This window comes from Buteo buteo, chromosome 20 (genome assembly GCF_964188355.1).
Source record: "Buteo buteo chromosome 20, bButBut1.hap1.1, whole genome shotgun sequence".
Lineage (NCBI taxonomy): Eukaryota > Metazoa > Chordata > Aves > Accipitriformes > Accipitridae > Buteo > Buteo buteo.
The window spans coordinates 13,890,722-14,179,079 of NC_134190.1; the positions used below are offsets into that span (position 1 = coordinate 13,890,722).

Consider the following 288,358-nt stretch of genomic DNA (forward strand, 5'->3'; position numbering starts at 1 on the left):
GTATGGTGTTTGAGTGCCTGGGTATGTGGTTCTCTTAGCTTAAGGAGACAGAAATAGAAGGGAGAGAGCAAATTCAAGCAGTGAGATGTGATTACATCATATTGGACCCTTTGGCTGTAGCCTGCTGCTTCAGCTCGTAGAAGTACTCTAAGTTGCCATCCTCACGATTAGTCCCCATCCAGTACGTCCCCCGTGTGCTCCAGGTGCTTGCTCCTTCACTGTTTCCTTGTCCCATCACCACTAGCTCTGAGGCACAATTTTTCCCTCTGTCTTTCATCCCTAGTCCCACCCCAAGCCACGTCTGCCCTCCCTTCCACCTCCAGCTCCTTCTGCTTTGCCGTGGGCAGCACCGGGGCTCAGGCTGCTGCTGCCTGGCATCATCAGGGCTTGTGGCGGTGGGACCTTCCTCCCGGGTGAGACCCCAACAAGACCCAGGCCCCCAAGACTGCAACACTAAGTTTCACACGGGGGGGCCCAGGTGCAAACCTCAGGGCGGCTCATGGGGAGCCGTGAGACTGGAATGAAGCTAGGGAGGATTTTTTTTTAGCTGTCCAGCTTCAGCAAGCGCTTGTGAGCAAGATGATTTATCTCTTCAGAGGCTTATAACTTGGCAAAATTTGGATGGAGGTTTTTTTGCAGGCAAGCAGCACATATCTGACACACAAGCCAAAATCCTGCCACATTTCAGGTCCTTTTTCCAAAGCCTGGGGGCATGAAGAAAAGGTCACCAAATTTCTTGGAGCATGGGTGGAAAAAAAGAGCGTATTTTCTTCCAGCTAAACGAGCAGCAACCACTTAAAATTTCCAGGCAGAGAAAATATACTGGGGCAGACTCCAATCTGGGATATTCTAGCCCAAACCCTGTCATTTGACACAATTACAAGCAACTGTAATTAGGAAGCAACAGGCAACTTTTGGATTTGCTGGTGCCCCATTGAAACATGCTTTTTACACTTTTCAAAGAATGAAAGCTGCTAGGCAGGTGTATTTGCTATGGTTGGGAAGAAGTATCACTCTGCTTTTCTTCCCCTCCACCTCCTTTTTTCTGAATGAAAGTGTTTTACAAACGAAAAATGAGGTTTCCTGAAATGAAGGGCTGCCTTTTATTCTGAGTTGGCTTCCATGAAACACATTTGAGAGCCTCCCATCCTTATCTCTGAACTTGCTGCGGGGTGACAAGCGACCGTCCCATCCGTCTGGCATGGCCGAGTGAGCGTCTGCGCTGGGCAGAGAGTCCCCTGGAACCGGTGGGGCATCTGAGGAGGTTCTGGGCAGCCCCAGGAGAAGGCACGCCACGCTCTTTGTCGCCTGACCCCATGTTCAGAGTCCGACCCCACGTATCTCTGCAGCTCCTCCTGGGGGCCCATGGGGTGCCCTGTGAGGCGCAGGCTGCCGGAGGGCTGCCTCCCCATCACGCTGCGATCCCAGCCAGCGCACCCTCCTGCTGATGTCCCGGGGAAAGGCCGGGCCGCTTGGGCAGCATCACCCCACCCCACTTGGGCACCATCACCCACCCCACTTGGGCACCAAAGGGTTCAGTTTCCCCGAGCTGGAGCAGGGAAGGTGTCCCTGGACCTCATCACCAGGGATGACCTGCACTTGCTCTGGGGACTGCTGGCAGATTCACTCTCCCCCACGCTTTCTGACTCATCTCCATCGCTTTCCACCAGGTCTTTCTCTCTCTTTCTCTTCAATAACATCCCTTTGTGCCCTAGTCACTCGTCTCCCCTTCATTGCTACTGCCTGGGCACCGCTGGGAAGGGTGGGAAGCATTAAGGACATGCAACACGTCTCATCCCGGTGGAATGAGAAAGCGTCCAGAAATAGAGCCCGACCTGCACAGCGCCCAGGGGCAAGTGACAGAGAGGGTGCGTTGGGTACGTGTTGGAGACCGAGGGCCAAAGCCTCCCCGACTTTATCTAGGATCAGCCAATACACGCGAGGGGAGGCTCTGGCATGGGAACGGCAGCACCCCAGGACGATAAGCTGCCCTTGGTCATACGGCGAGGACCAAAACTCAGCCCCACGAGGAAAAAGCAATGCGACTGTATATAATAAACTGTTACATGCAGTTCTTTGCATAGGTCAGGATAATAGTCTAAAAGGCACACGAGCATACAAAGAAAAACTTGTAGCTGTTCACTCTCTCTAGCGTTAACCTGTGGACTCACCGCCATGAAGTATTGCTGAGGCAATAGCTCTGCAGAAAAATTAAAACGGTGATGGGAAAAGCACAGCAGTGCAGCAGAGGAAAAACCATCTTGCTGCAGTTTTGTGCAGACATTAAGAACTGCAGGGATGCTGTAGTGTAATCCTCCACCAGGTAGGCAGGAGGGACAGGCTACGGCCCATAAAGCTGGAGCACTTATTCCTCCTCACACTCAGGAAGGCATCGTGTTTTTTAGAGCAGTCCTGCCCTGAGTTTTCACCCTGTGGGGCAAACATAAAAGCAAAAGGTGTGTTTGTGGCTGTGAGCAGGGGTTGGTCTACCAGGGAACAGGTCTGAGGAGACTGAGCCTTTGTTCATTCCTATCCATCTATCTATCTCCTGCTGGCGTTGCTGCCACGGTGTTAGTGCTGTAAGGCCTCTTCTATCCTATGGTCAAAATGGCACGGTTTCTTATGTCACATAACAGATCTCATAAAACAGATTCCCTTCTGCCAGAGCGAAAATCTTCATTACACTGAAGACTGAAATAATATATTGGAGAGAAACGCAAATTAAAAAAAAAGACATTACCACTGAAAAATCCCCCTCAAGTAACACCCCCATCCCACAATAAATCACATACATAAAAAATCCCTTCCCAATAAAAGTCCAAGCAAACCAAACCGAACTGAAAACAAATGAAACACAAAACTGACCAGCCCCAAAACTCTGACATAAGGACAGCAGTTGGGTTTCAGTGGAACATGGTAAACTGAGTAGATGAAAACCCAAACAAAACACAGATATGGGAAATAGGAAAAAACCAAGATGAAGAATAGAAGGAAATAAATGCCTGGGGCCTCATTCCAAAAAGCCTAACATTTTGTGGTGTGGCAAGTCACTTCAGATGATGCTCCACCAGCCCCGTGTGCCTTTGTTCCCCTCCCCACTCTCTGCAGCACGATAAAAGCACAGGAAGGATGTTCAATGGCAGATTGGCCACCAGCCACTTTCAAAGGGGAGTCATTTAGTGAGATTCACTCATACTTGTATAAGCTGAAACAAAAAAACCCTAACAACATCAGTAAAGCAACCAGACTGATCTTGCAAACACACTTCATCTTGGACCCGGCTGATGGGAAAAACACTCTGTTATAGAGAATGTAACATTATGAATACAGATAACACCTCCCAGCAAGCCTCAAACACCTATTTCCAGATGAGTGTTTACCACCACGTGGTCAGTCAGGGCTGGCTATATTGTGTACAAGTCTGATTATTACAACCCTAGTGTTGTATTGGTTTTACTTTTCTTTAAATATAGGCATGTATGAGAGGGGAGGGGGGCTTTTGACTCATCTTTCATTTCTGTAGCACACTGGAACTGTCATGCTTAGACCAAAATCTGTGAGCTATTCAACCCAAAGTGGTCAACCTGATAAAAAAGGCTCCCCAGAAAGGCTGAATTATTTTTAACAGTGAATGCTTATCACCTAACTATCCTTGGTAAAAGCTAGCTAATCAGACTTACGGTCGTAAGAGATAGAGAGAACCCACAGTATTTCTTCAGTTATTTGAGTGATATGCTGCTCCCAGAAAAGTTGAGAAAGCTTTTGAAGCCTGGATAATTTTTCATTCATGAGAACTGTGCGGTGGTTTTTTTGTTTGTTTTTGGGGCTTTTTTCTCTCTTTCCTTTTAAACCCGTCTTGCAGATAAAACTTGACACAATTCACCGCTGGCAGGAAACCTTGGAGGGTGCGGTCTGCTGGGTAGAGTAGAGGCCCAGGGCTTTGATATCTCACTTCCATCCCTGCCGCTGGCACTGACTCACCGGCTGGCGCGGGGTGAGTCACCCCCTGCTCCGCACCTCCTGGGGAGACGCCGGCGTACCTGGTGGGACAGCTCTGCTATTGAATTTAGCTAGCACCAGGCATGTGAATTTGGGACTGCCGAAGCCGATGGGCAGCGTCTGTTGGCTTTCACAGGTTCTGGTGTTCGTCCCTGCAAAATGCATCAGGAACCAGAGATCAAAAGCCCAGGGTGCTACTAGAAGCTACGCTGGATTTTGTAAATTGAGTTTTCAATATGCTCATGGATTGCACATGAGGGTATTGGTTGAGTTAGAGCAATGCTGCCTTCACTGAAGCGTCAAAGGCTTGCCATGTGTCAGCCAACCAGAAGTACCATGACTTTTCTCAAGAAGGACTTCCAGGTTCATGTGTCTGCTCCGGCATCAATCCATATGATGACAGGGGAGGCACCGAGGTCGATCTCATGCCAGGAGGGGAGCCTCGGGCACTTTGTCCCACCTCAAGCAGGGCTGCTCTCAACCCATCTGGCTCTGGACCATATGTTCCTCGTCTCGAGCACATAAGCTGCCTGAAGAGGCACCTACATGAGTTGTTGGGAGAAGTTCATCTTTAATCATTCCTTAGCCACACCACTTCAGCAGTTTTCAAAACTGAAATGTAGGTCTTTCCCTGTCCTTAATTCTCACTTTAGGCAATCAAACACCACTTTGCTCCTTCTCTCTGACCAAAGAAACCTTTAAGTCCTCCCTGCACATCTTAAACCGTGAGGATGGGGACTCCCTACCCCAGCACAACCTACAGCAGAGGCACTATGACATGGCTGCGAAAGGCAAGGGAGGACACAAAACCAGAGGTCCTCTTCCTGACCCTATACTCTACCCAGGGTCTTGTCTTGAACACCCAGACTGCGGCATCTATGTGGAGCTCCTGGTTTGTAGCAGGGTACAGGATAGTTGAGCTCCAGGGCTGCAGTTACATCTCAGGTGTGATCAGGATGGCTGTAGGTAACCGGCAGTACTCAACTGCAGGCAGGATTGAAGTATGGTAGGGTTAACATGATTCGGATGGGTCTGTGTAGCGAGTACTCTTAGGGGGAGAAAAATACACATACAGAACATATTGTACTGGCACACAGAGTCCTGAGGGAGTGGAGCTTATCGAAGTTAAAAAAGAGATTCAATATTCACAAGTGTGGGACCCTCAGAAAAATTGTGTATTTTGCTCATGAACTAATCCATGAACCACCTGGGTTTGTAAAGCAGTCACTGACTATATGAGCTAGAAATCAGCTTTCCTGTTTGACACAACACTTAAATAAATGCCCCAAAAGGACAACCTGGGCAATGCTGCTGCACCAGGGTAATCCGTGCCCGCAAGAGGTATCTTCCTCAGAGGTTGCACCAGGATTAGGCCAGTTGTGTTGCTGACTTTGGAAGTTTCAAACTGTAGAAGAGATTTTATCCTTGTAAGACAGAAAAATTTGGCAGGGGCTTGTTTTATTCAGTTTTATAGCATTTTAATTATTACAGAGAATCATCTCACCTTCTGCACCGAAGTATCACCTTCTCTTGCTCTCCAGCACGGGTGGGTGGAGATGTGTGAAGAGACAGGGATGGATGGGGATTCCTTTCCCTGCACCGGCTGTACCAAAGAGGGTTACAACAGGTGTCTACCAACATCTTTTACCCCAATGGCTCCATTTATTTTCAAAACTATGTCTGCCCATATTTAAGTCAGGTTCTAAAAATAAGTAGCACCGTTAACATTTTGAATTTTAATTATCTGCTGAATATCTAAAAAGATAAGCTGGAAGGGGAAGCCCCTCTGCAAGCAGAAGTACAATCTAGTTAAATGAGTGAAATTTATCAGAAAAAATGAGTAATGAGCAGTGAGGAAGACTGTCTCATTTTGCTAATTTTACTTTATAAATTATCTGATTTGACATTCTGTGCTAAAAATCTGCTTATGAACCAAGAAAAGAGAGGGATGTACTCCACTTGGTTGAAGCAGAATCTGTGGCCACAAGAATTTTGCTGCATTAGTACTGCAGCATGAACCCCCCTGCCACTGAAATGAAGACTCCCGTGGTTGCTTCTAGATCACTGCATATCTAGAAATAGCTAGGTGTGCTGGGCTTCGGGTTTGAGTCTACACAGAGCCTCCTGGTTAGCTGCAGTCACATCAGAACTGCATTAGTTTCACTGCACATGTGTCATCCATGCACAGAAGTGCTAAGCAAAGTTGTCCTTCCCCCTACCTGCACCCCAAGCCCATTTCAGGAATGAAGGAAAAGATAATTCCTAATCCTTAACTTGTATTGAATGCATTTTTAATGAGCTATATTGAGACTATCAGCCCATTTTATTTAGGCGCTTTTGCCTGGGACTGGCAATGAACTTTTAATACTACAGTTATTTCAGAAGAAAGAGGCGAAAGGGTGCCAAAATAGGCTATAAAACTAAGCATGTGTTAATAGCATCTGTTACAAATAAGGCTGGATTCCACTTTCCATTGTCTTACTCCTTTTTCCTCAAGTTGTTTAAATTTTCCAATTCAAAAGGAATTTGGCTGAAGATTTCCCTTACTTGGTCTTGACCTCAAGGAGGGCTGCTTGTACAAAATCTACTACAAGCCTTTAAATCGTGCGGGCGTGAGAGAAAAGGAACATGGACGTTGTCTTGGATGTTCAGACTAGAAAAAATTAGGTGCAATAAAGGAGACCCCCTAGCCCCCCCGTTTGTTCCCCCAAATAAACCACAGCAGATCTGTTAGTGCTGCTACTCCAAAAGCAGCAAAGTTTCCCGTACTGTTCCGTGTAATGACAAATGTCGCAAACTGTGTCATTTAAGTTACTCACCAACACGCATTTTAAAGGACTTCAAGGGTGCATTGATGAGTCTCCAACTGAAAGCCCTCTTGGGCTGTCAAGTAATACTGAAAGAAGTATATAATTTACATGATAAACACCTTGTTCTGAAGTAAATACACCATTTTGGACATGCCCTCTTAATATCTTCATTAAAGACAAGCTTTTAGAGCTCTGAAGCTCAAACAGCACAAAGAGAAAGGGAGCTGAATTGCACAAATCTCTAACCTATGGCAGCACCATATAAAAACAGAACTTAAAAAAGGTGAATACAGAAATGGCTATCATGTTCCCTACTGAAACTGTGTTCCCTGTTATTCCCAGTTTTCCCTTTTATTTCATGCCAAAAAAACCTCTAGGAGGTACTGCAAAGTCAGAAAACAAGCTGTCAACCACATGAAGCCAAAATACTCTTAACACTTAACACAGCTCCTGCAAAATTATTTTTGCCTATAACTAACCATGTAGCATTTTTTATGGCTTCCTTTAACAATGTTAAAAGAAACAATGTCACGTGTGTCAAGAGTGCAAAAGCAGTCTTAACTCTACAACCATCCTAACGTGTCCACACTTAATACTAACATCTAACACAGAAGAACAGGAAAACTGCTAATGAGGACAGAGCAGGTAAATTGAACCATCTCTTTATGGTATATGGACAGGCTGGAATGTAACTAGGGATAAATGTTCAAACAGGATCCCTGCCCACCTTGAATTGTAAACCACCAGAGTCTCTCCTAAAAATCTTTTAAGCAAATTTACAAGTTACGATGAATTTTATTTTCTTTTTCTGGATAAGGGCTGTCACCCAGAACTCCTTCAGGTACATGGCTAGGCCAGAAATGCCAAGAGACCAAAGGACCAAAGTCCTATTTGAAGTCTATCATTACATTTAACAAATCCCCAAGTATTTCAACCTACCTGGAAGCATGACTAATTCAAAACATATTTGTGTCTTACTAGTTAAATAATGCATGTGCTGTTACCAGTTTTGACAGTAGTCACAGCCTATTACTAACTCCTAACTGATGCTAAAATTTTAAGTGCCATACAGGAACTACAATTCCTAACAGTCAGAAACAGATTGCAGATGTGATGTACCTCAAGGGTCCCTCTTTCTGTCCCGGGATAAGATGCACCTGATCAATCAGATCAAGAGAGCCAAAGCTTTACAATGTTAAAGATCCAGATCTAAATTTTGAATCTCAGGCTTCAGCAGAAGCACTGCATTCATTTTTCAGTTTTGATGTATTCTGATGAGGTTAACAAGCTTTTCCTTCTCATTTTTAGAGATATTATAGACCAAAAAAAGAGCAAAATAGCAGTTTGTTTATAGTGTGTAGAACATGTAAACCCCCTCATCGCTAGTGAGTCCAGACAGCTATTTGGACACAAAGATCAGTATTGCATCCACTGATACAATCAATATTGTATCAATTAATATTTTCAGGAAAATCACAGAGCTTCAAGAGTATTTTAGCAGGACAGGTCCAAAGAAGCTGGCTAGAGTTGACTTAAATACGGTCTGGCAGCAGGTTTGGAAGTATAACTCCCCGGTGTAGCATTGTCTCTGATGATTGTGTGTAACCATGGCAAAAGATTCTTGTCTTGATGTTTCCTTCTTCACAAGGCCAAAATTGTATCCAGGAAATTACAGTTTTCTACCTCCTCTTGGATTAGAAACAGAAAATGCCTACCACTGCATTTAAAGTTAAAAAGGAGTTAAATTTGTGTGTATTTTCTATGACCTATTTCCTAGGGCTTTGCCTAGCACAAGCGTTAGACGTTTGCAGGCGAGGGACTTTCTGCATGTCATTAGTTGGCTCAGCAGTCAAAGAGCTCCATGAAATTCTTTTATGGCAATTTTTTTAAACATTAAATCACCATTACACCTTCCTCTATATCAACAATCAATTCTTGTTCTTTCCGAACATACGTAAGAGTATTTTTAACTAAAGTAGAATCAGAATAAGCAATAACTAAGTTGATCTTTCAGCTCCATGCTCTGTACAGTATTATGCTAGTTTTTATGGCTCTATTCTATCTGCATCTCTCTACTTACCAATACAGCCACAGAAACATGCTATTACTTCAGAAATGTTTCCTTGGTTCTGGATGGCAAAAGGCTGTCTGGGTAGAAAGGAAAAAAAAACCAAAACCCAGCACAACAAAAAAAAAATCTCACTTTCAACATAAAGTACCCTCTCTTCAGGGAGATGCAATAGCTTTGGCAAAGGTTGGGAGACTGGACCTGTTTTTACAAGCCAATGGTCACACGTTACCACTGCAGCCAAAAGTGCCCCTACAAAGCATAACACTGCAGCACTCAAAGCACGGATTTCTCATTTCCTTCTCTGTTGCCATACAGTGAAATTAAACTGGTTGGAGTCCTGGGTCTTTTTATGCAACTAGGAAGATGCAAGGGCATGGAACGCCCATTACAACTTCCCTGATCCTCAAAAGACAGGCACGTGCGCACAACATCTGAAGGAGATCTTCTGAGCAAGCAGTCTCATGTCTATTCACGTGCCTGAAATTCAGCACATGCATGAAACTTAGCAGGACTATGGTTCTTTTTATATTTTTAAACTCTCCAAGTGGCTTTTTAAAAGCTATAGGAAGGTGGTGAACTTCGACAATGATGGACTCTAGAAAATTTGTTCATGAAATGTGCTTAAAGAATATCAATTTAAAAAAGAAACATTTTGTGGGCAAGAAGGAGCAGGATTTCTTCAGTTTCATGCTACTTATTTGATCTATTTAATTAAGGTAACACCCAGGTATGTAATGAATTATTCCCTATTTTTTCCCCCATCAGTTTACTGGGGGATTTAAATATTTTTACATGTGTCTTCCCTCCCATTACATTGATACAGCATTTGCTTTTTATTACTTCTTTGCCTACCTCCTGAACTACTCACGACTATTCAAAATAAATGTTCAAAATACAGTAACAGGGGAATGCTTCAACATCTCTAGAGGCTGAATGTCTCAACACAGCATATTACAGTTGAATTTTCTTCTAAGTCTTAACCTACTTTCAGCAAGATATATTTTACAGCCTTATGACTTCCCAAATTTTTCTCTTAAATGAGAAATAAAGCTCTCCAGGTTTTTATTTCATTTTTTTCCAGTCTGTATTGATTTTAGATTTTCCTAGTCACTCAAAGTTCATGTAATAGTTCACTTTATTTTCTCTTGCACTGTTTTCAGCATTTACCTTTACTTTAAATGTCAGAGCCTTTCACTTCTCTTACTTTGATTTCCTTGCTGCCTCTCTTGACACAATCAGTTAGGGCTTGCAGAGAATTTTGGTGTGGTCTCCCCATCTTTTTCCACTTCCAATAATATTTTTTAAACCTCATTGTACCTTTGAACAAGTTTGTTTTTTTTTTTTTTTTTTTTTTCAAAAACCGCACTGACCACTTCTTGGTTTTTTTTTTAATCTTCTTTGCAGAGGAACTGCAGTCTGCTGTATGTTGGCTATGAAGTCTCAGCAGCCTCAAATCTCCTTCCACACAAAGGGATTCCAATACATCCTGTTGTGACATGATGCTCACTGACTTCCTTAATTCCACCAAGTGGATTTATTGCAATCTAGTGCTCTGACTTGACTGTGAGCATTTATTTCCTATCAGGTTGATTTCAAGTAATATTTTGATCCCTTATACATTATTCTCTTTGCTGTCAATGACATGCTCTGAAGCGTTACTTCAGAAAGGTAACTAAACACAAACATCCGACTTCATGTTTTAAAGACAAGCAACAAGCTGTTGTAACAGAAGGTAATGACGTTACAATAAAGAGATGCCTGGATATACATTCATTCAGTACAGATGATAAAATATGTTTTCAATACTTAGGAACATGTCTGATACAAATGTAGAAAATGCAAACCTGCAAAATTCATAAAGAAATCACGTTTCTTGGAAAGTGAGGAATTCAAGAAGAGCTTATGACCATCTTCCTTAATATTTTATTATTCTGAAGAGAAATCCTTTACAGATTGAGCTAACTGGATGACTATTTCAGTTAATGCCAGCAGTTGAGACTATGACCAGCTCAGAATGGATAACATTTAACAAAACAACATTGCTGCAGCTGTTTAACGATACTCCCTGAAATCCAATAATGACATATATTTGAAGTTTCAATCTTCCATTCAACATGCTATTGCTATTTACACACAATTTTTTTTACGAGTAAATACACATGCATCAAGCTGTTTCTTCAGTATTTCATATTACAGGAACTGTATGCTGTATTTTTAAAGCATGTAACTGAACTGGCAAAATAAAACAGTTGACATTAAAAAATTGTTTGAAAACTCAGTGCACTGCTTCTGAAAAGTTCCACTCAAAATGACTGTAAACACAGAAATAATACTTATTACTGCATGCTTTACTTGCAAGTCATGATTTCAGCTATAAAATGAAACCCACTCCTCACCCCCCAAAACAAGACCACTTCTATTAGTTGCTCTCTTGTTATAGCTTCCTGCATCTTATATCAAGTCCCCAAATGAAAGTCAGTGTCAAATCTTGCCGGTTGGGAAAACAGTTCTTAATCTTTGTGTAACTATATCTTAATGTCAGCAAAATTGTTCTTTCCTCCTGAATCACTATTCCCCTCCACATAAATTCAGTAACTGGTGGTGAAAAGAGGACTAACAAAATGGAAGACAGTGGTAGTAAGCCTATAAGAACAAGAACAGACAAGAGTAAGAAGGAAGCAGCAAAACCAATGACATACTGTGCTCCTCCTTACTTCTGACTATGCCAGAGGCTATTAACTATTCTACTCCTTAACACGGAAGAATATTTCACTTGAACTTTTTTTTTTGAAAACTTTTACTAATCTTATAAACTGGGAATGCTTTTCTGTTAACTGCCAATGAAAGGAGAGCTTCTTTCAAATGTGAAGCCTATTATCAATATTCCAACAGAAGGGAGAAGCAAAAGAGGCAGGAACATGTTTAATTAAAAAAGAAGCAAGAAAATAAAAGCCTCCCAAGAAATCAGACTTACAACCACTAAAAACTGTAGATGATAATAGGAAAAAAAAGTGGTAAATTTTAAATGCAAAAGAAGCAGTGTCCTTCTCCATATTTTATCTGAACATTTATTAGTCAGCTGTATTTATAGAAGTTGAGTCTTCCAGTCACATCAGTATCACTCTACACCTAGAAATTAACAGATTGATACACTGAACAACATGAGTAATACTCAAATTTAAGGTGACATTTGGTAAAAATACATTTCAATTTTTTTTTAACAAATGAAACTGAGTTTGCAGCACAGCAATGAATATTTCTTTATGAACATAGAGCCAAGAAGAGCGTATGTAAACAAAATTGGCTTAATCCCCTCCACAGAATGAAATACAGTAGACAAAAAAAACATTTTATCAAGGTATTTATGACCAGAAGTCTCACTGAGCAGTATACCCCATACCATTACTCAAAGAGTTGTATCTCATAATTTCATTTTCAGTGAAATTCCTTTTATTTTCTTCAGAGTCTTCAAAGGAATTGAAGAAGTACAGAAAAAATGCATGATGTTTTAAGCACATTCGCCTTTTGAGTTGCCTGCATTGTGTCATTGTCTATGTTTTCATCATTGCTGATGAAGAAGCTTGGAAACAGGTCAGCTGCAAGTGCATGCTGCTTTTAAATTTGTTTAGTAACTCTTCTAGTAATCTGTAAAAAGAAAATAGTTACAACATTGGCAGATTTTGAAATGGGAACAATCACCAAAGTTTTGGCTATTCTGTCTGTGACTTCGAGTACACTGTCTGCTTAAATAAAGGGCCTAAAACTGGATCTATTGAAATAGCTCAATATTAGAGATATTTAGAAGTATACTAAGTGTGTCAGGATGATCTGTGGCCAGAGAAGGACTTCGCCACAGAGATTTTATCAAGGTGATAAAATAGTCTTTTATATGGCTTTCCTTCCAGATAAAGACCATCTTCTTGAGAGAAACATATCGCAAAACAGAGTGGCAAAAGGACTGGTAGAGAGCGTCCTAAGATACTTCTGTAAGGAAAATCCAGAAACTGACAGACCATGTACAACAAAACCAGTATCCCTTATCAAGGCTATGGCTTTTCACGTGTAGCTGAATTGCAAATTTTAGTTCTCAAACTTGTCTTTGGAAGGTATTTCGTAGATTTCTCTTAAGTATCATGACTGAAAAATCAAAGATGGTATGACTGTTTTAGGAGAAACATTAATTCGCTGGCAACCATGTGTTTTTGTCCTTTATAGATAACTATATATGAGTTCATTCTGGCATGTAATAATGGTTTGCTTACATCTACATAGCTACCAAGAAGGTACTTGGTGCAGTCGATAATATTTATAATAATCCACAAACTACAGGTGTAGGACCAAGGGTGTTGATGGTTCTGTTGTAGGAGATATTTATTGTAATAGCGGAGATGCATTATGAAGTTCTACAGTCTTGCCCATGCGTTTTATTTTCCCCATATTCTAGGGAAGAATGTGTTCTCCGAACTTTTTGCTCTATTTCAAAAACAAGCGACACGTGATTATTGAACAGCCAATCACAGAAGAAATTATACTGTATGTTAAAAAAAAACCCAAACAAACCCAAGAACAACAACTTGCACCACAAAAATCAGCATCTGCTTCCTCAGCAGGTCCTCTGGAAGATGACTATGACCACATTCATCATTTGGTATCATAGTAATGACTGAATGAACAGAAACGAACAGCTCTAAATCAGTGCACAACTGTGTGTTATTTTACACAAATAAGTGTAGATTACAACGAGCTGCCTGGAACGATGACAATTGTGGTGTAATGCCCTGGGAAACAGAACAAGTTTTGTACCCTCTAGGGCTTAGAACGCCGAGGCAGATGTAAAAATGAGGCAGTTCTTGATTCTCATCTGTCCCATGAAGCTCAAATGCTTGTGACTAAGTGAAAAAAAATAATTCTACAGGTGTTTCGGAAAGTCTGACTTGAAAGAACTCTCCTTACTCAAAACTGATTCCTATCTTTAATAAAGCATAAGAGTAAGTGAGGCAAGGAGGTATCTTGAGACTTCTTGTGGGGAAGAGTAGGTTTGAATAAATAGACAGAGGACATCTGGAAGAAGGCACAGTCCGCAGACCACAGGCTGCACAAACAGTCTCTTCATGTGTCTACAAAATATTCTAAATTCTGACTGTTAAGTGCAAACTGATTTGATGCAGTTCAGTTCCTGAAAGTACCATAGTACCCATCTCAAGTTCAAAACATCTATACTTATACTAATATACTTATTACAAATCCATCCTAGTTTTACCATACTACTCTTTATTAAACTATGCTTGTAAAACTGACTACCAAATACTAAGCTGGATGCAGCAAAGCAGCTTGGTTGTCAAAGGTTGCTATGCTGGGGAAGGAGGAACCCAAAACTACTCTTTCTGATGTTAAGTAAGAACCACAGACCCTTCTTTCTTGTTTTTAAAATGAAACAGGCCAGTTTTGAGAGTTCCCCATATATCAGCTGGCAAAAGCTTGGACTTTGTTCCTTGACCATTTTTTTTTATTGCTTCCAAATTCAGTAAGACAATGGACCTCACAGAAACTTTAAGATTAACAAGGAAGGCTAAAACAGACTGAAATTAAAAAATAAATACAAAACTACATTGAACTGATAAGACTAGGATGGGCAAGAGGGATATGCCACAAAGCCATTGGCTCTTCTGTATAATTTAATGTCATGATGAACAAGGACTTAGCTTATTCTTAACTCTGTCCAAAGAGGCTTCTGCTCTGTAATTCAGAAAGGTCAAATACAGTGAACATTAACTCTCTTATAACAAAGTTCTGATACAAGAGTAAAAAACAATGGCTCTAGAGACCAGAAAAGAGACAAGAATGTGTATTGTACTTACTTTTTGTCAGTTCCACTTGAGAGCTGAGGCAAAGCTTCCAAAGCTTGCTTAAAGCTCGAGCTGCAAGGAAAGCAAAAATACTCATATTCCACTGGTACCAGTCTCAGCTTTCACAGTTTCTCTCTATAAATTCCATGGAGATATGCCATATTTTATCCATTCTTATTTCAATAAATTAACAAAATATTAACTTGAGACCTGACATTCTCGTGCAAATTGAACAAAGTGATCATGGGTTCAAGCAGGTCTCTTAACACTCCTGATGTGATATATACCCATACATCAACAGGAAATGTTAAATCAGCAGCTGATTTGAGATTGTGCTTGACATCCTGGACTCTTCAAGAATTACAGACAGTTGCCAGCCTGCCTTTCACCTCAAACTAAGTGACCATCAGAGTATGAAGCACAGATAAAACATTTATTTTGGCTTTCTGTGCTCAGTAGACAGGTCACTGCATTCTCCCCTACAGAAGGGGGCCTACAGAGAGAATTACAGTAGGTTTGCATTGAGGTAATGTTGATTCATAGAATAATTTACGTTGGAAGGGGCCTCCAGAGGTCTTCAGGCCCAACCTCCTTCTCAAAGTAGGGCTAACTTTGAGGTCAGAGGAGGTTTCTTGGGGCATCATCCAGTCAAGTTTTGAGTAATTTCAGAGATGGGGTTTCCACCCCTCTCTAGGCAACAGATGTCGAAGAGAAGTGGAGGGAACGATGCAGGACCTGCACAGATTAGTACAATCTTGTCAGCAAAAGATTAACATGGTTACTTGTGGCAACTACGACTAGTGACAAGTCCAGGAACAGAGAGGCATCTATGAAGCTCCAGCTTCCAGGGTTCACTGTGCTTTGCCCCTTTGCTGATAAGGGCCAATACCACTTCCATTTTATCAAATTTGAGCCAGTGCCAAGTAGTTTTCATTTAGAGGTCTTCATCACTATCAGACACTCAGGATAGGGAAGCAAGTCTTTTGAAACGGAATGCAGTGACACCACAGAACACTATCTGTGACACTGGGAAGACACACTAGGCCCTCAAGCCCTGCAATGTCTCCTACAAAACGTTGATCAGGCAAGATGATCAAATTGCCATCTGCAGGCATGTGTAATGCCAATCCTAACAAAAGTGTAGGTAATTAAAATAATGAATGAACCTGCCCATATCCAATCCCCAACATAACCACCTAGAAATTTCAATCAACTTTACTCAAAACTGCTGACAGCTATCATAGTCTGTGTTTACTGTATCAACCACTGATGCTGCTAATGCTCTTCTTTCTTCCTTTATATTAATGTGTGAGTGTCCCTCACACTATTTATCTTTGGTCTTGCACCTCACTGAGAAAAAATAAACTGCTGAAAGCCTTTTGAAGGCTTTCATTCCAAGAGACAGTGTGAAGCTGAATTCACTTTCCCTGATTAGGTGTGTGGAGAAGGAATGGAGTATTGTACAAGCTTGTGGAGAGCCCTAGTTCTCCGTATCCCTATAAAGGGATCCTGCCAGTGTCTGGTTCTGTAGCCTCTCTGATGTGTCTGGCAGGCTCTTTGCTGTGTGCTTTATGCAATTGCTGTGAAAAAAAAGGATAAGTGACATCTGCTTTTGTCTTGTTTTAGCATCATTTTACTCTGCAGCTGTACTGCTCTTAAGTTTTACTTTTTTTTTTTTGAGTGGCAAATACTAATTTGTGTCTAAAAATTCAAGTAAAAACCAAAAAAGTAATTATTTTTTTCAACTGATACAACCTTGCTAGTAATCTGCTTTTCATATATTTACCTAGTATATCATACATTCTATTTGAAGCAAAAATTTTTAATCTTTAATTTACATTATGTGCTTTTGCATATTTACCAAGGATTCCACTACATTGAAAAAGCAGACATTACAGCACATCTTACTTGCTCTCAGGTGTTAGGTATATGGCCACAGTATCTCTCAACGCACAGATTTCAAGTCTTGCCTAAAGACAGAAATACAAATACTGAAACAATGACACAATGTCCTTTCATCAAGTGAATACCAGTATCCCAAAGCTTCACCTTTTTTAGAGGCAATTATACTGCATGCTGCAGTTGTAACCAGCCTTGGCGTTTAACAGTTTGTTTCCTGTATTTTTCGTTACCATGCTGCTATGTCAGGAGACTACTAAAAGGAACAATTTCATACTTCTGATTCAAGTCAAACTGTTTGTACTGTCACTATGTAGCAGTCTAAAAACATTGGTTTGTCTCTCAGTAACAATAATTCAGCAACAGCAATAAATCTTCAATTCTGTTCCATCTTTTCTGCACTGTGATAGAAAGATAGAAGGACGTAACCTTAATTTGCCTGTATTATTATTTCTTTTAAATTAAATACAGTGAGCTTAACTTCTCACAGCATGGCTTGGCCAGGGAGGAAGGAAACACACCAGTACAAAAAAATCCGTCAATACACATTTTATTCTTGGTTTTCCTGTCAATTTTATTTTTTTCCATCAGATGAGGAAGTAGAATGGTTGTGCTCTGCTTCTTGTCTGTCACCTGGTGGGCGCACAAGCTTGGGGATTTTACTCCTGCACTGTACTGTGTGTCTAGGTATTAATTTTCACCTAGGCAAACTATGGTGGAGAATGAACTCAAAGATCATCCTTTAGTCTTTGAAAAGCAATCACTACCATCACAGGTTTTATATGAAATAGAAACATTCTGCATGTGATCAATACTTTAAGTCATTTCATTTAAAAATATAAAGTGAACTTCATCCAAATTCATATTCCATTCTTGTTCATCATAAAGATAAATTTAATCCAGTCAGCCATTACAGAAACTAATTTACATTTAGCCCCAACTAATACGACATTCATCTTCCAAACTGAAACTTTTTATAATGCAACACAGACATCTAATTCCAGTTCTAATGAAAGGCTTGGGCTTTTAGGTCTTCCCCTCATCTCTCCCCTAGGTAGGAAGCCAGCTGAGTTTTATGCTTTTTTAGTGCCAGAACCTTCTGGCACAAAATAGGACATAGCCACCCACCAATTTCAAACTCATAAGACATGCTTTTCTCACCACAGGATGTTTCACCTCTTTTTGCATGGTGCTCCAAGATGAACGGCCTTGGACTTTTTGAAGTCCTACACATAAGATTCTGGAGTCTTTCCTACATTTTAGGAGGTAGCAGTACCATGGGGAAGTGTGACATTCTCAAATACCACAGCTTAAATAAACATGGTGGAAGGGCAAACCCTGCAAAACTGTGGGTCATGGGACGTGGGAATACAGATTCAGGCTTCTCTTCGGGAATGGGTATTTTTTCATCAGTCTCACCACGCTCAGATCACTCTCACGCTGCTGCTGTCTTGCCAGACAGGATTTTCTATGTTCAGAGGAACATGACCATGAGTGACAAATTTACAGTAAGGACAGAAAATCCTTTCAATCATGGGTTTAGGTAGCAAGTTCATACTGTGGGTTGTCTAGTCAAAAATGATATATGGGTAGCTTTGTTGCTATTCATTGATTTTGTTTTAAATAGGCAGGCAATCTTATTTGGCTGTGATCTTCCTACATTAATTCTCTGTCCAATGCAATTACTACCAGCAATTAGAAAATAAGGCTTGCAATTGGATAATTATTTTCCCATCATAATGCAAGAATGCTGTCATGTACAATGAAAATTGGGAGTTTGCTCTTCTTGCCAGTTACAGCCATAGCAATCATTGACTCAAAGGGATTTTTTAAAAAAAGATTTTTTTTCTTAGAGTCCTTTAAAACTTACCCAATAGCAAGAACAACAACCAATCTAGCTGTAAATGACGAAGGCAATATAAAAGTATCTGTTCTACTTATGCTGCAACAAAGTGCTAATGTAGAAACAGCATAACAGACAAGTGACTAGTTTTGCAAAAACTTGCAAGAGCCTACCACATCCTATTTTCAAGATTTAAAAATCTCAAAATACCATAAAATTGTTTTTTCTTTTAAAATATTTTTTTTATGACAGGCCAAAGACAATATTTAATGACATTTCAGATACCATTATGATGCTTTTTATCTCATAGGATATAGGTAACCTTTTATGCACTCAGACACAAAGGCAATACTGAAATATAATCAAACCCAAGAAGCAGTGCCCCAAAGGCTGTTCATCAATAAATCTGAAATAGGTTGTATACTAATCCTTTTTATCTCCTTGCTCTCATTGCTACAATAGATCCAACATACACACAGATTATACCTCTCTCTTATTCTCAGTTTTCTAGATTCAGATGTTTGACAGTACAAAGTATTCAGGTACCTGTAAAGCTCCATTTTTGCTGAAGGATGAAACACACTGCATCAGTCGACTCAGTTCTTCAGAGACTGCTTCTACAACTCTTGACATTACCCGAGGAACTAAGTCTTTGGAAATGGTAAACACCTGATTTTTATGAAAGAAGAATCATGAACACAATAGCTATAACAGAAATGTTTTCTGCAATAACATTTCAGTAAAAAGCATTAAACACTTGATTGAAAGGACCACTTCATTTTTATCAATGGACAAAAAAATTTTAGAACAACTGGAATATGAAGGATTTCTTTTGATGCTACCCTCTGCTTTGACCAATCACTTGTTAATAGCAACATTAGTTATATGATGTGTGACAACAACAACTTTCTTGCAATGGCTAAAAGCAGCTGGACTTCAAAATGTGTTCCCAGCTGATGGATGCAGGTACTCAGGTGGTTGTACATAGACTGCTGTTCTGTAGATAGTACCTTTCATTCAGGGTTGTGTAACTGACACAATTACACATTCAGCCACTTTTTACCCACGTATTTTGCTTTTTCTTCTAGAATCCTTTATATGTGACCACTGTCAAATGGCTAGTGTCTTTATGCTCTGTGGCAGAGATAAGCCTTTGAAAGGGTTTGAGAGTATGGTGGTGGAATGGATTTTCATTTAGATTCTTCCACCACTGCCAGTTCCCTGGCAAAAACACTACACCTTACTGCTTTTTCCATACATCAAGATCATCTTTTTAACTGCTTATTTGTATAACTTTTTAAAGTGGTACTTGGATCCTCCATTTTAGGTTCAGAATAGCAACTGTAACACAACAGCAACGCAAAATTAAACATTAGATCTATGCCTGAAGGAAAGCATGAAGAAACCAGTCTTCCTTAAAGGGAGCTTTAAGGAAGCGAAAAATTGTTGGTGAATTAAAAAAAAAAAAAGTATGGTTTTTCTACACAGAATTGGGGAAAATGCAGGCCAAGAGGTTGGAATATAGGAGGAAGTGAGATTATAGGTCAGACAGACCAGAATTGTGTCAAGACTTAAAAGTGATGATAAAGCTGCACTAAAACTGCACAGGGTTGGGGGAGAAGATGACACAAGGAACTGAAGATGATGTGACTGAAGTGGTGCAAGAAGGAAAATGAACTGCACAGAGTTTTTAAACACTTCCCTCCCCGCCCCTGATTTCTGCTTTAAAATGATCTAAAAAATTAAGTAATAGAATGATTTTTTGCTAGAATACCTTTGCTTTATGTGAAGTTTAGAACTCATGTCTGACAAGGAAATGCAGTAATTGACAGAAGATAATAATACACAAGTGTAAAAGCAAATTAAGGCGGGGTGGGGAAACAAACCCAGAATGCAAGATTCCTACACAGTTTTCAGTGATTTAAGTAATGAATTGTGTATCAGGGATCCCACAAAGCTGACTGTTCCAAAAGGCATAATTCAAACACGCAGCCTGTTTCACTTAGCTTTTGTGGGTCAAAACAGTTAAGTGACATACTTAGCTGTACAGTAAGAAAAAAACCCAACAACCAGTAACGATTTCGGAAGGGGTCATCTTATTCAGCAGCAAATATTGCTGAGCAATTCAACACAAACATACCAGGAACATGCCCAAAAACCTTCTACTGAGAAGAGAATATTTGTGCCCACAACGAGCACTCTTGAAGTTACTATACAGAATCCAGGAAAAAAAATTCTCAGCAATGGTGAATCATCACAAATTTGCAATAAGAAGCTCTTGTTTTGATTTCAGTTAAATTTGAATTCAAAGGTAGAGAAACAACTTTCTTTCCACTTCAGTCCATGCTCACTGTTCAGCTGATGGTTAATTTTTGCTGTTTCAAACGACAGAAACTTGCAGCCTTGCTAACAAAACTTAAATCTGACCCAGCTTACAGAATTTCACCAGAAAACAGTGGAAATGGGAGTTTCATCTTGACACACATTTTCATATTTCTGTAATATTTCACATCTAGAAATTTATGAGGCAATACTATTTGGGCCAAAATCAGTATCGGTCTCAATGAAGTCAGCAAGGCAGTGCACCTTTCTGTTGCAGCAATTTAACGAGTATGCATGTTTACAGGATTAGCTCCATAAGTCACAAAAGCCTTTGACTTTTTTTAAAGCAAAAACTCTCAATTTCATTAATTTCCACTACGTTGAAAAACAAAATTAAAAATGAATATCATGTTGGTATATATTTTTGGTGCTGCTTACTCCCTCATTTGGAAGCATTTGGTAAAATCAGCAATGCTTCTGTGAAAACTGCTATAAGTAAATACTGAAATGGAATAAAAAATATTGCAAGTGATATTTAAAGTTTCTGAAAATATTTTAACTTATATGAAGCCTTATAATTTAAGGAGGAATGAAATAAACAAAAACCTCAAGTGAATCTCATCAGATTTTAAATAGATGGAAAAGGCAGAGCAGCTATACTTGTGGTATTTTGAAAGGTAAGACTGATATTACCGCCAATGCTTGTACAAGGAGCAGTAGTAATCTGGTAACACTCTTGATGATTAGGAGGAAGGAGTATGTAGAACACAGGCTTTAATTTAAAGGATTATAGAAAACTCCTGCATATTATCACAAAAGGCCAAATAACTGCAGCTCTGCAAGTGTATTATTTTAATAATAATATTTTAATTTTAATATGCCCTCCCTATCATAAGCCATTACCTACCTAAGTATTTCAAACACAACCTGTGCTGTACAGAGACTATAAAACTTTCTGGTTTTAGGTTTCCACTTTTCATCCTATGTACAAGAATGATAGAGATGGCCTTTTCACTCTGAGTGGCATATGTTGAACACTTCTTCCAAAGCGAAGCACAAGCTCATTTTCATATGTTGTGGAAAATAAAGTTAATCAGAGAAAGTGAGCATCATAACTCTCTCTCTCTCTCTCTCTTTCATCTGCAAGAAAAGGGAAGAACTGAGCTTTAGACTTTGGCTTTCCTCTTCATCAGACAGTGGAAACAAAAAGGTGTAATGGAGTGTTACTGAGGATAAACAGGAACTGTTCATCTCCTCTTGCCCTTAAAAAAGTTAGCAGTTGCATACTTGGTTGGCTAAACCTAATCCAAAGCACTTACATCTATACTGAAGACACTTCAATAGAGGTACGGCTTTCAGGGGTGATGAAAGCCAGGATCTACCATGCAAAGTACACTGTTTCATGCTTACATTCATATGAATTAATTTCAGTCTGAAGTTTTTCTCACCTCTGCATGCACAGCAATGATATTCACTAATGCTTCTTTCAAATAGTTTCTGACGCCTGAAACAAAACAAACAGGATAATTACTTTCATTCTGTTGTCTCAACAAAGCCATAATATTCTACTGTTCAATACTGTACTTTTTCTTTTCATTCTTTCACTAGCACTTTTGCAATCGGAGGCAGAAAGAGAAAGTTCCATAGCTACACCACCAGCCTATTTCCTTTTTCAAATCAAATGGAGAAAGGCACATTTCCTTACAGCAAAAGGTTAAAAAACCCAGCAGGTTCCTGTTTCAGTATTCTTCTTCTCTGGTAACCCCATTTCACCAACTTTGCAATTTAATTAAAAGCTACCTTTATTAAAAAATAAATTCTGGATGCCTTACTAGAATACACATACCATGGCACAGAACATGCACTACAGCTCAATAAGTTCTAAAGAAACAGAGAAGACAAGGGGTTTTGTTTGTACAACAGTCTTCAAGATGATCTTACTACTTTATCAGCTTCTCTGACTGTAAGTTATTATTATAGATAGAAATAGCGAGGACTCTTTCTCTGAAAGCAGTTCAACAGATATTACTCATGGCAGTTTATAGGAGATGTCATGCCTTAGTAGAAATTTCCTCTTGGGGAGGGTGGAGAAGTCAAATAAACATTTTATTTACCAACGATATGAAATGTTTGTCAATTTATATTAAACAGGAAATTCTAAATAGAAGGACATCCAGCAGGGTATGCTTCAGTTAAGACAGGCTCCTATGCTGCTGTAATTCTGGAGTAACCTCCCAGATCTGGACTCTAGTTGTGTAAGATCTAAAATAGGTAAAAATCTAAAATTGCACCATTTGCTTTTCTGGGTGCTTCACTTTTCGTAGGCAAAGCCAAATGAGAAAGCATTTAACTTATTAAAGTATGCATAAATGTCAGAAGTGCAACATAAAGTACTGAGAGGGTTACTGATCCACATGACCTCAACTTCCGATATCAATTGCTCTAGCATGAATCGGAGAAAGTGCAATGACCCCATCACTCCCTTTGGTATATTCAATCGACAGTAAAAGACCAGAATCATGGACAAAGACTGGTGAGACCACACAGCTCAGAGATCACAGTGTGATTAAGGCTGCTGTTATAAAAATTACAAAGTGAACCTTTAATCAGTTCATCTTACTTGCTCCACCTTTCCTCAGATAACACTGATGCAGCAACTTAATCCTGCTACAAAAAATAGCTTTAAAAAGAGTTACCCAAGATCATCAAAATGAGTTATTCTATGGGAGAATAGAGTCATATCTCACAACTGCCACCTTGGTTGTGCTCATTTTTTAACCACTGGTCCCACAACTTGTCTCAAGATCTAAAAAGGAGACACTTGTTCTTACTTAGATAATTATGGACAAACATTTTATAAGAGTAGGACAAAAGGACAACGGGACCCCTTGCATGAGGTATGAACACTTTCCTCGCCTGCATCTACACTGTGCGATGCGATGCAGCCTAGAGTTTAGATTGGAGGATGCTTCCCAGAGGGATCACGGGTTTCCTGTTGGAAGCAAAGGTGCTTGGGGGAACTGAAGAGATGTTGAACAGTGACTCTTGTTCCAACGTGCAGTCAGGACGTAGCTGAGATCTGCACCCAGGCCTGTGTATCAAGACAGTCTCTGTTTCAAAAGTTCATAGCAAAGAGGCAAGCATCAAAGCAGATTTTACTGCTCTCACTAAAAGCTGTGTGCTTTCTGAACATACAAAAGAATTAAGACCTTTTTGGAAGGAATGTTCTATTTTTGCTCTGGAAGAGATGCAAATAACTGAAAAAGGTAAAGAAAAATACAAGCCTTTCCCCACACATTCCAAAACATCTCTAATGCCTTTTCTCACTGTCTTTATTCTTTTCCTTGAAAAATCTCAGTCACTCTTTCCATTTCAACTAAACCAACAACAAGTCAAATACCATAGTATACTAGGTTGCAAGCTTATAGTTCCTTGTTATCTTAATGATTTTTTGCAACAAGGAAGGAACACAGCAATACCAGAAATTTTATGAAACTGACTTTTTTTCTCCTCCCCTGTAACCTGCAAAACAAAGTAAGAATAATACACACCAGTACTTGAACCACACCAAAAGATCACAGGTATATGTGGAAACGCAACACCCCCTTCCTTTTTCCTCTTGTACTGTTTTCCTTCTTCTACTTCACTCTGCCCCAGTTTAAATCCTCTACAGGCTTCATATCAGGGGACAAAATTTGTATCACATCCTACAAGCAAATACAACTTGACCAGGCACCAAGCAGTGGTATGCAAATCACATCAAGCGGTATAGGGTGAATTTGGGAGCTGGTTTGCAGTTAACCTCAGGGTGCAAAGTGTTGATTTTGGTCTGCAAACCTATGCGGTATTCAGGTTTTGGCTGCCTACCGGCCTCACTTTGTGACAGTAAGATCTCTCATGTGGAAACTGTGTGTTTTTACTTTTGCACAAATGCCGCACAAGATTAAGACTTTGACGGTCTCCCTTCTCTATGGTTACCTGAGCACCGCCAGAGCACGTTCATTAGTCAATCAAAATTCCACTTGTGAACTAAGCAACATTTCAGTGGCCCAGCTGATTGTTCTCTAATGAAGCACCTCAAACCCTGGTATAGCTGGGGAGCTGTAATGAACATACAGAGAGGGGGCTGCTATGTAAAACAGAGAGGGCAGGTGTGTGTCTTGCAGAGAGGAGGCCAGCAGGCTGAGCTGGGAAGACATGTTATCAAGGGGAGCAAGTGAAAAGCTGGAATGTATAGAGACTGAAGCGGGTGGGTTGTGTAAGAGGGTGATGTGGTTCCAAGGAAGAATCCTTATTTCCCACCCATCCCACCTAAGCTCCTGAGGTAGCGTGCCTCTTCTCATGCATTCATGCAATTTGGCTCAGGATAGGAGCTGCTAATTCTGTCTGCTGGCGCTGAGAGCACCCAAATTAAAAACTTTGGACTGTGCTAGTAAAAGTTGCCTATCAATTATGTCTGTGGAAACCTTCTGTAAGATATTTCTTAAAAAGTCAGTCACTGAGTCACTGTAACCAGGTACCGTTAATTTCTACAAGCATGAAATACTAATGTCAGCAACATTAGCGCCAGGTGCTAAATACCACTGGCTGGTGGTGCACAGCTAAGATATAATATGGTCATTTATGTCTTCTAACTGAAGAAGTCAGAATGAATTGACTAAATGGAATTCAGATGGAACCTATGGTAAAAATGAAGTGACAGTAGCTTAGTATTACATATAGCTATCCCAACCCAGCTGTACGATAGAATTGTTAACTTAAACCTCAGTGAAAGGGCATAAGCAGACATATTTTATCTTGCATCTTCGTACTACATACAAGGACAAATAGGTGAACTGAGAGCCTAAAGGAGATTATTTCTTGCAATGCCAGTAGCACTAATTAGGTGCTCCTGACCTTTCACAGTGGGTCCAGTCCTGCTATGACTGCACGATTAGGGGGCTCAGCACAAGCTCAAATATTTCCTCGGTTTCTTAGACAGGTTTTGCAATTTAAGAGCAGATAATTCAGCACAAACTGTGCAAAGCTATGCAGTTTAGAGACAGTTCATGTACATGAAACTGTAGTTGCCTTAATTGCAGCATCTAATAGTCTAAAAGACCTTGTCTTGGTAAGCTAAACAAACCAAAGACAGAAAGAAGATGCAATTACACTTCAGTAAATGGAACCAGACAGGGAGAGAAGGGAGAACTAGCTAAGCTGAAGAACAATACTGGCATAAGAAAAGTAAAAATGAATTAACCATCAGTAAACTAAAGCTGGAAATTAGAGGTAACCATGTAACAGGTTTGCTCTGACTATGCTATTAAATATGTGGTGGTGTGACAACCATTGCTGTTGGGGAGGCAGTTTCCAATCATGAACAGAGCATAAGTAAAAAGGTATTTCCCCCCAGCCCTTCTTTTTGTCTTATTTGTGAAGGATTTTCATTTTTGCATGTGGAGACAAAGCCAAACATATCTGAATGTCAGGACCTGCAGGCATAGTTAATAACTGTACTATATTTTGAAAAATTACAATTAAAAAATATCCAATTTCTGATTTATATCACTGCACTGTTTGTGGCAGGCTTTGTTGAAGCAAAGTATTACTTTTCTGGAGTATGATTCACTGGAAATACAAGCAGTGGCATCCAACTGTGAATTTGTTGTGAAATTCACTTCAAAAATTCTGTCTAGAATAGAATTTTTGTGCAGATTTCTCCATGACTGTTCAGCAGCCCACGCAATTACAGTTTTTGGGACACCATGCTGCCAGTCCTATTATGCAGCACTGAAAGCTAATGCACCATATAACTGTAGGTTGCAACTATTAGGCTAATCAAGTGAAACATAACATTCTTAAGTCTAAAGTACCTCTTATTTAGCATGTTGAAGCACAAATACAATGCCCTTCCATAGCTTCTGACAGAAATGTGTTAAAGAAAGTCTCAACAAGCCCTTGCAATTTCTCTCAGGAAAATGTTATTATTCTGTTACAGCATAAATGCATTCCACTCCCACTCTATTCTTAACACCGAAGACACTGACTTGCTGGAATGCTAGCTGCCACTAACAAAGCCCCAGTACTGCTCTAAAGAAAAATGGACAGGAAGACTTAAGACATAAAAATGAAGGACAGTTTCAGCCATCAAGTACCACAATGGCTGACAAACTTTAAAATAGCACCTTCCCATTTTGGGCCCTCCACTGTACTTTTTACTGGTGAAACACTGAACAAGATTATCCATTAAATTTAATCTCCAGTTTACATCACTTTTTTTTTTTTTTTTTTTTTTACAAACTAAATCTGTCAGAAAGTCTATATTCACAAGCAATTTTAACAATACTGTAACACTGTAGCAAGGATGACTGTGAACTATGGGAAAAGCAGAAGGAAAAAAGATTTGTGGTTCTGAGGAGCAACGGAAACTAAACTTCTAGCTTGCCAATGCAGGAGTCATTCAGGAGATCTTCAGATGCTGTAGTGCTACCAGTTGCCCCACATGTAGTTCTCAGAGCTATGTTTCCCCCAAGTACTTAGATGACAGCATTCTACTATGAAACCTCCAAAGTGACTGAATAAGCATACAAAAGCTAAAACTGCAATACCATATGCGTAATTTTAAGACACAGAGAGGCTACAAAAACTTGCATGCAAAAATAGAGCAAAAGTTGCACACATGGTAAAACTGAACTCATCAGGATGCTTTTTCTGTGCCAGAAGCCAATGCAGGTCTTCAAATGTTCCCAGTCCTTCTAGAGCAACTCGATAGAGAGAGAAGATATGAGCGTCAAACACTTTTACGTCTTCCGCAGACTCAAGAGTTCAAAGAATGAACTGCAGTTCAGCTAGGACAACTGAGACACACAGGAAATTTTAACCCAGGCAGCTTGGGTTCGACATACTTTAACTCTTGCGAGATTGGAACCTCATTTGAGATGGACAACTGGGAAGCTAATCTTGCCACTGCCTCTCACTGAACAAGCCTTTCAGCTTGTCTGTCGTGCAAAAAGAAGGAGGGGAGGATAAAAGCACACAACTGTTTAGAAAAAGTAGGTGGTGTCAGCAGGTACCTCTGCTCATCGGCAGTAAACCACACCAGACGTGAGGATGAGAGGCTATGAAGGGTCAAAAGAATAAAGTTCTGAGACAAATTCACAGTCAAATAAAAATCAGGCAGGAATATTAAAAGCTGCTGCTCTTCTGTGGTAGAGTTAAAGCCATCCACAGGAAGTTCTACAGTTTGACAGCTGTCACTCAATTCTGGCTTTTTTTTTTGAAAAGCAAAGAGAGGGATTCACCAAAGAAGGCTGAATCATTCTTTATCCGTTGACCAAGCTACCAGTCCTGTTTCAAGATTGAGTTGACTGGTTTAGTAGAAACCTAAGCTCTAAGGGACTGAAACAGAAATGAGTCTTGGGTAGGCACAGAGCCACCAATTTAGGAAACAACAGAGAGCATTCTGGCCTCTGTAGGAGGTCAGTACTTGCATGGGCAAGCAACTGCTGCTGGTGGTAGCAATGTTTCTTAGTGCCTCTGAGAAGAGAGCACTAAATTTGTTGGCCTTGAGGCTTGAACATGACTTGGTAGAGCTAGGAAAACTGATGCCTGGGAGTCTGAAATTTCAAATTTTAAACCCATCCAATTGTATGCAATATTTTTACAATTTATTGTTCTGTTTGGTGAGTTATGCCAGTAACAGTCAATCAGTCTGAAAACTTTTTTTTTTGCCCAATTACTTTTTAATAAAAACTTTCCTCAAAAAAATAACAACAAACAGAATTTGGTGACCCAAAGAGATTAATATTTTTCATACCTAGCTGCACAGCATCAATACTTGACTGTTCCTGGACATTTCATTTGCAATGCTGATAGTAAATTTAGAGGAGGACAAATGGAAAAAAATTATGATTTCATCTGCTCTGTTCTAAGGAAGGCACCTGCTTTTAAAATTATTTGATATATATATGTTTCAGTTACATAACACCCTATTGCCAGATTTAGCTGAATTGATATTGGAAATGTTAATCTCCAAGCTTGAGATATAAAGTACCAAACTTTACAGCAAGTCACACACAAAGTGTTTTGAACTGTATGTCAGTTAAGCTCCTGCAGCTCTTCTCTAAGTTTGTAATCTGCTATATGAAACTGCTGGAAAAAAACCTGCACACATCTACTGCAAGTCGTTAATCAGTGCTGTGTAGTGCACATTAAAAAAGAAACTAATGAATGGTATCCACAAAGCCATGTAACTTCTTTTAAACAGTCTGATTTTAACTGTTAAATTTCCTCTAGGTTCTGTTCGCATCGCAGCTGAAGCAATAGCAGTATTTAACAACTGCTTCAACTACAATTATTCTAGTATGATTTCCAGTGTGGTCAGGACATTTTTTCGTCCATGAAACTCATGTTACGAAAGCAGTACTATGGGCTAGCAGGACACTCTGTGGGATGGCAGCCTATTATTTATATTTCTGAATCTTGAAAAGGCAGACTGTGCTACACACTCCATCAAATGAGCCCCATCCTGCCCTGTGCAGCCTACTCAGGGATTTCAAGGTTAGAGGGATGCCTCCTGACAAACCATGCTGCCCGACTGCCCGACACACACCACAGAATTTCACTTTTCAGTCTAACCTAACCGATAACTTCCGACTAAAATCAAGTAATCTCTTTTTGAAAACTAAGAATATAAACAGGTAAGACAGAACGGGTGGGAGGGGGAAGAGGCACTAAAGAGCGAAACATCGTCTGAGGTCGCAGCAGGTCAGCAGAGTAGTCAGCACTGTCTGCATGCAGAAGCTGCTAGAAGAATTTAAAAATAAATAATAATAAAAAAAAAAATCTGTGCAGACATGCCTTGGTACCCAAGATTTAATTTAAGAGATCTATAGAATAGCTCTAGGCTTCCCATAATTACGGATGACTGCCTGACACCTCCCAGACCATGACAAAGCTTTATCTATCAACTACCTTATCCCAAGAAATGAACAAGAGGCAGCACGGACTAAAAGTGAAAACTAAAATGAACACCAAAATATTTTTATTTTTAGTATGCAGTATAGCAAAAAATGTTTTAAATTATGTTGGTACTATGAAGCTATTTGGAATAAATTTATTTACTCACTCTTTCAGAGCACTTAACTTGGATTTGAAAAAAATATACAAGCAATTTGGATTTAGAATTAAGTGCCCAGGATGACATGAAAGACGTGGGTAGCATCTGCTACCCGCAAGGACGGAGATCATGCCCGAGGCTATGTGAAACGCATATGAATAAAGGTGCTGTCCCCCAAAACTATTTAGAAATCTAACATTTACAATCAGGGAAAATTTAATGTGACTGACAGTCTGTTTAATTCCATCGTAGGAATTAACTGAAATAATTAAAATTCCATTATGAATGAAAACTTTGTATGTTTCTAGAACAACAAACTGAATTTGCCTCATTAGAAAATGCCCTAAATGATTTAATGTTTCTGGAGAATAATTTTAAAAGCTAGCTACTATTTGCAGTTACTACAGTGAAGGCAATACCTCCTTTAGAAAAGTAGTGTTCTAATTTCCAAGAAGCCTTTCTATACCTTTCAAGATAGTCTCCTAACTGTGGAATAGACAGAAACCTAACTTGTTTGCAGACACGAGCCTTTCATGAACTACAGCACTGGTATATGAGTATGTCATGCTATTTTACTGAAGTGCCCCCACCCACACAGTGATATCATCTAACCTGACACCCCGCAGATGTTTAAAAAAACCATAGAAAAAAAAAAAGTAGAGATGTGACTTGGAATTTCCCCATGGACATAACAAAGCAGCTCACCTCTACTCTTTACAACAGCACACAGGTTTCTCCCTTCAAAGATGGTTGAGAGGAAATCAGCTTCAAATACCAGTACTACCAGTGGCCTGTTTTCTAAATTAAGGTAGCTAGACAAGCCTGTTTCTTCTGCTCTTAGCATCCTACAAACAGTTTTCTAAAATTGTTTTCATCCAGGGCAAACAACAAAGCATGATAGCAAATACATTTTTAGTAATTAGAAACACTTATATCTGACAGTAGCTCTAAAAACTGAGCTCCACCAGGTCATAACCTCTACAACCACTTAAGCTGCTTTATTTATTATACTCCCTCCTTGTTTTGATGCACAAATCATTTTCAAGTTGATTTTGAAAAAGCTAATAATTAGTGCTGTCAAAAAACAAATAACAAGCAGTGCAAAGAATGGCTTTCATTTAGTTATTGCTTCTGCTTTGCCCAAAGAAATATGGACACCACCTCTTGGACAATTAAATGGACATCATCATGTTCAGTAAATTCCTTACTTCACAGTAAGATTTATGCAGTCTGATTATTAACACTACTTTTACCATCTCAAAACATGATTACATATGTATTTTTAAAAATATGTGCACAGTACATTAACAAATAAATACAGCCCCATGTAAAAGAAAGGGCAAAGTGGGAAGAAAGTAATTACCTAAAACCAGTCTAGAACCAAAGATACAATTACAGCATTCACAGACTTTTATGGATTCATATGGTACACCGATGTTATTAAAGCAGAAAACCACACTTACAGACAGTGACTCCAGAACCTCATTTGAATTTAACCAAGAATGTAAAATTTTTCACTAGGCCACTTCCTGCTATTGCTGGAAACATTCCCTCCTTTAAACGGAGATGGATTTCAAGGTACTGTACTTAGTGTTGTTTTGAGAGTACATTCAGAAGAAAATGTGAACGTGTAGGCAAACTGGAAACTCTCTGGAGAGATTACCCACTTATTTAACCACATTTCCTGTTTTTTAACCCATTTGTCCTAAGTCAGTCCTTAGACTACTGACAAAAATAGATACAAGCGTGCTATAAATAGCTCATTAGCAGCTCTTTCTTGGTAAAACTGAAAATGTTTTGATAAATCTATTGTTCTTACTAGCTCCAAACTAATAGAACTGTGAATCTGATTAATGTTTCCTTGAAATTCTTCTCTGCATAGCACATGGTAATTATAAATATACAGAACCTTAGGAATCAGAAAAAAAGTTGTAAGAACTAATAGTGACGGAAAAAATAGCTTGATAATTGAAATTTAATGAAGAACTTACTGGTAATCTATGTGGGGAACTGCTTTTACAAAGCACAGTTTTGAAGCAAGGGAGGACAGAGCCTTTATTGCTGGGAGTCAGAACCTAGCTAAATGTTTTCAGATCTGAAGGCCAGAGCGCTACATCTTTGAATTAGTTGCCTTGCTCTTATTTTCAGCCATGACACTATGTTGATGTAACACAATGAATGTCACCTGAAGGACTTGACACAAGTAGCACAAAACTGCTTTCCAAAAACATTAAACTTGAAGGCTTTCAAGACTCACATTACTTGTAGTTTTTGAACTATTTTAATTCAAGCAATAGAAATTATGTCACCATGTTCAAAGAACCTGAAAGTTTCTGTGTTTCCGCTGGCTTGGAGTAGCAAGAGCTCTAAAGACTGCCAATACTATGATTAATACCTTTGCCTATGCATGAACTTCAGTCTACAAGAGGAGAACGCCAAGAGAATAATACTGCTTCTGTGCCCTTGTGCATAGTCCAAACTAAGATGTCTTTAAAAAAGAAGCTGCTAAGGTTGTTCTGAACTTTCTGCTACTCCATCCAAATTGCCAGAAGGATCTGAGGGATACATGAAGTCTGCAATTGAAATACTTGCTGCTTTTTGATCCTTACCACATACATTAAAATCCACTGCTTCTTGGGACAGAATATAGTCTGCTTTCTCATTAAGAAGATAAGGAGCAAGACCTGTAAAGGCCAAAGACTACAACATGAAATGTGAAGCCCAATAGTGCTTCGCTTGGGAAGAAGAGATGTTTGCCAGCATCTAATACTTAAAAGATGTGCAGGTAGCTGAAGGCCAATTTGGTATGCATTCTCTCAGGAGAGTTTTGTGAAGAGGTGGATTTACTTACGTTTCTTCCATCAAACACAGCAATAAAGAGTAAATGGCCTTTTACAAACCCAGATGTAAAGGTCATGAGCAAAGGATGCTGCAAGTCTAAGAATAGAACCATAAATACTCTCTCAAATTACTTAAATTATTGCAGAATAAGCCAAACTTCAACCTGTTAATCTGGTAACAAGAAATGTAAATGGCAAAAAAAAAAAATCAAACCCCTCTAAACCAAACAAAAAGCCTATGCACTAATGTAAAAAAATACCTACTTCGGAGCTTATAGCCATCCATACCTCTTATCTAAGCATACACCAGTATCAGCTCACCCAAACTGCCACTTGTAAACAAATGCATCAATGACTCTTAGCTGAGCCCAGTACTTGAGATATAAGACCCATAGAAACTTGGTTTTTTGTTGTTGTAAGTATTAACAACATTGTCTGGCACTGTTCTAGCCATTAAATGGTGCTCTACATGCACAGTTGCTCCATCAACATGTGGCTGTAACTCATAAATGCAACCTTGAGACAGAATAAGAAAACCCTTCACAGCCAACACTGTGCTGCTGCCCTACAGATTTAGCAGCACTTAAAAAAAAAATCTTACCGTTTCTACTTCAGCATTAATAGTGTTGGGGCTGTTCAGTCTTTTTTTTTTTGGTTGAATTTAACAGGCTATGTATGTTTGACCTAAGGGGAAACCCAACAGTATCAAATAATCACACCTATCAAATATTTAAAGTAGCTGGTTTGAGGTAGATGAAAAAAACCTGCACTACAAGAAAAGACATTTCACCCAACTACAACATAATATATATTATCCAAAACAAAACCATTGTTCTTCCTGAGTGGGAAAAACAGGTTCTGCAGAATGAAATTTATGTGTGAGATTCTTAGATATAACAAACCCTCCTTCTTGACATGAAAATGAATACATCTAAGGATGCCTCAGTATTACCTGAACTTTTTCTATCAGCAATCCATTAGCTGCTGTAGGATGGCTTCCTAAGCAAATACTGCTTCATTCTCCCCAAGCAAAATTTTAAAAGTTCCATCTCTGCTCCCCTATAATTTTCAGCATATATAGTCACAGCATTATATATATAAGTTCTATTATCACTACATTTCCACTATAAGAACAATTTTAATTCTGAAGGATTTTCTTTTGGTAAAGCAGAGAGTTTTAATAACCATTATATAAGGTGTTGAAAAATCAGCAGGGCACACATCCCTGGTATGACAAGGTTCCAACCAGTTTTAGCAGTTTGTAAGGCAGGATTGAGATCCTTATGTGTATATCCAGGAAATATGGCAGAGCAGGAACCTAACGGCTGTTTTCTGGCTGCAGAACGTTCTTGAGTATCCAATGTCTGTAAGCAAGAGAAACACTGAGGCAAGACACAATATTGCACATAAGGAGGGATGGACTGCTTATATATATATTTGATATATATTGGGCATATTTTCAAAAAAGCCATCTGCATCAACAGTTTTCTCATGAAATAAAATTAGAGCACGCTGACCAAGAAACTGCTCTGCTGCTTAAAAAACTCTCTTTAGTTTTTTTGTTTGGTTTGTTTGGTTTTTTTTTTGTTGTTGTTTGTTTGTTTTTTTTTCCCAGAAAAACAGAGAAACGGTGGAACAAAGCAGCTGGTGGTTGGTAGACATACTATAGTATCATCATCTTATAAAACTAGTACCTACGTTCTTCTGAAGCCTAGTGCTTATATAATTTCCCATAATGTACCCTGTTTGTGATTTACCTAAAGCATTTTCCAAATTCTTCACAAGTGAGCCACTTAGGAAAAAAGAAACCAATTGTACCTCTTCACTTCACAATTTTGACATAGGCTTCCAAAAGCGTGAGTGTGATAACTCAGCATATTTGGTGGTCCTTGCCAATCCCAGACACATCTCTCACCTTACGGATGTGCAGGTTAGTGCCCAGTCACACAGCCAGTTGTGTCCGTGTGGGCTGAAGTCAGCAACACAGACTAATCCCTTCACACTGCCTCCAGATATCCTAATACAAGAGGATTTACATAATGGCTACAAGCGTCAATTTAAAAAGATGTATTTGAGAGATAAAAGAAGGTAGCTATATGCACCATAAAGATACAGAATGACCAATTCAGTGGGAAAAGCAAGTCACTTCTTTAATTGTAAGGTATGCTAAAAATCAACATCCCTATCAAAACTGAGAACAGTTGAATCCAAAAATCTCAAGCAATATTTCCTTTCATTAACACAAACCAAGCATAGTCTGCAAGAATATGAATTTATTTCTTTCAAACACATCATTTTTAAAGGCACCCTGAAGGTGTCCTTTCATGATTTTATAAAACCTAAAATTATTAAAACCTTTCAAAACACAGACTCACTTGGGAAACTGTGTGTTCTTCTCATAATTCCTGAAGTCACTGGTACGGTAATAATAGCCTGTCATATGCAAAATGACAGCAATTTCATAAATGAAGAATGGGCTTAGAGATATACTATGTTTATGAATTTATTTTGGTTGTCACTCAAATATTATTATTACAAGAAATGAGAAAACTGAAGCCAAGCGATCCAAAAGAGACCAATTTCACAAAGAATGTAGTTAGGACAATATAGACACTAGTGTCCAGTCATGTCCTGCATCTGTCTAACCTTCAAAGCTACAGAAAAACAACTTAGTCACCAGTGAAACTTGTCCCACATTTATTACAGTGATTTAAGACAGATATACCTTGGTAAGTAAAAGAAAAATGCAAACATGGCAAAAGGAAGTAGAGTATGAACTTCTTAAAAGAGAAGGTTATTTTAAGTAAGGAACTTTAAAAGTGGTGCTTTGAGCAAAAACATTACTAGCAGCAATAAGATACACAATTTTCCTGTCTTTTACGGTATAGTTTTGTTAGTGCAATTAATAATTTTTTTTTTTTTAAGTTGCTACTTCTATTGAATTATATCAGAAGTACAATGGTAACAAGCAGGCATCACAGTTATAATATAAAAAACCCAATACTTTTGGAACCTGATTCTGCAAAGGTCTGCGAATGTTTTTAACTCAAAAAATGCAAGCAGTCAGTTACCACACTGAAAGAAACCACAGGACTGGCTGTTAATATTTTTACATACTTTCTTCCAAATTGCTTTATTTACCATTCGTGGATACGCAGAATTTTTATTTCTCCTTAGTAACTGAATTCGGCAAATTGGCAACCAAATCAAAGCCAGAGTATTAGCTTACAAGCAAACACTAATAGGTAGCAGTATTTTGTAGGCACGGTGGAAGTATTGAGTCATGGGAAAGATCTGACTGAAGAAAGGGACCTTGGTTACAGATGCAGTGGATTCTTTGGAAGACGTAGTAGGAGGTAGTGCTCTGCTTCATTTTACCAAATTCTCAAATTTGAGTTCTATGGTAAAATCTAGTTTGTCTTTTTTTTTTTCCTACAGACTTGGTAACTTGTGATGACCTTGAAGTAGTCATCACCATTTTGACTTTCAGCCAGTCCTTACTTCTACCAATATACATATTTAAAACCGCACCATGTACTGCAGTCAAATGCATGTAGATCAGCAAATCAGTAATAATTACTCACAAAAGTATACCTTAAATTTATGGCAAAAAATGCCATAAACTGATTTCATGTAGAATTTTATTTATCTGTCTGTTTAAATAAGCAGTGAGTTGGAACCAGACCACAGCAGCTTTTCAAGACATTACTGCCGTAAAAAAACAAAAAACAAAAACAAACCAAAAAAACAAAACCACACGACAAAATAAAACAACCAAAAAACCCCAACAACCAACCAATCAAAAAAAAAAACGCAAACCCCTACTGTCCTTTACTCTGCTAGGAGAAAATGAGATAAAAATTGTTGGAAGGCATATACAGTATTCAGCGAGACCGCATATTTATCCTATTTATTACAGTGAAGGTAAGAACTTGCACTGGCTTCCAGTGTTACTATTTCATAGTTTTTCACTTCCAAGACTCACTGAATCCCTACAGCATTTTGAAAAGGGCATGAATTTGAAATGAAGAATGTCTTTGCATGACCTGAACAATAGATCCTTAAAAATTGTTCAAGTCCAAAATTAACATTTGGAAGCTATCTGGACTCAGGAGTGACCCACAATAACTGGAAAGCTTAAGATTTTTCACAGTTCAAAGTAAAGGCTTTTAATAATTTTGAATTACTTCAACCGCTGAACAAGTCCAACACTATAATTTCATCCACACATCAATAAAGTTTAAGTGTTTCATTAAATTTAAATTGCTATTTGTCATGTAAAGAAATTTTAAGCTAATGAAATGCTTTTTATTACAATGGATCTGCTGTACTGTTAGAAGTCTATCATATTTTCCCACTTAAAAAGTAAGAGTTCAAGGGCTCGATAACTTGGCTACAGAGAAGAGCCGCTCCAGGCTGAATTTTGTATAGAAATTTTGTACAGAAAGCTAGGACTGTTAGTTACACTAAAATTTTCAACTTAAAAACACGTATGCACCCCAGGGCAGAAAGCATTACTGAAGCACCGAGCAGACAGCTATTTTCCAACTCTGCTAGTCTTGCTGTCCAGTGGCAAGGTACGTCTTGGAGATTGTATTTTCATCAGTGTTTTTAAAATGTCAATAACTACAGCATCTTTAACTACTGCACACATTCAGGGATTAGAAAATAATCATTTTTATCACTCCTCTTTCATCTTGAATTCAGTATTGTTTTATGCTTGACCATAAACCCCTTATGCAATATTTCAAACCATAACCAAGAATGTAAACTGACCAATGGGTTTATTTAGTAAGGACATCAAGGCTTTTGGACCTCCCCTGCCACGTTGTCTGGGGCAAACCCTGGGTATTTTAAGATGGTTCTCTGCATCTACACAGGTGGTACAGGGAGTACTGTAACACTATATGTTGTATAGTTCTTGAAGAATCCTCACAAGACACTAAGCACCTTTATCAGGGAAGAACACACACTGTTATGGATTGTTTCTAACTAGTACCGACATGCTAAAGATCAACAAGACAAAACCATTCTCTTAGCACAACGGTGTGAATTATAGGAACCACATAAGCAGCTCCCTGCACAGACAAGTCTGGCAATTTTGATACAGCTGAGTTTACTTAGACCAATAGCAAAGTTTTAACTTGGGACTTCCCATTTAAATATGACACACAAAACTCTCATCCTTTATAATATGAGCTAGAGGACTATGACTTAGCGACAAACAGCAGCAGACAAACCTCTGCTACAGGTTAACCATTAGCCTTACATGACAGCCACAGTCACCTATGAGGAGGTAACAACACACTAAAGTTTCCCAAATATTAATCATGATCTCTAAATGCTTCTTGGCCTCACAGTGCTCCCATGCACAGCGTCTTCTGAAACTGTGACTATGACCTCAGTATGATCTAAGAAACTCTTCCCCTGTTTAGAGTTCCACAGTTTCTACACAGTAGTGGTTTGCCTTGAACCCAACTTTTAAAATGGATGCCTTGATTTCCACAGGATCTTGTTTGCAGCACTGACAACCTCAAAACAGGAAACATAATTGTATGCATTAGCCAATACAGTATGAAAAACACAACTGTTTCAAGAGAGCAAATACATTTAAATACAAAATAATAAAAAAAGATAATCCTGCAAATGCATTTAATCTCTCAGCAGATAAATGCTGTAGAGTAAAAAATTAGTTCTGTCAATACAGAAGGCCAAGACCCACACACTAATTGACTGCCATGCAACTGCAGTGCAAGCAGCAACGCCTTTGGAATCTGGCTAGACACTGCCAAAGGGACTTTAAAACAGATCTGGGTACAAAAGAGCAGTCCCAAGATATTTTAGCAGCAAACACTACCCAACTGGATAGTCGGTGAGAAATAGCGAAGCATCGACAGTAAGCACACCTGCAGAAACAAATCTTTTTAGGAAAAGACTAAGCACAAGCTAAAAAACCTAACTAGGGAGTGTGGGACAGACCCGATACCACAGTTTGGGACTACAGGTAATTTTACTTTTCGTGTGACTTTCTTTCCTGACTCCACTTGTTTCAGTACACCTCGGTTTGTTAAAGATTGCCGCAGAAACTACCCTGAGCATTACCAAGATAATAAAAATCTAATTTCTAAGGGTAATAAAGGAGCAGTCTAACACTGAGCCCACTCAAACACATCATTCACAAACAAGGTTTTAGGGGTTTTTTTGGCTTGTAATCAAAGAAGTAATCAAATAAAACCAAATAATAGCAATAGTGACTATTGACTTGGAGTTCTAAAATTTTGGATTTTTATACTATGACCTTATCATACCTCCCTCACCTCCCTGGTCTTCAGTTTTGGCTCCCAAACCTATCTGAAGTATCACTGAGTTCTTCCTCTCCCATCCTTCCATCCATCCATTCCTATTCATTTACCCAACCTGCAAACCCCACCTGTCATTGCTCCAAAATTGTTTCCTGCCTCATTCCAGTAACACTGGGGCACCCAAAGTAATCAGTAAACCAAACAGTAAACATTAAGATGACATTTGTGCCTATCACATGCAAAGTAAACATGAAAGCATTCACTATGCCAACAAGTTAGACCACTGAGTATTGGTCTGCTGATGACATGATTTATTACTACTTACATTTTATTGAAGGGTTGGGGCAGTACAAAACTTGTGTGGATGTCCCCTCATTCATGGATGTAATAAGGGGTGCCAGAAGAGGGAAAAGTGATGCTTGCCCTTTCTCTTCTATGCACTATCATTGATTCCAATCCCCAATTAATCTGCTTTGAGCAATGCAGAGATCAGATGCTATTATCAAAGACATGTCATAAAAATACTAAATAATATTAAAAGAGGTTAAATGTTTCTCAAAGAGCATGCTTGAGGCTCTAAAAAAAAATATTTAGGCTCCCTTGTAACAAAAAAAAAAAAAGGTTGTTGACATTAACAGATGTCCACCCAGAGATGGACTGCAAACTAACACTGCGTGAACGAGAAAATGCTGAACTGATACGTTTCCCAGGTAAAGATCAAACTGGCCTTTGAAATGCCAAACTGGAGACAAGTATGGTACAACTTCCTACAAGTGGATAGACAACAAAAGAGACTTCTGAGTTGCTGATAAGTAAATCCTCTGGAGTTGCAATAACTATCATCTCATTTAGGTGTTAGAGTGACTTCTAATACCATCAGTTAGAAAGGGTACATGAACAGATAATTCTCAAGCTACAGTAAGACCAGGAATCACAGCAAGACTTCTTTTTAGAAATACAAGGCTTTTGTGCTCATGTTCTTTCCATCCCTGAAGCAATACAGATGAAGCCTGTCTTAGGTCTTCAGAATTTTCAGATAAATATTTTTTTTCCCCTATCATATTATTTCCACTTTTAAAATACACCCTGCTTTAAATAGGCAATTTACAAATTTGCTGACTAAATTTTGCAGTTTGAGAAGAATGCAGGTATTCCAACTTTTAATGAAAAATACTGAAGACAAAATGTTTTTGGAGCTTATTAGCAAAGCATACATAGACATGCCTGCAGGAGGGGGTTTGACAGGTAAAGCCAAAGAGAAGCTGGGAGAGAAATGGATGACAGTCTAGTACACAACTTCTGGTAAGCTTAATAGCAGAAAACACTATAAAGCAGAAAGTGTGAGTGAAGGCAGACACGTGCAAAGCAAAAGGAAGAATAAGAAATAAAATAGTTAAGTTGCAGATGAACTACTACTGCATGCTTGCACATCTGAAGTCTAGAGTCTGCTGAGACCAGCCAACAAGAACTTTGATTCAAAATTAGCAACAGAAAATCCTACATACAAGAAGTGTGCGGAAGCACAGGAAGATACCTAATAAAGTCTACATGCAAGTGCAACTCAATATGTGCCATATAGGGACTGCAAAATGCAATGTCTCTCCAGGACAGTTTCTACTGGGATTTCTATAATAGTCAGAAATTAAAGATAACCTGCCAACAGATATGACAGGAAACTGGAGAAACAGTTCCTTCTCCTGTTCTCATCTTTTGTAACTGTTTACAAGGACAGAGAGGGTATCATGTCCATTCCATTTCACCAGCTAGAATGATCCTTAATATTTATTCAGACACCAATGTAATATGTTAAAGAAATCTCACTGTTGTCAGAAGTGAGAAATATAATGAAACCTGAATGTCTGAAAGTGAAATTGAAGAAAAATCTGAGGTTAAAATGAAGTTACACAAATGAAGGTATTTTGAAACATGCAGTGAAATTTGTGCTTATATTTCAAGCAGCAAATTAATTTTATTTTTACAAAATTAATTGACAGGCTACAATATGATAACCCTGACTTTGAAATTTTAGTACATGATTCTACTCTGCGAAGAGCAGTAAACCAAATGCAAGAACTGCAGTCATGCAACACATGGATTGTTACACTTGCTGGTTGAACAGGTCATTTAAGGATGTTGAAGTCAACTCATCCTAATAAAAATTTGGTTTTTTTTGATACAGAACATAGTTAATATTTCCCCACTATAATGACAAAATATCAATTACTAATGTATGTTGCAAATGCAGCTAGTTTGAATGAAAAATAGTGTTTTTTAACTGGAGTACTTAAAGAGTATTGTGTATAAGAACACTCTGGTCCAAAAAGTTTCTCCACAAAAGCACAACACACCAGCACAGATACACAGCTGTTTCTTCAAGTGCTGATTCCCTTTTGTGCAGCATTGTGTTTATGTGGTCTTCTCATTTTCTTTTTTTTTTTTTTTTCCCTTCACATGTCCTAGATGAGCTTGCTGCAGCTCAGTTCTCCCAGGATGTAGAAAAGAGACCCAGCTATACTTTACACTTACCTGCTCGGGGTAGGGGGAGGTGGGGAGAGGAAAAAAAAAGAAAAAAGCAAAAAAAAGAAGCTCACTTTGTTGCTGCAATTCCTAGCAGTTAAAGGTGAGTTTCCTTTTCAGTAGCTAATGTTGGCACTCTCACCAACGCTGAACCCCCTGTGCACTCTAAACTGCAACCTGAGAAACACTGCAAGAAAATGAAATACAATGGCATACAACAATGCAAGAATGCACAGGCTGTAAGACATGTAAGGCTTCAGCCTGTACCCTTTACTTCCACTCCAGTAGCTAGATGAAAATAACTAGCTAGTAGAATATATCTGTGACTGTCACAAACAGTTGGAAAAAACTGGCATTTTGAAACAAAAGCAGCACAACTGACAAGTCCTTTAGCAACTTTATTTGCCAATGCAGAACACTTTTTTTTTCTTAATATTATGGCATTTATTTCTTATATGCAATACAACTGCAAAGGCATCACTGTTTCTTCCTGTTCACATACAAAGACTAACTGGCACGTTATATCCCTGCATCTAAATAGCAGAATTTGGCCTTACTAAAGCATAAATAGGCAGACAATTCCTAAACACAGGACATCAATAGTTTGAGATCTGTTGGAGTTCAAACTCATCTACATCTAGTAAGATAACTCTGAAGCCATCCATTTGAAGTGTTAGAAGAAATCTAAAGGGTTACAGAGATTTCAAACCAAGCTATTTTGCACATTTCAGTCAAAAAAGTAATTGCCTATTTCTTAAAAAAAAAAATTTCTACTATATCCAAATGTTTTTAAGATGTAAATGCACTTGTCATCTTTCATGTAAGCAGGGTGCTGGTGCCCCAAATTAAACAAAAGAAGAAAAGTTAGGGTTGACAAGTATGTCGCTGTGTAACTACAAATTAAATATGCCTTTTGATATTTCATTTTTAACTGTTGAGTACCTTTTCATCAGGCTATTGCCATTAGAATTTTTTCATTATATTTAAGTTAGACAAATAACAGATAAGAGACATGACAAGTATATCAAATCTGATTTAGCAGATCTGACGCACTTAATCTTTCACTGTAACAGTGGCATTTGATATATTTGAAACATTTCAAACAACGCTCCCTTAACGTGCCAAATGAGAAGTTCAGATTTAACTCTACTGTATTCAATTTATGCCAAGTACAGAATGAGTATCTAAAAAACACAAACAATCAACTTTCAGCTGAAAGTGCGAAATCGCCTGAAACTTTCAATGCAATGTGAAATTTTAAATGCTACAAAAAACCCAGCCCACCCCATATCTGACACCACTAGTGAAACACAGAAGGCACATATTTCAAAAAGATTGTTAGACTAGCCTCTGCAACTCTGTACGCTGTAATCTTTCAGTGAACGTTGGCTAGACTGCACAGCAGCCAGCATTTCAAAAATAATTTATGAAGAGAGATCACCTCGTTCACCCTCCAAAAGACTATAGGTTTAGAGTCCAGAAGAGATCACAGAACCTAATTTTGTTTGGTGACTAAGACAAAATATATGTGTTTAAATTCTATTTTAAAAAACCCAACAAAACACAACGTACTACTGAAAGAGAAGAATGAACACAAATGAAAAAACCTTGTATGCTGAACTAGCAGATTGACCAGTATATACAAAAAAATAACCTAAAAACATATTTGGCAACTGATTAACATTATGTTTCCCATTATTTCTTTCATCTCTTAATTCTGTTAATACCGTAGATTAAAATTAGAACAATGTTTCAAACAAGAAAAAAGAACTAAACTAGATTGCATTGTTTCTGCATGTTAAAATGAGTCTTTGTTGTAAAGACTCAGAAGTCAACATTGAAATTAAAATGAAAATTTAAATGAAAGCTATTTATTAACAATAAATCTAATTAAGTTAATAATACTGCCTTCTAACACCAGCAGTCACACCTTAGATCAAAATAAAGGGGCAAATGTATAATTACACTGTGTACAAGTTCTTTCTGACATTCAGAACTTTCATATTGAAAAAAGCATGTATGTTGAAAAACTAAACAATAAAAGTTTTAGCACATAGGCTAAATTAAAAATTGCCCCATGCAAACAATTTGCCCCTCCTTATATTTAAAGTTTTAACAAAAACCATATGTATAAGTAAATATCTGATAATTACAGGACAATTGCCTATGTAAACAAGGCATATGCTTTTTCCCCACTGACAGAAACATGGTACAAAACTTTAATATTATGTATTTTTCAAAGCTTGCTCAAAAGGCAAGCTTCTTAATTTAATTCTAATTTCTTCTTCAGAACTGTTCATTTATTACAGTTTTCCTCATTCTTCTATTTTCTCTTCTATTTCCCTGTGAATTATATGATACAAGGAAGTACTGTCCCCAGTACTTACAGACAGATGACTGCAAAGTTGCCAATGATAAACAGATTATCAAGGTTTTTGGATAAGATTTTTCTGAATATTCTATACATTACAAGACTTTAGGTAGTCAAATTAAGCATGAATGTTCAAATTGAGAGGAGTCAAAGAAGGCATTTTAAAGATAAAGATTAAAATGCTTAAGTGAGTTATTAACTTGACATAGAAAAGCCTGTGGAAGCAGGGACAGAATCTTGCCTCCACTTTTCTTCCCCTCCCAGATGATGCTTCACTCCCTTCTCAAACTATATTAACAGCTGAGGATAGATTTTTGCTTCTAACAGGTCCACTTAATAAAAAACCCAGTTTTACCTCCAAAACAGCCTCCATTTCATAAAGCAAGTCAAGTCTACCCACGTGGGAAAAAATGTTATTATCTAAACATTGCATTATACTTGATTGTCTTTGTGTGGTTTTTTTTCTGTACATAATTTTTACTGACATGGAAAAGAAAGCGAACAAAAAAACCTAGAATGGAAACCAGAAAATTCTCCTACTGCATTGGTCTATATGGCTCAATCACAGAATTAGCAATAGATATATGTAACTTCTGTATGGTAGATTTATAGGGATTTGAGTCATTTGGCTGATGTTGTAGACCTTGACTTTTGTAGCCTTGATTCTAAAAAAGAAACAACATTGATGGCATCGGCAAGGTAAAACTTTTAGGCCATTGTGTTTTTCAGTGGTGCTGCCTATATATAGCATGTAGCATTGCCTGTACTGTACTATAAGTATATAATAATATATACATAACTTCTGCCAGCTATACAAAGAAAGTGATCAGTGACATTAATAGGTCGTCATCCCTACAGGACAAAAGTGCAAGACTGAGTGGATTTCTTCAATGACACTGCAGCTTCTGATAAGCTCACTGGTCTAGTGAGTATCAGACCTCTCTGTCCTTTTATTTGCACTTCAGGTCTGTCTCTTGTTTGTATAAGTCCCTTCAATCCATTTCTGTGTTAATTCTATTTCTAAATTCTACCTTAATTTATGTTTCTACCTTGCTCATCCAGTCCTGGTTTCCCCCTTTGCTCCACCTTCCCTCCTAGCTTGATACCAGTCTTCATCACAAGCTTTTTGTTCCAGTCTGCTCCCTCCCTTGCAGTTACCTTCTTTTCTACTAGCATTGGTATCCTCCCCATGAACGATTCCATCTCCCCAAAAGCATTACCTCCCTGATGGTCCAGATCAGGTGTTCTATTTAACTCAGGCTTTCAGCTTCTGCATTCTGCTCTGTAACAGCAGGGGGAGCATCGAGAGAGGAGGACTCGCTAGTGCCTGACTGGTACAACTGTTCAAAACCAGTTGCAGTCGTGAAGCTCTGGGCAGGACTAGCAACACGGGAAATTCATCATGAGAAAATTCTTAATGTTATTCCTAACCAATCCCCGAGTATTTTCATACCCACATTTTTCCAAAATGTCCTTTGCAAAAGCTATATCTGTGACATCAACATGCCCCCACACCAGTCAAATTTTCAATTGCCCGATGGAATGCTTGAAAGTTTCAGACTGCATCAGGGAATTTATTTGCCTTTTACCTTATCTTTTAAATATGGCCAAATTGATGTCTTTGCTCTCTTCTCTCCTTTCAAAAAAAGAACTCTTCTTGCCAAAATTTGCCTTTTTACTATCACTAGTACTATTTGAAAGCTAATGCAGAAACACCATGTAAAATAACTTAAGGCCAGACTATTATGTCTTGGTGATCAGGCCTAGCTGTATCCACTAAGAAACATCAAGTAACTGTAATTATGCAACACTACACATCACTGATAGAACCACAACTGAGGTCTAAAAGTTTTGCCTTGCCAAGTCCATTAACTTTTTTTCTTTTTAAAATTAAGGCTACAAAAGTCAAGATCTAAACCAGACAAATGACTCAAATCAAATCTTTAGATTTTCCAGTCATAAAGATTACTGAAGAACAGATAATATTTTCTACTATACAAATAACTTTTTTCCCCTCAACAAATCAATGTGTTGATCTTTTAACAAATCCTTGTGTGAACTGTGTTTGACTCAGTGACCCACTGCCAGTCAGTCATCTGTATGCTATTTTAGTTTAATAAAGTAGATACTTTTCATGCTGTACGTGGAGATGAACCATAAAATAGAGCTTTGTTTGTTTCCGAAGAGGAAAATAAAAAGATAGTACTGCAGTAGACATGCTAACTGCATCTTTGAGATTACACAAGGGTATATTTTCTCAACTATAATCTTGTACAATTTATTGTTGTTTGTAAATACTAGCTTATTAGAAAAAATCAATTATATGCTTGCGGGGCGATTTTTTTTTTTTTATCGAATACTGGAAAAAGTCAGATTATCATATGCCCCATGAAGAGGTGTTTTGTCCTGTCCCCGACCCCCTGGCCCCCCTTCCCCCCCCCCAGCCTTTTTCAATAATGAAATTCATCTACCTCCTCCAAGAGGCAGGCTTTCCCAGCCACTTACTAATTTTATCTTCAGAGCATCAAATATTTTCAGGGTCAACTAACCATTGCTATGAGCAGACAAACTGAAAGTACTCAAAGTTACTCTTTTATACCAGTAGTCAACAGGGTACATTTGACAGAATTTATCCATCAGACAGATAGTTCATCAAGGTGGTCTAGCTTGGGGATTAACAAAAAAAACCCAACCAACCCAAACGACTTTTTTACTACTTTAGATTGGCACCTCTTGGCCAACACTATGATATGTAACCCTGAAGAGGAGTCTCTAATATTCACCATCTTCACTTTGATTTTTGCCAAAAAGTTGCAGAGAAAATACATAAAACCAACAATAAATTGGACAAGCAGCAGACTAAAGCACACCTCTAACAGAAATTCAATATTCCCTTTAAATGAAAAAATACTACAGAATAATCCTAAAGACAATGTGAGTCTAGTAAGTAGATCCCAATGCACTAGGATCAAGAAATGAGCACATAAAAAGCTGACACCACTTCTTTCTCTTTGTCTTTGTTAGCTGGTGGGAACGCAAACATGCCAAACAAAAACGTACTTCAAACATGATGAGAAGTTATGTATTATTCAGATATAAATTTGAATGTGCAAGATTAAAATCTAAGTTATTTCCGCTATAAACTGTATCAGAGCATATATTCTGAGCACAAGTGAAGTAACAGAAGATAGAAGAGACACTTTTCCCTAAAGTAATAAACCCTAAAATCTTTGTGTTTTTCAGGCCCAGCGAGTGAGCACTGCAGCTCTTGATTCACAAATTACAAGTGTGCTTCTTGTACCTCCCTATCAAATTTTAGAAGTACCACAAAATTTCTACTAAGCTTGATGTATACAACCCTATGAAGCAATCAAAAAAAGAAAGTACAAACTGTCATGTCAATCATTGATTTACTGAAAATTAATACAAGATCACCTTCAAAATACCATGTACTATGTTACTGCAACTAATTTCTACTTGGTATTAACCAGGCATTCATGTGATAAGTCATTTAGAAGCATTAGTTTTAGATATGACAAGTTAGATGTTCAAAGAACCTAAATGTTAAGATGTGCACAGTATTCACTACTTAAATGAGTCTCTTTTTTTTTTATTATGCTTCCTTAAAACAGAGGCTCTTAAAGCACCTAAATAATGACTAACATCTCAGTCATTCCAAATACCTTATACCTGCCCTTTTTCAATGGTTTATCATTCTTTGCTGAACTACTGTTATAGTATGTATTTTCTCATAATTTTACCTTTTCAGAACCGTAATTACATCTATTACAAAAGTAGCCAGATTCTTTGGAAAAAAAATCCCAGAGAATCTCAATGAATTTCCTAAGAAAATAGCAAAGATGTCTTTCATAATTCTTTCTATTATATATAAGCAATGAAGCAAAATAATCACAAAAAACAAGTATTAAAGAGATTATCAATGATAAAAGCTGCTTTAATCATTTGGGGGTATTTGAAAAATGATTTAGGAATTAAGTAAAGTCTGTGAGAAAGAACTTATAATAAGAACTTGTCAAAAGTTAAAAACACAGATGAGAAAAAAGTTTTTAATTGTACAGTATATTTTAGCTCCTATCAATCACTGTTAAAATAATTTCAGAGTTTAATAAGCAGATATTTACCTGCTGGAACAAGACAATCTTTCCAATCAAAATATCCTGCATAAATGCCAGGTTCTAATGACCCAACTATCGGATCTGCCTTGAATTCAATGTACATTTCAAACAGTCTTTGATCCAGCTCTTTCAAGGATTCCATACTAACCTAAAAAACAAAACAAACAAAAAAAAAAGGGAGAAAGAACATAATAAATAGTCATTAATTACAAGAATTAAATCACATACCCCCAAAATTTACCTCATGTCTTTAATTTTTGGTAAAGAGTAGCAATTACTTACACATGTCAGTTCATAATTGCATATATAAAAACCTAGGAACGTCCATATTATCTGTCCATCCTACCCAGTATAATTTTTTTTTTTCCTGATTGTGCTCAGCAACAGACATTTTTGGGAGAAGTCCAAGGAATGCTAAAGCAGGCAAATCACTTTGTGATTACCTAATGGCAGGATTTTTTTTTTCCGGCATGTCAGGAGGTCTTGATCTTGCACCAAGTAAACAACTGAATTTTGTTAATGGTTTAAAATATGCCCATAATAATTTCCATCCTGAAACATGAATATTTTCATCTAATACTTAAGATCTACCAATTGTAATATTACAATTTCTCACTATCTGCTCTATATTTGAAAAATACACAGATTTATTTAGGAGTCTCTGCCTTCTGAACCTGTACATGTGAACTTCCCCACTCTACTTCAAAGCATATCTGTACAACAGATTCATAAACTGCAACTCACCAACATCTGCAGAATTTTCTCTTTAACAGCTCTCTATGCAATTTTTATTAAATCACACAACCATACTGAATGCTAAAGGGATATGCACAGCTTGTTTATAGTGTCTGAACAACTTTAGATTTTATGCAAGACCTTATTAAACATAGGTACCCCCTGTAATTACGAATTCTAAAACAATTCTGGAACACAATGCGTATCATAAAATGTTAAAGTAGACAGTCAATATCTTAGGATGGTAAAGGATGCTAAATGCAAATAAAATGCTGAAAATATGTGACTTCTACTTAAATGTATTTATGTTTATAAGTAAGAGCTTAAGCAATAGCAAAGTAAAGCTTTTAAACTAGTACTAATTTTCCTCAACCATTAGGGAAAAAAGCATATATATATATGTGTGTGTGTAGGGTTTTTTTATATATAAATATATATATACACATACATATATACACACATGTCTAAGTGTATATATGTGTGTGTATATCTGGTAATCTCCAGAGCAAAGGTGTTTAAAAGTGAGGAAGAAGGCAGGGCTTTAGATCAACCCAGGAATTCAGAAGAAAGAAAGAAAAGAAGAATACCAACTCTTTATCATTCCTTCCTAAATATTTAATGCTGCAAGCTGCAGAATAAGGGATGAAGCTTATTCACTGCAGGGATGTCTCTAAACTGTGTTCTCCTCTGGCATGCCTATATTATTAAGTGAAGAGAAAAAGGAACTGCAATATTTGAGTCAGGAATAGACAGACAGATAAGCCTTCAGGAATGAGATCATAAGCACAAGGGAAAACAGAGGTATTACTGAGGTCAAAGTTGCTGCTGGATTCAGAAAAGCTGGGATGGTGAAGTTGGTGCTCAGAAACAAGACACCAACACTTTCCTGCTTTTCTCTCTGATGAACCTCCTTTAATTTGTCACAAGAGGATCTATATCCCAAAGATAGGATTTTCATAAGGCACTGAGAATTTGGTCCCAGGAGAAGATCAAGGACATTTTCTTCTTCTTTCCCTTCTACCCAACAGCCTGTTGACACTCAAGACTTGAAGAACACCACCACACTAAAAAACGTACTGAAATCTCACTCTTTCCCCTTACACAGGATCACAGAAATGTAAACTTGGAATGAGTTTCAAGACATTCTTCACTTCAATTTCTTATGATTAGGGAGAATAACTATCATTAGACCATTCCTATTTAGGTTTGAGCTAGTGGGAAAAATAAAGTACAAGTTCCAGTGGGGAGTCCCTGCAAGCATGCACCTGTTCAAAGAATCTGTGAACCAACTGCTTCCTTTGTCCTTAACTAAGTGTTTTATAATTAAGTCCATCTTCCATGTCCGCAGTCATTTAATACAAAAGATCATCTGCAAATTCAGTAGAAGTTTTTTTGTTTCATGCGAGTCCTTTTCAACCTGTTTCAAGTTCAATGCATAATTAACATAGAACAATTCATCTGAATGTTATTTTGAGCCCAGGATGGGGGGCTGAAGCAGAGTAAAGGTCCTCAACAACTCCCATTGTGTACACCCATTTTCCTGACTCCCAAGTAGGGTAAATGCTCATAAAAATATACAATTCCCTCATTGTTATCTTTCTGCTGTGAACTTCCCTGTAACTACAGTTTTCAATTCTTGTATTGAAGCCATTTTGAGCCTCTATCCTAGTAATCCCTCTGCCTCATCTAAGTATCAGAACTGTGGAAACAATTTTATTCAGAAGCTTAATCAATAAGCCAGGATGAATGTTATGGTATACATATTTTTTTTCCCCTCCACTTACTAATTGACTAAACTGATGATAAAAAGTTGAATTAAAGATCCTCCACAGAAAAGCACTTAAGAGTTATGATATTCACCAGTAATTATATTTAATTTCTACATAAGTATGTGCCAAGATGGCATGTGCTAAAGCAGAGTGTAAAGTTTGGCCATTTATGTAACTTTGTATTTGGCACACTAAGAAAAATGGAAGTAACAACCATATAGAATGTAAGGAAGTTTTCTTGGTTACCATTTTATGATTTCTGTATTTTCAGAATATTAGATAATACTGATTTCCCTTCTAACAAAGGCAACTTTAAAAAACCCCCGAAAAACAGATAGTTTTTACCAACATACTACAAAATTTACTTTAATATTCAATTTATGAAGCTAATAGAATTTAACAGTATAGTTTTGTTTCAGTCTTCTCAGATAACAAACAAATCCTATTTTTCAAAAACACAGAACAAAAAACTGAAACAATCAACCAACCCCTCTAAATTTCTGTGAGCTTCTAGCCTCTCGTAAATTTAGTGAAGGGTTCAAAAATTGCCCTCTTAAGATGATTATCTAATTATCCAAATCCTCCCTAGCATTACTGATTGATGTGTCCTATATATGCAGTGCTGCACCAGTCCGCACTTTCAAAGGGTTAACGGATTTGAAATTAATCTGAGACTTCAACATTTGAATTTCATCATTTATAAACCTACCAGACTTTTAATGGCAATACTTTGATGTGGCTGTACGAGACAGTGTTGAATACATACATAACATATGTCCTATTTGCTTATATAGGCAACGCTAACTGTACCTAGCTGAACTCTCAGTTGTCTCAGTAGCAAAGAACGGCAATATCCAGAGCAATTTCGCATACTGTACTAACTATACAAACCATATCAACCCCATTTAAATGCTATTCAAAATTACTTCAGCTACAGAAATTCAAACAACATTCAGGCAGAATGGGACTAAGGATGTACTACATAGTAGAAACATCAGTTCGAATGAAATATTGTACTCTGTACTGGAAAAGATAACATTTTACTTCCAACCAACAAATGTTTCTGGAAATAAACTAGCTTTATGGTCCTAAGGATTAAGTCACAACATTTCTCATAAAAAATGATTAATCTTTACAAAAAGGCAGGAAAATGAGACAGCTACTACCGCCCACTTTGACATTTTCGTTCTTTGAAAAAAAACACAACACACAACAAAAAAAACCTGAACTAGTTTATGAACAACAGCTATCAGTAACGCAGATTGCCAGATGAAATAATTTATCAAGTATATTTCTGAGATAATGATCTTTTATTCTGTGTATTAAGAAAACACAGTGACATTAAACAGCTTTACTATGAAATCTGATAAGCTTTGCCACTGAACACACAAGTCCTGAATAAGAGATCACATTTTCTGTATCAGCTATTTAAGCCTTATAGGAACACATACAACCATATCATTGTTGTTGTTGCATCCAGCTGATGCTTGGAGTCCTTTTGGCCATTTGAACACTTGCACTTAATTTCCACAGAAAGTAAAACAAATAAAAACTGTTTCCTTCAAGCAATGATACTTCATTCCAGTGCTCTCACTTACTTGAGTTATTTTTTCAACACCTTGAAAGCCATGTTTCTCAAAATGTTCAGCTATATTTAGGAAGGTATGACGTTCCAGATAACGGCAGTTACTGAGAGCAATTAAAAGCCTCTGTTCCTAAAAATTTGTTTTGAGAAGAAAGAGTATAATAGTTAGAAAAAAGAAATATAAGCATGACCAATACTGTAAATGTATAGTATTTTATTGACTCTCTGTGTGTGATAAATATGCTGATGAATAAAGTGGAGTTTACAAATATTTTTGTCAATAAAACACCAAGAACTGAGTGACTATCAGGTATGATGATTGAACATGTATGCTTTTTCTTATAGGATCTGGAGCATTCACTAGAATAGCTGTGACTAATACAGAATCGTGGTTAAGACTTCTTTACAAAAATTAGGTTTGGACAGCTTTCCAGGAAGCCGTTTCTGGCTTTTAGTTTGTTTCAAGAAATATGCTAAGAATTATGACCATCATAAAATTAACTGAAGATCATCTTCACTTTCACACAAAGCTGGCTAAAACATGGGAAGCAAAACAGGTACTGAATGAATGCACCCACCCATTCTAAAATACTAGAAGGTTCAGGAGTACTTGATATAATTTCAGCAGTTAATTTGAAAAAAATTCTAGGTGGTTATAACTTATCTCTGTTCTTCAATGACTTTTTTAATTACAAGGTCAAATACATTCTGAAGTTGAGATAACAGAATTGCCTTTCCCTGACCTTGGAGCAAAAAGGCGTAGCTTCCAAAGAGACAAAGAACCAAACAAGACAGAACTACTATTAAATAGATTTGGTCTTCCCTCTTCCCCTCTCCTTCTCCCAATGGGAAGACATTTTTCTACCTCAGATGGAAGTTGAAAATCAACACCAGCAAATGCTTGGAAAACAAAGTTATTTGGCAGTGAAATAATAATCATAATAGTGCAGATCTGATTAAAAATGGTGTTGGTTTTCAGACCCAGAACAACTCCTGACAGTTTTGTATGCCAGTAATATGATGACTAGTATTGAGATGTGCAGTTGCCTACTACTTTAAGTTATAATCAGTTGGTATACAGAGTATTCAAAGAAAATGAGAATTTAAAAAATACAGTGACAAATCTTGCTCTGGTCACTCACTTTCTCTGTTCTCATTACTCAGTCAGGAAAGAGAAGATAAAGTGTTGATTTACAGAAAAAAATTAATATGATACTATGGAAACCAAACATTGTCTAAAACTGTTGATTCCTTTTTTTTATTTAAACATTTGTACCTATGACATAGTCACAGCCCCCAAAAGTTACTTTGTCAACAATGAATATCAAAATCTATGTGTCGCAAGAATAAAATGATATAAAGAACTAATTGTTATAGTCTGCAATTCAAAAACTTGGCCTGACTTGGAAAGCTGTGATTCTTTATTGTAGCAGGAATGCTTATTGCTCTTGTAAATGAGGGTAAGCTATGACTTCTGACAACATTTAAAACCTGTACTAAGGAATATTAACTTCACAAGAGGTTCTCACTAGGTTTCTTGCAGGGAGCAACTATATTTTTTCATCAGCCACTGGACTAGAAGAAACCACATTAACCAAAGCCAAAGTGTCAAGAATATTAAAAACTTTTTTTCCAATTTCCTAAATAACAACCCCAAATCTAAACAAGCCAAACAAATAATCAAAAAAACTTACTCTCGGTAAAGTAATTTTTTTGGTGAAAAACTACATGACTTAATATCTACATATTCATGGGTTTTAAAAAGTAACTAATAATCAGATTAGTTGCTATAATTTAAAACAAGATGATAAATCAAAAGTCAATCTTAACACCAGTGCTATTTTCACTGATTTCAACGATGCCATTTTAGTTTCTGAGAAGGACCTGGTTTCAAAATAGTCTTCGTTAGTTACCTTAAGATGGTATGCTAAGATATCATAAATAAAAAGAGCCTTATATCCTTGTATTTTCTTACACTGATATACATATTAGGAAGTGCCTCTAGAATACAGAATTACTCTCTAAAAAAGGAAAACAAAAAACTGAAACATGAAAAAAAAGACCACATTCCTGTAACTTTGGGCAATACTAAGTTTCACATCAGGTTTTAGAAACAGAAGCCAAACTTACTGAAGAAAGACTTGAGTCTTCATGAATGCTTCCAAACAAATCTGGAGATGAAACATCAACTGAAAGACTAGGAATATTGTTTAAAAAGTGAGTAGTATAGTGCTTTTGATTATCTGATACATGGTGGATTCAAATGAACAGTTGTAATATAAGACCAGAATCTTATTTCAAGCCCCCTCACACCAAATAATAAAGCAGCCCACATTGCTCAGTTTTTCTAAGACGTCCACAAAGCCTGCAGGAGCTTTGTGGACAGACAGTACTATTCTAGCTACGGACCTTTCCTTCTTAAAGGATTTCAATTTTCTATAATTTCTCTGGTTTGCCACAGGTTCCATTTTGTTTTTACATCTATCCAGCCACCAGTCATCCAAACAGCCAAAAAAAGTAGCATTAGGAACACAGTTAATTTGCTTTTTTCTAAGGCATATTGCAGGTACCAGTATTTGCCAAGTCTCTGGCTTTTCACAAATAAGTGATTGGTACTCTTGGAAACTCAGGCTATTCTGACTTGTTTTGATCTCTAAAATAAGTGGCTCATAAGCAATTATCAAACAAACAAACTTTCAAGAATTTAGCAGAAATACCAATAGAACCAGTCAAAATAGAAGGGAAGAAGAGAAAGGCAGGGGATGTTTCTCCATAACTAGACATTACTTAGTGACAAGAACAACTCATTCCATGTAAGGTCATGTCAAAAACAACATACCTGCTTCTACAGCACACAACTCCTGTCATTGATTAAAATGGTGTAATACCATATTCATTATCTCGTACAATATTTATTACTTGATGTTACTCGATTGTTTGGCATAAAAAGTATCTGCTCTTATTTCAAAGCATCACTAACCAGAGGCAAAAGTATTCACAAGAAATATGAAATACCAGAGGGGATAAAACCACACCACCACTGAAATTTGAGACTTGTACCCACAATTTCAGAATATTACACCTAGGTCCTATTTATTTTACTTACTGTGCTGTATCTATGTCACCATCAGGTTTGGTGCTCAGTTGTTCCAAACAGTCTATAAAGACCTAGGAAACAATAAAGGAAGATCTACATTTTCTGCCAGAACTAAAAAAAATTTCTTAAATTCACTTTTACTACAGTCAATAGAAGCAGAACAATCATCATCACCTTTCGTTGTCTTAAAACTTACATAAATACGGTAACATTTCAGTTACATCTTTTGAATGTATAGTTTCCATTTTATATGCATCACAGTTTACTTGTAACAAAACATAGGTGTTTTTAATCCTGCTAAGTGATTCTCATCATGCATGGCTAAAATTATGCAGTCATAATCTACTGATTTGCAAAGAAGGCATTGTTAATAGTTTTCAAGTATTCAATCTGAACAGTTGGTCCCAAGTAAACATTGCAGAAGCAGCACTAAAATCCATTTGTTGCTTTGGTTCATGATTTCTTATTGAAGAGAACAATAAAAATGGTTCAAAAGCCTAAAGCACGCTATTATCTAATTTCAGATATATTTTTTAAAAAAATCAGACTTTGTTACAAAGAACATTGGTTTCTGATAGAAAAATTAAAAGCTAGATCTTCAGCTGATGACAAACATCATTGCTCCTTTTACTGCAGTGTATCGATGTTAGATGACATCAGCTCAGCAAGCATCTCAATCATCAGTAAAATCTTGAACAGTCACAATCAGTAAAATACTTGAATATGTCACTTACGCTCTGAGGATTTGATATCATCAGATTCAGCTAGTAAGCTCTACACACTTTTGAAGTCAAACATTTCTCAGTATTCCAGAGTGTATCAGAGGAATAACACAGTCATCAACTTAAGCTGCCTTTTGGGAGGTGGGCAGGGTGGAAAGCACACATTTTTGTTGATCACTTGTGTTCACAATTTCGTACTTAAAAGTGCTCAACCTACCTGCATGATCCCAATGCTTAGCTGGCACACATCCTCCTGTGTTTTCTGCTGCTGGAAAACCTGAAGATGCAAGCATAATGTTTCAGAACAGCTTCTCGTAGCCTTATTCTCAAGGAAGGCCTGAATAACCTATCCCTAAAGAGATGACAATTACAGGAATGGCTGCTGGGACACAGTGTTTTCTCAAGGGTCAACTTCAATTTTCCCCCACCCTAAAAACGGGGAGAGAGAATAGAAGCGCCAATAAAAAGTCTGACAAGCATGAGGAGATAACACATTAAAAGGACGTAAGTCCCAGTACCTAGTACATGTGATATGTATCATTGCTGGCTAATAGAATTGCAGCAAAAGCTCCCAGGATATTCAAAGATCTTTGGACCCTAACAAGAAGGATTCACCACGCACTTAAGATTCTTTTGAATTAGTTCATTAAGAAACTACACAAGCTAACCGTAAAAATTGAAATAGGGGAGGAGAGAGAAACAATACCCATACAGAGGGGCCCAAGGGACTTTGGAAAAGTGTTAAAACTTCCTTAGATCACTGAAACCTGAAAAAAACCATCAGTATCACAATCAATTTGGGCCTCAAGGTACTAAGTGGATCAGGACAATCAGGACTCCTGATTTAGAATAAAGTTTACAGAAGTAAAAAGCTGAATTCAAGTTCTGCAAGTAGTTTGGATGGAACAGTGAGTGAAGAGTAACCCTAGGAGTGCCCCCCCCGCCTTTGTTTTTTCCTCATGTAAATAAAGTCACATCTACTGCTATCTGAAAAATACATTAGTAACTTTTTTTTCAAAAGAACAGCTTAAAAGATTTAAATACAGGTCCAATCTGCCCTGTACACACATGATTACCACTAACAAAGGAAACACACAGAATTCTAAAAGCTAGCAGCAGTGAAAAGGGTGTACGTGGAAAAAAATAATAATAAATAAAATAATCATTCTCTGAAAGGTCTTGTTCTGAAACCTGACAGTAATTTACATAAAAAGAACAAAAATAAAAGCATAAATCAAAACTTACACTGGCCTCTCCAGGTTTGCAGTCCAGCACAGTTTTAAGAGATTGCAAGGAATGGATAATGCACTGTTCAAACTGGGATGGCTAAAAGGCAAGTGACTTGTTAGCTTTAGATAAGCATGTCAAATGTATACTACAAAAATATATAAAAACTTCCATGCCATATGGTAAGCTCTTTATTTCCAAATTATCCCAAATAAGGGTGGGGGGGTGATATTACAATTCATATATTACCAGAGGACCCTTTTGTAGTGATGTACTTCTGTACTTAAGTTCTCTACAGAATTATTACCATGGACCAATGTACTTTTTCTAATCTGAATGAGAGCCTTCTACATCAAACAGTCTCCTCTAAAAGGGTCATGAAAGATTTTTATAGCTTGTTTGTGGTTGCATATATTGACAATTACATTATAGATGCCTGTGACACCCTCCTTCCCCCCCATCTTGATCTAAGCTGGGATAGAATTTCACCTGGGATATCTGATATTTCTGCATTTTATTTCAGTAAAAGGTGTCTAAGAAAAATGGATTGAAAATGCTTTCAACACGAAGGAGAAAAAACACTGGTTTGGGGGGCTTTTTTTACCTTCAGGTTTCCAAACCTGAAGTATAAATGTCTTGTATCAATTTCACTCTGAAAGTGCAAATGAGTTCACAACATCTGAGTCATTAGTCAGTTTTTCCTTGTCTTTCTCTCTACCCTGTTAAGTCACACTTTTTTTTTTTTTTTTTTTTTAATTAGGCAGGAAGCTGTTGTACCAGGGTGAAGTAGAAAGGTGTCACTGCCCTGGAAAAGAGGGACATCATCCTATTGGAGGTGGACAAAAAAAAGCTATTAAGCCCTGTAAACCTGCTTTTCATCCAGTAGATGGTTTATGGCATGTCAGCAACTTTAGGCTTAGAAATAACTTTTATTTCTGTAAATGCTGGACTGGAGGTGGATCATGAAAGTGATGCCTGCATGGCAACCTGAAAATCATGAAAAAAGCCACTAAGACAATCTGGATTTATTATTTTTGGACCCACTTAAAAGAAGAAGAAGAACAGCACTAAAGGGCTGGTCTTTTTTTTTTTTTTTACTTCTGCATAATGAAACATCACACCTCAGAAGAAAGCTGTTCAGATGTGTTACTCTTTGGATATTATGAAGCTGAGGAAAGTTGGTTCTGTGCCTTACTCTATCTTTTACCTGGAATATAAATGCTAAAGGGGTTATTACCCAGTATTTCCCTCAAACTTATAATACAGTTTCTATCTGAAACCCAAAATGTCCCCAAAGAGACTGCCTGGCCCTTGTTTATACTGGTTCATTTTTGCTACAATTTTCGCTATAATATTACCACAATAAACTCTACTTTGGTAGATAAATAACCCTGATATGACAAAACATAGTCAACTGCCACCATTAAAATTTGGTATGTCTCAACCACGGTCTCAAAAGGTATCTAGGGAAATGCTGCATAAAAGGAATTCACGGGTGATTTCTAAATACAAAAACGACTTACATAGTTTTTAGACAAAGATGGGTTAAGGATACAGCAAAAGCATAAAGAAATAAAGCTTTTGTGGAAGATCCTTCCTCCTCCCTCCATTTTACAAATGAATAGAGTGAAAAACAGAAAAGTTAAGGGACTTGCCCGAGTCAGTGGCAACTGAAACCAAGACCTGAAGCTGTAAATCTGGTTATAATACAATTGCCCAACAATACTCCTTCCTACAATGTGTATATTGTGATTGCTTAATGCCCTCCTACTCAAGTTCAAACATGTATTTATAGAAGCAAATAAGAAAAACTAAAAAAGTCTGTGGAGCATTCTCTTAGGTAATATAGACAAAGCAAGTCTCCCTCCCACAGGCCCTTTCTGCTTTCGCAGATTGTTTTTAAGTCACACCTACAACGTGCTTGCTGTATTTTAGGCATTACTCATTACTGTTTATTTCCAGAAAGCATCTCACTAATTTATCTGAATTTGGTTTCAAGTCATTTGTTGTTGGTGTGTAGGCAACCTCCTAAATTAGTTGCTTTTCAGTTCAATTTCTCATTATAACATAAAAGTGACCTATTTATTTAGCTACACACCAATTCCATGGTAGTGTGCCTACTAAGTTATGAAGCATTTTGATGTGAACTGAACTTGTTGTGACCTCAAAAATAGTTTATTTCAGTAAACCATCCCTACAATAACAGGCTTAACAATGAAAGTTGTTGTTCATCTCAGCAAAATCATGCTAGAGGTCAGCAGTAATTACACATTTAAAGAACCCCACTTAAGGCAGAAATTTATGCTACATATCTTGATGCCCAATTCTTATTTATTTTTGTCTCTCAATACATGGCACAAATCTGCAAACTTTTATTTATGCCTTCCCCCCCCTCATTTTGCACCTTCAAAAATACTGCTGTCTAGTAGTACCATTATCACTTAAAGTTATTGCAGACATTATAGTTTAAGAAGTATAAATAACAATTGTGGAAAAGGAAGAAAAAAATAACTGTGTTTGGTGATGGGATATGTTAAGAGTGTTGTAAATAAGTAACCATACAAACAAAAAAATTTCGTATTTATCTTCCTATATTTTCATGTTTTAATAAAACTATAGACAGCAGTATGCATGCATATAGGCAAAGTCCAAAATAATTCAGTTTTTGGAAAACATAGAAGCCAGTTTCATTACACTTGCAAAAAGAAAAAAACCAGCAAAGAAAGTGCTTACAAGACACATAAGTATACCCACCAACGATGTCAAACCTTCATTGTCAACAACCCAGTCTTCCTTTTCAGCCAACCTCTTTATATCTGTAAGACAGAGCAAGAGGGGGAAGGGGAGAGAGGGAGATGGTATTCATTTTCATTATTAAAAACTCCTTGAACTTGAAAAGATAAACCACAGACATTGGGACTGCAATGACTAGGCATACAAGCAAATAGCACTAAAAGCTTCAAAGCTTTCAGCATTTTCAAATGACTAAGAATGGAACTCATACATGGTATGCTGGTGACACCACATAGAGAAGCGTATCTATGATACATGGCAAGAATTGCATGAAGCTCATCTTTTACTGGAAAGCTTAAAATTAAAGGAATATTGTGAAGGCTTTGGGTTTGTTTTTATTTTGTAAATTTTTAATCACAACATAAAATACTGCATTTAAGAACCCAAGTCTCTAATACATTATACTCCAGCTCTTAATTAAAAATGAAAGAACAACTGCCTAGCATTTTAGCAAAGACAGAAAGGACAGCATATAATTCATATTCAGTAATTATAAAAGAGGCACAGAGTCCCCACTCAGGGTCAAGGATCCATGGTGCTACACTTTCTTCAAAAATACATGAAGGTATATGCAAAAAGCACTCTCTTCCACTACCCAGAAGGTGCCAAATTCTATAGGCTTACTGAAGCTAACAGGAGCTAAGTCAGGATGTGAATCCAAAGCTCCTGCACTGTAAACAAAATTCCTCTATGGACGCATGCACTCTGTGTCATCGCTTTTGGGGGGGGGGGCTTAATTGACTTATAAACAAAACAAAGATGAACTGCATGCAGTTCGTGGGGGCTTTGGCATCCAGTTTTTCCATGCACTTGGAAATTGCTCATCAGAACTGTCTGTACATCAGGAAACTCCCTTTTAAATGGGCAAAAAATTCAGTGAATTACCACCTCTCCCCAAAATCCAAGAAAAGAGGATAACTAATGCATGCTGAAACATACCTTCACTATCTTAGTGCTTTAATTAGCTAAATTAAGAAGCTTGGTTATGATGTCATACCCTGCAATTCTACATCTCGTGGAAATATAGGCTTAGTGAAGGATAAGAAGTATTATGAATAGTTATTCTGTTCATGTCCCTATTTAGTAAACCTCTTAATTCAACCGATATTCTTGCAAGGCTTTAGATTGCACTGGTCAGGCTTTACATGTTTTTGTGGCTGCTTACTTTTGCATTCTGTTCTGATCTAATACAAATATAAAAGAAACAAATTTCTTTCTCGTATTTCACTGCTCACCGAATTCCAGTCAAATACATTCATGTAAACCCCCTCTCTAGTCTGGCATTCACATAATTTGACTTTCATGACCTTTATGACCAGTGATCACATATGAGAGGGAAAGAACACAGACTGCTTCTCAGGGTCAGCATGAGTATACGGTGTTTATCATAAGACAACAAGAAAACCCTGTGTGTGGGCAGATTTGTCCTATTTAAATAGCTAATGGTAGAGTGCTCTGTTAAAAATTCTAACTCATCTGAATGCCTTTAACAACTTAGAACATGCAGCAAGAGATGAGACTGAACTTTATATCAGCAATCTATGCAGCTCATATTTCAGATTATAGAGGTGAGATTCAAGTCCAGGACAAGCCTTTTTGACTTATAAAGACATAAATAACTGCACCTGACATCCATTTACATAGCTCCATGAGAACAACCATTAACCATTCTTTCACTGGTTTCCTAAAAGTAACAGTTTTTCCAAGGGCCCAACTAACCGGTTCCTGTCCAGAAAAAACTATCTAAACACATTCAACATGTGCAATTTAGCTTTAGCTGATAAAGAACAAAAAAAAAAAAGGGTCCCATAGATAAGGCACACATGGAATGAGAATCATCATACAGGCGGGCATCTTTTCTCTTCTCCTGTTTGATGCTACAGTCAATATATAGGACTGCTTCACTGATAAGGGATGGAAGCAGCAGTCAAGGAAGGCTGCTGTTATTGGCTAGATCAAATTGATATACATTATCCAGCCAACATAACATACTGGCATCTTCAGGGATCTGATCTCTTTTGATTCAAGAAAGAAAAGTACGAATAAAGATGTTCAGACCAAATAGAGTATCATTCACACATAGACTGGTGAATCTGCTTTTATAAAAATCCAAGGTACAAACTACCACAAGAGTTTTTCCTCCACAGAACATATATAGCCAGCAATCAGGATATAAGAAGGAGAAACGCTGGATCTGAACAAAGAACTAGGCTATCGTTATGATGCAACAAATAGGCAAAACTAGTAAAACAGCAGACTTTTTGGCTGAGAGCTTCATCATTAATCATGTATTGGAGCTCTCTGGACTGCACTGGAGAAATTAGGTGGATAGCTCAGAGATTTGGTAAGCTAAGCATTGTGAGCAAAATAGTCTGGAGATAGATACTTCCTTTGAAACTGCCAGGACATTGGAGGAATCACTCATAATTCCTAGACAGAGGGCAGTCAGTCCAATATGTCTCATGTCACATGTCATCCTCATGTCACAATAAACCCTCCCCCAAACCCAAAATCTTTTTCACCTACCATTAAAAAAAATAAATATAATTGATCTCAGTTGTGCTAAGTGAAGAAGAGCAAGAGAGACATCCTCATACTTTAAGTGAAATCTGAAATAGGGGTAACACTTTCTGTATAGAGTTTTAAAGAGACAAGACAACCTGTGTACTTGTATGGTGAACTAGCTTGATATTAATGCAGAAAAATAATGTTAATGCTGAAGTTTGATTTAATAAAAGAATTAAGAGCCAAGAATACAATTCAACATTGTATCAAACAAACTACAGAGGCCTTATGATTTGTTGTCACCAAAACTTTAAAGATGTGCTTAATATAGCCACTTGCACTTAGCACACTTCGGGCTTGAGTAAAACACTTAGCTTCATGTCAGCCTACAAAATAATGATGAATCATATGTTAAAGATCAAAACCTGATTAAATTGTAAGATTAAAAAAGCCCTATTTTTTTTTTTTTTTTTAAACGTTGAGGGTAATTAGTCTTTTGGAAAAAACCCAGCTAAGTGAATTAGTAGATCAAGTTGCTCTGATTTTGAGAGAGACATTTATTTCTAGAACATTTACTTCATTCACATTTAAGTTTCAGAGTTGATATAAGATGGTAAGATGAATGGTCATTGATGCACATAGAGTCACATTAGATTTAGAGAACATGTTACTGGCCTTGACAATCCAGACATTTATGGCAAAAACTGTGTACACAGCAGGAAGCCTGGGGATTATAATGTTAGTAAAAGGCCTTGGAAAACACAAAACTAAAATACTTCATAAAAGGCTGTGGATTTTTTTTTTCTTGGGGGTGGGACATTGCTTATTTAATTCCTCACTTTATAGAAGAACCCAAAAAAGAAAAAGAAAAGATATTTCCAATATGGGAAAGCTGCATTACGAGATAAATCACCTGCATTGTAAAACTGTCTTAACCCAAAGGAGACAGATTAAACAATTGTATTCATTAGACTAAGGGAAGAAGAGACTCATAACACACATTTCTGTCAGAAGTAAAATACTTGAGTAACTGTTATGAGATATTACACAACTCAGAGGAGTCCACTGCCACTATGTATCTGTAACAAACATGGTTATCTTCCAGAACATGATTTGGCCTCATCAGAGGCAAAAACCCACGACAGTAAGCAGAGAGACCTGCAGCCTTCTATTACCTTCAGCTGTGTGTTGTAAGGTCACTATAATGCAACGTACACGAAGGTCCAAAATAAGATCCTGGATGATCTGAAGCATATCATTAGGTATCTCGAGTGCAGTAAGAGACTCAGAACTAAGCCTGGAAAGCAAATAAAGTTAGACTGAAGTGTAAATCTGCAGGGTTTTTTAAGCTGATACAACTTCATTTAATTTTTTAGATGTTTTCTGTGTATGTGAATACAGTAGCTCCATCCACAGTGTATCTTTGAAAACTGATTATCCCATTCAGAGAAGATTAATTATTTGCTTAATTCAGAAGCTTGCAAATACAGATTTATTTTTCTGTAACATTACAGTAGTGTCATCCCAGCAACATGCCAACTTTTCCCACTGTCCTTTTGCACTTCCCCACCTGCCCTTCTGCATCCATCTCTTGTCTTACAATCCAAGAATAACCTTTTTGGAGCAGAAGTAGCTTTTCTGCTGTTTTTATGTGAATGCCTAGATCAAATCCTAGGTCCACAAAAGAGTTTGAGATATTGTTTACCCACATTACAACAGTAACAGCCATCAAGCTGCCATAAATGGTGATGTGGCTGTGCATCAGATTGCCAAGAATATATTCATTTAAGAAGCCAAAACACAGCTACTGCATCACCTGTGGAGTGAAGAGTGAATTCATTCACTGTTTTGCTCCCAAATCTGGGCACAAAACACCAGCTACTATGGCTGAGGATAGAAACATTAATTTCCATTTTTTTCTTTAGAAATAATAACACAGCAGCTGCTTGCAAGGAATAGCATCTTCAGCTTTTAACTAAAAGGCTGCAGTTGTGCTCAGGCTTTAGTTAGGGGCACAAAGAGAGGTTCACTGCTTTTATCCAACTCTTGGATATTTAAGCACGGACAATTCAAATGTAGTTATTGCTGTTTGCTCTACTGCTAATACTGAGCAAAGCACAGGTACCAGAAAATGCCAAAGAACAGGAGTAGGAAGGCACAAGCAAACAAGTTTGAGTGATAAGTGGAACATTTCCAATCATCCACCTGTAGGCTCCAGTTCCTTACCCCTGGTATTGGGCATAAAACATCAAAACCCCACCTGAGTGCTATCTGCTCAGCACGATGACTGAATTATATCACATAAATCTGTACTGTCTCAGCTGTCCAGGAAACACAGCATGTAAATACCCATCTGTGAGAAGTTTAAATGACTTTAGACTGCACAGAAGTCCCATACTTAAAGTTGATTCCATTTCTAAGGGAGCACACAGCTGTCACATCCCTAAGATCATCTTTTTCCTCATATAACGCACCCTAACATATACATACCTTTCTAACCTTACAATAAGGCAAAAGTCTCGCCAGCAACGGCTTCACTATTGCACAGCTCTAATTTATCCTCTGAAACCTATTCATACTGGGCAATGGCAGAATGGGGTACAAGTGCAACCACCCTACTTTAAGCTGTGTGATACACAGAAACAAGCAGAAAAATTAAGATCACACAGATGTAACGACAACTCCTTGTTACCTAATTTTGTAAGTTTTAGCATTCTTAAATACAAGCAGAAAACAGTAAATCATTTGTGACATGACCAAAAAGAGTAAAATTCTATCATGTGCTTCATAATGACTATGTTAGAAACTATAAGAAGACGACAAGCTATTAAATAACTGCAACAAGTAAGGTTTTTAAGCAATGCGTAAACTCTTCATGAGAAGAGTCCACCTTCATCATTGGTGTGAGTCACAAGAATTTTATTAGATTGTCAAAGTGTGTGGGCTCGAAAAGAAAAGTACTTGCAGCACTTGCAAAGACTTCTGACCTGGTCATCACCACTCGGTACCCCACCATGGTACGTTCACAGTTCCTCTTCTCCAGATTGCCCCTTTTCTTCTCTACTTTTGACTGCTTTGAATGCTGCTTTGCATTAAAGCTCACTTTACTAAAGTGCCAGCACAGGCATCAGTAAGAACATCAGGTGTGGAAAAGAGTAGGAGGGAGAGAGAATTTCCCTAGTTCAGTTGTTCATTACCAGAGCAGTATCCAGAAAGCAAGAGGAGATTCTGTAAAAAACAGAGCCTTCATATATCCTGTAACCTCAGCCTGGATCATACCTCAGATGGCAGAACTCTGAAGCACAACCAACCTTTAGAGAGTCTGTTGGTTAAATTTCCAAGCCAATATTACAGATGTGCCAGTGTGAAATTCTAGAATTTCATAATTTGAGTGAAATTGGATTGCTTTTCATAAAAGGGCAACTTTTTTTTTTCCTAAATGGTTAAAGTACAGATAATTTAACTGACAACAGACTTTGGAAAAGCGTTAAGCGGACTTGACAACAGGCATGTATCACTGCTAGCTCCATCCCCAAGAATATCTATATGTGATTATACCCCTTCCTTTTCTTCCTATGTGCTTTGCTTGGTACCTACTTTGAAAACTGCAGATAAAAAGTACAGTATTATATCCAGGCATTACTCAAGTTCCCAAAAGATAATGACAATTCTTATATCCTCCACAGACAAATGGAAGTGAATTCTGTATATTGAGACATTTTGTAATTAATGACGTGCACGATACTAAGTTCCTAAACAAACATAAGCAGAATGACACTATAAAAGCAGGATTATCACCTTCCATGAAACAACTGTAAAAGTAAATTATGATGTAATAAATATACTATAGTGAGAAGCATGCTATTTTCACTCAGTTTGGCAGAGATGGGAAGATGTGTAGCAAATGAAGCAGATAACCGCTTTCTACCCTAAACAATCAAATCCTGTTTCATTCATGGAGTGTCTGTGCTGTGCCAAGCAAATATTTTATTCAAACTTTTTCATAAGATGCTATGGAAAAAAATGAATATATCATTACATAATAAGGCTATATCATGAGACATTATTAATTCCATTTCTGCATAGAATCTTAAGTCTGCCATAAATAATTTTTTTGTAATCCTATTTTTGATAATGTTAACATTCTCAGTACTCAGGGTATTTAACGCAATAAACAAAACAATTTGTCTTAAAGCACACATATTCTAGGAATAGCATCATTTTGTAGCTCCATGGATCCATTTACCTTACAGTCTGGATAACATGTGTTAGCCACTGGCCAGAAAGTTCAGATTTCATCTCCCAGCCACCATACTGTCTTGATTCTCCTTCTCTGAGGCTGAATGGAAGCAAAGCTCCACGGATAAGTTTTACCAGAGAGTGCATCACTTCCTGAATCATTTTCTGCATCGGAAGAAGGGAAGGAAAAATCAAGCAAAAAGCTCTATCAATGTGCTTAAGCAGCCATGTACTTGCTATACACAACAGCTTGGAATGTATGATTTACAGATGGCTCCACATGGTAGAGTACAGAAGGAGGTGTAAGGGCACACAGATGATTTAAGAAATCTGATTTTCAAGGTGGTGACACTAAAGTATCTTGCTGTGAAGGACAAGTGAAAGAAAGCAAGGTTTTCCCCCCATAACTTACCTTGAAATCATTTTGTCTTTGCCTAGCGTTTTTCTTTGATCTTTCCATTTGGCCAGATTTTTCAGCAGTCTTGTGAAAATGAGAAAATTGAAAAGTGTAAGTATCTCATAACCACTGTTAAAATAATTCTGAAAAGGGGGGGGTTCAAAGTGAAGAAGTGAAAACCAATGAGTTTATGATGCAATTATAAAAACTAACTCATGACATCTCAAAAAGCAAAGGCTATCTATCAATAAACTCTACTTACTGTAGGTCAGTGTGCTAATGTTTAATTCTGAGGAACAATGTGCATTTAAGACAAAGTCAGAGACAAGCATAAGAGTAGCTCAAGCAATACAAACTTCATGAGGTCAAAGTTTTCTCACTGCGATGTTAGTGAGAGCTAAAACATATATAGTCCAATTGTGCATCAAGTCTATATGAAGAAACTATTTTCTCAGCATGGAAGCTGTGCAGAGAAGGACGTCAATGTGAAGAGGGAGACACTTCTTGGAATGAGGGCAATTTGGAATTGTAATATGTGAGGGGGAGGGCTGAGGGTTTTCTGTTTGTTTTTAGGAACAGCATTTTGTTGACAATGCTGTTTAATTCAACTAACTGTAAAAGAGACTCTGCAAAATAATCAGCATCTTCATGGACAGTTCGATTCTTTGAAAACAGAGGAACGTGAGTACACTTTGCATGAGACAGTTACAGTTGAAGAAAAACATGGTTTGACTAATAGTCTTCCTGTTTGTAGTTCTAGCCTTCTGTGGAGTCTACTCAGAACACGGTAGAGTATATTAAGTAAAAGTTATTTCAAATACTGGGTTAAGTGCAGATGTAGAATTTTATAGTTAGAAAATCTCCTATTTTATGTATGTACAGCAACATCTACTGGACAGGAAGTGCAATAACATGACAAGAGTGTTCTCAAAGAGAATCAGTTTATTTTCAAGTCATTAATTTGAAATGCTGTCTTTTTCAAATTCCCTCTTTAGCTAAAGCATTTCAGACTTCTAATGTAAAATAAATCCTTTGAAGTGAGCAAAAACTAGAGAAAAATAAAACTGCTTAACAGTTTTGGAAAATACATAGCTATGAAACTCTTGTACTTTAAAGCTCTGAATTACACAGTTTCAGACAAGGAGAACAACACTCGAGTTACTGCTGCATATAATACCCACTTCTCTCTTCTAATGCCTTAAAAAGAAAATAAGCTCTATTCCTTTAAAATTCAGGTAGCTTAAAATTCACACTGTTTTACAGCTGGATTAAAGAACAACAAAAAAATTCACAGATCTTTTGATATTTTTTTTTTCTTAGTGGTTTTGCTGAAGACCAATCTTAAACCTTTCCTGCACAGACAGACCAAAACTATCTTGTGGTAAGACCAACGGTTACTACTCACATATGTGACTTCACCTAGAGTGATTCAAAGAACTCAACTTTTTAAACTGTTGAAAATACCACGTAAATCTTCAACTGACAATATTTTAAAGCATATTGCTAACCTTTCAGAACTAAAAAGAACACCACCCCAAAACTCCCAAACACCTACAAACTGAACAAGAAAAAATACAGTTTGAAATTCATATGTGGGGATTTTCTTTCCAAATTTTTAAAATGTCTTGAAGATGTGAACAAGCTAACTGAAATGACCCTCTACCATTTTCACAGGAGTTCTCTTAAAAAACTGTAGCAATCACCTTGCTTCCTGAATGACAATAAATAGCAAGCAACATGGTAAAAGAAATTTCTTCATTGACAATTAAAATCTGTATGGTTTCTGACAGAAAAACATATAAACCTCAAGTCTTGAATGTGATGTGGTGACAGATATTCCTACATGCTCTAGAAGAAGCCCTCTAGTTTATGCCACCTGCTCCTCCCACTCATTCTCAGTTGATTATGGCATGCAGAACACACAAAAGGAACTGAGGGCATCATCCCTCCTCTCTCCCCAAGAACTTGAGGGGCTTCTATAAGGACCAAAGGAGCAGAAGAAATCAAATATATGGGGATTAATTTCCCACAAGCTCAGAATCTGGCCCTACAGAAGAAGAGCAGATGTACCTTAAAGACTAACAGGAAAACTACCACCACCACCTTTTTTTTTTTTTAATACATGGAAATAATGTTTTGTTCAGACATGACATAAGATCACTGCATTTTCCACTTGCAGTCATTTTCACGAGCAGAATTTCTCAACCTTGTTTACAGTTCAAGTCTCAGTTTCTCTAGAAGTTGCTTTCTTTTTCATTGTACTCAAGAGAAAAAAAAAAATCACAATAACTTAACAAGTGAATTTGTAAAGTCTAATTTCCAATGGTACTGTTGTCAAATATAAAGGTTGTAATTTCCCGTATGAAATTCAATATTTTTGTGAGAGTCAACAGTACTAAGGTTTATTCTTGATTCTACTTCCTTCACTGAACGTTATGAGTAAGTGTCACCTTTCTTTTGATTTTTATCATGTAAAATGAGGATCACGAATAGAATCTATTTCACTGAGCTATAATGCTCTGCATATTGTGTTCAACATACAAAGGGCTATAGTACCCATTAGCATCATCATATGAAAACATTATATTGATTTACAGACAGTGGCAATAAATAGGATGACTGCTTGAGAAATTCGTTCTTTAGTCAGAGAAAAGGAAAGTGACAAAATAAGCTTCCAAATTCCCTTTTCCCAAGCTTATTGTTTTATTTTCTACAAAACTGCAAAGAATAGTGGAAATCTATGGCTGCAGTTCTGCTCTAGGGATAATTTTGTAGTGCAGTACTGTAGCCATGATGACTTCAGTATTTAAGCACAGCAGGACACTGTAAGCATGGCAGGATAAAAGCAACCTCAATAAATGAAGTGATATAGCAACAGTTAAACAGAGAAGTTTTAGATGCATAAACTTTTACGTTTGATATAATAGCTGATCTGAATAATAGGCATGTCCAAAAGCTTGCGTATTTTCCACCTGCTCTGCATCATCCCAACTATCTCTATATCTCTTTAGAGACCAGAGGTTTTTTTAGAACCCAGAATGAGCGAGTCCAAATTGCAGTCAGCAGGACTTCCCAGTGATAGCTATGCAGATGAGGTGTGAACGAGTGCCTTATCATCTGTTGATGGAACAGAGTGCTGCCATTCACTACACTTCAATCATGTGTTTGTCTTTCTCAGATTTGCTCCTTGGGAATATGCCATCACTACAGTTCTTCTGGAGAAGAAACAACATGGCTTGAGAATCAGAACTGAACTCTCTGTAAAACACAATGTCATTCTGTGACCAAATTTTGGCAACAACACAAACCCCAAAGCTACTGTATTTATCTGGTAATGATTATGATGGTGAGCTGTATACTACTACGAAATTAATTGTGAGATGTATCCTTTCAAAATCTGTTAATAGTGTGCATATAAAACCAGCACATCATGAATCATTACTTTTTTTTTTTCTGTTTGTTGGAGTATCAAGATTATATTTACATAATTTGTAAAAACCATATCATCTGAGCAAGAAGGACTAGAAGCACAGGTGATGGCAGCTGACTGCACTTCCAGACTAGACTCCCTGTGTATACTGTCTGTGTATACTGCTCTGGGCCTTGGTCATTTTGCAACTCTGATCTTCAACCTATCCTCACTTCCAAATACTTAAAGCTCGTGAAATGAGTACTCTTGTTCCAAAGAAAGGAAACAATTTTTTTCTCTATGACTTTGTCTTTTACACATCTCTATCCTTCACGCAATTTGCTATTTCTTCAGATCACCAGTGAAGGGCAGCTGGCCCGCTATGAGTAACAGGTGAAACTACACAGATACTGACTCCAGCATCTGGAACGCACACAGACACACCACTGGCAGAATTCTAAGTAATTCCACTGTATGCTTCTATTCTTTTAAGAAGAAAAAGAAAAATCTCACTTCTACAGGTTAGTATTGCAAGACACCTTATAGTCAAGGTAGCATCTCTCAGAAGCATAAGAGTCTACATATTGTTTTATAAACCTCTCTGATTAAAATAAGTCATCACTTCTTCCAGTGAAATATAATATTTCAAACATAATTATTATGGACCTTTAACTTAGATGTCTTTTATATAGAACAATCCATACCTCACTGAATAAACTTCCATTCACATAAGAAATCCAGAGCTTCCAGAAGTTGGGCAGCTGACTTACAACAAGTTTTGTCAACTTTTCAACAAATACAACTTGCTGAGGAGCTTTGTATCGCCAAGCTATAAGGGGAGAGGGGACAGAAAAAGAAAAATTTAAAAAATCCTTTGAATTAATAATAAAAAAAATGTACCACGTGCTTGCTGCTGCTTTTTATTACACAAGTGACTATACAGTGTATAAATAAAACCTTTCAGGTAGGAATGAAAAAATTTAAAGCTTGGTCCGTATATATGTACACAACTGGTGCACATACAAGGTCTTTCTTCTTTTCTCATATGCTTACAAGGTGTCAGCACTATGACAGTATATAAAGAAAAGGTCCCTTTGTAGGGGTACCTAATGCAATCTACCTAACAATCCATTCAGATGGCCTTCTGTCTTCAAACCACTCTAAAAGGTAAGGTAACATGAAAGCAATCAAGACATTAGAAGTTTCAAATGATGAGGCGGTGATATTGAAGAAACAGGGCTGCTAGGATATGCTAGTGATTAAGGCAAACAGTGGGAATTGGAAGATCTGCTTTATTTAAAGCTTAAAAAAATTTTCCACTGTGGCCTGGGGCAAGTTGCAACCTTTCATCTTAATTTCCATTTCTTTGGGAAAATGTTTTATCTGAAAAAGAGGGGAGATTCCAACATTTTTGTTAAACTCTGTAAATGCATCACTAAGTATATATTGAGATTCTTGAAGAACACCTTCATGACATATAATACCATGGCATCTCTCACTTCATGAACCTACTTACACTCCTGATACACTGGCTATTAAAACCCATCAGGAAAATAGCTTACATTTTGGCAGCAGATGACTTTTCTCAGTTTCTTATCAAATAGGGCAAAGGGAGGTTGTGGGGGGGAAGGTAAAGAGAAAGCTGAAAAAGGGCAGAAGAAAGGTGCCAATTAATACAGAAAATGAAGGAAACTGTGAAATACTTTTCCATAACCATCTGCCTTCTCCACTAAAACTTCTTGATTATGATGTTTTAACAAAATAGGGTATACAGATAACGTTAACAGTGGTAAGAGACTTACATTTCAACTCAAGAATTAGAGTCTACTTTAGAATGTTGGGGAAAAGAAGCCACAGATTTTTGAGGGAAAAAAACCCCAAAGAAAACAAATCAAATTACATTTAAAGAGGTCCATGTTTCTTGGATATTTTTGGTACAAACTCTGGTCTTTTATAAATGATAAAATTGAAAACACGATATTATCCTACGTAACTGTGGAAATGCAGAAAAAATGTTGGGTGAAATTGCAATTTTTGTCTTTAATCTGTTAGGGAATATTGCCTACACAGAACAGGAATTCACCAGTCTGGCAAAAATAGCTGCCTAATAGCACATTGGGTATGCTTCACCAGAGCCTCACTATTTTATTGTGTTGGTAACCAGTCTTGTATCTCCTTGGAGTACAGCATGCTTTCAGCAGCATACATTTGTTGAGGTGCAGGTCAATTACTGGTCCATTTCTTTAGTGGACAAACAAACACCTGCACTACCCAAAATGTTCTTTTTCATCATGGCCAAAAAGTTTAGGAACTCTGGATTGGTATTTGAAAATAAATTTTTAAAAAAAAATCACAACGGAAGCCCAAAATTTGGAGAGAGACTCTGACGTAACTGAAGTGTAACTCTGCTGATAGAGATGCATCTGTTTAGGAGGCATGAAAACTTCATGAAAGTTCAACCAGCAAAGCTCATAGTGTGGACACAGATAGGATGTCAGAGCATTCCATTTGCCAGCTTGGTTTATGACTGTCAGAGAACTGGTCTAGACCCAGTAGCAAAAAACTTCCTCTTATTAACATAGGCTGTGACTATGCCACAAAGCTGTGCCAACACTGCTACAGCAACAGAAGCTCTGTAAAACCAACAAACCCCAAGTTCTAATCAAAGATTTCACCTCCTTTGAGAAACCATCTCATCTTTGCCAAAAGCTCCAGCACCAACCCAAGGCTAAAACCAGGGATGTCTGTTCCTAACAGTAAACACACTGCCAATATTTACTTCACATAGGAAATTCTTTTCCCCTCCAGAAAGCATACTTCTGGCCTATTTCAGAGATTGCCTTAGTCCAGGGTCTGCAGATAGTAGATATTTACTAGAAGAAGCTACTGCACATCATGTCAAAAGGACATTCTGGCCACAAATTCAGGATATTTTGACTTTTTTGCTAGAGAAAGCTCCAATCTATATTAAAGCAGAAATTTTCTTTTATTCTATTTATTCTATTATAATCTGTGCTATAATATCCTAAAGATGAAACTGGAACTATTGCTTATATATCCTAATGAACATATACTTAAGTAAGAGCTGAATGTCATCTGAATGCTACAGTTTTGAATTCAAAAGTAATTAGTTCAAACAATCTCATGGACATCATTGTCAATCACATTGGGGGAAAAAACCACACCAAACCACCAAAAAACCTCAGAGATGCCATTCCTTAAATTTGCTAAAAGCCAAAAGGATGTACAAGCAGCCTTAAAACAGAGAATATCACGGCATATTGGGAACAGCAGCTCCTGCACAGGTATCATAAGCAGTTGGCTTCCTTTGGCTCTCCACTCAGAGAAGATCGAGGATGGTAAAGCTTTCAACTGTTCCTAAGCATGCAGTGGGCACATGCACCTAAATATCAATGAACTCAACTCAGAGGCAATTCATTCTAACTCTAAGGTCTTCCCAGTGGATTGGGCTACTAAGGTATTATGATGATCCGATCCTTCAGTTCTCCTTTGAATATTGGTTTAAACTGCTGGTTACAGAATCTGTAAAGCTTGCTGAAGACTTATCTTTTCCAGTTTGTAAAAGGTTATGGATCCATAACTAAGACTCTAAAAGCAAAGATAACCAATTGAATTGAAATTGCCTTCCATAGATGCAACTATTTAAGCAGAGATACATGCAAAAGAATTCAAAAAGGAAAAAATAAACTGGATTTTGGATGTTGCTTGCTACATTAAGTGTGGCATGTGTATTAGTGGATGGTATCCAAGAACAACCAGCAATTTACTGTTTTGCACTGTAACACTTGTCAATCAATTTCATGCAAGACTTCGGGCTGAGAAAGGACAAGGGTAACAGTAATACAGTAATGTAATTACTTGGTATACACGTATATTTTGAAGAGTCTGTCTAATTTATATTTTGAAATCCAAACATTCAACCTCAAACTGTGACGCAATTTGTCTTGCATGTGAAGATACACTGTGGCAGCACAAGAATGTACAATTCTCATTATTCTTCATTCTATGTTCTTGAAAGAATCCCTTCATTCCTTCTCTTGCTCAAAAAAAATCAGATATTTACAGATGTTTTTTCAAGGAAGAACACAAAACTGGGAGAAGAGCAACATCAAAGCAGACCAAAGTCAGAAAGTTCTTCATAAAAACCTGCTTTCTGCAAAAACGTACTTTGCTACGAAATGACCTATCCTGTGAAAAATGTGTTCTCTGTCCCCTGTGATGTCACCATTGAAAGACTTCTGAGATGAAGTTGTTTGGATAAGGGTGTTGAAGACACATATGACACAAGGGCTCAGCTGGTTGTAGACACATTGCTCGAGCTTAGTCACACACTTGTTTCCCTTTCTGGGTTTACAGAATTAGAGAACAAGGATCATATATATGAAGTCACAGAAGGAGCAAATGCAAGGAGAGTCATCTTAGCAAACACATGCAAAAGGTTTAAGAGCAGCAAAAGGTGGTAGGCAGTAAATGGTTATGTATGCAAAAAAAATAATTCTGATTTCACAGAAAAAAAGACTCCTATTACCTTGTCTACATTTTAAGAAGCAGATTTCAGTTATGAACTGCTCTTTGCTTGCAAAAACCACAGAGGACCCTTTAGTAAGCAATGGTAATGCATGAGAAGAAAGAATTTTATTCGGTAAGAAACCAAAACAAACACACAGAATGTGGGTTTCTGTTTGGGTTTCTTGACTATACCACACACTGGACATAGGGAACTGCAGCTTTGATTTTTCCAAATAAAACAGATACCTACCATCATCACGGCCAGACTGAAAACTGCTGCCCCTTTTCAATGAAGCAGTTTGACTGAGATGGCCAATTGGTGATGAACGCACATCACTGTCCAGGTCTAACATGGGGCTGTGGAGCAATGAGTTGCCTAGGGAGAGAGGAAAAAAAGTTATAATGAATTTGCAAATCAATTGACATGGAACTGCATGCTGCACATGGAATTCTAATTTAATTCTGAAGTGATACAAGACAATAGTTACAAGACAATAGTCTTGCTTCATTAGACTGTCTGTTAATCTACATAAATGCTATTCAGTAACACCACTATTGACTCCAGTAGAAAAGCCAAAACCACAAGTACCATGTCGGAAATACCATTCTTTGGTCTGTATGTTTCTCTGTTTTTACTTTAAGTAACACGCTACAATTAGTTGCTTAAAAGCCACAGATAAATATGTATTTATACCATTAGTAATATGGCGCAATTTTTTTCTGGTGTATGTCTAAATATTCAACAGCAACAATTTCTTGTGCCTCCAGATGAAGCAGTTAGGGGCAGAGTGTTCAACTACTTCTTAGCTGTTTAACCTGTTGTCCTGGTTTTGGCTGGGATCGAGTTAATTTTCTTTCTAGTAGTTGGTATAGTGTTATGTCTTGGATTCAGTATGAGAAGAATGTTGATAACACACTGATGTTTTCAGTTGTTGCCAAGTAGTATTTAGACTAAGTCAAGGACTTGTCAGCTTCTCATGCCCAGACAGCAAGAAGGCTGGAGGTGCACAAGAATTCAGGAGGGGACACAGCCCAGACCGCTAACCCAAACTGGCCAAAAGGGTATTCCATACCATGTGAAGTCATGCCCAGTATATAAACTGGGAGGAGTTGGCCTGGGCAGGTGGGGGGTGGGGCAGAAATTGCTGCTTGGGAACTAACTGGGCATTGGTTGATAAGTGGTGAGCATCACTTGTTTTGTATATTCCAATTCTTTTATTATTATTATATTATTGTTATTATTATCATTATTATTTTCTTCTTCCTTTCTGTCCTATTAAACTGTTCTTATCTCAACCCATGAGTTTTACCTTTTTACTTCTGATTCTCTTCCCCCATCCTCCTAAGTGGTGGTGGGGGAAGTGAGCGAGTGGCTGCGTGGTGCTTAGTTGCTGGCTGGGGTTAAACCACGACAGGGTGGGGCACAAAGGGTTGAGATAACAGATCTGACCAGAGCATGTTAAAACTAATTTGTTACAAGCATTCATTATATTAGTTTAATAGTTGCTAGTCACAATGGCCATTTATTGGCTCTTAGAGTTGTGGCTCTCGTTTTTAGAGTTCTGTTATGTATCACGTCACTTGCTGTATATAGTCCCTGTGCTGCTGCTTATCATCTGTGGGAGGTAGAGTTCAGGTAGAAGCAATACATCCATCATGAAGCAGATGAACTAATGGCATTGTATGCTTCTGCATGTCTGTAACGCATCCAACACTTATACATATCCACAAACACACAAAATATTTCCCAGTGAACCAGTTACTGTTACCAAATAATTTTATTTTTTTTTCCCTTTGGGTGCCTGTGCATATGTAGGTCACTATTACCAAGTCCTAAGCAATGATCTAGTCTGGTAGAGGTGGATACTTGGAGTCTAATGTATATTTTGGAAAATAACCATATCATAGTGAGCAGAACATGATGATTTTTTAAAGTACTGTAACATTGCCAGTATTTCTCTTAAAGTCTAAATTGCTGCTTCATGCATTTCACTATACAGATACATTTCTGAAAGTAACCATCAAAAATGATTTCAGCATTGGCCAACTGAGCCGTAACAGCTAAACTTCAACTAATTACAATTCATAGAATTACAGAACAATCCAGGTTGGAAGGGACCTTGAAAGATCATCTGGTCCAACCTTTTGTGGAAAAGGGAGCCTAGGTGAGATTATCTAGCACCCTGTTCACTTGAGTCTTGAAAACCTCCAGCAATGAAGACTCTACCACATCCCTGCAGAGGTTGCTCCAGTGATTGATTGTTCTTACAGTAAAAAAAAAATAATAAAAATTCCTTTTCTTATATCGAGATGAAACCTCTCCTGGTAATTCATGCTGAATTTTGTAGTGAGAATCTCAGTGTTGAGTTTATATTGCTTGATCTTTTCCATCAATACCTGCATTCACTTAAAATAATGGAAAGACCACACAGTAAGAGCACCAGCTGCAACACTGCAATGCTCAGATTCAAGAGTAACACAAAGTAAAAGGGATTTGGAGAATATTTATTCTGAATTTATGCTGCTGTCAGACCAGTATGGCAGTAAAGATATGCCTAGTCACTTTACTTCAACAGCTGTGGCTTAAAGAGCAATATTAAGTATTGTGAAACTTTTCACAAACTTCCAATAGGTGACAGCATTGAGTTTTAGCTCCTTTTGAAAGAAGTTCTTCCTCCCATAATTCTTTAACCGCTTTTAAAGAGATTTCCTGTGGTCTTTCGCTGTGGCCTCACTGAAGCATTGTCATTATTGAGCTAACTGTCAGTTCCTCCATTCATCTTATTACTGTTCACATTATAAAACACCTAAGTAAATAGATCCATTTGCTATGTAGTTCACAATTACAACAGACACTGCATTAACAGACTTGGTGAACCCATCTGGGCTATCTTTAGCCTGTTCTATCATTCTGTTGACTATTTAAATCCTACACCACTTATTAAAAACAATGTGTCTTTATGACACCTTTAAAATTGATGAGTTTTCAGCAATACGGACTCTGCTACAGTCACTTAAGTATATTATCCACTACCACCATTGAGAAGTTCTACAATGAGTTTGAACATGAATTTGGGGAAAGACTTTTCCTCCTGAATGAACTAGAGCTACAGAATAATAAGGACAAAACCTAAAGCTATCAGAAGCTTTTAAAGTAGGTACGGATGCTGCAAGTGGAAATAGTTAATTATGGACACATACTATGCAACTGCCCATGTAATAGAGATCTGTGTAAGGTCACAGATCTTGTGCATCTACGATTTAAACACCTATGACTTCTAAAACATATCTTAATTATTACAAATTTATAACATTAACTTCTGTGAAAGTGTTCCAGCAAGCCTGCAGAATGAAGTAAAACAAAAACCATTTCTCTCTCTCCAGATTAAAAAAGCATGCATTCAATATCTTACAGAGATTCTACCCAGAATAAAAAGAACATTATATAGAACACCCTGAGAATTTTAAGTGCCTTGCATAGTTCTTGGGCTTACATAAGAATTTGACTCTGAGATTCTACATATCTGCATTTTATTTGGGTGAAAAAAAATGTATGCCAAGGACAAATCAGAATTGTCATAGGCATTGCTAATTAAAACATGTAAAAAAAAAAAAAACAGAACCAAAAATCCAAAAGTGCAGCAATGTTATCTTCAAAAAAACAATTAGAAAAAGCCATGATACACCAAAACTTCCCTCTTCAATGCCTTCACATAGAATTTAGGCTCTCACCCTTCAAATACCTTGTTAATATGAGGTATTTCTTGTAAACAGATGGTTTCTAAAAATGACAGTACCCATTAAACCTCAGAATTAAGAAAACCAGACACACTTACCAAAACATCTTAATGTGAATTAGTTCAATTAAAACCATTTAGCCTGAGGTAGCTGAAAACCTGAAAATTCTGTATTGCTGCTGATACACTAACCCCATGCCGCCCAAATGGTTTATATATTCACCAGTAACAGAAAACATGTAAAGAATACTCTCTTGTTCCACCAGAAAAACCACATCATCAGTTTGCAGCCATACCAGGAAAAGAAAGTTTAACATGAACTAATTTCTTAATTGGTTGTCTAGCATTACAAGCAAGTATAACACAGCAGCAGGGAACTACAACAGCACATATACCCTCAGGACTAATAAACATCTGGACTACATTAGCAAAGCTGATTTTGCTTTCACCCGACCAGAAGATAGCGCTTGAAGACTGCACACTAATGCATACATTTTGTAAAAAAGTGAAGAGTTAACGTACAAACAATTTTTCTCCCATCCCAACTCGTTTCCACTCTGGAGCCAGCAGCTTAAATTTAGCATCATAGTAATACAATGAACTAGCATTAGTATGGACTTTAGACAATAATATTTATAAACCTAAATAAACTACCCAAATAATAATTTGCTGCCTATTCATTATTTGATTTGTGTACTATTTCTACATTCTTAGATCCTGAATATAGGACAGGAACAAACTAAAGTTTCAAGAAATTAACTTTTTACTGTCCTCACAGGTTTTAAGATGTTGTACAAACAGCATGAACAACACATTCCTGGCAGATTTTTTTTTTTTTTTAAATATACTGCATCTTTGAAGTTACAGAAGGGTTTTTTTTTTTTCCAAAATACAGCATCTACATGGAGCATATCTGTCAGTGACTCCTGTGCCAACTGTATATTTAACCAAGGAAACACAGGAAAAATAAATGTATTACATTCTGTTCTTCCACCAAATGGTCATGACAAACCAGATGTATAATTAAAGCCTTATTACACTTACATTTGTAAAATCATGAGAAGATCAAATAAGAGGCTTTAAGGATCTTAACATGGCTTTTTCTAAAAAGGATTTTACTGGGTTTCAACTTTTTGTGCACAGATATTTTAAAACATACATAGAATGAAATAAAAACATTCAGATACTGTATGAAATATAAATAGTTCAACGGTTTTGTTCAGACCTCTTCTGTTCTAGTGCGGTAAGATGTCACCAAAATAAGGATCTGGGGAAAAAAAAAAAAGAAGTGCAATGCTTTTTGAGGTCATTTATTTAATTTGTGCTTTCACTTTCTGTAAATCAAAAGCCACCTGTGCTGACCTCTAATTGCAGGTTTCCTCTAATTTTATCAGTAGTGGAGTTGCTACCAGGTACTTATGTGCCTGCAGTACCTATGGCTTGTGTACATACCTTGACCCCATTTTTTAAGATGTTACCTGCAGGCATTACCTGCAGGCAGCATGTTGCAGCCTCAGTAAAAAAAGACAATGTGAAGTTTTCCTAAAATAGATTTTTTTCCATGATCTGCAAACCAGTCAATGATTTAAGTCTTTAAAAGCAGCTTTAAGTTCTTATTTCAAAACTATTACCAAACTGAGTGTAAAAATTATTCTGCAATATCCATTGCTCCACAACTTTGCTCATTTTTTTTTTTTCCCCTTGCAGTCTAACAGGCAGAGGTTTCTCATGGGAGTCACACATCTCTCACCTCCCTTCTGTAACCCAGCGTCAGTCACTCTGCAATTCTGCCAGCCCGGTGCTTCACTTATGTGACATTCAGCTAAAGGTTTTTACAAAAGCTATTGGTCAATCAGGAGATAATATAGTGCCGGTACTTTTTGCAGTGATAAAGAAAATTGTTAACAAGTGACCAACCTCAGGTCGAGTAGTTTTTCAGTGTGATTTTCCATGGTAAGTCAAACATCAGTCATTACACAGACTTGTTCATATACAGCATGTATATAAGCAAGATTAAATTAATAAAAAAAGACCCTACAGATGTGCAACCAGGTGAATACAGTTACTGTATTCTTTCATCCATTATGTATCTTAGAGTGACTTTTCTCACAGGCTACAATAGCGAGGGAAGGCTGATCTATAGCCTCTGGACTCTCTGAAGGGCAGCAGACTTCCTTACCACCCTTAAACACCTTTGAACATTTTTTCCTGTGCACAGCGGGCCCTTGTCCTGTGCTACAGCCTGACCACCCACTGTTGCTTGTTGACCAAACACACAGTGCCTGGAGCCCGCACTGACACAACCAGGATAAGATTCCTTTCAAGGACACCGCATTGAGAATTTCAATTTGTCTAGGCAAGAAATTAGGCGAGCAGGAGAAATTACCGAAAAATTAACCTGCTCAACAGATGAATGACTGCATTTTATTCTTTTACTTGAATACTTTTTCTTTCTAACCTTACATTTATTAGGAATCTGACATTTTTAAATGATCAAGAAGAAAATGTTGTATTTCTAGCAGAGATATGAGTGCAGATGATTAAAATTGCTGCACTCTATGGAAAAAACATGTTTGGAATACATTTAATAATGAATGCTTTAAGTCTTAAGGCTAGTCTTTGTTATACTAAATATATTTATCCTGAAACTATTTTTCAGTTTACCACAAAAAGGGTAATTGGACTAATTATTTCTAGTGGTGTTGTAAGTATTTCACGGCCTAAGGGTAAGCCTTATTATCAGTCCTGCAGGCCAAAAAATACCAAAGTAAGAGCCAAACACCTCAAGTTCAGCACATAAATAAAAATGACGTCATTTTACTAGCACTAGTAAAATGCACCAGCGGACATTAAGATCTTCAGCAATGTTGAAAACAACCTGCTTTTACTTAATTGCCCGAATAAGAACTTAAAAGACTGGAGCAGACACCAAGGTAAAATTCTGGCCACAGAAGAGTTTCACTTTATCTTCAATAGTACTCATCTTTTCAATTTTGATTTTAAACTACCTCTGCTGCTTTTTAATCGCAATATTTACTGTCTTTATAATACTTTAAATATTATTTAAAGTATTAAAAAAAATAAGAATGCCCCCTGCACTTCTGAACATATCAGATTCTACTAAAAATTCTACCTAACGGCAAAGTTACAGATACGAGTGGTAAAAGTAGAAAACAAATCCAGTGTCAGACTTTGTACTGATCAATTTTTTTTTTTTTTTTTTTTTAATTAATAACCTATTAAGGGTTTGCTTGACATCTGCTGTCAAAAGGGTATTTCTGCTATGGACAGGGGATGTGGTTTAGACATGAAATGGCTCCCAGCTGCAAGAAGTCTTCTTCCAGATGTACAGTAAGCAAAGGCGATGGAAGAGAACCAGCTGCTAGGATAACAAATTGAAAAGGCCCTTTTGACACAAGCCTTGCTGGCCTGTCTGATCTAACAAAGATGGATCATTCATTGCAAGGTGAATAGAATCTCAGTGTGGCACAGAAGAAAGAGCAACATGGTCTAAGCATCCATCTCTCTCCTTCACACTACATACAGCTGCTGTTACTCTGGCAGAGAAAAACCCTGCAGTTTTTTTTACAATATATGGAGAGCTGTGCATCATACTCTTGAGTACTGCGAAAATCGTATTTTTTTTTCCAGCAATAAGAACTACAATAAAAATCATAATGACTGAACTAGTATACTCCCGTTTCAAGAGCTGTTGCCATGCTGGGAACTTTAACAGGTCGTATATTACATATTTTGCAACCCAAAGCGCAGCAGAAAGATCACACCACAACTGTGTTAGTGTTTTCATTTACAGTTTTAGTTTGTAAAGGGTATTAAGAGATAGATTATTTGCAATAATGTTACATAATATCTCAGAAAGACCTGTTAAGAAATGAAGACTTTTTCAGTCAGTTTGATGATAACTGGATTAGAGTCCCTATCCATTTTAGCTCAAAGGATCATGAAACCTACTAAGCCACTATTAAAGTCTAAGCAAATAACCACTGGCCACACAGAAAACAGTCTTAACCTCCATAGCTTCTTTCCCTGATACTCATATTAAGAATCCCATTGCCTAACTCATTTTGGCTATCTGCCCAGTGCCCCAGGCAAATTTTAAACTAAACCTCATTTATTTACATTTATTTTCATGTCATTTTACATCATTATATCCCCCATGTTTCCTGTACTCCAACAAGTCTGGGAAGCATAAACCATAGTGAAAAACTACAATTCCACTCTAATAATAGGGGAATTGCCAAGTAAAGTTAAAAATTACAAATATGTAAAATCTTAATTGAAGGAAACCAGTCCCCATCCAGGTTTGAAAGTCCCCATCCAGGTTTGAAAGTCCCCATCCAGGTTTGAAAGTCCCCATCCAGGTTTGAAAGTCCCCATCCAGGTTTGAAAGTCCCCAGATTTTTACAAATCATAAGTTCAAAGTTCAGAAGCAGCAATTCAGACTTTAGCAAATACAAGGCATAAAATACCAGCACAATTTATCATTCAACTATCTCTTGCTAGAGATTTAAGAAAGTTTTGAGTGAGCATAGTGCTCTTCCATGTTAAGCTTTATATTCATAGCCTTCAAAAAATGATCTTTTCCTTGTCTATTCAGTCTCATGCATTTCCCTCTCTCTGTCATATCTACATAGTAACAGCAGCAAACTGGCTTTACCTACTTCATATCCTTCCAGTGGGCAGCAACAGTGTGATGTGACCAGATTTATAAAACTAATCCATCAATGCTTCAGGAAATAACTTTATAATCATAAAAAAAGTTCTAAAACAATAAGAGAGCACAACTGCCTATTCCATTAGTAAGGCAGATACATTAAACAAAACATAAAAAGTTAATACACACATATATTTCCAGGCATTACTATGTCAGCAGAGCTAGAGCTCCAGTCAGCTGCACACAGGTCCCGTATCTACAGCTGCACCTTTAACGGAAGAATCTGACCATCAGAGAAGCAGGAGAACACCTTAATGTAAGGACACAAGCATGGGAGCTTTATGATTTGGACATCCCCTGTACTGCCTCATGCTTCTACTAAGACTTCGGCTATGCTGTTTGGTCTCTTTGTCCTGGCTGCTCATACTTCAGAGTACTTCAGAGCAGGAGAAATTTTGATCTGTTGTCATAGATGCATATCACTTACTCCGTAAAACAGGTGGGCTTGGATTCCAACAGTTTCTCATAATATGAGCATCACCTGCCTGCATTTTTTTTTAACCTCAAAATCTGCTATGGCTATACAGAGCAAGAGATAAGATAGGCTAAAGGCAATGATGGGTAACAACAGCCGTAACTGAGCATGTAAGGAAACATTAATCTACATAATTCAAGACTAATCAGCAAACCTACAGGGTTGTTTAAACTGAGGGGAAGCAGTACACTAATACACATACAGAGATATTCTTCAAGGGAAATACACTCCAAAATGCTGCTGTAACGTACTTCATACACAGGACTTGAGAAAATTCCCCATCCTACTTGTACCCATTGAAATAAATGCAACCAATTAACTAATGATCAGATTACCGCATCTTTTACGATTAATAATTGTCTATTAAAATCAAAGGAAATATACAATTGAATAATTTGCTGTTGGTAGTTGTCAGCCTTTAAGTCACACCGCCAGATTATCTGACAAAGCTTAGCACAGCTTGATTCACCTTTCAGTTTTTGGAAATAATATTAACACAAGCTGGATTAACTGAAAACAGACAGTATTTGAAACACATAGGACTTCTGCTAACCCCTGAAGCAAATTCCAGGAGAGCACTCCCAAGACCATTACAACCCTGTAAACTTGCCAGAGTTTCTTCTTTAAGCCTGCAGAGATTGTACTATGCTATGATACTTCACAGTTCTAGGACGTGCTTACAACTGCCGAGTATTTCTACAAAAAGGAGTTAACCTCTAGTAATATCCAAGCACAGTGGCTTTTTTTTTTTTTTTAAACTTTTCATGTGATAGTACTACTGTGAGTGAAGGAGTCACACTCAGATCAAAAATATATACTTAGATATAAAACCAAAATAAACATGTATTTAAATATATCTCTAATACACAATTTTCTGACAGCACCTTTAGCCACCTCAGCATGTATATTAGCTTGCACTTTTCAACTGTGCTTACAAGGGCCTTAAAAGTATAGTTATTAATAAAGGCAATCATCAGACAAAGATAAAGAACCTACAAAGGAGGTAGAAAAGTAGATTTACTTCTTTTCAATATTGGGAATTTGTCCTGAGTGCCATTACTAGTGGCCTGGATGAGATGATGTGTCACTAAATCTCTTAAAGAAGACAGGAGAAGATGCTATTTCTAAATAAGAAAATGAAATTATTTAAGTTGTAATGACTAAAGGGTCAGCCCCCTAGCAGTGTAGAGACAACTGGAACGATTCTGTCCCACAGAGTACACTGTTGGCTTGTCATATCAGTGACTGAATTTGGAGCAAGTTCTCCTTAGAATTCACTTAGGTTTGGTTTTTAGCTTGTTTAGCAAAAAATGGCAATGATAACCATCCCATCCTGAACACATCATGGCCAGCAAACAAATTCTTTGAGAATTACTTACTGTTTGACAATCAGCTACAAAAATCCTGTCCAGAACATCTAATAGAGTTTTCAAAAAAGACTTTTCTAGGTAAGAAAAACAAAGGCTCTCGTCTAATTCCAAATCCATTTCATGTAGTAAAATTCACGTGCAATAACTCAGAGCACAGCTCTGCTTTGAAAACTAATAAAATAACAACAGCAAAATGCTTTGGCACAAATTCAGTGGAAAAATTGTGCACAAATGCAAAAATAGATGCAGTCTGCTACTGAGGTTTAAGTTTACTATGCTGAAAAGTTTTGACTCAGTTTGAACCAACAGATTCACAGTCAGCAGAAGAAATAAGCTAAGAATAGCCAGAAATTGTTGGTATGTTCAAGGTGGAACTGTAAATGCTGGCTGCTTATTCCAGCATATGCAGACTACTATCAGCTAGAAACAATGTCTATTATACCTGTTGAAAAGGGAAACCTAGAAAAAGTTTTAATGCCCTTTTCATTAGAGTATCAGCCTTATGACCCACCTCTTCCTCCAAATGCTTGATACACAAAATAATCTTTTTTGGAAGCATGTTTTAAGTGGAGTACTTTAATGTTTGAAAATTTATTACTATTTTCTCTTAAAAATAGCCTGTGAATTTATGAACATACAAACCACATTTCTAACTTGATTAGATTCCTCAGTCTTGCATAACCTATTTGATATCTATGAGTAAAAACCCACACTTTTCCTGTTTGAAAAGCATACATCTGTTAAAGTAGATTAAAATACATTCCATGTCTCTGATCACAATCAGCATTGTAACTACTTGGCAGTTAAAACCAATTCTTCTAAGTTTTCTTTTTTCCTTCTCCCATCTAGTATATGCCAAAATTAAAGATCTATGGAAAGGAAAAATCACTTTTAGCAACCTTTTGTCCCACTAGATACTAAGTAAAAAATTCCATCAACTAGGATCAATTCTTGAGTATTTTACGATTGTAAAAAAATCTACAATGTACAAAAACTACATCAGTAAGGACCACATAAAAGGCTAGAAGAAAACTATTGAAATTTGATGAGCTTTTTAATAAAAGTGATAATATATTAGTATTTGTTTCATACATGCACTAAATATTAACTATTCATACATGCATTTACTGGACATTCAAGTTATTTAAATTCCCTCTTATGTGAGCCAAACAAAGCTGCTAACATAATAGCCCCTTTGATATTAAGGCTGAGGTAAGCATATTTGTTGCAAGAAAAACACCAAACAGGTTGAGATTTTCAAGACAAGCCTAGGAATTTATAGACACATTTTCCATTCATTTACTGGAGCCTGCATATCAGAATTATATAGACTACTAAAAAAAAGCGTTGAGCACTTAGTATCTTCGTGCCCCTATTTTTCTTGCTAAGAAGCCGAGAGATGGCTATATAACATTTTGCAAGTGAGAGGAGAAAAAGAAAGCTTAGAATTGTTAACCATGGCTGTTTTTACAAGTGAGTTTTGCTCCTGATAGCTGTATGTTGCAGGGGTGGTGGTCGTGGTGTCTCAGGGTTTTGATGAGGAGGGAAAATGGGGAGGTTTCGGAAACATTCTGAATTTTGACCAAGAGGCCAAGAAACTAACCTGGTGTTCCAGCAGGTCCCACAGCACTTCACACCGTGTTGTAGATCAAAGACAGTCTGTGCATGCTTTAAGCTAAACTTACTGACATCACTGTCATATGTGATGCACCCTGTGAACTCCATACCTGATGTAACCTCTGCTAAGGAGAGTTGAAGCCTCCTGCAGCAATTTTACAGCACATTTCTGCAGCAGATCCAACTTGGTAAAAATTTTATGGTTTCTCAGAATAGAACACCTTATTTGGTTTGGTACACACATGCACTAACACTAAATATGGAAGTTACCTATAAGCCAAGAGAGACCAGATTCCCATATGCCTACTCATTTCAGAAATAGCAGCAAACTCCATAAGACTTCTTGAGAAACAAGACACTACTTGCCATTTTCTAATTTGAAAATCCAGTTTTCAGATTTTACTACTAGAAGTGCCAGGCCCATAGCCTCCCACCTATTCCCTTTTGAAAATACACTAATGTGATGGATCATGTAAACTGATAGCTAAGCTGCTGCCACCCCTGAAAGCAAGAACTAAGTATTCGTATTGGTCTTAATATAACATTGTCTATATATCCCATTTGTCTAGCCCACAGGTCTGTGCTCGAACAGTATAATCTAAATTTTGAAACTGCACACGAACAAAGAACGTGAGAACACGATATTATCATTCACTGCATATCAAGAGATTACATATTATTCCAGTATGCACCAGTGCCCTGCATATCCACATACTAACAGCATATCTTGTGATAAAGAAATCTAATAGCAGATTCAGACAACAGTCCAAACTTCACGTGACCTCAAAGAATTATTTTGAGAGGACAGTAAACTTTAGATAGATGATTGAAATTTAATGCTTTTCCCATGTAAAGAGCCTAAAAGTTCTAAGTTAAACACAAAGAAAACTCCAACTGCTGTTTTGTTTTTATAATAAAGAAAAAAAAATACAAGTCAGTATTCAACTTCGTAAAAAGCTATCAAAATTGATGGGAAAAACCCTCAAATATCATTTGCACACTAAAACTTGTCAAATAAAAGGCAATGCCAAATTCCTAAGTGTCAAATATATATATATATAAACAAAAATATATTCTTGCCTTTTTGTTCTTTAACATAGCTCTCTTTACAGTTGTGCATGAGCTGCAGAATCCACTGATGTTGAGCACCAATGCACTGCCAAGCAGGGTCCCCAGGCGCATGAAGATCAGAAAGATATCTGTAAAACCCAGTCCAAAAATCAAAGCTCTGACTTGACACACTGAAGGCCTCGTTAAAACAGACCAAAGATGTATGAAGAAATATTTTTTTTTTTTTTTTACATAATTTTAAAAATTCAAGAATAGTTGTTAAGATACACTCATACCCAATGCAAACGCAAGTCTTGGCATTCTCCCCTCCTCATTTAGTGAGGCAAAATTCATCAAAAAAACTTGTAGAAATAAACAAAACCGTATATATTTATTATCACATTAATATGTATTTTCAGTTGTGCCTCTACTAAAGTACTTGGGAAACCAAGCTCTTTATCTGTCAAGGTTGCTGTTCAGTACTTCATGTTTCACTTGGAATCAGTGATGACATCTCAAGAACATGAAGTATGGTATTTTTCTTCCCACTTTACATGTCCTGATTGTATCATCATGTAACCTTAACAAGTAAATACAGAAGGAATTAATTTTTGGCGGCTCATTAATTTTAGCACAAACAAGCACAAACAATATAAAACAAGCTCCTGGGTTTGTTTTTTGCATTAGGATGAGCACACACAGTCTGGGGAAAACAAAACAAAAAAAAAGTGGGAGGCAGGGAGAGATGATAAAAATAATTAGGGCTTCTAATATGTGGAAGCAAAACACCTTCTGTCTTTAGGCAGAGAGGAGTATTAGAAGCCAGCTGTTGTGATTTCAAAGAGAACACAGAAGTAATACAATCTAGCGTACAGTATTCAAGACTATCTGATGACAGTACTTTCAAAAGAGTATTTTCAAAAACGCAGTAGCTGCTCTACTATTTAATGTGCTTCATTACATTCTGTATTAATGAGACTCAGGACAGATTAAAAAGTTCAGGATGCTCAAGGTGAAGTACACTGATTTAGTATCTTAAGTAGTGCAGGGAACATTTAACTGTTCCACAAAAGCTGTATTACTACAAAAATACCTAATGTTAATTAGGACTCTTGCAAAATTCTGTCTTTGAGAACTGTCTACAGTTGAACAAAAAACAAACTGTCAAAGTAGGATTGGTTGGATGGATGAGAACATTGCACAACCAACCATTTTGACAGGGTGACATTTATAAATTATAAGCCCAAAGCCTTCCTCGGTGTTAAGGGGGACTTTAATCTTTGCTTAGGCACAAAATAAAATAAAATTACCACTAGTCTTGGAAAACAAAAATACATCTACTTGGCTGTTAAGTGATATGGTAAACTGTTTCTGAACAGTATAAAATAACTATTAGTGTGAATACCGTAATAAAATGAGAGGACAATATGAATTGAAGCCTAATTATGGAGATAAACACTGAATACCTGAGGGGGAAAACCACAGTATTTCAGGTCTTACCTAGCCTTAGACACTGGAGACACACAAAACAAACATATCAAGGAAAAAAACCCCTCATAAAAAAGCAGGTTTTATGCAAATAACTTTAAAACTAGGATTTTGTTTATTTGCTCTTATCTGAAGTGCTCTGAAGAAAGCTTTCTTCACACCTTGCCTCCAAAAAATTTACACTAGTATAACCACATTAGCATATCTAGAGTAGTAAAACTAATTTAATCGCTTTGTATGCTGGGATTCTGTTAATTCATCAGAACTAAATTATTCCATTTGTCCACTCCCTGTTCTTCTTCATTATACTGTTCTACATGCGGAATACATTTGGTAGTTACATTAGCACAGTCCGCTTTAACATAGGCTGGGATATTTTTAAAGATTAAATGCTTCAAGGTAAGGGGCTAGAGAAAAACTAAAAACAACGCCTACACCAGAATCAAACACATATACAACTCTGATTCTTCCTTAGAACTGGTCATAAGACTTGGTTAGATAAAGAAGCTGCTCTTCAAGGTTTTCAAGATTGACATAGAAAGGAAACAGTAGTGCCTTCTTCAGAGACACAAAACTTAAAACACAGTTCCAATAAATAGGCAATATTTATGTAGCACCCAGACGAATGAGAAGCACTCTGCATAAATGTATACTGGTCATTGTCTTCATAAACTAACATAACAAAGGGACCCAAGATACCAATACTGTACTTTTTCCTATGCGACTGGGCCTGGTGAGCATACAACACATCGAAGACCTCATGCAGGTGTCAAAATTTTAAGAATGCTTCTCACACAGTGCATTTGGTCTACATCTTTTAAGATAACTGAAAAAAGCACTGAGAATGTCAAGCCACACTAGGAAGCCTAGTAACTGTCCTGGTTTCAGCTGGGATAGAGTTAATTTTCTTCTTAGTAGCTGGTACAGTGTGTTTTGGATTTAGTGTGAGAATAATGTTGGTAACACACTGATGTTTTAGTTGTTGCTAAGTAGCACTTATTCCAAGTTAAGGATTTTTCAGTTTCCTATGCAATGCCAGTAAGCAGGTGTAAAAAGCTGGGAGGGAACATGACCGGGACAGCTGACCCGAACTAGCCAAAGGGATAGTCCATACCACAGAATGTCATGCTCTGTATATAAAGTGGGGGGAGTTGGCCAGGAGGCACAGACCGCTGCTCAGGCATTGGTCAGTGGGTGGTGAGCAATTGCATTGTGCATCACTTGTCTTATCTTGGTGGGTTCTTTGGTTTGGGGTTTTTGGGGGGTGGTGGTGTTTTTAATTTTTATTTTATTTTATTTTATTCCTTTTCATTACAAATATTATTATTATTGTTGTTAGTATTACGTTTTATTCTACCTTAGTTATTAAATCAATCTTATTTCAACCCACGAGTTTTACTCCCCCCCCACCCCGATTCTCCTCCCCATCCCACTGAAGGGGGTGGGGAGTAAGCAAGTGGCTGCATGGTGCCTAGTTGCTGGCTGGGCTTAAACCACAACCGTAATGTCCAAAACTCAAAAGCTTTCTAAGTAAAGCCATCAAATATTCCGGAGCACTCTAAAGTTTGGCTCCAGGGACTTTAAAGCAGGTTAAGGTCTACCAGTAGAAGAAGGTCCAACCGACTCAGGTCAGCATGCCTACAACAGACTTCAACATTGGCTTTGTGAATGACAGAAAACCTAGGAATTTCAATGAAAACTGGGGAACTGGTTCGCGTTCATGAAATACAAAGGAACTACATTAGACTGAATAGTAAAAGAGCCAAAACCAAATTTAAACAACAGTCTGGATTAAAACCTCCCTATTATCTGACGCAGGATAATTCCATTTCAACACCAAGTCAAGCTGAAGTGTAAGACAAGTTAATAAGAAATCTACTTTGACACAGATCTGCAACCTGTGAGTGATCATTTCAGATGCAGCTTGCAATATGATGGTTTAGAGAAAGCAGCAGAATCTAAACATGCGTTAAAGATTTTAAAAATTTAAATTCAAATCTCAATTATCCTTCATTAAATTATTCTCATTCAAGAACCGTTTTTCAATCATTCAATAAAGAATCAAGTACCAATCCATTGCCATTATTTATATAATCACAAAATCTCAAAATACTCTACTTACAGCCTTAAAATTAGTATTTAGACCATAGTAAAAATATTCACTACCCTATTTAGGAAACAGATTTAAATACACATCTAACACCATATGTCTGATGAAGACACTAGTCAAATGATTACCTTATGTAACGTTTCTGATCATGCAATGTTGATGGAGTTTCAAGCAGCTTATCTAACAGAAGTTCTCTTAGAGCTTCAATTCTGGTTTCAACTTCAGCATAATCTAGAAGTAGGGAGAGGAAATAAACCCAGTGTGTGCCTTCAGCAGCGGTATGAATGGAAAATTATGTTATTTTTCTAGGACACCAGACACTTGGAGTTAATGTGGAAATCAATATAACTCATTTTATAACAAGCCACATCTGAAAATTTTGTATACAACAGTTCTACAACAACAGAAAATTGGACTTTGAAGTCTTTCCAACAACATGCCAGTGAGAGATACCCAAAGTCATATTTTAAGTACTGTAACTCTTATGTACAGTAATACCAAGCCTTAATAAATAAAATTGGCTGTGATTTCACATTTTGTAATATTTACCTCACTCAAAAAACTTGCCAGAAATATTGCTTAGAGTAATTGGTTCCTATAAATCTGTAATTTTAATGGATTAAAATCCATATAAAAGCTACATAAAGCTCTTTAGACTACTATGTGCTTTTAAGTCTTTAAGTTAAAAAAAAGAAAAAGCAGCAAATAACAGAACCCGTATCTTACATTTTTTGAATACCTGAACCTCTGTCTTTCCAAAGAGTGATTTGGCTTTTTCGTAGTCATTAATAACCACATCATAATCTCCCTTAAAAAAAACACAAAAAAACCCAAACATTTATATTTGTCAATAAAAAGTTAACAGGCCAATTTCAGCAAACAGAAAAGTATTTTTAAAGGATTATACCTTCTGGATATTTCTTTCAATATTCAAGGGAAGGTTGAAAAGAAATTTAAAACGCTGAAGGACATTAAGCGCGTTTCTCGTTGAATCAGCTTTGTCCTTGCGACCCAGCACTTCTTGGAATAAGGTATCTGCTGTGTTACTGGCTCCTATTTAAAAAGGATGAAAATAAGAAAAAGTAGAGTAAGTAATCAGTTCAAATGACATACAGATTTTCCTCCTTTTAATGAGTCATTCAAGTTTTTAGAGCAAGTGAGTAATTATTGCTAAATTTTTATACTTATTTTGTTCAACTGTGTTAACATTTTACAACTGATGAAATACTATTTCAAAGTGAACCACTTAGCATTTTAATGTGGTAAGACCCCTGTGCAATTAAAAACAATCACTCTTTCCTATTTCAAATGCTTAACTTTGTTGCAGATATTTTATAGTTTGCTTTGGCTCCAGGTCTACATTTTACAACTAAATTATGCATCTCAGGATACGGAAAGTCATAGCAAGTTTTCTTTTTAGAAGTGTAATTTCATTATGTTAAGTAATGCCATAGCTTTAAGAGTTATCACTGGGTTTTGCAAACAATTTTTTTTGTGTTTTCAAACTAAGTCTTGAAAATTATTACAAAATTTGATATTTAAGCGAGTCACTTCAAAGTACCAAAGATTAAGTCAGAGACAATGGCATGACTGAAAGAAGTTTAACTAGCTGGTCACTGTAACAGAATAAATACAAATTGTCTTCACATTGCATTAAAAGTCTTACTGGCTTCATCACATACAGGATCAAGCCTTGGTCAACAATTTCATGCAATTAAGTTTCTATACTATCTGTGAATATTCTTCAATAAATACATTAAATATAGCCTTAAAACCTTTTCTATCCAGAGTAAAAAGCATTCTATTTTGTAACAAGGATTATTTCCCAACACAGAATAACAGAATTTCATTTCTAGTAGGGAAGATTTACATTGCATGTGAATATTTGCATTTTTCAACTCAAGACTTATTTTTAATTAACAAAAAAAAAAAAGTGGAACTGTTTTAGCCTTTTTGATCGTTGCATGTAGAAGTTTCTACATTATCTGGTCTAGTGACTATACTTTAAGCAAAGATGAAAAAAATTACATCAGTCTCGCTGGGTGGCTTGCATGCCATTTTCTCTAGTCAACACTGTGGGTGGCCTGCTCATGTTAAAAGTAGTCTTTGTAAAATAATTGCTATATCTAAATAATGTTTAAACTTTGTTGAAATTTTGAAGCCTTGATGTAAAAAAAGTTTTGCCAGGATAGCTATTTCTACTGCATACTATTTAGTATAGAATACTTTAATCCATTAAGGAAAAATGCACAATGAAAAGAGCTAGCTGGACATTTAAATACAGACCACTGATAAAGTATGATTTTTCTCCTGAGGTTATAATAAATGCTTGTTTTGTAAATCTTTCTAGTAACATTTGTTTTGTTTGAATTCATATGTTTCTTGTCCATTCTTTTAACAGCCAAGAAGCAATGAACTATATCTAGGAATTAAAGTTCTAGTCACAAAGCATTTTTAATTCAATGCAAATGTTTTTAAAAAGTAATTGACAACTGCAGGAAGAACACAGTGATTTCTGTCTTTAGTTTAAAACTACATGCCTTCATCTCTTTTTGAATTAATTTGCTGTAGAAATCTTCAATTCAAGTAAATTACTTTTTTTTCTATGGGCACTTTTTCTGTTTTACATAGAAATTGAAATATATCAAGTTACTTATTAGTTAATGAAATTAAATAATTCATGCAAACCAGGTCTGTCTTTTTAGACATAAAAATATTGTAAAATTTATTGCCTTCTCACCCCTCCAAATCCTTTCTATATTAACAATCTTTATCTCTTGATTAATGATGAATAATCAAAACCTAAATAATCCATGGATAAAGATTCAGGTCCTATATTGACTAATTATCATTTCAAAATAGATTATTCATCTACTGTGTGCAGTTTTTTTTTAACTTCAAAATAAAGCGCTAGTTATCTAACAGTTGTCTTTCACAGAGCCTGACAAAAACATCACATAATGGAATTTGATTGACTCCTTTAAGATGCAACTCCTCGTTAAATTCATTATAGCACACCATGTTTTTATAAATATATATTTAATAGCTTGTTTAGCAATTAAATTTAGCAATTTCACAAAACCTCCAACATTTATAATTCCACCTATAACACCAAATTGTGCTTCTACTATTCCATGCCATTTCAATCCAATAATTTGGCACGCTCTTAACTTACATTCAGATGCTGTGGAAAACATCCTTATTCTTAGGACTTTGTAATCAAGCTCACAATACCATTTTTCTCTCAAAATATGCACCTACAAGTCCATAAAATGTGAAATTTGACTAAAGATTTGAAGTAATTTTTGAAAGCAGGCCCTGTTACTCATGGATTATGGAAGCTTTTCAACGGTCAGACAAGAAACAAAGCTTTGATCCTAAACCACTTTGCATAATATTATTTACTCTTTTTAAACCGTTGTATTCCTACTTCCCTGCCTCCCACCCATCATGACTTGCAAAGTACCAGGAGGAAAAGCAGCCAATTCTTTTCACAGCAGAGCCAAACTTAATACCACTCTGAAGTGCCTGGCACAAGCTCCTCTACAGATACAGCTTGAAAAAGACAGTCTTCATTATCTGCATACAGATTTCAGCCACCATTTATCAAATGAAACAGCAATTATATATATATATACTATACATAACTATATATAGATTTGTCTCATAGTAGTATGTGTAGGAAAATGTCACAGACCTAAATTTTTGCTTTTTTATTTAAAACCTGTCACACAATTTTGTCAAATGGAAAGTGCTCTTCAAGGAATCTGTGCTTGGTGCATGACATAGATAAATACAGAGCACAGAGCACTGAGGACTGCACTGGCAAATTTCAGCAAATGCTTTTTTCTCCTGCCCTATATGTATCAAATATTCTGCACATACAGACACACACTATAGTCTTTATATAGTGTGCATGAGTTTTTTGAAGGTTTCTTTGGTTGGGTTTTTTGGTGATTTTTGGTTTTGGCTTTTTTTGCATTCCAGGCAACAAGATGAGGGAATAACAATGTTCAAACTACACCTTTATTATAAGCATTAATGAATTTCTACTGAAAAGAGCTGGAGCTGTTCACAAAACCCCCTGCTTTCTTTGTGCTCCCCACACAAACACACATACAGTCACTGCTTTCTTCATACAAGACAAGAAAAACAGTGAACTTCCATGTCACTTTCTTGATTTCATAAAACACACTCAGACTTTCCAACACTGAGTCAGCTATCTGCATGTCATTACTGCTTATTGATACAGCACTAAGGGAAACATCCCTTCCTCCGTGAAAAAAATCACAATGAAACAAAGTAAAATTATCTTGGCAGAAGTCCCAGAATTAAAAAAAAAAAGTAACTTTTTTGATCTGATGAAACACATACCAAACTGCAGTAAATTCAAGCCATCTCTCTCGATGCAACCTTACAGCTAATACAGAGAAACAGAAGAGTACTGACAGCTTTTCCAAGTTTCTAAAAAGAATGCTAATTCCAAGTAGTCTAAATGGCAGCACAGTAAGTGAAAAAGATTCTGTTAATTGACCTTGTTATATTGCAAACAGCTTGTTCTTTGGGTGGGGGTTTTTTCTTCCTCTTTTGCTCCAAGTTCTTACAGTCCTGGTATTTAGCTTCACTCAACCTTCTACAGTTCTGTCTATCCATATAGCTTCTCTGTTTTCTTTGTCCACTCAAAATTGAGATGCCACCAAAATTCATTTAAAGTAAATGCTTTAGAATGTATTTATTTTGATATTTATTCTCTTTGTTATCACAAACACTGCTGAAAGTCATGGCAAAAGCTGCTACTTCTTTCAAAAGGTGTACTATCACACCCTAAAATCACTACTATCAAACAGGAAAATGCAAAAGGGACTGTACTGTTTTCTACTTTCTACCATATTCATAGGAAGATATTAAAGCTTGTTAGAAAGTCCAAAGTCCATAAATAGTTGCTGCTGGAAGGACAAAACTTACTGTTCAGTACATTCTCCAGTTTTTGCGTCATGGATCCTTCTACTTTTTCCGTTCCATCCGCTTCCAGTTTTTGATGAATTGCTGGAATAAAGTGTCTAGTTAAAATGCAGAACATTTTAATAGGTGGGAATACACAACATCAAAGTGACACTTTAAAACATTTTTTAAATTAAAAATAAAGTGTTATATTTCTTGTTAGATGTAAAAAAATACAAACATGCTTCATGGCAGCAGGGTCTAGTGGAAGACAGGGCTTAGAGCCAGACATTGCAGAATTTTAACCATTACTCTGACACAGACTTCCTGTATCTTCTTGAACAAGACAGTAATGCTCAAGGGAAAAAAAAAAAACATGTGGAGAGAATAATGCTAATTAGCTATCTTGTAGTACAAGTGTTAATTCAATTTAGTATTTTGAAAAGTATAATTTAAGCATAAAATACTTTTGCTTTGTAAGGTAAAGTTTTTATACTAATCTCACCAAAAAGGAATTACCAAGAATTAAAGGGTAGAAAGAGAATTTGGATGACCCCAAAATCAAGAGCTAGAACACTCCCCCACCAGTTGTTTTCATCTATAAAAATGCAGTCTCAAAACACATAATTTAAGAGTATCTTGTAGCAACACACTGCATTAACCATTACACAGAAGCACTGCAATGCTTTTGCTCAAAACAACATGAAAACAGAGGGGAGTTTGCTTTATTTTTTTTGAAGATGCTATTTTTTTCCTGTCCTAAAATGCCAAAAGCCCCAATTCTTGTTTCCATGTGGTATTACTAATGGATATGGAAATGTGTAGCACCAGCATTAATTTGTTGTCTTATTGTAATTTCTTTTTCAGGAGGGGAGAGATTTACCAGCATTGCCTGACTATACCACATCACTCTGGAAACATGAACAGTGAACAGAGTGTGGATACTCCTTTTTTCTACTTCCCCTCTCTTACACAGCCTTTCTTCCCTCCTCTTCTCTGTTCAGTACAAGCAGCACAAATCAGTGTTTCTTTTTTTTCTTTTTTTTTTTTTAAGGTAGCATTCCTGTATATATGGATACAGCATATATAAAACAATTATTTAAAAATATGATTTTCTTTCAAAATTTTTACTCTGTTAACATATGTAAAATCAGCTCAAACAGCCATCAGTTCCTGTCGCTTTAGATAAAATTAAGGCTTCTAAAAAACTTCCTACTGCTTCCTGCTGGTTCTCAGTATCATAAAACAAAGCTAAGCTACCCTTGAAAACAGTGATGCTCAGTGCTCTGAGGAAAGTGAGTAACAATGTATTTTAGTTCAAAACAGAAATACAGTTTTGAAACCAGTCTCCCAATTGTCCCAGCTTATCTTGATGAGGTTTGCATGGCAGAGCAACCTGAGTCCCTCAACTAGATTCTTCTAAGATGGAAAAAACCTAAAAGATGCACTCCATGAGTATACCTAATGTGCTTCAGGCGATAACTAGAATTCAATCCACTGGGTGATACTCAAGCTAGTCTAAATTACCACCCCAAACTGCATATAACATACACATAGAGATATCATTACCAACTGGCTTCCCTCTACAGTGCCATCCCTACTTGCCCGTGCTACATAGATGCAAATTAAGAACAAGCAAACAAGGACAGAAACTATCTTTAGTAAGGCAGCCCTGTGGCCTCAGTCCTACTGTAAGCAGTGAGAGAGGGCGGCTATTCTGAAACAGGACCAGCGTCCTTCAAAGGAAAGATTTTCATTTGGAGGGGTGGGGGTGTTAAAACAAAACAAAACCAAAAAAAAGAGAGAGAAAATTCCATTATTCTCAGACATCTACATTTGACCCTTCAATCCCTTGATCCTACACAAAGAATTTCAGGAAGCTTTGCTTTCTTCAAAATGCAAGAGCATCTCTATTTTTATCAAAGTCATTAGATTTTTTTTTTTTTCCTCCTCTAATTTAGGACACCATATTTCTTAAGACAATCAACACTTAAATGAAATAAACTAAAACTAATAGATTCTTGCATATTTTAAGGAACAGAGGTCTACCTTAAAAAGATGGTGTATTATTAACTGTAGCACATATTTCATATATGACATGAATACCACTTGCCTACAAGAATACCTCTACAATTTTATAACAAAACCATTAAAGGTTTTAATGATATAATTCCATTTGTATCCATCAGTTCTGGTCAGGGGCAGCCAATTACCATCCTGCAATTAATGTTACATACTGAAAGGCAAGTTCATCAGAACATAAACAGATATTTTAAAACCAAATGCTGCAAGTACTATTGGAACCGCATCAAAGTGTAATGATTTTAATTTACTTATTTTGAAATCATTCTATGAAGCATATTTTTGAAAGATACTTTCTAAATGGATGTGGATAAAAACCCCTAAGCTTTATGTTGCCTCAGAGATTTTTAAAATTTAGTATTTTGGAACCATCAATTACATAGCATTAATTGCTGACCAATTAACTGTCATGTTACTCCTGAAGGGGACACACCTAAGAATTTCCAAAACTGAACTGTAACATCTAAACCTCTATCAAAGCACATATATTGGCAACAAAAGGTAAAACATGATGAAGACTTCCTTTAACGTACAGAACAAGAAGTTTTGAAAGAGCATAATTTACCATGTTAGCACTTTAAAAAAACCCTACAGTTCATGACATTTTTTGATTCTGAAGGCAGCTTCTTTAGAAACTGTATAATGCTCATTAACCAGTTCCTGAAAGTTTTAAAACACATCTTCTCCAAAGTAGTTCTCTTTCTCATCTCCTTTAGATAAGGATATACAATAGCAATATTACTCCCTCCTCTTCCTTTTAGAGGACAGAAGATAACATTTTCACACTCGTAGCATTTAAAGTTAGTGGCTTGGCATAAAGTATTTAAAATTCTTAGTTTGAAAATAGTGGTGTTGGAAACCCTGGAAGAATGATCCCATTAAACCAATTCATAGCTGTGTTCAGACAAAGAAAAAGCTGTCAATGGAGAAAAAAAAAAAAACCAAACCCCAAAAACCCAAGGTATTAAGTTGTAGAAAGGTGGAAAGCACTGTGGAGTACAGGTAAAGGCATATTAAGCATATGTACCTGGTAGCGTAAATCAAAAGGTATTTTTGGATGTATTAGATTTGCACGGCAAGGTTTTGGTAGAGGGGAGCTGCAGGGGCGGCTTCTTTGAGAAGCTGCTGGAAGCTTCCCCTGTGTCTGACAGAGCCAAGGCCAGCCGGCTCCAAGACAGACCTGCCACTGGCCAAGGCTGAGCCCATCAGTGACGGTGGTAGCGCCTCTGGGATAACGTATTTAAGAAGGGGGAAAAAAAGCTGCATATCAGAAACTGCAGCCAGAGAGAGGAGTGAGAACGTGTGAGAGAAACAACCCTGCAGACCCCCAGGTCAGTGCAGAAGGAGGGCAGGAGGTGCTCCAGGCGCCGGAGCAGAGATTCCCCTGCAGCCTGTGGGGAAGACCATGGTGAGGCAGGCTGTCCCCCTGCAGCCCAGGGAGGTCCACGGGGGAGCAGATCTCCACCTGCAGCCCGGGGAGGACCCCACGCCGGAGCAGGGGGATGCCCGAAGGAGGCTGTGACCCCGTGGGAAGCCCATGCTGGAGCAGGCTCCTGGCAGGACCTGCGGACCTGTGGAGAGAGGAACCCAGGCTGGAGCAGGTTTTCTGGCAGAACTTGTGACCACTGTCTGAAGTAAGGTATTTTAGGACATACTGAGAAAAGTGTAGACCTACCTAAATTACTCTGTGTACACAGAGTATGATTGTTACATTTCCTTCTACATGTTTAATGTGACAATTTCTTTGTGTGCTGAAGTTATTTTTACACATTACATTCAGGTTTAGCAATAAGTGCATTCACACTTATACCAAAGTTGAGTTACAAAAAAAAGTTTTAAGTTTTCATAGTGAAAAATGTTATGAAAAATGCTTTATCAGAAAGCCTAAGCTTACTTTGTTTGCATCAACTGATTTTTAAAAAGCTAAGTACATGTCCCTCCCATGGGGACCAGGCAAAAAGTCTCTGAGTTAGAAGTTTAGACAAGCAAAACTACATGCAGTTAAGAAAAATGTAGACCGAATCTGATTGGAAGGAATCAATAGATACTGAAGTTACTCTTATCTCAGAGTACTAAAACCATGTAACAGTGGGATGGTGCTGTTGAGGACGATCCCCATTCTCTTGCACCCACATGCTTTCTTTTTCTAGATCAAGCAATCACAGCTGCAGGGCAGCCTTAGCAAGATGATTTGGTGGAAAACTCAGTAAGCAAGAGACTATTCTTTATTGATCAGTGAGCTTGTCTAAACCTTGCCCCAGCTGCACCACTGCAATATAAGGGAAGAGGAAGGAGCACATGGCCAAGGGCAGGTGGAAAGCCAGCCTACACCTCTCAGTAGCCAGCAGTTAAGACTATCTTCAAATGCCATTTCATACCCTCAGCTCATCACTGGCTGCAGTAAAAAGAGCAAGGAGAAAATTTTAGGTCTTTGAAGGCCTGAAGTAAAGGATGGATAGGATTTTTTTCTTGAATTGTCAGTTACCCTGGACTTACCCAATACAAACTATACAAGTTGGAACAGCAGTTGAAAACCTAGGAGAGCCTGTTTACCATTTTTGAGGATCTGTACTGTAAGAAGCATACAATAAATAAAGATGAGGAGAGGCTAGGTCTCAATGCTTCAAGTAAGGCCAGAAAATTAACTGTATTTTGTACCATCTTTGCCAACGAGTATTCAAGTTTCCCAGCTAAGTCAGAATACTTAAAGGCTTGCAAACTTCAGAGCTGCAGTGAGATATTAACTAATAATAGTGAAAAGACTAAGTTTAGAGCTCACAATCACTAAACTGCAACTAAATACTTCAGAATTGGTTATTTTTGGCCAAATCACATGCAAAGTTCAATGTGGCAAACAAGCCATAGTACAGGCCTTGTAAGTAAAATAAACTGCAATTAATTAATTGCTGCTCATGTTGAAAACACTTTTATTTAATCTAAGGAAGGATATGGTTTTCTACTTGGCAACCATAAATCTAATAAATTAAGCCACACTTGCCAGGGTCATGCAGTTTTTGACTTGCAAATTTCATTCTTGTTTTTCTCATTAGACATTTTTAAAACATACTTTGAGATAGGCACCAAAGGTGGTATTCTCAAAAATTCCTCAGCCTAACTGAGCTCAAAGCAACATAGATACAAGTTTTCTACCATTTTCTCATTAAAAGATGGCTAGAAATGCATTTGGTATATCTGAAAATCTTGCTCATTTCCACAGAAGTATGGTTAAAGGGAAAAAGAAGAAGAAAAAAAGAAAAAAAGAAAAAAAAAAGAGGTACCTGAAATGAATTAAACCCTTTTAGTCAGATGCAGAAAATAAGAGGGGAAAAAAAAAAAAAAATACAAAAAAGGAAAGACTGACTCAAAGTATTTATGAAGTTCTGATGTGGTAACTATAAAGAACTTGGCACCAAAGCACAGTAATGGAGGGATGAAGAACACATGTTAACATGCTTCAAGGATTCACACCAACACATGAATAAAAATGCCTTTGGTTTCTTTTATCAGAAGATTAACTATTTTCTGTAATTTGAACAAAACATAAGGAGGCTACTGACAAGGACAGCACCCCTATGTAGGGTAAAAATTCTTCTGAATGGATTCAGCAGAAGTGCACAGCTATATATAATGAGCAAAGAGATACATAAAGACAGCATGTCATGAACAGAGCTAGTAATACATTACATGATGAAAACCTAAACACACCTAAAGTTTGTTTACTATGGCCATTAGTAAGTACTGCTAATTTTTTTTTTGTTTGGTTTGGTGTCATCATCCACCCCCCCATCCCCCCCCAAGATTTCTAGGTATTTTTTTGCAAATTGCATGGCAAACTTGGCTTTATTTTGGTAAACATTGCTAATCCAAGCAAAAATTACAAAATACTGAACTAAATGTAGCATTGCCTTTAATTGTGTTTTTGTGGTTTTTTTCCTCTACCATTTACTTTTTCAAGTCTGTTTACCCAACACAGTGGCAAAAAATCAAAGATAATGGACATATTTAAAATGATTAAAAAAAAAATTGAAGTACAATGCTAGGAGGGGAGGTTTTATGGAAATAAAAGACCAAAAATTGTAGTCTAACAACATTGTGAGGCCTGAGAACTTCGTTCTCACACAGGTTTATATTTAAGCAAGTGTGATATTTCTGGGTAAATATCTCAGAAATAGATGGGAAAACATGATTTATTATTCTGCTTATGGATCCACTAAAAATTCCAGGACTGGACCCAGGCCTTTGCCAGGATACTTCAGAATTTTAGAGTATGGGAAGTGCTATTCTCTTTATACTGACACAGTGCTAACCTTCTGGATCTATGAAAGCTAATGATAGAAATAAAAGTATCTTTTAAATGTTGCATGTATTTTAAAAGTGGTATGGAAGTTAAAATGGAACAATGTAACATGAAATTAAGCTGGCTTGTAGGTCAAGTCTGGCTCAAGGTTAATTGTAGGTAATTTTTTGCAATGAACTGCAGTACTTGCTATTGGAAAACTGCAATTGCAAACCTGATCTTTCTGATGCTTTACTATTTTTCAAATGCAAGCAAAAAATATTAACTTAACCTGAATAAATACAAATTCATACAACATGACAGCCACAGTAGCTAAAAGCTGCCATAAGTGCATCCATTTGGAGAAATTCTGCTAGTAATTAGCTTACATCTCTAAAACAATTACTGATTTAAAAGAATATATATGAGCAGTTAGCATAAAGCCAGGTACAGGTATGGGCACAGAATTTTCATGATGGACTGAGACAACTGCCCTTTCACACTTTTTCAAATCAGACCACCTCTTGTTTGAAACAAAAAACACTCCCCAGACAATGCTATGCTAGAACCTGCATGAAAGGAAAGGTTGAGGCTTTTATCAATCATGATCACATAACTTTTGCTTGGTTTTTTTTTTTTTTTGAGTTGCATTAAGATAATAATTGGTCTGTTACAGAAATTGATCATAGGCATTGCATGAAGAAGCAGCAGCCACCTGAGACTAAACTACCTACCACCACTTACATACTTTACTGGCATTCCTTTGTCAGGTCATCTCTCTCAGCATACATTGCTCATTGCAATGTTCCCTTTGTTACCTAGCACTGCAAGATCAGAACGCAAGTTTTCGACAAGCATGCCTATTTTTTCATTGTGCATACATGAGAAGGCCCATAAATGTAAGGACAAAATATGTAGCAATGATACTGCAATTGCTTCACATTCAGCTTTTGTCTGTAAGTGTAGCACAAATAACTCAAGCCTTCCAACATGAGCATCCACTTGGAAAGCTAGACAGCGAGCTTAGAGCACATCAGCTATTGCTTCATGACTACTTGTAGGCATGATTTTAATTCTTAAACTGAAATAATCTAACTTGCATCTACTGTGGGGCATCTACATGCACGTAAACTGTTAATCTGAAGTGACCGATATGCTGTTAGATACATGCCCGATATGTGCAGCATCTTTGTTTATCCTTGCCAGCTTGTTTCCGTGGCCCTGTTCTTTCTTAGCCTCTATGAATTACCATATTGGAAATTACTAGCTATTAATAGCAGGCTGTTCTTACCCTGCAAAGACTATATTCTATCACTTGAAGCGGCATGAAGAGGGTAACATTGACACACACCACACAGAGCATTCAGCACAGAGCTACTCTAGCCATTTCAAGTCAGCTGCATAACATTTAGGTAATAATCATATGTCTGAATTTGATTTACCCAAATCCATGTTTAATAAAAATTCATACTATTTGGGAAAATGTGTATGAGACTGAAGTAAAGCAAAAATGTGAATTAGATATGTTACAAAACAGGAATGTGACAACAGCAAAACCTCGTATAACAGTCTGATGCTGTATTACCTACCAAAACCAGTCATGGACTAGCATTTCATAGGATAAGCAGACAGAAAGACAAGAGAGCGAACTGAGATAAGAGCTAGTGACGTAAAACCACTTCAAAATTGCTCAGTCAGTCAATTTTGCGAACAGAACCACTAATAAAAAATTGGCTGTATGTACTCTCTTTAAATTCCAATATGACATAACTCCTCAAAAGCAAGAAGCAAAGGGACCCTTATATGACAGACAAGCATCAGTTTTCAGTTTCTCAAATTCCCACTATGGCTCAGACTAGAATACAGATCCAGTTGTTTCTTTTATTTTAGTTTCAGGGAAAATTAATTTAACATAGTAGCAACAGAATATACTAATTCATACTGAATCAGATCCTGGATCACTGACATGCTCATCCTAGAACGGGCCTTAAGGGATGAAGTGTAAAAATATTCTATAGGAAGAAAAAAAATCAACAAAAAAAACAAACCCAAAAAACCCCCAGGCATTGACCAGATATAGGATCATTTCAGCCAGGTAAACATTATCCTAGCTTATGTATTAAGTAAGGTATTAGACAAAAGACCAACTACAGTCCAAGTTCTCCATCATACTGGCACTCTCATAGGCCACACATCTGAACAGGGGTGGAAAGGGAAAAAAGGAATAGTGCTGTAATAGCCAGCAGTGCTTCTTTTACATAGATTTTTTTTTTTCTGAAAATCATGTAAAATGTGTTTGTAGTTGTAATTGCACAAGAACTGTTGCCATGGCAAACTAAAGAGTCAAATATAAATCTCAAATTTGTTCAACATATCCGTGTTTCAAAAGACAACACAGTATCTTCTTTACTTGCCAATATAGATGTCATACTTGCATGTTTTTTCATAATTGAGCAACTGAAGTGGTCATTTCCCTATCTTTTTCCTTTCACCTAAATAAAAAGAAACTCTGCAGCCTAAGGCTCTTTGTAAGAATACTCCTGAAAAAGTATATTCAAAGCAAATTAATTTGCTAAATTTCCAAAGACTTCTGTGTGGGACACGAATTGCTCATGACAGTAAAACATGACTTGTCTACAAGCATATAAACAGCAGCCCTTTTAGAAATGCTACTTTCTAGGTTGCAATTAGAATTATGGGAAATAAATCAGCTGAACTCCCTGTTGTTGACAAGTGGGTCAAGTTGAGGTGAACCTAGTTCCCCTCAGCTCAGTTTACAGCTCCCTTCAGCTGATGAAACAAACTTCCTGTTGAACATCTCTGCAGCAAAGTCACTGTCAAACTGTCAGCCAGGCTAACGGGCAGAGAGACTTGAGGATCTGATAAGGCAATTCTGTTTTCCAAGAAATTAAACCAAACAAGCAAGGGTTCTGGCCTATTTGACCTCTTATTTTCTTAGTAAACAGTTTCTAAATCACAAAATACAAACATCTGGGGATAGCTTTTAATGGTTTTTGTTGCTTCCTTGTGAAAAGATTAATACTCATTTAAATGTGTAATACAGTCTGACAGCACACTTATGATCAGACTGATCTTACTGATCCTAATTAATGAAAAAACTGCACCATCATCAGTAATTCAGGGTTTCCCAGATCAAGTTCCTGTATTTGAAACAAACATTGTTAAATGTATATGAGTTAAAGCAGGTATAAACAGATGTACGACCTGCAGTTTATAAAGCATAACCATTGGGGTTGGAAGATGTGTTCTAGGATATCTGAGGGGAAAATTGAGAGCCTAAATTTTTGCCCATCAACAAAAATCTATCTTCAGAAAATGCATTAGGTTTTAGAAATCTACCCAAAGGAATCCAAAACAAAATGAAGCAGCTCAGGAAATCTAAATCATATTGGAAGACAGACTAGACGTATTCAGTAAAGATTTTCCCTTAAGTCGCTTTTCATCTGTGACAGTTGTATGCTCAGCATCAAATACTGAAAGTTTGCAGAACCAAGGCTATGTCCCTAAGATTTTTTGCTGAAACAATCTTTCAGCTTTCAAAATATAAACGATTCCTCATGTAGCTTTGTTTAAATGCATACAAATTCTAGTTGCACCTTTTTAAAGGAGAAGACACACAAATTCACCCTTACAAATGTAAGAAAAGTGCCATTATATCAACTTGCACAAACACTGTATAGCCACAGTATAATAGGATTTTTAATTTAGTGTTCTGTTAACAAGCTTGAATTTCATAATTGCATGCCTAAGAAACATAGAATCATTTAGGTTGGAAAAGACCTTCAAGATCATTGAGTCCAACCATCAACCATGCCCACTAAACCATGTTCTGGAGTACCCCATCTACGCACTTTCTGAATACCTCCAGGGATGGTGACTTAACCGCTACCCTGCGCAGCCTGTTCCAATGTGTGACAACCCTCTCGGTAAAGAATTTTTCCTCATATCTAACCTAAATCTCCCTTGCCGCAACTTGAGGCCGTTTCCTCTCGTCCTATCTCCAGCCACCTGACAGAAGAGACCAGCACCCACCTCACTACAACCCCCCTTCAGGTAGTTGTAGAGAGCGATCAGGTCTCCCCTCAGCCTCCTCTTCTCTAAACTAGACAGCCCCAGCTCCCTCAGCCGCTCCTCATAAGACTTGTTCTCCAGGCCCCTCACCAGCTTGGTTGCCCTTCTCTGGACACGCTCCAGCCCCTCCATGTCTTTCCTGTAGTGAGGGGCCCAAAACTGAACACAGGACTCGAGGTGCGGCCTCAGCAGAGCCAAATACAGGGGCACAATCACCTCCCTGCTCCTGCTGGCCACGCTATTTCTGATACAGGCCAGGATGCCGTTGGCCTTCTTGGTCGCTTGGGCACACTGCCGGCTCATATTCAGCCGGCTGTCGACCAGCACCCCCAGGTCCTTTTCCACCGGGCAGCTTTCCAGCCACTCTTCCCCAAGCCTGTAGCGCTCCATGGGGTTGCTGTGACCCAAGTGCAGGACCCAGCACTCAACCTTGTTGAACCTCATACAATTGGCTTCAGCTCATCAATCCAGCCTGTCCAGATCCCTTTGTAGAGCCTTCCTACCCTCCAGCAGATCAACCCTCCCTCCCAACTTGGCGTCATCCACAAACTTGCTGAGGGTGCACTCAATCCCCTCATCCAGATCATTAATAAAGATATTAAACAGAACTGGCCCCAATACTGAGCCCTGGGGAACACCACTGTCGACCTGCTGCCAACTGGATTTCACCCCATTCACCACAACCCTCTGGGCTTGTCCATCCAGCCAGTTTTTCACCCAGCGAAGAGTACACTTGTCCAAGCCATGAGCCGTCAGCTTCTCAAGGAGTATGCCATGAGAGACAGTGTCAAAGACCTTGCTGAAGTCCAGGCAGACAACATCCACAGCCTTCCCCTCATCCACTAGGTGGGTCACCTGGTCACAGAAGGAGATCAGGTTGATCGAGCAGGACCCGCCTTTCATGAACCCATGCTGGCTGGGCCTGATCCCCTGGTTGTCCTGCACACGCCGTGTGAGTGCACTCAAGATGAACTGTTCCATATTCTTCCCCGGTACAGAGTTCAAGCTGACAGGCCTTAATTAATTAATTCATGGGGTTTGTTGTTTGGGGTTTTTTTTGTTTTGTTTTTAATCTTGCATCTGAGCTGTTTCCCTAGAACAATGCTAATAATGCTTACACATAATTCTTGTAATCTCTTCTTTGAGAAAACTGTAGTGATCAAATGTTCTGGAGAAAACCTTTGACATCTGGCATGATGGCATCAAAAGATACCCTTTTTTCTTGCTACTACTGGAAGCCTCTCCACATCCAGCTTAGCTGTTGATTGTACCTATCACAGGTTGAAGTCTTTCAGAAGTTATGCAATTTTTCCAGCTACACTCCCTCAAAAATATTCTGCATAAGGAGGAAGAAAGGGCAAATAAGCAGTTCTGCATTACAAAGCTGAAACTCCTATGCAGTAAAGGTTGGGGTTTTTTTACTGAAAAGCATTGGAAACACTTCAGCACATGCATTTAATAGGAAATTTCAACAGAGAAATGCATACTGAAATGCTACAGAAGGCAGCTGTAACCTGCACTGCATCCCCATTAAGAATTTCATTTCAGAATTTAAAAACTAAGTATTGTATTTTAGTCCCTTGAACTCCAGTGTTATAGCTTTGAATTGATAAAGAGATTAAGACTTCAAGTCTCTAATTTTCTACAACAGCATCAAGGCCATTCTTTCTTAGTACTATTTTAATTCACTATTTTTAACAACATAAGCTACAAGCCTGCTTCCTTTCGAGCCCTTAAGGGGATCACTGGGAAGAAAACAAAAACCAAGCCATGTTGGTTACAGATGAAAAGTGGCACCAAGAACCACATGAGTCATCCCAAGTTTTGAGTTCATAATTTATCTAAAAGACTGCACTGATAAACTCTAATTTTAGGTAAAAATAACACTCTGATAAAGATAAGAGATGCAAGACAATATTACAGCTATTATAACTTTTTAAAATTGAGACCATAGTAGTTAATGAAATAAATCAATTTGCTTTCCCTATTGTAATTTTATTAATATTTTTCACCCTCCTACTTGCTCTCTGACCTCTTAATTTATCAGGAGATCAGTCTCCAAAGGCTAGAAGCCTATGCTTGAATAGACAGGACAAGAGAAAAATCACTCAGTTGTGTTCAGTCTTTCTAAAACCTCACAACATTTATGGTTTTTGTTAGCTTTCTGTAAATCCTACTAAGTCTTTGCTGGTCCAAAAAATAATCTTACAGGATAACACATATGTCTGCCAGCACTACTTTTTTTCCATAGCAGCAACTGTTTGGAAACAGAACGCTGATTTTAGAGTATTTGATACTCTACATGCAAAGCAGATTTGGTTGTGAAAAAAGAAAAAGTAACATTTCAATATTTGTTCAGGATTATTTAGGATTTTGAAGTATTTAAGAAAAACTAGGATTTCAACATTTTCAAGATATTTAAGACTTACAAAGAAACAGCCTATTATCATTTCTCTTAGCATTTAATAAAAACTCAGCTTAAAAAGAAAAGTTAAAGAATGCCAAATACTGATTCTTCTTAGTGTCTCTTCCTACGACTACCACAACATTCTTTAGTATTTCCACTAAATCCTTTAATACTTCTCTTCTGTCATTGAACCTATCTAGATTTAGGCCAAGATTTTCCAAAACTGATCAGTAATACGTCAGTTCTGGGTGGGTTAATAGAGATGTGTAGGAGTTAAGTTTCTTCACAGGAAGAATCTTCAGATGTCTCAAGAAGAGGTCTTCCTTATCAAAGCACGTATGTTTGCACTTGTGGAAAAAGTTGTCCTCTTAAAAATTATCACATTAGGCAGGTAGCTGAAAGCCATCAACAACTTTTGAAAATATTGTCATCTGAAGGGCAGGTCACAGGTTAATCTGCCTGCGGCACTGATACAGGTGGACCACCAGGTGAGACAGAACTACCTTCCCTTTTCCCTGACATATGGAAGTGGCTATCAGTTAGCAAGTGGCCTGCAAGTGGGTTGAGAGAAAATTGGTACTTCTGCAAAGGAGTGGTCCTAAAGCCAGAAGTGCTAGCTTGGCTGAGGCTATGAGTAGATACAAGTTTTCTTACTCCATGGTACCCATAACACAGGATCAATGATCAGGAGTGCTACTCCTGCAATATACAGTAGCTATGAAGAGCAGCATAGTGGTAAATGTCAAACCTATTGCGGATGGCCTAGCACTGTCACTTTCTTATCCAGCACAGTCCCTAACTAGACAGGACTATGGCAGCTCACAATGAACTTTTACCTGAGACACATTTTATGCTTTAAGACTGTGCGTGTGTGTGTATGTATATATATACACACATATACACACACACAGAAAATAAATATAAAGATATATATATATATAAATGGCACAGACAACTAAGCTAATCTCACTGGCTTGTTCCATTTTCCCTATGGCAAGCAGAATATAAAGGCCGTTTGATTTCCCAACTCAGAGTGTACTGAATAGTCATATAAATACTACAGTCTGACTATGGGATAAGGCATCATAAAATCAAGTTTTTAAGTCATCTTAATATTATCTCCAGTTTAACATTTCTTTCTTTTCTGGATTTGTGGTCTAAGCCGTTTCATCAAATACCTCCAATTCTTGTAAGATACATTTGGAGCCATCTTTTGCAAATATGCCACAACAATCAGCTAGCCAGTCCCACCTTGTGACCAACGCAATACAGATTTTGGGCTCATTATACACTTTTAGAAGAGACTGCGAAGAAAAACAATATTTTTAATATTAAAAATTCAACCATACATGCAGATATTGTCTTTTCTTTTATACTGTATTTAGTAAGCGCAAAGTATCTTTACCTGACAGAGCATCTTGTGCTTCAAAAAATGTGCTGAGACCTCCTTTCACATAAGCTAGGCTCCCCTCATTTTTCTTATTGGCTTGTTTCTTCAAATGCACAACAGCTGTTTTGAGCTGATCAAAACTGAAAACAAACAAGAAGACCCCCGTGACATTCAAACAACAAGTAAGGTCAGCTAATGAATAAACAGAACATTTTACTTGGAAAATAAGGCCAGCTACTTTTGCAACAACTATTAAGGACTGAGTAATTGCTAAGGAGTGTGCTTCTCGATAATGACAATTTACTCTTAGTCCAAAGAATTTTTATTTTTTAGTTTTAATCATAAATGGAGGGCTCCTATCACTTGTGATGGAATAGACTTCTTTATAATACAAATTAGTCAAGTAACTTTTTCTAAACATGCAACATTGCTCTTGGTTAACTGTCTGTACTACATTAAATAGGTGACAGTACAATTCACTACATTTAGTATACTAGATTAACTACTGGGATGCTAGAAGTCTCTAATAATGACATTTGTTTAACTCTGCAGCTTAGTTCACAACCCTTTTTCACTTTCAGTTTCTGATTCCTTCAGTATTTTTATGTTGGCTTGGACATACAGTTCAAAACTGAACACAGTATTAGTGCAAAAATAAAGAGAAGCTGAACAGATTCCTGCTTTATGAAAGTATGTTTTTATATGTAGTCTCCTGAATTATTTTTGAAAGACTTCACAGGGGAATATTAATTGCCAACTCATCATTGTTGTTTGTATGGTAGGTTTCTTTTTATCTTAGTTTCCTAATATTTCTAGATTATTGCCAGTTTACATTTGATTTCACATTTTTATTATTTGCAAGCAGCTGCAATTATTTTAGAAGTCTTAGGTCATGACTGATTCTTCATTACTTGCATATCATTTTTGTTGCTGATGATGAATATGATCTCAGTAGTTATGCTACTGGATTCATTATAAAAGCACTATCACGAACAAGCTCAGAAATACAAACATAACACATGATTTCCATCCTTAAAGTCTTTTCTCCTACCTGCAGGCCAACCCCATCTCTCTAATACAAAAGGATCAAACAAAAAACTGCACTATACCTCAACAAGGAGAGGGAAACAATGAAGTAAGGAAATTAAGACATAAGGCAATTCCACCAATAGTCTTTGCCCACTTTAAACAGCAGTATAAAAAGACATATTAAGAGAACAAACCAAACTTTAGCCCAGGCACTGAGAAGGCTATCACCATCTGCTGAGAGACAAAACACACTGGTGTAGTTACAGACATTTTCCTTTTTATACTGGTGATGTCACAACATTTTGCTTTATTTCCTGTTTCCATCTGCTGGACAGAAATCACATTACTCAATAGCTGGATTGGTCTACTTGGGCATACAAGAAGTACTTACCAGCAGCATTTTCAAAATAACAAAAAGCTGTACAGCTCTCTTTTTAAGCACCATTTCATGTTATCTGATGATCTCATAATACTTCTAAATAGTTTATTTATATTTGTCAGGATATTGCCAGGAGTAAAAAAAAATTTAAAAAAATTAAAAAAAGTTATTTTGATTGCTTAAAAAGAATTTCCTTCAAGGAAAAAACAGACATAAGCTAACCAAAACATCACCACAGCACACATTTAGTACTCCCAATACGTGAGGTTACATAGAGGACAAGAACTAAACCATTGCTGTTTGTTTCCGGAAAAATAGCACAAATGATATGGGGCAGATAATTATACAATTCCAGAATATTTCTAAGACTACATATTTTGAAGTGAGAAGAAAAAAAACAACAGAAAAAACAGATTTGCCTTTTTTTTAAAATAGCTATTTACAATTAGATTCAAAACATGACTGGATTCTACCTACCCTTTGAGCCATTCTTCCTGTTGAGTTTTGCACAGCTTTTATACGTTCAACAACTAAGATTTAGATTTTATAAACCAATATAAACTGAATTAACATGCAAAAAACCAGCTTTCATTTAAAAACAAAAATTGATACTTTTTATTCCACTGGACCAAGGGGATCATGACTTGAAACTGTTCACACACAAAGACACAAACCAATGGAAGGTTTTTTTTCCAAGAAACATGAAGTACTTAAGCTGATACTAGAAAAAGTGTTTAAAATGTTTTTTCTTAATAGGCAGCTTGAAATTTACAGGAGAGTGAACTTTCAGGTACTGACACACTGGCACAGTAAAAGTCAAAAAGGGGCCTTACCAGCTGATGTAATTATTTAAGTTATCAATTCATAGTACTGATGACCAGAAAAATCAGTGTTTTTACTGATAACTTGTCATATTAGAGATATAACCATTACTTTATGCTGTTGTTCACATTCCATGGTAATTCTGATAGAGTCATTTAATCAGTTCTAAGAAGTCATTTAATTCATCTTCTCAATCCACAGCATCCTTAAATGTACCTAAGCCATCTATGACAGACAGCTGTCAAATCAAATCTCAGTACTCTCCAGTGATGGTGATTCTGCAGCTTTACAAGTTACACTGTCCCAGGGCTTAAGCAATCTAATATGTTTTTGACCTGCACCTAACCTAAATCTCCCCTATTGCAAAGTGAGACAGCTTGTTCTGTTCTTGGTAAACCATGAGCAATTGATGGCTATCCTTGAACTGTCCATTAGGTATTTCAGAACATGCATTCTGTATTAATTTTGTTTCTTTTCTAAAAGCACCTAATTCATTCAAGCCATATACCCGCATATATTTATATACTCCTATTTTTGTGGCTCAGCTCTCATATCTTTCTTAAAGCAGTGGCCAAAACTGGGCAGAGCACTTCAACTGCAGCTTTAATAATGCCAGGCAGAATAATTATCCTCACATCTTACTTAACACAGTCTTGCTGATACACCCCAGAAGATGATTTGTACTAGACAGCCAATGGGTATTCATGGCATGTTACAAACACCAGATTGTCTTCCGTGCTACTGTTGCCCAACCCCAGGTGTGTACTTTGCTGCTTGCCTTCCCCACACCCCTCAGTCTTGCACTCAACTATTTCACAACGGCTACAGCCAAGGCTGCCCCTGGTTATCACATCCCCTGCCTTGCCTGCAAGAATCAGATTTAGGAAAGCAGCACTCCGATTGCCCACCTAGCGGCTATGTTAGAAGTCATTTCCAGAACTCTGCACAAGCCTCCTGGATTGCTGCCCTTCCTGTAAATATCAGGGAGGCTGAAGGCTTGTACAGGAACCAGGGTCTGCTCTCTGGAGACTTCAAGATGCTTAAGGAAGACTTTGTTCACTTCCGCATCCCACTGCGATCACCCTTTCCAGCCTGTTGAACAAGCTCTCAACCATCCTGCTACCCGCTCTGTAAGAGGGACCATATATTTATGCAAAGTCTTCCTTCACACAAAGGTCAAGTCCCTCTCTTCTTTCCTGGTTATCTTTCTCAGAAGGCCTCTTCCCATCCATCACAGAACACCAGGCACATGAGCTAACCCACTTTATTCCAGTGATATGATTATCTAATCCCATGTGTGGAGCTCTGGCTCCTCTTACTTGTTTCCCAGGCTCCATGCGAGTGTGTAAAGGCACCTGAGGTTAGACCCTTCCAACTGGTTTTGTAATTCCCAACAGCACTCTCAATGCTATCACTGAACCATACATGTAGCACTCTGTCCCTTAATTTGACTGCAAGCTGTTATCACCATCCCCTGATAATCCTAATTTGAAGTCCTTGTCACCAAAGTGCAAACCTGCTGGCGAAGATGCTCCCACCCCACTTTTCAAATGAATCCCATTTCTCAGTAGCACTCCTTAATAATGGATCCATGGCTACTGAAGTAAAAAAACCTCCCTTTGAAACCAGTGGTACAGCCACCTGTGAACGTACAGGATGCATCCACTACTACCTGAAGCTTTCCCCTTCACCTGTAAATCAAAGAGAATATCTGGGCTCCCAAGTTCTTCACTTTTGTCCCCAGGGCTTTGCAATCACTCTTGATCTGTTCTACATCTCTCTTGGCAGCATCACTGGTGCCCACATGAATAAGCAACAAAATGGCAACAGTGCAAGGGCCAAACATAAAGGAAATTTCTTAAGAACAGCTACATCAAAAGCTGTTTGTTCTTTCTCACTTTATTATCCCCTCAGCTTTTTTAAAAGCCTGATGATCCCCGAAGTCATCAGATTGTGATAGACAGAATTCATTTTGAATCACACCTCTTTTAGTTACTTGATTTCAAAAGATGCTGTCACTCACTACCTGTGTATTAGATAATAATGTTCTCTTGCTGTTGTTTTGGCTCTTCAGTCTACCATCACCCTGAGAAGAAATTAAAGTATTTCCCAAGTAGATTAATCATTATTTCTGGAGCTCCTAATACCAACCCCCCAAAAAACCAATCAACCCCCACCTATTTCTACCATTAGATAACAAACAAATATTAAATAAATTTGCAAAGTGGTATTTCAAAATGCTAGTTAGAACCTAGTTGTTGAAAACAACAACAAAAAAGCTCATCACCTCTACTAAAAATAGCTTCCAGCATTATCTGAACACCAGCTGATACAAGTTTCAGAACTCAGTTATACCTGCAAAAATACATTTACGTAATGCATTCATGTAAGTACATATTATGAACTAGATTTAAAAATAAAAACGTTAATGGTCAAGATTTCAAGAGATTTATCTCAAAGATCTTACTCACTTGTCCAACTTCTTTTACTATAGCATTTTCCACAAGAGTTAACTAAAAGCTAACTGATAATACTAACAGTTTTACTGTTAGTCGTCTGTTCAGTGCGCTTATCCTGAGCCTCTAGTCACGACTTAAGCTAACATCTGGAGTTTCCACTCAAGGCCATGCTGCCTAACTTCTTGATTCATAAAGGGCTTTAGCCTGAAGAAAGACAACTTCCATCTGATGGGGTGGGGTAGGGTGGGGGGGTGGGAAACACGTCATAAGTTAGGTCTGATTGAAAAAACCCGAAGCTTTCCTCATAACCACATTGAACAGACTTGTTGATTCAAGTTTCTAACCAAGCAGAAGCACCACAGGCAGTAGAGCCTATAGGACTACTACCGTAAATGTCAGCCACCAATGACACATCTATCGTATAATGAAATAACATAAGTGACTTGCATTGTAAAACAATTATTTATATGATAGCAACAAACCTTGTTGTTGAATGATTCTCAATCAGGTACCAGGCAGCAGAAAAGTTTTCACTAGTGAAATCAGCACTCATCCCAGGAAACAGTGCCTCTAAATCTTTTTGAGGAAATCTGCCTCTGAAAAATGAATATTCATTTCTTCAGTGAGACATATTCTTGTGAACAGTTTACAGTTAAAAGTGTCACATGAAAAAAAAACAAACAACATGTTCCAACAAGATGTAAATATAAACTTGTATCTCACCGTGAAATTAAATCTGGTATTATAGACACATGTAGTATGACTGGGAAAGAAAAAAATTGAAATCTAATCCGAGTAAAATTAGTTTCACCATTTTGACTTCACCATTACACACGACAGAAATGTTGCCTGTACAAAATGCTTCTAAAGAAAGATAACTGCTGCCTTCAGAAAATACAACTAGACACACTCACCATGATACTACTAACATTCAAATGCAGGACCACTAATGCTGAATGTACTCAAAGTCAACCCTACCTTTTAAACAGGAAAATCAGTACGCCAAGTAAATCAGAGAGAATATTCTCTATAAACCATAAACCAGTATCTATCCAACTTTAAAATGACAGGACATCACCAGGTTGACAGCTTGTAAGTGATCTTGCACCATCATTGTCTATTGGTCCATGTGCAGTAGAAGTCCCACGGAAACATGAAGGAAGATACACGAAGCATACTTCCATTATATACAAACACTGAAAGAAATCCTGAGTTAAAATCATCCTCTTGCAAAACAGAATACACTGATCTGTCTGTTCATAGTACACAAAACAAAGGAAAAGCGGGCATGTCTTGAGTGAGAAACAGCATGTTTTGTTTGTTTTTATTCAGTCTTAACAATGCATAAAGATAGCATATGAGCCAATTCCTTGTGAAAGCATATTCTCTACAACAGCACTTTTGAAACTACAAGTAGCTTCTAAGATACTCATACAGAAAATGTATTCCATTTATTTTACATCAGTGTAATAAAAATATTTAAAGAACTCTGATGAAAACATGACAATCTTCATCCGTCAGTCCAGACACACACTTACACTTGGCCATATTCATTCCACCATGCACTCTCAGTACATCACCAGGTGCACTCACCACTCTATACTTTACCACCAGCTGCATCCCATCTTCAGAAACTAATCGTGACAAATAAGTTTACTTTTGGTCAGCCCTGAATTGGTCAGGCAGTTGGACTAGATTATCATTGTAGGCCCATTCCAACTGAAATATTCTACTCTATTCTAAAAATCGACCATGTCATTTTTGGATCACATCAAACTCAATAGTCAATAAAAACCCTCTCTGACACACACAAGCTAGGTGAGCTCTGCTATACGATGTACACTGTACACAAATGCAAACCTGCCGTACTTTGTGTTTGAGATCAAACTTGGGTGGGAGTAGCAATCCAGAGTCAGCTATTGGAATTACATTTAATATGTATGAAAAGCCATTTGAATGGACACGAAAGCAATGATTTGTTAGTTTTGGTTTTTCTGTAATCTAAACTTTTCAAGATAGCTAAAGCTGTTTTTATTACAAAAAGCAAACAGCAGATTAAGTGAAGCAAGTCTAAAGGCTGACGCATTAAAAAGTATAATTACACAGAAACAAGAGTTGTTTTCTAAGTTTCTATTCATATCCAAATGGCCATTAGCACAAGCAGGTACAAAGGACCTACATACATAATGACATGGCACAGGAGTCTTTCATCAGTAGCACCTGATTACAGCAGGGGCATGAAACAATACTTTTTAAAAACAAGAAGAAAATCAAATGAGATGCAAGGAAAGTGATGACAGATATGGAAAGTAGAGAGACAGGAAAAATAGTGTGAGAAACAAATGTAGCAACTAAAACTGAAGGTCCCAACATTTCTCTGTTTTCAAGGAAAAAGTGATAGTGTTAACATAAAAATTTATAAACGTAAGTAGCAAGACTCAGGATTACCAATGACCTTGAATTTCATGAATGCCAGTTAGTGAGCAGAAAATGCTGATGGATATAAGAAGGAGAAGAAAGTTTGAGTTTATTCTTTCAAGACCTTTTAAGATATTATTTTTCATTCAAAACAGTCAAAAGTGCCCAATAGGCATATGAATTTGCAGAATAGTACTTCACATGCAATACACGGCATGGCTGTCTAAAAAAGCTTTTCTATTAAATCCACACATGGTGGCATCTTTGTGGTCAACTACATTTTTTTAATGCTAAAAAACAAACAATAAAAAATTTTCAGTTACCTCAGAAGAGACTCAGACCTTCAGTGCAAGCACTATATAAGTGCATACACAAAATACAGAAGCAGAATTTTGTTAGTGTTTTTCAGAACTTCCAATGTATTTTCCCAGAAGCCAAAAGAAACAGATATAACAAAAAGCACTCACACTCAACAAATATACCATTACCAAATGCTGCTTATGATTGCAAGTTTGTAAGACATACACATGACAGTTTAAGCTTATGCATGAGCTATACAATTCCTGGCGGGGGGGGGGGGGGGGGGAAGACGACTATTTTCTTTATATTTAGCTAAATTATTGATCTTTATCTCTAGGGATGTAATAAATTCCTGCAAATGAGTTTTGCTCACAGCTAGTGGGACAGAAACTAGGGGGTTTTTCAGTTTGATGTTTGACTGCATTAAAAAGTTATTAGGAGCTTTTTTCCAACAGATGTATTTGTGCAGAACCATGAATTAGCAATGCATTTATGGGTGCGGACATATTTTAGACATAGTCACAACAGTAGAAACATGAATGTGAATGTGTGCGGTATGTTAACAATATATTATACTCTGTGGTGTAGTATCCTTATTTTTATCATAAATTTTACCAGTAGTTTTTCCACTAACAGATATGGGGACCTTGGAATGACTTGCTCCAGCTGTCTTCACATGAAGCTGCTCACTAAGAAGTTCAAACTGAAAGCAACTGTATTTCTAAAATGTCTGGCCAAATACATCCAAAAAGAGACTGACTCCACATACACACAAGTTTGTTTCATTAACTTCCATTAGTAAATTAAATAAATAAGTCCTTGAAAGTTGTTCTCATGAAAACTTGCTTACTGTTTACTTATAAACAAGCACATATGTGACTTGAGAAAGTATTTCTGTTTTACTCATGTCAACATTATGGGGTGAATATGAACTAGTAGCAAAATCTGAGACCATGCTGACATGCAATGAAATCGTTGATCATTTTTCTGTTGATTTGTTTGTTATACAAGAATCACTTCAGGAAGCAACTCTGAATACTTAATCACTGATTAAAAAGCAATCACTGTAGAAGAAACTGGGAACCACAAACTGAACCTAGAAGACCTCAGAAAAAGAAGAGAGACGTTTACCATCCTTGACACCTCCACATATTTTGCTACCTTTACAATTTCAGCAAAGGTACACATATTGGATTTATATAGCAGTACTTTCTGCTAGGCAGACTATTTTATTTAATACAGAACCAGATCCAGTACTAGACCTCTAGTAACATTTTAGTCTTATTCATCCATCAGTAGGAATTTTAAATATAAAAGTAATTAAGATTTCACATACTGTTTATACTCATGAGAACTATAATAAAAATAAATTTGGTTTCAAGCCACTATACACTTTCACTTCCCTCAAACATATTTTGAGTATATCTAATACAGTCACGCAGTATTAGATGTAGTGGTCCTTGCTTCCACATAAAGGGCATGCACATCTAGTTTGGATTCAAAACACATAGGGTGCAATCAATTCACTTGCACTGCGTGTCCCCATCTACACAAGTCTCTCCCTCCACTACCCCAAACTTTAGGTTCTGTATAGGCCGGTAATCAATAAATCTAATTTAACATCACAGCATATATTGGCTCTTACGAATTCTGCTGCAGAACTTGTGCATATACAGAGCATTTATATTCTCCAGAGGTTTAAGATGAGTTGTAATCTCCATGGGTAAATCACAGTCTCCAAGGAGTCACAACTGAGTAACAGCAACAGAATGCAATGGATACTAATGAACAAAGCCTGACTATGAACACAGCTTAGCAAGTTGCAATTTTTCTGTAAAGATTATTTTGCTCCCAGAGTTTCAGAATCTCATAGTATGCTTTTCAGCATATATGACAATATTTGCAGATTAAAGGCAGGTTCCAAAACAGGATACAGCCACCAAAAGGTAACTTGAACCTCAATTCCACAGGAGTTTATAGGTCAAAAGGAGCAACTTTAAATAAACACAGATCCTGAATAGCAACCAGCATAAACAAGCTGCAGCTAGAGCCGCTGTACACGCCCCCCTCTGTCTGGTACCAGTCAGACTCCTACAAGCAGGCTTTGTACCAGCTGTACCATGTTAATAATACATGCAAGAAGACCAGCAAAAGGGATACTGGAGCAGACTAAACCCGACAAATCAGAAGGTGTTAATGAAGGTGGTCTCCAACAGCAAAAAGACAAGGATTCACTCTGGCAATTACTCCGTAGTAGCATTGGGTTTATCAGAAATATGACAACAAAACGACAACCATATTTGAGATATGGCAGAGTGTGATAAGAGAAATCTACTAAGAGATTATAGGCTGGTAGCTGCAACTGATGTATCAGCCTTACAAGCAGAAAGTGTTACTATATTTTTGAACATCATAAAACTAAGACTATATACTACTATATACTGCATCTCTCTCCTGCAGGTTTCACAATTTCTCTGCATGCACCTCTGCGATAAAAGTTGCCACAAGCTCATCACATTCAAGGATGAAATTGCCTGCATTTCCATACAAGCCATTAAAAAAAAAATTTTAAAAAAAATCAAAGCTTCCAGAAAGTCTTTTCTTATCTCACAGTAGCAAACTGGCATTTACCATTAGGTGGCAGCGTAAGATCATCTGTTCCCTCCTCCCAGATGAACTGTTTTGGAAGCTGGCGTGGGAAGAGGGAGCATCTGTATTGAGTGGGTGGATACAGAAGTTTGTGGAATGTACTTAGCATGTCAGCATTTGCTTTCATGTACGAGATGGATCCACCATAATGACCTCGGCTACATGCAAAACAACAAACACTATTCAAAAATTTTCTAACCACCACTAGGTCTGACTGCTGTTACTGCTTTGCAGAGAATGGATTTTCTTAGTCTGACAGAGTAGGTAGAGGATGCAGGGAACCTTTGATTAAACAAGGACTTGTCGAGCAGAAGGGGAGAAGTATGTGGTACCTCTGAACAAGCAATTCATTCACAAATCTTACGTAGATCTAAATTTTCCACCAACAGATTTTAACCAGCGCTTTTATGAAACAGGCATCACCTATTTTCTCTTGCAGAACTGTTCAGAATTTTGAACAATCCTACGTTGTTAGGACGTAACCTACCAACCTCCTCTTGTCACAGTTCTAAACTGCAAAAACTAACCCAAGCACTGCAACATCGCTGTTAATGTTAGAATTTTCATACCATGTTTCCACATTTCTCAGACTGAGGCAACTACTCTGCATACTCCTTTTTTTCCTGTAAGCTATTCAAGCCTTCTGTAAGGGTTTCTGGCTACAACTGTATAACACCACAGTCAGGATTATTCCTTGGGGAGGAAGGTGGCACAGATCTGGTTTGCACTTAAAGTCAGCATAAAGATGGTGACAGAAAACTAAAGCTTTGTATCAGCCTTTACTCCATTCTGAAAATTAAAGAACTAGAACTCAAAGATTAAATATTTCAAATACCTACTTTCTAGTGTGAATGAAATACTTCATAGCATACACACAATATACAGTAAGTGATAGCAATGTGAAAAAACCCCTCATAGAATTGGATCAATTCTGTGTTTTAAAAGATGAATAAACAACTGTTAGCAAGGCAGGAGAACGAATGTGGGCAAACGCTGTATTCTACAAATACATTTGTGACCTTAAGGATCACCAATGAAATATAAGTTTAATTACAATATAAATGATTTCACTATTCAGCAACTGAGACATATAACAGTTAAAATATCTTGACTATATAAAAAACACCCAGGAGAATGAGTGTATATCCATAGTTCTCACTTTGCATCCTTGCAACATTTGAATGCGAATATGAAAAGAGAATTCCAGTGTATATTTTGAGTATACATTACCCCTACAATATATCTACAGGCAGTATTCTAATTATTAATTGAATGTGTTAGACACACTATTATCTATTTCCTTTAATTCACAGTTCAAACTTTTTGTTCACTTTAATTGGGAGCGACTGGGATTTAACTCCAAACTTAAGTCTACCAAGTCAGAATAAATATTTTTTTTGTCCCTGTGCTTGCCTAAAAGTTTGATGAAATGCTGTACTAAAGCATGTCTGTTCATTACTTACATTATCTTGTTTTTAGTATTTCAATGTCCCATTTGCAACACCTTGAAAGAACCCACCTGAATGATTCAAAAGCTATGATTAATTTTTAAGCACATTTTAATTAGACAAAGTACCATAAACAATGTTTAAAGAAGTCACAAAAAGGAACTTTTAGAACTAAGCATAACCCATGTTAAAAAGAAAAATCACAACAGACAGGTGATCTAACTCTTTCCCATGCTGCAGATGTTTTTTCTGTATCATTTGCTGATGACTGACAACCACTTTCTACAGGGAGGACTTCTTTCTCTCTTTCAGTCAGTAGTCTACCCACTTCCTGTCTTCTCTTCAGCGTGCTCCCATCTAGCTTATTCCTACCCTACTTTCTCACATCTATTTTTCACTGTTTTTCTCCCTGATCCTCTCTTTAAATGTTTCTTTTGTTTGCCACTATTCGCTTAACCAATACAAGGCACTCCTTTCCCTTCCTTATCAGCCTTCAGGCTGCAAGGATTGTAAATCCCACCAGGTCAGACCAATGCTGAACACTTCAGCTTCAATATTAAAATACATCCCAATCTGCACAAATTTCAAAATAGTTTAAAGAAGCCAAAGCTATTAATAAAGGAGAGACCCATTATGTTGCACAATCACATCTCCTTGTACACACAACCATTATTCGTATTAGACTTTCTTTTATTTTAAAGCATTCCAAAATTCTACCGATTTTTATCACTTACAGTGACAACTTATTCTCATGTCTAGTAATGGTTAATGCTAACATCTTGCCTATCCACTCCCCTTCTTAATTTATTATTGCCTTTTTTCAGTACCTTGTACAACTTCTCATTATTCACCCATCCCATATGTCAAGTATTTGCAAACGTTCGACTTTAGTTAACCTGTATGGTATTAGAGATTATTTTATAAAAAGTAAACATCACATTGCTCCAATTTTTCAAGCAAGTTATGAAAGCTTTTCCATTGGGGAGGCACTTTTTAATTAAACAAAGCATATCCCATGTACAGTCACAACTATTAACACTGTGCTGTCACCCATAGCATGAGGGCAGACCAGGCTTTTCCTCTTTCCCTGTCTCTCTCCCCTCTCCACAACTTAACCTGTCAATCCCTCTACACAATTACTTGTTATATTGACTGGTGTTCCTTTCCTCCAAACAGTCATTTTCAACACCAGTGCTTGCCATAATCTTTACGCTTCACTTCCAGTGAACTTGGAGGTGAACTTGGAGATCAATGAACAATGAACTAGGCTTGGTACTATGCTTGCCCAAAATTTTCCCTATTTTTCAAAACCTCACAAAAAGGTGATTTCCGATCTGTATTTACATATTTCTGACTTTTTTTTCTCCACACAAAATCTGAGGTTTCATTAACATGACACTTTCTAATGCTTTCCAGTGAAACATTTGAAATATAGTATCATTGGTTTCCTAATTAACAAACATCCAAATAGATGACTAAATTAAAAAAAAATCCTAAACTAATGCTGTTTAGGTTTCTGGAAGATAATTCTTAACCTAATCTATCACATTGACACTGTCTTAACTGTAAAAACTATCAATTTTGGTTATGAAGTCAAATACTACCTTAGAAGTTTTGTTAAAATAAGAACAAATTAAAAGCAACTGTGTCATAAACATTGTATTTACAGAAAGAAGTATTGTGAGAAATCTATGGATAGAGGACTATGCAACAGAACTAGTCATCTTGACTTCAATCCCAGATAAAATATTGGAAAAGCTGTTGCAGGGTTCAACAAATACAGAATTAAAGCAGAGAAAATTAATTTTAGTGTCAGCCAGTCACAACTGTTTCTTACAACGTTTGAGAACATATTATATGGGCTTTGAGATCAAGTGCTTCACTGAAAATAGTAACGAGACAAAATTAACATATCGTCATTTTAAAGGAAATTTGCTAGCATAAGATTGATTAAAAACAGTTTTATGCAATGCCAATAGAATACATCATATGGATTAAAGAACTAACTACAAAAAAAACCCAATCGTGGAGAAGCAAGCCTGAGAACATCTGTAGGTAAAGTTTTACTAAAGCCCACATTACTCTTTCGTCAGTATTTGCATAATCATCAGTAATAGCTTTATCACCAATAATTTTTTATAAATAGTTGGTAAAAACATTAACAAGAAAGACTGTCATTTGGACTGATAAGACGGACTTGTCAAGGAAGCAACAGAGGAACATGGTCAAATGCAAAAAGACATAGCTAGGATAAAGGAATCCAGGCCATCCCTACAGAATAACGAACAACCATGCCAGCAGCAAAAGTAGCAACTCAAGAGAATCAGCTAACAAGCCACTCACTGCTAGTCGCTAGTGCAGCACTGCAGTAAAAAGGATTATTATGGGGTTTTTCCATTACAAAGAGAGGAGGGAGAGTGGAGGAGAGACAGTAAGTCTTCTAGTAAGACACTGAAATACCGTCTGCAGTCCTAGAGCCCACATTTTAACAGGGTTGGAAAACTGAAGAAGATGAAAGAAGTACGTGTCAAAAGTTACATCAGAGGCTGGAGAAGAATACTTACAAAGAGACAAAATCTTCAGCTTATTACAAACTGTTGGGTTAGTACTTTGAAAAGAAAGAAAAATACATATTCAAACTGGAAAGAAATGCACAGCCAGAGGCCAGAAAGTGATGACGTATCCACTAGAAATCCCATACAGATTTTGGTAAAGTACCATTTCCCCATCGGAACAAGGTAACAGTGGACATCGCAGATTTTCTCCAATCACTCCCCCTCACAAACATTCAGCAGATGAGACCCCTAGTAACAGTTTAATTTTAAATTGCCTTTAGTTTTGGTAGAGCTGGTATCTTCATCAAGAGAAATATTATTCCTGATGCTATTTCTAGAAGTTGGGCAGGTTTGGAGCCCTAAGAGTGTCCCATTTAAAGCCCTCTAATTCCATTTCTCACTCACTATGAAGTTTCTGTTTCAGAAAAATATGTCATAAATTCCACCATACTTATGAACAAAAGTAAAGAAGTCTGTGGGTTGGAAAACAGTATTAATATTTCAATAAAATAAACTAGTTGATGTGGTATAATAAATCACATTTTACAGTGCAATTTTAGCAACAGATAGCAATCTAAACATCCTTAAAAGCCCCATAAAACTCAAATGCAACAGTAAGTATTCCATAACTACAATGTATAAATCCAAAGCCTTAGGTTATTTACCAGTCTTCAAAATCTAAACATCACTGGGGTTCAATATATCAGGCTTTTAGATTATCTACAGTTCTAATTGATGATCCAAAAATGAGGATTATGAAGCAGGATAGAATGTGCACCAACTCTTTTGAGTACCAAATAGCATACCAACAGCTAATATATGTATTTTTAAATCTTTCCCTGCCCCATAAACCATTAAACTTCTCTGGAATTCACAAAGGCACATATAGAGAAAACCACTAAAAAAGTGGATTAAAGGCATTTGGTACTCACTTGTCTATCTCAATACCAAGAGGATTAGCTGGACGTAGGGACAAGGGGGGAATCCCTTTGTTCCTATCAGTGCGCATGTCATAATAGTTCATTTCATCCACCCAGACAGCAGACTGATCCAAGATACCTAGAGAAAACAAAGCGCAGATCCTTAAAACAACAAGGGCAGTCCAGCACCATCAACTTCTAACATACTGAATTAATTTGAAAAATCCTGATAAATATAAAGTGCATGCCTAGGTAATATATTGGAAGATATATAGCAAAACAACCTGGATGCAATTATGCTAAATTATTTTATTATAGCTGCTGAAAAGGTATTCATGGCTGGGCATCAAACATTACCCTCTCACAGACTGCACAGTTTCATGTATGCTAAGAGCATTTTCCTGATCACAGAGTATTAGTATTTTTCACTCCTCCAAGTATTTTGGTATCTGTCCAAACCTTGTCACCTACTAGTTTCAAAGTGAGCAATTACCTGGAGGTCATGTTATTTGCATATTTCAGGGAAGATCCCTTTTCTATGCCACTCATTAACCAAAAACTAAGTGAACTTTGGCCACATGCCAAGATGGATGACTCAAAGGACACAGGACTGTCTTTGTTTCCAAACCCTTAGCACAGACAATGCGTAAAGGTGAGGCACCATAGGTCTCGGCCCTCAGCCATACGCTTGGCCGTGCCCCCCTTTAACATACCCACCAGATACTCAGCACCAGAAATTATCCCATCCCCACATTTACCCGTTTTTTAAAATATCAATTCTCCTCTCCCATCACCATAAGCTTCACTGCATAACATTTGCACTTGATTCACCTTTCTATTATTAAGATCTTAGTACAGCTCAGGAGAAATTATGTTATTTAACTGTCACTGAATGGCAGAGAACAAAAGCCTGTAACAGTTCTTATGGGAACCTCTATGTTAGAAAAGGTAACTATCCAACTTCATCAATGAGATGTTCTGAAAGAAACATTATCAATCCAGAGAGTATTTAGACTGGATTCTAGATAAAGCAGAGGTCCTAAACTGCTTGGCAACATCATTTCAATGGCTAAGCACGTCATGAGAAATACTGTACCATTTGTCTTGCAGAATGGTTTGAATTACAAATAAGAAACGGCACTGAGGACTCAACTTTCTTTAAAGGATTAACTGTCAGCTCAGGATTTAGGTGTAAAGCTCATGAGCTGGTTTATATTTTGTATTTACCTAGTACGTGTAAGAGTAATTACTGGATCCATTATGAGTTTTTTTTAAATTTTAGAAGTTTAGTGCTACTTCCTAGAGAAAAATAATTGCTACTTTTCATTAGTCATTGAGGGGTTTATCAGGATATTTAGATAGAAGGATTAATTTCACATATACCATGAGTTTATCTATGTATACATTTGCAAATTTTATTGATATACTCTGCTTTTTCTAAACAACTGAAGATTGTCCTGAGGTGGATCCATTTTAAACATACACTTTATTTAAAGAGGCACTTAGTCATATATTTGTTTAGCAAAGAAAACAGATGGGAATTTGAACAAGAAAAATACCTATTTTTTCAGGTTTAAGCAGTTTGAAGGAAACAGTTGAAGTTCCTTTGCCACCAGACTTCGTAGTAACAATAATGTCTCCCTTGTCATTTTTAGCCGATCCGACTCGACACACAATTTTACTGGCAGACATCCATTCAGCAGTTAGCAGACAGTTGTGCCCACAGATTGTTAAACCTGGGAAAAATAAAAACAGAAATACCCTACTGTGAATAGAAATATCTTTTTAAATTCTGTCATGCAAATACATTTATGATGCTTCATATATTTTATACAAATACATCACCGTTCTCCAGTCCTTTACAGCCAACTACAGTCAGAGTCATGAATATGTTTTTCAGATTTTCCCTAGGTGACTTCAGGTCTTTTGTCCTAGTGACACTTCATGAGACACAGGCAGTGCTGCTTGAAGCTTATTTTAATCTCTTCCACCAGTTAAGGGCTATTGAAACTTTATGTTGTACAATAGATCTTCTGTCTGAAAAACCCTAGAGAACTGCTGTTCAGTATTGGACTTAACGTGAAACTTCCATCAAAACTGCATGCAAAAAATCTTTTGTAAGTTCACTCCATATGACTTTGCATAGCAAAAAAAATAAAGAAACTCTGCAAAATATTCACAATGAACAACGTTTCTTCAACCTTATTTGTTTAGCAGTACTTTTGTGGACACAGAAGGGGTTTTTGGTCAAGAAAGTATTAATTGACAAATATTCTGTCCCAATCTCTTCTGTACAAAATCCATGATGCAAGACTGTAATTCTGCTGAATAAACTGCCCCTGTTGTATGAAAGAACAGTCATGTAATGTTCATCTGTTTTCTCTTCTAAACTTTCTCAGAAGTACAATGACAAACTATGAAATAAAAATACAACATACATTTTAACCATGAAGCTCTCTCGTAGGAAAAGACTGTGGCATATGAAAATATGTCAAGCTTTAGTGTAAACACTAAAAGAACACCTCTTGATGCTTAAGAGTCAAGGAACACCTTAATATAAGGTCCAAGGCTTCCTGGGGCTTCATGTCAAATCAGTCTCACCAGCTGATCAATCTGACCAATCAATCTAACCGATTCTGGTCAGATCAGGACTCTGGATGCTGGAATACATAGATTGTTTTCTTAGATCTAGAACAACAATTTCCATGTTCTTAATCAGAGTTTTGTTGTCCTGAAGAACTGGCAAGATCCTAATTTCTGTAGTATCCATTTAGAGAACAACTTCATCAGGTTCTTCTTAAATAACACCCTTACCTATAAACATTCTGCCTTATATCCAAAAGGACAAGGTCATACTAGAGTGTTGGCTCTACTGGAGTATAAACTAGACAGCCATAGCACTTCCTCCCCAGTTGGCTTGACTTTTGTTTTTAATTTCTAGAAAGCTCTGACCAATTTAAAAAATACTTACAGACAGAAAAGGGTCAGCGTATGTAGCTCCCTACCAAAGCTTCACACTTACTTTTTCTCACAATTTAAGTCTCTGACATTACACAGCAGAAATTTGGCAGTTTTCATGGTTGTCAGATGTAAGAATACCTTATTCCCTGCCAAAAACTATTTTGAAAATGAAAACCAAAAAAATAAAAAACAGAAAGGCACTTAATCTTATTACAACTGCAAGTAATTTTACTTGAGCAAGGACAGTAGATTTGTTTCTTAAAAGATGCCTGAATAAGGCAGGGGACTGGGGGGGGAAGGGAGGCATGAAATACAATACACACACACAAAAAGCCTTAAAATAAAAATATTTGGTTGTTATTTATTTGCAACATTTTAACCAGGCCAGTTTTTATTTCTCAGAGTGGAAGAAAAAAACCCACACATTTATGATGCATGGGTTTTAACCTTAGGTTATATTATTACATCTCTTCTGGCTTTATGCTAGCAACTTCTCTGAAGGAAAAAAGATTGCAGTAGGAACTAAGACTAACTGAAAGAATTTGTCTGAACCATTCATAAAGAAGTTTTCACCCTAGAATTTCCAAGGTCTGAATTCATGCTTAAATTAAGTAATACTTTAAAACTAAGATCTGAGCCATAGCAATTTAGTAGGGTAAAAATTTTTGAATGACTGCTTTAAAGATCCTTTTATCAATTATTTTATTCTCATTGGAGGTTCCTAAAGCTCTCAAGAGAACAAGATCACAAGATCTGACACTTCTGAAATTGAGGGAAACAGCCTTTGTCTGTGTCTTAATGTAAAAGAAAGCAAGTCTCTATTAACATTTTATATACCACACTAAATATAGTAATGGCACAAGACAATTTCTAAAAAAAAAAAAAGCATTTTGGAGGAGACCTTTTAATAGTACAGGTACAACATTTTTTCTTCTCCCAAAAAAGAAAACTTCCCTTTAAATAAAAGTTCATTTTAATCTGTTGCATTGTACAAAGATCTTTGAGAACATCATACTCTGGTTCTAGATTTTATGTGCCTTTCAATAAATAGGCACAAGTAATTCTCTTATTGAGACTTTCCAATTTTGGTTAAGCTTATACATTGACAATTTTACAATGCCTACAAAATACAGCTGCAAACGTCTTAAAAGACAAAACTAAACCTTGAGAGCATAAATGTTACAGGTATCTCCTGTACTTGTCTTTTTGTACATGAGCTAGAGTTACAAATAAAAAATGTATTTGGTTTCAAAGACACAAAGAGATTACTAGAAAGCTCTCTCTCAAATGAAACAAAAAGGCATGTTCTCCTATTATGTGATATTCTGTTTATATACATATATATATAAAAAGTTACTTGCTTTTCATTTGACTCTAATGCATCTCAAATAACAGACTATAAACTTTATAAAACCCTCACTCAAACTTGCTTAAATCTCATGCCTACAAAGGCTCACTTTTGCAAGTATCTCCACTCAGGTCACTGCGAACATTTACATGCCTAATTTAACCATAGAAAGAAACCTTTACATGTCTGGGGCCTTAGTCACTGGAGGAAGCCGAGAATTGAGCTAAGGAAAAAAATAAGGCAATCCATTATTTATTTTTAGCACAAAGCATGAGACTATTAGCAATTATGTGTTACAAGAGTTACTCTGAAAAAAATAGGAGAAAAAAATATTAGCAGTTAGTCAGCTGTAATACCAAGGCACAGTTCAGGAGACGTTCTTCCTTCCAAGCACCTAGCACTGATCACTTCTAAGAGGAACTAATGAGGTTATCAAAGTACATCAACCACACAGATACACAGAAATATACTCACCTCTAAACATCATCAGTTATTTGGTTATTTCTCAATAAAGATTCATTAGTATACCGCAACCTTGTCTAGGGCTCAGGAAAACACTACTTCCCCTTCCGAACAACAGCAAACTGAAGTGAAGGGGAAAACTGTAGTAGCTTATGCTTGTCCATAAAGTTCATTTTGGTGGCCAAGAATGGAATTCGGGAATCTTGGTTTACAGCCATGAAGTGAAATATTGTTTCTAGCAAAGCCAAAAAAAATTCCAATGGACTTCAGAGGAGTCATGATTCCACAACAAATTAGATAAATTGTCTCTAACATGAATACTGAAGTACGCATATGCTTATCTTACAAAAGAAATGAGGGAAATTCTAGTAGTTATAGTTAATTTGGATTTCCAGAAGATTTGACAAAGTCCTTCTCAAAAGGCTTAAGAAAATTAAGCATCTATAGGATATGATCCTCAAATGGATGAATAGCTTGTTAAGATAGAAACAGGGCTATAGTAAATGGTGTGTTTTCACCAAGAAAAGTTTCCACAGGGTTTGTGCTGGGATTGCTTACATTCAATATATTCATAAATGACAAGATAAAGAAGTTAAAGTTTGCTGATGCTGTTAATTTATTCAGAATGTAAAGACCATAAAAACTAGAAAAAATGCAGAACAGACCTTATTAGACTAAGTGGATGCACTATAGTGTAGATGCTATAAAGCAGCAGCTGAAATTCAATGAACAAACATGATGCACACAGGCAAAACTGTAAATTCACAAATGACAGGCTCAAACTACTACTAACCCTCAAGCATTAGATCATGGGACTATAATAGGCAGAACAACAAAAAAACATTAGCTCGATGCTTCGTAGGAGTTATATGGAAAACAGAATCCTATGGAAGAAATACAAAACAAAAGTGAGAGTACAGTATTATGCCACAGTGCATTCACATCCTGACCTCTGCATGTAACCAAGATAATGTTCACCCATGATTGGTAGTGAAACCAAAAGAGATTCACTGAAGAGTGACAAGAAGGTTCAAAGATACATGCAGAATATTTAAATACGCTAGGACTTTTCAGACTGGAAAAGAGGCAACAGACCAGTGATGATCAAGATTTGTACGGTCAGGAGAATCAGAAAACTGCTTGTTCCCTCTTTCAATGTAAGAGTTATGATGATTCAACTGAAGTTACCATGTTAAAATCAAAACGGTGAAGGAAATGGTTCTTCACATAATGTGTAGCTAAATCATTGATCCCGCTTCGTCATAACTGTTGCGGACACACAAATTGACTTTTACACTAACTCAAGGAATAGCAACACTCAGTGACTTTCTCAATACATTGAAAACACTTTTGGCAGGAAATTTTCCATGCTGAAATTCTCAATGCCTGGGAAAGTAACAAAGGAACATCTCATTACTTCTATCCTTTTCTAGTACACTCCCATAGGCATTCATTCTTAGCGTTCAGCACAGGTTGTTGAGTCAGGCTTAGCAAAGTACGGTCATTCTGATTAGTTACACATCGGGCAGCACCTCTGAATTTATGGATTCAACCACACATTTGTGAAAAGGGCGTTTCTCACACCATGCAACATAGATTTTACCATGCAAAAAAAGTATCTTTAATCATACCCTAAATGTGACATTCTACAGTCTCCAAAGAAGTTATTTTTTCAACTTACCTATGAGGTCCGTAGGCCCAGTCCCCAAATTTTCTCCTCTAATTGTCACTTTTGTCCATGAGATGCCTTCATTGGGAGAGATGCCAGTTACAAGCGGGGGCTGCCGTGCTCGAGACATGATGTCTATTCAGTTACCGAAAACTGAGTTGCTTTTAACTGTTCAGCAAGAAACAATCATTTAAAAACAATAGTTATATTATGTAAAAATTATTAAAAACCTTTTAAGCTGTTCTTCTAAAATGGTAAAGAAACATGAATGTAAATATGGTATACCACTCTCAAAGCCTTTTTTGCCACAGTCATGAAACAATAAAGAATAGCTACACCTTCTTTGCACTTCCATTTTTTAAATTAATTATAGCTCTAGTCTTGAACTGTAAAGAAAAAGTATATTCAGAAAAATACTAAACCATCAAAATGCTTAATGAAACTATATACACACACCCCAAATCACTTATGTTAGAATTCAAATGAGCCTATTCAATCCTCTATTAGAAAATTATTGTATTCCTTAGAAAGTTTAGAGTTGCTAAGATAAGTAATAGACTATGATTACATATCCAGATAACTTCCCCATCAAAATTGGACTTACTGGCACAGACAGTCCCATGGGAAGAAGCCCCCAGCACTTATTTGTATAGAGCACCAATGTTTACATAAACTGAGAAAATGAAAATATTACTTACAGACACAATACTAGCAGAGAACATCAACAAAACAAATATTATCCCAACAGATCAATAAAAATGTACATAAAATTACAAGAAGAGTATTCCTTTGCACCTGAAATTCAGAGTCAACTCAAACCAGTTTAAATAGCTCTGTAATAGAAACACCAATACGCTACACCAGCCTACATTTAGTTTACTATGCAACTGATCACAAATTCCTGTGGCTTATTAACAGTTTCCTTTGCACAGCTCCGCAGCTCTAAGAAGCAGACGAGTATAACCTGAAGCACATTAGTTCCCACCAACTTCTCCACATTTACAACACTTACTAAACATAGAGCCTGCCCATAGGTATGCAGGCCCAACAGAGGTCAAAAGAAACTTTTTTCCCTGCCTTATAAGGGCTTCCACAGTAATTTTGTATCACCTGTTCCATTTCATGACTCCTGAATTCTTCTACTAAGATACAACATCATCCTTAAAATTCCTAGTAAAAAAATTTCATTTGGTATTCTGGAACTTCGTAAAGTTATCTATGATCAGTTTCTCATAGGAATTCATCTGCATTGGAAAGATAAGAACCAAAAAGAACCTATAGAAAGAAGTGGTTTTATTTCCAAGTAAATCCAGGAATGATGAAATAGGTCACTATTCACAAGTCTTAGGTACACATATAGAACACTTTAGTATACACAATTTTAAAAGTTCAGGTTGGTAAAAAAAAATACATGGAATATAAGCCAAGCCTCATAAGGCTTCTCTTACCTATTTTTATTTTGGATCAAGGTATATTTTCTATTTTTACTTGCAAATAGTCAAGTCTACAAAACCCAGAACCTCTGTAAATCATCCCTAAAAATAAACTGTAGTAAAGCTGCAGTTTCCAACCACCTGCAGTTAGGAAATACCAGAATTAAGTTAGCTATCTTTGTGTCAGCCGCTTCTGCATATACGAAACACATATATTGTACCATCATACACCATGCTTCTACACAAATTCCCCAAATTTTTCAGTGTTCCTAGATAGATTTGCCATGAGGATCAAAGAAGCTCCCACTGATTGGTTTCTTTCTTCATGTTCTGAAGCTGGAACACACACTGAAAATGAAGATGGAAATTGGACAGGCAGGAATAAGGAGGAAGATCTCATGGTAAAAGTAAACAAAAATTGTCCCATATCAAGATCCTGTCTCTATCTCTACCATAGATGTATAGCAGGTCACTTGTAATAAAACTTTTTACAGTAACATTTTTTTTCTTCTCAGTTTCTCAGTGTCCAACTTCAGAGCCCACAGCCACACCTGAAGTCAGTGTGAAATGTACCCTAAACATAGGGAATGCTGTACAATGCTCCAAAATATTCAGGTCCTAAATAACCACATCAAATCTATGAATACATTGATCTTAAATGTCTGTTTCTCAGTTTCACATATTTAAAATGGGAATGCTATCCTGCATTTCAAAAGCTATTTTGAAGACAAATTCATTAATATGGAAGAGGCATTTAGATGCTCTGAATGCCACAGAACTATTAATATCTTTAGAGAACTTTTGAGACTACCTTTGCAGAGTGTGCAATTAATACGAGATGCAGATTCCTGTTGAACAAGCAAGAACATAGTATGTTGCAGTATGTGAGCCATGTCCAGTACATGAAGGAAGTCTGGTAAGAGCCCATGATAACACACACAACATATGTCTGGAACTAAGGTGGTTTGTTTTGGGTTTGTGTTTTTAACTGGCAAACAAAGTAATGTTTCTTGATTGCTTGACTTCACAACATTAAAAATTACATTATGTTTTTAATAAAACATTAATTTCCCAGTTTTTTGGAAGCAACAAACTGATGAAAAAGGAATTAAGTTATATACTATCATATAGATGCTCTTCTAAGTCTGTATGTAAAATAGTGGAGCCTTTTACGTGAACCCAACATGAGGCTAGAGAAGTGGGCAGTCAACAGATGCAGTCTATGACCTTGTGGGTAGAACAGCACTGAAGGAGAGGGGGGCTGTATCAGCAGATTACAAAAAAAATCATCCGACACGATCTCCAGCTACAGAAGAGAAGGTTGTGCTCTATCAGGTGGAGTCCCCTCCCTCCTGCTCTACTCCTATTTTTCCCAGCACTGTTTTTTTTCCCCCGTCACACAGAGACAGACAGTCTCTGCCTCACTTCGAAACTGAGGCCAGGTCCCAGTCTTGCAGCCAAACTATTTTCTGCCCCTATCCTGCCAATTTTCCCTTCTGATTTCTTATCCATAAGTTCAAGCAGGGAGGGAGCGGCGTGGTAATCAAACCCAGCCACCTTGGTAATTCCTCTTCCTTATCTCCCATTCCTTACCCTGAGCCTTCTTGTCCAGACAGCCCACCTGCACTACTGTTGATCCACTTTCTCGCCACAGGTGAAGTGATAGACCCAGTCTTCTGCAAAGATCTGTAGTCCTGGAGTCCCAAGGCTTGCCCAGCTCTCATCTACACTGCATTCAAAGCTACGTTACCGCAGCATCGCCTGACAAAACAACGGGCAGCACAATAGAAATAAGCTTCCCAGTTCTCCTTACTAAACCTAATACTACCTGGTGCAATCAGAACCCAAATTGCAGGGAAAGTCTTGTTTATTCCTGTACAATTACAAGACACATATGCACAGAAGTTCAGCTCTTTCAGAATTTGAAGTTTCCTATGGACTCCTCTGCAAAGAAGATATTAGAGAAGAATTGGGTGTCTAAGTTTACCTAGAGCAAGGAGGACAAACTGCATCTATTCCTCAAGTCTTTGCAGCTTTTCTCACAGATCCTCAGCAGAGCTCAAAGACATACAAAGCTGTAAAGAAACAGTAGGGTTACATCCCCACACACACACCTAAGCACCTTCTGCAGGAAACAGCATGTGTCTAGATACCAGTAAGACAACATAAACCACCTCTTTTATTTTTGAGGAATTTTTTGTAAAGATTTATATAGAATGTTAATCAGCAACATAGATGCAAAAAAGCCATCTTCAGGAACTCAGTGGTAATACGGGGAGGAAGAAATTTTGAGGAAAACAAGTAAAATAGAAGCTACTTTGGTATTATTTGGTTGATTTCCCACCCCCAAAAAATTTTACGGTTCCCTTGCATTGCGGCCATTGTTTCTTTCAAAATACCTAGGCATACAGGTAATTGGCTTGAATCAATACCAAAACTCAAAAGTAATATTACAACATATTTTTCTGGATTTCACAAATTGGCACTAGATCCCCCTTCATGATGATCTAAATAAATGTAATAAAAATGCTGAGCCTCCTGAGGTCTAATATTTCTTCTAAAGTATTTCCATACTTACTGCAGAATTGCTTTAAAATACCTCACTGGAATGAGAATACCACAGTAAATCTCAACACATTACAAAAGCACTACAGCACTGAAATGCTCCATTATTATTATTTTTATACAGCAATTGGTTTCATTTATTTCAAAGAGTAAGTGAAGGAACTCTATGGAATCTGTTCTTACTACAAATATCAAACAAATGCTTGGGAGCCTTCAATTAATTTACAGTATTTCCTCTCCTCCTTCTTATGACAAACATGTCAATAGTCAAAATGACTGAACTGCTTATTGGGAAGCCTAGCCAGTATACTACTATGGCCCAAAAGCAAGTTCCTAATTTTTTAAAAAATATTTAAGGCAAAGCTGAAAAAAAATTATTTTTCATTTCATGAAAAGATACAATAATCTAAGAACATTTGTTGCAATTCTATACACTGTCCCAAAGAGAAATTTTATTCTTTACAAATATGTATTATGTATAAAATAATAATAATATAAAAAAAAGCAGCCCTTTTACTGAAAGACTGCTTCTTATACAGACTAGGGGAGATTGTTTAAAGACAGTTTTCTGTACAAGGTATTTCCTTTGAGGAGCCAGACTTACTGAAGAAGTGTTAACAAGACTTTTTTTTTTTAATGGACAATCTTCTTCTACACTAACAGATGTCTCTTTCCCTCTTTACTCCCCTTCCCCCCCCCCTTTTTTTTTTCTTTAAACTTCATTTCCTCACAATATCTCCCCAACAGTTTAACATGGATGACATCTGTTTGACTGCTCCCATGATCTTGCCCATATTATTCTATTATTCTGTCATAATTCTTGTTATGAAAGTGCAAGGAGTTAGAAAGCCTCTGCAAAGACCACCTACTACAAAGCCATCTTGAAAAATGCCTTTCATAAACATCATCTTTGCCTTTACATGAGCTTCTCAAATAAACTGTCCTCTCACAAACGCTTGGTTCAAGAGAAAAAAAAAATGCAGACAATTCTGAGCATTACAGGCTTGCCAAAGAGGGGACATCTTCACTCTTTATCCTAAGAAGAGCCACTTCAAAAACAAATAATGAAAAAACAAAATATGGCCCAATATAAGGAAAAATACAAAAGTAGTTGCTTTTTTGACTTTTGTAAACCTTTAGCTGGTTTAAAAGGAGAGTTCTTAAATAGGTTTCCCCATTCAACTTTCAATGGCAAGCAGAAAAGAAACACAAAGTAAAACGCCAATAGCTACCATATCTGTTCTGTAAAGCAGAGTACCGCTTACCCCTCTGGAAGAAGTACCAGAATGTGAAATAAGTGAACAACAGAAGTTCAGGATTTAAGGATATTAAATTGGCTGGTAAGTTTAAACCCCAAGGAAAACTGCAAACATCATGATGGCATGAAACTTCAGAAAACACGTAACCATCAGGTGCCACCTTGTAAGTTTCACCAGTGGAAAAATTAGCAGTCAAAATGTTCTAAAAAGGATTTTCTGACTTCTAAAACAAGATAGCAAGTTGGTTACAGTGACTGAAAACTCTTTTAAGTTAAAGTTTTCAGCGGTACTTTGTCACACACACTGAACTTAAAAGACTCTCTCAGAAGACGACAGACTCAAGGTCAATGCAAGTGCCATGGTCATCTAGCAAAGGGAATCTAAGCTGTCAAAGAGGGAGGAAAGAAAAGGCCTATTTGTCATCACTGAGAAAGTCTAAGCTACAAGCAAGGATGAAAGTCTTCAGGTATCAAATATTTATTTGTTCTCACTCACAACAGAATATGATGGAGTGAGACAGAATACAATTTTAAAAATTTTGAGGCAGGAACAATAGGAATGATGACCAAAGCATCACCCATGTTCAAAATCACAGTGTGCCTCAGATGTTGTTGTTTACTCCTTAAAAAACAAACCAACCTGAAAGCAGTAGGTGAGGTACTTCTATAACACTAACATCACAGCATTAAATGCTTTCCAAATGAACAGATTTATGAAACGGCCTTTTTTAAACAAGCAATAAATACTCAGATTCCAGAATCCAGGTGATGGCCCTTTCACCTTAAACTACACAAACTTGTGCTTCTACTAAATAAACCTAATAATTTGTTTTCACTAGAAAACCCGAAGAGTCCCCTGAGTACAACACACTACGACAGAGTCAGCAAGGGGACACAGCAAATGACCCCAAGAAGGACGACAAAGCAAAAAGCTTCCTACATGTTTGTACTCAAAACCATTACAAAATGATGAAAACCACTATTGCAACCTTTTCTGTGCTTTATCTTCCCAAAGATATAAATTCAGACAGACAATCTACATAAACCAAAATTTAAAAGCATCCAAAAAGCAGCACTGTGAAAATAACTGACATTTATTAACCCCTCTGGAGATCTTCAGTGCCCTAGAATTTCCACAGCCTTCAACACTGCATTAATAATACAAAGTCCATTCCTTGCAAGCCTGCCAGAAAAGACTGGGAAGTGAATAAGCTAAACAATGCTGAAATTCCAAATGATATTAAGAATCTATGCATGTTTATTTAAATAATAAAAGAAGACTTGTCAATTTAAACAAGAAGTGCTCACGAATCTTACTTTTAGGGGGAAAAACTCTTCAAAACACCACTAAGCTACTTATAATGAAAAGATGAACAAACATAAAAAAGGGGGTAATTTCACCGTCACACAGAAAAAAACAAACCCTCATTTGTCTTGCCCTGTCATATCCGGCACGTCGCTTCAAGCCAATAGTAACACTGACAAACACGTTAACCTACAGGACAACGTTACTTGACAAAATCAGTCTCAATTTGGGAAGATGTGCAAGTTTTGCGATGGAGAGGGCAAATGACAAGACAGATAAGATTTGGAGTATTAAATGACATAATACGATACCCTTCTCTTTTTCAAAGGGCTCCTGAATATTCCAGTGAGTCATGAAGGGCGTACTAGAGAGTTTGGGTTTTGGGTAGCCAAGGAATAAGCGCGGCAGTTTTGCTTTCACAATAGCCACGCTCGCGTATTTCCTCAGCATCTCAGAGGTCCTGCTTTCCTTAACCCAGCAAGGCACATCTTCACGGCTCTGCATCTCGACAGAGCGAAAGCAAAACAGTCGCAGGACTCAGCGACGCCGTTAACGTTTCTGAGTCGCGAGGGATTAAAACGCTGGACCCGAGGCAGGCGCCGCGAGAGCCCTCGGCGGAGGAGCCCATCGCCCGTCGCAGCCTGGGCTGCAGCTGCAAGGGATTGACACCGCTAACGGTGGAACCCAGCTCCGGAGAAACTCCGGGCACAGTTCCGGCATCCGAAATAAATTAAAGTAAACAGTGTTGCTGACTCTCTTCCACCCTGTTAGCAGCCTCTCGGTTGAGCTGGAGACCACACACCCAGACCACACAGCACCAGCTGAACTCACTCGCACGCAACATCTAGAAGCTGTCACTCTGCTGAGGGATGGGAGGAAAAAGGGGGGCAGGAGTGCAAGAGTGTGTGTGTTTAGAAAAGCTGCTTGCTCTCTCCTCCTATCGCTACAGCTGGTTATGTTTTGTGTGGTTGGGAAGGAGGGAGAGAAGGGAGGGATAAAAAAAGACCTATAAACCTCACTAAGAAAACATACTGGTCTTGGCCTTTTGTAGTAATGATTTGCACTCCTCCTGTACTAGTTTAGTAGCTGATGAAGGGCTAACAAAGCATCCATTTAACATCAATTAACCTTCTATCTATCACGTGTCAAAAAAATCTAGACTAGTGCAAATCCGTTTCTTTGTACATATTAAATGACAGCATCTTATCAGTTATCATGTACAGCATACCTATATTTTGATGTATTTTTACATCGGGAATTTTGACACGTTATTTACGCGGGGAGGGGAGAGATTCCCCACAAAGAGCAATTAACCACACAAATGTCATTACAACATCAAACCGCTGAATTTTTCCACAAACATTCCATTGTAAAATGAAGTTTTGTTCATTAGTATCTTACACCATAAACAACCTGAAGGAAATTTTAATCAGCCTACATATAACACTGGGTTTGTGATCCATCAGCAAGCAGTAAAAATAGCAAACCTCTAAAAATAGATTAAAAAGAACATTAATCTATAATGCAGATGAACAGAGACTTTTAAAATGGGAGGTGGGGGGGAAATCCTTTGTTTCTTTTAGTTCAGAAAATCATTTAATCTGCCAATTATATCACCTGTTCAAACAGAAAAAGCTGAATAAAACGTTTGAAGAATTTTAAAATCTATTTTAGTCAACCTACTTTAAAAAAGATTCCCTTTCCTCCACTCTGCTTCCACAAACACACATAACTCCTCCACCAAACTCACCAGCACACAAATTTAATTTAATCCACATACAGTCTGAACAGCTCAGAAAGTCACATTTTCACCTCAGCTCAAAATCTATTTACCTAAGTGACAGTGACAATCTCCAAGTACCCCTATTAAACAAAACCACCAATACTACAATAATCCAGATGTCAATATTAGCCTTACAAACTTGGATTAGACAATTCCTAAAAATATTTCACCTTATCAAATACATTTTCAAAAAAGTTAGCTTTAAAGTTCCGTAACTTCACACTGAAAATAAATTACTCCCCCAATTTATTAATTAGGTCTACATGCTGGTTTATACCAGTTCTTGAACGAACACTTTTGCTGGTATATTCAATGTTACAGCACTTATTCATTACCAAGACTCAAGTCAAACTGATTTAAGTTTCCTGAACGTCTGTTCTGGTCATACTGAATTGGCTAGAAAAGGGCAATAGCATAGAAGAAAACGTAATTTAAGAAAGTCTGAACACAGATGTTTCTCCCCAAAATTTCCACTATTTTCATTATAAATTGCATTACAGCTCCCCAGAAATTAAGTCATCTACTTGGTTAAAAGCTTCTGTATTTATTACGTGACACTTCACTATAATCTAGCAACATTATGAAGAAAAGCCTTAACCATCTATATATAAACATATGTATAGAAAAAAGTCAACTCAGCTTTACACAAAACCATATCACAGATGGCCATAAATCTCCCATTAATTTCTAAATTCTCACAAAGCACATGCTTTCCTACATCTGCTTCTACCTCCAACATCCAGCAAAGTTTACTTCATCTAGAAGCCACTCTCCTTACTGTCGTCCAGTTAAACCATTCATCTCTCTTTTGTTCTAAAGTTATCCATAATTTTCTGTGCATTATTTTAGTTATTAGGAAAATGGTAAAGAATCTTAGTACCATCATCACCCTCTATCTTATGTTATTCACAGGCAGAAATTTGAAAACAATACTTTCAAGCATCAAAAACTTTCAAATATGTTTATGCGAATGCATTCAGAAAGATCCAGAAGTTCAGAAAAATAAACTAAATAAATCCCAATGGGATAGGATTTTTTTTTTCCTAGAGAAAAGAAACAAGACACCACAGATTTTTTTCTAAGTCTTGTAACTATACACAATATTCTTTATAAAAACACTATATAACCACTGTAATTACACAGTTCACATGGTTGAAGTTTTAACCTGGGTGCTCGTAGGTAGGACTGCAACACTAAATTCAGCATTTGCCGTGTGACTTTTTTGACAGTTCCTTTTGTTTCAAGAATATCTAAAAGATGAGACATGCACTTGTGTTACTGATATTCTTGTATTTTTCATGTTCTCTCCCAAACACCTCTTTCTGGCCCCCGCTCAGGGAAGTACTCAAGCCATACGCTATAGCATCTTTCTCTATTCACATGGTCAAACACACGCTCAAGTATTTCACTGCCTGAGAGTCTGTGTGCACAGGTATTTTTCAGACATATTTCAGCCTACCTCTGCCTTACATACTCTCAATCTTCATTTCCACTCATTTGCCTAAATTCCCATCTCCTGTGTGGAACTATCATGCTTTCAGAGTAGTGAAGTTGTCTTGTGAGAAACAGAAGCTCCCCTGCCTTCTATGCTGATGAAAGAGAGACGTGAGAGAAACCCATCGGCTACATATATATAGCTCCTTAACTTTTCACCAAAGATGTAATGTTCAGTTTTCCAGCAAGAAGCAAGGTACATGTTAAAACTACAGTGAGATTCAAAGCGTCACAAGTCTCACAGAATTCTTAAATAGGAAATTTAAAGTCATTGCTTTTTGAATTGAGACACTTCAGGATTATCTCAAAAAAACAGTTTAGTTTGTCCTCAATAAAAAAAGCAGGCATTTAAAAAGGAACTTTTGCTCTGCATAGCCCTAAATCTTTAACTACTACAGGCTTTTTGATGAACTTCCAAATACAGGATACACAGCTTTCAGGTTATCCACAAAGTGAAAGAAAAAATACAAGTCTAAAGATACCTAAAAATCACCGATTTATATTGTAATCTGATCCACAGACACTTTTGCACTGCCCATGTCCCCACTGGCTTCTGCACAATGTAGCCTGAATTCTGCCTTTGAGAATTAAACTGAAAATCTGGGAATCTGTAGTTCCCTTAAGGTCAAGGGAAAACCAGACCCATTAAGGGTTTGGTGTCTCAGAAATTTTGTTTTCTTTAAAAGCAAACCGAATAAAATTAGAAAGGAAACACAGGCTTTCACACCCATCACTGAGTGCAATCACAGCATTTTCTACTGAACTAATATGCTGACCATACTGTCTGCATATTAACAACTTCTGTTGTCAAATAAAGGCTACACAGACCAGTTTCATTTTGAAGAAAAAGCACTAAATACTTCCGAAATAATATAAAAAGTACAAACAATTTACCCATAGGAGGGAAGGAAGGTGTTTGTGTTGTTTAAAATACTAAATACTTAGCTTACCTTGCCCTATGCAAAGCATGTAACATACTAATCACACAATTAATCCTTACTTTTCAGGCATTTCTCTCATTACTCAGTTTCTAGGAAAACTGCTCCGAGTTCCTTTTTTTTTTTTTCCCCAGGAGATCACAAAAATTATTTCTTCCCTCCTTTAACTTTTTGACATTGGGAGAACAATCCAACTGCTTTTGAACTGGAATTCTGACAGGATTTCTAGAAAATAATTTTCAGGTTAAGGCACAAAAATTTTAATCAGCTTTCTTTTTAAATTGATACTTTGCAAGCTCTAAATGCATACCTTTGCTTTCATGTTCACCACAAAAGATGAAATATCAATCTGACATGACTGTGCTATGCATGTGCTGTCTAATCACCCCTCATCCTACAAGCACCTTTACAAACAAAATTTCCCCCATTACCAAGCACTGCATTTCTCCCCGGGGAAAAGTAATTTGAAAGACAATGTTGCACAGAACAGATTTACAGAACGTAGGTGGTCCAAGACAGAAGGTCAAAGTTAAGCTGAAGAGCTAACATCTGACTCCTGCTAAAAGATATTAATTTAGCTGGTTTTGGATTTTGAACTTTCAGTGTACTTTTAAGTACAGCAGTACATTCCACTCTTACTGAAAAACTCATAGAAAATAATTTCACTGTAACATGTACAGTCTTCTGAGTATTATTTTCCAGTCCTTCACTACAAAATGAAGTACTACTGACTTCTCCTGTGGAAGATTTTCTGTGCCTGTTTGCATAACTAAGTAGTGATGTACAGCCATTCAAAACACAGGCAGGTAGTGGCTGTCTGTGCTTCACAGGCTGTTTTGTCCTGAAATACAAAACTGTAACTGTAGATTATTTCATGGATACTTTCAATAGCTGTCAGAATCCATGTTTTTAAGAACACCTTTTATATTCAGTCTTCTGTCACTATCCTATTGAGATATTACTTTTTCCTTTTCTCTCCTTTTTTTAAGTGAAGTAGGAAAGCAGAAAAGCACAGAATAAACAGAAATAAAATAACTCAAACCTGATGTTTAGTTTCAAGCACAGTACTTAAGACTTACTGGATTTACAGCTAAACATATCAGTACATTGAAAGAAACTGATTAAGTATGGTTTAACATAACATATCTAAAAGTTTTCATCACTAAAAGAGGTCAGTGGCCTCTGCCTTTCTAGTCAACTCACTTATTTTGCTTTAGTTAGCTTCACTGTGAGGAGTAGCATAATAAAGAAAGGACTGTATCAGTGGATACAGTTTCTTTTTAATAGGACCTTGGGAAAACAATTCCTAGATTACATATTTTAACACCTTTATTGTCCGTTTTTGCCTCAAATGGTCTTAACAGCTAGCAGAAAAACTCTGCTCATATTCACAAGAAATCCTACAATTAAAAAAAAAATCTGAATACCACAGATTCAAAAATGGTTAGTGAATAGTACCTTTTATACTGAAGAGAAAAACAGTTTCACCACACAACAATATCCACTGCTCAAAGGGCAAGGTGTTAAATATTTTACTTTAAAGGCTTATTTTTTAAGTCTTTTTTTAGTTCATGACTGATATTCAGCACTAATATCTGATAAAGCAATTACAGCATTAAAAAACCCCCACCTATCAAGTCTGTTAAAATATTGTAATTTCTTGAACGAAGGCCATAAAAACACAACTTTACTTTTTGTTTAAAAAAAACAGCACAAGTTTGATTAGTAACATGCTTTTAATTAAATAGTTTAATCTCTGACACATACTAAAAAAAGTTACATCTTCCATACAGAAAAAACCCTTACCATTACAATTTAAATTAATGGTATTTTCACTGAGACAAGTCATACCAGTATAATGGAAATAATTGCATCCTGTTTTAAATGACATTTAAGACAACAGAAATCCCATCTAAGTAAAAACATTGTTGTCCGAGTGTGGGCATAAATCACAAAAACTGTAAACTAAGCTATCCATGGGAAAGCAAGCAGCAGCAGGACATGCCTTTTGCTGCTTCTTGCTGGGTGAGTGCAAGCTGTGATAGATACTAAAGAAACAGGGAACCAAGAATTACAGAGCTTTTCTTCTTCAGGTGAGCAAAAGGTAAAGCAAGAAGACAGACCTGTTTTCCTAAGCCACAAGTCTGTTTACTTGCAGTTTACATTAAAAAACCCAAACAAATAGAAGTCCTTTAACTGTTTTGACAACTTTCTCAAAAGCAAAAACAAAACAAAGTTTACAGTAATGAAATGCACACAAATCACTAAAGGAGAAAAGAGACTGGTTGCTTATTTTAAGAATGATCGGAAAGCCTGGAAATTATAATTTTAAACTAAACTTTAAAGAATGAATATTTGTAGTTTAGATTTAATCTGGTATTCTGTCAGAGCTAAAATGGCTTAATATTTTACTAGTTTTCAATTCAAAGCTTTCGAGCGTATGGCTAGAAGCTGTTCATCCACGATGAGCAAGGAAATTGCAGGAAATGGGGGGGGGGGGGAGCTGGAGAAAAAGAGAGAAGGAAAAGCTGACAGCATAGAAGGAATGTTATTTTGGAAACCAGTAAAACAGGAGAGAATGGGAAACTCCCTTTTGGAAATAGGACCATCCCCAATTTTGGGCATCTACTCCCCTTGGCAAGAGATCTCTTTCGGGTTCCTAATTAAGATATAAAAGAGGCAAAGAAAGGCGTTTGGTCACCCAGCTCATGGACCCTTCTAGACTGCAAGGCAGTCCAAATGAGGGAGAAATGCAGAACTGGGTAGGAAGTAAAAAAAAAAATAATTAAGTCACAGAGGAAGTGTAGCACTTCCAGTTAGATATCAATGAAAGCAATCATCTCTCAACCAGTCTATGTTTGATTTGTTCCTTACTACAGTACGTTCTTACTGTACTTGCCTAAGTACACAGTCATTTTGGGGAGTTATTTCTGAAACTTTACAGTACCACTGAAAGCAAAGTTTAAAAAAAAAAAAGAAATCAGACCTACATGTACCCAGCTCTTCCGAGGTCAGATCTCGCCTCTCTCCTGATGATTTCCTCTACTCCCCCCCCAGCACACCCATAGACACTTCATCGACCCGAACGGTTTAAGACAGCTCTAGACCAGCCTCCTTTCATCGTAAAACCGAGCAGGCCCAGGAGCTCTCACCAGTCCCCTACCAGCAACAGGGAAGAAAGGCAAAACCCACCGAATTGCTGCCCTGCATGCAGGGCCAGCCACCCCCCCCCCCCCCCAGCTGAGAAGGGCCCCCTCAGAAGTCCACCCACGGCCGGGACACCGCTCTCCCCCCGCAGCCTCACCCAGCAAACGCCCACCCCCACGCAGGACCACCGTGTGTCGTGTGTCCCACCCCGCCGGGGGTGTGGGGGGGTGTCACAGGTGACGGGGACACCCCCCGCCCGCCCGGCCGGCGCTGTCCCGTCTCCTGTCAGGGGGCTGGGGGAGGAGGGACAGCGAGCTGCTGCAGCCGGGAAGTCGCCACCTCCTTCCCCCGCCGGGCGGCTCAGCGGGGACCGGGGCCCAGCCGCCGTCCTCCCCCAGCACCCTGGCCTCGGGGTGGGGGGGGTGGGTGTCGGGCGGCGACCCGTACCGGCGGCGGCAGGCCGGTACCGGCGCACCCCCGCGGCGGGGCAGGGCCAGCAGGTGCCTCCCGGGAGGCTGAGAAGGGGCCGCGGCGGGCCAGGAGACCACCGACACCCCCCCCCCCGCCCGTTAACGACAGTTCCGTCCCCGCTCCCCTCCCCGCCCCCCGGGGCAGGGGCGGCGCCTGGGACGCCTCAACACCTTCCCCGGGGAGCGGAGGAGGAAGAAGGAGGGGGGGGGAGAACAACAACGGCCTCCGCCCCGGGGAGGTGGGGGGGAAGGAGCCGGAGCTGCCCCGCTGAGAGCCGGCTCCGCAGAGCCCGGCGGAGGAAGAGCGGGGCGGGAGGCCCCGGACTGTCACTCACCGGCCGCCGCCGCCGCCACCGCGTTCGTATCCGGCACCTGGGGCAACTCCGCTCCCAGCAGCGCCTCCGCGTCCGGCGGGCACAGGCACCTCCAGCCGCCGCCCGAGAAAATCGATGGAGCGCGGAGCGATCGAGGGGGAAGGGGCGGGTGAAGAGCCGCGCTCCCGAGACCCCGCCCCCTTATAGGCGCCGCCCCGCGCGCGCGCTCGCCCTCCTTTGAGCGGGTGGTCGTGAGGGGGGCGGAGGAGCGAGGGGAAAAATCAAATCGTGGTAGCAATGGCGGCAACAACAGTGATAAATGATAATAAACCCCTCCCCCAGCGCTGTATCAAGGTCCTTGCAGGCAGAAACTCATCCGGCGGCGGTGGGGGGGGCCCCGCTGCTGTGGTGTGAGGAGAAGGCCCGGGGGTGCTGGGTGTCGTGGTGTGAGGGGAAGGCCTGGGGGTGCTCGGTGTGTGAGGGGAGTGAGGGGAAGGCCCGGGGGTGCTGGGTGCTGTGGTGTGAGGGGAGGGCCTGGGGGTGTTGGTGGAGGTGGGTGGAAGAAGGAAGGACGGCGGAGAAAGGCCCAGGCGCGAGCAGGCGGAGGGGAGAAGACAAAAAACACGGAAGGAAGAAGCCGTTGCTCGGTTTTGCCAAACCAGAGCTAAAGCAGGACGTCAGTGGGAAAACAAATTGCCTTTCGTAAAACCTCGAAGAACTTAAGCACCGTCAAAAGCATGATGGCCAAGAAACGTAATTTTTCTCACTTTTTTCCAGAGGTTAAAGCCGCCCATGTTAAATTATTAGGCTGTAATATCTCGTCACATGAATAAACAGCGCTTTTTTGACTCTTTCCTCTGGGATCTCTAAAACATTACACAGCATCTCTCTGGGGCAAAATCAGAGCGTCCGGTACCTATCTTTAATTACCTCCGAACTTGTTACTAGTGACTCTGCAGTTTTCTGCTAATATCCAATGCAGAAAGAGAGCTCTGCAGTTCTCCAAGTAAAGTAAAGTTGGCATCACATTAAAAAAAAAGTGTAACTATTTGCCACCCATTTCAAAATACGTTTTTCCTCCATGACAGCTTGTTTGCATTTGCTCATTAAAAGCCTGTCATCGGATGTGCCAAATAAAACCACTATTTTGAAAGGTTTGGTTGATATAGAAGGCCCCCCCGGCACACTCCATACCTGGGTCCCAGCCCTGCCCAATGCCCTCTGGGAGCGGATACCTGCGCCCAAAAAGGCCATTGACTTTAATGGGGGCTCATAAAGGGAGCTGTCTACCCAGAAGATTTTGTAATAAACAACCATGAATATAGGTTTAGTTCAAGTGACAAACTGCAATGCCAGACTGAAGTTGTGTTGTGGAGTTGGGTGCATCTTCACCTCTGTTGTAAATGCAAATATCCTAAAGAGGTGAATCATTAAGAAGAGGGAGCCTGAACTTGAGAAGAGACAAACCCCCCCATGTTAGCTGAAGTGAGAAAAAGCTGTGAGGCCTTTTGCTTTTGAAAATGTCACCTAGCCCCAACTCCTTTTAGAGGTTTTAACCTACTGTTTCTAGACAGCAGCTCAGAAGTGTTTTTATCCAGATCTTGGTCCTGGGGAACCTGTCAGAACAGCCCAACCAGGCTAAACTCTGCAATGACAGAAGCCTTATAAATGGTGTACGTAGGTTCATCACAGGCGCCCACAAAGGCAAATCCTCCTACTGCCAAGAGCAGCATCTAGGACTCTTATGATCTGCAGGGGCCCTGGATAATATTGTCGATGAAGAACTTCCCGTGTGCTGCACTTTGTTGAATCTACTGTGGGTGGTTTTCCCAGCTGATGTGTGGTGACCATGTGGTAACCATCACCTACCCGTTCAGTGACTCCAGAACAAAGCTGACGGTGACTGGCTGTAGGTTTGACCCACAGGAGAAAAGAAACACCGCCCCACACATCTCTTTAGAACAAAAGGAGGAAAACTAGTGCTGTTAATATATATCTCTCTCTATCTCATATACATAGCTTAAAATGTATATACCATAAAATATAGTATATATTTGCTGTCATATATTATGCTGCTAATATAAATATATTACTCCATGGAACTCCAGATGCCATTGAAGAGATTAATCTATGCTGTTAAAACTGAGGAAAGAAATGACAAGTTGTAATATAATGACCTGGTAAATAGTAAGTATTACACCTCATAGAGGTCACAAGAGTAATTGCTCATTCATGCCTTTTTCTAATCCATTTATGCAGATTTGACAGTGATCTGTAAACATTACATCTCTCTACAAAGTTGGGTAAACAGATTTGAAAGCCAAGAGAGATTATTATGATCATCTTGTCTAACCCGAATATTGAAAGCTGTAGAATTTCTTTTAGCCGTTCCCACACCAAGATCTTTCTGTAGTTGTTTCTTAGAAAGACATCTTCATTTGTTTTAAAGACTTGGAGAAATGGCGAATCCATCACTGCACTTTTGAAGATTTCTCAGTGGCTACGCTAACATGTACCATGCTACCCTAACATGTAAAAAATAACTGATAGAAATATAAATGTTGTTTGAAAAGGCAAATTCATCTAGCTGCAGCATCTGTCCACTGCAATCCTGCTTTTTGTTAACAGAAATACCTTCCTTTTGAAGATGTTTGTAAAATACAGCAGATTTACTCCTTCACCTTTTCTTGATAAACTGTATGGATTAACTTTGATTCTGCACTGTATAATTGCCTTTCCAGAACTGTTCTCTTTTCTGAACGCCTTCAAGCTTACAGCTATCACCTTACTTTTTTGACATGTGGATGTCCAAACCAGACCTCCCCCTACTTCTGTTTGAATTTGTGAGATGATTATTATAACCAGGGAAATCTAAGGAACAGAAAAAAGCTAAGAAGCATAAGGTTGAAAATGACCTTAAGAAATCACCCTTTCTTGTCCTTTCCTTTGCCCCAAGACAGGATCAACTACTCCTTTGTTATAACATAACTGTTTTTTCAATCTTGTTCTTAAAGACTTCCCAGTGTGGTGCTTTTGCCATCTCCTCAGGCAATCTTTCCCAGTGTTTCCCTACCCTTATCACTAAAGGTCTTTTTTCTAATGTATACTCTAAATATATCCCCTACTGCAATTTCAGTCCATCAGTGAAAGGTCTGTCTTTGCTGGGCCCAGAAAACTCTTTGCTTCCTCCCTGCAGCAGTCTTTCACATATTTAGAGGCTCTGTCCCCTGTATGTTCTTTTTCTCATTAATCCAAACAGTCCCATTAGTATCCTGATATTTAATGTTTCCTAGACTGGTAATCAAGCTCAATCTCCACTGCACTCTTCCCCAGTCACTCTGTCATTCTGGAAGTGCAGTGCCCCAAGCCAAGCGTACTCCAGGTGAAAAACATTTTTGAAAAAGGAAAAACTAAAACTGAAGTCATACCATGGGTTAGCAGACCAAAATAATTGCTTTGCCTATTTTGCAGGCAGTTTTCCTGTTACTAACACCCCCCCCCCCCCCCCGATCGTATGGCATTGGCCTTTTTACAACAGCATAACAGCGGTGACTCGTGTTTAGCCTGTGATTCACTCCACAGTTTTTCTATGCAACTGTAATCCTGTTTACTTTTCCCCTTCCTGTATCCAGGGAAACCAATGATGCTATGTCTAATAGACTACACTTGCATCTATTGAATACTATCTTTTGTGGTTTTGCTTAAAAAAAAATCTCCAGTTTGACAAAATCCCTCTGAATTCTAATTCTGTTCTCTAACACACTTTTAGCTGCTCTGTTCTTCATGTCCTCTCCAAATGTAACAACCTTAGTCTCTGTTCTGTTCTTCAGATGTTTTGTAAGTAGTATCAGATACAGAATAGACCCTTGAGGAACATCTTTCAATACATCTCTCCATTTTGATAGTGGCCCCATTTTGCTAAATGTTCCTCAGCCCTGCTTTTTCTGACCCCGTGGGATTTTAAACCTGCACGACATTGTCTTTGCTTATTCTCAAGAAATGTTGCCAAAAGCTTTACTGAAATGAAGATACATGACTTTTTAATACTTCTCTCCTTTGTATAACACCTATTACCTTCTTATAAAAGGAAATCAGATTGGTTTAACAGGATTTGTTCTTCACAAATCCATGTTCATTGTTACTTGTCTGTCTGTCTGTCTTCTAATGCTTACAGATGGTTTGCTTGATAATTTCCACAAACTGAAGCTATCTGACCTATAACTCACCAGCTTCTAATTTTTCCTATGTGTACTTAACTTTAAGAGGGCTGCTTCCATGACCATGAGAGGTGTCTTCTGAACCGGAGATAAGTAACCTGCCAAAGTCATGGCAGTAGAACCAGCAGCAAAGCCAAGAAGCCCAACACATCCTTGCCTGCTCTAACAAATCTATGCTCCCTGCACAACCTTTCTTCACCTCATTGGTTCCACTTCATTTTATTTTCTTGATCCATTGATGGAACATTCCTGCAGATGTTGGAGGAGCTGCCATAGATGTTATGAAAAATTCATACAGACATTTCAATTTCCAAGCAGATTTCCTGTGTTGTATTATGCTCCCAAGACCAGCTGCTTTCTGCTTCCTCCTAAATTGAAAATCACCTGGATCTGTGTTGTCAAACCAACGTCCAGGAAGTGATCTACTTAAATCTTACACTTCTATTTCTTTTTTAAATAAATAGATACAGAAATAAGTTCTTTGACCTTGGCAGCATTTTGACCATTATCCGGGAGTTTAAGCCAGAAAGCTTCATTATGAAGTGAAATGTATTTATCTTAGCTGAAAGGCGAGAGAGAAAGAAACAACTTACGGATCAGTGTTTTCTCCCAGATGATTTCTGGTATGCTTCAAGAGAAACAACATATAAATTAATGCACACAATATTTTGAGTTTTCTCCCAGAACACGTACAGTCACTTTTTCCACATCAAACAAAAAATATAGTCTTTTGCACTTTAAACTATTTCCAACAGTACACAAAATTCTCTCACTGTTTTAGTTTCTTGGCTAACACCACCCTAATTCTTCCCTTTCAAGGCCTATCCAAGGAATCTGTGCACTACTGACCCAGAGGCATTGTTTCTCTAAACAGCACCAACGAAACAAATTATTAAATTACTTTGTGCAGCTAAAAATACTGAATGCTGTATACCACAGCTCTGTCAAGGGTGTCACTACTAAGTTGCATCAGTTTAAATACTTCTTGGAACCAACATTCATCTACTGCCTGTATTTTAAAACAATAGATGGGGGGGAAGTTGAAACCTAAACCAACTTAAAATTTTGCCACATTTCTTTCTCAAAGGAAAAAAAGAAACCACTTCAAAGACCATTTGACAGTTTTTGTCCCTCAAATTCCAGGTGAAATTCTGTCCCTCTTTTCCACAAGACCAAACTCTGGCACAACTGCTTTCATTTCCATGCTTTTGGGAATAAGCAGGGAAAAGCTGTTCGTTAGATATTTTTTCACAGACCTCTGAAATCGTGTTGAGTGAGGGCAGAGATCAGATCTCCTGTTCTGAATTGAACTGTACCCGTTGGACTGTTCATTGCTGCCTGCACACCCCAGCTCCCCTCCACTGGCAGCAAGCATACCTCTACTCCAGTAGCAGCCAGCACTTCCCAATGCATCCTAGTGGAAATCAGCTGGAGTAACAAAGAACTATTATTTATTTATCAGTCGTGCTCATTTTGATGGAACCAAGTTGTTTCCTTCACTTGCCCCATTCAGTAGCTCTGTTGACATGTGTCTGTAGAGAGAAGACGTGACAAGCAGCCCAAGGTCAGCTGGGTTTTGCCACTACCAGTGTTTGCTTGCCAGAGTGCCTATCAGCTTGTAATTTCATGTGTATATGCAATTTCTTGCAGGAACGTGACTTTATTTTACATGCATTTCAGGGACAGATCCATTTTGCCATTACTACTGTTCAATATGTACTACAATGTGGACTTTTTTGACTATTGATACATAACAATAAATAATGAGGTCTGATAACACATGCACACACACTTGCAACACCACATTTATTTGAAAGGAAATGATACAGGGGGGGTTGTGTTTAATATTACAAATAAAGATTCCATCTATTTCTAAACCCCTTATTGAATGTATTTTTTTTCTTCCTAAGTTTCCCTGTTTGAGTCTCTCTTCTTTCTTCTCTTCTTCCTTTCATCCTCCTGATCTCTAATTGTCCTATGGTGAAAAAGGAAGGGAAAATTACAAAATAGGGCTGGGAAAAAGGGAATGAGAATGGCAAAAAGTGGCTAGTTAAACTATGCAATCTGGGCCAAGTATAATTGTTCTTTCAAAAATTAACTTTTTAGATAATTTAAATTCAAATTAGTATCACAACTGTATGCTATTAGCAAGAGGTTGCATTTTACATCAATTAGATATAATTATGAAGTCCCTTTTAGAGACAAAAGTTATTTTAGTATATCTGACAAGTAATTAACATTAAAATGTGGATTTTGATCTATGCCCTAAATGTACGATCAAAGGTACCAGATCAGACAGCTTAATCTGAAACCCATTAAATATATGACAATATTTTATTTTAATGAACTACAGTTCTAGTCTTTAATGTTTCTTATTGACTTTTATTCTTAGATGCAGAAGTACGCTTACATGAGAGAGGTGTTTGGCCTTGAGTTCAGATCTACAGCAATTTCCACAGAAATCTCTGAAAAGAATGTTGGTCAGTGTTTTAAAACACAGGGGCCTAAATTTAGACTTTTAAATCTGTATTTAGCCCTGCTGAGCGCTGTGGCTGTGATCCAAGAAAGCACTTACGCATTCCCATTAACTTTAAAGCACATTCAGGTCTATTATTCACTTTACCAAAAGAACTGAACTCAAATACTTAAAATTAAGCATGCACATTGAGTAGCCTGTTGGACTCAGCCTTATTACAACCCCCACTCCTGTTGCCCACAGCTAAGACCCTGACTCACTCTATTCGCATGACTTGCCCTATTGCGGTAGTGGGTCTGGTCATAGCAGCAAAATTACTAAGCACATTACAGATTTCAGGGCTGTTTTTTCAAAAGGACCAAGTGCCCATCAGACACACTTTCAGAACCTACTTTGAGACACACATTTTAAAATACACGTTATGGTCAATATCTGAATACAGTTATAATGAATATTCTGTCCTGTTTCTATATCATCATCATCATCATCATTATTATTATAGTTTTGCACATCCAAATCCAACCTGTGGGCAATATTTGCCCACTTCTGAAGGCCTGATAAAAATCCCACAGCAGTGGTTAGGAGTCAGTTTTCCATACCTGGGAGGGACAGGAGGATAAATGGGAGACACCGTAGCAAAGAGCATTCAGGTGAGGCATTAGGAAGAACTGTAACAGTAGGGACAATGAAATACTGGTATAGGTTGTTTATGAAATGAACTGAACCTCCTTCACTGAAAGCCTTTAAGAACTGGCTAGATAAAGCACCTACAGGAACGATGCTGTTCCTGGTGCTATAGTCAGTCCTTAAGAGGCAGGGTGTACTAGGCAGGTTTGTGAGGTGCCTTATAGCCCTGTGCAACTATTAGTATCAGTATCAGGCTTATATTTGGTTCTTGCTACATACTGGCTAACCTTCTATGCTGTTACCCTTGCATTTGCCCACTTAGGACCTGTGTCATGGTTCAGTTATGAGGAAGCAGCAGGATTAGACAACTTTTTGGGGTGTGCAAGTATTTCTAGTAACAGAAAAAAGATGGCATGAGAAAATTGGCTAGAATGACTTCCATTTCCCAAAGCTATCAGCTGCAGTTAAAGACAACATCAGTCATGATCTAGCAGAAATCCTGGTGTTATCTTTAAAGGAGTATTTGCAGAAAAAAATAAAAAATCAAAATTAGAGGAGTTAGTACATTGATAGTCATTTGTGAATGTGATAGTTGCTAGTTATTGTTCAGGACTGTAAGAGATCCAACCTGCAGCTAAAGTATCTGCTCTCTCCTCCAGAGCGTAACCACCAAACCCCAACACCCCTTCGTGCTGTCTTCACCAGCAGGAAAGGAAAAAGCCTGGAGGAAGGATCTTCTAAAGCAGATTATGGCCCGGTGATTATACACCAAGAATTTCCTCTATGGGCAGCAATCTCACTTTTAAAAGTGCCCCTTGTGCCCACCACACAGTCCCTCCCGTTCCTTGCTGTGCCGAGTGCCAAGCTGGCCGTGCAGCTGCGTTGTCGACAAGGGGCAGAAGCCCTCGGTGGGGAGAGACAGGGCCAGGGGAGCACCATCTTCTTCCATTTTAACCCATTTTTCCTAATTGATTACTGCTCACATTTACAAGGCAAAATTAACCAGCCATAAATACAAAGGGAAGTGTTCATTTAATCACTTGTGTTACACTTCAGGGAATTTGTAACATCTAGCTGAACCAGAATTCACTGTTAATTGTAACAAGGAACAATATGCACATGCAAGATACGCTTTGATCGATTGCTATGCTACCCTTAGCTTGGGGCAATTTTCAGCTGCCAAAATCAACGTTCTCTCTGGGAAATGCATAGTGAAGGAGTTTGGAAATAGGATTTGGAACAGGCTGGAGAGGTCCACTCCAAATCTGGACTTCACCAGTGGGGAGATCTAGTCTTTTCAAAGAAGGAAATGGGGGAATGCTAAGGCTGACATTTTGATTTGAGACTGTCTCTGTTAAAAGAAAAAACCACAAACCCAGCAAAACCCCACAACAAACAAAAAAACCCCCACCTCTGCTTATTTTGTTATTTTACTCGTTTACAAGAAAATGTTTGGTGCATGACTCGAAAGTCTCCAGACTTCAGAGTTACAGGTAAAACCCCAAATTGGCATCCTGAAAAATCAGAATTAGGAGCTGACAATTTCTTTTTTAAAATTTCTTTTACTTTCCGCCTCCATTTTTGTCTCCATTCTAAAACATCTGTAAATTCAAATAGTTGGGTAATCCTTAAGGTGTGTGCCTGTAGGTAAAAACAGACTCCATCTTCAGTTCACTCTTCCTCCATATAATTTCTGAGATACGAATCAGCATTTTAATGGCATATTTATTGTTAAACATTTCCTTATGCCTGCATTTCGGGAAACAAAACATGATTCCCAAAAGACTTCAATAGTTACACTTAGCTTATTAGGAAAACACAATACTACTATCTGTTAATGTTGACCTGGTTGCACCAACCTTTAATTTTTGCACACACAAAAAAATTGCAATAAACCAAAATAATTAGGCATGAAAAAAAAATTATGTAGGTTTCAAATTTTGGGGAGGAGTTGGGGAAAGTATTTGATCAAAACTTGAAATCTTACACAGACACTCATACAGAAGCACAGAGGTAACAGTGACACACTAACCCTAGCTGCTGTGGAATTACATTCCTGCAGAAATCCAGGGAGGCAAAGTACGGCGCTAGTGCCAATGGCACATCCAGACATAGTTGGAATTTTCCTAGAGAGTGCAGGGGGGCTGCTTCTCTCTTCCCTCCACACACATTATGTAGCTATTGAACTCTGCAAGACTTGCAAAGAATACACGTTATATTATCTTTTCATTTCCACGGCATCTGTACATTTAAAGTTTCATGCCTCATTGTGTCTGTGTGTGATCATCTTGTACGTGTATTTAAATTGCTGCTCTTGCCTCTGATCTTGAGAGACAAAAGCAACACTGAATTCTTTTTCCATTATATATTTTTACAAAAGAACTACTGTAAAAATTAATCAAAGGTATGCTGGTTTTTATTGTTATTTTTTTAATTTTGGGGGGTACTTTTCCTCATATTGCAGTGGTTTTGAAATTGAAACGTTGCACTGCTGAGAAAGTGCCATGAAAATATAACCCACTACATTCCAGGAAAATAAATAAGCAAGGCCACCCAAATTTTCAATTAGTGCTAGTGCAGTATGCAGGAAATGGCTGGAGAACCGTCAAAGGCAGCCTTAGGCTGGGTCGTGGATACGGAACAGTGACAGGAAGGTTTGAAGCAGGAATACAGGCTCAGTGTGAAGATGGCTCTTCTCCAAGGAAAACTGCATGCTAATAGGTTAATACTGATTTCCTGAAACATACAGCCTGGGTATTACAGGCTGGAATTTACATTCTGACAAAGGCAATTGCTGAACCTCAAGACTTTGCTTTTTCGGTGATGAAATAACACTAGAAAGTTCAAGCTGCATTATATATTTCATGTTTTAAGCTTATTAAACATTCAAAGTACAAACTGTGCACATATTTTTAAGCCACCTGAAATAGCAACAGCCTTGCTGGTTTGGGAAACTAGTATGAGAAACATTACATTTCAACAGGTCAGGCTTGTCTGGAGCAATACCATCAACAGATACTGACCAAGGTGGAGTGATGCCACTTTCAGAGTAAATCTGCCCGGAATCCAGAAATATTGCCCGATCAAGCAGACGTGCACAGCATCAGGAATGAAACACTTTTCTTTTTGCACAGCCTTTATAGACAAAGCGGTATTTGGAAGATATCTGAAGAGCGAGTTGGACAAAGCACTTCAGAAAATAAAAAACTAAAAAGCACAAAAGAAGACACTACATCTCTTTCTGCAGTCAGAGGAAGGGCTCCCGTTGACGACAGAAGGTGCTGTGCCAGACCTTCATCCTGAAAACAAGTGCCTAAACCATGAAGAACAAAATGAAAAAGGAAAGAAACTTAAAGAGAAAGACCAATCCAGCTAAAGAATCCAGCCAACCTTTCCCTATAAATTTCCTCCCGTTTTACTCTATCCAGCTGACGTTGTGACTGTCAGCTGAGGGTGGCACTGCAGCATCACAGGAGACCCTCATTGCACCAGCCAGACCCATGTACTACCTCGTCTTGTCTTTCCAGAGGAGCCCGCAAAACAACTGCAGCCAAGAGTGGAAGCGGGGAAGAGACGATGGGTCTTCCACCAGCCTCCGCGGGGCCAAGATTTCTCTGCGTATCCATCTTAATATCAGCAGGCAGCGTTAGTAATGTTTTTACCGCACTACTAGTGTGGGCATGATCCCACATCACAGCAAGCGGGCAGTGGTGCCTAGCGGTGCTGCCCTGACCCCCGGCACCCATTTAAATCACAGCTGTGCCTGTACCTGGTTGATCATATTTATTTACGAGGTGCCCACCATTTTCATTGTCTTTCACCATTGGGAGAACTGGAAGCCATCCTGCGAGTCTTTTTAACAGTCCTTATTGCACTAAAGTCACTGGGAATTCTGCCCAGATAGAGCCTGGAAAAATGGCCACAAAAGAGACCCTAATTATTTGCATCAGGAGGCAGAAACAATCTCCTTTCAGTTCCAGCCCCTCCCTAGGAAAAGTTCTGTGGGATTGAATATGCTAAAAACTGTTCGGGGTCCACTGAGTGATGGACTTTCCACCTCTTCTCAGGGAAGCTGTTTCAAATAAGCTGTGTAAAAATTTTAATCAGCGCAGAATATTTTAAGTTCCAAGTACCGTACCTACCCTGGAACCTTTTTATTTTAAGGTCATAACTGTGTCACTTGCCTATGAAAGAGCAATTAACAGAGCAAGGAAGGAAGTGGAGAGAATTTGGGGAGTTTTAATTTCTTTTCACACATGATGGTACATTTTTTGGTCATATGTGATAATTATTTAATCAAACGGAATTTGGCTGGTGGTATCTCACATGACACCGCTGCCAATCACCACAAAGCAAACAAATCTTTCAGGTGGTGAAGGGAGAGTTTACTCATCTGTCTTCTGGAGAGCTGCATGCTGTGAACGCTGAATGGCACATCTAATATTGCTGAAGTGATCCATGGGCAGCTAAGTGGAATAGGCACCAATTCACAGGGCAGCATTTATGTATTTTGGGGAGTCTGGACAACTTTTACAGAACTTGGACCTGTGCGTAAAGCTGGGTATACGCTCAGTCATTGTCCTGAATCAAGATGCTCTGCCGAACAGAGGCCACAGCTTTTATGAAAAGGTACTCTTTCCCTATAGAAAGAGAAAGCCTCATTTCCTTTCCATGTGAACACTTGATCCATGATAAATGTTTATAAAGTTCCCCTTCACCAAGTTTCTTAACTGCTGAAGAATAAATATTTAAAGAATTACAAATACTATAATCAAAACCACGTAAGATGCTGCAAGAGTGTTCCCTATTGTATGAAAAAACAAAGGAGCTGAAGCTTGCAGAAAACTTCATTTTCCTGGTTTGAAAACTGATCTACTGTACAATATAGCATGTATTATCTTTGTGCAGTATTTTTAAAACAATACCTTAAATGCCATTGGCTTAATTCTTACCATATTACTATAACAAAACTATGGAAGCTCTGCAGAAGACCAATGGAGAGGAGGTTTGGGGGTCGCATCTGCAGGGTACTGAGCTCTTTAACTTCTATTTGGTGAAGTCCTGGGGATTAGACCCATGTTTAAGATTAAGGACGTGCCTAAGTGCCTTGCTGGATGGGAGCCAGTGTTCAGCACCTTGCAGGGCTGAGCCCTTTGCTGGCACTCAGGTCAGAAACTTTGAATATTGAACAAATTCCTTAGGTGGTGTAAAAGTTATTATTAAAAAAAAAGCACGTTTCTTAATTGTAATATGCAAATAACACCTGTAACACCCTCAGAAGCTGGGGGCCACCTGATGGGAACTACCTACAGATTTTAGAAATATAATTATGCCTGTAGAGTTGAACAACAAGACTTTTAGTTAAGTCGTTTGGGTAAAAAAACTGGTTTCATGGAACAAAATGGGAGCACTGCCATTTTTGTCATGGGGCCAGGATTTTACTCATCCCTTATTACATGACATAGGCTGATTTGGAGCCTTCTTCTAACTCCAAATTTGACTCTAATATTAAATTAAATGGCAATTTCCTATGGCCAGTGACCAAATTATCCAATAGTATCTGCTTAATACAATCAAAATAAAAAAGGTGGAAGTCATGTTATTTTAATGCAACTGATTTGTTTCCTGAATTTTAATCAAACAGGAAAGAAGGATCAAATTAGTCAGCCAAAAAATTACAGTAATTCAGAGGTATTTTGAACACAACCACACACCTTTGCACAGGTAAAACTCTTTCTCAATTCTAAGTCTTCTTCCCTTCATTCCTTCCCTACAACTATTGTTTATGTCAAACACCGTGGAAGAAAAGCTTTTCTGCTTTGGCAGGCAGGAAAATCTATAGGATGTTTAACCACGATGCCTCTGGACTCCTGCAGATCAAAGGTAGTTCCCCGTTTTCCTCTCCAGACCATCATGCAATTGCTCTGGGAGAAGAACCTGGGGAGTCATCATAGTAAAGGTTGAGGGGACTGTCCCGGAGACATTGTGGGCTCCAGTAGTCACCTGGCTGCCTGAACGCTCCGGCAGCAGTCCCGCAGCAGATGCGCAACCGGCATCTGAGCATCCCAGCTGCAGAGTACGGGCTTCGGCCCCCACGCGCGCGCCTGCACTGAAATTCTAGCCCACCGCCAGACCACCTGCAAGCCAGCACTGACTTCCGCAGAAGCAGAACATGATTAGAAGCACTTTTCACCTTGCATGTTCTGTATGTTTGTAATTAGTTGTGAATTAATGCGGAACATTCCTATACAAGTTCTCTTTTCACCAGCAAAAGGCATATCCCTGTATTTGAGCCTGGGTAGAAAGAGAAACTCATTGTCCATATCAATGTTTTCTTTTTTTGTTTCCCCTTCAGCCTGCAGGTATAAAGGCTACCTTGAGAAAACGGCTATTTAAGAGTGGGGTCTGACTCTCCGTTTATGTTATCAGTAATTTTCACACTAGCTACCAAGAAAAAAAAAATAATTTAATGATATTTTTCTACAGTAAATAGCTACGGAGTCAATTCAAATCCAATGCAGGTGTTGAAGAACTAGTAGAAGGAGGAGGTGAAGAACTAGCAGACACATGCAGGTTTTGCTGGTGAAACCATTAATGAAAGCACAGCCCATTAGCAGAATTATCTACCTCATTGCTCTCTTGATATATCAATATGCATTTCTCCTCTCTCAAGATACATCACCACAGTAAAATGCCCGATAAAAAAACCTAGCTCAACTTAAAAACAAGTGTGGTGACAGACAGAGGAGGAATTAGGCATGCAGCTTTCTGCAAACGATCAACAGCAACTTACGCACAAAATTACTGTTTTTTTGATTTATGTTCCTCTACTAGTTTTCCAGTTTTCAAAAACCACCAGAGGGAGCCCGTAGCCTCTCATAAATATAAGTAAAGGCATGTTGGGGTTGGCAGTGAAAAAAATGGAGTAAGAATTAAGCTGTCTTTGGGTTTCAAAGAAATACACTAATTGCTGATTTACTGAGATCCACATAGATGCAAAAGTTCTGGACAGTGACCCTTGATACACATAGAACTATATTAGAAGGGCCTTTTAAATTTGGTCCTGATATTTATTAACACAACTCATAATAGTTCTAATATGCCAAAAGATACACGTTAGAAGTGAGGAGGAAATGATGTAGGCAGCCAAATACCATACAATACATAATCATTTAGGAACATACTTCTAGGCTCTGCTGCTGCATCTGTGTAACACCATCAGGTGCATGAAAACACGAGTGATGTTACTTACAAGCTGGCCTCAGGGGCTGCTTCACGTGATTGCCAGGGTCTACTCCCTTGTAAGTGCTGATGGCTAAGGTAGTCACTGGGGAAAAGCTGATTCTTTGGATGAAAGAGTGAGGAGCATGGTGTCATGAAGCACTGAGGTGATGCTACATGTGTCTACAAGAAGTACTTCAAAATCTGAACTGACACACTGTTGACTTGCTATTGATTTGGCTGTCAATCAGCTGGTCACTGATTGATCTAACTGAGCGTTTTCTTGACTTGAATATAAAATAAGTAAGGACTGTGCCAATGGTCCAAATGGACTTACCGGACCCAATGATCAGGCACTTTTACTAGAGAAGGGTAAAATTATCAAGTACAAGTCATGATTCCTTACTATCATTACTTGATATGAAGGTTCTTCCAGAAGTCTGGATAAAACAAAAGTAGATCTTAGGAAAAGCCCAAGAAGTTTGGCATAACAATACAGCACATGGCATATAATTTGTTTGCCTTTGCCAGGTCAGTATCTTCAGGATGCATGTCCTAGTTTTATAGATATGGGAAAAAATGAAAAGCTTAAAATACAGAAAAGCCTAAGAGGAAGGTGGACAAAAGGTAAGATCCAATCAATAGCAGGACGTGACACATGAAAACACTGTTTCTTTAAACAACCAAGTAAAATTAATGCAGATTAGATGAGCTCCATTTGCTGTAGCCAAGAACTGAATCTTAACCTTTACTAACTCTCAGGAAAGGCTCTACAAGACACTACTTTTTTTCTGGGCACAGAAGAAAAGACATCTTGCATACATCTTTCCCTTGATGAATAGTCACAGGTTTTAGCTGCAACATTTTTCAAACCAAGCCTCAACTAATAACTGGCTAAAGCTGTCTGCAAGAAGCCGTGTGTCTTTGTGACACTTCAGTTCTGGAGGTGCACACAGAACGTAATTACCTACAGCTTTTGCAGATGTAATTGTAGAGCATTATTTTCAGCTTTTACAGCAAACTCTTACCATTTGTTTTAATTCCACTCCTGTGACCTCAGCGATGGAGGAAATAGTTCTTTCCCAGTTCTAGCTCTGTAGTCCTCTGGGGAAGAAGATGATTTAAACAATGCCTGAAGTGCTTAACTAATATGCAATTCTGTTTACACGCACAGTACAAATAGACTAGTCAATGCCACAATGCAAAAGCCAGTAAAACTTGGATTGGTACTATTCCTGCAGTGCATATCTCAACTACAGTGGTGAGTGAGTCTTGTAACACTACCGATCTCAACAAAAAAGGGTCTAATTCAACATTCAAAATGAGCACTCTAATCTGATATACCTTACTCGGTCCATAGGACAACTCATTAAAGATAAATAAATAATAAATAAATAAAAGGAACAAAAGGTAACATCATGTTATCTCTGGCCTCACTTCCTTTCTGGGAGACACAGTACAGAATTGCAGCCAATTTATTATTTGAATACTCCGCACACGGGGGATCAAGTAGAGATCAGTTAATTAAAAAAAAAAAAATTCTTAGAACATCATAATTAAGGGGGGAAATTGTTTGAAAGCCAGGAAATTCCTCGTTTAGTTTTCACAAAGTCCTGACCGTTAGAGCTTCCTCATTAGGAGAGAAAACTCATTCTACCAGAGGCTACACAGATTACAAGGTGCGGAAGAGGGTGTAGGAAAAGAGCCAGGTAGAAAAGGGCATCCCAGCAGTGGAGAAAAGCCCACCCTGACGAAGAAGCTCTGCAAGGGGCCGGTGCGAAAGTCCCAAACATGACCCTGATGTCGCATCTCTCATGCAACCCCATAAAACCCAACCCACGTCTGCTCTTACTGCTTTAACGTGACAAAAGACGGCTATTTGCAAAACATAGAATGAGGGCAAAAAAATCTCTTGTTCTTCACCCAAATCACAGCCGCCCTTCCTCCCCCTCGGACCATCCCAGGAAGGGCTGCGGCCAGGGCTGGAGGGCTACGGCTGGCCACGGTGTGTGTGCCCAGGCAGCTGGGGAAGGCAGGGCTGCCGTGCCAGGGCTGCTGCCCACCCCGTGGGTCCTGCCGGGGCTCTGCTGGCCGGGGGGGCAACTGGAGTCACCTCCAAAGCTGGAGGAGTCACCTCCAAAGCTGGAGTCACCTCCAAAGCTGGAGGAGTCACCTCCAAAGCTGGAGTCACCTCCATAGCTAGAGGAGTCACCTCCAAACCACAGGCATAGCGCAGCCAGGCACGCCGATGAGCCTGGGAGCTGGCTGGGGCGGGGGGGGGGGGATGCATTAAAAATCCTATGCCCAGGAGGCAAGCGTAGGACCGTAGCTGTTCCTGAAGCTCGGCTTCCCCAGCTCCTTCCTCACCCCCATTCCCACGACTCGGCACAGTCGGGGATCGCTTCTGCCGCCTCGGCCGGCTGTCGCTCCCTGCCCATCTCTCTTTGAGCCCATGAGTCACTTCCTCTCCTCAGATCCCACCTTTCAAAACTTCCTTTTTCCTTTTCAGGGGAACGTCTGAAAGCCTTTGCTGAAAGCGGGCAGTGGGCTTTCCTTACCCACGGACAAAAGCGCCTGTGGGAAGAGCAGCACGCCCTCGTGTCCGACGACGTCCAGCCGAGAGCACGCAGCCGCGTTCGCGCGGTCCCCGTCGTGCCGGCGCTAACCTCCTCCGGCCCCGTGCCTCCGCACGCTGCAGCTGTGGGGTGGTGACGGAGGGCTTCCCACCCCATCCCCTGCCACAGCTGTGGGGTGGATGGAGGGAAGAGGAGAGGAAGGAGAAGGTCCAGCTCGGCCCAGCTCCGCTCGCCGGCCCCGGCGGCGGCCTCGTGTCCAGAAAGCGGCAGCCCTGGGGTTCGGCCGCAGCTGGAGGGAAAGACAGAAAGTAAAACCAAAGCAGCTTTGACTTAAAAAAATGGGGTTCCTTTCATTTATCCTCTGCTTTTTGAGCTGTTGGGAATTCAGGTTTTAAGGTTTCTCTCTACAGCCACGAGGGCTAGCAATGTGTTTCTTGGAGAGCAGCAGTGGACCCTCCTGAAACTAGTGAGAGGAGCCACTCGTGCCATCATCCCCCGGGATGCTCCCGGCTCTTCGCAACACTCCCTCACGTGAGACGGAGAGTTCACGTATTCCTGCCCCTCACAGGCAACTAGCACCGGGAGAGAGGGGTGGAGAGTGTGGATGTGAGGGGAGAGGTGTGGGGGGGAACCTGGCAGGGTTTGAGCGGTGGTTCGGGCACAACTTGTTCCCTGGGAGATTTCTGTGTTACCAGCAAGATAATCACATCGGCTAACAACTTAGTCTGCAGGTACGGAGGCCAAATCTGCCTGTGCTCAGCAATTCGGAATGAAGCCATTAGTTAACTCTCCTATTTGTCAATGTATTTTCGAGATTATGCTGTTGTATCAGCGTGCTTTGACTCCTGCAGCCTTCGAACTTCTTGGAAGGCTGTATTTTCTGCTCCAGGACCTCTGAGACCTTATGGCCTGATGTTTTGCCTACGTATAGGGGTGTTATCACTTCTTTACCATGCGGCACTATTAGGGCAGGAAGCATAAAGCTATTGGGGCCAGATTCTCAGCTGGTGTAAAACCACGTCTGGAATGGGGGGCTATGCAGGTTCATGCTAGCTGAGAATTTAGCCTGTCGAAGTTATAACAAGAATTTGCTTGTGGAAGAGATAATTTCTTTAATTGTTTTACAGCAGGGACTTCCAGTTTTTCATGCTGATTTCATGCCATGCTAATTAAGCCACTGGGCAGAGTGCAGTATTTAAATTAAGCATGCAAATTGATGTGGTGCTGAAAGATGCTGCTTCATTAGTGTCTTCCATTCTCAAAGATTAAGATGCTTTTCATGGCCAAATACACCCACACAACTGAGAGGGAACACGGAGAAAATAAACTGTGTGTAAAGATTCCCATGGGTCACCATCCTGCAGTTACAGGGCTGCATCCCTTCTGCTTGGTGGATTTTGGTCCTGGCCAGTCTGCCATGGCTTTGGGTGCCCAGACCTGATGCCATGACGTTAGGCCTACTGGCACCATGCTCGCTTTCTTAGTGATCTAAGAATACAGATCAAAAATCATTGGTTAAAGAACATCATCTATATCCTCTCCAAAGCATGCCAGTTGCTAACAGTGCGGAGGCAATGCAAATCTTTTTAAAAATTTGTTTCACTTGCTCTCCACAGCAGGTATGAGAAGCGGGCTGTGCCCTACAGTTCCTTGTTTCTTAAAGCCCACCCAAAATGGCGTGGTGCTTGGGCAGTTACAGCTTATTTTCCAACAGTATATACAACAGCTCTCAAATGTACAACGCTGAGTAGTCCCTGAGAGTATATGCTCCTCTGCCACTGCTAAAGGGAACATCCTGGCAGTCAGCTGTGGTCCCTGCTCTGAATTATCCCCAGAGGAAAAAGAGCCCAGCAGCCCAAAGAAATGGAGGGGACGAACTAGTGACAGAATATTCCCACCAAAGCCTCGTGTGCCATATCATCTAAAATCTGGGTTTGCCACAGCGCAGAGCCCTTCTGCCCACAGACCACATTTCCCTGGGCCCTGATGTAGGAAAAGCTGGTCATTTTCTTCCCCACCTGAGAATAAGAGAAAATCCCCAAACTGCTGAATTTCAGATTACCTGATGGTAATAATACATTCTTGCCTTGCTGAAAACTTAGCACCGTGCATTTAGATCACTATATGCAGCTTTCTAAGGCAGCAAATTTATCTGTCAGGCACTAGAGGATTGTATAGGCTTTCCTAGGCAGGAATACAAAAGTAGCAATAGCAAGTGCTTGCTACTAACATTGGGTGGGCAACACTAATATAGATAGGAGCAAAATTTTCCAGGGGAAGAGGTGCCAGTTTTACACAGAAAGATTAATAACTGACCATAAAGTCAAAATAGGAACAGCCCCCGACACTTAAAATGTTTTGATGTTCACAAGGTTTTTATACAAAAGACAAAAACCACAAACTGCATCTTACTGCTAAATATAAAGTAGCATTTATTTTTCAGAGGGAATTTTTTCCAACACTGTGTCACTGTAAATTCCTTATCAAGAAGTAACAAAGGGATTTCTCTTTTCAGATCAAGAAAGCAGCTTTGGTAATGCCTGTATTCATTCAGCTTTTTATTCCAAACATCATCCATCATGCCATATGTCCCTTACACCAGACTGCAGAAAACATACCACGAATTCTACTTGGAACAGCAATGCTTCTTGAACAAAGCTGACTAAACTCAAAATTAAGTTTTCAACAACTGCGTGTTAAAAAGAAAATCAATGAAAGAAAAACAGTGAGCTCTACTGAACAAACATCCTGCAGTTAAAAAAAATATGTTTTGATTGATGAAGGAAAAAGCCATGACATTTTAGGTGGCCTAAAAGAAATTTCAAGGATCATATTAAAAAGAAAGCTGGCATTGTATTAAAATATAGTTATCCCAAGGGATAACTGGAATACACTGGGAAACCAGGACATAGACTGGCTTTACCCTTTCTCAAAGCAGTTCATTAAATCTTGCTTTCTTCATCTCCTGTCCCCAAGTGGGGGACTTTACCTTCAGGATCATCAACTTTCTTGGTTGTGAAGCAACTCTAATCCACGTCCTTGATCCTACTGCAATCGAATAATGCCGTGCTAATCCTGTCCTGGCCAGGCACAATGCGCAAAACTAAATGTATTACATTATCTACAAGAAAAGTATTCAGGAATCTAGATCTGAATCCAAGACACTTTTACCTCTACAGAAAGATCAGGACGAAACACTCAGTAAGATTTACTGAGCTGCGATATCTACAAAAACAGCAAGGTAAGCTCTGAGGAGAAACAATATCTTTCATCAGATCAACTGATACAGCTGGAAAAAGCAGACAACCTTTCAGGAACAGAGACTTAGTGCAGCTATGGGCAACATCTGAAGTTTAGTTTATAATAGCCCTGCAGTGAAAACAAGTCTTTTGGCATTGGTCATTTACATAATTAACCCCTTCTAAGGTAATTTTTTTATAGTCTTTATGGAAAACACTTTCATGGTGTAATTAGAAATAAATTTCCAGCTTTTATTTTTATGACAGCAAAACCCCAGATACTTCCATAGAACCTTGCATGCTAGAGCTAATAATGCAAAAGCATTTGTCAAAATTAGCTGAATTTTTAGTATTGAAAACCTCTGTCCAGTCTCACAAATTCTTAAACTGAGTACATTGATTCCAGAGAACTGATGGTTCTTTTCCAACAGCTTAATTTCTATCCTTACAGGCAATGTGAATCATAATCTTTCATGAGAAAGTGTAAGTCAATGAAATTACTATGCAAAATGCAACTTCCTGTTGAGTGAACTTGCCAAGTAAGTGTCTTCACTTATAATACTTTGGATGCTACTCTGAATGGTATCCTTGCAAAGCAATACTGCTTTGGTAGAATCAACCAGCTGTTCTTCTTTCTTGTATATGCCTAGGCTTGTTTTATCTCCTTCCAGTCAGTTACGCAGGCAACAAGATGGCACAGGTGTCCCCACGGGCATATCACTTTTATGTATGTCATTTTTGTGGAGCCAAAACTGCTCTGAGAACAAAATTCCCTGAATTTTGTCCTAAATTCCCATTCTTCCTGTGCATTATCAGTGGGATTCTTGAAAGTTTATTCAATCCCAGTTGGCTACAGCTATGCAAACCCATGGCAAGTTCCTCCTCTGTGTATAGTAGGTGCCATAGCTGTACTATATCCTATTTTATTTCTCTTTCAGTTATAGAAACAGCAGCACAATGTAACATCATGGAAACAAAAACTCTCAACAGAAGAAAAAGTCACCATAAAAAACCTGAGCGGCTCATTGCAATTGTATTTTCTTGTTCGCAGACAGCCTTGCCAGCACAAAGGAAACGAGGTGTACTCACACTGAAAAGAAACAGGCCCCTTCTGCACAGCCAGGGTCCTTGGGCTTCTGCTGGTACTCATGGCTTGGGCTCTGGAGGAAAACCGTCAGGACCTTCTTGCCTTACCTCCCTCCTGCGCAAGCACAGCTTCCTCCTCTCTGGGTGGTCTTTCCAGTGATGGAGGTCTTGTCCTTCTGCTCCTGGTGTGACCCAGGAGTGAACTAAGCTCATTAAATGTACTTGCCTTTCCTTTGAAAAAAAGAAAAAGGGTGGAAATTGGTAGATTCAGGTTATGATACTACATTTCTATTAAAAAAAAAAAAGATGGTGTACTTGTTTGTAGAAATCAACAGCATTTCACCCATGTGATGCATTTTTCTTGAGAGACCAGAGCAACTGTCAGATCAAGCATTTCAAGACACGTCATTTCCAGAAAAGAGGAATTAGACACACTCTTGATCGTGTGCTTCTGTTTATTCTGCGTAAGGGATCTAGGACACCTGTGTTAGTTTTAAAGCTACTACATGTACAGCACTTGACTGCTATATTTTGGCAAGTCCCAGCTGTTATTTCACATGTGTGAACTAAGAAAATACCCAAGGTAAACACAGACTTAGAAGAAGTACCAAAAACATTTACAATAAAGTGCAAGTATGGCCCAGTACGTTAACCTGCTAATATATACAGTGTGCTGGCCCTGGTCTATTTTCCTTTAGAGAGGCAAAAGGAAAGAGATGTAACAAAGCCTGTGTGAAACACCATCACCAGTTACCAGTTATTTCTCCTAACGGAGCAGCACCAATATGAATTGCTCTTCTAATACTTTTCTTTACTTACAGTTGGTACCAGCCAAGCTTACCCAAATGTGGGCAATATAGAACAGAAACATTTTTTTTTCTGTTGGTTTTGTGCATCTGACAGCATTTAATCTAAAAATCAGTTTGAAACCAGATTACTTACATGTGTGCACATGCTCACACTCCCCCTCTACACACACAATGTTAAAAGGACATTACTGATGATCATTTATTTTTCTCTGCTCTTGCTGCATTTCATAATATCCCTTCTCTCTTGAAATACTGCCAGAGAAGATTGTCTTTAATACACTTCAGTGGTGTCAAAAGAACCTCAGGAAATGAGGACTGAGGTGAACCTAAGGTCCACTGTATGCCACCAGTACTCTGATTATACATACTGCTTTGTACAGGAGGTAAAGATCTGCACTCCTGATGTCCTGCCTTCAAAAACCAATATTCTGTCCACTTTCTGTCTCCTTTAATTAAAGCCAATTACTTTGACCTGCTTGGTTTCTCCTCCAGAAGCGATGTTCTATTATAACCTACCCTTGCCCACAATCAGGTTTCAGTTATGCCTCAGAAACTCTTAGATTTCACTAGAAATAAGTTTTACTAGAAAAACAGAGTTTCTTTATCTCCATGATTTCCTGTATATAGGTCACATCCTTTTAAGTATGATCATCAGCTCTGTAAATACTACCCTTAGAGGTAAGCTTTCCAGCTGCCGCCTGACGTATCCTGATGTAACCACCCTGTAGTCTGTGAGCCGTATGTTCTACTGGGCAAAGAAATAAAAAACCTGACTTATCGATTCAAATTCAAGGGGCTAAATAAGTTATTTCTAGGCAGCAACCTGAGCGCAGAGTAATGTTTCCTGAGGTAGTTCAGAGAGGAGTCTAGCAGGTATGAGAAGCTGTAGGAGAAGAGGGTCATTTCTTGCTTAGTGACAAGACCAAAACTTTGTAATGGGATGGCACGACTTTGTGTGACCAGGGTCAGCTCGAGCTCTGAAGAAACATTTCCCAATGTTTTAGTTCTCACTTGCCAAATTCAGCACACGCCATTTTGTGATTAACTAATTTCTCACTCAAAAGCTTTCAGTACTTAAAGACGAATATTGTATTTGTCCTATGTTTGACATGGCAATGTTCAGCTGAAGTATCATGTCCCTCTAATTATAGGCGCTTCAAACTCAGTAATGTTTTGCTTACATCAGTCACTGATCATTCACTACTCCCATTCATCATAATCCTGGATTGCTCTAGTTCACTCAGCAGTAATTCTAGCTGGCTTTCATCATTCCCAGGGAAAACATATACCAACAATTAAATCTCTCAGCAGAAGGAATCAACCTCATTTGGAGGTTTATAAAAGCACTGAGGGGAAAAAAAATTATGCGAGCAATAGCAATAAGTATGTAATTCTCTGATAACAATATATCTCATTTTGTCAATGGTGAAATGTTAATTTGATGGATTCAGGCATTTCACCTTTCTGATGCCAGACAACACAATGCATTTTAGAGTGACAGGTCTAAAGATTCTTGAGAGCTTCCTGGATAACTTGGAAAAGAAGAAGGGGCGGGGGGGGGGAGATAAAGAAAAGGCACATGCAGTTATCTACAGAAGTTCATAGAAAGCCACTGATGCAGTGCAATCTAGGAAACATTCCTTTACTATAGTGACATAACTACGAGATAGTTAAATGTAATCATTAGAAACAGTAAAGTTCATCCCATTACTTTAAGGCCCAAGGCAGAGAAAATTTTGCCTCACTCATTTCTTACCTTCACAGAGTTTGTGCATACTGAACTCTGGCCACTCTCTCCACTGTCCATCCAGTTCCACTGCCTCTGACAAATTGTTTGAAGTCCTGCAGAAAATCTGGGTGAGGGCTAGGAATGAAGCAAGCTCTTCTGACTTCTTGTTCCATGCTGTAATCATGAGACCACCCTCCTGCATAAGAGCCTGAAGGTATCACAATATCAGATGAAAGGCACTTCTATAGCTTTCCATATATTTTAGCCAAAATAGCTTTGCAATATTAGAGGATAAGCAGTGAGCGTAATGGCTTGAGGGCTGATGTCTCTGTAAAAGAAATACATGAGGTTGATACTGGCTTAATATGGTCTTTACCAGCTCCCATTGTGATGATTTACATGCCCTCCCAAGTCTTGAACAAAAGAAATGAGGCTTAGCATTAGCTTTCTAAAGACTACAATTGTGTTTCTATAAAGAAAGAGCTGTCTATGTGTAGATAATGTTAGTAATGAAGAATTGTAAGTGGTGCTCATTTTGTGTATGCGTATACAATATGCAGTAAAAGGAGCAAGAGAAAAGAGGAGATGAGAACCTGCAAAAACAAATTGTTTTGGTTGCAAGACTTAAAAACACTCTGCAATAGGGAGCACGCATGATAAAATAGCAAAATAGGATTTGATGAAGCTAGTGCCCAGGCCACCATCCTATAGGCTGCTAAACAAAAACAATCCCTCATGTAGAATGTTTGTAACTTGGAAATTTTTATAACTCACCAGTATTGCAAAATACACTACAGCATAAGAAGATCATACTTAGAATCACAGAATGATTTAGTTGGGAAGGGACCTTCAGAGGCAGGGCTAATGTTAGGTCAGATTTAGTGTTCATGCCTGAAGTTCCTAAAACCAAGACAGATTTTTTTTTAATTCTACCCTTAGGTTATCTGTCAGTGTTTCAGCTACAGCATAAACCTAGCCTGACCCAGACACATCTCATTTATTCTTGTAGGCTTGGTTTACACCTGCTGCATCCAAACCAGAGATGGTTTCAGAGATCAGTTTCTCTACTGACCTGACTTCAGTGCCTTCAAAAAAATCTCTTTTCTTCCAGCTTTATGGAGACCCGTACCTCAAAGAAACATCCCAAACCTCCACCAACTTCCTATTACTTCCATTCACGGACCAAAAGCACTGATTTGCTTTTGCATTCCTAGCAAATGCTATGGTGCTGGAGAGAGCAACCCCTATTCTAAAGACCTTATGTGTGGACTTTTAGCAGAACGTTCTCCCAGAACTGGCTTTGGTAGCAGGAAGAGTTGTTTCCATCCACATCTTCTGATGTTATGTCTGGTTTATATTTATTCTGTGTACTGCATTTCATTTCAAATGCAAACTTGCCTCTGTCCCAGTGCCTACAAAACAACTGAAAATGGATAAACAGCTTGGCTTTCTCTGGACTTCCAGTGGTCCTTCTGTTGACTTCAAGGGTTGTGTATCATTTGCTCCTTCTAACACTACAATGTTAATGCAGTTAATAATATATCATGCACGCCTTGGTCCTCCTAGCTCATGGATGTAATGGCTGAGAGTGCTAAGAAGACAAACTGACTTTAATTTTTTCTTTGCATGACATGATGAAAAAGATTTTTCCAAGAGCAAGTAGGTACTAAGAGAAAGCTGGTTTGGAGCTACAAAGCCTTATAAGGACCTTTTCAAGGAGTCAGACCCATGCAGAACTATCAGTGCTATGAGAGATTAGTACTATGAGTTAGGAAAAGAAAATGACTGCAGCATCTTAAAAGAAACAATCTATCTTTATTGCCTTTTAAACCAACTAGGGATCAGACCACCAGCACTTCTACATCCTGCTTTTGCTCATGGTACTCATGGATTATAAAAACGTTGACATTTCACTTCAACTTGATAAGAAAATTAAAAGAAATGGATGTATTATTTTTTAGATGCATTATGTTTTATAAGTAGTGTTGTAGCTATGATGGTCTAAGAATATAACTGAGGCAAGGTGTGTAGAGAGAGGTATTGTCTTTTATTAGACTAACTAAAATAGCTGCAAAAATAGACAAGATTTAGAGCATGCAATTACTCTTCAGGTAAAAAGAATAAAAAGTCCTTAATTGCGTCAAGCTAAACTGTGGAAAGAGCTGAAGTACAAGGTTATAATCACTGACCTCCTTGTAGAGGCTTACTGGGAGAAAGAGGCACGAAACCTGTCTGTCATCTGCACCATTCAAAAGGGGTCCCCATTTACAATTCCTGATTCTGAAGAAGTTTGGGGATTGCTGTCCCCAGAGACTGAAGGGGTCAGGACTTTTTTTCCTCTTTTCTGAGTGTCATGTGTGACAGGCTGCTTTTGATAGGATTTTTATGCCAGCAGTGGGAAGTTAGGAGGCAGGCAGACATCTTGCTGGTCAATACACCTTTGTATGGCAAATTGCGTCTGTCTAACGCGTCTGTTGGCAAAGGATGGCAAACAGGGTCTTTCCACTGCAACTCCACTACTTACCTCTTTGACTAGTAGGTAGCCCTGTTTAAGTCAATGGGACCAAACTCAAAGTGTAACCTTTAGGATGGATTTAAGTCTTTGAAGAAAGGAGACCTGAAAGAACAAAATCACTGTCTTTAGAAAGCCTGCAGATGGCATTGCTCAAGCAAGCATGTTTGAATTCTTCATGAAAAGAAAAACATATCTGAATAAAAACTATCCAAGCAAAAAAAGCTCCTAACAGTTGGCGCCTTCTACTTTCTAGTATATTTTTCCTTGGATTCAGCTGCGTTTAGTAACTGTATATAAAACAAAGCTTTGGGTCCTGAAGCCTAACTTTGTATCCTTGCTCTGTAAAAGTAAATAAATAAATAGGAACACTAATGAAATGTTGTTAGAATTTAGATGAGGGGGCAGAGATTTAATAAATGCTATTAAGGTGCAGTCTTCTAAAAATAAATGTACACCATTTGGAGACTATTCTGTTCCCATTGTAATGTAATTAACAGAGATGTGTTCACAAGTATTTCACAAGGAATTCTTGCACACTAATCCAACCAGGCAATAGAAATAGTGCTCTCAGCAGGCCAACGAGTGAAAAAGAGGTAATAGCAAATGCTGTGCATTAGAAATCAATGCACAAATAGAAAGTTCTGCAAAATGACATTCCAACCGTGATCAGCCTGGAAATATGTGGACAAAAAGGGGCTAAAACTACAGATAAATTAATCATTTCAATTTTTTCTCATGAATTAATACAGTGCTAATTTTCTGGAATGCCTAACTTCAGAAGAGATGGCATTTTACAGATGAGGAAAATATTGATTATATTATGGCAGTAACTTTTAACGTTTTTTACTATTTGTCCCTTGATAGACTAGCATGTAGGCAGACAGTTGCAGAGTATCCAGCTTCAGGATGGGAGATGAGAACAGACACTCCCCTCTGGTTCTGGGACCTGTCCCACAAGGAGCAAACAGCCTCATCAATATGACAATATATGCTTGTGGTTTTTCCATATGATGGATGAGGAACACTGAACAGCCTTTGGCAAGGGTTCCTTTGGGAACTCTGACAGGCTACTTATCAGATTTGTTTCACATACTGGCAAATGTCTTAATTCTCCTTTGGCTCATTGGATAGCTGCTCAGCAACAATTCGGCTGGTTAAAAAGTTCTTGAGAACTTTTTTACGCACCACATCATCTCCACAAAGAAATGGACATCTACATTTGCTCCAGAGTGATGAAGAAGGCTCAGAAACAACAAACAACAAATTTTCTCAAGGATTACACTTAGGAAATTAAATTCTTTTTTTCTTTTTTTTTTTTAACATTTCTAGATAGATATTAGCAAGATTATTCTGTTTATCTTCCTGTAAAATATATACACACACATCTATAACTTTTAGAGATATAAGTACAATTATAATACAATAATTATAATGTTTAATAATAATTATATTATAATACTATTATAATACAATTTATAATACAATTTATATGAAGATAATTTACATGGGATCTTTCCCTATACGTCTAAAACTCCATCAAGAAATTATGGAATTGTATATCTACATACATGTTTGTCATATGCCATTGAAATTAGACCAGTATTTTTGGTGAGGCATCCTAAAGAATTGAAGCTTCTGGGATGAGCTATCTGTCTGGTCGGACCTCCTTCTTCCCTCTATCCCATTAACCTCCAGGCCAGTTTCAATCCAATTCAATATTTCGCAGACTAGGGTGTTCCTATTAGTCTTATGCAATGCAGAGGATAGAAACCTAAGGCAGCAATGTGACGTGGTCTGCTGCACAGCTTACCAATTGGCATACCAGTGCTGCACACCCAGTCAGCGTGGTCATCCTCCAGACCTGCCACTTCCCACTCTCGCTTGCCCTACTGGAGGTATCAGATGAGAGCCTCTAGGAACTTGGTAGTTCAATTCCTTGCTGAATAAGCCATGAAGCTTCACAGTATCTCAGAAGTTATTTTGATCATTAAGATGATTCAATCCTAGGTGTCTGTCAAAACCTCCCCGGTAAGCCCTCAGCATAACAAACTGCAGTTTACAAACCACATTTTAAATTCCACTATCAACCCAGGAAAAACATTGTGCAATAGCAGTGCTGATGGACACCTACCTGCAGAGAAAGGGATGGCATCTTTCCAAGCCACTTATGTTCCCCTATCCTGTTTAGAGCCGCAGAAACATGGTGTACAGTTATATTATGTTAAATTATATCCAGCATTTACTTTTCATCCAAGAGAGAAAAAAAATGGACAAACAGCCAACACCAGACCTGTTGCTGTTGGTGGTACCTTGAGACCAATTTTGCTATTCCTGTAGCTGACGCCCTTTCCAGAAGCCAGCGGGAGACTCATGCCGAGCCCACCAGGGCCTCCGGTACCCGCTGCGAAGGCACGTCTTCTGCCCCCCTCACTTCTCTGCAGCAGGGGCCCGCGGCCTCGGATGACACCATACAGTCCTGAAACGGGATGTGGAGCAGCACAGTGTGTGACGGAGACAAGCTTTGGTCCTCACTGACTGCTATCTTTTCTATAGCACCCTTTTCCCTGGCTCATTTATGTTAGCTTTACGTGAGGTACTATAATGCCAGTGTGTATAAATCACTACGGGATAAACCACAACTCTTTGGCACCCTGAACATAAGGACCAGGTTTAAACCCCACCCGCCCACATGCCTGAAATTAATGTGGGCCTTTGCATTGCCCACAATGCAAGTTTTGTCTTCTCTGGGAGTTGCAAGAAACCCATGCAGTGAAAATACAACTGCAAGCTAGGTCATGGTGTCGTTTTGGGGGAAAAGGAGAACCTGAAAACACAAATATCTTTTGCAAGCTAAGAATGATTCCATTGATCTATCAAATTATTTTGTTATTACTGCTGATTTGTCTTACTGTGAGCTGTTTGTGTGTATATGGCCACAATACCTTGGCATAATACTTACTGAGTCCAAGCAGCACATTTTTATCATATGCTTAGCTGCTGAAGCAATATATCTGCTAGATGCCATGGAGTCATTGACAGGTTAATGTCGGTGGTGGCCAAAAAAGGACTCATGATGTGCTCTCCTAATTGCCTCCTTCCTAAAACCTTCTCAAGTGTGGAGAAGTCACAGGAGTGCAAGGAGAAAGGTAAGCTTATATCCAGTGAGGCAAGGAACCTATGTCCACCCCCAGGGCAAACTTGTGCACATTCATCCTGTATCACGTGAGGCTGGTAGGGAAGGCTGCCAGGCCCTTGAGTCATTCTGCAGTACAACAGGCAGATTACTCTAACACAAAAAATGTAAACCACGATAAATGGGAGCAGATTTTAGTTATGATAGCTCATGTAGCCTTCAATGCATGAATTAATTCTTTGATGGAAGCCTGAGCTATTTTCATTGTTGACAGATGCATTTCTGTTCATATGGATGGTTTTATAAAAATTAGTGATATAAATAAAAAAGTATAGCTTAACTAGATTGTCTTTATTCTCTGATTCAGATTCCCCTAAATGAAACATTTCGACAGGTCAAAATATTGCATTCTGCTTAAAAAACACTGCAATGTCCAGTTTCAGCTGAAAAAAAGTAGCTCAGGTCTGAGATGTTTAAAATATCTGAGTTTTATTCTATTTACTTATTCTTTAAAGAGATATAAAGCAAAAGAAAACTCAAGTACCCTAAGTCAGAAAATCCCCAAAAGCTAGCCAAAAGAAATGTATCTGTCCACTTTTTAGTGAATTAATGCATTGTCCAAAGAGCATGTGCTTTGTCCATACATAGATCTTTCTTGTGGTTGTTCCAGCTGTGCAGTGTAGGACCACCTGGAATAACAATGGAGCCACTAGAATTACTTTTTATGCATATACAGCAGCCAGGATTGGGTCCTATCTACATACAAGAAGCCTTTTGCTTTTGAAGATGTTCCCAGCCAGCAACACCTTTATGAATAGCACAAGTTGCAATTTAAATACTTGAGTTGTGTCTCACGTCTGTTCAGCGCAAGCATACTGTAATTGACTGGTTCTCTTGATTAAATCTACTGCGTGACAGGGAAACCCTATAAAAGAAAGTCTGTCTTTAACATTCAAGCTAGATGGTAGAATTTTATACGTATTCCTTACTGTAGCCTCCAGTAGAAATCACATTCTTTGAGTTATGGATAGGTCCCAAGGCTGAAGGGAGCCAAATTTCTGTCTTCCATTACCCAATAGGAAATGGGAAAAAATAAATGTACGCTGAGTGGTGCAGTTAGCCAACATCACATCTGAACCCTTCCCAGTAATTCAACAGAAAGATTTAGGGAAGGCAATGGATACAGAAACACTATGATACAAAGCATTTTGCAAGTGTTTTACAAGAGCATAGTTCACTAAATGAGGAAAAGAAACTTGATTGGTAGCCGGCAGCAATATTAAGTGCATCTATTTAAATACCTATATACTTCTAAAAGATTCCCAACCCCTCTCCTGCTTTTTTTTTTCTTACACTCCTTATAGTAACAAAGCCACCTTTTTATAAAAAAAGCCCTTAAAATGTCTGTTTCATGCCTTCCAGAGTCAGGGTTTTTTTTTTCTACTTTTTAATATGATTAATAACTCTAACAGGTATTCTCCAAGCCAAACAGCTGGGTTATTGCTCAAGAAACAGCTGTTTCATTGCTAAATATATCCTTATTTCACCAGCCATCAGCTTGCTGAAGCTTTGCTGGTTACTTGCCTTTAAACATTTGCTGATAGTGAGAAAGTCCTGGTACTTAATCATAGCTGGTGCTACAAAAGCCGGAGCTACTTTGAAAAAATAATACACAGAGAAAAATATTGGCAGAAGGCTTTTTTCTTTGAGGGTGGGGAGATTTTTTTTTGTTTCAATGCCACACATTAGGTTGCAACCAGATGTTCACATTATAGATCCTGCCTGGATTAAAAAAAAACAACAAAAAACCTCCTTTTTATTCAAAAATGTCAATATCGTTTAACAGCAAATGTAATATAATTACAGTATTCAATAAACATTTAACAAGACACAGACATTTTCTGCAGGAAAATATTACCAGAGTGAGCCTTTTAGCAGTTTAGCAGTTAAATTAGTAATTTCTTTTATAACATCTGGTGAGCAGTCTCTAATTTCTAAAGTTTTGGAACAAAAAGACATCGGGCAGATTTTGAGTTATGAATAATTTGCCAGTTGTTTACCTTTATGCCAATCTAATTCTCCCCTGCATAGAAGCAATCGAATACATTACAAATGTGTTTTCCATAAAAATCCCTCAAATGCGGGAGGGGGAAGGTAGAGAACGAGTTCAAGCCACTCTGGCCCTTCACAGGCGTTGCCATGGCTGTCACCGTCCCCCTCACCTCTCTTGACACCTGATGGAGGCTCAGGACCCCGCTCTGAACTCCCGGAATTCAAGAGTGCCTCCGTGCAGTGACTCAAACCAAAGCGGTTGACCTGAGCAGGAATCTTTCCATAAACTGTGTAGATTTGGGATCAAGTCCAACGAGAAGCCCTCGTGGCAAGAGGAGTCTCGCTGGAAGCGGGAGAGCCGCGAGGGACCATCTGGGTGGAGGAGGACAGCCCCAGCCACAGGCTGACGTGCCTCTGGCCAGCCTGGGGACATGACCCTCGGGGTGGGCAGGCTCCTTCCGCAAGGAGAGGTCGCCAAAACACTAACCCCTTTCCTGCGCTGAGAGCTTTCCCCGGGTATGGCTGCTCCGTACTATCCCAATACTTCTTGCTCCATGTTTTTCCTAACTTGGCTGAAGGTCTGCTTGCAGCGACTACCCTCCCCTTCGCAGTTCGACCCCTTGCGTGCGCTGCAGGCAGGGCTGCAGCGGTTGGGATGACGGTCGGTCCACCACATCCACTGTATCCACTCCTACCTCCTGCAGGGGTTAGATCCGTCCTGCATTACAGCCGCTGTAATCCTGTGTGTTGGGTGAAGACCGCCAGCAAGTAAGTGATGTCCAACCAGTGCTCCACAAACCACATGTTGGAAACGGAGGGGTAAATCTTTCTATAACTTGTTGATTTCTGGAACATAGTTAATTTATTGCCCCTTGTCTTGAGCGGGTGATAACATTAAAGTTAATAAAAATCACTGTTTGTCATCATGTCGTCCATCGATATACAAGAGAGACAAGATTTTTGTATCTTTTAGATGAAAGGTTTAATTATTAACCTATTTCTAAATGCCATAATGTTTATTCTTTAATCTCTAAAATTAAACTTGCAAGATTTTTTAACATATTCCTAACGGTATATGTTCCATACATGCTCATAAAACTTCTGCAAAAATTTTCTTAACTGTCCAAAAAAATGGGCTTTCAAAATATCCCTCCTGGTTTTTAAAGTATCAGTGTTGAAAGCCCTTTTTAATACCCAGTAAGGAATACTTGTTTAAAAATCATCATGGGCTCACTGCACAGAAGAAGATGTCTTCTGTGGCTGCTTTTGTTGTACGCTATGGCAAAGCATGGCTGGATCTCGTCCACCGTGTGTTCTCCATTCAAGGAAATTAGCCGAGACTGGTGCGAGTACAGGCCAGAATGTTAGCACAATAGTGCTGATGTAAAGCACAATAGTGAATTTTTAACCCATCAGATCCTTCCCTTTCTCTGGCTGCCTTTTTCTTTTTTCTCCCCCAAAAGTTCAAAGGAGACACAAATAAAACATACAGATATTTGGGGGGTGGGGGGTTGTGCCTTGCTAGATCATCTAGTGCACTTCCAGTTCCCCTGCAGCTCATGCAAACATAAACAGTCCTAAAAGAGGAAAGAGAGAGAAAAGAAGAAACAGAAGTTTAAGCTAAGCTTTGTTTTGCTCTCAGTACCTCACTTCCACCTGTGGGAAGTGAGTAAGTTGGATAATTTCTTCTATAGCGTGCATCTCCAGTACCAGTTACATAGCAGAATGAAATAACATGTTGGCAAACGCCAAGCAGCATCCGAAATCAGAACCAGTATGAACCATTTTCTCTTCAGGGAACTCGAGCGCTTTAGATCAGTAGGGAAGGGCACCCAGAACCCAAAACGTACGAAGGCACAGTGGGACTGAAGGGCATGTCATGCCTTGCGACGGTAAAGGATCGGTTGTTTGCCAATGATAAAAGCGCACAGTCTGTCCGACTCCTGTGCTGCCTTCACCGCTGATGTTCCTTGCTCTAATGACGGCGGTCAGCCCTACTAGGACTCAGCCTGCTCGTGCCTATAGGAATGTACCCCATTGCTACTTGCTAGACCAAGAAAAAGGGATGTAAATGGAAGGAGATAGAGTTTAGGATAAGTAATTCAGTACAATGGGAGACGTTTTAACAAAGGAGGTGGGGTTTTTGTTTGGTGGTTTGAGGGGTGGGTGTGTGTGGGTGTGTGGGTGTGTGTGTGGTTTTGGTTGGGGTTTTTTTTTTTCATTATTTGGCGTTTCTCTGCTGCCTCTTAAAGCACAGCATATCTGGGATGTGACGCTCTGTGGTAAGTGCTCTATCCAGCTTCAATATAAACAGAGCTTTTCGCTGCACATTCTAAAGCTGTAACATTAAGGAGAATAATGGACGATGCCTTTTGATATCTTTGTGTAAACGAAGAATTTTATTACAGTGAATTACCATGTTAATTTATGAAAAGTAAACAAAATGAAGTGCAAAACTGATTCAACGTATAACCTAACTTTCCTGGTGCCTAATGAGGTGACAGTGATGGAATCAAAACAAATATCTTTATGTTTCATAAATGTAGGGAAAAATACTTCTGTGTTTAATCACTGCCTGAGTCACTGACAATGCTGGCACACCAACACCACAGGTTTTAAAGTAAATAAAAGTCACTTTGTCTGGTGGACGAGCATACAGGCAAACTCACTGTGGACCACCATGGGTTGTAGGTTAACAAGGATGCAGGGAAACAGCAGATAAGTCTCAGAAGCCTTCACACCAGTCTACACTTAAGTAATATACCTTCCGCTGTCGTTATTCCCCCATTCATCTATAAACTGTTACAGAAACAAAACCATGCAAAACACTTCATACTGAGTGTCTGTCTTGGGCCAAAAATTTCCTTTGGCTTCCAAGGGGGTTTATCTGGAAGAAGACATTGAAACCTGGGCCCATGGATGACAAAGTGCTATCACCACCCCAAACACATTATCCCTCTCCAGTTGGCAAGTTTCTTCCCGTGATGGTATGAACTACGTACACATCCCCTAATACGTAAGTCCTCCAGAAAACTATGTGATCACAGGAAAACTTCTAAGCCAGGGTGAATTTTTAATAAGAACATTGTCCAGACCTCTCTGGGACAATGTGGATGGATGTGTTGCTCTTTACAGGTATTCTCTCAGACGCTCAAGAGGTGTATGCATATTCGCTCTTTACACAGATTTGGGGTTTAAGTGTCTGCGATAGGGTGACCAACAGGTTATCGCGTGGTGGTGTCTCCCCTCGTAAGAGGGCCAGAGGAGGAGCCTCCACCAGAGCTGCACGCTGCAGAGTGGCTCTGTGCACAGGTCTGGTCCCAGTCACACTGACGAACAGGCATGCAACGCAACACCATACCAACTAGTATACCATACTACAGCTGGCTACATTTATTTTGGGTCTGATTGACGTGACATGAAACTGGTTTAGTTTTTGTGTCTGTGGATTGGACCTTCAGGTTCTTAAAAACTGCCTAGAGAGCAGCCATTTTTGTCCCCTACCTCTTATGAGCTCTTCCTGGGAAAAAGGAGAGCAGGCACAGCCTCCTGAGAAACTTGCTCTTTTTTCCTCTCTTATTTCACAATAGAAACATCTGCAGGGGAAGTAACTTTTTTTTATATGGAAACATAACAGAGAAATTTGGGGATCCCTGGCAGAGTTGGGTATGGCAATTCCAATAGCCCTCTACATGGCCAAAGATAACTGATGTACCAAAACCCGTCAGTTGGCAATGACGAAAATAAAGCTGGGAGAGAGTCCACTTGTCACTGTCCATACGTTTCTTAAGCTGATTAGGAATCCAGGGTGTTGGCTAGAAGCTAACTAACAGTCAGGCCCTTGGACTCAGCCTCTTCTGGTGCTGCCAAGACATAATCACTCTAACATCCTGGACAGCCTAACCCTGCCTCCTTTTTAATAAGCTCCCATTTAGGAAACCATTTATAGATAAAATAAAGGAAAATTATTGTGCTCACTTTATATTCCTGAAGAAGGAAAAAGCAAAGTAAATTAAGTCCAATTTGCATGGACTTTTGAACACGCACAGATTTGGATATCAGCTATGGAGCAGACATAGAATGTTGTAGCCTTTATAGTCAATATTTTATTAAATTTTTCCTTGTAAATTTTGCTGTGTCTTTATTGCATTCATTCAATAATAGGAGAGCTTTCCTGTAGCTAATTCTATGCCTTGAAATTTCCCTTCTTGTTAACCTGTGACTGCAGTCTAATGGATAGAGTGTCTGCCATACAATGCAATAAGGGTAGATTCAGGTACCAAGGTGACCGTATTTTTTATTAAAATACCTTTTTATATGCTCAGTTTCAAACTGATGACTGCACTTGCAACACCTAATTGCCACCAGTATCCACAAATACTTTGCATTTAATGAAAATATCAAACCAAGTTCCTTATTTCAGTTGAAGCAGCAGGTTGTATTACTCGGTGTAAAATCCTATTTTATGAAATTTCATAGAAATACAGATATAACTTTGCACTCTCCGTTCTTGTTTGAACTTTATACTCTTTATATTGCAGGGCTTTATTAATTTTTTTCATTGTAAGTCTCAAAATATTTCTGTTGCATCAGGGAACTAGGCAGCCCCATTGTGGCTAATTTAACACCTGTAAATTGCCATGGCTACCAACCAAACACTTTCTAGCTTTATAAGGTAAGTATCTATTTCATGTTTTAAAATAGTGGTGGATTCAGTTCCAGTGGTTGTATCTTTTATTAAAAATTCTATTAACTTTATTCATCAACACCATCAGGGATCACTAGGAGCACACAACTTCTCACACTTCTTAAGGCCAGGAGGGAATCACCTCAGTCAGCCAAGGCTGACCTTCTTCATACTGTACCGCATAGATACTCACCTAATAATGTCTGAATTGGATTTTTTTTAAGATCCAAGCCACTCTTCCTGCTTACAAGAGCAAACAAGAAAAAACAGTTGCACTATTTGAAGACTTGGTTAAAAGAAAGAGCAGAGCGAACCATGTCTTCTTTGGTTCTGTCCTTCACGTTCCTCAGAGCACAGCTTCATCAGACATGATTTTTGGTAAAACCTAACAAGGACCTGAAGGTCATCTTACTTATGTGCAGCCACATCCTCTACTGCTCAACTATACTGCTAATGTAGCTTTAGACTTGCTTAAGGTAAAGAGCCTTGTCTGCATCAGGTATGAAATGGCATGGTGTTTACAGCCTACAGCCTAATGAAAGGCATGGCTCATGGATTTTAGCTTACCACATAAAGCCAAATCGAATCATAGCAGTACAAATCAAAGATTATAATTCTTCAAACTCAAAGGACAGGCAGATGCCATAAAAACAGAATTTTTAGTGCCCAAAGATATCCTTTACATCTGTGCAATGTGAGTGTGATGTCCCATAAGTGATGTCCGAGATAAGAGCCTACCCACTTTACAGGGACAAAGCTGGAACCCACCAGCTGGGAGACCTGGCAGAGGTGAACCCAAAGGGTCTCAGTTTCATCCTTATTCAGTACAGACTATACCACAAGAAGACAACGAAGCTCCATAACTTGCAGGAACTGAGAGTCTGCCTCCATCTCTTAAGCAACAATAATAAAAAAAAAAAGGTAGAGCTGCCAATAAACAAGCTTTTCTAATTTAGTCATTGAAATAGTTTTGGGCCAAATTCTGGATTACATCTAGATAACACCACTGGTTCAGTTTGTTACTGCAGAGGCAGTTGGTGTAAAGAGAACTGGTAAGAAGGCATGAAGAACGACTGAAAGGGCAGAACTGCATCAAAACACCCTAATTTCTGCTTGGTGTTTTGGCTGCTTTTCTTGGATAGTTCTACACCTCTGTGGGTACATATACACAGTCCTGCTTCTCCCCCTCTCAAAGGTTGGTAGCCTCGCTCTAGAGTCAACTACATCGCTGTAACTGGTGGTGGTACTTGCAGGGTGTGTACAAAGCCTCCTAGAGCACCTTGGCCACGGAGTGGGAGAGCACACAAGAAGTGGGTAGCATTCCATACAGTAACATGTGCCAAATGCTTTAAGCCTTCCAATGGCATCAGCCAGAGGGTAGAAACCTAACTTGAGCTTACATGGGCTGAGAAAGCATGGTTCTGGCTCAGAGTCTGCAGCTTGAAGCCATCACTGCTTTGCTTTAATGGCTTCTCTGTTAGACAGGCAAATGTGGCAGCATGGAAACTCAGTGCAGAAATCAAGTAACTTTGGTGCTGCGGTTCTAACACAATTAGAAGTTTCATATGAAAAATGCAGAGGTTTTGCAAATGGCCCACTAGGAGAAGGCTGTAACATAGCCAGATACGTTCACTTCACCCTCCTGATCTAGTGGGAATTGGTCAGAAAGGTCTCATGAAAAATATACAACACTTTCAGACTGAAAAAAAAGGAAAAGAGCTTGGAATACATTGAAAGGCAAATTAAGAATGTGGGAATACAACTGCACTGAGCTCTTTGATCATGGATCCAGTAGGAATGTTACTTATCTTTATATTTGCGACAAGATTATGGGATTTCCTTTTAGCAAGTCCCTTCAAAACTAGAGGGAGACTGCAACATAACAAATTGGCACTACTAATTCAGATGAGGAAGGCTTCCTTACTACATGTACTGTACGTACCTTGGCAATCCTGAATGGAAATCAAAAAAAGAATGGGGAGAGGCTTTTTGCAGGACACATAACATGCTGCTGTTATGCTCACCAATGCAAATCCACAGTTATTCCACTGGCTTCAGTTTAGTTCTACAGATTTTCTGAATTAAAAAGAAAATTAAACAAAAGACCTAACTCTCCTTTCATTTATACACACATCACGTAAGTTATATGGCAAATCCACTGAAACTAGTGTACGTGAGACTAAAATCAAGCATTATACATATAAGAAGTGTTCAGGTCCTGGGTACCAAAGCAGAACTGGGTCTGCAAGCACTTGTTGGTATCAGCACTATGTAACACCCAGGGTAATTCCATTCATTCCTGACTTAGGCAAAAAAGACAGAATCAGATCCTCTCTTTAGAATTGCTCAGAACACACCCATAGAACAAGACTTAGTATCAAGGTGCATTAATCATCTCACTTCTTTCTACATTTCCTCTGTTCTTTTTTATTTCTTCTTCCTTGCTTTAACTGTTGCTCTGCCTCCTCCTTTTCTGGGCACCACATGTCCTTCTCATTGAAGGAACTTGCGGTGGTTTGGATTTCTCAAAAATCAGTTTCTTTCTTTTGAAAAATTTCCACCGACAGGATTTCCTTTGTGTTCCTACAGAAACCAAACCCAGTGCCTGTTGGAAACCTGAAAAGCTTTTGTTTTGGCGAGTCAATAAGGTGAGGTGCGCTGAAGAGCAACGAATATCCGTTTTTGCTATGTTTTCAAAGAAAACCTGAAAGAAGGTGATGATAGAGTTGATGTAATAGGAATCCCTAAGAGCAGGCGTGTAATTAGACTGCTACGTTCCGCGAGGCAGTTAAGAGACACTGATTTCTTTTAGATATTTCCCCTTCGCGTACCTCAAAACTATTTGTAAAACGTTTTTAGAGCGTTAAAAAGCAAAACCTAAAAAAAAAAAACAACAAACCACCAGGACAACAAAAAGCTGCGCAAGGATTCAAAGTCGTCTCCGGCGAAGCGACAGCCCTCAGGGTGAGGAGGGGAGAGAGGGAAGGAGAGAGAAAAGGCGGGCGGCGGGCCGCACAGCCGCTGCCCCCAGCGCCGGTAAATGGCGGCGGCGGCGGGAGCGGGGGCAGAGGCCCGGGGCCGCGGCCCGGCAGCCGCCAGGGGTCAGGCGAGACCCGCCGGCCGGGCGGTCGGCCTCCCTCCGCGGCCTACCGGCCTCCCTCCGCGGCCGGCCGCCCGGCCGGCCGCGGAGGGAGGCCGGCAGGCCGCGGAGGGAGGCCGGCCGCGGCCTAAACCCGACCGCGGCCTAAACCCGGCCGCGGCCTAAACCCGACCGCGGCCTAAACCCGGCCGCGGCCTAAACCCGACCGCGGCCTAAACCCGGCCGCGGCCTAAACCCGACCGCGGCCTAAACCCGGCCGCGGCCTAAACCCGACCGCGGCCTAAACACAGCCGCGGCCTAAACCCGGTGCAGGTTTCTGGCGGGTGTTCCTCACGCAGAGAGGCACCGGGCTGGCCCACGCAGGCATCCCTTTTTTATGCCCTTCAATTAAGGAGCGGAGCGGATCCGCTCAGGAGGGCTTCAAGGTTGCGCCTGACCCAGCGAGCCCCGCAAGTTTGGCTTTTTTTGCCCTCGGACTCCCACGAGGGATGCGCATCAGGCTATTTCTTCGGGCTAAGTGGGGGGCCAAGCGACCCCACCAGCCAGCAGATTTATTGTGTGGGGAAGGCGCCTCTCGGCCCCAAAAATTTATCCAGAAATTACGGATACAGTGGTACCAGGCGACAAATCTTGAGCTTCTTTTAATTCAGTTCACATATAGCTCGCTGTGTTTCAGATCAAATGCTTTGCCGAACTAAAACCAAAAAAGAAACACAGCTAGCCAAACAGCCCGAGATCACAACCCTACAATAACAACCCAGGACACACTCACACAATAGAAAAGAAAAGCCTCTGCAGCAGCAAGGAAACAGACTTCAGCCTCCAGCTTCCAGGGGGGTTAAAACAATAGTGAGTAAAACGTGCAACTTTGCATAATAGGAAAATATCTGGGTCTTATATTCCCTGAGAAGTTGTAGAATCGGACTACAGAAACTCTGTATTGTAACTGAAGCTGCGGTACGAACCTTGGGTTTCCTTGCATGTGGAGACAAGATTTTTTTCCAATGGTAACTCCAGGAGAGGACCTGAAATTGGGAAGAATGCTTATGCACACACACTAGAACCCAGGAAAGTCCCCGAGACTGAAAAAAACAAACCTGCATGTATTTAAACACTTCCCTGAACCAGGGCCAGTGTTTGTGGTAATAATTAGAGCATTTTAATAATCAGGATATTTTAATTAATATTCAGCTGGTTTTCTTTTTCATGTAAAGAAAATACGTGCTTATAAACATACCCCCATATATATCTTTTATGCCTTACAGAAATAATTTTTATGAGGAGAGATTTCTTTCCTAACAATTTTTTATCAGAAGAACAAATACAATAACACAGTTAATACTTGTGATAGTGTAGCAAATTGAAAAAATAAATCAAATGCAACCAAAAAGAAGATTTTTCTAATTTTATGACCAGCTTTAGAATTGCTTGTGCTTGGAAAAAACAATTTACTTGCACATTTTACTGTAATTTAGAACATTTATATACTCCCTCCTGCTGTGATACAAACTGTTCTTATTATTAAAGACAACAGCACTGTAAACATATATGACATTTGCAATATAATGAACTTTTCCACATTCATCCTTTTTTCCTGCTCTCAGTTACAGCTACTTGCTCCGAATACAACATTGCTCGCCACACAGCTTGTTTGTACAGGATGAAGCAATATCATAGCTATCTAAAACACAGTTATAGCTCTATTCTGTCTCAACTAGAAAACCAGTCATATAATTATTGTAAAACTGTTTACTTCAGTGTTGGAGATAACAAAAGATGACCGGATTATGAAGTTCTGTCTTTGTGAGCACTCGTAAAATGGCTGTGATTCAGCAACATTTCTGCCTCTTCCCCAGGAGTGATGGTTGTGATCTAAGCTTGAGTCAGCCCATGCCATATCCAGAATTCCTCAACATGCAGAATATTGGAGAAAATTCACAGCCATAATTCCATCAATGTAACAATTGTCAACGTAAACACAGGGTTAGTTGGATTGGGCACTGACCAGCTGAAATTGGGCATAAATTCAAAGCTAACGACACTAAGTAGCTGAAAGAGTGGGGCAACATCACTTGTAAAAGTTACATCCAGATCACTGTAATATTTGCATATTCAGACTTCCTCAACAGCCATTCCCCAGTTGACATGTCTGTATATGTACGTGTGTGGATATTTATGTACTACATAGCTATAGAAGTAAAAGCAGTGAATACCTTCATCTGAACTTCCAGAAGAACATGACCTTTAGGTTTCTTGACCCCCGCAGAAAACGTGGGCATTTCATGCTCTAGCAGGCAAGACTCTGAAACACTGCTCCATTTCTTGAACATCCTTGGAGCACTGCTATAAATCTTTGATTCTAGGAGCAATAGTGAGGAACCAAGTTCTCGGCTGTATTTTCCTAGAAGAGGCTACGCCAGTTCAGTGGAGTTGTGCCGATTAATACTAGCACATGGGTTGGCTCAAATATGTTCCCAATCAGACTGGTATTTTTTTATACAGCCGTAGCCTTTTTCCATCAAAGGCAAGGGACATGACCAGAATACTTTTAGAAGATGTGTTTCATAGAAAGTTTCAAAACTTTATTGGGAATCATTGTTTGCATAAGAAATTGCTCAAAATTGAGGAACATTTCAAATAAAATTAAGCAGACTTTGTATTTTGGAGGACTGGAGCCAGAGTAGAAACTTGTGTCAGAGCAAGATTTCAACAAGGCTGCTGCACACAGGGTTTGTAGCAGGGTTCAGAGGCGGCTGAACGGTTGAAGAAGAAAGTTTGTTTTTCTTATTTTAACTGCTTGGTCACAGCAGTCCTGCAAGGGTAGAGCATATCCTATCTGCTGCCTGCCATGTGCTTCTATTTCCAAACACGGTACAAGACACGTCAGTCGTTACTGGCAAAAATGATGAAATTTTTCTTCTAGTGAAGAACTCTGTTGGCTCTTCTCCACACTGCTCTGCTTCCAACTCCCTTGCATCTTCCCTCTCAGACCTCAGCTCCCTTAACCCTTTCTTCCACACCCAGCACTGCTCCTGTTCCTTGTAATATTCCCCTCCCATTACAGCTTGTTGCAAACGGGAGGTGGTGAGGAAAGAGGAGCTGTGAATGCACCTCTGAAGCTTTCGAAGAAAAAAATCCAGTGAAGGTCTGAAGTGGAAAATTTCAGCTGATTCTACACTTTTTTGCTCAAGGCAACAGCACAGGTGACCCAAAGCCTTCTCAGGAGGCCAGAGAAGTGCAGTTAGCTGATAGCAATGCATACACACACAAATATAAATATACATACATATGTGTGTGTGTATTTTAAAAAAAGCTCCTGGCTTACTTCCCTCTCTTCCTTTGCTGCCGTCAGTGCTCGTAGCTGCATTCCTCGGACAAGCCCTGTTCCAGGTTGACCTCTGCTTCCCAGCATCCCAACGAAGAGACTGTCCCTCTGTGGCTGCCTAGTGCTGGGATAAGGAGCTGCGCTCTTATCCAGGCAATCCGGACTTTAGGAAAGGAAGGTGGCACTAGTGTTTGAAGAGCCCATCGGTAGGGCTGAGGCATGAGTCCCTGCCAAAGAGGACACAACAGCGTGGATGTGGTGACTGCTGGTGTGTTTCTTGCATTACAACTGCTGCCCAAGAATCCCAGCGAGAGATCTGTACTTCTGCAGAGAACTAGAAAATGACCAAGAGCTAAGCTGTGAGGATCAAAGGCAAACAGCATCCATGTGAATGTGGTTGCTCAGACAGACCAAAAATAGCAAAGCCATGCTGCTACTGGAGCATGAAGGAACTCCAAGGGACTTAACAGCTGTCAGTGCAACAGGCTGGGAAGTTCTGCCAGGCAGCCAGATGTTGTTGTTGGGGGAACATATCTAGTACAGCTCAGCATCTGGGAACCAAGATTACCATCGAAATGGAGGAAAGTGCTGGGATATGGTGGACAAAAGGCTTTTGGGGCTGTACCCCACCCTTCTTTTCAATTAATTGAAAAACATTCTTGGAAAGCTGGGGTGCTAGAAAGGGCAAGTTTTAAAACACAACTGAAGAATAACTTAAGCATGTTATTTATATATTTACAAAACCATGTGTCTCTTATTAAGACTTTTTATTCTTATTTCTTACGAGACCATTGTTTGAGAGCTGGGAAGTATAGACTGAAATTAAACCACTCACTAATATTTATATTTTATTTATAGTATGATGTACACGTGTGTGTGTGAGTTTTCCTATAGGTGATAAGTCTGGGCCTGAGCCTGCTCCCAGTTAAATCCAAGCAAAACTCCCATTAACATTAATAGGAGGAGAACCTGACCTGGTAAGGGTCAGTAAGACTTCCCCTGAGCTCAGCAGGCCCTGAATCAAGTCCAAAGGATGACTGGGCTCATGGAGGCTCATTCAAATCCACTTTGCCTGAATATGGTGATAAATCACTTGCTATCCTAAGTCAGCTTCAAGGAAACATGTATCCTCTCATGCTTGCTTGTGCCTGGCTGAAATCAGAGATGCTGTGTTGGTACATTAGGAGTGGAGTTTGCTAAATTTCTTTTTTCCAGTTTCTGTTTTATACATTAAAGGCAGGACCTTTCAGAAATGCCAGCTCTTTTTTGCTGTTTTCTGGGAAAGATCTGATTTTTGAAAGCATTCTGCATTTGCCGTTCGTATTGAATGTTCCTGCAAGGAAGAATGGTCAGCAGCTCTAAAAGGCTCTCAGGCTCAAACTGAACAGACAGAGTAGGAGGCACCTGCATGCTCCTTTTTTGAAAATTAAAAAAAAAAAGGTACATAGAAAGCAACAACCTGATTCAATAAACTCCATAACCACACCTAAAATCTTAATAATCCTTCCTTGTTCATCCAAGTGCTTCAGCACATGCTGAAGGGCTTTGGTGGGAATTGGATGTGTCTAATGCTAAGTACATCTTACAGTGCGCTGGTGGATGCTCAAGCTGAGCTCCTGGAAGGCGCAGCCTACCTCTCCAAGGTGGGCATGATACCATGTCTAGCTCCCCAGCCTCAGTCCCTGAACGATGTTGCAAAGACCACTGAACTAGCAAAAGGACTTACTGGGTTTTCACCCTGGATTTATATGAACCCATACAAACTTAAACCATACCAAAATGCCCTCTTTTTCTCTGATTTGCACTTTGAATAGCTATCTTTGACAGTGCTAAATAGATGAAAAGCATTATTAACAGCAACAGGAGTGAATTCTGCTGTGCTGGCATTTCCAGTGCTTTCGTACATGTGGGACATTATGGCACAGCGTGCAACAGTGACAACCACAGATTTGCTGGGGAGAAAGGAAGGGGCAGGAGGAAAGAGCCTCTACCCTGTTCAGGTGGAGCCAGCCAGAGCAAAGTTCACACCGTATGATGCAGTTGCCTGCCCAGCCCCTGTTACAATGCGAAACCAGAGCTTGCAAGTGCCACTGCGAGGAGTTCTGCAGCACAAGAATGGGGGAGCAAGTTGTCTGCCCTGCAACAGTTTTATTTTTGTATTAACTTCCACAAAACAGGGTTCTATTTTAAATTAATTAAATAAATAAATGAATCAATGAATAAATAAAAAAATAAATACTATGTGAGGGTAGAAGAAAGTCAGGTTTTTATTTTAATTTTACCCAAGGCAGTTTGTATTAATTCAAATATCCTGCATCTTTTTCATTTGAGAGCTGAAATGAAACTGGGCATAAGCCCTGAGCATCATTTCAGAGGGTTAGGATCTTAAACAGGAAACAGGAAAATAGCACTAAAATATTGACTAAGATATTTGCCATGAATATCTAGACAGTCACCAGCTCATGACCATGGACAGGTAGAAATTCTTGCTGGTAGAAACAAGAACACTTAGACCTGCCATCCTTGAAATTTTGTGTTATAGTCCCTGAACTGCTAGGTTTTTATGAAGCACCGTGTGTTCTAAGAGGTACTTTAGCATAAAACATTGGTGTTTCATGAAGAGATCCCTTTAATGCTAAGGTTAGACTAGAGACTACCACACAGGATGCATATTTCATCTGTACAGCCCTGAACATGATGGAGATCTTGAATGCATCCTCCTTTGTAACTGCAACTAGAGAGGCATCCACTCTAATCATAATTATAAATAATAATCATTAAAAAACAAGAATAGGTTCCATTCATTATTTCAACATTTTTTCTCAAACTGGCACATTGAAAATTCTCTGTCTCATATCTTACTTAAGCTAGCAGCATGCTTTATGTGGCCGTTCTTTCAGATCTTATGATTACATTTCCAGACTCTCCAAAATTACTATTCTGGCGCGTATGAGTTTCAAGGAAAGCTTGAGTGGCAAGAAGAAGGAATTTAAAATAGTGCCCTTTGGAGACATTCAAATATTTTAGAATTATAAAAAAAGGGCAGTGAGTTTTTCCAAGTTGTGCCTCTAGACCTTGATACATTTTGGCCCCTCAGGTGTTTTTTTACACAGTGTTTATCAAGGTTGCAAATTATTAGAATCTGAATTGAGAGCAACTTTAAAGTATGGTGTGTAATAGGCTCTATAAAGTAGGTTAGCCTTTTTTTAACCCCAAAATGTTTTGGCCTCCATAATTTGTGCTTGGAAAACATTTTGGGCAAGATGCAGTTGGCTCACTCCGTAGCCACGTATCACATACAAGCAGACATCACACTCACAAGCCAGCCACGTATAACCAGAACTCATAATAGTGTTCAGCTTTCAAAACACTAACCTTGACCCAGGGAGTGAAAGGAGCGGCCCTGCTTGCATGGAGGGAACCTAACATAAACACTCAGGAGTAGTTTTGATACTTTCCAGTTTACGGACACTGACAGCACAGATGAAAAAACCACATTGAACCTCTATTCACGATGGACTCCTGATTTTGGGATCCTTATTGATGAGGATAGAAGGTAGTATATGTACTTTTGCTTTGCTTTTTGGGGGAAAGGAGAATCCACACTGAAGTCTGATTCTGTTAAATGGGGAAATAGCACTCCTGCTATTCAGGAGTAACACTCACACTATAACCCCATGTTATTTGAATTCCAACACAGGCTTATTTTTCGACCCACATTCATTCAGAGGAAACTCTGACTATACATATTATCAATTGGGCAGCTGGCTTTGGTGGCTACCTATGCCCTCCATTGACTGGGAATATGTTTGAGGAAAACCCAAAGAAATATTGCTCTTGTTCCTATTTTCAAACACTTGCAAGAGGTCCAAATACACAACAACAGGACCATACAGGCACCAGGGATGGACTATAACAAACCATAAAATCAGGCAATGCTTTCAGGAAAAGCTTTGTTCACATGGGCAATAGTAATTATTCCAGAGGTTCTGTTTAAAAAACGACATAAGCAAAGCAATGGAGTTGGTACAGCACTTTCTGTTTTGAAGTATCACAGAACATCCCACAAAATAAGCAGCCCTTAGACTGCTGACAGGCAACTCAACAGAGTATGACAGCCAGTTCTGACCGAAGGCAGAAAGGTTAGACCTATTACAGCAAACAGCTACTGCTTTAAGATCAGTCCATCAGAAACCCTCTCTGTTGACCTAATTCTGCTTCCATTGAAGCTGATGGGAGTCTTTGGTGGACTTCAGAGTCACCAGAATAAAGCTAAACATTATTTTACCCTCTGAAAATCCCATTCATCGTGACCACATTTCACAAAAAGGATTTTGCTCTTTATGCTGAGGCATCTGCACAGAGCTTAGGGAATCCAATACTGGACAAGCTGAAACACATTTATTTTATTTATGTTATAACTACTACATAACATCTGGGCTTAATGTAAAAGTACATCATAGCAGACTAAAACACTACAATCACAAAATGGCCTCTAATCTAACCTAGCACCTTCCCTACACATAAATAAATTTGCCATTTACAAAAAGGCCAGGTTAGAGAAATGAGTGCAAATGCCCTAGGTTGCATTTGTCAAGCTGAAACTTCTCAAGGCTTTGAAAATTTGTGGCCAGAAGGCAACACAATGATCAGCCACAGTGCCTTCCTGCAAAACACCAACTCTAGGATTTCACTCCACAGCTTTTGTAGGAAATGTAATAACTTGTGGTAGAAATAGAGAGTTTAAGACATTGCAGTGAGTAATTGCGCTGTTAAAAAGATATTTGTTTGCCTTGAAATGAAGCTACAAAGCAAAGAACCTTTTGCATTAGTGATTGCAAAGAGCCTTAATCATCTTTCTTTTCTCTTCTTTTTTCAACATATCACCTTTATGACATTTAGTATTGACCAGATCAAAAAGTAAATTGACAAAGAACACACCTACTGTGCCAGATACCATGGTAAGATATTTTTGAAACATGTACGAACTGTTTCTACCTGCTCTTCTTTAATGTTCATATTGGAAAGGAAAAAACAAAGTGAGAAATAGTTTGCCATTTTACTTCTCATTTCAAAATTGCTCTCTCTCCAAGATATTCTGGAGAGAAATTAATTTTCCTGCACATTTTCTCTGACAGAAAAATAAAATCTTTCTGATTCATATATTCCACAGATGTTAAACTGTGATTGCTAATATTGTTCATTGTAAAATTACAAGCTGCTTTTAATTCTTAATGTGATTTAGCAGTATTGACTTAAGCATGTCCCTTTATGTGAGACGTTAGCACTGAACTGATTTAGAATAATAAAAAAAAAATCTTGCTGTGCTTTTTTGAACTGATGTGTTTGAGTTTTTTGAAACAAAAGTTAATATAAATAAATAAATTTAAATGAACAAATAGAAGTAATAAAAACATAACTGAAATTTACACATTGATTCAGGTCAGGCAGGTTTGTCTCGGGGTAACTGGATTCCCATGATTTCAAGTGGATTTCAAGACTGAATTCTGTGGAATTGGAATCTTTGGTGAGAAGACACAGACTTACACTTGCTTTTATTCCCTTATGATTGATTAAAGTATATTTCAAGCTTCCCAAATATTTCCATTAAGGGTTCTTTGTTTTCATGAAACATTCTTTATGGGAACGCCAAACCTCAAACTATACCCCAAATCAGCTGGATGGGGCAGCTTTTTAACATTTCTTTGGGCTCAGGTCTATAAAGTCCTCAGAATTTATCTGCAACTCGCTAAGGCTTCATTAACCATATGTTCGGGGCACCAAAAGATTGAACAATCGAACCTATATTTCTGGTACAGCAGTGGTGTGGAAGGCAAGGCTTAAACCCCAAATGGTGAAAGCATGTTTCAGGAAGCTACAGGGCTATTTTGGGCAAAAGGATGAGGAAATTCTATAACACCAGCCTATTTTACAAAGTCCCATTAGATCACGCAACCTTTTTGGCGCCTAAGAACAAACCCGCAGAAAAGAATCTCAATTACCTTCAGATGCACAAGTAACTCATTGGTTCTAATAAGTACCAAGCCTGTGCATGTGCTTTTAAGGGCACTATTTATGAAAATACTACCAGACTAAGATGCTGGCAGATTTATGTGCTGGGTGGAATTCTACCTTTTTGTAGACGGTGAAGATGAGCATCTCCTATCTTGGAAACAGCAGCTATTCTGTAAGCACAGGAACAGCTTCTCTCAAGATGCGTTCTGGATAATAGGAGGAAACCTCAGATCTGCAACAATCCTGGCTTTCTAATATAAGACACGCATTCATTGCAACCTGTAAATCAATGGCATGACAGCTATGCTTTGCCTGAATGACAAGAGAAGATTGATATTTCTAAATTACATGTTAATAAAGTGAAATTGCTATAGGATTTTTTGAGGTTTTAATATTATTTCTGAACTGAGAACTTAGAGACACTGGCAATGCCAGGGTGGTGGGGGGAGGAAGGGGGGAGGGAGAGGGGAAGAAAAGAAAGGGGGGGGGGAGAGAGAGAGAGAAACTTTAAAATACTTTGAATATTTTATAACTCCAGCTCAGGAGACATTAAATTTGAGTCTTTGTTATTACTTAAATATTTGAAAAATATTAGTAAAATATTTAATATTAGATGAAACATTGCAAGAACTTAATAATGAACCTCTGACAAAAATTACACTGCATGGTTAAAAAGAAAGAGAAGTTAACTGTTGTTTTACATTAACTGTGGTTCATTTTCCCCCAGATTTATACAAAGGTCTGCTGGCATGACACAGAAGGATTTTAAAAGTCTAAAGAAATCAGATAAGAAAAAAAAAAAGTAGCAATTGCTACAGTAAAACTTTAAAATGGGAAGAACTTATTTGTGCTGGATTCTAAGGCTATGTCAAGACTGCTAAATAAATCAGGTCCAGGGAGTATTGCTGGCCTGAAGGCCAGTCTGACTACATCTACAGTACTTGGCCTTGGTCCTTCCCACCACCCCACCTTTATCCTTTACATTGTGCAATGGTGGCCCTAAGACACAGTTACAATTTTGATGTGTTTTTTCAGTTCAGTATGCCTGAAATAACGTGTGGGTCCACCAGAATGGTATTTTCATCATATGAGGCTGATACATGTGTTGCATGAGGACACAGAGACGTTGGAAGGTGCAAAGCCTGGTGGATCTCAGAGGTCTGTCCTGGCAAGGGGCATCTAAACTTGGTTCAGTCTTATCTGTATTCCCTATCAGAAACGGTTTCTGCTCTATGCTTTCCCTGTGTCATGCCTAGGCATTGCCTTAGGGAGCAGCACTTGGCAAAGGCCAAAAGAACCAGGGAAGGTACTCAAAATTAAGCAGCACAGATGCTCCTCAGTCAGTGCTCAAGCACACTCCCTGGACCAATTTTATTTAGCAACAGAGGCACAGCCCAAATGATTAAAGGAGCTTTACCACACCCATGAGAACTGTGGCTTGCGATAAAGGTCAAAATACCATTTACAGAATGCAAACTTAGCTTTCTCTGCAATTTTGTTACTGTGATGGCCCACCTCCAAGGAAGACACAACCAGTTGTATGTGCAGGAGGCCAAGCGCTCCAGGATGAGGGGAAGGAAAGGGAGCACCCAGCCAGGACACATTCCTGGATTTGCCCCTGCCCTGCTCTGTGACTACCTGACACAGCTTCTGCCACAATTTCTCCACCTGTAAATGCAGGTGATGATCCTTTCTAAAGAGATTGGAAGAGGGGTTGGATCTGTTTCATGATGTACAGAATAACATGATAAAAAAGGAAGCTCTGGCAGTTTTAACATTAAAATGGTATTGGTTATCAGGGGTAGAATTAAAATATATGGTAATTTGCTTTCCACAAGTGCTGTAATTAGGAGTCTCTTGGCTTTTGCATTCATGTATAGAGCAGCCTTTCATTTCTTGAAGAAGGGAGAGAAAAGGTGCCCTTTCCATTGATCCTAGTTTTTATATGCATATACCTATCTTGTAACATTCAAACCTTATTTCTTTTTTGAACACCTGGTGAGCCACCATTGCCTCCCCTAAAAAGCCATTCTTTGCTTTCTGTTATACCTCTTTAGTGTGAAAATGCCTGCTTAGTCACCAGTTAGTGTTTAAACATTAAGAGGAAAGTTTGAGAGCACAGGTAAGAGACACCAATAGAAGAAAATGACCCAAGACTACCCTCAGGTTTGATTCTGACTCTGCGACTTAGAGCACATCACAATGGTTAACAGTTTTGAAAGGTATTTAAACTCATAGCTCAAATCAAAAGCAGTAGCTTTAAAATAAATTCCTTCAAAAATTAGGACTTTCACCCAACTAAACTTAGATCCCAAATCCAGATCTGAGTTCTAAAATAAGTCTTGATTTTTTTTTTCCACATTAACTGAGGTTAGTACGAGTTATGCCACTGTAAACAAAGGAAGAATTTCACATAAAATTTCTGTATGTTGTGGTTAAATGCACAGTTATTCTCTAAAATTAAGAGTAATTCCTCACAATGATTAACACCTATAAGGAAACAGAAAGGCAGAAGCTTCTTAAAAGAAGAATTATACTTAGTGCTGCCAAAGTATAATGTTAGGAGTCCTTTATTCCATTCATAATATAGCTTTTCGGCTTAAAAATGAATAATGAAAAAGAGAACAACTGCTATATTGAAAAAAAAAATCCCCTAAACCAGATGTGATATGATTTCACTATGGTCAGAAAATGGTCTGCAAATAAAGTGGTTAAAAGTACATCTTTGGCTACTATTATGTATTTTCTTTTCATTTAGAAATATCTTTTACTCCAGTTGCTTATAAAAGTTTGGCCTGTCTGGTTTTTTTCGAGGAGCACTGGAAAAGACTGAGGAATGGTTCAGCAGTTTTATCACACCTGAACTGAAGGAAGCTGAAAAGAGGTACAGCATCATTTTCTCCTGAATGTGGACTGGGTAGCACCTCCACCCTACCTTCATCCTTGTGTTGTCTGCAGTGCTTTGACCTTCAAATTTTCTGGTACTCCGAATGCTGGTCTTGAGCTTCTCCCATGGAAGTAAGGTCCATGGAGGCACCATAAATATTGCAAAACACACCTGGGAACTTCCACCACAAGACAGCCTCTTAGGGGCATACAGACACACCTCTCCTCTTCTGATCGCCAAGTGGGCAGAAAGAGGACCTGAAGACTTGCGGAGTCAGAACAAGCTGCTACAGGCAGAGCTGTTCCCTCTTTCTACCTCAATGATCTGTAGTTTTCTAGGAGAAACTTTCTGACCACCCCACGAGCTGGAGCATGAGCCAGTCCAGCCTCTTCGGGCAGTCTCAGTGCTGTGTTCGGTGAGGGTTTCTGGGACCACAAACCTGCCTGCCCTTGGGTTGCCCCTTGGCATGATTTGGGCATACCCTGCCACGTTACAAGCTGGTGGGGGCATACATACACACGACGAGAGATGGGATATGCCATGCTTTAGCCTGTTTCCCCTCCCAGGCTGCCCCAGCTGATGAGGGGCTGTTGAGTTGAGCCTCACATGTCACCTTCTTCCAAGCTACCTAGTGGCGGAACAGCTACTCCCTCCAGCAGGTTTATCCATAACGATCAGGGGCTTTCTTCAAAGAAATTGTTGCTAAAGCCCTTTCCACCATCCAAGCAGCTCAACAGATAAAGTCTGACTCATAACTCACCCAACCCATTTATTTTGCTTTTAAGTGGTGTGACCAGCTCTAAGGGTATTATAACTGACCTGTCTCATAATTCAGTGGTAAATTTATTAGGGCTGTATTTTCAAAATGTAACTTTTGTGTTTTATTTAAAAGAACAACAGAAAGTCTTCTGGCAGTTCAAACTTCTTGCCTTTCAAGCCTGTGAATTGTTCTCTAATCCCTCTGTTATAAATGACCAAACAGGAGCACTAGATTTCATTTCTTTCTACCTTGTGTTATTTTATATACCTTTAACTGCTTCTTTTTTTAAACTTGAGAGATAATCTTTTGAGTATCCCTCCTCATGTGGAAGATAAGCCAGGTCTCAGAACATTTTGGCAGGATCAGGGGTTGCCCACATACAGAAGTCCTGCAGGAGGGATGTGGCAGAACGTGTTCTGACAATACAGTGGGAAATTTTTGAAACTGTGTTGAGATAAACCAGAAAAAACCAAAACAACAGTCTCATTTCATAACTGTGTGTCACAGGACAGTTGTTCCAAAATCTGTTGCCCTTTAACATCCTGTTTTATTCTGCGATAGCATCCATATTTGATTAACTCCTATTTCTCATTTGCATCTTCATAGTCTTAAGATACACAGTACATCACAAAATATTCCTTTGTTGACAGGCACCTTACTTATGGCATTATAATACTGACAGTGTCCCTTTTGTGGCACGCTTTTTTAATCCTTAGACAAAAGGTAATATTTAAAACATATATTATGCTATTATTAAATCTTCCCAGTGGGGTAGATTGAAAATTAACAGAGAATTCATGTTTACGAGTCTGACTTTCTATAACCATATTTGAAACAACAATGTTGGTTCATTAATTTCTGTATAAATTTCTGAATGTTTCTCTGTGTAACTAAAATTCTCATCAAGAGAACCAAACTTTTAATATGGCCATTCACTTGCATTCATTAGTAGCCAAGGCCATTATTTTAGGCACTTTTAAAAATTATATATTTCAGGGAATGGTGAAGAATTACATGCAGAAGAACATGCTGCTTTTCATGTTTCCTTAATTTCAGAGTTTTACTGGGGTTCCTGGTTCTGCGTGTTACTAAATTTACAATAGTGATAATAATAATAATAATAAAATCTTTTAAAACTCCCTAGATACATCTCACTCAGAGAAAACTTTTTTTAAACTGGTAAACATCTGAGTATAAGCTGGTTTTTTAAGAGAGCACTTCAAAAGAACAAAAACATATGTTGTGGCTGGCCTTTGTTATCCAGCTAATGAAGAAACTAATTCATTGTTTGGACAGGCTATTGAGTAAAAAGTAGCTGAATTTGGGGGGGGGAGATCAAGTACTTAATACAACACATGATTTATATCAGCTTTGATTTGTAGGAAACATACAGTGAATCCAAAATAATTTCAAAGTAAATATATTAGAAAGCTCATGGAGATTGTCAAAAGAGATTTTTGTAAAAAGACTACATAGCTACTGTTGCTCCCAAACATCACATGAAATATTTTGTTAGTTCAAACACACAAAATGTTGAAAGTAAAAATGTTCTTTATGGAAGAAAGCATAATAAATTCTGTAAAGGCCTAGAGACTGTGCCACTTGGGGAGAAATTGAGTACAGAGGTTGTAGTTTTATTGTTAGTTTGCACAGAACTGTATTTTACTTGAGACAAAGTTCAACTGTGTAGCGAGGCAGGAATAAACAAAAGCAATCCATTTAATATGTACACTAATGGCTTTCATAGAAGAGAAAAGACGGAAGGCTAGGTTCAGCAAAGAGCGCTAGTGCCAGACAGCGAGATGCACGGCGCTTGGGGAGACTGTACCGTACCTGGGGAAGAGTTGTGCCCCTCTGCCAGCTTTTGCTTCAAAGAGCTGGCGAGGACTGGCCCCTGCTGAGAGTCAGTGACCCTCAAATGCCCCCTCAGAAACGTCCCCTTGCCCTGGCTGGGGTTTGGGGGGGGACATGCCTCCCATACTCTTTGGGTTTGCCTTCCCCTCCTGGGGAAGAGGTGATGTGGTGGTGCCTCCATTTCTCAGCCCAGGGTTAGGCGGAGGTCCCAGCCATGCTGCTGGGCTAAAAATGGCATTTTTACGTCCTCTTGGGCCTCAGCTATTCTGGGTGGAGGCTCAGCACCCTCAGAGAGTCCTCAGCCCCCCCAGCAAGCCTCCCCAGAACTCATGGGGACAGAGACATAAAGAGGTAACCTGGCTTGGTAGGCTAGTGACCCAGGTAGCAGCAGTGAGGGCAGAGGGGAAACCCTGAGGTCCTTTCAAAGTGAGAGGAGTGATGGTGAAGTATTATTTGGGGAAAAAAAAAAAAAAAAAATCCAAATTCAAAACCCCTACAGAAATAAAATCAGGTAGCCATTTTGAGGAATGGATTTTGTCCCAGCACGTTTAAAAAGTCTTAGCAAATAACGTGCAGAAAGCAATGATCAGTAAGTTCTTTACAAGTGGTGTAACACACTATGACACTGTATTTTTGGAACATAAGAAGCATTGCTAAGTTATAAAAGCATCATAAGCAGATGACAGGAAATTAGTGCACATTCAGAATCTTTAGTTTTGGATAGCTGGGTATCGGGAGCCAGACATGACAGAAAACGATTTAAACTCCAAAATAATAATTTCTTTTCAGAAATAATAGCTTTTGGTGGCCAGAACCAGTTATCCTCCAAAGCAACAGTGTTGCTTATAATTTCCAAAGCAAAGAAACTACTTGCAGATCAACAGCAAATCAGTAATCAATTGTTCCAAGATAGGTATCAAACACAGTTCCCAAAAATGAGACTTGTACCATGAAACCAACTAATTGATGAGTTCAAAGCCACATTCTGTATCCACCTACAGGAAGCCACTGAGAAAGTGAAAGATGTGCACAACCTTTATTCCCCCATCAGAATTTGAGAAGGCTGGTGGAACCAGGCCTGATGCTTCATAATTTGAAGAGAAATGTTCCCAAACAACAGTATCCACCAGAGGGTGTGGAATTCCCCGGACAGGGTTGCTACCAGCTAGATCAGCCTACCTGTGCTGTAGAGGGAAATTTGAATCAGCTTTCCATAATATCTAAGTTTATAGAGGAACTGGGAAATTACTCTAATTGACATGTGGCAAAATTGAAACTCAAATGGACATGTGGCAAAATTGAAACTCAAACTTAAAAAAAAATACCAACCAGCCCAAGAAACACTGAGGAAACTAACAGCAAAAAGCTAGTGGACAAAGCATAAAAGCAGTAATTTCAAATAGAGAAGACTAACAAATCTGAGTCACTACAGTTAGATTCACCACCAGTAGTCAGTATTGATGTGTCATGGCTCTTTCCACATGACAGCATTGTGTATTTGGCTAAAACTATAATTGTTCTCAGATGAGGAGACCTAAAGTGAGAATGAATGAGACTATGAAATCTGCAGAATGCTTTCAAGAGATGCCAAACAGATCAATGTCATGAAAAGGGATTGATTTAGACAACGAGATTAACACCCAGAACTATGAAGCGCTATATCTCATATCCAAATAAAGAAATGGAAGATTTGGTAAAACAAATAACTGGAGAAATGAGCACTTACTGACCAAGTTAATGTATACAAGCAAAGATAATTGATATGAGCAAAGTTTTATATCAAGATTCAATTTGCCAATTAAAGAAATGCAGCACAGACCCCATTGTCAAACTAGGACGCCTTCTCTCATTGCTCTTGTTTGGCTTTGCCATCAATGTCACTATAAAGACAAAGTGCAGATGAATGCAATGCAAATATCATGTGATTTGATGATATTACACTAGGAGACTCACAGAAATAGTGAGTGTAATAATACGTAGCTCATGTGCTTGACAACTTGGTGTACATGCAATTACAGACAAAGATGTTGGCCATGATTGCAAAAAAGAATCAAACGTATTTTCAGAAAAAGAAATGGTCTGCTATAATCTCCACACACCCCACCTCAAAAGAAGAATCTAACAACAACCTTGGCAGGTCCCAACTCCAGGTTATGTAAGAAGTCTGAGGGGGTGAATCTTGAAATATGGAAGGTATCTTGAAATATGGAAGGAATTCTAATGACACAAAAGGTAAAAACTGCATTTACCAGAGTAAACTAGATTTTTTTTTTTCCATCAAAAGTCTGTATCTTAACAACTAAACTACAGATTTTCAACTTGATTATTATTTCCGTGTTGATATATGGATGTGAAGGCTGGGGATGCACTGGAGATAAAAATAGGTGTCCATATACTTCTGAAAGCAAATAGTTAGGCATTTAATGGAACAAATCTCTGGCAAGTGTCAGGGTGAATCTGATGGCTTCACAACCAAAAGTCATCCAGAAAGTAGGAGGACATTTCTAGGACACATATTAAGAATGAAGAGAGAGCATCTGCTGGGAGAGGGGCCAAAACCCACTGCTCAGCACAGGAAAAATGCATGGAGCTTCATAACACAGAGGTCAAGCAGAGAGCAGGTAGAAACAGATGGGAACGGCAGGGGTCTTAGGAAGGGTTCACCTGTGATGTGGGCTGAGCTAAACTCTGACTGGACTGAACTCTAGTAATTCCCAACTCCTCTGCCGCCACGTTTGCTCCTAAATGGAAGGAGAGAGTAAAAGGGAGACGGTGAGGCTGTGGCTGTAATTGTGGCCCTTATGACTCTACTGACCAGCGTTGCTAATTCCTTCCTCTATGTTAACTCATAACCAGGAGTAACTCTGGGTACCGACATCTCCGTTCACCGAGGAGGGCAGCTCTCGCCTTTGCCTAGCCCTTTCTCTGCAGCCCTTGCCCTTGCTCTCTCCACCTGGGCCACACATTCTCCAACCTGGGAGTGGGAAAGCTCATCTTTGCTCCCTTCCTCAGAGGGAATGGGAAGGCATGTGAATGAGTAATAAGCCAAACAACTGTACCGCTCATTAACCATACTGTTTGTTAGCAGTAGCCCCTCCCAGTGCACCAGCTTACTTGCGTGCAAGTCATCACTGGTTAACGAGAGGACATTTCCAAGCAAAAATGATTAATGCAATCTGACCACCCTTGGCACTTATTCTTGCAGGGCTTTTATTGCGAAGCAGGAAGGAAGGCGGCGTTTGTTTGCAATCCCCTTTGGAAAAGCAGCTCCAGCTTTGCTTCCTCATAGCGTAATGGAAGGAGCAAACTCTCACCGCCTCGTGGAAAACGTTCCCAGGCTGTGCTTCTTTCTGCACTGGCCACTGCTGCCCAGGAGCGTCCTACGTTTACGACTCTTGACCTCAGCTTCATTCTAACCATCTATCATAATACGGTGGTGTGACTACATAAAACATATCCTGCAGTTCCCCAGGGCAACACAAATGACAAACCTGCTCTATTCTACTCATTTGGAAGAGTGTGATTGCATCAGATGAAGCAATTAGATGTTCTAGCTAATCTCCTAAATTATGCCTAGAGATTGGATTTTTCTTTGAGTGACTACTCCCTCATTTACATGAAAATTCAAGACAACTAAAAGCAAATAGGATTATAAAACATACTAACAGTTTAGCTCATTGCTGTGAGAGGAACTTGCCAATATAATTGCAAAAGAATAACCTGCCATAATTTGTCTGTCAAGGATCTACAGCCCTGTTATGATCTGAAAACTAAGACAACCAAGACAAAACTAAGGCATAGGTCGCCTGTCAGTATGAAAGGATCCCCCCCCTCAACTTAACAGAGAAAAAGTCTCTCTCCGTGGGCACTTTGTAGATTCCTGCCCATGTTCTTCACATGCTGAACTGGGATTACCACTTCCACACTTATATGTTGAGGGACCAAGTAAATCCCTCCACTATCTTATTTTTACTGGGACTGACCTCTAAACAGAACAGGAAATCTCTTTGTAAGCAAATTCCCATAACCAGTCCCCTTGCTGTTTAGTCTGCATTGGATTAAGCAGTGACTTGCTTGCTTCTTTGATTGGCAACTATAGTACTATAAAAACAAATGTACAGAGCGAGTCTCACCAGAAAAGCCTCCCAATCTGCAGACCCTTTCAGCTTTATTTGGACTGAAACCTGATGATAGCTCCACTAGACAGGAAACACTCACCCCTCCTTTCTAATATGGCACTACCAGGAGGACACATTTTCTCACAAATTGAGTAGCAGAGCGGGGAGGCAGGCAGAGAGCAGGAACACCGGAGACCTTCTATAATACGTGTCTCAATTTCAAACTGTTGTAAGAGGCAGAAGCTGACAACACTATTTATTTATCCTAAATTTAATTCTTTGATTGGTAAAAACCATGATTTATACCATGCTTGAAATTGGGTGAGATATGGAAAAAGGAAAGCATCCCAGATGTTTTAAGCCCACCATACTGTAGAAGTTGGAAGGACTAGACACTTGAGCAGACGAGCATTTTGCTTGTTTTCCCACTGGATATAACACGCTGCTTGTTAACAACCCTTTGCAATACTGTAGCACCAGGAAGCCCCCCAGGTGGTTAGGGCTCTGCCCTTGCAGGTGCTGTAGGAATTCGCAGATATGTAGAAGGGGTTGCACAGCATCCACCACTGACAGAAAATCTTAAAGTAAGCGTACAAGAGACAGAAAAGGAGCCAGGTACATTATCCTGCTATTCAGTCCCACTTCTATTAAGACATGTGATATTTATGTGAGGGGATCGCAGACTGAAAAGTCATAAAAATGAAATATTTCTTTTTGAGGCTAAATCAGAAATGTCACATAGCTAAGCTGGCATTAAACAAAGGAGCCACCAGCAGGTGTGAGGTGCATGTCCTGCCTTCCTTACACTTGCATCCTATGCATTTGGCACTGCTGTCTAATTTAAACCTCATCAGCCGCTCTAGCTGATTGCAACGGTTGCTTGCCTGAACATCACCTCTGCTACGTACTTGATATTGGCCTATCTGTTGGAAAGAAGTGGTTTCACCTCCTACTGCTACCAGTGCAACTATGGCCAAGGAATACATCCAAGAACTAGAAACTATACAGGCAGGTACACATATATGCACAATTCATTCAAGTCTGGATGGCCACAGACAATATTTCTCCCGCTGTTTTGTCACTGAGATAAAAGATGGATCAGTAACAGATTTGAAACTGTGTGGCCACCTACTTGCACACAGGAGCATGCTTCCAAAGAGTCCTGGCACTTTGGGAAGGTGAATCTCAACTCCATGTCTGAGTCAGCAAGGCATTTGTGCTCCGTCCGGGTGTGCTAAATACTGGTGCCCAGCTACACCTGACCACTAGACAAGGTACAGACTGAGGTCTCCTACCTAAAAGCCCAACACGAAGGACACAAACAAAACTTCTGTGAGATCCTCTGGCTTTTTTCGCTAGAGAAGTGGAGGTGGCCCCCTTCCTGCAAAGCAGTAGGGTGTTAAATCCAGGAAACAACTACTTTTTTTTGTGGTCAGGGGACAACTGGGGCTTCTCAAAGGATATCTGTCAGACCTCTCATTCATGGATGCCATCAGGGGTTAAACATAAGCTGGGTGTCTACTTACTGAGCTCAGGAAGGGAAGGGGGGAAAAAAAAAGAAGAAAGAAAAACCAGAGGCAGTCTCAGGCATGCCCAGGAGCAGACCTTTGGGCACCTCAGGAATTTTACTGGCAGGAACGTAGGCACTTGCAGACTTCAGACGCCTCCAGGGTTAGGCAGTAGCTGAACAGGGGTTTTGAGGATCTAAATATTGGCCGCAAATGCCTATGAGGCAGTTAGGCAGAGCTTGCATGCCTAAACCTTTTTTGTGGCTCTAGCCCTAAACTAATATTATGGAAAATACCAGCAATTATTAGGGAGTTCTTATCAGATTGGATACATATTCCCTTTGCATAACTTTACCATGGCCTCATTCATGTGGTGCTTAGAGAGGATGAATACCTGTTCTGCATGAGTAATTATGCCAAAGGCTCATGTGAGGGAGGTAGTTTATGACCGCTGAATAAGGCCAGCTATGTTTACCTACACAGCTTCATCACTTAAACTAAAAATTGGTCTTACCGCTAAATCGCCCTTGCTGCTTCGTTTGCCTGATTGCAAACAGATCCCAGAATATGCAGTTGCACTAAGATGATTGATGCCAAGATGCTGCACTGAAAAGGAAATATTCTTTTAAGTGTTATCACGTCCACGAGCATAAGCAAAGCCATGTCACGTGACAAAATGTAAATAGAGCATTTCTTAGAAAAGCCATTTATTTGCCTTCATGATTTATTATTCAGTGACATGTAGCCTATTTTTCCTTTGTTATTGGCACTCATGTTCATAATAACAAGGTACTTGACTTGAAGGTATTTGGCCAACCTTTCCAAAGTGCTATGTAAGCAGTAATCAGAGAGAGCTAGGTTCGTGAGTCAACAAATTGCTCTCCCATGCTGATCAAACAGTCTTGGCATCTCTATAAAAAAATACAAAAACAGATTTTGGACTAGCCTACCCAGTTCTCTCTCTAAAATTATTTATTGTATTTGCATTTGGCAGAGTCCAGGCTTAAAATAACCAAAGGTGCCAGTTGTTTTATTAATAATATTTTACATGTGATTTTCATTTACGTTTAGAAGGATAAATGAGATAGCCAGTTAGCCTCCAAAGGTTTTGTTGCCATAAATTGGGTTTCATTTGCTCAACCTAGGGACAAATGCTTCTCTCATTTTACACCATACCTCCACAGCCTGCAGTAGAAAGCAATCTAATACTTGGGTCAAAACTGGTCAGGTCAGTAGAGCTGAGGTTTATTGTGGAAAGCTTTCATTCCAACCCAAACCGGGTTGTTACTATTAAGGCAAGTAACAATCAGATACACTGCACAAGCTGCAGGCTTTACCAGGGGGAGGAATTCAAATCTAAGTGGGATTTGTACTCAGTTTCTATCATCTATGCCCATCATACTTGCTCAGAAATCCAGGCCCTGAAACATATATTCCTATGCTTAGTCTTGCTACTTCAGTGTGTAAATGAATGCCTTAAAATGAACTATATGTAGTTGTGTATCATCTCACTGCTACTGTGTGCCAAGTGAGTAGGGCTGCATGAATAATTGCATTTATTTTCAGCATGACTGCTGAATTGGAAATATTTTGGAAGTTTGGATTAAACTGATGCAACTCCCCTCTTCCCCCCTGCCTTTTTTTACATGAAATGAAAAAAGAGAAAACCTCATTTTGCATTGAAAAGCTCCTTCTGACCCCCAAAATGAAACACTTCATTTTTGGACACGTGTAGTAAAAGCAAAGGAAATGAAAAGGCCAGATTTCACAAAGCAAGAAGTGATGTTGTCCCCCTTTTTATTCAGTAGCCAGGATGCAAGAGAGAAATCCTTTGGCTTCCTGAGGTGTTTGAAGCCGCTATCTCCCCTCCCTAGGGATGCCACTCACCATCCCTTAGGTTAAGACAAGTCACAACGAGACTGTGACTTTCCATGCAGCCTGCCAGCTGGGCAGCTTTCCTCCATGCTGCCTCTTTTGTGCTGTCCCAAACCTGGAAGCGACGCGCGGGAAAATGAGGTGAGGTGAGGTGCCAGAGCCTGAACCAGCTGCCTCCAAAATAGCAAGTTACCCTGCCGCAGGCGAGATGCTCCCCCGAGGTAGAGTACTGGGGGTGGAAGTGCTTCCAAGCACCCTCCTTTTGGTCCTATTTGGTTTTTTTCTGTGTAATTAGATGTTCCCTGAACCCAGGGGTTGCTTATTCTCAGGGAGGGAGTCCTTCCCATGAAGCTACACAGTTATGCTGCTTTTTAACCAAAGGGTTACTTCAGCATTTGGTTTCTACCAAAGTGCTGTTAAAATAGTTTCACTTATTGCAGGACCACAAACATCTGTTAATTATGGGTCCGGGTTTTATTTATTTATTTATTTTAATAGCTAGGTCTTATTGACCTTCACTTAAGCACTTTTGAATATTTTACCCCATATAAAGACTGCTGTGTTGAAGAGTGCTAACAATTGCCATCATGGGAGTCTTGGATTCAAAGACAGTGTGCAGACCTCATTAAGCCAATGAGCTTGCCAAATCCACTCTTTTCAGTTCAGTGGAAGCAACGCTTAAGTCCCTTCATATAGCAAACCAGCTGCTAGTAAAGGAGGCTGCCTGACATGGGCAGCGAGAGCTAAGCTCACCCAGGGAGACTTGTCTGCTTTGGTACCAGAAGACAGTGGCTCACACTGGAAACAAAGGGAGCTGTGACAAGAACCCTAAAAAGCAGCAGGGTGACTGGGCTTTTTCGACACAGGGCTGATCAGTGAAGCAGAGTCAAGATCTCCGAGCTAGAAAAAAGTCTCCTGATGGTCTTGTGTCCCAGGAAACATGACTTCTGTGTAGTCTCTGTCAAGAAGCATAGTTACAGTGATAAATCTTGACCAATGCAAAGCAAGACTGGCAAGGTCTTCCAAGCCCAGCTAGTGATGGGCTAGCATCCTAGAAGGTCTGCATTATGCCATTGAGAACTCTTGTCTTGTGTGCAGGAGAAAAGCAGACTTTTGAGAAGTTTCGAGAAAGTAAGATAAGCAGAACCAACTCTTCAGAGTGGTAAGATGCTCCAGGCATTCAACGATCCAAAAGCCAGACTACATATTTGCATACTAAATATGGAGGTAGGAAGAAGCCTCGGGTTAGACAACAGTGTTTCTGTGTATGTAATGTTTTTCAGCTGTTTGCATGAAGGATACACTACAGGCACCCAGCTATATCAGTTCAAGTGGAGCAGATCAATCCTACATTATCACAGTAATATGCACAGAGCAAGACTAGTTTAGAAGCTTCCAGTCAAAAAAAGTGAAACATATAGACCATAATAGTGGCATTGGTATTGTATCAGAGAACTCAAAAATACGGCAGCAGCACATAGACTCACAAAAGAGTTGACACTACTGAATTCAGCATTATTTAGGCACTTTTTATCTGTGAGGGAAAGGAAAAGCTGTGAAAATCCATGACAGGTATCCTGATTCCCAAGCCAGCACTGTCCACAGAGTCCATCCTTCCCCTCGGTTGTATTATCCTCAGTGCAGGATGTTTTCAAATGAGTTTTTTCAAAGGGCAAGTCCCCTTTCCACTCTATTTGCAGTGAAGTTACAAAGGTGACGCCTCATGTTAAGTCAGCACATTCCCTCAGGATTTGTTTCGCCAAAACCACTCTGTTAGATTTAGGATTCTCCCTACATTTGTATTCAACCATACATCCTTGCAAGCACTAATCAAGTCTAAAAACCAGAAGCTGCCCAAACACAATTCCCAAGAAGTGTGATATAAGTGAATACCTCACTATGGCATGGCTATTAACAAGTGTTATAGAAAAAAGAAAATAAAACAAGATTTGCTGTGGAACACAAATGCATGATAAAATCCCCAAGTGAACATTTTTGAGACATTGTTTTTACATTTAATTTACAGTTTCCAAGTGTTTATCTCTTCAAGTGGGATTTTACATATTGACCATAGGTAAAACACACCCCATTTTATAATTCCCTTATCTTACTTAAATAGGAGACAGATAGTGACTTCTATACGTGCTCACACCTTGCTAATAGAAAACAGTGATGTATTGAAAATTTCCTTATCGCCTTCAGTTCCCACACAGGTGTTCTTGGTGATAAACTACTGAATGACATAAACAGTGATTTCAGGTTAAAAGTAACAACTTGTCAATAGGAAAAGAAAAAAAAACGACACATTAAACCACATTTCCTGGGTAGGATTTGGAACTGAAAAAACTCAAATACAGAAGCATACCTGTGAATTTTTTCACCGTGACTGAGAAGCACAGAGTCTCTGGGACTTCTCTTTAGTAACGCTTGCTCTCACCTCTCACAACCCGCAGGCATCTTCTCTTGCATTTTGAGATCTTGATGGGCGACTCACAGATGTGATAAGGATGTATGATATTCCCTTTGTTTTAGCCAGTGATATAAAAATTGAAAGAAAATATTCATCTGTCCACTGATGGGTTTATCTCCAGGGGGTGTTATCACAGACCAGCTGTTCTGCAACTATTCCTGAACAGTAGTGGCAGGAGAGCAATTCTGGAAGAAGAAACATTTGTTCTGAGTTAGGTCTATCCATTTCCAGCTAAACTGTTAGTTTTCCTGTGATTGTTCTTTAAGATGTAATAGAAAGCATCTAAATGTATTTTAACCAGCTTACAGTCTTACCTGTGTTGCTGTCATTGTGCAATGAGTATATTGAATCACCTCAGATAGATACACAGAAAATTGTAAGAATTTATGCTTTACGTTGCCTTTGAGTTTTTTCATTTGTATTCTCTAACCTTTACCAATTTCTTCCAAACAGCCCACTAGAGGTCTAAAAAAAAGCAAATGCACGCCTGCTATTGTAAAAGTGCATGGCCAAGTCTTTGCTCCTGCGAAGGCCACAGCTTTCTGGCCAGTGTCATTAGGGACAAAATTGGAAACCACAGCATGTGACGATGTTTTTGAAAAAAAACCAGCCTCTGGCAAGTTTCCACCACCTGCGTTTATTATCCAATAATGGGATCAACTAAGATTAGTAATACATAAAAACTTTCATGAAATGTAGGGGAATAGAGTATCATTTTAACAGAAGCAGGAATTCAAACATACATTTAATTTCACAAGAAACATTCCAAGATCATCTCTAGGGCTTTCTCCAGAGAAACATGGCCTCATGCTCCCTGCCGGGACAGGGGTCTGGCTTTGCATTTATCCACGTGGCACTAACAGGCTTCAGTGGCTGCACTCAGCCGGGCAGGTATCACCACTGCTGGCCAAGAGTACCAGACAGCATTGCCATTGTCTTATCAATTCCCTCTAAAGTTTCTGCCAACTTGCCAGGAATAAAAGGCACTCCCCAAAAGTGGTCATTTTGCATGGGGGAAAAAAGGAAAGTTTTTTTCTCAGTGGCTCATAGATTATTTCTCTAGGACTATCTGGTAATTGAGTCCTATTGAGTAGGGAAGACTTTCTTTTTTAGATTTTGGAGGTATCTTTTTGTATTTAAAAACATTAACAACATCAGACCTATCAAGTTTTTTCTCTTATTTCTGCCTCACATGCTTTCTGTAAGTATTTTATGCCCCAATCTGCCTCCACATGGAAAATGTCTTGGCAGGCCTTTCCATAACCGCCTGTCTTCCACGTCTAGGTGTGTACCCAACTTCTGAAAACTAGAGTTAGACATCTAGTTAATAAGTTGGTTTTACTAGTGAGAGGATAGCTAAAGGAAGAGATTCTTTGCCTTCCTTTTATCAATGCCACTGCTTTTAGCTAACAGTTTAAAAAAGTAATCTTGGATATTTTCCATAAGGTCAAGTGTTGTCTGAACAGGTTTCTTTTGGCATATGCAAGAGTAACCAAGTTAAAGACAAAGGTTCCAAACCCACAGTGTGTGATTTTTCACTAATGGCAGGTTTCAGTGGATCTCAGCTTCCCAATGCTTCCAGTTTCTCTATGTGATATTCAGAGTACCAGTACATAGGTGCAGCATGCCACTACACAACTGAACGGTAGTGTCCTTACAATATCTACTTAGCAAGTATTGCTTTCTCAAGCCCTCTCACAGAGGGTTTTTCACTCAAGATGGATGGGAGTAGGAGTTTAGATCAACAGCACCACTTGCAAAACTGCTATTCCAAGGTTGATTGTACAGAGTACCAAATACCCCTTGATTATTCCTAAGCAGTCTTGATAAGCATCAGATATGCTTAACACTTCTCAAGAAATCTCTTCATAGGATCAGGACCCCATAGGTATCATTTAATATGCATTAACCAAAATGGAATAAAGCTCTTGGTGTGTCTTTGCATTCTTGAGACCTATTGCATTGTTTTTATCTGGAGTAGGCACAAGCAATCACATACGTATTTTTTATCCTTGCTGCAGTTCTTGTAACATGACTGTTGGCTGTGGATCACCCTCCAGCACCACCAGTGCTGTCTCATGTAGTTGACTCTTCCTTACTTTGCTCGGTCAGGGTCCAGTTGGATGCCACCATCTGTCAGAGACCACAAGGAGGCACGGAGTCTGAGAGTGGATTCTCATGAGAAAGACGGCAATGTGAACAGGAAATGTCCCACCAGGAATCCCTTCTTAGGACAGGCTCCTGTGGAAAAGAACAAACCCTTATTGTCACTATTGCAGTTTTAACTTTATATTCTTGTGCTCATCCTTTGATTCATTCTCTCTCCCCCCACTCTATTCCCATCCGACGGGTGGGAAACAGGATATTTTGTGAAATTCTTTCCTTCCTGTGTGGGTCTACATGACATCTTTAATTAGCAACTGTCTGCAATGGAAGTGAAGAAATAAAAAGCACAACTGTCCTGCTGAGGAGATCATAATAAAGTTGCTTTTTGAACAGGTATTTAAGGCATCACTTTCTGTCATTTACAAAGATCATTGATGTTACTATTTAAAAATATCACACACACACAAAAATATTAAAACACACTTCCCTGCAGAACAAGTGGTCAGGAAGAGCTTTACAAACATTGTCCCTCTTTGTGTCCCACTGGAGAAGCTGGGATGCAAAAGAGGGATGGGAGGGAGACCTCCGCCTGCTTCCCCAGGCAGAGCTCCAGCCAGCTGGTACCCGCCATTTCACCTGGAATGAGCAGGAACACTTGTTTCATTAATAACTTTAACCTGGGAGCTGACCAGAGCAGGGTGGCCTTCTACAGACAACCACTGTGGTTGCAAGGACTTTTCTGAGGGTGAGATTTGACACTATGGAGGCACAGAGAGCAGCGCTGCCTTGAAAGGAGATCGAAGTAGAGATAAGCCTGGCAAACACAGAGGACCTAGACCTGCTTCTTCCCTGCCTTGCTCTCTAGGATGTTAGGTGTAAAAGTGCCATTAAGCCTCATCTGGCAGGACTGTCCTTAAACACCAGCAGTCCAAGTGATGGCCAACTTCTGGATGTCCTATAGGTTTGGCCTATTCCTCTCTCCCAGACCCATTTTGCTGAAATTTCCTTTTCCTGCTGGTACAACTGTACAGCCCCAGGGGACATTAAGATGATCCTGGTTCCTGATTTTCTGTCTTTTTTTCTTTCTTTTTTTTTTTTTTTTGTTAGTGTGATCCTCTGATGTTTTACCTGGCACCTGGAAAAATTCATTTATACCACTACAGAGCAGCATGCGCTCATTTTGTGAAAACAAACAGTAACCACACAAGAAGCTAGATCAGGGAAAAAGCAGGCTCTGTGTGCCAGTATGGCATTCCTTCAGCGCCAAAAGCGTGGGGGTATGAACCTAGAAAACTGCAGAAAAAAGGACAGGGTTGTGCTATTGGAAGAGTGTGTGTCATACCCAAAATGCATTTGTAAGTCAGTGTGCAAACCTGTGGAGGATCTCGCCAGGCTGTATGTCACATCTGTGAAGAGTCCCACAGAAAGAAATGAGAGGACACTTTCTTCACGCTGAACTTGTGCACCAAATCTCTCGACTGCTATCTCACATTGTCACAGCAACAGGTTTGTCCACAGCTACTTCGTAATATAAAGCGACTAGAGGCACTGCCTCCTGATTTTCATACAGATCTAATCATGAAACAAGAATGTGCTTGGTCATATTCGTACTGGGATTGCATGTCCAAAGTGAAGTTTGCACACCCTGATAAATCCGGCTTGCAGCAGAAAATAGGAACTGCTACTGGTAATGACTGAACCTATAACTCTGAGCAAAGATTACCAGTGCGTGAATATTGCTAATGGCATTAAGCGTCTTTATCACATCTTGTAAAGTGTTATCAATCAAACTACAGGTATTAAGGAGGCAAAAGCTGTAGCTTGAGGCAATAGATAAGAACTTTTCCCATGGATCTTAAGCACTGTTCCCTACTAGAGCTTTCCTTAGAGAAAGTGTCGGGATATCAAAGGGAAAAAAAGAAAGATTTTATTTAGGCCTTGGGGCAGAAGAGAGAGAGGATTTTGTAGACAGTCTTAGGAGAAGCATTATAAACCTCTCAGAATGACTTCCAATACCAGTCTCCTCCCCAATCACAACCAAATGTTGCTTATATTTACAAAAGAATCTGCTTTTTCTTTAAAAAAAAGAGTTCGCTGGTATTATTAATAGCTATGGCTTGTGAACTTGTGAAATATATATGGAAAGAGGGACAAGCATATTTGAGCCATGGGAGCTTACCATATACCATAGGCACCCAAAATAAATGGGTGGCAACATTACACTGAGACTTGTTTTCTTTACCGGGATCTAACGCACATCATTTGGCTTGTTCCAGTCCTGTACCGCAGCAAGTGTTATGCATATTTAATACACAGAAGGTAAAGAAATCAATTTCAAGGCTATAATTGAAAGCCACTATAAAATTCCACTATTACTGCTATGCTGTAAATTGCATATGTTATTGATTCCTCTGGCCTCTTTTACAAGTGAGGTGACTCGGTGGGTTGGGGCTTCAGCCTTTTATCTGCATTCAGACCCCGCCTGAGGAATCTGGTGGCCTTACCCTAAGCCTCCATTCAGGTACGTTATAAACCCACCAGCGTGCTGAGGGCTCCTGCAACAGCGGGCTCTGCAGAAAGGGCCGGGGTACCTCCACAGAGCGGCACAAAGAAACTCTCAGAGCTGGGCCCACATTCTCTTTTAAAATGCATATAGTCCTCTCTGCAAGGGCACAAACAGCTGCAGGCATAGCAAGGAAAAAGAAGATACCTGTGCCTGGCTCTAGTTTGAACCACAAGTTTGTATTTTTGAGAGCTGAAAATCTGTAATTCAGAGCAACTGATTTTTTTTTCTGAAACAAATGTTTTTTCCTGAAACAACGTTCTTTATACTTTCTTCTTACTCCAAGAAAGAGAGGGAATTACCGAAAGGAAAGGTTGGCTTAAGAGGTACAGGTCCTAAACAGCTTAAAACAGGGGGAGAAGTAAAAGCCCTTTTCAATTCTGTAGTCAGTCAAAAGCTTCAGCTCATTTTTAAGACAGACAAATGCTTTGACAGTCATTTTACATTTCTGGAAGAGAGGCAGGGATGTACCCAGGGACCTGACTTGAGGCAGGCACCAGAAAGCAGAGACAAGAAACTTGGCCCCAGATTTCCAGTCCTGAGTTCCAGCTGCCCAACCTGAACTCTCAACCATGGGAACTGCAAGTCAAAACCAATCTTGAAAAGGGGAAAAAAAAAATCTCTGCTAAGAAAAAGCTCTGCAAAATGCTGTACATATAAAACAATATCAGAAATATCATCTACCTCATAATACAAACTATTGCAGATGAAACAAAGCCAACCTCCTCATACACAGGTGCATTTTTAAATGAGCTGATTTTGTCAGGATTTCAGCCAGCACTTGAGTGTACTGTAAGTTCAGTTAAAACATTTTAAATAACTATTTCATATTGCAGTGAACATCTCTTATGGCCTCTCAGCTATCACAGAATGTTGCAGTATTTTTTTATCTAATGGTATAACACTATTCACAAAGGCAATGCACCTGGAAAGATGAGAATTTTTTTATGCCCAAACTGATGGTGGGTCAAAACTCAAACCCTGACTCTGAGCCCTTTGGATGCTGGAGACAACACCCCTGGACTTGTGAGCTGGGTTTATAGCTGTGCCATGGTGTCATCCAGCTATGAAGGAGCTAGTTTTCCAGATGCCTAGCCACAGCATTAAAAAATACATGCCAGTTAATTTACCCCATTTACTACCCTAATCTAATAGTAGTAGATCAGCTCCTGATCTGAATAGCCCAATCTCAGCTACCAAGATTGACTGATTGGAGTAATTGAGGAGATCTTACTTAACATTTGCCTTAAATGATCTGGCAGTCTGATTCAGATAAGATTTCAAACAGTCTCTATGCTTTTGATCTCAAATTAGCTTCAGGATTAACTCAAGCTTGGTTCAGACACAGTAAAAAAATCCCTGAAGTATATCCTGCACCATAACCACGCTCGAGCCCTCTTCCCGATTCCACCAGGTTAATTAAATCTCATCTCAGCCTGGTACATCTCTATTGCAAAGTTGTACCAGGGATGGTCTGAACTGCAGGACAGTGCTGGGAAGCTGAGGGGAGCAGCAAGACAGCACTTTCAGAAACTCCTGTGGCTGAAAAGTAGATGCAGGAAGGAGAGAGACCTCTCTGCCTCTTTCTTTTAAATGCTGTGATTTGATGGATGCTTTCTTATCTCTCTGGTATACAAAGAAATGTTCCTGTGAACAATAAGATCAAGAGCCAACATGTCCTTTCAGCACAAGTGACACTAAATTAATTTATACAAGACACCAGTCAAAAAACATTTCTACGAGTGAAAGCTCAAAGCGAGCCCGAGCCTTTAAGGAGCTTTCCTTCTGCCTTCTGTTCACTTCACAGGACTGCTTCAGACAGAAAAGCTTCCAACATTTTGAAGGCACACTACACAAGACATACCCTTTCTTTTAACATAAAAAGCCCTGTTTTTTATAAGTATTTGCTTTTAACAGCTCTGTTCCTTTGTGCATTCCTTTCCCAGGTACAGTACAGGTGCTTCAGGGCAACTCTAAAGACAATTTCCAACAGCGACTTAGGAGCCTAACTACCAAGCGTGGAGTGCTTAGTACATCGGTTTTCTAAACAACGTGCCAGCTAAACAGACAGACAGATGCCTGTTAGGATATTTCAAGTTACTTCTGTAACTAACCTCATACAATAAACTCTCCCAGGCAGCTTATTTACAACCTTAGGTAACAAGATACCTTTGAAAATTGTTTTCTAAAGGTATTCTGGCTCACATTGCTCTGTTCACGTTTAGGCTTTGTGGTGTTAATTCCCATTTTTAAAAGTGAGGGAGGTATCTAAGCTTAGGTTTTTAAAAGTACATAGGTGCGAATAGCTGCAGATGCACGCCTGGGTACCTCAGGCTTACCGAAATCCATGCCTATAATTTGAAGGTCTCTTTTTACCATTTACCATTTGCTACTGTTGAAAGGAGCAATGCATAAACACTTCGAAAAAGCTGGTCCTAAGTAGCAAAATTAGAATGTGAGTTTGACGTTCTTAATTCCCTTAGAAATGCTCCACTTTTTTTACCTCAGGTCTACAGAAGTGTTTGTATATCACCTAAAACCACAAAGCCTGATTTTGATTAGGCTGTGGGTACCACTGCTAGGTTATTATTCTAAGATAGCATCATGGAAAAACTTCAGTTATAACTTAATTAATATAAACACTATCATTACTTCTGAATGGAAGCATTTTATCCAAGCAAAGGATCACCTCTGAATGACTATGTTTGTACTGTGGAACAACTACAGCTCTAGGGTTCAGCTAAGGTCTGCAGTCAAAGTTATTGCATTAACACTTATGTTATACTGCTGCCTACAGGTCCATATTTAAAATTAGGGTGTTATGCTGACTTATGTTTAGACAAGGCTCCTGTCCCAAAGCTTAGAAAGCAAGCAAGATATGAAAGGTATGGGAGAAGCTGAATGCATTTTAACTTTTCATGGTTATGTTTGTGTATGTAATTGAATGCATTTCTTCCACTGCCCTGAAGCCGCTACAGAGGGGCTGGTTTCACAGTAGAGCTGCATATGGGAAAGTAATTTAAAAGGAAGAAAGGGGTAATGGGGGTGCCTGTATTAGGGGTGCTGTGGAGGAGAGCACAGCAATACCTTGAATAGCAGACCTCCACACAACAGGCAGGCAGGTATCTGTTGATCTTTGCTGTGGTGTTTGTCGCGAACTGTGATTTCCATTTGTGGACAACTGCAAATTTTCTAAAGCAAACTAAGATATATTCTGAAATTCCCATATGTTTAGGTTATGCACAGAATACATGGACTGTCTTTTCCTAATCAGTAGTGTACAGATCCCATACAAGTAGCCTATGAATACCAAGGGCTTCTCACGTTGCATATCACTATTATACTGAAACAAACAGTAGCACATGCCACACATTTCATCAAAATAGAAACAACATTCTTGCAGAGGCTGGAGTGGAGAGGGGTAGTTTTCCTCTCCAGTTCACGTACATAGTTTTTCTTTGGGTAACTAAATCTAATTGCCACAAACATATTTTGGGTTTTAAAATATTTTCTGAATATGAGAAGAAGAGATTTAAACTTAATGCCTGTAGAGGAGCCAGGCACCACTGCAGGCACTTCCTCTCCTCCTTACAGAACTGATTGATTTTGGCAATATCAGCTTAAGTTAACAGCAGCTGAAATGGTGTTCCTCCATGCACCACAAACCAGTCTTTTTTGCAAAAGGAGATTCCTTTATTTGAACATTTAGCAAACTGCCATCCCCTAAGATCATGTAAATTAATAGAAATGTTAGCATTTAGCACTCAACATCCTCTGCACCCTGGAGGCTGGATAAGGTATTAGTCAATTCTAATTAAAGTTGTCTAATGCTAGGCAGTCCCCAGTGACTGCCACAATACAGTTACCTATGTAATCACTGGTCAATTTGTTGCAATATATCATCAGGATTACTGAATTATTAGTTATAATTACAACTGCAGAGTCAATAGCAGTGTCACAGCAAGGGTAAATAAACACTACAAAATTATGAGGGATGGGAATACCTTTCTAACAGCTACATGATATTAATAGTACAGAGACCACCCACCGTAACAGCTGGGCACAATGATAAATTCCTACTTTGAGAAGGTGGAGTTGGATATATTCCTCTTAATGGACTTTCTTGGTGACAACCCCCATAAGCTCCTCTCTGGTTTCTGCCCACCAGCTGTGGAGCATGCGCATTAGGTGGTTTAAATTAGGTAAAACCCATGCAACCTGGCAGACTCAATTTTACAGCCACCACTGTCAACCCATTTACACAGACCATCCCTAAGGAGGCACCTTCCAAAGGTCTACAAAAGGAATCTCCCAAAGGTCTGCAGCCCATTTTCCTACAGCGCTTCAGTCACTCCAAGCCCCGTTTTCAGAAATGGTCTGAGGGATCAGGAGCCCACCTCCCACAGCCTGTCAGACAGACGTTAATGTTTCATTCTCTGAGGGCCACCTCCTCAAGCAATATTTAGACATTTGATTCCTGATATGGTTGTCAGGTTATAAACTCTTGGAGAATTTACCCCTTATGTATTTCTGAGAATGGCAACGCGAGGTCCTCTATGGAAGAAAACTTTGATACAAGTGCCTACTGCTTTTCATTGTTCTTTTCAAAGAAGAACATAGTATTTGCTGTTGATATTTTGACTAGCAGGAGAATCACTTTTCAAAACTATTCACAATTTCAAAGAATGCCCTAATTTTGGAAAAAAAAAATAAAATTAAAAAGTATGTTTCTCCAGATCAAGTCTAGGACTTCCAGGGAATCCCAAGTAAAAACATTTCTGATAAGATATTTCAGGTTTTGCTCTAAGTTCAAGGTGTGTTGGGAAATGGCCTGAGAGTTCAGTGAGTGGAAACATGACCAATAAAGTTCAGCATATACTACAAGAGCCAAAGTCTAATTAGGGGAATTGGTCAGGCTTTTAGCTTATCTACCTAATCTCCAACCACAGCCTCAAAGGTTGAAAATGTGACTCCATCTCTTTAAACCAAGAAACAGGTCATTAAAATTCAGGCTGTACAACTAACATTGCACTCATTTAACAAAACAAGAGTTCAAAACAAAAAGCGTTTAACTCCACATCAGAGACATTTCTAGAAACCGCAGACTTAACGACCTATCTTGCCTCCATAGGTTTCAAATGAAACAGTCGCAGAGGCTTTCTTTGGCACAGCCTGACCCTGTTCAGCCGGCTGCGGGTTTCAATTAAGTCACCCTTGTGCAGGAATTTGAAATCAAACATTTATAAACTTTTTGGGTTGGTTTTTTTTGTTTGTTTGTTTTTTAAAAAACCCGGCCGCAGCGGTCACGCTGCCGAAACCAGCAAGGACGGCTGCAACAGCAACCCAGAGCCAACGAGCCGAGTCACAGCTCCGGCTGCGCGCGTGCTTGCGGTCGGCTCTGACAGCCCATAGCTTGCCTTAGTGGAAAACAAAAAGTGTGCTGAAGCTCAAGCTACAGTGAAAGTGACAGGTGACTTCTGAGGAAAAAAACTATGGCTGGAGTCCTGCACCCTTTTCTGGAAATCTGGCACAGTCATTCGTGGGAGAGGAGGTCTTGATCAGAGCTGGCTGAGTGACAGTGGAGTAAGTCCATTCCCAAACTGTGCAGGTTTTCCCGTTTTTTCATACGGTCTTGAAATGAAAACAAAAACTTTTCAAATGGAAGGGTGTGGAATTGTGTTGAAACATCTATTTCTGAGTTAGACAGATCAAGTTTTCAGTCAGGCTTTCAGATCAGACGTAACCAGAGACCTCATCCTGGGATACAGAAAACATCCCATTCATCAACACCAGCACCTCTGCGAAATGTTTTGGCATCCAAGGAGCAGCATATTTTAGTTAAAATATATTTCATCAAACGTGTTCTGACCAATTCCAATCTAGAGATGACATTGTGTCACCAGTTTGTGGAAAGATCAGTATTTAAAAAAAAACTCATAAAAATAGAGGATTGGAAAAGAAGCTGAGGAACAGTCAGTCACTCCAAAGACATTTGTCAGCAAAATTAAATATAAGTTCAGGCATATTCTGTTTCATCACATACTGTTCCTTTTAGGGGTGAGGCACTTACAGTCATTTCTCTATTTTGGAATAAGACTGGAAGACAAACAGTTTATCTTCAGCTTGGCAAAAGAAAGTTACATTAATGTCCATCAAGATAAAAGTGGTGCGAAACAGAATATTTTACAATTTAAAAATAGTGACTCTGTTCTTCAGCTGTGTGTAAACTATTCTTCTCACAGGATGCAATCAAATGTCGGTGTCTTGATACAAGAGTTCCCAGTAATCTGGAAAACAGAAACCCATGTACCTTATATATATACACATACATACACACATATATTTAGTATATAGTACCTATATATATATATATGTTTGCATGTACACACACACACACATACACAAACCACATCTGGAGTTCCATTAAAATATTTCTCCTGCCTCCTCAATAACCACAGTTACAGTAATCAGATTCCCTAGTAATCTGTTCCCTAGAAGGAACAGAGCGGGGCTAAGGTCAGCAGTCTCTGATCACCCGTGTTTGTACAAAGTGATTTTATGTTTCATTTGCACTAGAGATGAATATCCAGTTAGATTTTTCTTCATAAGAATTTTTACAGAAGAAAAAATGATTGGAACGTTGAAAGATTTTCCCAAAGGAAGGTTCAGGGAATAAATGGGACCTTATTTATCTTTTTCAAGATTTTTGCAAGTTGGAAAATACGAAGAAAATTATTAACCTCACGCCTCACACCATTTTGCTACCAGTACACAAGAGAGTCCATATTATATTCTTTCTGCTGAAGTTAAAATAATAAAAGAGAATCAGAGAAAGCATAGTGTGTAAAAGCCAATCGACTTTTCAGTGAAAACATTACAGTTTTTCATTTTAAGATTCTTACCATCTTTTCATCAGGAAGATGAATTGAAACGTGACGTACAGTTTCCACCAACTTTGAAACAGTATTTTAAAACCACCTTCCTTTCCATGAGAGTTCACAGTTTGTTTTTTTATTTATTTTTTTTCAAAAATGTTTTTATTGAAACAAATTTCAGCCTATTCTAGTTTGCATTTTGGATTCTCTCAAAATTCAAATTCATAACTTCAAAGCAAGCCATCTTCACAACCATTACTTTTGTAGGATTTTGATCAAAGCCATGGAAATTCCTGGTTCCACCCCAGAATAATGAACCGGTCCAGGTTTCATTTGAAATCCAGCTCGGAGGAGCTGACTTACCTATCTGGTTTGCAAGAATCCCGCTGTCTTCACCTGACCCGAGAGCATCCCCTCATAGCAAAGCTCTCCTCCAACTGGAACGCGTCCATGCAACACAGTCCCCATCCCCGCTATGTGGGGGGCACCAACGTTTCGCTGTCAACCTCCAGTTTACCAACCTTCTCCAAGTTCAGAAAGCTCCTTCTTTCTGTGTCTTGAAGATCAAGGTTTTTTAGCAATTCACTAGCGAGCTGTGTTTGCCTAAAGAGACCCTCCCACTGCTCTTTTATCCTCTGAAGGCAGGCCAATTTTCAACTACAGCCTGATGGTTGCCTGGGTTAACCTCTGCCTTGTTTCATGAGGCTTAGAAACCCCAATACACCTTTCAAACAGCATGTCTGATCACACTCCTCTGGCAGATAAGCAGAAAATTAGAATGAGCTTCTCCAGGTAAGTGCCAGCATGAAGCTACTGTCATCTTCCAGGGGGGAATGCCCGGCAGGCAGGCGGGCGGGCGGGCGGGCAGGTTCGGAGATCAGGTACAACGGGGACACAGAAAAAGCAGCTCTGTAATAGCACAGTAACGACGCTGTTTCAACACATCTGGAAGGCAAGGCTGTGGCGTTGCATAAATGCAGCGTTTCCTCCTACAGAGACTTTGAGACAAACATCTTGATGGCACTTTTTAGCACTCAAATATTCTATGGAAGATATATTGTATGTAAGACATTTAGGTGGCTTTTCAAAATGAAGACACCCCTACCTTGTTCTACATAGCTTATATTCAAGTATTCGAGATTTGAATCTTCATGTTTCAATCCAAGGCCTTTTGTCCTGTAGGTTGTCCTATTATTTGTAGGATCTTCTTCCATCATGCTAGTAGCCTCTTCTTCCTCTCTCACCAACAGAGACCGCATGCTGAAGCCCTGTGTAATAACACGGGCAACAAAACATTATTTATTTCAACTTGGTTTTTAGTTTCCATCCTTCGTGTTTGCCCAGGTCCAGAAGCAAACTTCACTGCACAGGAAAATTCAGGTCTCGTGGTTGGTCCAGACTGCAGTCAACAGCTAAGCTGTCTTTTGAGTGAGGGGTGGTAATCCAGAGCAGCCCTCTGGGCTCCTCTAACTGACTCCAGGGATCTAACCAATCCTCTGGACACCCGGCATTCCTGGGGCACGAGTTATCCTTCCTAAACCTGGATGTGTCCAAAATGAGTGGAATTTAAAAAATCCCAAAACTTTTACCTCACTGTTTTAAGGGATTTCTTTTTTTAATTAGAAAAACACAGCAGTTCAGAATTCGCCACCAAATCCCCACTCATTAGGACTCCATTCTCTCCTGTGCCTTTCCCCACTTTGCCCCAAATCCTAACCGTACATGTAACCATCTCCTGCTGAGGGCGATGGCATTTAGGCAGATTCACACCCCTGCAGCATGTGGAACCCAGCTCCTCTGCACCGACAGCCCCTCAGCTGCTCAGATTCATTCCACAGCGTGGCCCGCGAAAGAAATTGTTTCAAGGTGTGCAAAGCATTTGCTGCCTGCTGCTGTCGGCAGAGCAAAACCACCGAGGAGCTGTTGCCAGGGGAAAGAAAAAATAAAAACCACTCAGGGGAAAAAGGAACACACGGGAAGAGAAGGGGGAGCCAGACTGGAGGCAAGGGGTCCCTCCTCTGACCTAGCCCTCATTTCGAAATAAACTGAGCTTGCTGCGGGCACAGGGTTTGGCCGAGCTCGCCTATCCCCCCTGTGTCCATCCCAGTATGTGGATGGCTTTCACGTGCTGAAGGTTGTTCCTTGCTGGTGTGAACCTTTGGCATGAGACCTCACGATGGTCTTTTAAAAGCAGCAGCTCTGACTCCCCGGCAACTAGTTGCCCGCTGGCACGTCAAGTGAGGGCACCCAAACCCCCTCGCCGTTCGGAAACGCGGGTGCCTGCGCAGAAGCGCAGCCCTCCTGCACGCACACACGCGTGGCTGGGGAAGAGGCAGGGTGTCCCCCTCATTCCCAACTTGGAACACGCTCGAGTGCTTTCTCACCCACATCCATCTGTTGATAACCATTTATTGTGCAAGAAATTGGACTACAGACCTTGAGGCAACGCTGTCAAAATCTATAACCCCCCTCCGTGCAGCCAAATATGCATGGAGTGCGCTGCAACAGATCTGAAGGGGAGGGAAGCCAGGCAGGGGCGGCGAGTCATGAGATGGAGAGTAAAAGCCACGGGAAAGGCCTGGCGCCTGGTAGTCTTGCCCTCGATCCCAAGTCTCAATTTTTCTGTTGTACATACCGCTTCCCCAGAACAGTTTTCTCCAGTTAATGCAGCAGGTATACCCATGCTCTCACATTACAGTAACAGGAATCAAACCAGAATCCAAATTTAAGAGCTTTAAAAGCTAAAGCAATAAAATTGCTAGATACATACTCCTGGTTTTCTTCATTCATTTTGGGGTCATGCATATATGAAACTTCCTCTTCTATAACTTTCATGGACTCCAACAGAGACCTCCTCCAGATAACCTCAGTGGTAACAAAACAACGTTGTCCTTGCTGAATGACAGCACCAATTTTTGTCACTCCTTGGAGCGGGTGCATAAAACAGGCACTTTGTCTTTTAATTAATCTTTTTTTCCATCACTCTCTGAAAATACATTACACCTTCCAAAGAATGGGACTGAGTATCAAGAAGGGATATTCCTTAACAGGAGATTTTGCAATTCACTTCAGTATTCTATGGATAACAAATGATAGTCCTTCTTATCCATCTTATTTCACAGACTTTCTCAAACTATTTCAATGGAGGTTTTGCCCCAGAAAAACTGTTAGATCCAAACCTCAGTTTTATGCAACAAAGCTCACTAGAAGACAGAAAAAATGACATTAAGGTTACAGCTGGTTTACACACTAGGCTTATTTTCCAACTAAGTTCTATTTCACCCCATAATGCAATGCATTTTGTTTCAAACCAAGTTCTACTACTATTACTACTCAAAAAAGTTCCCCAATGTCACAGAGAAAGTATGTTTTTCAAATATTAATTCACAACATTTCTTTTAAGGGCATGTTTATAGAGATTGAAAGGAAGTTCAGATAAAGTTCCTGCATTGTGGCAATATATGAAATGAATTGTTTTAATAGGGAAGAAGTTTAAGATAATCTCTCAGCTCTGTTTCCTTTACTGGTGAAACCCCTTTGGTCACATCTGTGAGAGCAACACTGGCCACTTTTGTTTCTTTTTCTTTAATTGAAGTTTTTTAACCCTGAAAGTAAAGTTGAAGAAGCTAGTCCAAGGGGCATCATGCTATGCCAGCACATGTCCTTCTCCAATTGCAGATGCCTCAGTAAGTGATGATATTTGCTTTTCTCCCTGAATTTCTGTGTTCCATTTGCTGTAACCACCGCCTGCAAAGAGCAGCTTGGCATTGCCATGTGCCAACTTCAGATATGCTAGGGAGCTGCATAAAAAAAGGATCTAACTGTAGCTAACTGGAAAAATTGTAAAGCTGGTGGAAACAGGACAGGGTCTGACAAGCAGAGAGGAACTCCTCAGAGGTGTCCTATTGTCAGGCAGAAAACCAGGCGTGAAGAAATTATACAGCACAAATACAATACTACCTTCTTAAACCGTGACATAAAGCTTAGGATTTTGGCGGTGAAGTCTGAGTGGAGATCTGATATTCAGAGGCTGCTCTCAACCAACATTTCTGTGGTCCCGTGGTCTTACGCAGATAAGAAGAGATTTCCCATTCCTGGCTGACTGCCAAAGTTGTCCTTCTCCTCTGGTTTCTTTTTTTCCAGCAGAGAGGGCTAGACAATTAGATATATAGTAACTTACGATTTTTTTCAAATACTTGAAGTTGAAAATATGAGGGGGACCAGCCAGACAAAACTAAGTCTCTGCTGCTCCCTTATCTAACAGACCAGACACCAGGGACTTTTTTCCAGCAGCGTTGGGTATGTTTGTCTAGATCTTACCTCCCTCAGGTCCCGGACAGAGGCCTGGATCAAAGGTCCCCGTGTCCCGCACAAGTGCTCTACAAAGCAGGGCTGATGCGTCCGAGAGCAAGGCTCGCTCTGCAGCCGCGCTGCCCCTGGGGTCTGAGGTGGTGCTGCTGCTTCGCTTTGCCAGGTAGCTGTGTCAGCAGGCTTGGAGCTCACCCAGGTGCCACTAGGTCAATGCTTGGTGCGGACATGTCGCCAATATGCCCTACATCCATCCACCTCTACAGACAGGCTCTGGCAGCACGCGCGCATCTGTCCTACCGCTCGGCAGGTCCAAGGGGTCACCCTCCGATTCGTGAGAGGTCCCTGCCTAGCCTAAGGGCTTCCACTTAGACCCCGTACGGGCCAAAACCTTTCCTCAGAGACTGTTTCTTATCTCAGACATACCAAAACGTTATTAGCTCAGCTGCAGGTAGACAAACCTGACTGGAAGGGCTTTCTGCCAGTTTGCCTGTACCCAGCAGCCTCTGCCAGACCACTCGTAATGGCACCCATCAATCACAAAACGGCAAAGTCATGACGCACTTGAGCATTTCAGAGGCGTTACGACACGGGTTTAGTTATGTCCATCAGACTCTCAAGGATGCCTTGCAGACTTCAATAGTCTCTTAAAGATTTACAGTAATACTAAGCAACAAACAAAAAAACCGCGGTGCCATTTCCCAATATCAAAGGGAGGACTGTGCCAAGAGCACAGGAGCAAGCCACGTTGGGAGGAAACAAGCTCATTTCTGCCTTGCCTGTAAATCAGGTGACTTTTACTGAGGTGCCTAACTTTGATCATTCATGAATGAAAATGTTCGCTGGTAGCTTCTTTATATGCTGCTTCTGGAAATCCTGCACATGTGAAAATGTGGTGAGCTGGCCTGGCTAATACATTTATGAATGTTGACATTTAGTTCACAGTTACCGCTGAGATATAATGCAAGTTATTTTTTGCAAGACTGCAGTCATGTCCAGTTCTGCAATTTAATTTATTTTAATGTAAATAAAAAGTATTTTGGTGTTAAGATAGGACAGACAATTAGATGTACTCCTTTGACGAACAAAAGGCCAGTTTATGTCCCCAATACTAAGAGTGGTTGTTCTGTGGTGCCCATCCTCAAAAATACCTAAGTGCAAAAAGAAGACACCTCAATTATGCTAGCCTGCACAAAAAGGCAGCTGTCAGGGATGTACAATATCTATGCTACATGAGTTCATTCCTTAGAACCTCTCTAGTTCATTTCCGAAACCACTACAGAAACAAAGCGAGGCAGACAGACCTTCCATGCCAGTGGACACTTTTGCAAAAATACAACTTCTACAACTTGTTTAAATCATCTGAATGGTAGGCGGGTGGAGCACCTTAATAATTTGCTTTTCTCTTTTATTACTGAAATAAAATATCTAAAATATCTGAGGGTGTTCGAAGAGAGGTTGCTCTTATTGCATTCCTTTGCAGGCGGCATTGCTTTTGCAGGGACACCTGTCTGCATGAAACTCTGTAAACGCTTTTTAACAGTTCCCCAGGTAGCAGAAAGAACACAGCTGCTAAAGAGCGTTAATGGCAGGACAGCTGCTTGGCTGACAGAATTGGAACCAGCATGGTGCATGTGCTGGGACTGTAAACAGGAATGAATTTTCCTAAAAGCTTTATAAGTAAAAATGTTTATTTTTGGAATATTAGCAAAATAAAAGGAGTTACAATGTTCCTTTAATTTTAAGTCAAAACATAACGACATGCAGCTTTTAAGAAGGTTTATTTTATAGCAAAATCTCAAATTGAAACAAGGTGGCTTAGAAACAACTTCAGAAATACCAGGGATTTCTTCTAGATGTATATATAAAACACACTTGGGCATTTTTTTGCCCTTAATGTGTAGTAAAATTGGTCGTGAAATCCTTCGTTCCATAAACCACACATCAGGTACTGGGGAACACTTTTCTGGCTGCCAAGCCTGCCATTGATGGCAAATGCTTGGTGTGTGGTGCATGAAGGTATTACAAGGTAGGCGGAACAGGTTATTCACACGCTAAAAGGATGAAATAGAGGTCTTATGTTTCAAGGACTGGCACCGAAATGAAGACACCTGATTTCTAGCCTTCACTCAGCCACAGCCTTCCTCTCTGAGTCAGAGAGAGTCTTTCAGTGCCAAGAAAGTGCCGTCTTTTGGTGGACACAACCCTGGCACAGGCTCAGAACAGGAATTTTGAAGCCAGCTGAACACCAGCACCAGACTGGTTGCAAACAACTGGCATCCTTTTGGGACTGTTGGTAAGGAACCGTATTCTCTTTGGAAAGTTCACGTCAGGATAGCAGAACACAAACCCCTTGCTGGTTCCCTCGCAGCACTCGGAGTGCAGCGCTCCAGCCTGGATGATGTGAGCAGTACTTGCCTTGTCCTCTTGAAATGCCATCGCTACCTTTTTAGGATCAACAGAGACCTTTTAAAATCTGTCTAGACTTCATCATGTTTCTCAAAGTCTCTCAGAGGCATTTTCCACCATCCCTACTACACCACCATGAAACAACCGGTACGCCGCATCAAGGGATGAAAACAGTGGGCCTATTATCTGTACATAGCTCTTCACAGCTTCTCATCCTGAGCCTGAAGCTGGGCTCGGTTTAAAGTTATTAATTGCCTTTTTCACAGCTGGCACCGGCAGCCTCACATGTTGACTCAAAGTGTGATGTGATAATTAGGCAGGGAGAGGAATCTTTGTTAAGTTTTGCTCTTTGGCAGTATTTTGCCTTTGATCTTCTCCACTTTCCTTTCCAGGAGAGTTACAGCGTTCCAGCAGGAGCTGAGGGTGGGCCTTTCATCAACCTGGGGGGAAAGCTTCATCCTGTGCCCCACGGCACTCCACTCTCAGTCTTAAACTTCCCATTTGGACGGCTGCTATGCGCTAGCTGGAGCACCTGTGAGTTGCCTATAGTCAGAAAAACATGTATAGTGCATCTTCCACCAAAACACAGATCAAATCAACACATTAAAAGAGAAGCAGGAACAAAGTTCAGTAACAAAATAAACAAATAAGAAGGCTTTTAATGATGCCTTTTCTACATTAACTTGATCGAAACCTCGTATTTTGCTCTGCAGGTTAGGAAGGCTGGTGGCACAATAAATGTAATATCCTGCAGAAACTTAGGGCCGTTCCTCACTCGGGCTCCAAAGCTGCCCATATTCCACAGTCATGCAGGCAGTTAACTTACTCATTCTGCTGATTTTTATTGGCAAATTACAAACCACTTAACAGATGGTGTAGAAAGAGTTATATAAACTACGGACTAAGTCCTAAAGCATTTATACTTTTATGAATGAATCGTTTTCCCAAGATTTTCATTCTTGGGCTTTTGTCACTTACCACTTCTTCCAGATCTGGCCTTTCTATTTGTCACACCCTACCCCTCTCCAGGTGTGGGCCAGCATGAAATGCAGAGAGACAGCGGGCAGGTCTGAATCTCGTGAATCACGCCCCTGCCATATTGTTCACTACACTGGGCTTTTAGCAACACGGCAGTGCAAATGGAAGAAAAATATCTGCCCCAGGAGGCCTAATTGGTGGGAGTTTTGCAATATGCAGAGAGTAAATGAATGAGAGAAGACTTTGTTTAGCAATTCACTTTTTCCACCCCAGGAGGGAAACAGAGCTTTATGTTGATTGGGAAATAAAGTATAAAGATATGATTCCCTGTTACACTGCGATGTGAGTTGAACTAAGTCCCAGAGCTGTTTTGGTACTTGAAAATAGGCATGGATAAGATACCTGCAAGACAGGTATGTAACTACGCATATGACAATGAAGTTAATGTCAGAGTGTATGTATGTGAAGAAATGAACAACTGTATGATGTGTCATACATAAAGAGTAACTCTTTAAAGCTGCTTTCCCCAAGCCATTATCCCCACCATCTCTTGTCCTTCCCAGCCAGGGAGACCGTGAATATGACAGCCTGTTAGCAGGTTTTGCTTGCTGCCATGGCTGTTTTAACTGTGGTAATCAACAGAACTTGTGCATGTCATTTTCAGTTTCTTCTGGGCAAATGTGCAAAAATTCCAGGAGGAGATTTCACGTGACTGCTTGGAGGCTGACGCTGGTGCAGGAGCAGATATCTGTCTGCTCCATCTCTTATCTGATGGCTAGCATGTTGCTGCTCTTACCCCAGAGGTAGTTCAAAAGAGTAATCCCCTTTAGGGGTATTAGACCTCCCTTTCACACACAACGGGCTGAGCTGTGGTACTTTTTGCCCTTTCACACCGGTCTGCCTGCCCCTACTTCCCACCTCCACACTGCGCTCCTGGCTGCAGCTGGCCAAGGCTGAAATTCAGAAGGGATGCAAAGCAGCAGCTCACAGGTTGTTGTGAAACAGCCACAGCAACAGAAGTACACAGGTGGGAAAGTGCCAAAGAAAATCCCTTTCTTCTCCTCAGCGCCTAAGGATTATGCAGGATACACAACCTACGGGTTGAGTTTTTTGTGGATTGGATCAAAGAGGTAGCCCAGTTCCAATATGCAAAGAAGGCAACACAGTGCTGTGTCACATAAATACTGGTCTGTCTGTGGACTGTAACGAGTCAGTCCTTCCTGTTCTTTCATGGGTTAAGCTCCTGCAGAAACTTCTAAAATTGACAGACACATCTAAGGATGCTTCTTACAGAGTGTCCCCCAGAACAGGCAGGAAGCAGTCATGGGAGTGAGACAGGCAATAAATTGGGCTAGGTAAGACCCACCTCCACTCTATGATGATCACATACGCAGTCTCCCAATGAAGTTAAATACATTATTCTAAAGTGTGCCTCAGTCGTAACTGAAATACTATACATCCTAGCAAACTGCACAGCTTCCTGGCTCACCACTGGGAGCTTTTTTTATGATATCTCCAAATTACTTCTACTCCAGAGGTACCATCAATAGTTGGACTGATTTCCATGCCTTCAGCGAGTGGCACTTAAATCATTCCTTTTGCTACTGGGGCTTTTGTCTTTATGCTTTGAGTTTTCCAGGAGGGTCTGTTTGGGCTTCTGTCAAACTCCTGTTATGGGCAGCCAGATGGAACCAGACACAGAATAAAGGGCTCATCACTTCCATGTCCTAATTTAAGCACCTAATGTTCGCTGGACTTCGAGTGCTATACATACGAAAGAGAGAAGACAATTTGCTGGTGGGAAAGTGGCACACCCAGAAGCTCCACTGGAGCTGAACCTCTCTGAGATTATGCTGAACTGGGAAAAGTATAAAAACTTGCTTGAGTCTGAGAGGGAAAAAAGGTATCCAGAATATTTTCTTGTTTCTGACAACAATGGGTTCTGAAGCAGTTGGTAGATTTTTACAGTTTTTAATTAATCCAGAGAGAACGAAGTGAAATCACATTACAAAAATATGAAGCCTGCTATACTGCAGGGGAAAAATGAAATATGAGAGACAGCAGTTCTTGAACAGAGAATACAAATAGAAGAAAAACAAAAAAAATAATGCCTGACTGCAACTGAACCTAGGCTGCAGAGCCTTACAGTGTTTGGGAAGGGAAAAACTGGATGCTGTGCAAGAGACTCATTCACGCCCAGAGCAAAGAGCTCCAAGGCAGAACACTGGAGGACATAAACAGACCCTGACAATGGACTCAGATTTACCTAAATAAGGGAACCCAGTGGACCTACCTGAGAAAATCAAGAGATGAAAAACCACTGCGGGTAAAAGGCAGTAAGGCATTTTAAGTCGCAACCCAGCAAGAGATGGTCCCTGTAACTCATGCCATCATGCCAGCTAATGCTTACCATGATCATGCCTAACAAGTCTGGGCAGATGCAGCACTTCATATGACAGTATTTCCTCAAACTGCATTTGCTTTAATTTCAGGACACAAGATTTACATCAGAACAGGCAAGGGTTTAGATTGCCTAGATCTACAATAGGCATTAAGTTCAACAGAGGTGGCATTTTCTGACTATGGGTAAATCAGTGGAAGAACATTCTTAGAGCCTTGGGGAAACTGGGAAAAACAACAGAGGTGCTGTGCTACAGCTAGATTGACAATAACAAGAAAAAGTCTGTGTAAGGGGGGAAAAGCATCTATGGAGAAAAAAGACAACACAGCAAGGGATGCTTCAGTTGAGTTCTGCCCCTGACAGACAAATGAGACATAAAAATATTGCTCAGAATAACAAAATACAAATCAGGAAATTTGTGGCTCATTGGTCTAATGGAGCAGGGACAGTGTAAAAAGTTGGAATACTGGGGGAATTAAAGGTGTCCCAGAACTCCTTGTCTATCAGAAAGCATAAAATTTAAATCATCTGAGGAAGTTATTAGTTCAGGTTCTGACAGCAAAATACAGTCACAACTGACAACTGATGGCTTGAGACATCAGGAGCTCTAGCAGTGAGAGAGGACAGATGCAATTTTAAGCCATGGATTGAAAAGGTTTGATATCTTTACTGATAGGATTCTGTATTAACTTCAAATTGACCGCAAACTCTTTACCGTCTTTGCCAGAAGGGCCTGGCGAACATTTTGAAAAAAGTGCGATTATTTTTTCCCAGCTACCAAATATATGATCCGCAAGGCAAATTTAAGTGAGGCTGATGGTGCGGGCATATGCATTTCAGCCTTCAAGGAAAGTCTAGGGTAACAAACGAAATTTGGTAGGAGCCACTCTGATTTTAAAAGCCTTCTCTAGATGAAATATGGACCATGAAATATGTTCTTGCTGGAGCAACTGCTCAGGATGTGACCCCACAGAGAGAGTGTAACAGTCTGTAATCTGTGTTACAGCTATTAGGTTGCTGGGTTTTTAAGTGCCATTTCTCCATTGAAAAGGAATTATGGTACTGAGAACTGTGCCTTAAAGGCTTAAGCTACTCAGACAGAGACTCTGGGGCTGGGTTGCGACTCTGAAGCTGTCGTCAGCATTAGGCAGAGCCAGTTGGAAAAGCATATGGGAAAAGTAGTTCTTTTATAAATGCCTTCAGAGCAGCGGGTGATCCCTAAGGCCGTGCTGCTCCCTCTGAAGCTGGGCTTTATTGTCCAACGTGCATGGTTCCCCACTAACTGCAGCAGTAGTAAGCATTGCACGGGACTTTATTAATCCACTTGCACTTAACATGTTCTAAACTTGCACTCACCATTGCAATTACAAATGAATGAAAACCTTGAATGTTAAGATTATTGCTACCGTCCTGTTCTATGTTTTCTGTCCTATACTCCTAAGGCCAAAGTCTAGTGATGAGATGCTGCTGCTGCTGTTCAGGATCTCTCTACTGACCCACAGTATGTCCTTGAGCAAGTCCCTTCACCTTTGGTATGCTTCAGGTTCAACATCTGGAAAACTGAGAAAATTCACCGAGCTCCACACAGATGCCACATGAAGCTACTAACATCTGTCAATGGCTTTGATTTTTCCAGGTGTGAAGTCCATTAAGTGCAAAGAGTGGCTGCTACAATAAGTTTTGGATCAGGCTTTAGGTAAAATCTGTATTATTACTAACTGAGTAGTAAAGTTAAAGTTTTTAAAACAGCTCTTTAATGTGTCACTACTCTAAATTAGTAAGCCTGTAGAGTAGCCACTTGGGAATTTCTTGATACAACTTTCCCAGTCAGAAAACACCCATTTGTCAAAAATAATTAGATTTTGATTTGTGCAGGAAACAATCACTTCAGATAAATTTCACAATTTGAAAAATATTAAGAAAAGTTTCCAGAGCAACAAAATATTTTGTTTGTATATAAAAAAATTCACACAGGTGCCAATTTCAGTTCAAAATTACTTTTGTTTGAAACATCTTCCCAGCTACATGCTCGTTATAGTGAAAAAGTATGTCCACAGTCCAAGGGAAAAATTTCCAACTGATTGCAGTTGGGATGAAAGCCATGATTTCAAAATCGAACTGTGGGACAGGAAAGCTGTTTCTTGTCCAGTTCTAGCCATGGTAATATCAAGCACCCTGCTGCACAAGCACAGAAGCAGCACTTTTGACTCTTAACCTGCTGTGGTCAGAAAGGGCAGGAGTATTCATGCTGGGAAACTGAAGATGTGTGTTGAGCACCTCTGGCATGGCACAGATAAGCCAGGGTAAGTGTTTATTCTCATAATGTTAAAGAATCTGCTTGTAAGGTAAGGAAAAAGAAGGAAAGCGGAAAATTTAGAAATTGTGATCCCATAACTGCTTTCTGAATTGATTCCTTTTTTAACAGTTTGAATGGGACAAAGGAAGGAAAGTTACATACTGCTGTGGGTAACAAAGCCAGCAGGAAATATGGCTTAGCAGTCAAAAGAACACACACGATAACGCTTACCCAAGTTCACACACAAGAACAATATTTATCTCCTCTTCCCACCACTGTCAGAAAAATATAGGGTCCAATAAAGAGTGTCTATATGACCAAAGTGCTCAGATAGGAAGGGATTAGAAAAAGTGAGGTGGGAAATAAAAATCTGAAGGAGCAGAGGCAGAGGCATGCGGTACCATGATTCAATAAGAGAAGAGAGCAAACTTGAGATGAAAAAGAAAGGGGGATCTACCTTGTGACAATCAAATAGAGAGGGCTGTAAGCCTCAACATCAAAATCCATGTTTCAGACACCTACACTGAACTACAGGCTCCACCCTGCAGTTATAAAGGCAAAGCTTAGGCTATAAGCATGGTGTTTGAGGGCGCATATCTGTATCTAAGTAGAGGCAGTCCCTGAGCGCTGGTTTCACCAAGAAGATGTTCTCCTATGTCACCCGTCTAAGGTACTTCTGTGCTTCCAAATTCTGGTGTACTCTTAGTTAGATTTGACTTTAGATGAGCTGTATACTCTCACTATATGGAAAATACATTGCAGATGGAGATTTCAAACAGCTTCAAAGTTTAAAAATATTTAGGGGGAGGGATCTGGTTTGGACCCATGTAGATTAAATGAAGATGAGCCATGGGTTGCAGAGAAAGAGTGGCCTGCTTCAGTCTTCATTCATATCATAGATTGTCTGAAACTCCCATTACTCTTTTTCAAATAAAAAACTGCTTCTCATATTTCTATTGTGTCAGTTACTGTAGCTTTGCAATTAGGTTTCAGTCTCTTTTTCTTTTAAAATTACTATCCCTGCACTTCCTGGCTTTGACTGGATGAAGAAATGCTGAAATGGCACGAAAAATTACTTCTTTCAAAATGTCTCCAACCTAGCCAAAAGCTGTCTGTATGAGAAACCTTGCAAGAAAATCTGTTCTCATCTTATTTCCAGCTGGGCTACATCCAGTTCCAAAAGTACTTGCTGATGGTGTGAGAAAAGTGTCTGGATATGGACATTTATTTGATTTGAGCCTCTGAATTTTGGATTGTGAATACAACCAACACTAGAAACACCAGAAAGATGTATTAAGAAGCCACACTGAGGACAAGAACAGAAAGGAGAGGTGAACTGTGATATCTTCCTCTCCTGAGGAAAGGCCATCCAGTCTCACCGGTCTTGCTGTTACTGCCGTTACCACTTCACAGACACTTCCCAGCCTTGCTCTTCCCTCACCTCCGTTCTTCTCTTGGCTATCAAAGGCAGCAGCTCGTAACCCCAGTCTCCCCTACCAGCTTTCTAGGTGTTTCACACACCTTTCTCTTTTCTTCATGTTTTGAACAAAACAACTGTCAGTGCCGGCACAGATCTCCTCTATATTCTTCAAAATGCCTCCTAAAGCTCTCCTCTGCCATCACACCCAGAAAAACCTGAGAAGAGGCTCCCAGGGTGCAGATGCGCAGCCCATTGTACCGATCAGTGTAGTCGTAGTGTTTTCCCATGTTCCCTCATCTCTCAGTAAGCACTTATTTGGCAAGCCTGAAGGAGGCTGTGTTTTCTTTCTCTGTTTATACAACACTGAGGTTCTTATCTGTGGCTAGGACTCCTTGATCCTATCATCACATAAATAACAACAGGTAATGATTTAAAAGAAAAGCCAAGCAAAACATAAGGCTCAGTTGTTTGAATTGCTTTCACACAGTGTTGAAAAAGTCACTATTTGGTAGTAGCAGAAGTGACTGAATCATGTTGTTATTTTTTTTGAAATTGCTGTGTTGTTCCAGGGTTTTTGTCAACAATCATTGTCAGTTCTAATTCTCCAAACAGGCAAAAATCTGGGTGGAAATCCTGGTTCCACTGAAGCCAAGTGCCAGATTTCCATTGGCCTCAATGAGCCTGGAATTCACCCGGTCACAACCTAGAGGAAGAATATTTGTAGTAGAAAACCAAATAAATATATCTGTGTTTTTCTATGAAAAATCAATTTGTGACCCTTTTTTCCTGGCAAGAGTTACGCACAGCGATATAAGACGAGATATGGCAGTACTTGGAACAGGAAACGACTGCGGACACATTGTCAGGGCAGTGCTATGCCATGCCAATGGCCGAAGCACAGAAAACTCCTAAGAACTTGTTAAAATGCTCCAGGAAATAAAATAAAACAAAATTAAAAAAAACCCAAACAAACCCAGAAATAGTGTAGAGTGCACAATGAAAATACCACAGTTGAAATTTCTGTGAGGTTGAGAGGAAACAAAGAGATGGCAAACTGTATTGAAAGAAAAATAGTACTGCAGGTTGGTTGCCAATAAGGTGCCAGATGTTGCCCTTTGCAAGAGAAAGAAAGCATCTTGACAGAGATTTTCAAGAACTAGAGTAGCAACACAGCAGAGTACCTTAGGGAACAACAATCCTCCAAAATACCTCGATATGGAAATCGGGTGTGGGCTGGAACAGCTTTGTTAGACATCCAAAGACTGATTTTCCTATTCTATAGAATTAATATTAGCTGAAGCATATGTGTGTGTACTCAACAGATCACATGAAACAGAAAAGGACTCTTTCATGGATTATTAATTATGCATGTGCTGTCTAAACAGGGGCAACCAATCCTTAAAGGCTAGGATGCCTATGCCAGAAATATTAGAAGCAGAACATCACTGTGAATCAAAGGACATAAAAGATGTTCTCTACATCAGATATCTATGATACTTTCAGATATTTAATAGTTTTGCTTAAAGGAACAATTACTCATTACATTAAGACAGAGCATTATACAGCAGTAGGTACAGTTAATCAGTGAGGTAAGAAATAACCCAGAAACATGAAAACTCTGTGTAAAAAACCAGTGACTTGGTGCCTGAACATGACTAGAGGCACACTGCTTGAATACATCTGCAACAGACACACCAGTTCAGTATTTTGGGGGAAGTGACTGATCACTTTCTTTCCTGCTCACTGATCGTTCAATCGAAACATTTCTCTCACTCTTTTTTTTTTCTTTAAATTAGAAAATTAATATCTTTTCTCCACTGAAAATGCAAACTTTTTGCAGCAATTCTGGCATCATACAGACAAAAATATTTCAGGTGAATAATTTAATAATTACATGTGAGAGAATTACTACTGGAACACCAACTTCCAAAGGAAATAGTGAATTCCCATGGCAATTGCAAGTCATTATTGGAACATGAGCTACAGCAATCCGTAGTTTATATCGTATAATGGGGGATATTTTTATACAGCATAAGAACATCAGAATCAAGTGTTTCATCAAAAGTGTAACTGGCAAAGCTCTAAACTGCATCAAAACTAATGATCATTTGTGTCATATCAGTCACAATCTGCTTGAAACATGCTTCTTCACTGCAGCGCACGTTGCACAACTCAAAACGTTCCTCATTCCAACATACTGTATAATGGATTTTCATTGTTTAATACTTCCTTACTTCTTCTGAACGAAGTACCACTAAATAGTTTCTGTATATATGCTTCTAACTTTCTAACTTTTAAGATAATTTTTTGTGTATTTGCTATGAACACTCTAGCGGAGGGTTTTTGCTGGTAGAAACTGGATCTCTGGGCACAGAGTCAATGGGCAGAGGTCTGTTGTAAGTGCACACACACCAGGCTGTCAGGGAAGCAAGCAGTACACACGTGCACTCCACTCACCACAACAGTGCACAACATCAGCCCAAAACGGACTTGAAGAGCAAATGGATGTGCCACATATACAGACCTGAAGAATATCTTTTTTAGCCCAGCTGCAATCTTTTCACTGAAGTTTTACTCCACTTCTTAAGCTCTGGCTCATACACCTAGGTCTTCACAGCTGTTTGAACTCCAGAAGATGCAAGTTTTCTTGTTATCTGAACAGTGACTTTTATTTTCTTTAACTTTTGAATTATACTTTGATATAAGAATATTTTTTTCTTCAAAATATTTAATAATAATACAAAACAGTTTGTGAAAGTGGGTCAATTCTGACTCTCAGATCCAGAACAATAGCTGCAATACAATATTGTGGTATGAGACCTTGTATTTGTCACCTTTCTTATTCATGTGAACTCTCCCTTGCAGCTCCCCTTCACAGTCCCCAGCTCTCCAGATCGTATAATGTGATAGCTAGACCTTACAACAGTGTACAAACATAACTTCCACACTATACATGGATGTGCATTGCCCATTTTATCCCAGTTCTTTATACTTTAAATAATATTTCTGATTTTATTTTCCAGCTATTCTCTTTTTTCTCTTCTACGTAACCAGACCAAAGGATAAAAAAAAAAACAAAACCAATGTTGACATTTTTTATTTTAATATTAGGAAAAATAACTTTAAAACTAAAGAGAAGAATTAAATAAGAGCTTGTGGAAACTATTTCCCTTTCCTCCTTCCTTGCAGTCCTTTTTATCTTCACACCACAGTTTTCCTTGATTCAGTCCAGTATTATATGACAAGCTTAGCTGACATCTTGGTAGCAACGAGGGTTGTGAAGAGGTACAACCAATGACAAACTGTGCTATCTGCTTTGCGATACAGAGGCAGCTTTATTTGCAAACTGGGGGGGGTTGCCTTCTTTCAATTTATGAAAGGAAACAGGAGCAAGAATAAATGGTAGAAATAAAAATGCCACTTTGCTACTATGTACCGTAGCCATATCAGAAGGAAAAGCTCCTCTGGCAATGAACTTTCCAGGGTTACTTCACACCAGTCAAGGCAGGAAGATGACCTTAGACAGCAGATGTAATTTCTTTTCATTAAATGCACCTGTTGCTCATTTCCTACGTAAAAATTTAAGGGTATACATTAGCTATAGTGCTTGCAGTAGGAGGAGGGCTGTGATCAAGAATTAGTACCACATCCAGAAATTCTAAGCACATGCTCCCATCTTCTAGGTTACTATTCCACAATGCATGGAATGGGTGGTTACTTTACCATCTAAAACAAGAAAGCTGAACTGAGCTCTCACAGCAATGATCTGCACTGTATTCATTGGGTGTGCAGCACCAGCAGAGCTCTTATTAAAATGAAGACAGACAGAAGAATACATTCAAGCTTCAAGATCAAACCAACAGAGGCAGAATTAAGCTAATTCCACAACAATAAACCTCATGATACTGACACACTTCAGCACTTTCTGCATTCGGTGTAAAACTGGCAGAGGGCACGGGTAAGTTATCTGAGGAATCATGCCAGATACGTGGTAGAAACAGGACATATGTCAAAACAGCTTTGTTGGAGCAAACAATGCACATTGTGCAAGCGTGTAAAGGCAGATGTGACTGTGCAGGTCTATAAACACAACTCAAGGAGCCCACAGTAGAGGGTACGGTGATTAGAAACCAGATGTCTCACAGACAAGAGCCTTTGTTTCAGTTGAAGGAAAGAGAAGTATGAAAGTATTTTCAATTTGAAGGGCCCGACTACACAACATCATGGACACTCAGCTACAGAAATAAACTGTTTCAGCAAGCGGAGTAGAGAGGGAAAACATAAATGAAGTGTGAGCTAACACGGAATAGCTGAATTCAAAAAAACATAGCCTAAAAACCCATAATAGTCTAACATAGGAAGAGACATTCTGTTCGAAGCTGTTTCTGTTTCTTTCTCCTTCACTATTTGCCTAGATACTTTACATTCAGTTTAGATGTTTTCCTTTCCTCTATTATTCCTCAGGGAGCAATGAAAGCATATCCCTGGCAACTGAGGTTTTTGCAGGAGAAATAGATGAGTAAAGTTGTTTCTTTAGGCAATCCTAACCACCCTTTGTGTGGGCTTTCTCAGATACTGTTCATTAGAAATTGTATTTACAACAGAGGCGAATTCCCAACTGACGAGAATATAAAGACCCTCTTATGTTATCAGTCCTTATGCTGAAATCCCCCAGCCTTACATACACGATCAAAACTTCTATAATCATCATGCTAACTACTTTAATTTACGTACTGGCTATTTAAGCTTCCATATCAGTGAAAGAGAAGAAAGTTGTAAAGCACAGAAAATCAGAACCCCCTCCACACAGCAAGAGGAGCACCAGAGTAGGTCTAGCAAAGTCTGACCATGTATGAAGTCTGTGTTACAAAGTATAAAAGAAATTATCTTAAACTAACACGCCATTCTTCAACTGAGCTCAAGAAATGTGTTAAAAATATACCCAGCAGTTCTCATAAAGCCTCTGTAAATTCAGAAATGGTGAGTCATTTTCAACAGTGACCATGCTGTGATTGCGTGCAAAGAATACAACAACGTAATACATGAGTACGTGAATTTGTAATGTACAAGATAATGAGAAAAAAAAAAAGGACTGCTGACCAAACAGTGTTTTGAGAACATTTTTTATATCAGATACAATAATGATAGGCAAGTTAACAATATATGAAGAGAAGATAGTTAATATCTTAGAAGCATCAATATTTTATTAAGCTAGAGATTAGATAACAGCTTGTTCTCAATGGGTTTGTTAGCAAAACCTGGTTTGCCCCAGTATCACCACCTGCAAGCCATAGCAGAGGGAGCATGAAGACCTTGTAAAGAACTTGGTTACTCAAATATTCTGTTGCTCCACTCAAAGCAATACTTGTCCTGGCCTTTCTTTTTTTTTTTTATGATTGATAAAAATGCCACACAGCAACGTGGCTATGATAGTGCTTTTAAAGCAGATGGAAGTCCTTTGCACAGCCTTTTTTTTGTGGAATACCTTTGAGTTTACAAGACAGGATTACCTGGCAACACATTCCGATTTCTAATCAGATTCAAGGTAATTTCTTACCTGTAGAATGCTGAGAAGATAAACGAGAGTAAAAGCAGAAGTAGAAATACAAAAGACCTCCTATTGAATATGTTGAATGGAAATCCTCTAGCTAGCACAAATCAATGCCTAAGTCCCAACTACAGCTGTTAATATTTTTCATAGGCACAATAGAAATTCACCTCATCCATAGACATGAAGAGAGAGAGAATAGAAGCTCATTTTCTAAATAAGAGGGGGAAAGCAGCCCAAACCCCTCACTTTTTCCCTCATTCTACAGACTATAGAGCTACAAATATCCCTGTGTCACCCTGTCAATACTGCTGTTGGTGTGTACACAAACACATCTGTCTTCTTTATTTATTCAGTCATCAAAATTCCAAGTCTGCAAGCTAGTCATAATTACGCCTTCCAAAGAGGCAGGCACCTGCCATTTACTCTACCTTTTTCAATTACATCTAATTGAAGACTTGAGCTGAAATAGAGGAAGGAAGACAAGAGTTCTTCAAACTGTCTAAACACTTTCTGTTGAATAGAAAAAGAGAGGTTTCCTACCACAGCTCAAAATAAGTCCTCCAACATGACTGGCATAATAAAGAACTGGAATATGAGATGCATTTCTTTCCTCTAAACACCCTACACCACGAGGATGCTTTTTACACAGATGATAGCTCACAGCCAGAAGAAAAGCCCCCTCATCCCTATCCCCCCCCTCCCCATCACTGCTGAAGTTAAGCTCTGAGTGCATTTCTTGAGTATGAGAATTTGTGCTGGGTAACTTCCAGTAACATCCTCCTTTCACGAGCACCCAGATGATGGAGGGCAGCATGTCAGAAATGGCAAAAAAAGCAGTCCTCAAGAAACCAAGTTTACATGTGATCATTCAGATGAGATGACTGATAGTAGATTATCCTCTCTGAGTACAGCTGTAAACTCCTTGGCAACAGTAACCTGATAGGCACTGAGCTAGAGTAACCTTCTAGAAATTGAAGAAGGTGGAAAAAACCCCAGCTGGCTCCACTTATATAAGGGATGTAATTAGGCCTGAAAGAGAGGATGATTTCAGCCTGTGTGATCTGCATTAAGAATAAGACCATGAGAGCATTTTTGAGAAGGTATTTCTGGTACTTGTGTGTGCGCACACATGTGTGTTGGGATTTTCCCTTTCCTCGGACGGTGTTGTAGAAGTTTCCATCAAGACATAGTGGGAAGGTATTTGGAGAGAAGATGGGAAGAGTCAAGTATCAAGTGATGTGATGTGATGGGAGAAGTTGACCACATTGGTTGGTCCCTGAAATTCATAGGCAAGAAACAACAGCTAATATATTGTTAGCAAATTAGACTAATTATGCTAAAAAGGAAATGGCCGAATGGAAAATGTCTCACATTTGTTAAGGGGGGAACCAGTGGTAAGTTGTGTAACATATGCGTAGGAAAAGCAGAGTAGTTAAAAATACAACAAACCACACGTGATACATCCACAAAGATGCACCAGTATGATCCTTCAGTTCCTTTATAATCAAAACTAAATGATATTTGTAATCTGAGGAGAGGATATTACTACATCAGCACTTTCTAGCCCCATTACTAGCTTCCTAAGTGCAGAGGGAACCTGCAGTGATTATAGGTCTAATTTTAAGATAATGGATGATGAGAGACATTTAACATTGAGAACTTTGTACATAAAAATCTAAGCTAGAGGAATGAAATGTAAACGCCATAATGGAGTTGTCCTGGCTGTTTGAAAGCCTAAAGGATTTAATGCTTTTGAGTGAAAGCAAGGAAGAACTCAGCTATTTTTCATCATTTGTATTGTCAGCTGGAAAATGCAAACAACTGTACCAAAGGCAGAAGAATGTGATATTCCCTTTCACTGCCTTTCCACTCTTCTTTTTGCTTTCTACAGAGAAATGTAGGCTTACCATCAAACAGTTTAGCAAGGCCAAGGTGATTCTTCCTGATTTCCCTGGACATTCCTCAATACCATTCATCAGTGGTATTTGTGGAGAACGCAACGGCATGGGCGAGAACCTCATTAGGGAACACGCTGTACTACTAACACCAGCAACTAGCTAAGCCGTCTGCATCTGCTCTTTTTATCTTCTGTGTTGAGTGGCAAGAAACTAGAAAAAAGAACAGTTCATTTTATTTCCTAGCCAGATGCTATAATAGAAGAGATATCTGCCAGGCCACAAGAGCACAGTAAAAAACCAAGATATATTCTGTTCATTGTAATAAATGTATACTTTTTATACTAGTATGTATCTTTTTTTTGTAATACATAAAGAGGATGAGAAGAACTTGATCTGTCAGTCTGTATCACTTGAATAGCTCTCCTTATGTTCAAGTCTTTAATTTTTTTTTGTAGCACCGCATGTTTCTGATGCTTGTTTATTTTTCCTATTCTCTCCATTTTTCAATAGTATTTCCAATCAGTTCCTGAGCAGATGACACTGCCTCTCAGAAAAGAGAGCTGATATTCAACTCATTTTTTTCATACATGGATACATGTTGGCAGTGAGGGGGATGCCAGATCTGATGATACAAAACATGCAGAACTTTAGCTATGCAAAGAATCACACTGAATTCCTTAGGATTACTCATATGCTTAACCAGAAGCAGGTGCAAGACCTGGTCTTGGTTTTTATAAATAAAATAGAAGGACAAATTCATTTCAGAGATCACTCCGCTGGCAAAAAATGCAAAATTGGTGACCTTAATGGAATTACTTGAAAGATTCATTTGGTTTACTGGCTTCCTTGTATATTCATTCATTCATTCAGCAATGCACCTGGGAAACTGCAGTGTGATTTCACTAAATATGTGTCATAGTTTGTGTGCAGGTGTAAGGGGATATATGCACACAATACACAGGCGCATTATTCTTTCCTTTACCTTGGTAGCATCATCTTCCCTTTCTGTGGCAGTTTATAAGCCTGACATTAACAATACAGGCACTTACTACACTTCGCTTTCACTGACGTGAGCAAAAAGCCTTGTTGTTTGACAGCACAGATTAAGCGTGCTCACAATGGCCTCCGAGTTCAGAGGGAGACTGAGAAACTATACTCAAGTCTGTCTCTCTTCAGCAAAGGTCTGAGCACTGATCCAGTTTAAGATCTGGGGGTGGGGGGGGTGGGGTGAGGAAGCCAAGACAAAGTGGCACAACACTAGTGCACTGGCTGAGAAATATGAGTGAGAAATATGAGATTACTCTAGCAGGTTCAGGGCTCTGTAGGTGTATTCCTCTCACAACACTGAAAACAGATTTCAGAACTGTATGCACAAATGCACAGATACTCTACAAAGCAAATTCTTACATTTGCAAGGAGAAACACTGGGGGAAAATTACCTATTATGATCGTGTCCATTATTAGACCCTGTTTCATCCATGCACAGCAAATGTAGTGTCCAACAACACACACTGAGCAGTAATGAAAGCCAGAACTCTCTTTATACCTTCTATATTAATATATTGAACATGCTGGTGCTTACTGCACTTTACCCTGAACAGGCATTCACTGCTTCACTGTTCCTTTTATTTCATAGTCACTGTTATTTCAATGTCCATGTAGTTTCTTGTTCACATGCTTCAAATAATTAGGATAATGAACAACATTTGTGGTTTGCCTTCTGTACTGCTTGGCTTTTTCATTGCTTATTCCCAAGAGGGCTACCCTGTTCGTTCTTTTTATACATATATGATTGATAGCTCCAATTTTCTTATTCAACATAACACAATTAACAGAGCTTTTTTTAAAATCCCCAGTAGCCTCACAGACTTTCTAAATGAAGAGGCTGTGGGTGAGACTACATTTACTACAGTGCAAGCAGAATAAATAAAGGGCAGGCAGGGTAAATTGAACTTTAGCCTCCAAATCATGTTTTTACTCCCAGAACGGGACAATTCCCTTACATACATATGAAAGGGGGAAAGGAAAGCAGGGTAAGTTCCTCAGTGCAGCATGAGGCTGCCCCGGAGCTCGGTGGGAACTCCTGCTGAGGGCTGCCCTCGGAGCGAGCTGGGAGCCAGGGACACCCGCTTCTCCTGGACACAAGAGCTTGGTTTCATGGGCAGCCTGAACATGTCCCTTCCCATCAGAAATAACCATGAGCTACTGAAACATCTAGAAGAAAGATGTGGCAGGGTAACCCCAGCGCAAGCACCATGCGAGACAGACAGAACTGCTCTGACGATGCTGAGCTGCATGGCCACCGAGCTCTGACAAGCACGCACCAGTGGTATGGAGGTAGTTTAAGAAATTACCTAATGTAGCTACGTCCAACTGTACAGTGCTGTTTTGGAATACTGATGTGTTGGCTCTGAGCAGCACTGTACTATGTTGACGTAACCTTAGTTTTCCGTTGCTAGATAGAGTCTCCCTTCCTTGTTTAGCCTGTCCTCACATTGCTTCAGATTTAATTTTTTTCCCAAGCATTTAAGAGTTGCATGAAATGGGGCAGCACAAACTTTCCCAAGCCAATATTGACATTTCCAGTGTGGGTGAAATGGTGCAATATGCAAGAGGAAAGACTGCAGATATTCACTACAGCAAAAGGCAGGTTTGTTTTTTCTAGAAAATTTTCATTTGTTCTAGCAGGTGTGTCTGATACCTTTTGCATAATGATAAACCCACACACATTCTTCATGCAAATAGTGACCCAACAGTTGCTCTTAGTTGCTTCAAGTAGTAAGTGCATGTAACAACCTGCACTTAACATATACGCACACGTTTGCAGAGCATTCATACAGTGCAAGGTAAACAGAGCCCATTGTGCCAAGGGAGGGACATCTAGCACTGCTGGAACAGAGGTGCTGTACCATGGCCAACGCGGTCAGAATCGGCTGAAATTGTCAGAAAAGCTCTTCAGAGATCCTGGGAGACTCTGATAAATCTTATCCTTCTTCTCCTGTCTGCAACCACATAATATTCTTCTCATGTGTGTTATTCAAAATGCCTCACCTATCTCAACTGTTCCTGTTCCACAAATTGTTCAGGAGCAGTGTACGAGAGCTACTTAAAGTGTAAAACGTGAACAGCTCTGAGTAGGGGCATGTCACCAACCTTTCACCGAAGGAACATACCTCACAGTGTCTGGTGCAACTGCCGAGGTTCACAGATTCGGACCTGCCTTCCGATGGGCTGTGACCACTGCTCACTTGGGTACCTACATGTGCTCCGTTTACCTGCCTTGGGAACTCAGGCTCGGTGCTTCTTTTGTCCTATACCACGTGTCTGCTAGCTTTCTCTTTCCTTAAATTTTCCAAGTGCTGTGCCTCAAAGGTTAATAGAGCGTTTCTTATACCAGCCCTCACTATTAACTAGGTCAGATTACTACTAAGAGCTTCTTTTTTCTTATTAGTGATTTCACTTCACAACTGAACACAATCTTGATAGATTGCTGAACAGTTTCTTAATAGGAAAAGTAAATAAGAGTATTTGTCAAAATGGTTGTTCTTGCAAACATGTCTGCGAGCTATCTTGTTGATGATTCTTCAAGTAGCTGTACTTAAAAAGAAAAAAAGCATTTCTGTGTGTGGTACTGTCCATACATAACTAAATCTGCCTTATTAACACAGAACTACCACTCTAGCTGTAACTCTGATACACTAACATGTTAACGCATCTGAACTTTTTCTTTCAGTAAGTCAAATCAGCACCCATGTTTGATGTAGGACATTCACAACATTGCGGCACCTGTCTCTGAGCTTAGAGGTTGTGAATTACTACAGATGAGAGGCAGACATTTGCTTGCATCTCTGTCGTACCTGCTGGTGTGGGCACTCTCAGGTGTCTACAAACTGTGTTTAGCAGTAAATAGTTCAACTTCACCCATTTCATCTTGCACTGAAATGGACTAAAGTGCTGACGCCACCCACCACCAAGCGTTAACTGGAGCTGTAACCACCTGAGGACCAAGATCCTGATATGCTTTTCAGACCTCATGGCCTGCCTGAGTGTTTTTAATGCTTTCAGGACAGACAAACACATAGCTTTAAATTATGTAAACCACTCAGAGTAGCAGTTTAAATTTCTAGGTTTGACTTTGCGCTGGAACATACTGGGAGTGCCCAATCAGCAGAAAGGTGTTTGCAGAGGCTGGCACCGCTGCACGGAGACACGGTGCCTGCGTGAACACCCAGCCCAGCAGCAACAGCCCTGGTCGTCCCTGCCTGTGCTTTGCTCTGCCTATGCTCTTCTCCTGTGCCAGGAGCCAGCGAGAATATGGGAAACAGGCTGTAACTGCAGTATTTCAGGAGGAAGTAAATGGAAGGCATGTCTGTTGCCCACCGGGACTGGGATATTGTCCCTTGGGAGTTTTACTTTGATTTCAGTGGGGTCAGGATTTAATCTCATAATATATTTACCACTCTAAAACCTGCAAAGCTGCACAGACATTGATAAGCAGATGACTAATTGTGGTTCATACAGAGAGTTCCTGTGAAACATTTGACTCCCACTACAAGACGGTAAATATTTTATGCCCACTAGGGTATAACTACAACATGCCATAGTAAGTAGGATGAATAAAACAAGAAAATTCAGACAGGTTGCCTGGGAGAGATTCTGACCTCTGCATCTTCTAATCTCTCAAATGTACAATGAGTTTTGCCTTTCCCTGTGAGTAGTTTCTTTCATTTCATAGTATTCAGTTTTAGAAAAAGCACTAGAATCTGTCTCAACGTGACTAAGAAAATAGCTAAAAATTGTCATCATGCTTATCTGTTTGGCATTTTAGCTTGAGTTCCTACTAATAAAGAACTATTTGAGATTTTAACAGAAATGTAAATGTTGAAGTTTCACAGGTCATTGAGTTTTATAATATAGAGTCATTGGGCTATTATACATTGATCGAGCAAATAGCAAACGGTGTGACTTGCCAAAGAGCATTACTCAAATATTGACTAGGAATTGATGACAGTCGGCTACTCTCCAAGGACTGCAAAAGTTAACAGGAAATTTTTACCCAGGGCAACTGCAAGCTTCTGCCTTAAGACAGACAGTTTTGTTGGTTCCTTTTTGTTACCATCTTTTCTAGTCTCCTCTGCTAAATCCAAGCAATCGTCTCATAAACAGACCTGTACTTGGAGTAAATGCTTCCATTTATGTGAATTTGCTAGCTTATCGCTCAGTCATCTCTTAATTCCAACAATCTGTATTGCTCTTTTTAATTAATCATATATATTAAACAAGTAGGAATGCAAATATATGCAGTGTACTGCTTTATTTTAAAGTGTGATTTGTATACAGTGCACTGCATTTTATCTTGAACAAGGAATGTTAAATTACAAGCTTCTAGCGTGACCCTTCTTGATTTTACTTCTCTACCAAAGTCACGAGTTTGATCCCAGTGCACATTTGCAGAGGACAGCATTTAAGCTCAGAAAGGAGAAAAATGCACTCCCCTCACACAGCCCTCACAGAGCACCTTGTGGAGCAAAGGCCTTTTCTGGTTTGGGATTTCCAAATGTACTCTTATCACAGACCAGAGTTTCTACAGAACAGAAATCGCTGTTAAGACGACCTTGTCTTAAATCCTACCTTTTCCTAGGACGTGGGACACCCTGCAGAGGTTTCAAAACCTGGTGCTACAGTCAGACTCTGGTACAGTTGGAGGTAGGAGCACACTCTGGTTTTCTTATTGCACAGCTGGAGGACGTTACCCCTGGTTTGTCCACCTGGCTCAGAACCAGAGACCTCACCCACATCCACAGAAGGATAGGCTTCACTCCCCTCCTCACCACAAAAGTATTTGAATTAATTCTCCTGAAGAGCCTGTAAGGCAGTTTGGGATCAATGTCCTCCCTTCCTGTGGAAGCTATTCCACACTACTTGGAATAACCAGATATTTTCTTGGCCAGAGAGAGTGCGTAGGATATTGGACATTCAGCTGGATGGAGGAAACCAGAGTGTCAGTCCCTGTTCTACTGCCTATTTCACATTTTTGTGCTGTATGTTAATAAACCAGAAACTGACATCAAAGTATCTTCTCTCCCATGTGAGTGGTTAACATGAGATCGCAGAATCACACTCAATCTCCTTCTTCCTTTTAAACTTCCTTTTTAATCTAATGGATGTTGAACTAGTCCCTGAAAATCAGCCCAATTTCAGTAGAACAGCAAGTCAAGTCCTACCGCTGCCAACAGAATGAGATGCAACTTCAGCGTGCCCTGCGGCACAGGAGGAACCTGAGCCCGAGCATCCACTTTTGTACCGTGGGTCCCTGCACTAAACACACGCATGTTACATGACCTTGCCGCGCGAAGCTGTGTGCAGACCGTGGCCAATTAGGCATTTTGATAGCAAGCCACTGGACCAGGTCCTGCAGACGGTGAGACGAAGAGAGCAGCTTATTCATGAACCCACAGATGGCTTAAGCACGAGGCAAGAACCAAGCTGGCAGCTACTCTGACTGTGCTGGAGGCCCTCGGTCAAAGCCAGCCCAATCTGCATTGCATAGCTCCATTTTCACATCCGCGCTGCAACCTGAGGTACCAGGGCAGCACAACACGTCTACCCAGCCAGCTTTCAGCAGGCAAGCTTGCACAGGAACTGCCAGCAGTCGTGGTGGGATAACGTGGTCTTCACCACAGGCTAGTAACCGAGCTAAGTCTCTGGGTGTCCCGTGAGACTGAAGGAGGGCAGCCCAGCCATGCTGCAGTCCGTCCTGCCCCTCTTCCCAGCCACTCTTACACCATCAGGTAAACAAAAGGAGCACCTCTGGAGCCAGCTACACCGGCATACCTCGAGAAGCCTTCAGTCACCACCTAGCACACAGACTCACAGAGCAATTGCAAATAAATACCTGTCAGCACCAGAGCTGTGAATATTGCGCTGCTATCCTTTGTGTAAAATGCAAAGAGGTTTTCTTTGTATTTCTAGAGGTTTGCACTCACATCATTGTTTGCCAGGCTTCCTTACAGTTCTAAACCACCAGCTAGAAGGGGGATTATATTCCGCTTCTGGTTTAGGAGCAGCCGTGTCTCAGGAACAGCTTTTGCAGTTTTCTGCCAGCAGAGGATACCCAGGACCAAACCTTCCCCTAGCCTTGAACGCAGACTCTGCTTTGAGGCTGCAAGCGCTCGGTTCCACTGTCTGTGTACTAGGAGCAGACAAGATCTGACACCTCACTTCAGTCATTTCTATAATTTGGGGAAAATACATAAAGCTACTTTTGAAACTCTACCCTTTTCATTCAGGCTTGCCATGTTTTCCAGCAGCACAAACTTTTGCACTGCCAGTCTTCGAGCAGCAGTGATTTTAAGAACTACCGCACCTCGCCAAGAACATTTCGTATGACACAGGCTTATGATGGATAGATCAATAGCTTCTTGAATCCTCATATCCTTTTCAAATTACTACCCCAGATATATACCTGAGTAGGCCATCTTATCTGATAGCTCAAACAAGCAACCTGTCTACACTTTAATTGTTATTGAGGATTAATGTTGTTTATAAAATGAAATCAATACAATCTCTATTGCTTATTAACTGAAACATTCTAGGCTCTGCTCTGTTTGCTTTGCTTTTCAATTAGTTTCTATTATTTTCCCTATTAGCTTTTAACAAATAGCTGTAGAAATAAACTTAATGGTTGTGAAACTGTTATCAGAGTCAACAAAGCCACTTAATGGAAAGTCTTGTATATTTAAATGTAAAAAAGAATCCACTGTTTAATCATTTGACATTATGAGATAAGTTTATTACTATACATCTGTTCTGTGCTGGGCCTTGATTTTTTTTGAAGCTGAGCAATTAAGAGCTCTTAAGGGTTCCCTAAAGTTCAGATGTCAGAACTGTTGTTTGCTACATTTAAGACGAACAAACTCCACGGTCTAATACCCTTTGTTAAAAAATAACAAAACTGAGAATGGGCAGAAAACAATGGGATTGCTAGGAACCTAATAAATATCATCCAGTTACACTGTAAAAGTATTCTTGACACTCTGCAGCAATGAAGTATCTGAGGCATCTTACAGACACTGCCCGTGCTTTCTCTGTGATCCCGATCCACATCGCGCAAGCGGACCGCTGCAGTTGCGGGGCTTTGTTGCTCCCTGGCAGAACGGCAGAAGAGCAGGGAGTGTTAAAGGATGGTTTCTCAACTCCAGCTGCACTCTTTACTCTGAAGGAAGATCCAGGAGGTGAGCAGGTGACTGTGAAGGAGGATGGCCGGGTGGAATAGTTTTGAGGGTACTGAGAGTCAACGGTGTAGGCGACAAGCCTCAGTATATAGTGTGATAGTAGCGTATCCCACTCCAGCCAGCATCAGGATGGTACAAATCTGTTTTCTCAATCACCACTTTTTGCTCTTTGAATGAAGAAAACTTTTCTTCCACATTACTCACCGCGTAGGTGAAAGAAGTGTGTGTGCTGATGGGCCTTTCAGCAGAAACTCTCTGTCTGTGGGAATACGGTTCTACCATCCTCGCTGAAAGCTGTACCTTTATGCCTCTTCCCTGCCCTGCATCTTTACACGTCACTACTCAAAGCCAGAGATGCCTACAACCCTAACTCTCTCGGCACACTGCGTGTGTGCTCTTAGTAGTTGAGCCGGACTTGGTCATGAAGCAAGCAAATTTACAATAGACAGTTATATAACGAAGTGACGAGTTCACACAGGCAAACAGCTTCGCCTGCTGCCGCTCAAACCACAGGCACCAAAAACAAGTGGCGCAATTCCTGCACTTCTGTACAAAACCATTCGGATTTGGCAGCGTCGCCTCCGCTTTGTGTTCACTGACGTAAGCGGAGAGCTGGTAAAAATGCAAGACACGGTTGAATCAGACCCAGGAAACGGACAAACTTTTGGATGCAAGCGTGTAATCCCCACACAGACTACCATTTTGCTCCTGCGAGCGTATTCAGAACCGCACACAAGTAAATAGTTCTAAAAGCCATTACAAACGGGGCGCGAGCTAGCTAGTGCAGCCTATCTCGGGAAACCTCTGTGCTCTCCTGGGTTCAAATAATTCTCTTTGCAGTCACCACAACCATTCCTAGCCTTCATGCAGCACAGATGCATTCCAGGGTAGGGTGAGGCAAAAGGTTATGAAACTTACTCAGGTGTCATTTATTTCATGAAAGTTTGCTGGTTATTATAATCAAATGTCAATTGTCTGTAATTGTGGCATGCAATGGAAAATCCCTACTTAGGACATGTTCTGCCACTTGCTGGTGAAGTACACTAACCCTCAACAATGAAGCAATACTGTAAAAATAGTTTTGACATGTAAGCAGGTCCAGGAGTATAATTAACACGTTTATTTTGACTTTTTTTTTTTTTTATGGCTTTGCTGTAAGGAAACCATCCTATATTTTAAAAGAAAGGTTCAATGCCAAATTAAAGAATTCTTCCTACTCAGTTCATTTAGTAATCTAATTACTAATTAATAACACTTTCTGCTTTGATGGCCTCTGTCTTGACTTAACTTCACACACACAGATGAATGAATCTTGTGCTAATCTTGCAATACACGAATGTATTGGTGGTTTGCAGAGTAAGGATCAGATCACAGAGCACAACTTGAGCTCACCCCAGATGCTGTTATAAGACAATATTCTCTGATAGGGAGCTAGCATTCAGAACTTCAAAAGTAAGTTATAATTACTTTAATCCAGAGGGGATTATTGTACTATTTGAGAAGAGAGGAATAAAATTTGGTGTAAGAACTCTGACTGACTGGGTGTTGGGCTGTGTGGGGCAGGGAAGATCACTCAGTATTTTAATCTTTTTCTCTTTCCTTTTAAATGAAGAGAATTAATAGATTCAATATACATATAATAACCAGACTATTCTGGGGGGTTACAGAAGTGTGGAAATGTCTTGACAATGCTGAAACTGATGAAGCAAGCTCTTAAAGAAACCTTAGAAAAATTTCCAGTAGCAGACATCTTTTTAGCATAGAAGGTTGTGGAAAATAAAAGCATAATGACAGTTCACATTTGGAAGCTGAGGGTAAAGAAATTCAGATCAGAATCTAACCTCTGGTTCAGCTTATACGTGGATGCAGTAGACCTGCCATCAATTGCAGCTTAAAGTTGGGGCTGACTTTCTTTCTGAAAAGATGATACAGTTCAAATAGTCACTCTGGGCTTGATGCAGAAGTCACCCTGCGCAGTTCTATGGCTTGCTCTATGCATATGGAAAAATATGACCCATATCTATCTACCCTTAAAATCTTGGAATCTTGTGGAAAGAAAAGATTAGTAGTACCTCAGTAGTCAAGCAATCAGGGTAGTTTATGAGAAGATGTACTTGAAAAATTAAGAGGGAAAGGGAAGAATTTCAGCAAGGATTTCATTAGCATGCCAAGTTGGTCTAATATTCCTCATTAGTGTTTGCATTCGCTTTGTGTTGTATGTTTTTTTATAGCTGGGCTACTGTAAATGAAAATATATGCAAAGAAAATGTGCAAAGCTTCCTTGAGCTTGTACCTGAAGAATTATTACAACTGAAATTATCTGTACTGATTTTAACTGGCAGGCATACGATAAATACTCAGATTTTATGCAGGTTTTTAGAAAAGACAAATTAGGCTGATCTGCAATAGTCACTCTAGTGATCACGTCAGCACTTTTAAACACATACGCTGTCACTTTCCATAATGAGAAGTGACATGAATATGAGACCCAGTGGGACTTCTATTTTTTCCCAACCACTGACTGCATGTTTTCACATGTATATACAGTGAAGAATGGAAATTATGGAACAAACCTGAATAAAGACACTCTTAAAGAAAATGTGTATGAGTATGCACCTATATAAAAATATAATTATACATGCTGGTCATTTTGAGAAACCACTTATTTTGCAAAATGACTTAATTCTGGGTATTCAGATTATTAGCTAAAAAGGACTTAATATTGTGTTTATTGATATAATAACACACTCTTTTATATTTGCTTGTAGAACTGTGCAACAATAATACAAACACTATTCCTAGAGTTAATGTTTTCACAGCTTGAACTATCACGATTTTAGCTGTTATATTACAGCTCTCCTCTTTACCATCTGCATCTATGCATTTCTTTGGACTCCTGTGACTTCATTTTAAACAACCCTGACCTTCATTAAATGACTTGGTTAAGACTGATTTAGGGGCACAACTTTACTCTTATTAATATGCACGCCTGTAGGAAAATTGGAGAAATGCGCTGCAAAACCAGCATTCAATTTAGTAGAGAGAAGAACAAAGTATTATGGTTTTGGCACAAATATACAACTCTACAGTCATAGGATGGGGAATAATTGGTTAGCAGCTCTTCAAAAAAGGATCGCAGAGTTATAAACTGCAAGCTGAACTTGAAATAACAGTGCTGGAGCTCTGAGCAAGATTAAACACATGCTGAAATTTTCAGAGAAGACTTTTCAAGAAAGGGTCTTGTAATGATATATTTCATACACAGAACACAAAAGTGGTTGAAGTTCAGCACCCAATTGACAAACTGCAAATTATTGTCAGAGGATATTAATGGCCACAGTTAAAAGTTACTGCAAATGTATAGGAGTAACATGAGAACTCAAGAGAACATACCCCTGAGTAAAGACAGAGAGATACTAAGTGACCATAAATGCTTGGTATACTACCAAACTTACAGGCAAAACATATTTTTCTACAAAATGGCCCAAGTTCTTGAGATAGGAACGTATGTATTGGCTTGCACAGAACTACAAGGATCCGATCCCTGTTGGTGTCCTTGCAGGGCACACACCGCCCTCTCTAATCTGCTTGCTTGGTCTTTGCAAACAGCAAGAGCTCACTACAGGCACATAACCTGGGGAGGAGAGGCACAGAGCACAGCAACTTCAGGGAATATAGAGAGCAGAAAGTATCATTCAGATGTCTAGCAAAGAAGCAGAGAGAAGCATATATAAACTTTATGGGCTCCTTCTCTTGAATGGTATATGTCTCTATGCTTAAAATAGGTTATGTATTTCAACAATTTTTTTATATTATGTGAATAGTTGTATATGATATAATTTTTTATGTAAAAAGAAGCCAACAAAGTTTAGAAAAAGATCAGTTGGCCCTTGTTTAGACTGACAACCCAAATTTCACATGCTCCCTCTGGGTCCAAGTTTGCTCAAACAACATTATCGGTATTCTTTTATTTGGGTTTGATTTCTGTCCCATTCTCCTAAAGAAAAACAAGTAAAATGAGATGCCACAACATGGACTCACAGAGACCAAGATCAGTTGCATTAAGTCAACATCCATCCCTTTGAAATATCAGAAATGCCTGCTAACAGTTAACCAAAAAAGTTGCATAAAATGCCCGTATGCATAATTAAAAGCTCTACCTAATGCTTGGCAAAACAGTGGCCATTTCTCACAAAAAGCTATAAATAGAAGCAATATTGAAAAAAACCTACCCAGAGGGTCTTTTTGAATGCCCCATTTTTATATGACGCTTTATTTATTTATTTGAAACAGTAGGATACAAAATATACCTTACAAAGCTGATTAAACTTCACCATGGGTCACATACCCAGCCAAAGGGGGTTTTTTCGCCTCCCAGATCAGTTCATGTGACTATTACTTTGCAATAACAACTCTGGAAATGATCTAGCAATACCTGGGAGCCAAAGAGCCCTGCAGCAAGAATGGAAACAGTAATATCCTCTCCAAGCAGACCCAAGGATTGTCTGGTGAGATGCCAGTTTTCTGGTGGAAAGTACCCACATTTTTCTGGATCTGCCTGCATCTCCAACCCCTTCTTTCTTCCTGCCCTCTGGCTCAGCAACCCACCTTCTCCCCGGTTCTCCTCCACAACACCGCCTCCGCCAACACGACTTCAGAGCCTCCTTGGGGAGCGTTTTGGCTGCGCTCTCTGAGGCTCAGAGCTGAGCCGTGGAGAAAGCAGCTCGGGAGCAACTTTTGGGGGGGTGACTGTGTCTCGCTCAGCGCTGTCGGGGCACCTCAGGGTCCGCTCTGAAGGGGAAAACTGTCTTCTGCATGGGAATGGCACAGAGTCGGTGCCCTGCTCCCAACCCTCAAGCTCCGCAACTGCTGTCCGGTGAAGGCCAATCCTGCCGGACCAGACGGCGAGGGACCCGTGCAGGTGCCTGGTTTCACCATATGAAGAGCCCTGTAGAATCCAACGCAACTTCTTCCTACTGCATGCTCTCATGTGCCCTCCTGAATACTGTTGAGGACACCGCAGGACTGAATCCTAAAAGAGCGAGGATCCGATTTATGACCTAGCAGTGGAAATAATCTATATATTATCTGCATTGTTGGCGCTATCCTGGAAGGAACATTAAAAGAGAGAAGGCTCACTGAACAAAACAGCGAGAGCACTGGGAAGCTACAAAAGGCTTAAAGAAAAATGGCAAGCACCAACGGTAATAGAGAACTTGAAGCGAGAGACGACAACAAACTACATGTGCATTTGTGATGTAATGTGGCTTGGAGAAGAAAAAAACCAAAGATAGCCCGGTACAGTTTTATGCTGTGCATACTGAAACGTTACTTCATGGAACAGACACCAAACAGTCCGGGCAAAAGACAATCGCTGAAGTATTGCATTTATCTGGCAACTGCTGCCTTGGAAAAAGTGTGGACAAACAGGAAGTTAAAAGGACCCAACCTCTATATGGGTTTCCCTGACACATGATTTAAAAAAACTGAACCCGAAGTCTAATACTGGGACCTGCCTAACTCCAAACCCAGCCAAAGTGCATACAATGTACGCTTGCTTTCAAGTGCATCTCTGATCTCACTGGGACTTACCATATTGTCGGGGTCAAGTACACATTGCTGTGCTGTGCTAGGACAGGGCCTGAAACACCAAGGAAAGACAAGGAAGTTTTCTGAAGAATATGTATGAAACCATTACTGTGACTGAAGGAATTCTTTCCACCCCCTGGATTTCTTTTCCAATGCCTCCAGCTAAATTAAAAGCAGAAAGCAGACAAATTTTCATCAACTCTTTCAGCACATGATAATTAGAGCCCATTTCATCATGTTAAACATCCTTTAGTCAAATAAATGCTGATTTGATCTGCAGCATCAACAACAGCAATGAACTGAAGTAACATAGCAATCCTCATGCACTTCGCTTCCAGTTAATATTGTGTATATTCCCATGACCAGGGCCAAGGCTGTGACCAAGGGGTTCGGAGTGCCACCCCAGCACCTACAGTGCCTGCTGGCTGGGTCACCACGCTACCCACAGTTCTTACTTATTAACATTCTCACACTTCCATACCAAGTAAGTCCCATACAAGTCTCTGAGGGCTGAAAATGAATTACGATAACTCTTCCTTAACTTTTTTTTTTACTTCTATTTGATACTCTTTAATAATGTTTGCTCAGTAAGCTATTAAAGGTATGTTATTTCCAATTTGCTGACATAGTATGCAATCTACAGATACTGAGATCAGAGCTAATATCATTCCCCAACTTCTAAGTCCCTCCATACTGTATGCTTTTAAAATAAACTTAGATATACAAACCCTTGCTGCTTTTGTGTAGAGAATTGTTATTGCACTGAGGAACACACTGGTGCAATAGCTAGCTTGATAGACTATTTATGCCAAACCTGATCCTGTAAAGGTTTTGTACAACAAACTCCTCCTGAATACTCTGAAAGTTCACATAGAGAACTCCTGTAGGATTTGAGCTATGCTAGATTTTCCCTCTTTTAAATACCTCTAACATACTGTGTGTCTGTGATGGGAACAAAACAATATGATATGAGTGGAGAACAGCAAACGTTATTCCTATAGTTAAGAAACACAAAAGGAGGAATTTGATGGCCATTACAGACCTGTAAGTCTGACTGCTGTTGTATGCAAATAAATGGAAGTAGACAGAAAATAGCATAAAATACAGCTTGGGTTGACTAAAATGTGGCCACGACAGACTGACCGCTAATCTTTCTCTGAGAACCGGTTTTCTTGACTTTGGAAGTGTGGCAGATTTGTGTCAAGTCCACTAAGGCATCTGATATAAAGGCATGTAGGAGCTTACTTTTTTAAACTAGAGAAGATACGGACTAGCAGAATTGTAAGGCAGGTAAGGAGCTGGCAAAAGGGGCAGTAGCAGTATGCAATGCTGAAAGGGAAAACTGAGAGAGCTCACCAACCTAAAGGAAATTTAAGAGGTTATACAGAGCCTTGAGAACGGGAATAAGAGTAGTAAAAGTAATATTTAGTAGTCCAAAGCACTTGGCAGGTGGCAACAAAGATTTCTGCTGTAAGATCAGCCAGTTGGAAAAAAAAAAAAAAAAAAAGCAGAGTCTGCACCTACACTGGGAGCAAGGGGATTTGCTTGGAGCACCCCACAGCTATAGTCCCCCATCATCTGCTGCTCCCTTCTGGACTATGCACCTAGATTTCCACCCCAAAGAATCAAGTAGAGGGCACTCTAGGCATGAAAGGATGTGCATTTGGGTGTCTGGACATAAAAGTAGAACGTGTGTTTGGATAAAGCAACTGAGAAGCACATTGCCTCACTTTATATTTACGTATGCAGAATGGCGGTGAGCTGCCAGCATGACTGACCACGTGTGCCGCTGCCGGAATATGAATATGAACTTTCTGGTCAATCTGCTTCAAAACTGTTTATTGCCTTCACAGTAATTTGCATTTGTAATTCAGCTATAAATGACATACCTGAAAGCCTGTTGTTCCAGACATTAAAGTTAACTGGAAAAACCATGGATTTTCAACTGTACGTTGTAAGGAACGGTCTTAGTACTGGTTCCAAAGAGCTGCTGCAGCAATCCCCCAGGGCACCCCGTGCCAGGGAGACTCTGCAGGGCTTCAGCCTGGCTCCTTGCAAACACTGGAGCTTACACATGCATTTCAATGGACTTTTGGGGATCAGCTTTAACACTGAACTTCAAGGTTCAGGATTTGCTATGTAAGTGGCTGTTGCACAAACAAACTGAGATTACTGGAGTGTTTTCTGCCACGCAGGTTACCTGTGCATACAGCTGTGAGGTATTGTGCAAGTACTACTGGCATGTGCATTTGGCTATGCAAATGTAGACATTTTATTGGGTTCATCTAAACATAGACAGCTCTAACCAATTGCCAAGTCCTAGAAAAGCTGTACAGGTTAGTACAGTGCAACCCTTGATGGGAACAGGACTATTCCTTTCCATCCACTGATTGAACAACTACATCTTCAGTTAATATAGGAATAACTAAATGTAACAAGAAAAAAAAATACATAACCTAAGAGAAAATATGAGACTGCATAAAATTTCCTCATCTATTTCTTCCCAAGCTCATCTCTGATAGGTATCTACACACTGGCCACATGCCAGAATGGGCTACATTGTGAAAGACATGCATACTTTACATACATTGCATTGCTGCATGTGGTAAACAAGTTTCCTGCCCTGACTGCTACAGTCCAGGAAAACCGTTTTCTTTTTCCTAAAAATTCATGAAAATTAAGGAAAGTTATCGTGTTTCATAGTGTGGGAAAAAAAACCTCAACAATTTTCTGAATTGGTACGCCAAAAAAAAAAAGAGGGGAAAAAAAAGGCAAAATTGACTACCACCACCCCCCCCAGTTCAAGTCAATCAAAATATTTGTATTTCCTCATTTCAGTTTTGAATTTTTTGTTTTGTTGGTGGTTTAGGTAGGAGGGAGGTCAATTTAAATTCAGAATTAAAGTATTTTCTGAAAATATTCTAACCTCAGAACTTTTCCAAAACCTTCTTTGAATAAGAAATAAATCGAATCTGAAGATCTCACAAAAGTTAGTCTGGTTTTGACAAACCAGAGCTTGTCTGTCCCCTCTTACCCCAAGGAAGAGGCAGTTTGTTGAAGACATTCCAGCCCACATTATCAATTATGCAAGTCCTATGCTTTTGCAATACGCATCTCAGTAGCCTGCATCTAGGTGGAGAATAACTAGTGACATGCAATCTTGACCTAATGAGCTTGTCTCCATTGGAAACTATACATCCAACTACACAGGCAAATATCACTTCAGCCTATTAATACAATCTGAAACATTTCATTGAATAAATTGAATAAATTGCTGTCATTATCTTTTTGCCTGAAACCTTCTTCTAAAAACAAAATGAAATTACTGAATAAAACACATCCAATTACTTTTTTTCTCTCTCTCCTAATCTGTCTCTCCATGATTAAGCTAACGCTTGCCTACAAAGGTTAGCCTTGGGCTCTGTTGTACAGTCACCTCTTCTGTGTTTCAACATGTTGAGGGTTTTTTTAAGCCGGGGAAAAAAAACCAAAACAAAATATTGAGCTAGATGAAGTTACTAGGGTTACTGTTTCTTGGCTACAGTTGATTTGAAAAAAAGATATATTGTAATCTGTTAGGGTAAAACTATTCAGCCTAGCAGAGGGAAGAAGCTGTGGATGAGCCTATCTAACCCTTCCTCTGTATGAGACTCTGTTAGACTTTGTTACTGGTGTTCTGGGCTGGGCTTACCCTGAGTGACATAAGGGTAACTAATGGTTCCAACCGAGGTACAAAGGAAAGGTGAGTTAAGCTTGTCAAGACCAATTGCTACTAGGACTGCACATATAATAAAAGACTTTTGTCAGAAAATTAATGTGTCAAAAAAATCTAGCTGATGGTCAGCACCAGAAAGGCTTTTTCAAAAATCAAAACTACGGAACTTTTGGGTGTTCTTGACCTTTTCATTATTTTTCCATTTTGTCCTTTTCTTTCTCCACTCCTTTCTCTTTTATATCCTTTAATTCCCCTTCAGTCTCTTGCTCCTTCCTAGTATTCTAATATGTATGGTTCTCTCACCTAAATTCCTAGATAGACCCTTTTAGATTGTTCTTTCCTTTCCATGCCCTCTACAGTGAAGGTTTGTTTCCTGTAAAAAATGAACAATTCTGGTTATTTATGAATCCTGACATTTCAAAATTTCTTGAAATGGTGGCTGGGCTGTACCTGGAGCAATATTCATTAGCAGGATATCGTTCTGAAGACTGAGAACTAGACATCCTTTTAGTATTAATTTTTTGTTGTGGCTATTCAGAGTAATTTTTGAGAAAAGGCAGAAAGGGTTAGATCGCATGGCCAAAACTGTTAAATTACATGAACTGGATGCCCCACCTCATCACAGCTGACTATAAAGTGGTGTCTTCAGCAAAAACTCCAGGTCAGGAATTCACTAAAATTAGCCTCTGGTGGTTGCTTTTGAATGTTTTCCAATTATCTGTGATAGTTTTGGACCACGTCTCTTAATAAATTCAGTGGCCTGATGGGCTGAAGCTAGCTATGCAGAAGCTTTCCTGGGCAGAAACCAAGTCAGTCTTCAACATCAAGTGCAGTGAAACAGCAGTTTTCAAAAGTGTATTTGTTGCGGGGGTTTAGGTTAAACCTTAGTCATGGGGTTTAGATCATGTTAATGAACATATAGGAGAAGAAGCCCAAGACCAGCCTGAATTGGGGATATTTTATCTTTATCAGAAACAGGTGACAGAATTATAATCCTGTTCAGTGAGAGCCAGAAACACAGCTCTGAGACACTTCTGCCTCTCTCAGTTGGCAACTTTAATCTATCTTTTATCATCTACCTAAATCAGCTCCTAGAGAGCAGCATCCCACATGCATTCCCATCAATACAGACACAGAAACTTGAAAATTATGGGCACGTAAAAGTCCTTAAATAAATGACGACCCCTTAAAGGTGCTGAGCAAGACTAATGTACTTGATTGCATCAGAAGTGGTGGATATTAATCTGCAATTCTTGGATTTTTATTTCCTTCCACTAACTACTTACAGCCTGTTCTGAATACTGTGTTGGGTATTTTTATTGCATTGGAGAAAGCTCCTTTAGCACTGTTACAGCAAGCTTCTGCCACTGTCCACATCTCATGATTTTTAGCAAACCCTGTACTGGCTGCTGCTTCTTGTGCAGTTTTACTAAACCCAAAGATTAGGAGTTTTGTGCACCTCTGTGTTTATAGTGCCATTCATTAGCACAGAACAGAGACTCCCATGGAAATGGAAATCAAAGACAGACTCTCCCTTTTCCAGTGCACTTCATGCTGACTTTTCTATATATGCTAATATCCATGACTTCTTACCCCTTTAATAACAGGAGTAGGAAACCATTCTCTACCTGTATTTGATACAAACTATTGCAAAGATCACACAGTAGAAGAGATTATATATAGTCCAGGTCAATGTTGGTTTTGTATTCACTTTATGCATGCCATTTCCACCATAGATGTAATGTGTACTGTTTTGACTCCACTGTGTCTTACGAAGGCTGAGAGTTAAGAAACTCTACCTCTGAGATCACGTGCTGAAAGTTCTACAGATTTGAGAATGTGCTTTAAGCTAAAAGTACAATATAAATGTATAAGTCAGGCAGATTTGTTAGAAAGCAAAAATAGCTATGGCTATCACTTTAGCAGCCTGGTACAACATAAATGTTCCCAACGATATGATGCAGTACCAGCTAGCAGCTGTGCATCCCTTCTCTCTGCAGCATAGAAGCTCACTGGCACAGACAAGAAAGAAGGCCTATGCTACCCAGGGAAGCAGTTGTATTTTGCCAGTAGGACACAACCTGTTTATGTACATCCTACAGGAAAGGAAGAGCTTGCAGGCAAGGGAAACCACTGTACAACTAACCGGGTTTTGCCTAGAAGAGTGCCCATTTCCAGTTCATGTATCCTCTTACAGAAAGCCACAAACATCAACATCTCAAGGAAAGAGTGAAGGGGTGTTTTTGTGGAAGGGTTAGGAAGGATGATCAAGCAGTCCATAGGAGTGAAATATTTGCTGGCCACTTGCACACACTCGGGACCAGTCCACAGAGGCAAGCACATCTTCAGCTTTTATCACGGGCTTCAGTGGAAACTCATCTGATTTTGTCAATCACAGCTCCATAATGTACAAGGGAGAGGGTGAATGTGCCAAATATTCTGGCCACATTCATACTGATCTTGCTAGCTGCTGGTTAATACTTAATGTTATTTAGGTGTCCTATATTTATGTGCATGTGCCTTGAGCAAGCATGCACTGTGGTGATAACAAGTGCTGTCAAAATATCCTTACTCCAGTCCAGTCCATGAGATTTCTCTCTGTATTTGGTTCTCTGTGTGGCTACTTTTTAGTAAAAGTGCTCTAGGGAGCAGGAACTTTCTTTACTTTTGGCAAATATTTTTATAATAATATTTCAGTAATTAAGGACAGAATTCAGTTAATAGCTGTAGCAGGCATTTTAATTTATTCAATCTGCTTTTAAATGTCAGCAGTGACTGCACATCTGAAGTTCTGTTGGGCAACTGATTCCATAACCCCCAGCCATAATTAACCTGCAATCAGGATAAGACAAGTCAAGTAACCTACCAAGATAGACCTTCATATATCATTAGAAACATAAAGCAAAAAACTAATGGTGGCTAGCAATAGCCACTCAAGACCTCAACACTAAAGAAACCCTTCAAAATTAATAGAAACTGGCTAGTTCCACTATGGCTTTGCTTTTTGATAGTTGGCTTTTACTAAGCAGAATATATTGGAAGGGACACTTGGGATCATCATGAGCTTAGAAGCAGGAGCCAGACCTCAGAATTTTGCTAGCGGGATTTTGAAACCAAAAGCAGCAACAGGCAGGAACCAAGAATTTCAACTCCTTTGCCCTCAATGGGCAAAAAAATGTTCCTTCCTTGTTTACTTTTTCCATCCAGGAAAAAAACCCAAAACCAAACCCAAACCCAAAACCCAAACAAAAAAAAAAAAACAACCCAAAAACCAGCCACAAGGTTCTGCAGGTGATCTTCAGTTGCTCTTTGCAATATTGGAGAAGGCTGGAGGAAGGGAGAAGAGAAGCAGTAATTTTCATGTGCCTTTTTATGGGTAGTTGTCTCTGTTATGCCCACTGTTACTGCAATAATGCCTATTTTATCTTCATGCCATGCAAGACATCTGCAGTCCTTTGAAACTCTGAGAGATAAGTCACTCACACCAGAAGGGCACTCCACTGTTAGTCGTATCTAGCAGTATTTAAACATTGGAACTTCTTTTTCTTCCAAGGGGAGAACAATAAAATGACTTGTTGAATCCTGACTCAAAGGGGAGAGCCACTTTCTGAATCAGTGCTACCACCGCCTCTTCCTGGCAAGTGTCATGTCTCTATAACCATTTGAGTACCCCAACACAGACCCACACATCAAACATTTCTGAGCAGGGAGGATCAGATCACTAAGGAACAATGAATCCAAAAAGGCAAGAAGCAGAAAAAAATAAATTAAAAAAATCACAGTTTATAATAAACACACATTAAAATAAAATGTTTCTGTGCATTTGGGAATAGTGTATCTGAACAATTTCAAATTCAGAAGGCAGAGAATGGGAACAAGAAATTTTCCAAGATGACATAAGAATCTGGCAAGTTTACCTGTGCTCTGCTCCCTCCAGAGATTAACGTGTGGAATTTTCCATCAAAGCAGGGAAAAAAAATCTCCTTTATTTTGCCTCTTTTGATTCTGTCCCTTATATCCTACTATTGTAAGGAAATGTCACCCTGTCAAGATCTATGAAATACCTGATATTGTTCTTCCAGTTGGGAATGGATAGCATTTTCGTCGAATTTCAGCTGTCACAATACTTGATTACTTCAACACATAACTGTTGAAGGGAGCTAGCTGGAAAGTATAGAAGTTTCCAGCTAAAACACTGAACAAAAAACCTCACCAAAACTGGCTTAGATTGGTGTCCATTTCTATTATAACACCCTATGTTTGTTCCATTTTATGTATCCAATATTAGCTTTCCAACTGGAAAGCTTCGGAAGAAAAAATAGGTTTTGTGGAAATTTTTATTTATCAGTAATGCCCAATGTCACTGATTAAAAAAAATGGGACAACATTAATTGTCACAAAGTGCCGAACCCTGTGGGGTTCATGGGATCCTAAACTCTGTTTAGGCACCTCACTACTGATGAAATCTACAGGTATGAAGCCCTTCTTGGGGTCTGTTGCTCATGCCCTTCAGGAGAGCTGAGTGGAACAGGTTAGATGCCATGACGTTCCTGTGACTGCAAGACAACCATGCCAGTGCACAAATGCTAAAATATTTTTTACCTTTTTAAAGATTAGGGACTTGTGATTCCTATGGCTTGGTGAATCAGAGACTAGAATGGAAGATCAAATTAAAATTTTATACCTAAAGGTTTAGCTAAACAGTGGTTTAGATTAAAAGGCTCTTTTACGACTGCAAATTAGTAAACTGCCTGCAGGAAATCCTCAGGTGGCATTTTATTTTATGCTGGAGTTCAGACTAGAAAGTCACAAAGTTCCCTTCTGGCCTCCCTCTATAGAGTAATCTGTGAATCTAGGGCTGGCCTTATTCACTAAGCTTTGCTCATCATTTCCTTTTGAATCAGGCTTCCAAACTTGGCTTGCAAACCACTCCTGCTAAATCTTCTCCCTACACCTGGAGCAGAGGGCCCAGACAGAGAAATGAATGTTTTCACTTAGGCAGGTTTCTTTCAAGGACAATTAATTTACAAGAACTGACTGTGAAAAAGACAGTTGCTGATCTGGCTTAGCATAATAGTGTGTCACAAGTCTGTATACTGTTGGGCAGGGATTACCAGTTTAAACTGGGATTATTTTTTTGAGGTTGACCCTGGAATGATTACCTGCCTTGCAAGGTTCTAGTTTTGATAATTGGCTTGTGATCATCACCAGCACAAGTTTCTCAGGGGATTGAAATTTCAGCAATACTGCATGGAGAACTCATACAAACATTTGATAGGCTGGAGAGGCATATGGTAAGAAGAAGCCAAAGGGTGCAAGACAATCTGGAAATGCAACACCATTTGGAAATGGAGAAGCAGCAAGAAAAAGAATGAAAAAGTCCATTTATCTAATCATGATATGCACCATCGCACCCACTTGTTTTCTCTCTGCTTTCTTCCAGCCTTTCACACTCCTCTTATAAACAAGAAAACACCACCACTATCATCTTCTCTAACACACTTCATCATAGCCCTAAATATTTTAATATATGCATAAATGCAGAGGAAATCTTTGTTGTTTCCATTTTGTAGGCAGAGTCCATATGGTCTGTTTCCATATCTGCTTCTCTGATATGAAGGTTTCTTGCACAACCATGTCTTCCTTTAGAAATATAGCCCTATTTGTAAGCATTCTTTCTCATCCTTTTTCTGCAATTACCCCTCTCATAGTCAAGCTCTGCAAGATGTTTCTTCCCTCTGGGCTTGCTATTTATTTATCCCTTCTCAGAGGTAGAAATTCTTTCATCATCCCTGAATGCAGGACACTAGGCACATGTAGACATGAGAGCTATGCTGTTTCTTATGGGAAAGTATTCCCAGATTGCTGACTTCATCTCATGGTCCTCAATAACAGAGACTAATGCAGCCAATATGCTAAAATCATAGTGATTTTTCAATAGTTCTCATCTAATTTGAATTCTCCTGAAAGACACATTCCTAACCTAAAGTAACAAAAGACAGTCCCAAAGATGAGAGACAGGAGAATTTCCCTCAACCCCAGGCCCCATCCCATCATTCAGAAAGAGCTTTCCTGCTACTGCAGATGTTTTATGCTTTAATATAAAATAACATTTTTTTTAATAAAGAACTTTCTCCTCATACCCTCACTTCCATGAACCTTGAACAAGACGCTTTCTATAAGAATCAGCTAAGCTTTACAAGCCCTACTGTCAGGAGAGTAACACCAGATCATGGGAAGGTGGACTCAGATTTGCAGGACCAGCCCATGTCACTCAAGCAAGTCCAGCAGGGCTCAGCCTTTGCCTTTCTCTCTGCTGTCTGTAAATTTCCCAAGCCCAGTCATCAAGGCTGGTCTCATTTTCTTAACAATATGGAGCTGTTACAGCAGCCAAAAAGCTCTTCTTCCATTGAGCTGCTTATATGTCTTTTACTTTATTTTAATAACAAACCAAGAAGGAAAGGAACTGAGAAAATGAGAATTCCTTTATGTGAAGACATGTGAAACCAAAAAATCTATAGAAACCAACTACCTCTATTTTAAGGTCACAAAATACTCAGGACTTCTCACATGCTTCTCTAAATCACATGCTTCTCACTTCTCTGTGCCTGCACTTAAATTCTAGAATATCAGTAAGATTAGAGAAAATTGATTTTAAAAAAACAACCAAACAAACAAAAAAACAACACCACTTTGTATTTACATTTTAACCACAAATCAACCTTAAAAACACTTTTGTTTTCTAGCCTGTACCTATCACATAAAAGAATAACTAATCTCCAGAGGATTGGAAAAATGGCTCCTTTTATTTTTAGCATGTTTCGGTACCACTTTTGTCTGAGGGGAAACCACTGGGGAATTAATTTTTCAGACATTCATCCATAGCAGTGTTGGGAGGGAGGGAGTGCAGTCTGAAGAAGGGTCTGATTCTGCTTCACTATCTAGTTAATGACTTCCATGCACTGCTGCAGGACTGTGTGGCTATGGAGCATAAACAACACTATTTTAGAGTTCAGTTCACTGCTGGACATCTCAGCCATGAATGCTACATAAAAAGCAATGTTAAACACAACTGCACTGCAATATGCCCATCTACTCAATTACAGCAAAAATCAGAGGACACTCCACCCACATACTGCCAGAGATACTAACCAGACATAACATGCTGAACTGCAAGTTTAAATCAGGATATCTGGGGAGAAGTCTGGACAGCTCTTCCATGTTGGCTAAATAGTTGATTTCAAGAGCAAAGAGTTAGGTTGTTTTTCCCCTGGGAAATTATGCTTTGTGATACCCTCCTACACAGAAACTGTACAGTAGCCTAACCCAGTGCTGGTTACAGAAAGCCAGCCCTATGGAGCAGAATTTTGGAAGAGCTCATGATATGCTTCTGTCAACTACTTGTCAACTATGTTGTACATGGACAACCTCATTAAACTCAATCAAGCAGCCTTGTAGGTGCAACCAGGGCAAAGACCTCTTCTATTGGGATTTGCACTCTTGGGATTTGTACTGCATCTGCCTCCAGTCAAGCCCAGGATTTGGATTCAACATCTTCCATAAGCAGCATATGCACATACCACAAGATGCAAAAGAACAAGTCATGAGTTGTATTACCTTTTTTTTTTTTTTTTTTTTTTAAAGAAAGTTCACCTGATGGATGCTACTTTTCCCAACGAAGTCACACCTTGCAGGTGTGCTGACTTTGGTAGGCATAGAAGAGCAGAGCTGGATGGAAACCCAAACTGAGCAGCAGACCATGGAACCGTTATTCACCATCTGATAGCAATGAATAGGCATAGGTGCCTCTGAAAGTGCTCACCTAGCCACATAAGCATTCTACAATTGCTTCTTAATGTAAAGGATAAAGCCTTTTACCTCCTTTTAGCCTTTTCCCATGGCCAACATTACTGTTCTGTAATAACTCATCTCTGAGTAACAAAGTAAACAACATTACAAAATAATTTCTAAAGCCAAATATCTGATAAAGATGATTAATGCCTCATGAAATACCCAAGTCATATTTGCAATAATTGCAATATCTGAGATGGATAAGAGGAGAGAATTATAGGATTTGCTGTAAGGCTGAATTATCTACAGGAAGTTCATGTGAATGTCACGTTACCGTCTAACTCACTGGTACCTGCTGGGCATACTCCTTAACAGCTGTTTTATTTGTTTTCTGGATTTTAGAAATAGAACATTTAGAGTTTTGAGATAGATTTTGTAAAGCTACCTTCAAAAACACCCTCATTCTTGAGAGAAACTATATCAGTCTAGAAACTACTGCACAAATATAGGAATCTCCCCCTTATGAACAGAGTTTTGGGGTATTCTTGAATTGTTGCCCAAACCAAAATTTCACGATGTTTGTTCAAGACAAACTTTGCCAGCAAGTACAGCTTTCTTCAAAGGAAAAATGATGCATTTCTTATTCTGAATAAATTACATGGGTATGTTCTGTAGTTTCCCAACACAATAAAAACCTAAATGCTTGGCACATGCTTTGGGAGAAAGAAGACTGAAAGGTACTGTCTTAGACGGCTTCAACCATTTCCCATTATATAGTCCACAGACTACAAAGAGAATTACGAATAACTTCCTTTTTTTCCTACAATGGGATAAAGAAGCTCTTCTCCGGTTTATAATCATAGACTGTCTCAGTAGCTAGTTAATGCACAATACGATAACATTTGATGAAAGGAGAATAGGAGAGAAAAGTTACTATTGTTGGCAGCCACCTACTCTCGAATTCTCATATTTATTCATGTAAAATTATCTATTACATCATTTTGTTAATAATGACTGAATGCTTTGTAAGGATTGTTATAAGCTAAATTCACAACTGGAGTTGTTCTGACTGGACATAACTTAACTGTTTTGTTTTGTTTTGCTTTCACGATGCCTTGAGGTTCTCTCTTATAATCAGTCACTTCTCTTGTGCTAATGAAAAGTCTTACTGCAAATACTCCAACTTAATTATTATTCTATGACCACACCTATACCCCCCAGCCCCAAATTGCACCAACACGAACACTGGTGGCAAACAAGCACAAACAGGGCATGAAAAAGGTCAAAGAAAATTTGTTTTCAACTTTAAAAGAGTATCCCTGTAAAACTCTTTCCAGCACCTGCTGAGTCCTTATAGCCCCTAGAATTTTCTGTACTCCTGCAAACTGCTCATTTCACATGGAGAGGCAAGGAAGAAATATCTGGAAGAGGGAAGCTGGCAATGAGCAAGATCCTCCTGCAGCCATTTTCACCCAACATGTGAAACTCCAGGCTCCCTCGAAAAGTCACAGTGCAATGGGGGAGGAATGCGGGCAGACTTTTCCCTCCATTTCTAGCGCAAACAAGCAGAAACAGGGAAACACCTTGCAGGTCTAACCGGGAGCAGGTGGGTAGGTAGGGGATACGGCTGAGCCACCATACGTTATTTTGCACAAGTTAGTCCTTTGTAGCAGGCTGCCCAGTCGCCTTTTTCTTAAGATGTGCTTCAATATCTAGAGCCACCTGCAGCTATCACCAAAGAGCCTGGCGTTTTAGTACATTCAGACTTTTATCCAGACTTTTTTTACCCACCAGAAGATGCCAGTACTTAAAGGAGACACCCCCACTTGAGCCCTTTCTGGGCGATTATAAAATCCTGGAGCAGGCGACGGAGCACGCCTTGCTCCAAAGGCTGAACACCGAGGGCAAAGCAGAGTTGCCAGCGCTTCTCTTCCCAGCCAGAACCATCCTGTGGCAGGAGACATGACGGAAGAACTGGCATGGCCTTCATCTGCTCCTCTGGTGTTCCTCTCATTGATTCTCCAGAACGCCCTTGAATAAATCCCCCTTCCTCCCTTGTCAGCAAAGAGGGAACCTGATCTGCAAACAGTTTAGTCATGATCACCAGTGCAATTACACAGTGCTTGTTGAACTGAAGGGAACCCTTTGTTACCCACACCCAATCTGATATTATACTACCCTGCTCTCTAACTACATGTGTATTTGGAAGTACTTGTCAGGAGTGACAATTTTGCTAACAAATGCTTGTTTTCTAATGTTCCTTTGTCCTAGCAAGCACAAAAACCTGCAGTAAATGAAAGACTTTGGAAATTATCATCTTTCTTTTATTTACAAGGCACAAATAACCTCATGTGTGTCAGGAATAAATGGAAATCAGCCTCCAGCCTTCACAAATGAATAATCACGTGTAGAAAACATAGTGTTTTTGTTAAAAATAAAGATGTAATTTGCAATTAACTAAGGAACAAGAACTATTTCTTCTAAAGCCAATCTAATGAGGTTTTAAAACTGGCATATTCTGATCTCATCTGTTTCCCTATGGGCAAAGAAGCCAATCTTGAGCTTTCCTGTTGCAGATCAAAGTGACGGCTACAAATGTTAGTAAAACAAAGTCTCCCCTAGTGTCAGGCAAAACAGGATAAAAAGCAAACAGGCAAGAAATTCAGCACAAGGATATAGGACAAAATGGGAGAGTACTTCTGCCATCCCAAGAAAGCTGAACATCTACTAAATCCTGGATTTCAATAAATACAACATTATTATGATAGCAGGTTGGTTACCATATACGTCAACTCTCTGGGAAATCCAATTTTTATTTTTCTTCCCGTTCAAGGACAGTTTTTCATATATTTATTTGCATTGCCATAACGCGGAGATGCAGACTGTGATCAGAGGTCCATTGTGTAAGGTGCTGTACACACAGTTTATCAAAACAGCCTCCGCTTCAGAGAGCCTCCAGTCTAAACAGGGAAATTCTAGAAGTCCCGAGGGGAAACAAACGCTTGTAAGACTTCCAAGAGAGAATCAGAAAGTCTTTGGAAAAGCATCTTTGGGTGGCATTTCAGACTAAACGGAAATCTTGATGTTCTAATTTCAGTGATATATTTCCTTGGGCTTGTGTCATTAGGAGTCTTCCCTGGATTTTCTCAGCAATTACATCAAAACAGTTTCAGATAATAAAATTTAACTGAGGCTCAAAGTTGCGCCCATAGCAGAGCTTAACCAGAGTCCCTTTCTATCAGAGAATTCGTTGTTTAATTAATCCTCACAATTCCTCCTCAAACATCAGGTGCCAGAAATTCCTCGGTTACTCGCCATCTGCAAACATTGCAAACTCTAACTCCCACCACTACTTGTTCCATCTTTCTTGGAGACTAAGGAAACTAGGAAAAACAGAGAAACCTTGTCCACAGGAGTGACTGTCACGTGGGGGAGAGAGCAATAAAACATTCTGAAGGCAAGTCCACCAGAGTATTTTCAAAATTAAGGCCTGAAATATCTTGAGAAGGACACCTTGAATAAGCTTTTCAAAGAAAATGATGCCCAGCTGTGTTTATGTAATAAAAATGAGCAGAAGAACAAAACTAGGTGTATTCTTATACATATTATCTTGCATCCATTTAGAGACAAAATGGCTACCTATAAGGCACAATGAAATGTCACCCTCTAAACATAAATATGCACTGGAGAGAGGAGTGTGGGTATTTTAAGGAGAAAAGAAATAAATGGTAGACAGGGCAAGGAGTACAAGGAAATCTGCATTACTGGGAGTGCCACTACTTGAGGATGTATTTCTCCTTCTCTCTTCTGAATAACATAAGGACCAAGAGGGGAACAAAAAAACTCAAGGGTAACAACCAAGATGATTCTTACCTTCATGTTCATACATAATCAACAGCATCTCAAAGCCCTTGTCTTTGAATCTCTTCTCTCCTTACTCAGTAGAGGCGCGATCCCTTTGGTCTCTGCATGGACTTCAGGATTCTCCAGGAGTCTAAAAAAAGAGAGGTTGATAGACTGAAAATATGCTTGCTCTTGGGCTGTGTTGTTGGAGTTTCATCACTTAAATGTGATTTCTGCTAAAGTTACTGTAGCTGTGCATTACATTTCTGCCCTACATGTTGGCAAGAAGTGGAGATCTTACGAGGAGTATTACTTTTGCTGGATGTGCTGGATGACAAGGTGGGAAAGAGGACAGAGTGAAAGAGAAGCGCATTTGTCATTGGTTATTCAGACCAAGCAGCATCCCCTCAGCCTTCTATTGTGAACATAAGTAACAGACATTTATATTTCTGTAGGAATACTGCTGCTAGATCAGCGGACAAAACTCTGATATGGAAATCTGTTGAATTGTTGGAATTTAGGGGAGAACAAATTGTTAAAGAGTTCACAGGCAGTACTTAACTGATAGAAGATGTAAAGTAAATGCTAGCCATTTTACCACTTATGTAGTTGTTAGGTTCTGATCTTGTATTTTAACAGTTGAACACAGCAAAACTACTTCACTGAAGCCAGATTGCAAGTGTAAGTCTTGTTTTTCTTTTAAATGAAAAACGGCGTAATCTACTTTTGCAGTGGTAGCTGTTAATAACACCACAAAGAATTTCTTTTTTTTTTTTTTGTACATCATCTTCTGAGTTGAATAAAGATGTTAACCCCTGCTAGATCTGGACAAGCTAATTTTGTAAAAAGCAGAAAATGCCTGATTTAGTAAAGGGACTTTTGTTCTGAAGCTTTCAAATCTCCTGTTCACCTTCCTGTCAATCACTGAAGTGAATCAACCTTTTAGTGGAAAAAACTTCATCTAATCTTGGTGAGAAAAACCTGGTATAAGAAAAGCTAGTTCAGCAGTATGGCAGACCGACATGCTGTGTTGCAGCCAGGAGATCCTAAATTCTTTACTTAACAAATGACCTTAAAAAATGTATATAGGTGAAGACCAAGGGGAGAAGACAGTCCAAAGGTATTTGAAGGAAACTACAAGTCAAGGACTTAATAGTAGGGAGGCTGACAACGCAACCTGCCCAACTTCATCACTGTCAGCTTCAGGTAGCCTTCCATTTCCAAGAAAGGACGAGACTGCAGAGTTATTAGACAAAATCTGCTAAAGCATTGTCATGTACGTGTTTTTATAAATTTTTCCAACAACAAATTCCTAGACTGTAAGAGTTTTACCTAACATAGATGCAATATTCCTTTGAACCAGTTCCTGAGCCCTTGTGTGGTTGAAGTTATTCTTAAACCAGAGGTTTGTTGGGGCTTTTTAATTTTTGTGTTTTGGTTTTTTTTTTAACTTGAACTCTGAATAGCAAATTGAGTCTAAAATATCATGCCGAGTGCTTAAGCCATTTCCATTCAAGTGGTGCTAGATGTTCGTCTACAAATTTGATTTGGAGCAACAAATTACTGAAATTTTAAAAATCACTCGAAAAACAACTGACATTTTAACAAAGCACTGAAGAGTTGAAAAGCTGGAATTTCCTTGTTACAGTCTCTATTACTTCACCACTCTTCGTCTGACCATGTTATTTCTCCCTGTAGCATTAACTGGATCTACTGTAAAATCTATACAGTAGACAAAGAGGTTCCTATGCTTTGGATCAGGTATTTTAATCTAGGATATTTTTTCTCTCTAGTGAAGTTTTAAGGCTTTGAAGAACATGCAGCCTTTGTTATGACTCACACAGGAATAAACTTCAACTCTAAGTTCACTAAATTAAACCTGTTATTGCCAAGGACCACAATGAAGAGAGATATTTATTCAATATGCTTTCCACTAGGGCCAAGGACTAAGGTCATGGTTTATGGTTGCTTCTTATGTAATAAACATCAAATGAGAGATGCAAAAGGATTCCATTTTAAGACAGAGTTAAAATGAGCTATTTAATATACTAAAAGCTAGTGCGTACTGTATTGCAAGTCCACAATATTCCACAATGTCAATTGCTGCCTATGCCATTAAAGAAATTAAATGGATTGAGTTTCAAAAATAACCTGCGAGCTATGGAGAAATTATTTCTGCAGCCCCTCAAGATGAACTGCCTATTAGAGCTGCATGGCAGAAAAGGTTAGCATGAAACTTTCCCTTGGTTGCGTGCTGGATAGGAACACGCACCTCAAGCTTTTCAGCCTAAGTATGAGGTTCTCATGAGCTTGAGCCACCAAGTGAAGCTCTGCACTTCCTCCAGCTTCACACAAAGACCACATAATACCACAATTTTATGTTCTCCGAGTACCCACAAGTCAGGATGGCTGCATAGCTGGCCTAAGTTTATGCAAAAGATGCATGAATATTGCAGACAAGTTAAGACTGCTCACAGCTTTTAGTCTGCTTGGAAATAAACTATTATCTGCCCAGCTACAGATGATGGCAAAAATTTCCCACCTGCACATTTCCTGCATATTTTCTTCTTGTTCTGGTATTCCTTAGCCTATTATGTGGTAATCAATTACCACCACCAGGGAGATAAAACAGCTCAGACAGGACTTTCCTGGCAAGTATGGGAGAATTGCAGGGATAATTAATTAATGTTATAATATGCAAATAGAAGATATTGCTTTACAGCTGGAATTTTTCATAGCATTGTATAATTATACAAAGACTTCATCTCTGATTCAGGAAGTCTCACAACCACAAATCACAGGAGGCTGGAAGAGCATCACTGCTTCCTTGCCCTATCTGTGCACTCTTTCCTTAGGCACCAACATTTAATCCCTTTGGAGACAGGATTCAAGGCTAGAAGAACCCTTAGTCTGGCTTGGTACAGCCATTCTTTTGTGTAAGCAAGCACAACTTCAGAAGGACATTTTTACACTATTTACTTTCTTTTCTCCAAATATATGTCCTGTTAGATTGCTCTTCCATTAGATGTACAACATGAAAGTGGAATTGGGGCTGGAGGAAAGGTATCTGAACAGGGAGCTCAATCCCACCAGATCATACACAGCCAAGATCTTGATTCTAGTAACAGCTGAATTCAGCTCCAGGAAAAACGACAGCAATGGATATTGTGACAAAAAACAGCCTTAAGATCCCATTATGCGGTCAAAAATGAAGGAACCCAAAATAGCGTAGGTGGGAAGGAAAACTGGGCACTGTCCTAATCTTGAATTTTGTTTTTTAATATTTAATTACCTCCTCCAAGTAAAAGTTTCAGGCATTTTAGAATAACACCACACCAAGAAACAAGGTTGCTTGCTATTCAATGTTTTCAACCTCTGGGCAAACTGGTGTCTGACAGGAGTCAGGTCTCTAAAGAAATATCCAGTTCCTCCAGTGGGTCACCTTTTCCTCTCCATCAGCTGCCACTGTCACCCCACCTACTGGCTTGGAGTCTGTATTTTTCTGCAAGTACCAGTTCCTGCAATCTCTACCATTTCACATCAGCAAGTCTTTGCCTAACATCTACTTTAAAAAAAACCCCAAACCAAAACCTCCAATTTTAAGAGAAAGAATGGTATCTTTCTAAACTTTTTTTGCTTTGATAAAAATTTTTAATCATCTCTCTATTTAAAAAAAAAAAAAAGGCTAAATAAAGAACAAAAGCCTGGTAAACAAAACTACAGACTTGTGTCTCACAGCCAGTTACCATTGGTTCTTATTCAGGCTTTGAAGGATGGTTTTCCCATGGTCCTATCTCTCATAAAGTCTCTTTTCCATGTTTATTACAGGTGCCTAATAAAAGAAGAGTTTGTGATGGTACCTTTCCCTATGACAAACTTATTTTCTCCTCTGCAAACGTATTTTAGAAAAGTTGTAGGAACTGATTATCTTTGAAAATTCTACTGCTCCACCAAATTTAGCTAAAACAAAACAAGGAGTTCAAAATTTCCCAGGAGGGTTGTTCAGCTGGACAGGCACACACAAGTCTACAAACACACAGGCAGTAGTTTGGGCTCATTTCTCTAGGAAATCCAGAAAGAGAAGAAACTCATGCTCAAAGATAGGCTGAGACTACTCCGCTAAATTGAGCTGAGAGGATTGAATGGTCAGGCCATTACAGAAGAGGTGGCACGAGGTTTATGTTACCCAGCCGTGTAATGACATTTGACCTACTACTTAGCTGAGCACCAGCCCTACTGCCAGCAGGAGCAACAACCAGGAAACACGCAGGTGGGAGGAGACAGGGAACAAAAGGAAAGAAAAGAAAAAAAAAAAAGAAAGAAAGAAAAAAAGGCTTTGCTAGCAGATCTGGTTGATTGATGTGATTAATTGCCACCCACACAGGTAGGTGTTGCTGCTGTTTATTTAGAACTTTGCCAGCCAACAAATGGTTGGGATTCCTTCTGGTTGCTCCATAGACTTTGCCTACCTGAAAGTCAAAACCAGTTGTACCTTATGCATCACCACTGACTAAACAAAACATCAGGAGTGTAAGATAAACAATCCTAAACAGCTGGATGGCAGGGACACTGCATGCTCTTCCCACCTGCCAGGGAGCCATGGGCGGTGGGATCCAGCCAGCTCTCCTTACAAAGCTCCTTCTCTTCTGCTATACTTCCTTCCTCAGAAAGATGCTAGTATAACACTGAGAGACTCATAGCTATGTATACTCTTGGAACCTCGTGGGCTTGACGATTTAAAAGCATCTACTTCATGTGCTGTCGTGGTTGGCAAAGGCAAAGTGGGGGGGGGGGGCGCAAAGGGGAAAAAAAATTACATATCAGGACTGTTCTACTGGGGAAGGAAAAGTAAATTCAAGAACATACAGATCATGCAAAAGATGCTTGGAGCAGGAACTGCTTTGATTTTGTTTTTTGGTTCTGTACTTACACATACTGCCTGGACTGACTTTAATAGGAACTGCTGCGTTTACGAAGAATAGTTAAAAAGGAAGACTGTAAAATATTCTAACTTAGAATAAACATAAGCATTTCCATCCCACAAATAGAGATTTCGAAAAACCTTTTCCAACTTTAGTCACATCTGAGAAGTATATTTGGAATACATCTGTGTGAGTGTGCAAAGGTTGAATGACTATTCTCTTTTACTCACTGGCATATGTAAAGATAAGTTACAGCTCCTCTGTCAATTAGAGCAGTTAGCATTTCAAGTACGGGTAATCTTTACAGCAATCTGATTTATTTTCACCAGTTTCCACATATTAAACATAGCAACAGTATGCACCAAGGAAACAATAATAGCTAGAGACATGTCAAACATTTTTCTAAGGTTTCATTTTCAGTCTAGCTAGCTACATTTTTTCATCATGTCAGGACTTCCCAACTCCTCACCAAGTCTGTGAACACATATCTCCTTTAGTAACATGCATAGCTCCCTGTTTGTTCTCAAGAAGCAACACGCATATAGAGACTTGGCTAGTGCAAAAGAAAAATCTAGACTATAGGAAAACATACTTTCAGTCAACAGTCAATGCCTTAGAAGAGAGAAGACGTGGGAGAAAAAGAGGTAAGCTGATCAGCAGATCTGTTAAAAAAGAAAATCCATGGACAGAGCTCGGAGCATTTTGTGTCATGCTGCTTCAGTGCTTTATCTTGGCCAGGGAACATACTGAGTGTGGCTTTCCCAGCTGAAAATAGGTGTCTATTGTTTTCATTTTTGGTAAAAAGCCAATTAGCTGTCAAACAGGGTCATCACAAAATTGTTAGTGTGCATGGCAAAGCAAAAAATACTTTACTTGCATGTTCACTTTGTCAGAAACAACTTATAATGCAAGAATTTCCAGCGAGGATAGGGTGAGGGGTATATCCTTGTTCACAGGGCAATCAAGATGCAAACCTTCCTGTTAAAGCTAGGCTTGAGCTGATGAGGAAAATGGGTGAAGATTTATAGAAGACTGATCTGTAACACCCAGAATAGGCGTTACACAGAATATTTTAAATACTACAGGACAACTCCTCTTACATAATTACACCACCTCTAGATCAGATGCATAGCACTTGGGATCAAACATATACAGTCAGATGCTGAGATTTTTCTTTTTGTTCTCAGTATTATTTGCAGAGGACATGAAGAAAACTGCATTGTCACAGGTGCATGAAGCCAAAGTTGCACAATACTAGAAAGGATAAATCTGCAGTAGCACTGACCAGCAACAACAGATTTGAGATACATCACATGCCTGTTTCCACCTATTAGCATTGCATCATTCTTTCAGTATGTAATTAGCACTGCTTACCTGTCTTAGCCAATATCTCTCTGCCTAATATGTGGCATTAAAACTAATCACCCAGGCATTGCAAACGCCACATTTCCAGTTCAGGGATATACACAGCCCAACCACCGCATCCTTCATACCCACCAAAGTGACCATCAGCAGAACAGTTTTCAGTAAGAACACTCACAGCGCCTCTAAGCCTAATGAGCAGCTGTTTGGGCAGGGGTTCCCTGGCTGCCTTTGGAGTCCAGCTGAGCAAGCTCAGGTGTGGCGATGTCCAACCTGCCAAGACTTATCATCCCTGGGGCCTCTGAGACTGGTCATTGCATGTGTGCAGTACAGTGGAGGATGATGAACAGCTTAAATTCTTAATCACTTGCTTTGCCAGGCCACAGCAAAGCTAACCATTAGCACCAGAGACGATGGATACTGAAGGCACGGGAGCTCTGGGCTACCTGTGTAAATAGATCTCCAAAAGGTTACAAAGGCCAGTGAATGTTGTGGCCTACCAGCTTGTCGTGGTTTAAGCCCAGTAGGCAGCTCAGCCCCACAGAGCCACAGCAGAACGGAGGAGAGAAGCGGAAGGGCAAAAGGGCAAGAACCTGTGGGTTGAGATAAAGGCAGTTCAATAGGTAAAGCAAAAGCGGCGTGCGCAAGCAAAGCAAAATATGGAATTAATTCACTACTTCCCATCGGCCATCTCCAGGAAAGCAGGGCTCCATCACACGTAACAGTTACCTGGGAAGACAAATGCCATAACTCCGAATGTGTGTCCCCCCTTCCTCCTTTCCCGCAGCTTTTACTGTTGGGCATGACGTCATACGGTCTGGAATACCCCTTGGGTCAGTTGGGGTCAGTTCTCCCGGCTGTGTCCCCTCCCAACTGCTTGTGCCCCCCCAGCCTGCTCGCTGGTGGGGCAGGGTGAGAAGCAGGAGAGGCCTTGACTCTGTGTAAGGACTGCTCAGCAATAACTAAAACATCCCTGTGTTATTGAGACTGTTTTCATCACAAATCCAAACCAGAACACCATGCAAGCTACTACGAACAAAATTAATTCTATCCAGCCAAAACCAGTACATAGCTGAAGAACAGAGTTCAGGAAGACCCATGATGAATAGATAGAAGGAAGAGATAGAATAGATGAATAGAAGACCCATGGCTACATCAAACCTAGACCTGATTCTTCCACTCCAGTGTCATGTATATCACACCATGGATAAACACCTCTTACTTCTATCGCAGCTACGTTTGTTCCTAGCCAGACTTCCATTTCCTGAGACCACCATGTCAGTACAAGGCTACACCTGCCCTACCAAACCCTTGGCAGACCCAAACTCTTCCCCTGTTCACCGAGCTGGTGTGCCCGCCGATCAGGCAGCATACTCTGGGCGAGACAAACGTGCTTTAGATTTTGTATTCAGCCAGAGGCCCTGGGCACTGCTGAACCAGGCCCTTCCACCAAGGCAACAACAAATCCCTGTGAATGCTGATGGAAGGAAGAACCGGCACAGTAAGGGCTTGTTCTTACTACAGGTACTGGATGTGAAATTAGGATGAGGGATACTCCACCTCCTGGCCAGGCTTGGCCGGAGATACCCAAACCAAATGATCTTTTCCTTGTATACATCTCTTTTATGTTTACCACAAGCATATGTGACACATACGTTTACGTTCTCTTTACAGTGGTAGGTACCATGTCTAATGCTCCGCTCCCACCATGTGCACAGCTGAATATGTATAATACACAAGGCATGTCATCCAAGTTTATTTTCAATTACTTAAGAGGATGTTTCTCCCTGAGGCACAGTTTCTGTTTAGCTTGTTTAGATGCCACAAATCCAAACCCTTGGAAAAAAAAAAAAAGAAAAAAGATATAGTTGAAGAGCATAAAAAAAGCACTGCGAAAGACTGCCCCTGGGAGGGAGCAGATGCATTGCAATTTTAAAAACTAAAACTCCTGCAACCAGTTTGCCAGTTCCTTTGATGATGAAAGCAAATTTCATTAAAGTGACAGCAGTCGATTTCCTGCAACTGCACCGATGTCTTCCTGCAAAGCAAGGCCAATAAATAAGTATATATTTAAAGGCGAACGGAATCGACATGCCGATACAGCATTAAGAAAGGCATCGGGAGCCTCTGCCTCCCCTTCCACAAACATTCTTGTGTCAAGGCTTCCTTCCTGCAGCAGGCTCACCTTCACTAATATCTTCCTGCCTTTGCTTTTCTCCCAACAGCAGGTCAGAGGAAGGGACAGTCTCCTCTAGTGCGGTGGGTTACTTGCTCTCATGTACCAAAATAGTAACTTGTTCAACTGACACAAAAGAAAGAAAACATCCTCGCATCCTGTCCTGCTGCCAGCTTTCAAAAGGTAATTAAACATCCCCCTTTTTCAAAGAGCAGAGTTCTCCAGGATCATGGTGTTTGAGCTCTGATGTTGTCAAACAACAGGGGGTTGCTTAAGCTTTGACTGACCTTTCCAAAGACCTACAAGCAATTTAATGGGAGCCCTTCTTAGTGGTGACAGAAATGTCCCATTATCTGCTTCCTATTGTCTAGATTGCTTGGGGTAATGGGGAATTTTAATTCTCATAGTCATGAGGACAAAACCAAACCACTTCAGGCAGATTCACATTCACCCGTATTTCCAGTGCAAAGAAAAGTTTTTCTGTGCAAAACATAGTGACATCTTGATTGCGTAAATTTTATTTCCCCCATTCTGTTCCCTTTGCCTGCTGTTTCTTTTTCATGCTCAACAAATGGTAATAACTAAGTGCTATAAAGATCCAATCCCACTCCCAAACTAGGAAGTCATGTTCTCCATGTGTCCCAAGACCATCTGTCCATCTTGGAGCTGCTGATGGGTGGGAATGGCCCTCACAGCCACGGTTTGTTGGTACCCAGCACACCATGTACCACTTGTATCTACTTCTTCCCTATCCTGTACACGAGATGCTGCAGAGATGGAGGTAGAAGGGGAGTCAGGTAGGCTGATGCTACGTTGGGTGAGAACTTCTTACACCAGGAAAATTTCCTTGTTCCTTTGCAATCCACCAGAAACATGAAAAAACACTAGGGAGCAGAATTCAGCTCCAAATTCACTCTACAATTTGTGTTTGTTTTCCTTTTCTTTCTGTTTCTCCTTCAATCTCAAACAGAGAAAATAGGAGTCCAAAAACAAATGCTGGGTCAAATTCTGCAGGCTGCAAAGCAGTAAACAACCCACTCCTTCCAGGGGAGATCTGCTCAATTAAGAACCATTAAGTCTAGCTCTGTTTCATGATTTTATTGTTTGCTGAAAAGTCCCTGGAAGGCAGCCTTCCAGAGAATCAAACCTCTGCAGCCAACACAAGATGAAGAAGTTATACTTTTGCTGTTCCTGGACTCACTCAGGCAGGACCCTTTAATCCGCAAAGTGGGAACGAGGCCCTTGCCGTGCCATCCAACGTACAGCCACTTGTTTGGTTTCAAATAAAAGAGGAGAAGTACAGCAGGCTGCTTTGTGGCTGGAGAGAGCCCTATAGCAGGCCAGCTAAGGGGCCAGCTGGCTCCAAGCAAGGCTCTGGCTTCTGCATTTTGTCTTGCCTCAGTGAGATCATTCCCTGCACTGTCTTCCCCTCCCTCAAGTTTTCCTCTGCTTAGCCTATGTAAAATAATTACTGGCAGGAAACCTGTCTCTCAGTTTTCTTCCCCTCTCCCCCAGATACCTGAAGGGCAACGACGTTCTGGGGCAATCTAGGAGTTTGAAGAACAGAATAAAAATCCCTGTGTTTAGCTCCTTCCGCAGCATGGCCATTACACAAGCCTCTTCTTTGCTCCCCCTGTGAGGTGAGAGAGAAGACGTGGGGAGACCAAAGCTTCTGGGGCAGGATACAGTCATACTAAGCAACACAACTTGTCCAAGCCTTTTCAAGACATCCGTGGCGTGGTGAGGATTAGTTTTGCCTCAACCCAGGTAATGAAGGGAGATGCTTAAGGCAGCAGACTCCCTGCTCCTGCCTATGCCAGGGAAAGCCAAGCTTGCTGCTGTGGGCAGGGAGAGGGGGTGCAGAGGGGTACAAACTGCCATCACGCAGGGGTGATGGGGGAAAAGAGCAGCCTTCCCAAAACAGCTGTTACTTTCCCCCGGATTTCTCATCACACAAAAGAAGGAGCGGCAGCCAGCCCGGGTTTTCTTCAGGGCACTTCCCCAGCTTGGTGGCAGGAGCAGACAGGCATTAGCTCTTTTACCTTGGGCCAGCAAATTTAATTCTGCCAGACCTACCAAAAAGACGCCTGAACTGGCCGTGCTCAAACACAGGTCAGGGTCATCCCTTGGGAGCTTCGAGAATATCATAGCAACCATAATGGCCACAACAAATTAAAGCAATGCGTCAAACAGTTGCCGGCGTTTCTGGAAAGTACCTTTGGATTATGCTTCTAGCAAAACACATCCTCACTGAAAACACACAAGTTCTGCAGTTGTACGGGGCAAAGGGGTGTTGGGTTTTGTTTTTCATTTGGTTTTTTTGACACCAGCTGCTACAAATTTGGAAAGGAAAATAGTGAGATAGGCTAAAAATTACTAAAGTAAATACATAATTTTTTATTACCAGTTGTCCTGGTTTCGGCTGGGATAGAGTTAATTTTCTTCCTAGGAGCTGGTACAGTGTTATGTCTTGGATTCAGTATGAGAAGAATGTTGATAACACTGATGTTTTCACTTGTTGCTAAGTAATGTTTAGACTAAAGTCAAGGATTTTTCAGCTTCTCATGCCCAGCCAGCAAGAAGGCTGGAGGGGCACAAGAATTCAGGAGGGGACACAGTCAGGGCAGCTGACCAAAACTGGGGTCCAGAATATTCCAGATCATGTGACATCATGTCCAGTATAGAAACTGGGGGAAGTTGGGCTGGGGGGGATCGCTGCTCAGGAACTAACTGGGCATCGATCAGCGAGTGGTGAGCGATTGCATTGTGCATCACTTGTTTTACATATTCCAATCCTTTTATTGTCATTTTACTGTTGTTATTATTATCATTATCAGTTTCTTCCTTTCTGTTCTATTAAACTGTTCTTATCTCAACCCATGAGTTTTACCTTTTTCCTTCTGATCCTCTCCCCCATCCCCCTGGGAGGGGGGGAAGTGAGTGAGCGGGTGCGTGGTGCTCAGCTGCTGGCTGGGGTTAAACCACGACACCAGTTCAAAGCACACAGTCAAGTAGAGGGCTGCTTCATAAGTTACCCGAGTGCATCCAAATGTAACACCAACTCTGAAAGTGATTTATTAACGCATCAGTGGTTTATTGATGTGGCCCCAAACTGGGCTGTCGTCAGTGCTCACATCACTCTGAGGTAACTCCACCAAGCACAATAAAGTAGCTTCATATTAGCCCCGGGATAAACATAGAGCACTGGGCCAACCCCATTCCCTGGAAAACCCTATTACTTTTTATGACAACTGCAGGGGATGCGTTTGTTTTCTACTTCTCTGGAAGAAAGAAGGGTTACCTGACTTTTTATTATACCTCATGGATTCCTCCTTTTCACCCATGACTGTGGGCAGTGCTACCCTAGCTGCCACGGACCCTCAAATTAATACAGCTAAAGACATCCCAAGTTATGTGATCTCCTCTGGACCAGAATATGAACCTCTGCAGCATGCACTCATTTGCCTAGCTTCCTTCTTCCCTCTGTGCCTGCATCCTAGCACAAGGCCACAAGGGAGAGTTTTTGAGTCCAGTTAAGACAACAAAAATTTTGTGGTATGTTTTTTTCTCTAATTAGCATGGGCGAACAACAAGATGGAAGCCAGCACAAATCTCTTCCACCACTCTAAAGCATCTTCCTCTGAAATGGGAAAAGAACTTGAATAAAGTTTTCACAAGCCTCATAATAAAAGTATCTATATCCCACACTTAGTGGATTTTAAGCCTTTTACATTTCTTAGATGCTTCTGAAAAATTTGGCTTGTGCTTCCATGAAGACAGAGGCAATGTAAAACATACAGAAATTTTGAGATACAAATTGCACAAATACAAATGAAATCAACTGAGCTGAGATTATTTTTGTAACACTGATTTGGTACCGGGCAAAAGTACAACCCAACATAAAGAACTAACTACTTCTTCCTTGTTTCCAAGTCCCACAGAAGTTATCCATACATCATTTTTGTTAATCAATATCCTTAATATCATTCAGACAGTAGCTCCAAACAGTTGATTTCTCTGCCATCCAGTATTTATCATTTTCATGCATTGGCTTAGCTTATAATAATATTCCTTTATATCTCTGCTTACCTACTCATCTTCATTTGTTATTGTGGGATTTCTTTTTTAATTTATCAATGTGTGAAGTAATTCATTAAACAAAGACAGAAGTTGGCAGCCAGACCATTGGGGTTTCTTTCTTTGTTTTGGCATGGGGTTTTGGGGGTTGGGTTTTTTGGGGGGGCGGGGGGCTGAATTAGCTATGGGAAACATCAGATTCTTAACCCTTCTCACGTGGTGTATGAAACTGTATTTTTTACATCCAACAAGTTTTGACTGAGTAGAATTGTTAATGTTCCTGTGTCATGGTTTAACCCCAGCCAGCAACTAAGCACCACGCAGCCGCTCACTCACTTCCCCCCGACACCCAGTGGGATGGGGAGAAAATTGAGAAAAGAAGTAAAACTCGTGGCTTGAGATAAGAAAGGTTTAATAGAACAGAAAAGAAGAAACTAGTAATGATAATGATAACACTAATAATATGACAATAGTAATAATAAAAGGATTAGAATATTAAAGTGATGCACAAGGCAATTGCTTACCACTGGCTGACCAATGCCCAGTTAGTCCCTGAGCTGCGATCCCCCCCACCCCCACTCCCCCCAATTTATACACTAGATGTGACATCCCATGGTCTGGAATACCCCGTTGGCCACTTTGGGTCAGCTGCCCTGGCCGTGTCCCCTCCCAACTTCTTGTGCCCCTCCAGCCTTCTTGCTGGCTGGGCATCAGAAGCTGAAAAAATCCTTGACTTTAGACTAAACACTGCTTAGCAACAACTGAAAACATCAGTGTGTTATCGACATTCTTCTCATACCTAACTAAAAAACATAGCACTGTACCAGCTACTAAGACAACAATTAACTCTATCCCAGCTGAAACCAACGTCATGAGACAGGCTCTATCACTACTGTCTTGATCATGTATCAGTCTACCATGCAAGATGGATTAGCTTAATATATTCTTGAAAACTAGACCTACTTTTCTCTACCCTGACCTATTTTTAATAGCTGTAGCAGGAGGAGTTCAAAGAAAAGTTGCTCTGCCTGGAGCTGCACCTTCCCAACACAATTGCATCACCAACAGCCACAAGAACTCAACAGTCAAAGTAGCGAACTCTCATACGAGCTGTGAAATAAATTCTCACACTCGAATTCATAAGCAACAAAGTTAGCAGGCCAGACTCTGTAGATGGGGTGAAGTGATAAACAACACCCTCGTTTCCCGATTGAGAACAAGAGAGCCAGATTCTCCACCGCAGCTACTGAAGGCAAAACCCCCTCTTGCTTACAGGTATGAAAGTGGTAGGACAAGGGTGGGGGAAAGCCTCCACTTAAATGAATCTGAACACTAAGCTAAGTTGCTCACTCAAACACATCTCACCTTTACAGCCAAAATCTCTCTTGTATCTTTAATTTGCCATTGTGAATGCCCTACTGTTGGAAGTCAAAATCTGGAGCTAGTAAGGTACACGAACATTCCATTATCCTACAATATGAGCACTCTGTCTTGTTCAGGTGGGAAAGGAGAGACCATGGCAAGCACATGAGAGGAAAAGGCAAGTACAATCAGCACAGCTGAGCAAAGGTATGACTGAAGTTTCAAAGGAGAAGCCACAGACCAACTCTTCAGTCCATGCAAGTCAGCCGAGCTCCAGAAAATCAGTTGAGCGTCTGCATCAGATCACACCTGATGAACAGCTGCACAATCTGACATGCACACTGCCACCCAGACTTGCCTCTGAAATAACTAGCTAATACTATTATTGAAATTAATTTCTCCCGAGTTGCCACATCTAGTGTATTTTAATTTAAGCAGGTGGAGGATGCCTTCACTTTTAAAACATGGAGTTCTCCCCACTCCAGTAAATCCACTCAAAGCACAGCAATTAAAACTCCAAGCTCCAGAAAGACAGATTCAAAGGAACTTTCAACTGTCTTGAGTAAAACCCACAGGCGAAATTCTCTACAGGGACAAACAGGTGAGATCCCATTAAAGTCCACACCACAAGTCAATTCAAGCAGAACTATGGTGATGAGCATCCAGGCAGTGACTCGGACACCTCTAAATGTAAAGTATGCTGCAAATATTGTTGGTTATGAAAAGCACGCTGCTGTAACAAGAGTCCAGATAGTGATACCCTGTTTGGGTCAAGTAGGAGAGTGAATTTTGTCTTGTCAAGTGAGTTCCATTTGTAAAATTTCTCCTGAGGCACTTGCTTCTTTCCGAAGGCTCAGCAATTTTTAATATATTCTCTTCCTTGAAGATGTATTTTTGTGAAAGTGATGAGAGTATACAGCACCACTCCCACCTTTTCCAAGATTGCTTTTGGTGTTATTTTGATGCCTCAGGAGTCTCATTTCAGCCTTATAATAACCCACTTACATGTGAACAACTCGTAGTTGTCACTGAGTGATGTTTCATATCTCTAGGCTTCCCATACCAAAAAAGCTTGAGGCTTATTCTCTGTTTATGTTCCTCTGATGTGGGGCAGTGGTGCTTTCCTGTACACTGCTTAAAATTGTCCTTCCTAATAAATTGAATTTGGCAGGTCCTTGCAGTTGTCTACACGTTGTATCATGGGAAAGTAAAGGCTTATAGGTGAGTGACTCAGTGATTTGA

At 39.4% G+C, this 288,358-nt stretch overlaps 1 protein-coding gene and 1 long non-coding RNA gene across 3 annotated transcripts; both read right to left on the minus strand.

Annotated features, from left to right (window-relative positions):
- Window positions 1-9,732: 9,732 nt before the first annotated feature.
- Window positions 9,733-147,096, minus strand: EXOC2 (exocyst complex component 2). Of its 2 annotated transcripts, none has more exons than XM_075052051.1 (28): window positions 146,021-146,195; window positions 132,266-132,421; window positions 127,373-127,549; window positions 125,826-125,952; window positions 116,006-116,119; window positions 110,850-110,974; window positions 96,612-96,692; window positions 92,554-92,699; window positions 92,373-92,454; window positions 91,775-91,877; window positions 88,079-88,197; window positions 75,315-75,440; window positions 71,239-71,363; window positions 67,141-67,209; window positions 66,736-66,893; window positions 63,665-63,786; window positions 59,946-60,007; window positions 57,210-57,290; window positions 56,182-56,241; window positions 55,252-55,313; window positions 54,276-54,342; window positions 52,159-52,275; window positions 48,063-48,204; window positions 22,239-22,294; window positions 19,015-19,137; window positions 16,635-16,696; window positions 14,739-14,798; window positions 9,733-12,525 (listed from the first exon to the last, which is right to left on the minus strand). In XM_075052051.1, exons 2-28 carry the CDS (start codon window positions 132,381-132,383, stop codon window positions 12,432-12,434), a joined length of 2,778 nt encoding a protein of 925 aa, XP_074908152.1. In that variant the 5' UTR covers window positions 132,384-132,421; window positions 146,021-146,195; the 3' UTR covers window positions 9,733-12,431. The 2 variants fall into 2 exon arrangements, with proteins under 2 accessions (XP_074908152.1, XP_074908151.1); XM_075052050.1 differs by lacking the exon at window positions 146,021-146,195 and adding an exon at window positions 146,983-147,096 and having other exon boundaries at window positions 9,734-12,525.
- A 28,678-nt stretch (window positions 147,097-175,774) lies between these two features.
- On the minus strand, window positions 175,775-213,483 carry LOC142042438 (uncharacterized). The gene is made up of 3 exons (XR_012653773.1): window positions 213,340-213,483; window positions 211,136-211,425; window positions 175,775-175,932 (listed from the first exon to the last, which is right to left on the minus strand). It is a non-coding gene; the product is annotated as an uncharacterized LOC142042438 (long non-coding RNA).
- Between the last annotated feature and the right edge of the window lie 74,875 nt (window positions 213,484-288,358).

What these genes read in the sequence shown, in the direction of transcription:
- EXOC2 (XM_075052051.1), bottom strand. Translation starts at nt 132,383, where the DNA reads ATGTCTCGAGCACGGCAGCCCCCGCTTGTAACTGGCATCTCTCCCAAT. An exon ending in AAAGACAAAATGATTTCAAG is followed by an intron (nt 66,894 to 67,140) that starts GTAAGTTATGGG and finishes CTTCCGATGCAG; the next exon opens with AAAATGATTCAGGAAGTGAT. An exon ending in GGTGACATAGATACAGCACA is followed by an intron (nt 54,343 to 55,251) that starts GTAAGTAAAATA and finishes CAATATTCCTAG; the next exon opens with TCTTTCAGTTGATGTTTCAT.